General features: G+C 44.2%; 2 protein-coding genes across 2 annotated transcripts; one reads left to right on the top strand and one right to left on the bottom strand.

The window, feature by feature from the left end:
* Positions 1 to 8,203: 8,203 nt before the first annotated feature.
* On the bottom strand, positions 8,204 to 19,514 carry PGLYRP2 (peptidoglycan recognition protein 2; the record flags this gene model as incomplete). The annotated part of the gene is made up of 5 exons (XM_083353464.1): positions 8,204 to 8,543; positions 13,862 to 14,072; positions 14,834 to 15,730; positions 17,732 to 17,833; positions 19,484 to 19,514. 5 exons carry the CDS (start codon positions 19,512 to 19,514, stop codon positions 8,204 to 8,206), a joined length of 1,581 nt encoding a protein of 526 aa, XP_083209590.1.
* Positions 19,515 to 105,314: 85,800 nt separating this feature from the next.
* Positions 105,315 to 243,434, top strand: CYP4F22 (cytochrome P450 family 4 subfamily F member 22; the record flags this gene model as incomplete). Its single annotated transcript, XM_083354700.1, has 12 exons — positions 105,315 to 105,443; positions 164,908 to 165,130; positions 168,425 to 168,569; positions 190,548 to 190,675; positions 197,953 to 198,074; positions 199,241 to 199,508; positions 200,809 to 200,875; positions 227,657 to 227,786; positions 239,294 to 239,427; positions 241,025 to 241,089; positions 242,937 to 243,007; positions 243,257 to 243,434. Exons 2-12 carry the CDS (start codon positions 164,909 to 164,911, stop codon positions 243,432 to 243,434), a joined length of 1,530 nt encoding a protein of 509 aa, XP_083210826.1. The 5' UTR covers positions 105,315 to 105,443; position 164,908.
* Positions 243,435 to 243,793: the final 359 nt, after the last annotated feature.

Here is a 243,793-nt window from a genome sequence, read left to right on the forward strand (position 1 = left end):
GCACAAGTGAAGACGATGGCAGGTCACTTTCAAATCACTTATGAGTGCCTTGGGGGCAAAAGTGAGTTGAAGATGACATGATATCAATAGCAGGAGATTCATAAGCTGGCTTCAGTCAGTAACCCCATAAGTGGTGTTGCCAGGAAGGGCTTCTGGGGTAATGCCTAAGGTCCCACAATCCTGAAGCCCACAGAACCATGGGAGATGTCAGCAATGGAAAACAGGCCTTGCAAGAGGTGGATGGTTATTCACACCATAATATTCTTTCTTATTTCCAAAGAACATTTTATGTGTTCTGTGGCCAGGGAACAACCATTTGGGACTTTTATTATCTTGACTTTAAAACAACTACATCAACAAAAATATGCTTATTCCTAAAATAAAAGGTCCTGAGCTTCCTGGTAACAGAAGCAAATTCCATTTAATTGCTGACATGGTGTACTTGAAGTAAGCTTAAAATTAAAAAAAATATCTGAGCAAAAAGTTAATAAGATGTGTTGTGCTGGTTGCTCTACATGAGGGAAGGTGGAGGGGACCAACAGATTTTGTCTGGAGAGCAGGATGGGATGTAGCAAGTACTTTAATGAAGTGGAGTCACATACATTCATAGGAGCACATTCATTCATACATACAGTATACATATATACTGTATGTGACTACTCAGGAAATAGCAGCCTTAGATTGCTCTGGGAACAAAGGAGAGTTTATTATCATGTGCATTTGCCAGGGATCCTGACAGAGGGTCTATAATCCTGTGGCTCTGCTAAGCAGCACTAGCAGTTTTGTCTTGATTGATCTTGAAAAGTTTGTCAGATCTGTTTAGTGGTCGGATGGGAGACCACAAGGAGATTCCAGGGCTGCAAGCCAGATTGAGGGGGGTGGAAATCATAGAATCCTAGAAAAAAGCAGTGGCAAATCATTTCCATTTTGTACTCATTGAGACAATATGGACCTGTCCATAAGTCACAAGGAGTTTGATATAAGGGAGATTTAATCCCTTATGGTGGTGTCATAACCAGTATAGTTCAGACTGTTCTGTACCAGCCTGCTACCGGCCTTGCAGGAAGGCAACCCCTGTACAAACGGCAGAGGCTGGAAAGCGTCTGAGGCTGGAAAACGTCTGCCAAGTTTATTACACAAACAAACAACAAAACATGAAACAAGATACCGGAGCTTTGATCCTCAAACGGAGCGGTTGCTTTCAGCCACCAGCCCTTCCCCAAACACTCCCTTTATTAGAGTTCAGGGTGTGGCCTCCCTGTGCCTCCTTCCGAGGAGTCCCACAGCCTTTCTCTGCTTGCTCCTACTGGTCTGCCTCCTGCGTCGGGCGTCCTTGAACAGGGCCAGCTGTGGGTCCTCTTCATCTGCACTGTCGAGCTCGCGCAGCTGAGTCTCCACCAAGTAAGAGGGGCCTGGCTGGGGGCTCTGCGAAGCCTCCAAGCCATCATCAGCAAGTTCGTCTTCAACACCCTCCTCCTCCCCCTCGTCTGAGTCATCCGAGTCATCCGACCCGGCTGCCGAACCCACAGGCTGACCCTGAATCACAACACTATCCCGCACCGCAGGGCCCTTCCCCCGGGGCTGCCGATCCGGATGCGGTCGGGATGGGAATTGTTCATGAAAAGCAGTCACCAACGCAGGGGCATGAACGGCAGTCGCGTCTTCCCAGGTGAAGTCCTCTGGCCCGTAACCTTTCCACTCGATCAGGTACTGGAAACGACCTTTCAGCCAACGGGAATCCCTGATGCTGGCGACCTCGTACTCGGGGGTGCTGCCTCCATCACGAGGTCCTGATGGGGGAGGTTCCGCTTGGCGGAGTGGACAAGCCAGTTGCTCGGGGACCAACAGAGACCGATGAAAGACTGGGTGCACGCGCAGGGAACGTGGCAGAGTTAAGCGATAGGCGACCGGATTGATGACAGCCTCGACTGGGAACGGTCCTAAATATCGGTGATCTAACTTCCTCACCGGCCATGTGGACGGTAGGTTCCTAGTGGACAGCCAGACCCGATCCCCCACCAATAGTGGAGGCGTATCCCGTCTTGACCGATCAGCAAACCTTTTGTAATCGGCCTTGGCCTTCTCCAACTGACGTCGCACCAATCGATGGATCGCCTGTAACTCTGCCATGAAGTCGTTCGCTGCCGGCTCCGGTGAGTCCACGGGAGAAAGGGGGAAAAACCGGGGGTGATAACCCACATTGGCCAAGAACGGTGTCATCTGTGTGGAGGTGTGCTGCGAGTTGTTAAATGCAAACTCAGCTATGGCCAGATAGTCCACCCAATTGTTCTGCTGCAGATTGACGTAGCAGCGCAGATACTGTTCCAGGATACCGATGACCTTCTCGGTTCCCCCGTCAGTTTGAGGATGATGCGCGGACGAGAGGCAAACCTTGATATCCAACGCATGCATCAACTCCTGCCAGAAGCGGGCTGTAAACTGGGCCCCCCTATCGGAGATGACTCTATCAGGGAGGCCGTGCAGCCGAAACACCTGTTGAATAAACATACGACTAGTGGCGCGGGCTGACGGTAAGCCGCGACAGGGGATGAAGTGCGCCATCTTGGTCAGCATGTCCACCACCACATACACTGTCGTGAAACCAGAGGATGGGGGTAAATCTGTCAGAAAGTCCATGGACACAGCCCCCCAGGGTCTTTTGGGTGTTGGCAAAGGCTGCAGTAATCCAGGCGGGGCCCCTGTCGCTGACTTGGCCTGCCTGCATGGGATGCAGGAGGTGACATAGGACTGGACGTCGTGTCGGACTCGGGGCCACCAGAAGGTACGGAAGATCAGGTTCAGGGTCTTGAACAGGCCAAAATGCCCCTCTGCCGGGTTATCGTGACACTGGCTGAGGATGAGTCCCCTGAGTGGCCCTCCCGGAACATAGAGCCGGTCACAATAATACAAGAGTCCATCCGTGACCGTCCAAGGCGAATCTGGCCCCACCTCCTCCTTCCGCTGAGCCACCCACGCCTCCTGCTGCTGTGCCTCCCAGATCCGAGCCCGTATATCAATCGGCTCCCGTACCGCAGCAAAAGACTCGACGGGGATCACTGTCCTGGGCAGAAGCTTGTCTTCCACTCGGGTATATTCGGGCTTCCTGGACAGAGCATCCGCTCTTTGATTGTGCCCGCTTGGTATGTACCGAACCCGAAAGTCAAACCTCGCAAAGAAAAGAGAACACCGGATCTGGCGTTGGTTCAAATTCCGAGCGGTCTGCAGGCTTTCCAGATTCTTATGGTCCGTCCAGACCTGGATTTGATGCTGCGCCCCCTCCAGATGATGCCTCCAGGCCTCGAACGCCGCTTTGATGGCCAGCAGATCCTTCTCCCAGATGGTATAGTTGCGCTCCAAGGGGTTCAATTTTTGAGAGTGATACGCGCAAGGGAAAAGGGTACCGCTGGGCGTCGTTGCCTGGAGTAACACTGCCCCAATGGCAATGTCGGAGGCGTCCGCCTCCACGACAAACGGCCGTTGCGGGTCAGGATGCTTCAAGATGGGCTCCTTCATGAAGGCTTCCTTCAAAGCCTGGAACGCCTGTTGTTCTGGTGCGTTCCACTGGAACCGAGTCTTCTTCTGCAGGAGCCGGGTGAGGGGGGCTGTCAAGGCAGTAAACCCAGGGATGAAAGTTCGATAATAGTTGGAAAATCCAAGAAGTCGCTGAACATCCTTCACGCAACGTGGGGGTTGCCAACTCTGCAAAGACTCAACCTTACTCGGCTCCATGGCAATGCCCTCAGGAGAAATGCGGTGACCCAGGAAATCGATGGTCACCCGGTAGAACTGGCACTTCTCCAACTTGGCGAACAGCCGATGTTCTCGGAGTCGCTGCAGGACCTGACGGAGATGTTGATGATGCACTTCACGCGACGGGGAGTAGATCAGGATGTCGTCCAGGTAGATCACGACAAACTGGTCCAACAAATCCCGGAAGATGTCGTTCATGAAATGCTGAAACACAGCGGGGGCGTTGGTCAGGCCAAACGGCATCACCGTGTACTCAAAATGTCCATAGCGAGTACCAAACGCCGTCTTCCACTCATCACCCGGCCGAACCCTGACGAGGTTGTAAGCTCCACGCAGGTCCAGTTTCGTGAAGATCTTAGCCTCCCGGAGTCGGTCCAAGAGCTCGGGGATGAGGGGCAGCGGGTAACGGTTGCGCACCGTGATAGCGTTGAGTTTCCGGTAGTCGCAGCAAAGCCGTAATTCGCCCGACTTCTTTTTGACGAAGAGCACGGGTGCAGACACTGGCGAGGACGAGGGCCGGATGAAACCACGAGCCAAATTCTTCTCCAGAAAGTCCCGCAATGCAGCCAACTCGGGCTCCGACATGGAGTACAAACGCCCCACTGGGAGAGGCGCATCAGGGACTAAATCAATGGAGCAGTCATACGGCCTGTGCGGGGGTAATTGATCCGCCTCTGACTCGCTGAACACATCAGCAAAGTCGGACAGTTCGGGAGGCAAGGAAACCCCTGGGGAACCCTCCACCTGGCTGGCACAGATATGGCGGGAGTGGTCCACGCACTGCAAGCTTGGGAAGGTGACCAAGTTCTGTGACCAATAGATCTGTGGGTCATGCGCCTGGAGCCACGCCAGTCCCAAGACCACGGGGAAGTGCAGATCTGAGGTGATATAGAACTGGATGGCCTCCACATGGGAACTGATGGCCATACATACTGGTTGCGTGGCGGCCGTAATAGGCCCAGACAGGAGCACTCGACCATCGATAGTCTCCACTAACATGGGCGGATCCACCAGGCACTGGGGAACAGCCCATTTGGCCACAAAGGCTGAGTCCATAAAGTTTGTGGTGGCCCCAGAGTCAATTAGGGCATGGACTGGAATCCCCTCTGGCTTGCCAGGAAGGATCAGACGTGCCTCCAATATCAGATGCCGTGGAGGTTCACAGGCACCATCGGAAAGGCGTCGCTCGGTGTTGTTGTGGGACGCCCGATCTATCACACCGTCTAGATCGGGCTCGGGGCATTTCCCGACAGCAAAGTAAGGGACTTTCTCGGGGCAGGCTTGGTCACTGATGCCCGCTGACGCTTCTTTGGGCAAAAAGCAGCCAAATGTCCAGGGTCCCCACAGTAAAAACACAACCCCCCCGATCGTAGTCTGTTCATTTCAGTCACCGATAGACAAGACCTGGCGGCACCCAGCTCCATTGGCTCCTCCCTTTGAACTGGGGGCTCACGCACAACAGGGGCTGCAGGGGTCTGTGGGGTGGCACGGCGACTCTTTCGCTGCTGCAACCGAGCATCGATCTGCAGGCAAAGATGGTTCAGCCCATTCAGGTCTGAGGGAATATCCACACGGGCCAGCTCATCCAACATCTCCTCCGACAATCCATCCTGGAAGGCATCCACGAGCGCAGCCTCATTCCAGACGGAATCCTGGCTAAGCAGCCGGAATTCGCTGATATAGCCCTGTAGGGGGCGTTGACCCTGCCTCAGAGCTTTCAGGCGTCGAGTGGCAGTCTGCGTCTTAATAGGGTCCTCGTACATCTGACGCATATGGTCACAAAACCCCACAAAGTTGTCCAACAATGGGCTAGGTTGAGCCAGCAAAGGCGTGCCCCATCGAGCTGCATCACCCGAAAGAAGGCTTAACACAAACCCCACCTTATCCCGGTCAGTGGGGAAATCAGCTGCTCTCACGCTGATAAAGAGCTGGCATTGTCCCAGGAAAGCAGGAAACAGTTCTGGAGTACCTGTAAATTTATCCGGCATTGCAACTTGGCATTTTCTCCTGGGTGGGGGTGCAGCATGAACCTGAGCTTGCAGTTGAGCCACCTGAGCTGCCAGCAAAGTGAGTTGCTGGGTGAGCTGAGCATTCTTGGCACGTAGCTGCTCCATAATAGTAGTAAGGGGTGGGAGGCTGAAAGCAAACTGTTCTGTACCAGCCTGCTACCGGCCTTGCAGGAAGGCAACCCCTGTACAAACGGCAGAGGCTGGAAAGCGTCTGAGGCTGGAAAACGTCTGCCAAGTTTATTACACAAACAAACAACAAAACATGAAACAAGATACCGGAGCTTTGATCCTCAAACGGAGCGGTTGCTTTCAGCCACCAGCCCTTCCCCAAACACTCCTTTTATTAGAGTTCAGGGCGTGGCCTCCCTGTGCCTCCTTCCGAGGAGTCCCACAGCCTTTCTCTGCTTGCTCCTACTGGTCTGCCTCCTGCGTCGGGCGTCCTTGAACAGGGCCAGCTGTGGGTCCTCTTCATCTGCACTGTCGAGCTCGCGCAGCTGAGTCTCCACCAAGTAAGAGGGGCCTGGCTGGGGGCTCTGCGAAGCCTCCAAGCCATCATCAGCAAGTTCGTCTTTAACACCCTCCTCCTCCCCCTCGTCTGAGTCATCCGAGTCATCCGACCCGGCTGCCGAACCCACAGGCTGACCCTGAATCACAACACAGACAGAAATAATGGTGGATAGTGATAAATTAGTGGCAAGGGTACAATTTTTGGCAGGCTAAAAAATAGGCGGCTTCAAAAGTGAATGTATCCTGTAGCTTGGGAATTTATATCCATTATATGCAGTTCCAAGAAGGAATATGTACTTCTGGAATGACTTTTGTGCAATTCAAAATCTGAAGCCACATAAAAGTCATATTAAATGTGTAACATTACTTAACATGTATTTAACTAAATTAAATGTTGTCTTAAATAATTTAAATAATATTAAGATTGTTTATTTTATATAGGCATTGTATTTATTAAAATATTATAATTATTTCAAAATAATATAATTACAATATACTACAATATTATATACTGCTCAAAAAAATAAAGGGAACACAAGATAAGACATCCTACTATTACAGTACATTGTGTAGTTTAAGTGTTCCCTTTATTTTTTTGAGCAGTATATATTTGTTATATACATTTTAATTATATTAAAATATTTAAGAACGAGTTTTGTATAGTGGTTAAGCTGCTAGCATAGAAACCAGGAAACTAGGCCTGCCTTAGGCAAGGAAGTTACTTCAGCCCAGCCCACTTCACAGGGATGTTGCTGTGGGAAAAAAATAGGCAGTAGGATGCGTTGAAAGAAAAATCTTCATCAGGGTCCAGTCCAAGCTGAAAATAAACAGCATGGAGACTGCTTTAGAAAGAAGGTTGTAGTTTATTGAAGAGGAGAGCCAGACAGAAATATGGCTCTGGAAAAACAACTGACCACATGGAGCAGAATGGTGGGCTTTTAAACCTTCTGGGGCTTTTGAGGTTGTTTCCTGTTTGAGGCTTTGCATTTCCTGTGTCATGTACTTTGACCTGAGTCTGAGTGTCCCTTTTTGGTATTGGTGGGTTAATCCTATTATATCCTATCTTAGAGTTTGTGTGGGGTATGTAGATTTTAAGGGTCTTTGTCTTCCTATTTTTTTTCAGTTTCTAGCTGGAAGGCTCCAACCTTTCTTAAAGGATTATTTAATTTGCATTTCTAAAAACTGGCTTCTGCCTAGGGGCTGGGCTGATTTCTGGGGGCTGGTTTCTGTCTTTTTAAAGATCTCCATTATTCCTTTGGGGAAATATATTCTGCCTTTTTAATATTCCCCAAAATAGTTCTTTCTCTGGATTCTTCCCACAGAGGAGTATTAAATATCCTCATCGTCTTGAATTATATATATAAAGAGGGGAAATGAACATCTAATAATAAGAACATTATGTTAGCTAATATATTAGTAATCTCATTTATAAGGAACTCAAGTGTGTGTTCAAATCCTAGGTCCCAATCACGAAACAGGCAAAAATTTATTTTATTCGGAATTCTCTCAATGTAATTGTTGGCTTTTAACATTTTAACTTTTTCCAGAATTAACCATTTTATAGACTCTGGGTTGTTGCTTCCTGATAAGAGAATCCTTGTAAATTGGGGTTCAAAAGTATAGAAGCATCACGGTCCTCAGAGGACTGGCTGCTTAATTTAATTAAGCCAGATTTGGGATTTTCTGCTGTTTTTGCAATATTTCTTCATTTATTTCATGCCTTCTCCACCCCAAACCTGCTACTGTTGTCCCAGAATATTCACATTACAGCTCCCACCCCAAACATTTAAATAAAGAATGGAAATGGATGAATTTGTATTTTAATTGAGGAATTTGCATTGGGCCATTGAGTCATTGCTAGTGTGAAAGATTGTCCCCTAGTGTGTGAGAAGGGTACTGAGATAAAGGTCTCTTGTACTTTAGTTCCAGGCTGCATATTAGATACAAAGCTTATTGCCATCCTTGCCTATAAAGCATCTTGTTTTGAAGCCTTTCCATGTTTGTATCTCCTGGAAAAGTCTGTCTCCTGGGCATAAGGTGAGCACCATCTGTCGGTGTCCATGGATGGTGTAGTTGGCCTGCAGTCTGGCACCCTTCAATGAGCACTGAATGAAGTTGTTCTTCAACAGCTCCAGCTCATAGGAGTCTGGGAGGACCTTCATGTAGTCTCCAATGAAACTGATGCCGTACCCTTTGCTGTTGTAGCCCCGGGTGTGAGCTCCTACCCAGTGCCAGCCCCGGCCTTGGTAGAGGTAGCCATCACTGCCAAAAACAAAGCTGTGCAGGAACAGAAGAAAAGTATCACGAAAAACAATGGAAACAGCTTGTGGAATTTTTCCTATTTCATACATAAAGAGAAATGCACTTTAAAAACACTTCTAGGAAAAATAAAAATCATGTAAGGATGTATAGATTTACTGAATGAGTAGAAAGATACTTTCAAAACCAAAAGGATGTGGAAGTGAATACTATTTAAATAAGCCTGCCTAGAAATAAAAAGTAATATGATTTATATTCCAGAGTAGCTAAAATGGGAACTGCAATGTCGCGTGGTTGAACGGAGAGACAGACACTTGAGCTGGGTAGTATTTCTTTATTGAGTCAGAAATGAAGCTGGAGCAAAGGGGTTACCTGGCATCTCTTTATACCTGCCCAGGTGAATGGTGACCAATAGATTCAAACCTGGGCTTCCTGCCAGTGCAGGTGGCCAATGGATTTGAACCCTGGCTTCCCGCCAGAGCTGACCATGCCCTGGGGCTGAAAGCTCTATTCAGGCTTTCCCGCCAAAGCGGTTATAGCCTGGAGCTGTCCAGCCCCCTGCTGTGCTGACATTTCCGTGTATGCTTTAAATTACCCTCTGTCATTCTGTCTCTATAACTATATACACTTATTTACACTATACACAAAATTTACATACACACGAGTTTACATTTGTTGTTCCTTGGTTGCTTCTCCACCCCCCTAAGAACGCATATAGTCCGCGAGGTAGCTTGGAGCCTTGTGCTGCCTGCTTGATCTTCTTGGGACTGGTTCCCCTGGTGGTGTGGTGCTGTGACTAGACTCTCTTCCTTGTCGTGATTGTTGTTGTGGGTTGTGGTGTGTGTGTGTGTTGCGGTGCCTGGGTTTTGTGTTCTGCTGGGTTCTATTGTTTGCCTGGCTTTGCTGTCAGTCTCCTGTCTGGGGTGGGGTTGCCACTGTGCCCCTCTGGTGGCTCTCCTGGGTGTTTGTGTTGGCTCTTCCTCCTTTGTCCCCAGTGTGTCCTCAACAACCCTCTCAGGAGCCCTTTTCCTCAGCTGATCCAGGTGCCTTTTTCAAAGGAGTCCCCCCTCCACCCTTACTCTGTAAGAAAGGGGTCCTGTCTGCTCTAATATCTCCCCTGGAACCCATGGGTGACCTGTGCTGTAATTCCTAGCCCAGATGGGATCTCCTGTGTTGAAACTTGTTTTGATGTTGGGGGTCCCGGCGTCTGCTGCTACCCTGTCTGGGTGAAGCCTGTCCAGTGTTGTTATGAGGTGTCTGCCCCATCTGAGTTCCGCTGGGCTTTTGCCTGTGGTGGTGCAGGGAGTTGCATGTTGGTGTAGGAGGAATGTGGCCAGTCTTTGCTTCCAATTACCCTGTACTATGCGCTTGAGAGCATCCTTTGTTGTCCGCACGAATCGTTCTGCCAATCCATTACTGGCAGGGTGGAAGGGAGCTGAAGTGGCGTGTCTAATCCCCAAGGTCCTCAGGAACACCTGGAAATCTGAGGAGGTAAATTGTGTTCCATTATCTGACACGATTACATCAGGCAGACCATGTGTAGCAAATATTCCCCTCAATGCTTGAATGGTTCCTGCTGAGGTCATGTTGCCTACAGGTACCACCTCCAGCCATTTAGAATGGCTGTCTACTGCTACCAGAAATGTGTGTCCTTGGAATGGGCCTGCATAATCTATGTGCACCCTTGACCATGGTGAGTGTGTTTCCTCCCACTTGTGAACTGGTACATGTGGTTGTTCTGGCCATGTCCTCTGGCATGTGTAACATCCCGCTACTAGTTCTTCTATCTCCTTGTCCAACCCTGGCCACCACAGGTAGCTCCTTGCCAGGGCCTTCATCCTTACTATTCCTGGGTGGCCCTCGTGTAATGACTGGAGGACTCTTTCTCTGAGCCTTGTGGGGATGATTACTCTACTTCCCCACAAGAGACATCCCTTGTGTGTGGACAGTTCATGCCTTCTGGAGAAGCAAGCAGTGAACTCTTGCCCTGGTGATTTGTCCTGCCACCCACTGCTCACCCATGATTGTACCCTGCTCAGAACCTTGTCCTTGGGGGTCTCTGTGGCTATGTCCCTTGCGTTGAGGGGGCATTCTGGCAGTTCCTGTATTGCCAGTATTTGGCCAGCCAGTGCTGGGTCCGGCTCAGTGTCCCTTAGGGGAAGTCTGCTGAGGCCATCGGCATGCCCCATCTATTTGCCCGGCCTGTGTACCAGTTTGCATGAGTATGCAGACTGGAATATGGACCAGCGTAACATCTGGGGTGACAGGATCTGTGGTGTCTGCTTCTCTGTTGTAAATAACCCCAATAATGGCTTATGGTCTGTATAAATTAGAAATTCCCTACCATAAAGGTAGTCATGAAATTTCTTTACCCCTGCAACCACTGCCAGTGCCTCCTTGTCTATCTGGGCATAGTTCTGCTCTGCAGCTGACAGGGTCCTGGAGTAGTAGGCGATGGGGGCCTGAGTTCCATCCTCCCTTAAATGGCTGAGAACTGCCCCAATCCCATAAGGGGATGCATCGCATGCAAGGCAGATTGGCTTGTCCTCCCTGAAATGGGTGACTGTGGCATTGCCTGCTAACAGGTTCTTCAGTGTTTTGAATGCGTTAGCGTGTTTGTCAGTCCAGTCCCAGGATGCTTGCTTGTCAAGCAGCCTGTGTAGGGGTTCTGCAATTGTAGCCTTGTGTGGCAGGAATGCGTGATAAAAATTGAGGAGGCCCAGGAAAGCCTGCAACTCAGACTTGTTTTGGGGAGTGGGGGCTTCCTTGATTGCCCTGACTTTGGATGCAGATGGGTGGATGCCTTGAGCATCAATCCTGAACCCCAGGAACTCTGTCTCAGTTACCCCAATCTTGCATTTCTCCCTTTTGAGCTTTAACCCTGCACCCCTGCACCTCTCAAGTACTGCCCTCAATCGGGCTGCCAGTACGTCCTCGGAATTGGCTGCGAACAGAACGTCATCGAAATAAGAGCAAACCCCTGGTATTCCCTTGAGGGTCCTTTCCATCACCTCCTGGAATATTCCAGGAGCCACGCTGACCCCGAACTGCAACCGGTCTACCCGGAACGCCCCTTTGTGTGTGATGATTGTTTGTGCTCTAGCAGCCCCTGGGTCTACTGGCAGCTGCTGATAAGCTTGGGCAAGATCCAGTTTAGCGAACACCGACCCGCCTTGCAGGGATGCCAGAATGCTGTTTACCGCAGGAACCAGGTATGAATGAGCGCTCAGAGCCCGATTGATTGTCCCCTTATAGTCGGCACAAATTCTAATTTCGCCGTTTGCCTTGAGCGGCGTTACGATGGGAGTTTCCCATTCCGCTCCATCGACTGGCGTTAGCACCCCCTGATGTTAATGGGTGAATTTTGGAAGTCAGAGAGGGTCAGTCTGGATGGCCTCAAGGGAACCCGTTGGCCACTCCGCTTGCAAATCTCCTTAAACATTCTGGCGGAGATGATGGACACGGCTGACCCTGAGTCCAGCTCCATCGTGCAGGGGACCCCTTGCAGCTTCACCCTCAATTTTATTTTCGGGATTAGCGCCGCAGGGGCCCCTGTTAGATAAACGTTCGGCCGTCCCACCATGTGGCTAACCGTTTGTCCCGGCAACCGCTCCCCGGTACCTGTAGCGAACTGGAACTCTGCCTCCACCTCGTGCAGGCTATCCCGCTGTTTGCTCCTGCAGACCGCCGCGATGTGCCCGGTCTTCCCGCACGGCCAACACTTGGCCGACTTGAAACGGCAGGTAGACTGGGGATGCTGTCCTCTGCAGCTGGCACAACGGGTAGACCGGGAGCTGTTTGTGCCACACTGGGTAGACAGGGGTTGTCCGCAGCCGCTGTGCTGGGTAGACCGGGGGCAATTCGCGCTGTAGCCGTGGAGTTGGGTAGACCGGGGGCCATTTCCTCCGCACCTGCACTCCTGGTATCTTGTGTCCACCGCAGGTGGTCTCAGCTCCTTCACGTTGTCTCGGTTGGAGTTGACGGGTTGCTGTTGTCGGTGGATGGCGTCCACTTCCAGCTCTTCCCCGTCCGCGTCACCGCAACCGCTCAGCTGGTGGACGGATCCGCCTTCCCTCACGTCGGACTCCTCGGCTGCGTCCCAGGCTAGGAATTCCTCTTGGACATCCCTCAGGGTCAGTTTCTGCTTTGCAAAAATTTTCTGGCGCAGCTTCCTGTCCCTCAACCCGCAGACGATCCAATCCCGCAGCCAGATCTCTAAATTCTCAAAATTACAGAGGTGAGCTGCCTGCCTCAGGGCGGCCATGTATTGCTTGGCAGACTCACCCAGCCGCTGGTCCCGCTTCTCGAAACGATACCGCCAGGCGATCTTGGACGTCTCGGGCTTGAAGTGCTTGGTCAGCTTTGCCAGCAACTCGTTGTACCTGACGGAGTGGATGTCGTCGGGTGCGCAGAAACCGACCGCCAGCTGGTACGTTTCCGTGCCGCAGCTGCAGAGTAGCACCGCCGCTCTCTGCCGGTCATCTTTCACCCCGTTTGCCCATAGGTAGCACTCGAGCTGCCCCACGAAGGCTTCCCACTCCTCTGGGCGGTTGCTATTGAAAAGGGGATACTGACCCAGTTGTGCTATTCCGCCGTCTCGGTCGTCCTGCGTCTTGGTCCGGGGCTGCCGATTGGATTCCGTCCGCGGCTAGCGTTGTCCGGTGCAGGATCCCACCTTCGTTGCCAGTGCAATGTCGCGTGGTTGAACGGAGAGACTGGGTAGTATTTCTTTATTGAGTCAGAAATCAAGCTGGAGCAAAGGGGTTACCTGGCGTCTCTTATACCTGCCCAGGTGAATGGTGACCAATAGATTTAAACCTGGGCTTCCCACCAGTGCAGGTGGCCAATGGATTTAAACCCTGGCTTCCCGCCAGAGCTGACCATGCCCTGGGGCTGTCAACGACTCGCTCTATTCAGGCTTTCCTGCCAAAGCGGTTATAGCCTGGAGCTGTCCAGCCCCCTGCTGTGCTGACATTTCCGTGTATGCTTTAAAGGCATACACTACAGGAACCTAATATATAGGATTTCTGCTTCAAACCAAACATTGATAGAGGAATGCAAGAGAACATGCAGATGGCTGATCTATGCTCATGTTTGATCTAATAAAGTTTGTTCAAATGTACAGCTCCCCAATGTAATTTGAACAGGGAAGATTTTTTTCCATTGGTTAATTGGAATTTTGCTCTTCCCCACATTTTGCCCTACTGTAAATGCAGTAAACAACTTTTAATAGTTAAATATAAAATACATTTTATAATATGATTTGATAAAAATGCTATTAAAATGTCCAGCTGATTTGTTAATTAGAAATATAAATTGCATAAAGACACTCATACCTGTAGCCAATGTCATCCCAACCACGGTCATCTTGGTGGAATCGCTGCATGTTTCGCATGTCAGCTGCACATGAGGAGAAGGTTCGGCATGGCTTAGAAGGGGTGCTGGTGTGGTGGATGTAGACAAATCCCAAGGGCAGCTTAAGTTGAGTAGGTGTTCCTTTATAAGGACGGGCCCCCCATATGCACCGTGGAATTATGGCAGGACATTCTGTAGGGGAGTAGGGAGAAAAACATCAGAGCTGAAGGACAAAAGGCCCAACACATAGTCAAACTATGGATATCATTATCCCAACATCTGGCTTCTAAACTTGAGACAGCTTAAAGTGAAACCTGACAAATCCAGGGAAGTGAAGGTGTCAGTGGCACCTGTTCCTTCTTGCTAAGCAGTATATACAGTATCAGGAACAATGTGTCTCTAAATGCCATAAGTATGCATAGGAAGAGACATGCTTGCTCTCATGTTCTGTTTGCAAGTTCCCATTGGGATTCCACCTGCAACAGAATGAAGACATTCTTGAGCATCTTCTGTCAATTAGCCAACCTCAAACCCCCAAGTGATTGTTTGTATAACCCTCAGTGAGACACAATATGCTAGACTGAGTTACTGTGCCAGGAAATAATAGTAGGATAGCATGATTGGCCTAAAAAGCATATTGTGACAGGTGGTGGGCTGAATGCCAGGATCTTTTCATTAGTTCCACAATGTCTACATAGATGGTTTATGAAGCTGAGAAGAGGGTTCATTTAACTAGTGTCTGTTGACACTGCGGGTACTGTACTTCACATGTCATGAGATGTTTGCTTAGAATGGACTGTAAGGAGTATGTAAGTATTGCAAATAAGTAAAATAAATGTCCTCACTTGAACTAATTACCAGTAATGCAGTATCTCAGCAACTTAGAGGATTAAACATCAGCAATAAATGAAATGATCCTATCAGGATGTCTATTTTTCTAACAAATAACATACCTACATACATCATCATGAACTCATCAACAGCTTGTTTTGCCAGAAATGTCAATTCCTTGTCTGTGATTCCTTCAAAGAGGGAGCTGGCTTCATTCATCTTCCAGAGAAGGCACAGAGCATTTTCTACCTGCTCCAGTAGCTTTTCCTTACTCAGCAGTGCTGCAAAAAGTTTTCTGCGGAAGTTGCTCCGCATCTTTTCTCTCCCATCCAGGCCCTTAGAGCCATAATAGTCATTCAGCAAAACACTGATATTGGATGGTGGATCAATCTTCTCTACCAAGTAAGTGCCCAAAATAAAACCATCCATTGCACCATTGATAACAGCATCAGGCATATATGAGGGAGGACCCATTAAGGTAAAAGTACAGGGTTCAGAGATACTATCCCAACAGCCATTTGGTCCCAGGGCTACCTGGCTCTGCTTAGAGTAAAAGAAGAGAAAAGTCATTCCAAGGTCCGTTGAAATAGTGGTGGAAATAAGGGGATCCAAAGAAAGCTGTGATTCTTCTCCAGAACTGTTTGGAGGACCAGTGGTCAAAGGTTTCTCGTACAGAGTCAACTCATTTTTCATTTTGAATCCAGCAGCTATTCCAGCAAGTAAAGGACTAACTGAAACTGTGGTTCCATCAGGAGTTAAGACTACCCCGTGTTCCACTTGGGAGCCATCAAATGTATGATTCACTAGATTTTTTAAGAATGTTCTCTTTGCCTTACTCAGGTAAGGCAAGTCAAAGGTCTTGGAAGTCACTGGACCAAGAACAAACTGGCAAATTTTACTATTACAAAACTCGAATTCCTGGTACAGCTCTGCTATAGTTAGGTCTGGGGTCCCGTTCAAGTGGAATTCCACATCGTTCAGAATTTCAATCACAGTGTCCATATGGAGTATCAAGTTGCCTGAAACAGTAGGATTGAGATATCATCATTAGAGTAGCAAGCAGTGAGTGAGAAGGGGCAACCAAAGTACATGGGTTATGCACTCTTGGATTGAACATTCTGAATGAAATTGTAGTTGCACAAATAGATGGAATATCTGGCCAATAACACAGAGGGAAGCATTATCTGAAATGGATCCAGGTGTTTTGTTATGACAAAATGAAGCTAAGGCTGATTATATGGTGGACTGTGGAATAGAAAGAATTTTCTTGGGAAACAGCCATTTGTGTCTGCATGTGGATTAAATTACTGAAAATTACTTCTCTGAAAGAGAAAAATTAATGCCTAGGCAGCAACCAACTTTAATTTCCATTCCACCACACACTTTCATAAAATAAGAAAATATGTTCTTGGTAATGAACATTTCTGCAATTAACATTTCTCCACCCAAACTGGAATTACTTTGTTGTACATTTCTTTGATTAAATTAACCAATAAATTGAACTTCACCTGCTAAAACCAAAACATGTTCAGTACACAAGAGACCACATATTAAATTCTGCTATACGCTGGCCTTTTCCATTTTGCTCCTTATACACTGGTAAGACCTCTGAAAAAGTGAGCCTACAGCCTATTCTGCTGAGTTCCTGCCCCAAACTCTGGAAATCATTCTGCACATAGAATACATCCTTTTGGGACATATCATTAGTGCCAAGATGTACAATAGCATCCACATCACAGTCATTGCTGGCATTGTTGACTATTTTGAAAATACGCTTCTTGTCCCTACTGGCAGTAGCACCTGGAAGACACCTGACCTCTTTTGAAACCTCTGTATCCTTTCCTAAATTTACATCCCTTATATTTGAATCACCAACCAGAAGGTGGCTTCTCTTTTTGGGTACCTTTCTTTTCTTGCATGACTGATGTGTAATACCTAATTCGCATTTCTCCCTGTCAAAAACAAATTCATCTCAGACCATGGTCCCCTGCTTATTTGAGTTATCATCACAACTACCTTGACCTGTTTCCTTAATGCCCCTATTAAGGTCAGCAAGGGCACTGTATCTGTTATGCAGGGACACAGCGAAAGCTTTGGGTTTATGGTTCACAGCTCTCACCCTGCCAGATCCCACGGTTGTCCACACTGCCCTTCTCCTGCAGGATCTTTGTGGTAGAGGGGGCTGATAGTGCGGAGGCTCAGTAGAGTAGAAGGGCTGAGCTGAACACCTAATTTCTGCCTGAAGAGCACAGATTACAGACCCTAGATAAACAATCTGTCCTTGTAGACTAGTGATTTGTATACAGATAGGACATTTTCCCAGTTTGAAAAGAGTGCTGCGAAACACAGCTGCAAAACAAGTGTTGTACTGAACTAAGCCAGACATGCTGAGATGAAAGGAATCTCAGATGCACTTGCCCTGAATGTACCACCACTATTTTTGATTTTTAGTTATGTGATTCACGCGCCGTTAGGCACACAGGACACTACTTTGCTCCTCACCCACCTTAACTCACAGTATTGTAGCTTTTCCCAGCAGCCTCTGGCAGTTTAAAAGCAAAGAGGCTTAGCAAGGGCTTAGCTACTTTGCTCCTCACCCACCTTAACTCACAATATTGTAGCTTTTCCCAGCAGCCTCTGGCTGTTTAAAAGCAAAGAGGGTCCAATCAGCAAGGGCTTAGCTACTTTGTTCCTCACCCACCTTAACTCACAGTATTAACATTAAAACATTAAAACTAATACACATTAAAATGATAAAATAAATAACAATAATAAATACTGTTAAAAACAGGGAGGAGAGGAACACAAAACATGAGGGGAGAAATTGGGTCTTTCCTAATCCAACTGCCACCTCCAGAAGGGGGAACCCCAGTTGGGGCTTCAGGCCAACTGGCAGAGCCAGGTCTTTAAGCCCTTATAGAACTTAGAGTTGCCTTTTATCCAAACAGCTTAGTGAAAATACTGTATAGTCTAAATATGGTGGTTGCCTGCAAGAGAAAGTGACCTGCTTCATATCTTACCTGCATGGGCTGTGCTGACACAAAAACCCATCATTGGCACAAGTCCCAGCCATATCAAGAACATCCTGTTGGTGGTGTGAAGGAAACTTATGATTATGGCACCTGCAAGGCAAAGAAAAGGAAAATGAGGAAGGACAAATAAATAAAAGCTAGGGGGCTGGGCCACACAGATAGCTCAAAGGCCAATCAGGAAGGCCTGATCATTGGACTCTGCCCCACATCATGCTGGGAATCTGCTAAGAAACCTGGTAGGCCATGACTGTTCATCTCTTTGCTTGGGCTGCAGCTCCCGAGAGTTTGTTAAATGGTGGTGTTCCCATTCACTTTGTGCAGTCTGCCAATGTCTCTGGTTGAGCCAGGCTGCATATTGAAAACAGGGAAATCAGCCTTTCCCTCCCATCTTGACAGGGGTATAACTTGTGCTGCTGCAACATACACACAGTTATCCACGCAACTGCCTGAGTGCATATATGCACAGCCAGGGAGTTCATTCATTGATAAACTTTAGTCCTGTGTATTAAACAATTTGCTTCTCTATGTGAGATCTGTACTGAATTCAGCCTTGCCTCCTCAAATTAAAGTGCCAACTGTGACCAAAGTGCCAGTTATCAGTTTAAATTAGTATAGCAGCTGTGCCATTTCCTTTAAAATGTTGGCTTTTCTTATATACACTTTGATTTCAGATTAATCTCCTGTAATACTTTGGGTACAGGATTGCCCTTGATGAGTTACTTGCAGCTACAAGGGGACTACATCCAGCTATTTTTACTCCAGTTGTGGAACAATCCTCCTCTTGCACTTTTTGATCTACATTGTCCCTTGAGATCATCAAAGGAGTTTCATTTTGTTTTTGTTTTCTGTCAGGGATCAGAGGAAATATAATTCAACATCACTGACATGTGCTGCATTGGCCAAATGTGGATTAGATGAACTTCAGAAAAGTCATCATTTTGTTAGAATTAGATACCAACTGAAGCAGCTACCCCTCCCACTCCTTAGTTAATACAGAATACAGAATAACAGAGTTTGAAGGGATTTGGATATCTTCTAGTCCAACCCTGTCAGTCAGGAGACCCTATACCATTCCAAATAAGTATATGTCCAATCTCTTCTTAAAAACCTCCATTCATGGAGCATCCACAACTCCTGAAGGCAAGCTATTCCACTGATGAAATGTTATCACTGACAGAAAATTTCTCTTTAGTTCTAGGTTGGAACTCTCCTTGATTAGTTTCCATCCATTACTTCTTGTCCTATCCTCAGCTACTTTGGAGAATAGGTCAATCCCTTATTCTCTGTGACAGCCCTCATATTTGAAAACTGCTATCATGTCATCCCTAATACTTTTAGTTAGACTAGACACACATAGTTCCTGTAACTGTTTATCATATGTTTTAACCTGCAGTCCACTAATCCTCTTTTTTGCTCTTTTCTGCACTCTTTCTAGAGTCTCAACATCTTTTTTGTATCATGGTGGTCAAAACTAGATGCAGTATTCCAAATGTGGTCTTACCAAAGCAGTATAAAGCAATATTAACCCTTCATGTGACCCTGACATTATCCCCTCTGTTGATGCAGCCTAGGACTGCTCTGGCTCTTTTGACAGCTGCAGCACACTGCTGGTTCATATTTTTTATTTTTATGGGAATGGATTTCAATTCCTTTCTGATTCACTGTAAGTGCTCACAAAGGCTCAATCTGAGGTTTAGGTGGGGGAAGCTGCCGAAAAAACCAGGCTACAGCTGATCTCACAACAGAAGATGGAGTTGATGTCAGAACCCATTCCTATTTCATTTTTATCTATCCCCTTGAACCCAAAAGTAAATATCACCTTTCCCTGGGTTCTGCCATACTCCCAAGCGGGAGGGGGGGGACATGCCCTGGGTTTATTGCCTTTGCTTCCTCTATCTGCTACAATATAACATCTTGCTCCCCTGCACTATATCTCTCTCCAAACTTAAACTCCCTAAACTGTCAGCTAGAACAAGGGAAGGAATAAAGAATGCAACCTCCATGCCTGATTTGTTTCTACGATCCCAGAGGAAGGTGTGAAGAGCCGTCAACCATCACTGTGTGATATGGACACGGGCCAATGTTATCTACCCTTTTCCCATGATGGACCTAACACCTGGGGATTGGCCATCCCACACTGGCTGGATGAACTATCAGGTGGGGTCTTGCTTGGGGATACCTTAACCTATCATTCTGCATGGGAAATCTCAGATCCTGTCTAGTATGCCTGCTATCAACTACTCTTAATAAAAGTTCCTGTTAGAAGAATTTGTTTCCAAGAGTTCTATTTTCTTAAGATCTGGGATTGAAGTGGGTCCTGACATTAGACAGGATCTGCAGTAATAGACAACCTGAAAGGAAGACCCTTACCAGGGGACTTTGTAAAATCTACAATGTTGGACAATGGGGCAGGGAAGGAAGAACCCACCACGAAGGGGGAGCCCTCCCTCTGGCCAGGACCCTGCCAGCTGTCGGGATCCGAGATGTCCTACTCCTCGGAAGAAGTGGTGGAAATGTGCAGCCACAAACCTTGGTGGTTGATGGGCATTGGAAAGAAAGACGAGTGGGAGAAGAGATCGTGGAAGGTGACCTTGAGTCAAGGCAGCCACCAACCGGGATGGAAGCAAGAAATGGAGAGATCCCTTCGCCTTAGCAAAGATGAAGGAGATTGCACACAGCACTCGAACTGGATCCTAGAGAAAGCTATTGACCTGATGAAAAGAACCCTTGGCTCTCTCTGGGATGAGAAACCTGAACCCTGCGGCTTCACCAATACCTTGGGCTGCAGCCAGAGAGACACTGAGGGGGAATAGGAAGCTGAAGTCCCGGAGATATCTGCCAAGACCGCTGAGACAGCAGCTACCACTTCAGCAGCCCCCACTCCCCACTGACCTATCAGGATGGGAGACAACACCGTCAGCGGCAAAGGTACCGATCCATCCAAAGATTCCCACTGCTGGACACGAAATTCAGGGGAGAGTTGCAACACTTGGGGTTCTTCCTAACACAAGTCCTCAGCCACATGGAAGAATACGAATGAGACATCCCCAGCGACAAAGCCCGTATCCATATCATGCAATCTGCTCTCAATGGGGCAGCCGCAGACTGGATGGTGAACCTGCATGATTCCAATGCCTCAGAGCTCCACAACTTCAACCACTTCATTTCCTCACTGAGAAGGTGATTTGAGGACCCCCTGGCTGATTGGAAAGCCCATGAAAAGATCCAAACAGTGAAGCAAGGCAGACACCCAGTGGCAGAATATACACAAGAATTCTGGTCCATCACCAGCAAACTGAAATGGCTGGAAGACATCCTCTTTAGCCACTTCAAGGATGGCCTGATTTATGACTTGTACGATGCTTGCCTACCCCGAGGGGACCCACGCCAACTTGACAAATGGTATGTTCTTGTGGAGGAAGCAGAGATCAACCTACTGAAGAGGCACCACCATGGAAAACCATGGGGCCACTTGCCCCCTGAACCGTCATGCAAACCAGCAAAACCACTGGCCATAGCCAAGAAGTCAACAGGCTGTTTCAAATGCAGGAGAGAGGGGCATCACGCCGTAGAGTGCTGTTCAAAAGCCCCTCAACACAACCCAGATTGGTCACTGGCCAGAAAGTCAGGGACGTCCCCAGCCAAGCCATGAGAACCCACCATGAAGGCAACATAGGCTATAAAGTCCCAACCCTCTGCCAAGCATGGGCAGGGAACTCCGGCTTACACCGCAGGGGCAGCGGATTCCTCAGACAACAATTCAGAGGGTGAACCCCTGGTAAGTGGACCCATCATGCCTATCTTCAAGACAGTGACTATATTAGCCCCCTCCATGCCCGAAGCTGTCAAAGTGAAAGCCCTAATAGGCTCTGGCTGCACCCACTGCCTCATTAGCCCGAAGCTAGTGGGGAACTTGGGCATCCAGGTGAAGAGGTTGAAACAGCCAATCTCGTTCAGCCAGTTAGATGGTTCCATAGTAGGGGGGGTGCCAGCTACCCTAGCCACTTTACCAATCCACCTATCTCTGGGGAACCACAAAGAAGACATAACATTCGTAGTAACCCCAAGCATGGAATGCCCAGTGATCCTAGGGCTGGGGTGGCTAAAGAAATGGAACCCCTGGGTAGACTGGAGAACAGCAGAGCTTAGATTCCCGAAAGGGGATCGTGTGAGCCCTACCCAAACCAGGAGTGGAGGAAGCGTTGGTGAGGGAGGAAAAGAGGTTACCTGAAATACCGGAGGAATACGGAGACCTCACTGAACTCAGTGAAACCCAGCCAGCTACTGAAATGGACAATGGAGTGCCAAGTGGTGTTCGAGAGATTAAAAAGACTCTTTTCCGCTGAACCCATGCTGAGGCACCCGGACCCAGATAAACCTTTCGTAATACAGGTGGACACAAGTGATGTGGCGGTGGGGTCTGTACTATTACAAGAAAATGATGAAGGGGCACTGCAGCCGTGCATGTACACATTCAGAAAACTCTCTGAGATGGAGCAATGCTGGGTCATGTAGGAAAAAGAAGCATACACTGTGAGATGGTCGTTACTCACGTGGCACCATTTCCTTGAAAGGAATAAAATCCCTTTTCAGGTCTGGACAGATCACAAATTTTGGAAGCACTGAAAATGCCCAGAAAATTCACCCCTAAGCAAGCCCACTGGTCCCAACACTTTCACCAATTCCACTTTATGCTCAAACACTTGCTGGGGGAAAAGAACTTCCTGGCAGATGCCCTGTCTCACATGCCCCAATATAACAGCACAGGAGCCACCAGTTCTAAACCATTCACGCCCAAACCACAACTGGCAGCACCAGTGACCACCAGGGCCCAGGCTAAATTAAAGCCACATCTGGGCAGCCAAACCAGAATTGAATTCTGGAAAACTTTAGAAACAGATGAATGGTTCCAGAAGAATAAACATGTGTGCATGATCAAGAAGGGACTGCCATGGGTGGGGGAGAAGTTATATATACCAACCATCCAGAGAGTCACTTTCATGTGCTGTGCCCTGATACAAAATCAGCAGGGCATTTTGGAATTGTAAAAACACTACATTTAATCAAAAGACAGTTTTGGTGGCCATCCATGAAAAAGGGCATAGAAAGCTATGTGGCCAGCTGCCCAACTTGTGCAGCTGCTAAGAGGCTGCAAGGGAAATGGCCCAGACTGCTACAACCAGTGGTGAATCCCTCGGCCCCATGGAAAAAACTATCCATGGATTTTATAGTGGAGTTACCAGAAAGCAATGGAAACACTGTCATCTGGGTGGTTATGGACCTATTTTCAAAACAAGTGCATTTCATCCCTTGCCAAAAAATCCCTACTGCAAAAACCTTAGCAAAACTATTCATGCAGCACATCTACAATTGCATGGGGCACCCCAACACATCATATCAGATAGGGGAGTGCAATTCACATCAGAGTTTTGGAAAGAATTTTTATTCCTCTTAGAAAGCACCCAGGGACTGTCATCTAGTCATCATCCTCAGACTAATGGATCGACTGAATGTTCAAACTCAGTACTTGAGCAATATTTAAGATGCTTTATTAATTTCCAGCAAACAAATTGGACAGACCTACTTCCTTTTGCAGAAGTTGCCTACAACAATGCAGTCCACTCCAACACAGGCTACACTCCCTTTCAAATAGCCACTGGCCAAAGTTTCAACCCTATGCCAAACGAACCGGCAATCCCATCACTGAAAGAATGGATATCCCAATTACAAAACACCTGGCCAGTGGTTAGGAAAGCCTTAGACAAAGCTAGACAGGCACACAAAACACAAGCAGATAAAAAAAAGAGTTGAACCTAAACCATTCACTGTAGGAGAAATGGTATATCTGTCTACAAAATATCTAAAATCCCTATAGCCCTGTAAAAAAACTTGGTCCAAAATATATAGGACCTTTTCCTTAGCATCGGAGGCAATTTAAGATTTATCTCTTGTTCTATATGCACTTAGTGCTTTTTCTTTATTAATCTTAAAATTTGGGTAAACTATCTTGATTATATGTGACTATTATAAATACTTTTTTTTAAAAAAAGAGGAGGTGGGTGGAGATAAACTAAATAATCAAATGCCAACATGCCCTTTAATAAAGAAAAAATGAGCATGGCAACAATATTTGCTTTAATATTCCCTTGATAAGTAATTGCCCTCTTTCTCTTCTGCACCACTAGCAACACCTAATTTCTTATTTATTCTGATGTAAAAGAATTAAGCAGATTTTCCTGGGGCTCTCCACAACTTCATGGTTCTGCATGCTTTCTCCTGTGTCAAAGCAGAATCATGGAAGGAGATTGATTCTTTCTTTCCTTCCACCCCAAAGAGTTAAAGAAATTCAAAAAATGACCAGAACACAGACTTCTGGTTTGCCATCACGGCGCCATGGATGCTGGAAGGCAAGCTCCGTCTTTCATGTCTGAATTTTTCCTGCTGGGGGACCCTGGAAAGGGTCTAAAGTCACCTTGTAGGGGTGACAAGCAAGGAGGGGACCCCCGCTTGATTGTGAGAGGGCAGCAGCTCTTCCATTTGATCCAGGGCAGCCCTCCAAACTGGCGAGGAAAAGACTGGCCACACCAATATGGCCCGTCACTAAGCTGCTGACAGCCGAAGTCAAAACCACCACCAAGCACCTTTAAAGCAACGTGGATAAAACTCGGTGAGATCTGATCTTCTCTTTATTAAGATTTAAATATCTTTTCCTGTAAAAGCTACCCAAAGTATTTTTCCCTCTGTGAGGAGAGAGGTAAGGGAACTTTTACCCCACCCTCTAACAAAAGCAGTGACTAATTACCCAGGGGAATCAGAGCAACTATAAGAACAATTTTAATCTAATTGGATGTATATGCTTTTGAAACTTGGGGACTAAACATTTTCCTATTCTTACTGGAGACGTTTGTTTTTATCTTAAAAAAAATAAAACTTGAAAAATTATCATAAAAACTTTGGACTTAAAAAGCTTTAAATGGCATTGGTGACATCTTGTGGCAAAGTATGGTATTACAATTTGTTATTGCCTAAAAGAGACTTGGCTTGAAGCCCAGACTCCAGAAAAAACTCTTCTGACCTTGACAGCTACCACCTGTGAAAAACTCAGCTTTAAAGAAGTTGCTTCTGGGTGGCATATCTGGCCTGTTTGAACTATGAATGTAAACCTTTACGGATTTTCAGAGTTATATGTGGGGAATTGCTTTCCTATTTCTTTACATGAGAAGCATATGTTATTATATGAAATGATGGAATACCTTGGACTATAAATTCTTACTTGGCAAACTATTCCCCCTATAAAGACTACTTTCAACATGTGAAATAGATGTCCCATACCCAGTTATAAAAAACAAAAAACGTTTTTTAACGTTTGATTTTAAAGTCTTCAACTTAACACATTATCAAGAGAATATGGATGAAAATCAGGGAAAAAATCCTTTCTATGTTGAAATCAATACATGAAACCATTCTTTGTACCTGTGACAAAATAAGAGGCAACATAAAGGAACAAGATGCCAGCTTAGATATACAAACCCAGATCTTGACTACAACCAAAGAACTAACAATGCAGAAAATAACAGAAATGGAACAACTAAACACTAAGACAGAGGACTCAATTGGCCAACAGATGCAGCCAACGGAAAAATCAGAAAGGGGAGTGCCAACACTTAAAATGGAAAAGACTTTTTACATAAATCAGAAGAAATTTGAGGAAAAGGAAGAAGAACAGATTGAATGGAAGATAAACCTATCAGGACAACTGTGGGAAATTGGAGTAATAGGGAGCCAGTTTATTGAATACAAATGGGCTAGTTCTTCCAAAAAAAGTGTAACCAAATGGTCTTTCTTATTTCAAATAATATATATAATAATAGAGGGAGAAATGTTTGATGATTCAAAAGTATTGAAATGGAAGGTTAGTTGGCAAAGGAAGAAAGCCAGAGTAAGGCTGAAGGAAACTAGGGTTTTGATTTATTACAGGGCATTTCATATTACTGATTAGAGGGTTGAATGTGGTGGAAAATAGATAATTTTTAGAAAATAAAGTAACATAACTGAATAGGTAAGATGTGTAACAAGACTAATAAACTTTTGGTTTAATATTGTGGAAAATAGATAACTTTTAGAAAACAGAACAAGACTACATGCAAATAGATAAGGTTTATTTAGAATATTAGATTTTGTTATGAAAAGGGAAAAAGGAAGAAGTTGAGATAAGAGAAACTTTGGTTACCTAAAGCTTGGAAATTATAAATACCAAATGTTAATTTGAATATTGATGGAAAATTAAAGCTTGAGAGAAAAGCAATAACAGGACATTGATTGTATACAAGGATTGAATGTAAACACAATTAAGATAAGTATAAGCTAAAAATTATTGAGAAATGTAACAAAGATGGTTTTACTTAGTTGATAATAATAAGAACTGTGTTAGTCTAATATGAGATAGTATATATTATGGGAAAAAGAGAGGAAATATTTGATGTTGTAACTTGAGATTTGTACTAAAGATTTATGTATGTTATTGAATTATTGATTCACCCAGTCACCACATTGCTTTTTAAATACTTAATTGTAAAATTAGAAAACTAATAAAATATTATATATTTTTTTAAAATGACAAGAACACAGATATCTTTAAATAGGACTCTTGTAGTATCACTGATCAATGTGAAATGTAAATAGCTTTCTACCTCCCAAACTTTCAGCTGATAGAGCATTCCGTAATAATAGAGGCTCATTTTGCTGATTGGACCCTGATTGCCAGGATTCACACGTAGGATCATATTAGGAAATAGATTTTCTGAATATTAAATAAAACTCATGGAGCTCTTTGATTGAATTGGCAACCAAATGATTATTGTGAAGTGTAAAGAGCCTTGGTGGAGCAGTGGGCTAATGCCTCCTTAAGTAACACCAGCTGCCTGCAATCAGTGCAGGTTCGAATCCCACCAGGCTCAAGGTTGACTCAGCCTTCCATCCTTCCCAGGTAGGTAAAATGAGGACCCAGATTGTTGGGGGCAATAAGCTGACTTTGTAATAATGCCGCTTGGGATGTGTGTGAAAGCCCTAATAAGCAGGCATATACATAGAATGAAGGCTACTGCTAAGCTTGTAAGCCGCCCTGAGTCTTTGGAGAAGGGCGGGATATAAATGGAATTAAAATAAATAAAATAAAAATAAATAAATGACTTTTGTGTGGTCTCTTCTTGGTTTTTGTTTGCAAAAGTTCACGTAGGCTAAAACTAATGCCTGTAATAAGAACTTTATGACTCAAATTTAGTCATATTTAATCATATCCCAATAAATCCCTGGAACTGATATTAGTTATATATGACAAGTCCAATGTTAGATGTCCTTGCCACACCCCTTGCTCCAACAAGAAACAAGCCGTTGAGTTCACAGGTGGTTGGTTTATTCACGGAATGTTCTGGCATGCATTATCACAGAAACAGCAAACAAAGCTAGCACTGGGAACAATCGCCTCCCAGTGCTCTATATACATGCCTCTTGACCGGGCCCACCCACCACCCACCACCCATCTAACCAACCACCCATCTACTAGCATGCGCACTGGTAAGAGCAGTCAGGCAAGGACGTGATGCAGGCTTCTGGCTCCTTGCTGCTTCACCATGTCGATCAGCTGTTCGGCAGGACAATCTCGGAGCTGATGGCCATGTAGCTGCACTCCACCAAGGATGTGATGCAGGCTTCAGGCTCCTTGCTGTTTCCCTGCTTGCTGCTTCACTGCATCGATCAGCTGTTCGGCAAGACAACTTCGGAGCTGATGGCCATGTAGCTGCGCTCCACCAAGGATGTGATGCAGGCTTTGGGCTCCTTGCTGTTTCCCTGCACCGATCAGCTGTTCGGCAGGATGGCTGACAGGCCGACGGTCACATAGCTGTGCTCCACCGGGTTCCCCTTCCAACAGCCAGGTAACAGGGGAGAGAAGGGCTGTTGCCATCATTTCTGTCTCTGGCCTCCAGCTGCTGGTCTTGTCCCCCTCCCCCCTCCCATTGGTGTCGAGCCCACCAAGGCTTGATAGGAGGCCCCCTCTACCAGGGCTCCACCTGGAAGGCAAGGAGAAATGTATGATTAGTCATGAGCTGTGGCGGATGCCGCTGCTAACCCCCCTCCTGGCTTATGAGGATACTGTCAGTGGAATAAACTCAACAACTGGGAGGCTCTTATGTTCGCTTCCCCCACCCAGGAGGCCTCCGTGACAGGGTACCCCTTCCACTGTACAGATTCAGCAGTCCAGCACTTCTTGGATCTCATAATGGTCCCCTGTGACAGGACCTGGTGTCTGTCTGATGGACCTAAAGGAGGATCCTTCCACTAGCTTCAGTAAACTGCAGTGGAATACCGGGTGCACCTTCCCCAAAAGAGGGGGTAGCTGTAGCCATACTGCGACTGGGTTCATGACCTGTATAATCCAGAATGGACCTATGAACTTTGACCCTACCTTTTTGCAGGGTATTTTCAGGTGCAGGTACTTGTTTGACAGGTACACCATATCCCCCACCCGAAAGGGCTTTTGAGGTGCACATTTCTTATCGGCCTGAGCTTTAGAGGCCTTTGCTGCTTTTTGTAAGGCTCTTTTTACTGTCTCCCAGACCCCCCATATGCGATCTATCCAGTCCTTGGGTTGGCAGGGGGATGGGTCCCCCTGCAGACACTCAGGAATCAGGACAAACTCCACCCCATGAATCACCCGGAAAAGGGTGAATCCGGTGCTGCTGTGGACCACATTGTTATAAGCCACTTTGGCAAACAGTAACAGGTCAACCCAGTCCATCTGTCGGTAGGAGACATAGCACTACAGGTACTGCTCCACCATCACATTGGCCCATTTGGCCACCCCATTGGTACTGGGGTGGAAAGCTGAGCTGAGTCCTTGGGTCAATCCGATGGAGCAGATAAACTCCCTCCAGAAGCAGGCAGTGATCTGCACTCCCTGGTCCGATATGATCCATTGGGGCACCCCGTGCAGGCAGTACACCTGTGTGATGAACATTTTGGCCAACTTCCGAGCAGATGGTAATCCTTTGCCTGGAATGAAATAGGCCTGCTTGGAAAAAGGTCAATCACCATGCATATGACCATGCATCCACAGCTCTCTGGTAGTTCCACGATGAAGTCCATGGCTATATCCTCCCATGGCCAGGCCAGGTTTGCCATGTATTGCAACAACCCAGAGGGCTTCCCTGTTTGAGGCTTTGTGGTGGCACACATGGGGCAATCCCGTACGTATGCTTCTACGTCCACCTTCATCCACGGCCTTTAGAATTGGCACCTCACCAGGTGCAGGGTTTTGAGGAACCCAAAGTGACCATCCTGTTTCACATCATGGGACTTCTGTAGCACCTCAGGCTTTATTGCCTGTGGGACGTAGAGCCTGTTGCCCTTCCAAGCCAACCCCCCCCTCTGAGATAGGAGGCCCTGATGTCCCAGAAGCCAAGGGTCACCTTGGTTCACTCTGTGCAGCTCCTGGACCAGGTCATCTGCCGGTTTGCATGTGACCGCCTGAGCGGCCGCCTGCTTGAAGGGAAACATGATGGCCTGTACCACCTCCTCTTGCCTGTTATTGTACTGGGGCATATGTGACAAAGTGTCCACCAAGAAGTTCCTGCCCACCGGCACATATTTCAGTTGAAAGCAAAACCTTTGGAAGTATTGTGCCCATCAGACATGTTTTGGAGATAGGTGCCTGAAAGGCCTCAAGGTTTTTATGGTCTGTCCAGACCTCAAACAGTTCTTTGGCTCCCTCCAGGAAATGCTGCCAAGTTGACAGTGCCCACTGTACAGTGAATGCCTCCTATTCTGTGTCCATCAGTTTACGGGAGGTATATGCACAGGTCTGTAGTGTTCCTTGCCCATTCTTCTAGAGGACAACCATCCCAACCACGATGTCACTGACATCAGCCTGGACAACAAACAGAAGGTCAGGATTGGGATGTTGTAAGACAGGCTCTCTTGTGAAGAGGACCTTCAGATCCTCAAAGGCCTTCTGGCACGCCAACATCCATGTCAGTGGTTGACCAGGACATGGTTTACCCCCTGTATGTCTCATGCAGAGCAGATCTGTTAAGGGTAGGGCCACCTTAGCAAATGAGGGGATGAACTGCCGATAGAATTTTGAGAACCCTAGGAAGCTCTGCAGCTGATGGTGGGTCCATGGTGCCTGCCACTCTATCACAGCCCTGACTTTGGCAGGGTCCATCTCTACACCTTCACCTGATATCCGGTACCCCAGATAGTCTAACTGGGTTTGGTGGAACTCACATTTGGATAGCTTTACACACAGGTGCACCCTCAGTAGTTTCTCCAGCATCTGGCGTACTAAGCGGATGTGCTCCGTCATGTTGGTGGTGTAGATCAGGATGTTGTCCAAATACATGATAACCCCATGGTATAAATGCTCATGCAACACCTCATTGATTAGCTGCATGAACACTGCAGGGCCTTCCTCAATTCAAAAGGCATCACACGGAACTGGTAGCTCCCTAGTGGGCAATTAAACACCATCTTCCACTTGTCCCCTCATTTCACTCAGACCCTGTAATACGCCTCACGTAGATTGAGTTTAGTGAACACCCTGCCCTTTGCCAAATGGGCCAATAGGTCCTTCATCAGCGGAAGGGGGTACATGTTCTCTACACATACCCCATTGATGCCGCAGAAATCCATGCACAAGCACAGGATCCCATACTTTTCCTTGAAGAGAACTGGAGTCATGACCCATGACCATGCAGGTTGGATGAACCCCCATGCTAGGTTCTTATCGATGTACTGATACAGCTCTTCCATTTCCTTGGGCGTCATCACGTACATCCTGAGCTTCGGGAGTTTGGCATCTGGTAGGATGTCAATTGTACAGTCGGTCAGTCGATGAGGAAGTAACACATCACACTCCCGCTTGCTGAACACCTTGGCGAGATTGGCATACATCGACAAGAAGGGGGGGTTCCCACCATTCTCCCATACCCCGTTACTCCATCTCCCTTGCTCTCTATGCTCTTCTGTGCTTGTTCATGAGGGGACGGCCTAGGATGAATACCTATTCGTACCTTCTGGTAGCCCCCCTCCCACCAGATCATAGGACCCCACTTGTCCAGCCACGCCAACCCCAGGATAACAGGCTCGGTCATGGATGGGAACACTATGAACCAGAGAACCTCCCAATGAGCCCCCAGCTCCAGCCATATTGGTTCTGTTACGAGGGTGGCCGGAGGCCCCCCCCAAATAGGGATCCATCCACCTGCTTGAATATCACAGGACTGGCTAGCTGCCGCACTCTGATCCCCAAGTCAGTGACTACAGCCCTACTGAACAGGCAACGGGTGCATCCAGAATCCCCACAGTGGCCTGTCTGTGGACCCATCAAGGTGATAGGGATGACAAATGGCCGTATGGGTTTACTCACCATTGGGTCCTTCGCTGCATCTTCCTCCCCTCCCAGCACTCTATACAGTATAACATGGCTCCTGACCGGCCCCACCCCTCACCCATCTAAACCAGCATCTGGTGTGATTGCAATGGACTTATTGATTTCAATGGACTTATTCTATATTGAGACTGGATCAATACAAATATAATTTAAATTATTTTGAAACTGATAATGGAATATATCCCAAAAGCAATTATTCTATCCATGTTGATCAATAAATGATAAGCACCAAAGTATAGTTTTAAGTGAATTCACCTACTCTACCACAATGGGCAGATGTAATTCAAATATAGAACTAGTAGACTCCCTGCTTTCATTTTAATGCCAAACAGTACTTGCTCATTAAATTTACACTCCATCCAGTTTTTCTTTACTCATGAATGTCTCCTCATGAAATAAATAAAGTGTAATTAACTAAAATTACCATAACATATGGTTATATATGTCTGTCCAAATGACCCTTGGAAAAATGGGGCTATCATTGTTGGATGGTAAGTCCCTAACCCCCGATCTGTGGATCAGCACCAGTCTGTGGCATGCCAGAAACCAGGTCGCACAAACAAGCAAAGCCCCATCCATGGGATGCAGTCAGCACAAAAATGCATGCCTCCTCCAGTCCATGGAAAAACCTCTCTCCATGGAATTGGTTCCTGGTGCCCAAAAGGTTGGGAGAGCCACTGTATTAGATAATAACAATTAAATAGGCAGCTATGTACAGCATCTGTGCTTCAACAGCAGAATACGTCTTATTAGGAACAGCCAATCAGAGTTCTTAGTTACTTCTCTGTAACTCAGAAGTATCTAACTTCCTAGTGCTGGAAATTAGGGACATATAATATGATCCAATGAGATCATATTATATAAGGGAATTCTAGTCCAAGAGTGAATTCCACAAGTGATTTAAAAAGGCCTCTATTTCTGGACCACAATATTCTGAGTAGTGGAACCAGCAGTATCTAACACAATGCTCTCCACTTTTTTCCTTTTCATTTCTAAGGCAGCACCACAGTTAAAATCATGATGTTGTACCATATGTGGCTTGTACTTCATAGGTATATGTTAACTCCATAGTAAGTAGGAATTTATAAACAAACTGAAAGTATTTCTCATACTGTATATGGAGCATTTTTTTATTTTCAGCAAGTGTGAAAGTTTCTGTGTAGAGCAGTCATATTGAAGAAAGAATTGTAATTTCTTAAAAAATACACAGCAAACTTAGGTGGTAAATATGGAAGACTTTTTAACCACAGTTTTCATGTATCTATGAACATTCCAATATTTTTTAAAAAATAATACTAGGCAGAAATTAGTGAGGTGGGTTACTTATACAAATACGAGATATGTGCAAGGATATTTAATTCAGAAGTGATTGTCTCTACAGAAATAAAGCTCTATCAGAGACAGAGATTTCCAGAGTTCTGTTCTCTTCTGTGATCACTGTGTTGTCATACTTTTTCCCCATCAGGAAGCACACCCACCTTAAATATAATAGCAACTTTGAATTTCCCCTTTATTTTGGCAGCTGAAATAGTCATTAGTCACCCCTTCATTCTAGTATATTCATTTTGCAGCATCACAGGTTGTGGGCTATGTATTTCCAGGATTATGTCACAGGATTAGAAAATATAGCTTTTGCAATACTGTAATCTAAAAGCTGATCTGTGATTATAAATGCATAGAACATATAGACATGACCTGCTGAATGGGTAATTTTATGACTTATCTCTTTGCCTGGGTGTGTTTGCTTGCTTGAAAGATCTACGGCAGGGGTCACCAACCTGTGGGTTGTGGCCCGGTAGTGGGCAATGGCCTGCTGGCCACTGGGCCACAGGACAGGCTAGTGCAGCAACCGGGCACAGAAATGGGCCATCACCACACTTTGGGATGCAAAAATGAGTTGCTGATGCACCTTGGGGTGAGAAAAGAGGATGCCACTGTGCCTTGGGGCGTGAAAATGGGATGCTGCTGCCATGCCTCGGTGTGAAAATGATGTGCCACGAGGTGTGAAAATGAGATGCTGCCACTGTGCCTCAGGGCATGAAAATGAGCCACCACCACACCACGGGGTGCAGAAACAAGGCGCTGTGCCACGCAAGAATAGGGTGGGGCTAGTATCATGCAGGCACTAGCCCTGTCCCATTTATGGCATGCATATAAATTGCTTCCCCCTCCCTTTTCCTCCAGTCCACCAACTAACAAAGGTTGGTGACCTCTGATCAGCATAGGTGTCAAACTTGCCATGTCACATGACATGTGACCTATTGTGATGTTTTTTGCATTGCCGGAGCTGGGATGGGTGCGGTGTCCATATGATACAACCGGCCCATGGGCCAGCAGTTTGACACATCTGATTGATGCTATATTAAAGGCAAAATTGTTCTGTACCAGCCTGCTACCGGCCCTGCAGAAAAGGCAGGGACAACCCCTTTTACAAGAAGGCAAGAGGCTGCAATTACACCTGCCAAATTTATTGCTACAAAAACAAATAGAACAAGACACGAACCAAGAAACAGGAGCTTTTCAAGCGGTTGCCTTCAGCAAACCAGCCCTCCCATGCATTCCCCCTTAAATACAGTTCAGGGCGTGGCTTCTCTCTGCCTCCTTCTGAGGAGCCCCATTGCCTTCCTCTGTTTACTCCTGATTGACTGCCTCCTGCGTCGGGCGTCCTTGAACAGGGCCAGCTGTGGGTCATCTTCATCCATGCTGTCAGGCTCACACAGCTGTGTCTGCGTCGTGACCAGATGAGAGGGGCCTGGCTGAGGGCTCTCATCAAGCTGTCCAATCCCCTCAGAAAGCTCTTCAACACCCCCCTCCTCCTCCTCCTCTGAGTCGTCCGACCCAACTGCCGAACCCACAGGCTGACCCTGAATCACAACACTATCCCGCACCGCAGGGCCCTTCCCTCGGGTCTGCCAATCCGGATGCGGTCGGGATGGAAATTGTTCATGAATCAGGTACTGGAAACGACCTTTCAGCCAATGGGAATCCCTGATGCTGGCGACCTCGTACTCGGGGGTGCTGCCTCCATCACGAGGTCCTGATGGGGGAGGTTCCACTCAGCGGAGTGGACAGGCCGGTTGCTCGGGGACCAACAGAGACCGATGAAAGACTGGGTGCACGCGCAGGGAACATGGCAGAGTTAAGTGATAGGTGACCGGATTGATGACAGCCTCGACTGGGAACGGTCCTAAATATCGGTGATCTAACTTTCTCACTGGACGTGTTGACGGTAGGTTTCTGGTGGACAACCAGACCCGATCTCCCACCGATAGTGGAGGCGTATCCCGTCTTGACCGATCAGCAAACCTTTTGTAATCGGCCTTGGCCTTCTCTAACTATCGTCACACCAATCGATGGATCGCCTGTAACTCTGCCATGAAGTCGTTTGCTGCCGGCTCTGGTGAGTCCACGGGAGAAAGGGGAAAAAATCGGGGGTGATATCCCACATTGGCCAAGAACGGCGTCATCTGTGTGGAGGTGTGCTGCGAATTGTTAAATGCAAACTCAGCTATGGCCAGATAGTCCACCCAATTGTTTTGCTGCAGATTAACGTAGCAGCGCAGATATTGTTCCAGGATACCGATGACCTTCTCGGTTCCCCCATCAGTTTGAGGATGATGCGCGGACGAGAGGCAAATCTAAATATCCAACGCATGCATCAACTCCTGCCAGAAGCGGGCTGTAAACTGGGTCCCCCTATCAGAGACGACTCTATCAGGGAGACCGTGCAGCCGAAACACCTGCTGAATGAACATACGACTAGTGGCGCGGGCTGACGGTAAGCCGCGACAGGGGATGAAGTGCGCCATCTTGGTCAGCATGTCCACCGCCACATACACTGTCGTAAAACCAGAGGATGGGGGTAAATCCATCAGAAAGTCCATGGACACAGCCCCCCAGGGTCTTTTGGGTGTCGGCAAGGGCTGTAGTAATCCAGGCGGGGCCCCTGTCGCTGACTTGGCCTGCCTGCATGGGATGCAGGAAGTGACATAGGACTGGATGTCGTGTCAGACTCGGGGCCACCAGAAGGTATGGGAGACCAGGTTCAGGGTCTTGAACAGGCCAAAATGCCCCGCCGCCGGGTTATCGTGACACTGGCTGAGGATGAGTCCCCTGAGTGGCCCTCCCGGAACGTAGAGCCGGTCACAATAATACAAGAGTCCATCCGTGACCATCCAAGGAGAATCTGGCCCCACCTCCTCCTTCCGCTGAGCCACCCACACCTCCTGCTGCTGTGCCTCCCGGATCCGAGCCCGTATATCAACCGGCTCCCGCACCGCAGCAAAAGACTCGACGGGGATCACTGTCCTGGGCAGAAGCTTGTCTTCCACTTGGGAATATTCAGGCTTCCTGGACAGAGCATCCGCTCTTTGATTGTGCCCGCTAGGTATGTACCGAACTCGGAAGTCGAACCTCACAAAGAAAAGAGACCACCGGATCTGGTGTTGGTTCAAATTCCAAGCGGTCTGCAGGCTTTCCAAATTCTTATGGTCTGTCCAGACCTCGATTTGATGCCGCGCTCCCTCCAGATGATGCCTCCAGGCCTCGAACGCCACTTTGATGGCCAGCAGCTCCATCTGCCAGATTGTATAATTGCGCTCCAAAGGGTTCAGTTTTCGTGAATGGTACGCGCAAGGGAAGAGGGTACCACTGGGCGTCATTGCCTGGAGTAACACCGCCCCAATGGCAATGTCGGAGGCGTCCGCCTCCACGACAAACGACCGTTGCGGGTCAGGATGCTTCAAGATGGGCTCCTTCATGAAGGCTTCCTTCAAAGTCTGGAAAGCCCGTTGTTCTGGAGCATTCCACTGGAACCGAGTCTTCTGCAGGAGCCAGGTGAGGGGGGCTGTCAAGGCAGCAAACCCAGGGATGAAAGTTTGGTAATAGTTGGCGAACCCAAGAAGTCGCTGAACATCCTTCACGTGACGCGGGGGTTGCCAACTCTGCAAAGACTCAACCTTACTTGGCTCCATGGCGATGCCCTCAGGAGAAATGCGGTGACCCAGGAAATCGATGGTCACCCGGTAGAACTGGCACTTCTCCAACTTGGCAAACAGCCGATGTTCTCGGAGTCGCTGCAGGACCTGATGGACATGTTGATGGTGCACCTCACGCGATGGGGAGTAGATCAGGATGTCGTCCAAGTAGATCACGACAAACTGATCCAACAAATCCCGGAAAATGTCGTTCATGAAATGCTGAAACACAGCGGGGACGTTGTTCAGGCTGAACGGCATCACCGTGTACTCAAAATGTCCATAGCGAGTATCAAACGCCGTCTTCCACTCATTACCCAGCCGAACCCTGACGAGGTTGTAAGCTCCACGCAGGTCCAGTTTCGTGAAGATCTTAGCCTCCCGGAGTCGGTCCAAGAGTTTGGGGATGAGGGGCAGCGGGTAACAATTGCACACCGTGATGGTGTTGAGTTTCCTATAATTGCAGCAAAGCCGCAATTCGCCCGACTTCTTTTTGACAAAGAGCACGGGTGCAGACACTAGCGAGGACGAGGGCCGGCTGAAACCGCGAGCCAAATTCTTCTCCAGAAAGTCCCGCAATGCAGCCAACTCAGGGTCCGACATGAAGTACAAACGCCCCACTGGGAGAGGCGCATCAGGGACTAATGAGCCTTGGTGGAGCAGTGGGCTAATGCCTCCTTAAGTAACACCAGCTGCCTGCACTTAGTGCAGGTTTGCATCCCACCAGGCTCAAGGTTGACTCAGCCTTCCATCCTTCAGAGGTAGGTAAAATGAGGACCCAGATTGTTGGGGGCAATAAGCTGACTTTGTAATAATGCCGCTTGGGTGTGTGTGTGAAAGCCCTAACAAGCAGGCATATACATAGAATGAAAGCTACTGCTAAGCTTGTAAGCCGCCCTGAGTCTTCGGAGAAGGGCGGGATATAAATGTAATAAAAATTTAAAAAAAATTAAAAAATAAAAAAATAAAAAAATAAAAATAAATCAATGGGGCAGTCATAGGGCCTGTGCGGGGGTAATTGATCCGCCTCTGTCTCGCTGAACACATCAGCAAAGTCGGACAGTTCGGGAGGCAAGGAAACCCCTGGGGAACCCTCCACCTGACCGGCACAGATATGGTGAGAGTGGTCCACGCACTGCAAGCTTGGGAAGGTGACCAGGTTCTGTGACCAATAGATCTGTGGGTCATGCGCCCGGAGCCACGCCAGTCCCAAGACCACGGGGAAATGCAGATCTGAGGTGATATAGAACTGGATGGCCTCCAAATGGGAACTGATGGCCATACATAATGGTTGCGTGGTGGCCGTAATTGGTCCAGACAGGAGCACTCAACCATCGATAGTCTCCACTAACATGGGCGGATCCACTGGGCACTGGGGAACAGCCCATTTGGCCACAAAGGCTGAGTCCATGAAATTTGTGGTAGCCCCAGAGTCAATTAAGGCATGGACTGGAATCCCCTATGGCTTGCCAGGAAGGATCAGACGTGCCTCCAATATCAGATGCCGTGGAGGTCCACAGGCAGCATCGGAAAGACGTCGCTCAGTGTTGTTGTGGGACGCCTGATCTATCACACCGTCTAGATCGGGCTCGGGGCGTTTCCCGACAGAAAAGTAGGGGACTTTCTCGGGGCAGACTCGGTCACTGATGCCTGCTGTCACTTCTTTGGGCAAAAAGCAGCCAAATGTCCAGGGTCCCCGCAGTAAAAACACAACCCCTCCGATAGTCGTCTGTTCATTTCAGTCACCAATAGACGAGACCTGGCAGCACCCAGCTCCATTGGCTCCTCCCTTTGAACTAGGGGCTCACGCACAACAGGGGCTGCAGGGGTCTGTGGGGTGCCACGGCGACTCCTTCGCTGCTGCAACCGAGCATCGATCCGCAGGCAGAGATGGATCAGCCCATTCAGGTCTGAGGGAATATCCACACGGGCCAGCTCATCCAACATCTCCTCCGACAATCCATCCTGGAAGGCATCCACGAGCGCAGCCTCATTCCAGGCGGAATCCTGGCTAAGCAGCCAAAAATCACTGATATAGCCCTGTAGGGGGCGTTGACCCTGCCTCAGAGCTTTCAGGTGACGAGTAGCAGTCTGAGTCTTTATATGGTCCTCATACATCAGACGCATATGATCACAGAACCCCACAAAGTTGTCCAACAATGGACTAGGTTGAGCCAGCAGAGGCGTGCCCCAACGAGCTGCATCACCTGAAAGAAGGCTTAACACAAACCCCACCTTATCCCGGTCAGTGGGGAAATCAGCTGTTCTCACGCTGATAAAGAGCTGGCATTGTCCCAGGAAAGCAGGAAACAGTTCTGGATTGCCAGTAAATTTATCCGGCATTGCAACTTGGCATTTTCTCCTGGGTGGGGGTGATGGTGGGGGTGCAGCATGGACCTGAGCTTGCAGTTGAGCCACCTGAGCTGCCAACAAAGTGAGTTGCTGGGTGAGCTGGGCATTCTCAGCACGTAGCTGCTCCATAATATTAGTAAGGGGTGGGAGGCTGAAGGCAAACTGTTCTGTACCAGCCTGCTACCGGCCCTGCAGAAAAGGCAGGGACAACCCCTTTTACAAGAAGGCAAGAGGCTGGAATTACGCCTGCCAAATTTATTGCTACAAAAACAAATAGAACAAGACACGAACCAAGAAACAGGAGCTTTTCAAGCGGTTGCCTTCAGCAAACCAGCCCTCCCATGCATTCCCCCTTAAATACAGTTCAGGGCGTGGCTTCTCTCTGCCTCCTTCTGAGGAGCCCCATTGCCTTCCTCTGTTTACTCCTGATTGACTGCCTCCTGCATCGGGCGTCCTTGAACAGGGCCAGCTGTGGGTCATCTTCATCCACGCTGTCAGGCTCACACAGCTGGGTCTGCGTCGTGACCAGATGAGAGGGGCCCGGCTGAGGGCTCTCATCAAGCTGTCCAATCCCCTCAGCAAGCTCTTCAACACCCCCTCCTCCTCCTCCTCTGAGTCGTCCGACCCAACTGCCGAACCCACAGGCTGACCCTGAATCACAACAAAAATATCTTGTGGGTTACTTAAATTCTCCCCAGCTGTTTGAGGCAAGCAGTATCTGTTCCTTTAACTTCAAAGCTAGAACACCCATCAAAATTATGACTTCAAAGCTAGAACACCCATCAAAATTATTCTGCAGTCTTGGTGGTAGAAAGACTGTCTTGTTTCTTAGTTCCTGCTTCATCCTGAATAATGGACCTTTGCCCATTATTTGTGACATCAACTGTGTAATGGTTTGCATTTTCACAGATTTGGGGCTAGGAGAGGGAGCATTTTCCTTAGTTCCCAAAGTCCCTAAAGTTTGAGGGGCTGTTACTTAGAGGAGGGGGTTAACTTATTCTCCAAAGCACATGAGAGCAAGACAAGAAGTAACAGATGCAAGGTTATCAAAGAGACTATCAACCCAGAATTAAGGAAAAGTTTTCTGTCAGTTAGAACAATCAATCAGTGGAATGGCTTGCCTTCAGAAACTGTGGGTGCCCCATCACTGGAGGTTTTTAAGAAGAGACTGGACAGCCATTTTTCTGAAATGGTATAGGGCACAGGTGTCAAAATTGCCATGTCACGTGATGTTTCATGACGTATCACAACTTTTTTCACATTGCCAGAGCGGGGTGGACATTGCCTCCCCATGATGCAACCAGCCCATGGGCCGGCAGTTTGACACCCCTAGTATAGGGTCTTTTGCTTGAGGAGTGGGGTTGAACTAGAAGACCTCCAAGGTTCCTTCACTAACCTGGTTACTCTGTATTCTGTAATTCTGTCCCTAAAGATGGGGTATCAGTACCAAAAATATTGTTTAATATAGACACGTCCAACCTGTGGTCAGAGGCTACATGCAGTCTAGACAGCTAGTAATGTGTCCCTACAAGTTTGTCAGTTTTTAACATTATTATGTGCACTTACAGCTAGTCTACTACTTATAACTGTAATTGAGACCAAAATTTCTCATGTTAAGCAATACTGTGGTTAAGTGAGTTTTGCCCCATTTTATGACCTTTCTTGTCACAGTTGTTAAATGAATCAATGCAGCTATTAAATTAGTAACACTGTTTTTAAAAGAATCTGGCTCCCCTATTGACTTTCCTTGTCAGAAGGTCACAAAAGTCATTACATGACTCTGGGACATTGCAATCGTCATAAATATGAGCCAGTTACCAAGCATCCAAATTTTGATCATTGGGATGCTGCAAAAGTCGGAAGTGTGAAAAATGGTCATAGGTTGCTTTTTTCCAGTGCTGTTGTAACTTTGAATGGTCATTAAAAATGGTTGTAAGTTGTGGACTACCTGTGTATATTTTAACTATATTATATATTTAATGTATTGCTCAAGACAATTCCTCTTCACCCAGTGCAGCCAAGACAAGCCAAAAGTTTTAATACCATCAATACCAAACAGATTAGGAATTAGTGTGAAGATTTTTTTTTGTCCTAAATGTCTAGCGCAATTTTAGATTTCGCCTTTCAAACTTCTTATCCTATTTTTTGTAACATCTGGAAAACAGTTCTGGAGCAATTGAAAGCTTGCAAATCCTTTTGGGACACTGTGGTTGACTGAGGTCATCCACAGATTGGGACACAAATCAAGTATCATTTATATAGAGAGGACACCTACCCCCATTCTCTTTCCCACCAAAGCCTGACCAAAGACAGGTAGCAGTTGCTGCTTTAAAACAGGGCCTCTGTGGGCTAAAGAAAATGCAAGCTGACACACAGATGGAAACACATTTTATAAAGGTTTGTCTCACTTATTCTTGGATGGCAGAGGAGTTGCATACCTCCTAAAGATTCCAGAAATCTTTTTTATTTTTTCCAAGCCTGTGGAATATTAGCAAAAGATGAATAAAGGAACTTGGGGCTCCATTTATTTATCCAACTGGCCTGTATGGAAAGACTTGGATTGAGAACAGCAATCTGGTGGTCAGCACTCTCTCTGGATCCCCACCCCAGATGTTCCTATAGAAAAATGAGTACTCACCTCTCTCCTGAAAGTGGCAGATTTGCTGGTGTTTGCCTGGGCTTCCACAGATCTTATATAATCCCCTGAATTACACAAGCAACTTCTCCCTTCTCAGTACAGTACAGATGCTACCTGTTGTTTTTGCACTCTTGCCAGGCTGGTTGGCTCAGTGTCAATCAACAGGAGCCGCCCAGAGGAACTCAACCCTGCTCTCAGACTTGGTTGACCTTTGAAGGGAGATTCCTTGAGTGCTCAACACAGGGATCTGGCACAGTTCTGCTGGGAGTCACAATGAGGGCAACCAGGAACAGCTATGCAGGAACTTGCTTGCCCCTCTGGAATTGAGATGGGTGTGTTAGGCCTATTGAGTGTGGTGGAGGCTTGGTTTGCTAAACTTTCCCAAAGCCAAATGTATGAGAGCAGGGTAGAGGAGGGTTCTTTTTGATGCTGTGTTTGATCAAGGCATTATCTGTCTTCCTTCTTCACTAGCTCATAAATATTTCTGTGTTTTGTGCATAACACCTTTCTTTTACTCCTGATTCCTTGTTCCTGAAACCCAACTAAGTCACAAACTTTATTTTCAATGTTGGTTAAAGGGAGTAGGAATTCCCCCAGCACAAAGCCTTTAATAAAGGTCCAGTGATTATTAATTTAAGGAAGTTAAACGTTATCTGGTCCATGGATGTCCTTCACTGGACAAATGAACATTTTTAAATACAATTCCAGCTCTTGCATCTCCTCACCAAGCCTCCAAAATCTCCAATCCTCATGCAGAGTTTTTCCCCCCCCTATCCTTACAACAGTCTCTCAGTATAAATAGAGCAGCAAAATAAAGTGGTGGTGATGGCAGGTGGTAGGTGGGTGGAGACAGTCAGAACTGGAGTTAAAGAGTCTTTGGAAATGAATTAAATGGAAGGAGTTGGTGTGAGGGACTTTCAGCCTTTGCTAAATTAATGTATGGCCTTTATTAAGGATTAATGACCTGTTCTGCAATAGGACTTGAGAGGAACTGCTCTTTGCCAAATGAAAATCAGATTACAAGGTTCATTTTAGGCTACTAGAGATAGAATCTGGGTATAGGGTTTACAGCTTCCTTGTCAACTTTAGCAGGTCACAGCTAACCAAAAAGGTTTCCTTTAGGAGCAAATAATCGATTGAAGGCCCTGAGTATAGGACCTTTGCAATCATAATCAAGGGTGATGGTGATGATGATGATGATGATGATGATGATGATGATGATACTCTGAGTTCCAGGAAAATAATGACATACCTAGAAGGAGCACTTCTTCTCCCCCTTCTCTTTCCTGAGTAAAGGATCAGTACAACTCTTGTTCTGTCTACTGTCTGAACTGATATACAACTCACCCACATATAGTAATTAAAAAACTAGTATACATGTTCTAATGACTAGTTTGCACATATTAGTACACTTACTGACTGAAACCACAAACTGATAATTATATTTAAATTAGTACTCACAGACTCAGTAAGGACAAACATAACATTTATTCATTATTGTTTAAATATACAGCATTAATACCTGTCATGAAATAGGGATAAGCAGAAACCAAGGATTTTAAAGTGCACTAATCAGCAATTACCCACCCCAATTCTGAGCTTTGTCCCTTCCATCCCTGAGCCTCTGATTATCTCCAACTCACCCCAACTGTTTATTTCCTCCTTCTCTGTCTTTTGAATGCCCTGCAACCTGGGGATGCTGCAGCCATCCCAGCCCAGTCCCAACCAAAGATGTCCTGGCCCCTCTGTACTCTGAGACCCCTGCTACCCTGTGCTCTGCAGCTCCAGCTCACCTTCACCATTTTCTTGCTCCTGCTGCTGACAAGGCATACTTGGCTGGGCTGGGCTAGGCAGGGCTTGATCAGCAGCTGGAGCAAGAAAATAACAAAGGTGAACTGAGGCTGCGGAGCTCAGGGCAGCAAGGGTCTCAAGGGCAATTGTGGCTGAGACTGGGCTGGGCTAATTGTGGCCTTCCAGAGCATGGCAAGCCAACCAGAGCTGCACAATTCTGTGGCTGCTTGCTATCCCACAGGTAGGATGCAGGGTTGCCAAAGAGCAGAGATGGGGGTGAGATAGGTGTGTGTGTGTGGGGGGGGAGTTGGAGTGATCTTGCAGTAGTAAGTGCAGACTGGCTGCCAAGCATCTGAATTTTGATCATGTAACAAAGGCAAAGGCCATGACTTCAATTATGGTTCATGTCCAGGTTTTTTTCAGCAACTTTCAACTTTGAACTGTTGCAGAAGGAATGGTGGTTAAGTCAAAGGCTACCTTTAGTTGTATGGGTCTGCATCCCTCCTTCTGAAGTGTTTGTACCTTGATGACTCCCCTGAAGCTTCATTATTTCACATTATTTTAACTTCACTAGTACCAAAATGGGTTATGGGAAGAGAGTAGGAAAATCAGCCCAGAGAACCTCTGGCCAAAACCTGAAATCAAGCCCCTCTCATTCCTGGTCCAGTGCCCAAATTAGAAATTTCTTGGCTGGCAGCAAAGCTAAAACTCATTCAGTTTATCTATAATTACTGGCACACTTAGAAATCAGTTAATCCTATTTGATAATGAGGCAGAATAGGGATTAGCAAGGGGACAACAATTTCCATGGCCCATTGTTTGGGGCTGATTCAAAGAGGAGCGGGGAGCATTTTAATTCAGCAAACTAAATGAATCACCTCTCCAAGGTTTCAGGAAAAGTCTTTTTTTCAAGGTTCCAGAAGTTGTTCAGAGATCTGTTCTGCCACTGAATGTGTGGATATATTTACACAATAGTTATTCATTAATTTTCTTTTGAGATTCCCGTAAACTTCTTCCTTCTCATGTGTCCTCATGAGACTGCACTTGAGATTCACCCTTAACCACATTGGTATAAAATACAGTAATGTTTTTCCTCTTATTCCAACATACGTTTATCATGAATACAAATTGACATGGTGCCCTACTCACCTTTGTATTGGTAGCATAGCCAAGTGTCCCTAATAGATAGAATCATCCTGGTGTGGAGACAACGTCTCCCCTCTGATCCTTGGGTTACTCTACTTTGAGTTGGGGGACAGTCTGGTTCTTTCAAACTTGGCTCTCACCTTCCCCCACACATATCTTCCAGTCTCTTAGTTGGCTCAGAAATTTGAGACAACTTTAGTTGTGAAGTGCTTTCTTCTTCCCACACTAATCAGCTATTGTTTGGGCCCCTTCTGAAGAAACTATAATGCTGCTCCAGAAGAAACATGGGGTTAAGCACAATTCATCTCTTTCTGAATATATGTTTAGTGTTTGAATGACTTTTGTGTAAAATTGCTTCGTCCGCAGAAGAAATACGCAAGACAGCTGGCTAACGAAAACCTTTTATTGACAAGAACCGGGTGAGGAACAGTCTCGCAATGCCTCTATTTATATCCCCAGCCGGCCGACTAGCAACCAATCAGGGCTGTGCCGGTTTCCCGCTAGTCAGTGCGGAAATCGGTGATGGTGAGCTTTGACAGCTCGGAGCTGTCAAGCTGTCTTGTGCCTGCACAGTTACAGGCGGTTTTGACAGCAGAGAGCTGTCAAACGGTAGTGCTTGCGTAGTGGCTAATGGCAGCTTTTGACAGCTGTCAAAAGCTGCTGAAGGGTTTTACCTCATAACTGTTAACATGTGAACACAATCATTAAACATAACATATTAATACACAACACCCCTTACCGCTCCCCTGAATTGGTGGGGTAATCCTTCCGGTTGTTTTTTCGTTGAGTGCCCCAATCATAGTCACTTAAGTAGGCCAGGGGTTTCCTGGTTCTATTCGAACACCGGAGGGGCGTTGCTGTCATTGGCTCCGCTTCTGCAGGTTCTGGACTTGGATCTGGTGCGAGAGCTTCGAGAGTCCCTTCGTTAGAGGTGCTGGGTGTGGGGGGGTGTTTGTTCTTGGAGTGGTGCATGGCATTGAATTTTCCCTGCTTCCCCTTTCCTCCCAGTTTTGCGGGCTGCGTTGTCGCAATTGATCGATGTGTCGACGTAGGTGGCAGTTCTTACCGGCATCAATTATGTATGATAAGGGTCCGGTTTGTTCAATTACAACCCCCTGAATCCATTTGTTTCCTGCCCCATAGTTTCTAGCCCAGACGGTTTGGCCGTTGGCCAGGGTTCTATGCGGAATGGGTTGGACTGGTTCTGCCGTTGTCCTGTCCGGGTGTAATCTGTCAAGTCTGGTCATGAGTCGTTTCCCCCAACACAGTTCTGCCGGTGATTTTCCGGTGGACGTGCAGGGGGTGGTGTGTTGTGCCAGTAAGAATTGCACCAACCTGCGGTGCCAGTTTCCTGTGACGATTTTTTGAAGTGCATCCTTGGTGGACTTTACCATCACCTCAGCCAAGCCATTAGACGAGGGGTGGAACAGAGCCGTTGTGATTTGTCTAATAGAGTTCTCCGTGGTGAAAGTCTGGAATTCATGGGAAGTAAATTGGGTGCCGTTATCGGATACCAAGACATCGGGCAGGCCATGTGTGGCAAAAAGCCCCCTTAGTACCTGTACTGTGGCAGTCGTAGTCATGCTACTGACTGGCATGACCTCCAGCCACCTGGAGTAGCTGTCAACCACTATTAAAAATACCTGTCCTTGCAAGGGTCCCGCAAAGTCTAAGGGATTTTTGGTTGTCTCCCATCTGTGGATGGGGGCTTGTGGTTGTGCGGGTCTGCCAACCTGGCAAGGGTAGCAGCCGGCTACATGTGTCTCGATTTCTGTATCTATGCGAATTTCCCTACAACCTACCAGCATACACCTTGCCGACTTCCAAAGAACCCCGATCCTACTTAAGGGTAAAGCCAAAATTCCGGTGGAATTTAGGCAGTTAAGGGGATTCCTAACGATTTTAGTTACGCAGGGAAACCGAACCAGTCTGCTAGGTCTTGACTGGTTCGAAGCATTAGGAATCGCGTTAACAGGAATTAACACAACCCAGTCCACCAGCCTTGAAGCTGTCTGCCAGCAGTTCGCAGACGTCTTTGATGGCTCATTAGGTAAATATACAGGCCCCCAGTATCACTAAAATTAAACCCCGAGATATTACCGATAAGAATAAACGCTAGGAGAGTTCCGTTCGTGCTCAAAAGCAAAATTGAGAACGAACTGGACCGACTCGTTAATTTAGGAGTTTTAGAACCAGTCGAAGGGGGTGAATGGGAAACACCAATTGTGACCCCAATTAAATCTAACGACCAAATAAGAATTTGCGCCGACTATAAGGCCACCCTAAACCGAGCGTTGAATTCGCACGCTTACCCCGTCCCAGCAGTGAAAGACGTCCTCGCAGCCATTAGATCCGGCGCCATTTTTGCAAAATTGGACTTGGCGCAGGCGTATTTGCAACTACCTGTCACCCAGGGAACTGCCAACGCACAGACCATCGTCACGCATCGCGGAGCTTTCAAAGTGAATCGTTTACAATTCGGCATATCCGCAGCCCCAGGAATTTTCCAGGAAATTATGGAAAAAACCAGGGACCTAGGGGGCTTTTTCCTGTTGGTCGTGGTCGGACCTGTACCTGCAGATGTCACCTCCAATTCATGCAGGTTCTCCCAGTTCTGGCTACAACATACGGCTCTGAGGTGTCCTGTTTTTCCACAGCCGTGGCATTTGGCGCTGCGGAAACAGCAGGATGCTCTTGGGTGGTTGCCACCACAGCTGGCGCATTTGGCTCGGATGCCTTGCTGAGTGGTGCTTTTGCTATTTGGAGGGCCCCCTTGGTTGTCATGTTGTGTCTTGAGTTTTTTAAACCTCCGTTGGACGGCGTCTATGTTGGTGGAGACGTCGTTCTCTCCAAAGTCGCTGTGGGCGATGTCCTCCTGGTGCACAGACCCGTATGGTCCATTGTCCGGTGGTCCCAGTTTCTCGCAGTGGCTATGTTCATAAGCCACTACTTCCATGGAGACCTCGGCCAAGGTCCAGGTGGGCTTAGTGATCAGCTTCTTCTGTAGGCACTTGTCCTTCAGCCCGATGACTACCTGGTCGCGGATCCGGCATCGGCGTGCAGCATGCCTGACTCTTGCTATGAAGTCGGTGGCGGATTCATCGGGGAGTTGACAGCGCCGCGCGAATTTTACGTGCCAGAATAGTTCAGATTTGGTCGGCATGAAATGCTTACTCAGTCCTTCTGATAGCTCAGCATACGGTATGGAGGCGATGGGCTCTGGACTGAAAAGTCCTACGGCCACATCATACACGGCTGGTCCGCTGAGGCAAAGGAGCGCCGCTGCCTTGGCCCGGTCGTCCGTGATCTTGTTGACCAGCAGGAACCCTTCTACCTGGCCCCAATGTGACTCCCAGCACTCGGGATGGCGAATGTTGAATTTGCGGATGTGACCGAGGTTGGCCATGCTGTCCCGGTTGTGGGTACTGCTTCGCGGTGTGTGGAAGTTGAACTTCCCGCCGGTGACTTCAGCCGTGACTAGCTCTGAACCGTGGGAAAAAATCTCTTTTTTCCCTCGGCTAGTGACTTCAGCTATGCAAAGCAGTATATCCCATCCTCGTCGCCAGTGCTTCATCCACAGAAGAAGTACACGAGACAGCTGGCTAACAAAAACCTTTTATTGACAAGAACCGGGTGAGGAACAGTCTCGCAATGCCTCTATTTATATCCCCAGCTGGCCGACTAGCGACCAATCAGGGCTGTGCCAGTTTCCCGCTAGTCAGCGCGTACCAATCGGCGATGGTGAGCTTTGACAGCTCGGAGCTGTCAAGCTGTCTTGCACCTGCACAGTTACAGGCGGTTTTGACAGCAGAGAGCTGTCAAACAGTAGCGCTTACGCAGTGGCTACTGGCAGCTTTTGACAGCTGTCAAAACCTGCCGAAGGGTTTTACTTCATAACTGTTAACATGTGAACACAATAATTAAACATAACGTATTAATACACAACAAAAATGATCTTATATAAAGCACTAGTACAAAATCAGGGATGTTGTAAGGAATGACTCATGTCAAAAATATATGAAGAACAGCTGCAGGACTTGGGTTTGGCTAGTCTAAAGAAAAGCAGAAATAGGAGTGGCATGATAGTAGTATTCCAGTATTTGAGGGGCTGCCACAAAGAAGAGGGCGTCAAAGCACCAGGGGCCAGGACAAGAAACAATGGTTGTAAACTGACCAAAGAGAGAAACAAAGGATTAAGGAGAAACTTCCTAACAGTGAGGAAAATTAACCAGTGGAACAGCTTTCCTTCAGAAATCATGGGTGCTCCATCACTGGAGGTTTTTAAGAAGAGACTACACCAGGGGTGTTAAACTGCCGGCCCACGGGCCGGACGCGTCACGACGAAACCGCGCCCACCCCATTGCCGGCAATGGGGGAAAAGCTCCAATACGTCACATGACGTCACATGACATCGTGCGTTTGACATGCCTGGACTAGACAGTCACTTGTCTAAGATGGTATATATTATGTACTGGGCTCTTGTGATACACCACGTGGGTTGCTGGAGCAGCTAACGGCTCTCCAGCAACCCAGGCTACCAGTCTCCTGTGCTGCAATTGGCTATCCCCAGGCGGCAATGGTTGATTCAAACCTATTGGCTGCCGCCTAGGGGCTAGACTATATATTCCGGCTGGTTACAGCCTTTTCCTCAGTAAGTTCCAGCAAATAATAAATAATGAGTTATCCTGTACTCAGCTTCGCGTCGTCATTCCTGCACCAAAGAACCCGCTATTTAACAGTGGCGACGAAGGTGGGATCCTGCTTCGCTGATTAAAGAGCTGAAGTCCACGAGGGAAAGGCAGCACACGCCGGAGGGAAGAGGCATTTTCCCCCCCTCTCTCAAGGCCAGCTAGCAAGCTACACTAGCAGCCTCGCAGACTCATTCCCTGAGCCTAGAAGCAGGATCCGGATGATAGCAGGAACCTGAAAGAAGAATGCCAAAGGTCGGCAAACAAAGAGAATTCGACACAAAACACCCGGAGGAACGGCCATCTTATCTTTTGCAAGTAGAAAACTACCTCAGAGCCAATCAGATTGCGGAAGAAGGACTGAAGGCCGCAATGCTACTTTGCATGTGCGGCCCAGCAACCTTTGATTTGGCCAAGAATCTTTTCACGCTGACACCAATCGAGGCAGTCTCCTACGCAGATCTAAAAAAGAAGCTAACCCGGCACTTCCAGCCCAAGATGTCTGAGATAGCTTGGCGGTTCAAGTTCAACCAAAGAATGCAGCTACCCAGGGAGACAGCTTCGGAGTTCATAGTGGGCCTAAGACAGGCCACACGCCTATGCAAATTCTCAAATTTAGAAGAACGACTAAGAGACCGGGTCGTCTGTGGCCTACGGGACAGAACGCTTCAGCAGAGACTATTTGCTAGGCCCAATTTAATGTTTTCTGAAGCACAGGATAAGGTGATGGCCGACAAAGCCACCAGGGGCACAGTGCAGACAGTTCAGCCCACCAAATGTTCAAAAGTCAAAGGATCGATCCATCTTGAGGTCGCCAAATGCACCAGAGAATCGTCAGAGGAAAAAGAACCTGAAATCAACCGACTCCAAAAGCAACCCAACACGCAACACCAGAACAGCCACCAGCGAGAAGACAGTTACAAGGCAGTTCTCTTACCGAGATGTAAGGGGTGCGGTGGCAACCATCTTCACGCCAATTGCAGATTTCGTTCAGCCACATGTAGAGCTTGCGGATGGACAGGCCACATTGCGGTGGTTTGCAGAGCCCGCCAGAAAGACCAGCCACCCAAACACCAGTTGGAAGCACCGACTAGGAGAGGTACTGGGGCCCAGGGTCCAGTTAGTGTGGGATTCTTCAGGAGCCATAGAAGCGTATGCCGCTCCGGGGCTTGACGCCCCCTCAAACCCAAACTTAAGCTCTTCGTAGAGCTACAAGGAGTTCCATGTAAGATGGAATTAGACTCCGGCTCTGCATTCTCCATCATTTCTCAAGACAATTTTAACTTTGTGTGTAGACGCCGTAACAATTGGGCCAAACTAAGACCCTCAGATATCATTTTAATGGATTTTCAAAATGCTCACGTTATAGTTAAGGGAGACGCCACTTTGTTGGTAAAGTTTAAAGGGTTTTTGGGGTACCTGGATGTAATAGTAGTAGGGGGCCAGAGAACGAGTCTCATTGGACTTGATTGGTTTGATGCCTTAGGTATTCAGATTACTGGCATAAACCGGACACAAACTGCAGACCTCATGTCAGTGTGTGAGGAATATGCAGATGTTTTTGATTCAACCCTAGGGACATACACAGGCCCGCCTATCTCATTTAAGTTAGATCCCAACATAGTCCCAATCAGGGTTAAGCCTTGCAGGGTCCCCTTTGCTTTAAAACATAAAATTGATTCCAAAATTGATAAGCTTGTAGAACAGGGCATGTTACAGCCTGTTGATGGGGGGGAGTGGGAAACTCCTATTGTCACTCCACTTAAAGCCAACGGGGAAATTCACATTTGTGCTGACTATAAATGCACATTAAATAAGGCCCTCAAGCAACACTCTTACCCAGTCCCAGTGGTCAACCATATTTTAGCCTCCTTGCAAGAGGGGACTATTTTTGCTAAACTTGATTTAGCACAGGCCTATCAGCATTTGCTGGTTGACGAGGCCACAGCCACGGCTCAAATGATCGTGACTCACAAAGGGGCATTCAAGGTTAAACGCTTACAGTTTGGAGTCAGTGTTGCACCAGGTATTTTCCAAGGGATCATGGAACATACACTTAAGGGTATTCAGGACGTCTGCCCTTATTTTGATATTCTTATTGCAGGGGAATCCCCAGAAGTGTTGGCCAGAAGGCTCAGGGCTGTTTTGCAGAGGTTTCTCGAAGCAGGCCTCAAATTAAAAAAGAACAAGCGTAGTATTGGGGTTTCTTCAACAGAATTCTTGGGTTTCCACATTGATGCTAACGGCATTCACCCCGCTGATTCTAAAGTGAAGGCCATTAAAATGGCTCCTAGGCCCAAATCAAAAGGACAGCTACAAGCATTCTTGGGTCTCCTAATTTTCTATCACACATTTCTACCTCATAAGGAAGCAATAGCAGAGCCCCTCCACAGGCTTCTTGACAAAAAAGCTCCATGGAAATGGACTAACTTACACGAAAAAAGTTTCCAGGACTTAAAAGCACTACTGTCAGAAAAGTCCACTGTAACTCATTATATAGAGTCTAAACCTGTATGTCTTGCATGTGATGCATCTCCCTATGGGGTGGGGGCAGTTTTAAGCCACATAGAAAAAAAATGGGAAACAGGTCCCTATGGCATTTTACTCAAGGACTTTGTCCTCTGCTGAGCGCAACTATGCTCAGATTGACAAAGAGGCCCTGGCCATCGTTGCTGGAATAAAAAAATTCCATGATTATTTTTATGGCAGGGATTTCAGTCTACACTGACCACAAACCTCTGTTGGGACTGTTCACAACAGACAAACAAACCCCCCACATACTATCTCCAAGAATGTTGAGATGGTCTATTTTCCTATCTGCATACAATTTTAAATTAATTCACAAAATGGGCAAGGAAATGGGCCATGCTGATGGCCTCAGCAGACTACCACTGCCACTATTGGAACCAGATCTGTCTCCTGCTGCTAGAATATTGTCCATACAGGACATACCTGAGTTTCCTCTCCATGCAGGGGACATTGCTGCTGAAACTGCCAGAGATAAAATACTTAGTAGAGTGTTGTCATGGGTATACACGGGCTGGTTGGAAAAAAGTCCAGGCTCAGAGTTTCAAAGCTATTTTGTCAGAAGGCATGAGTTATCTGCACATAAAGAGTGCATTTTATGGGGAAACAGAGTCATAATCCCCACTTCCCTAAGACAGGGTTTTACAAGGTTAACAAATGCTCCATTAAAATAATTGAAAACTGTGATGTTAAAAAGAAAGAAAGAAAGAAATAACTTAGAAGCATACAAAGCATAGCATGAAAATTATCCAAAAGATAACAACTCACTGAAAAAAAAGTTTCATTACTGAAGTTTAGGAAACTTCTGTGACCCAATAATTAAATTAAAATCTTCAAAAATACTTTTGTATTATTATGCAAAAATACATATTAAAAGAATAAAAACTAAAGCTTAAGGAGCAGCATCCATTTTAAATGTGCTTAAGGTCCAGTCTGGAAATCTGCTACAGTTAAAATGTATGATTCACCATATGAACAGGATTAATGTTATTTATTAATCTTCCTCAGAATATCTCCAAGGTTCTATTGAAGTTAAAAAACCAGAGTCAATCAGAATAGTAAATTGTGAATAAAATTGGCAAGATTATTATAACCTCTGCTGTTTTTAAAGAAATCAATAGCCTATATTTGATAAATATATGTTCCAGAACCCTTCAACTCCAAGCAGGATATATTTCTCTGCTAGCAGAACAGATGTCACCCTCCCAGCAGAATGTATACCCCCAAAAAGAGGTTATTATAACCTCTGCTGTTTTTAAAGAAATCAATAGCCTATATTTGATAAATGTTAAAATTCAAAACATAAAATAAAAATATATTTTAAAATACTTTTAATTTTAAATCTTCATCAGATTGCCCTCTTCTTGGCATAAAAAAGTTATATGCCTTTGACCTACCCTATTGCACAAAAACATTGTTCATGGTACTATGAAAATATAATTAAAAAAATAAACAATTGTTTGGTGAACTTTGGCAGATCAGATGTTTTTCAAGGTATGACTCTGTAAGGTTTCAGTCCCTTACTTGAACTTGAGATACCATATCAATCTAATCAGATAACCCAAGCGGAGACCTCTTGATCAAACAGCACTTTATTTGATCAAATTAAGCAGCTGGGTGGTCAAAAATCTGGAACGCTGGCAGAGTTACGTCCAGAAATGCCACAGATTAGAAAATTGGTAGCATTGCCTTATAAACTTTGTTAGCCAATGAAAATCAGACAACAGAGCCATTACATCATAAGAAAGGCATCAATCATTGCTGTACACTCCCTTATTCCCTCCTTCAGTATATCCCATCCATGTACATGTTTCTCACACTTGCATGAAATTTCTCTGGTGCAAAAGCTGATTACAAAAGGCAAGAAAGCAACAGTGAGACTAAACAATTCCCCTTTGTTCCAGAACCCTTCAACTCCAAGCAGGATATATTTCTCTGCTAGCAGAACAGATGTCACCCTCCCAGCAGAATGTATACCCCAAAAAAGAATTTAGAAACTTATTATACATTCCCGTATTTTATAATATTGAAGGAAAAATCTTCATCATGGTTCAGTCCAAGCCAGGAATAACAACATGGCGACTGCTTTAGAAAGAAGGTTGCAGTTTATTGAAGAGGAGAGGCAGACAGAAAGATGGCTCTGGAAGAAAAGAGAGAGATAGCACATGTAGGGAATGGGTTTTTATACCCTCTGGGGCTTCTGAGGTTGTTTCCTGTTCCTGTTTGAGGCTTTGTATTTCCTGTGTCATGTATTTTGACCTGAGTCTGAGTGTGCCCTTTGGCATCTATGGTTAATCCTATTATGTCATGTCTTAGAGTTTGGGTGGGATATGTATATTTTAGGTGTCTTTGTTTTCCTACGCTTCTAGCTGGGGGCCTCCAACCTTCCTGGATTATTTACATCTGCATTTCTACAGAGCTGGTTTCTGCTTGGGGGAGGGAGACTTGGGGCTATTAAGTACATTTGTATTTACTCAGCCATTTCAAGTTACCCACCTTACTAAGGATAGCTATATCAATTTGTGCTTCTATATCCTTAATTCTTTGGGCAACTCTTTTTTTAGATTGTTCTCCTGTTACGCAAGAAACAGGAAGGCCACAGCTTCTTACAAAATTTGTTAGTTTGGTGATCCAGGAGATTTGTGATTGTAGTTTTATTTGCTCTAGTAGGCATAATTTGGGGAGTCTATCAGTCTCCATTTCATTAACTTTGCACTAGTAGTTATAAGCTCTAATTTTAGATAATGCCTGAATTGTATGGATTCCCAATTCAGCTCTAACTGCTGCAGCAGATGTTCTTGGATCTACACCCAAAATGCATCTCAGATGCTGGGACTGTGTTCGTTCTAAAGCTGTGGTTGAATAAAGACCCCAAATTTCTGCTCCATACAAGAGCATTGTCGTAACCTTAGCCTTATAAACTGGGTAACTATGATTCTTTAGTTTGAGCAATAAATTCAAACGGGCTTTTGCTCTAAATTTACTTCGTTGATGATGGCAGGCCAAAGATCCAGTCTTGGAAAAAGTTACTCCCAAATATACAAAGGTATTAACCTGTTCAATTGGTTCACCGTCTAATTGCCACTTATGTCTCTGATGGTTTCTTCCAAACACCATTATTTTCGATTTGGATTTGCTAATAATTAGGGAGTTATCCTGGCAATAAGAGCTGAATCTTCTTAATAGCCTACGTAATCCTACTTGTGAGTATGATAATAAAATCATATCATCAGCATAAAGCAAGCTGTTACAGTAAGTATTTAGGATCATCGGCATGTGTACCATGGTATCCTTCATTAACCCTGGCAAATCATTGATGTATAAATTAAATAATAATGGGGCCAGGATACACCCTTGCCTTATCCCTTTATTTGTGTGAATCCTATTAGTCAGGGCCCTATTAACCCCATACCGCACCCTCAAACAGGTACTTGTGTAAAGGGCTTTAATCAAAGCCAGAAGTCTGGGTTCTATTTTAAGAGATGTCAATTTACTCCATAGTACGTCTCTATTTACCATATCAAATGCTGCTGTAAGGTCTATAAAAGCAGCAAACAGGGGTCTCCTCTTATAGGCATATTTGACAATTAGATGGTTCAAAACAAAGCAGTTATCAATAGTAGATCTGTTCTGTCTAAAACCTGCTTGTTCTTCTGTGAGGATGTTGTTTTCCTCTACCCAGATTTCAATTCTGTTCAAAAGGTACCTAGCATATATTTTTGCTGATGGGCCTATAATTACTAGGATCCTCTTTGTTCCCTTTTTTATATATAGGGACAACTATTGCCATCTTCCACCCGTCTGGTATATGGCAGGTGTTATTTATGTGTGTAAAAAGACCTGCTAATACAGGGCCCCACCAGTTGGGAAATTTCTTAAATAATTCTGCTGGTAAAAAATCCTCGCCTGGGGCTTTATTGCTCTTTAAGCTTTTAATGATGGACTGTATCTCCTTTTCTGAAACTGGTGGCCAAGGGGGGAGGGTTCTAGGATTTACCAAATCACTGTTTAAAAATAATTTCTTTACCGGTTCGGTGGGGGCAAACAAGCACTGATAATAATTCTCCCAGTCCGCAGCAGGGATTGGTATGTCAAATGCAAATCTCCATTCCTTCAGAATACCTGCTACTGAGTGCCAAAATAATACTGAATTATGACTTCTGGCAGCCAACTCAAGTTCTGACCAGATTGAAATGGCAAAACGTTTTTTCTTTAATGTTATAGTTTTTTTATATTCCCTTCTTGTGTGCAGCATCTTAGCTTGTATATGTGCAGTAGGATTCCTCTGGGCAAGCCTCATGGCTGCCTTCAATTTCTTTTTCTGTCGCTGGCAATCAGGATCAAACCAGCGAGGTCTACCCACTTGGGCTCTTTTTGTAGTAGGTTTAGCTGTTAGGTGTTTCTTCAGTATGTTACACAGATTGGAGAATGCATTGAAGGCTGACATCCAGTCAGTAGTAGATGACTGTATTGTTCTAGCCCACTTAGTAGCATTCTCTGTTTTAAGGCATTCTAATATTGCCTTAGTATCAACTTTGGCCCAAATTAACCTTTTATTTTGGGTCACCTCTACCTTTTTGGTGAGCCATCTGTCAGCCATGTTATATGGTCTTAAATCTGAGCGGCCTCTCAATGTCACACTTACAGGCTGATGGTCGCTATTGTCGCTAAGGTGTACTGTGACCTCTGAGAAGAGGTCAGCCTTATCTCTAGACACACAAAAGAGATCCAGTACACTACTTGAATTGGCTGAGTGGTATGTATAAGGGTATGTATAATTCTTGTCCTTACCTCCCAAAATTTGGAGATTACCCTTAAAAATTAAGGAGACTAGGAGCAGGCCAGCGGCATTACTTTTATTGTCTCTTGAGAGCCACTGAGGATGGTTATCAAAGAACTCCCCTGGGATTCCCTTCTTCTGGGCAAGCTCATACAGAGAGGGACCCAGTCTAGCGTTCAGATCTCCTAATAATACCACTATGGACTGAGGGTACAATATAGATAAATCTTCTAAGATAACTTCCAAGCCCATCCAATATTCAAAATTATAGTGCTGGGATGTGCTTGGAGGAATGTACACATTTACCAATATTAACTCAAACTGGTCATATTCAAATTTGACAGCTAGAAAGTACGGATACTTATCTTCGTTATATAATTTCTCTCCCTGCCATTGCAACTCTTCCTTTATAAGAATGCATAGCCCACCAGAGGGTCTCCCTTTGTTCTTTGTTTTTAGGGCTGGGGAGGCCCATCCCTGAAAGCCTGGCAATTGTACTGGTTCATCCACTTCGGTTAGCCAGGTTTCTTGAAAGGCTATTACGTCAAATCTAGAAAGAAAGCTCATTAGTCCACTATCAACCATCCTTTTCCAGCCAGCTATGTTCCAGGTCATCAACTGTATGGGGTTCTCAGAAGCAACGTGGTCTGACTTGGTTGATTGGCTAGATGGTGGAAATGCCAGATGTCAACTTGACAATGGAGCTGGGTCAATATCATCTAAGCTTCCCATATAAACACAGTTGTTGTGAGGTTCGATATTTCTCCTCGTGGGTTGCAGAACTTGTTGTTGCTCCTCTATATCTTGGTTGCCAGTGTGCCTCTGCTCTTGCTCCAAGAATGATTTTTTTTCCAAAGAGCAGGTACTCTGGCTTAAGTCTATAAATGTAGATTTATGTCCATTTTTGGAGGGGCATGGCTGAGGGTTCATCTTGTGGAGAGATGTTGTGGGAACTTCTAAATCAAATGAGGATGGAAGCTGGATTATGTCCTTAGTGTTTGTCAGCTTAGGGGGCACTGTGTGATGAAGCCCTTTGTCTTTCAGTTGTTTCTCAGAGGCTGGGTCAGTCAGTGCAGTTACTCCACTCTCAGCCTGTGTGACAACACCTTTTTTTACTGTTGAGGTAAAGGCAGATTGTTGATTAAATATCTTGTCACAAGGTTGCGTATTTAGTGGATCCAAATTAAATAGAGGCTTTGCTGTAGATTGGGTTGTTGTCAGTGCCTCTTTTAGGTCGTCCAATCTTTGAATGATGTTAACTTGCTCAGGTTCTGGCAATGCACTGAATAGGTCAATCAACTTTTCCTCTGGCACATCCTCAGCAGTTCCTGCAGCTGTGGGTAACACAGTTCGTATATTGCTTCTTTGCTTTCTCAGGGTCAGTTCAGTTGCAGCAGCCTCAGGCTTAGTAGTGTGAGGGCTGTTGCAGCCTAGATTTAAAGCGACAGTTCCCTCTTGGTGATGCTGTTTCAGGAGTGGGCACACTTTTTCTGAGCAAAAGACCCTTATTGGAAATATAGAGAAAAAGCTCAGAAAGGGCTTCATTCTGAAGAGCATGGAGGGAATTGTGGGCTGCTTGAATGATAGGAGAATTCTCATACATTGTGTTCTTGCTGGCAGCCACTCTACATGTAGTAGATCTATCAGAGTGGATTCACAGCGGAGCAGCTGGCTCAGGGACAGCCTAATAGCTTTTCTATTGCTCCAACGCCTTCTATTTACTCTGTTGTCATAAATTTGCAAAGTAACCTGGTTAGTTTGCAGACTGTAGTTATATTGGTCATCTCTTAGACCTTTGCCTGATTGAGTGTTTTCTCTGTAGGTGTTCAAATTTTTGGGAGGAGAACAAGGTCCTTCTCTACTTTCACCTTCTGAGTTAGCCATCCCATGTCTGTCCATGGTTATCCTCCCAAGTCCTTCCACAGTATTTGGGTGGCTCCTAACAAACTCTGCAAAAGACTCTTTCAGACAATCAACCTTATCCATGACAATTGACAAGAGATTATATATTGAGTTTACAGTTTGGGCTGTAAGCAAACATTGTCTAGAGAGGAAGTCTGTCACATTTTCCCCCTTCAAATTTGCTACATCTCCCTCCTGTGTAAAAGAGGCTGTTGCCAGATTCCAAGGAGGGGAGCCATTCTCCAAGAGGGAGGAGGACAACTCCACACGCTGTCTGCTCTCCAGTTCAGTTTGTAAGTCCCATTCCGATGAGTCACATAAATTAAATTTATCTGATAAGGTGCCTGCGAATGAGTTACTTACTGGAGCAGACTGTCTGTTTGCAATATAATCCTCCATTTTCTGCTGCTTCAAAGGCTTGGATATACTTTCTGCTGCAGAGTGCTGTCTCTTCCTTCTTTTCCCCATTCAGGTTTGTTAAAACAGGTTTAAAAATAAGTTTAAAACTATGGTTTAAAAAGTTGAAATGGGTTAAAAATGGGTTTAAAAAGTTTAAAAGAGGTAGGTTAAAATACAATATTAAAAGAGGTTAAAAAGTTAAAATAAAAATAAAGTAAAATAAAATAAAACCTTTACTTTTGGAGGAGCTCTTTACAGCCTTTGCTGCCTCTCCACCATCTTGGCTCCGCCACTTGGGGCTATTAAGAAAACCTGGGCATGCTTTTCTACCTCTTTGAAGAAATATAATATTCTCCCTTTTAATATTTCCTTCTCTGGGGGGCTGACTTCCCACAATTATATATGTGAACTAAAATGATATATTTCTTGTCAGCATATGGATACTTTCGCATTCTAAGTCATTGCTTATTTGCCTTTTTTGCTTTGATGTGATGGCATTTTTGTGCAAGTATGCTTCTAAAAGCACAAGGCCACTGTTAGAAGAGAAAAGGCATTTTAAAGATGTAAATACTTTCTTTTACAACTATTATTTGAACATTACACTAATAAAAATAAATGTATATGTCATAGTGGTTAAAGTTTTTGAATCTGCAGAGACTACAGATTCTAGTCCAGCCACAACTTTATTGGATTATTTGGGACCAATCATTCTCTCTCACCAATCAACCTACCTCACGGGCTTGTTGTTGTGGGGAAAAATTACAGAGAGTGTTTTTTATATCATTCTGAGCACAACAATCAGCTTTAAAGTAAAAAAAAACCCATTTTTCTTATTGTCTTATTAGTCTCTCTTATTTTTCAGGAATCCCTTTGCCATGAATGTTAAAATAGTTTGATGGTTTTAATCCTCACTTGGTAAATAGAAGGTTGCTACTTTGAGATCAGACATATTTTTAATTATTATTTTTCTTTTTATAGTTCCCATGGTATGCATTGTGGGGGTGTTACTACCTCTGTGAAGTAGCTGGGGTTAATTTATTTAATTTAATTTATTAATATTTCTATACCGCCCTTCTCCCGAAGGACTCAGGGCGGTGTACAGGGCAAGAATAAAACACAAAATTACAAAAGTTAAAAAGTAATTAAATACATGCCCGTTAAAAAAACAATTAATACATAATAAAAACCCCAATAAAATAATTTTATTTATTTATTTTATTTTAATTCCATTTATATCCCGCCCTTCTCCGAAGACTCAGGGCGGCTTACAAGCTTAGCAGTAGCCGTAGATTGGGGGTTTTTTTAATAATAAAAAACCCCCCAATCCCCCCTCAGGCCAGGCCGGCTTGTTCGAACAAGTATGTTTTTAGATCGCGGCGAAAGGAGCGAAGATCGGGCGCTGTCCGGAGCTCAACTGGTAGCTGGTTCCACAGTTCTGGGGCGCCCACAGAGAAAGATCTCCCACTGGGGGCCACCAATCTACATTCTCTGACCGGTGGCACCCTGAGGAGGCCCTCTCTGTGGGAACGCACAGGGCGGAGGGAAGTTGATGCCGGCAGCAGGTGTTCCCTAAGGTACTCCGGACCCCTGCCATGTAGGGCTTTAAACACCATTACTAGTACCTTGAATCTCACCCAATGCAGCTCACGGAGCAGAGGTGTAACGTGGGAGTATCGGGAGACTCCCAACAGAACTCTCGCGGCTGCATTCTGTACCAGTTGGAGCCTCCGGGTGGTCCTCAAGGGAAGCCCCATGTAGAGAGCGTTGCAGTAGTCCAGACGAGAGGTCACGAGCGCAGGAGTGACCGTGCATAAATCATCCCGGCTTAGGGCCGCAACTGGCGCACCAGGCAAACCTGGGCAAAAGCCCCCCTAGTCACAGCCACCATGTGATCTTCCAAGGTGAGCCGCGAATCTAGGAGGACTCCCAAGTTGCGAGCCCTATCTACGGGGGGTAATAATTCACCCCCCATAGAAAGAGATGGAATATCCGAATAGACCTGGGATGAAGGTATGCAAAGCCACTCAGTCTTGTCGGGGTTGAGCTGAAGTCTGTTCCTCCCCATCCAGACCCGAACCGCCTCCAGGCAACGGGATATCACGTCGAAGGCATCACTGGGGTGGTTTGGGGTCGAAATAAAAAGTTGGGTATCATCAGCATACTGATGATACCCAACTCCAAAGCCACGAATGATCTCACCCAGCGGTTTCATATAGATGTTGAACAGGAGATGCGAGAGGACCGACCCCTGAGGAACTCCACAAACAAGAGACCTCGCGGTCGACCTCTGCCCTCCTGTCAACACCGACTGTGAACGTCCCTGGAGATAAGAGGAGAACCACTGTAACACCGTGCCTCCCACTCCCAATCCCCTGAGACGCCGCAGCAGGATACCATGATCGATGGTATCGAAAGCCGCTGAGAGGTCTAATAGGACTAGAACAGAAGAATGTCCCCTGTCCCAAGCCCTCCAGAGATCATTCACCAACGCGACCAATGCCGTCTCTGTGCTGTACCTGGGCCTGAAACCCGATTGGTACGGATCTAGATAATCCGCTTCATCCAGGACCAGAGGGAGCTGATGCGCCACCACACACTCAACAACCTTCACAAGGAAGCGAAGGTTGGAGACCGGATGAAAGTAGTTCAATACAGTTGGGTCCAAGGCAGGCTTCTTGAGGAGAGGCCTCACCACTGCCTCTTTCAAGACGGCAGGGAAGCTACCCTCACTCAAAGAAGCTGATATAACTGCCTGGAACCAGCTGCGTGTCCTCTCCCGGGCTGCATAAACCAGCCCGGAAGGGCACGGGTCCTAAGGCATCTGCCGAGCTGTGAGTGAGGGAGGCAGGTGGGGACCCCAGCGCTGCCTGGAACCTCTCGGGATTCATTAAGCATCTGGGGCGGTACCATCTAATTGGTTCCACACACCCACGGCGGGGGGTAGCAAAACGAAAGACCAGCCGCAGGAGATGATGGTCGGTCCATGACAGGGGAATAACAATTGGGGAGCCCCCACCAAGATCATCTAACCACTGTCCAGATAAAAAAACTAGGTCAAGGGTGTGGCCTCCCTCATGAGTCGGTCCTGAAATTACTTACGTCAGGTCCATGGCCGTCATGGAAGCCATGAACTCCCGAGCCAACTCAGATGATCCTCCCAGAGATGGTAGATTGAAGTCCCCCAAAACTATAAGTTTCGGGAACTCAATCACCAACCTAGAGAGGACATCGAGAAGCTCGGGCAGGGCTGCTGCTGCGTGACTAGGCGAAAGGTACACCAGCAGCAAGCCCAACTGCGCACCAGGGCCGCATCTCAAAAAGAGAGACTCACACTCGACTATCTGAGGAATGGTGGCCTCCCGCGGGCACAAGGTCTCCCTCATAACAACAGCCACTCCCCCACCCCTACCCTGAGCCCGAGGCCGGTGTAGCACCCGGAAACCTGGTGGGCAAAGATCAACCAGAGGAATACCGCCCTCTGGGCCCAACCAAGTCTCCGTGATGCAGGCCAGGTCCGCCTGCTCACACTCGACCAAGTCACGGACGAGAGGAGCTTTGTTAGCGACAGACCTGGCATTCAGGTACACCAGCCAGAGCTCAGGAGGCTGCACATCCTCACTCCCGGGACCTCGGGGTGGAACAAGAGGGTCGGAGTGCCTCACCGCTTGCAAGCAGCGGAGAGGCCTTCCCTGAGATTGATACGGCCCTCTGTTCCTACACCTGCTGCCATTCCCTAACATCATGGGAATAGGTAATCCCACGACTTGCCCTGGAGCCCCGGGGGCAACCGACCCCCGCTCCTCCCCCCTGCGATCAATCCCGTACCTGGCCTGAACAACGGTTGTTGGACTACCCCCCATATCCGAACAACCAAAAGAAGTTCCCACCCCCCTCCCTAACCTCCTAAAAAATTTAGCCAAGAAATTAACCAGGGGCCTCTTAATTGATTTATATCGGAGGCCCCTACCCATGCCTAGCCATCTCTCAGGGTCCCAACAATCGGGCCCTTCATCAAGAGGAGGTGTAAAGAGTAAGGTGGGTCGCTCCCAGGATGGGGGGGGCCCTGAGGGCGAATAAAACCGTGCTAGGATAAGTCAGACGCATGATGATTATTAAACAAGTCCGACAAAAAAGGCAGCAAGGCAGACCAGATCGATATGGGAGGATCTCAAAATAAGTTGAAGGCAAGTGACCAGAGTGCCAGCCCAGCTCCACTGCCACTAGAGCTGGGAAACCCCAGAACAGATCGAATCCCGCCCTCTCACGGCGGTCAGGGCCGGGGAGCAGCCTGGTACATACAACCGGGGGAAGCAATACCACCCAGAGCTCTCACCTCTGGGGGCAGCAGATGTAAAATCTCAACCACTCTCCCACAGTGGTTGTAACCCGGACCTTCGAAAATTATAAGGGGAGGAGAGAGGAGGGAATTAGAGCAAAAGAGTCAGCGAAATACATCAGGGCTGATAAGCCTGTAGAGACATAGAATGGTGGGAGAGCTCCAGTTACACAGTTCGATTTCATGTTGTAGGAAGACCAGATGATAGTCAGCCGGGAAGGGAAACCGAGACCATAGTAGTTCAACAGAACCACAAAACATGGTCTAGTCAGTTCTGGCGGCGCCGGGGTTAAATTGTGCCTCATTAACGTCCGAGGCATCAGCGTCCGCATTCCCCCACCAGGCCAGGTCACCATACCAGAAAGGCCGCAGTAATCCACTCTCTTCGCCACCAGCCATCTCAGACACCAACCAGGCAATATCTCGACCACTTCAACACTTCCACACCAACGCTGCTCCAAGCCGCGATTCATAGTTAGTCAGTCAACACGCAGCTCCCCCAAGCAGCTGAAGGGCGCTCCAGAACACCACCAAGCTCTAGAAAGTTGTCCCGGGCTCCACAGGCTTTGAGAACGCCACCAGGATCCGCAAACTCCATCAGGGGCCGACAGTCAGCTGGTCGGCGGAACGCAGGCCTCCAAAATCCTCCGCCCGGCTTACAGGTTAGCCTGTAATAAACTGAAACACACTAACCAAAACAGACAGGACCATTCAAGGAAGTGCAACAGAAGTGGAACAGAGAAATTGCACCCAGAGGACACTTTGTTTACTAAGTTAATATTTTCTGTTTCAGACCCATAAAATTGATTTCCAGCCTGTTATGGTGATGGGGCAACTGGGCAGTAAAGATAAGCCTTATATATAATGTTGCTTCTTTAAATTATCTGTGTTCATCGTCTAGTTCTCTAGTAGTTAAATACGGTATAATGGCAAACAACTGCAACAGAATTAAACAGATTTAAAAGTCAGTAGCATTACTCAAATCCCATTAAACTCCAAGAACAGCATTTTAAATAATCTAGAATGCATTACAAGCACTTGTAGGATCAGGAATTGTTGCACTTATGCACCTGTGATCTCATCTTTTTTTTTTATTGAAAAGTTTTAAAATACAGTTTTCCTTTAAAAAACCCCCCTTCCCCCTCCCTGCTCCCCCCCTACCTCCCCCCTCCCTCCCCCCCTCCCCCCCTCCCTCCTCCCCCCCCCTATCTCCCCCCCTCCCCCCCTCCCCCCCGACTTCCCAGAGCTAAATACAAGGTATATATATATAAAAAAGCAATCATAAACAACCATATACTAACAACTATAAATTCTAAAATCCATCACTCTCTAGCTTATATAGGATAAAACAAACCTTAGCAATATTAAATATATATAAAAAACTAGAATAGAAAAAGAAAAAAAACCGAAAGAAGACTTATTCGAATGCTACATAAAACTTCTTAACCCTATACTTGTTCTGGATAAACTCAATCCATTTTCTCCATTCCATAATATAATGTTCTTGCGAATGATCTTTCAAATAGGCCGAAATCTTCGCCATCTCTGCCAGGTCGGAAACCTTTAAAGTCCATTCTTCTATGGTCGGCAGTTCCTCTTTCTTCCAATATTGACCTATCAAAAGTCTTGCTGCCGTAACTAAGTTCAACATCAACTTGGAGTCCACAACTGTAGCGTCAACAATTATTCCCAACAAAAAAAATTGCGGACAAAACTTTATCCTCCGTTTAAAAATCTTCTGCATATTCCACCAGACTTTTATCCAAAAAACCTTAACCTTCTTACATGTCCACCATATGTGAAAATATGTTGCATCTTCATCACCACACCTCCAACATTTAGGCTGGTAATTCGGATACATACTTGCAAGCTTTTTAGGATCCAAATGCCATCTATAAAACATTTTGTAAAAGTTCTCTCTTAGATTTTGAGCTTGAGTAAATTTTACATTCCTCACCCAAATCTTTTCCCACGTGTCCATTGTAATAACTTCCTGAATGTTTTGGGCCCATTTTATCATACAATCCTTAACAAGCTCTGTTTCTGAATCAATCTCTATCAATGCAAGATATATCCGTTTGATATGTGCTGGTCCCTGATTTCTAATTTGCTTTATCAAATTTTCATCAGTCATTGCAAATCCATTTTTCTGGTCTTCTTTCCACCTGGCCCGTAACTGAATATATTGAAACCAAGTTTGAACAACCTTCTCTTCTCGCAAGAGGCTATATGATTTCAAACACCAAACATTCCTTTCCAAGCTTAAAATTTCCTTGTACGTAGTCACATCATGTTTGAAACCAGCATGTATATTTTCTATTGCGTGTTTTGGAATTGCCCACAATGGTATCTTGCTGCTTAACTTATGTCTATACTTCTTCCAAACTCTCAGCAATGCCTGTCTTAAAATATGCATCCTAAACACAGTATCTACCTTCTTATCATACAACAAATATGCATGCCAGCCAAACAACAAATCATGGCCCTCAAGTTTTAATAACCTCAGTTGTGTCAAATTAATCCAATCGCTTATTCCTACTAATGCAGCAGCTTCATAATATAATTTAAAATTAGGCAATTTAAGGCCACCTCTCTCACGAGTATCCTCGTGGCTTTTTCCCTGCCCACACAAATTTATTGATACCACGCTGCCATTCCTCCAAGTTAGAATCTTTCTTAAGAATCGGTATCATTTGAAATAAAAATAAAAATTTGGGCAGGACATTCATTTTCACTGCTGCAATCCATCCCAACAAAGACAATTGCAATTTTTGCCAACTCTCCAATTCTTTTTGAATTTTCCCCCATAGTTTTTCATAATTATTTTTATATAGCTTTGTATTAGAGGGCGACAAAATCACCCCCAGATATTTAACCCTTTTAACAATCTCAAATCCAGTTAATCCTTCTAAGAGAGCCTTCTGTGAAACTGTCATATTTCTAGCCAAAATTTTAGTTTTCTGTGTATTTACTTTAAATCCAGAAACCTTCCCATATTGTGTTATTATCTCCATCAGGTCCACAACAGAGTTCTCTGGCTGGGTCACTGTAACAACCAGATCATCGGCGAATGCTCTCAATCTATAGTCCTGATCTCCAACTTGTATCCCCTTAATTTTTTCCGAGTTCCGAATCTTAACCAATAGTATCTCTAATGTTAACACAAATAACAAGGGCGATAACGGACACCCTTGCCTTGTGCCCTTCTCAATATTACATGCTGCTGTCAGGCTATTGTTAACTATGATTCGGGCAGTTTGTTTTTGATATAATGCCCTAATCGGCTGTAAAAATTTTTCCCCAAAATCCATTTTATCTAAAACTTTCAACAAAAATTGCCAATTCAGTTGATCAAAAGCCTTTTCAGCATCTAAAAAGATTAGCGCTGCAGAGATCTGGTTGTGCCTTTCCAAAAACTCTAATACATCAACTATATGTCTCACATTATTTTTCATTTGCCTACCACTAATAAACCCCGTTTGATCCCCATGAATCACCTGTTGCAGAACCCTCATCAGTCTATTAGCCAAAACCTTAGCAAATATCTTATAATCTGTATTTAAAAGCGATATCGGTCTGTAATTTTTAACTTGAGTAGCATCCTGGTCTTCCTTCGGAATCAAAGAGATAAAAGCTGTTCTCCAAGACGGTGGCACCTTTCCCCCCCTCTGAATTGTCTGAAACAGTTCCTTTAACGGCTTTATCATCTCAAATTGTAAATTTTTATAATAGGCCGCAGTCAAGCCATCCGTGCCTGGCGCTTTATCCACCTTCAGATCCTTAATTGCTGTAAGAATTTCTTCGTCTGTAATCAGTTGATTAATCCCCTCTTTTTGTACTTGCGTAAGAACCGGGATGCTAGCATTCTCCAAGTATATATCAATATCTTTCACATTAATTTCCTCTTTAGTATATAATTTCGAATAAAAATCCACAAAAGCATCCTTAATAAGATTCTGTTGAAACACAACCCTTCCTTTATACTCAATCTTATCTATATTAGAGGCCCTTTGTTTTTTCCTCAGTCTATAAGCTAACCATCTGCCTGGTTTATTAGCGTTGCAAAAAGTATTATGCCTAGCAAACCGCAGATTGGTTGCCACTTGATCTGCCATTAATTTATCAAATTGTCCTCTTAGCAGTCTAATAGCCTCCTTGATCTTCACATCCTCTGGATTCAAAATCAAAGCCTTTTCTTTTTCCTTTATTTCATTCTCCAGTTCTTTCCTTCTAGTTTCCACTGCACGTCTATGTCTATTATTCATATATATCAGCACCCCTCTCATATAGGCCTTGCTAGCATCCCAAACCATGTCCATAGAGGTACCCTTATTCATATTAATCTCAAAAAAATCCTTCATCCGCTGTTTGCATTCTTCCACATTACTCTGATTTCTAAACAAATTCTCATTTACGCGCCACGAGCGCCTGTCTCTTTTCTCCTTATCAATCTCCAACCAAACTGGACTGTGGTCAGAGATAGTTCTTGCACAAATCTTCACCTTTTTAGTTCTCAAAAAAAAATCATTAGTCAACAAAATAAAATCAATCCTCGAAAAAGATTGGTGTCTGTCAGAATAAAAAGTATAATCCTTCTCCTGCAAGTGTCTCTCACGCCAAATATCTCGCAATTCCAGGTCATCCTTCATTTCAAAAAAAGATTTAGGCAGTCTAGCATGACTTGGAATGCGCTTAAAAGCTCCAGCCTTATCCAACTGTACATCCAAAACACCATTCCAGTCTCCCATAAAAATAAAAGATTTATAATCCAACTGGGTAAGCTTTGTGTGGAGTAAGCTAAAAAAATCAGCTTGTTGTTGGTTAGGTGCATATAATCCAACTAGAAGCGTATTTTTACCTTCTAACAACAGCTCAATCATAACATATCTTCCATGCTTATCTGCTTCAATTAAGTCTGCTGTTAAGGCACTTTTAACATAAACAACCACTCCATTTTTCTTATTCTCTGCAGAGGCAACAAATTGCGTACCCAGTCTCGAGTTCAGTAAATGCTTTTGATCCAAAACTCTAATATGCGTTTCTTGCAAACATATAACATCTATCTTAAATTGTTTTAAATATTGAAAAACTTTCTTCCTCTTCTGCGGTGAATTTAGTCCATTAACATTCCAGGTTAGAAATTTAGTTGCCATGCATATCCTCCAAAAGCTCTTGGACCACAGCTTTGATAGGACTAACTTCTTTAGGCCGTGCTCCTCCCACAGCTTGACTATATGTACGTTGTGAAGAATCTGAAGACTTTTGCTGATCTTGTTCCTTTATTTTCTTTGCTCGTTTTAAAGCAGCACGCGTTACTCTTTGCTCTCTAGGATCATCCAAAGAAGTTGTAGCTTGATCTCCTCCAGCACCACTTTCCTCTGTTTCATCCTCTTGATGTTCTCCTTCTCCAGATCCCTTTCCAGCTTCCAGAAGTGTTAATGGGGTTGCTTTTAAGACATTATTGTAGAAATCACGCGCTTGCTTCACAGTAATCAGCCGATACCTTTTACCTTCATGCATCACCATCAGCCCCTCTGGAATCTCCCATCTGAACCTTATATCTCTTTGCTTAAGCTCATGCACGAGAAATGTATAGTCCTTCCTTCCCCTTAAAATCCTTGGAGGAATTTCTTTTAAAACCAAGACTTCTTGTTCAGCAATCACCACTTTAGCATCATAGGCAGCTTGTATAACTTGATCTCTAATCTCTCTTTTTGCAAAATAAACCACCACATCTCTAGGCAACTTTCTCTGTCTGGCAATCCATGAATTCACCCGAAACACTTTATCCATAGCTGCTCTTATTTCAGATGCTGGCTGATTTAATACCACTTCGAGAGCCTCAGAGATCAGCTGCTTTAAATCTTCTTTAATATTCTCTTTTAAACCTCTGATTCTGACAGCAAACTGCATCTGGTAATATTGGGCTAGGCTTAACTCCCTTTCCACTTTGTCTCTTGCATTTTCATTCTCCCGTGCTTTTACTTCTAATATAGCATTCCTTTGAGCCAGATCATCCATTCTTTCATCTAATTCTTCCACACATTCCGCCACTTTATGCACTGAAGACAAAATGTCTACCTTCATCACGCTGAACTTCTGTTCCATCCTCTCTTCCATTCTCTCCTCCAATTTCTCCAATTTCTCCTCCATCTGTGCAAATTTATCACCCATTGATTGATTGATTGATTCCAAAAGTTTATCCAGAGCATCTCGTAAGTCCTTTGATGTCAGCGCTTCAGGAGGGTGCAACGCCTGTAGTGATGATTGTTGCACCGGCGAGGAACCGCCACTCCGAAGAGTTTTAGGGGGAGGTTTCGCCGCCATCTTTTAGTCCTCAATTATGACGCACTTTCACTTAAAGTTTAAAAAGTCCAACAAGCTCGAGAGTATAGTAAAATAATCCTCTTCACCTTTGCCTCTTGTACCGCTCTGCCTGCTCCTTTAAATCATAGTCCTTTCTTCAGGCAGGGATGGTTCGCAGATGCCTGGCTCTGCTCCAAGAAGTTCGGAGCAGAGACGCCGGCCAGCTGGAAGCAACCCAGGCTTCGGGGGAGTTCAATCCTTCAGCTGCCCAAGCTCCAAGCTCAGGCGGCCCCGGAGAACTCTACCCCTACCTGGGGCCTCACCCCCTCCTCTTCTCCCAAGGAGGGGGCTTCAATTTCGCCCGAACAGCTGATCGGCGCTGTTTCGGGCGAAAAAACAAACAGCTGAGCCGCGGGCAGCCCGGGAAGGCTGTCTTCGGCGCCGCGCCGCCACCGGAAGTCCTGTGATCTCATCTTTTTATTAGCAGAAAAGTAAAGGCATTTTCATTCTCCTCGCTGTTATCTCCCTGGAGGCAGGGAGTGAATACCATGAAAGCAACATTGCAGAGGGATGCCTGGCAGTGGAAGGCTTGGCAGTGCTCCAATGAGACTCCTTAAACAGTGGCAGTGGTATGGATGTTGGAACATCAGAAACATTCTTGATAAAAACATGTTTACCATTTTGAGATTAAAAAAACTGGAAAGTCAAGGGAAATTAGGCAAGTGAGCACCTCTTATGTTATTTCTTCCATTAGTTCTTGAGAATGATGCCTATAGAGGGAAGAGATAAATGTAGGGCATGTTGGCAAAGTGACCTAAACAGTCACCCCTACAAATGTGTGATCTGCATGGGAGAAGAAGAGAATCAGCCAATCAAGATGCCAGCTAGAAGCAGGATAAAAAAAAATTTTTTTTAGAAAATTGAAGTTGGAAAGGGAGAGAGAGAGGCTCTGAATAGAACAAGTCAGACAAGTTGTGCTGGTAGACTAGACTCCAATTACAGGTAGAGCACAGAGAGCTAAGCTACAAGCACGTTGCACAGCAGCTTCTATTGAAAGATTCAAGGCTGCTTATCTCAGAGTTAGAGAAGACAAAGAGTTCTATCAAATTTTGAAAAAGCCTGAATCAACAACCAAATTTTCTTTGAGTATCATATTTATTGTAGAGGAAGATAGAAAATTACAAGCTCCTTAATAACAGGGTGAAGTTCAGGCTGGTATTTCCTCCAGAAAATGTGCAGTTGAACTTCAGAAGTTTCAGGATTTCATACTCCTTTGTTCACCAGAGGTAGTGTACATATGAAGTATGACAGGAGCAAGCTGGAACTGAAAGCCTGACTGAGGAAAATACCTGGAACCAGATTCAAGCAAAGCAGTGCCTACAGCATTTACTTTGAGCTATTCAGGAGCAGTACTGTTTTGGGAGCAAATGAACCTTCTAGTCAACCTGTCACTTCTGTGCTTGCCTTGGTCTCTCTAGCGCTTTATGCACTATGGGCCAGCTAGCTTTTAGTGTGCTCATCAACTCAGCCAAGAGGTTGATGAATGAAACTCTTGAGGAAGCTCTGACATAAGCACAAATTCCACCCCAGTAGCCACTTGAGAGGGGATAAACCCGATGCTACTGTGCACAGAGTTATTGTATGCGACCTCAGCAAAGGGCAGAAACTCGGTCCAATTGGTCTGCTGGTAGTTCACATAGCATCGAAGTACTGCTTCAGGACTGCATTCATACATTCACAAACTCCATTTGTTTGAGGATGATGGACAGAACTAAGGCCCTGGAGGAGCCTAGCAGCCTCAGGAATTCTTGCCAAAATTTTGAGGTGAACTGCACCCCCTGATCAGAGTTTATGCATTTTGTCAACTGCTCCAATATGCTAGCTAGCAAAAAAACTTCTGAGACATTCTTTTTTTCCAAGAGTATACTTTACTGAAAAGCCATGTGTGTATAGAAGTGGAAAAGCCAGTTCTAACATTTTGCATGTGAAAAGCATAACAAAAATTCCCCTTACCCTCCCTGGACCTCCCATTGAACAGAAGGCACATGTGCTCCCATGTGAAGCTCCACTCATGTGAGCAGAGGGTGCTTGCATCAGTGGAGCTTTGCGTGCAAGTGGAAGTGCCCTCAGCTTGTGCAAGTGGAAGTAATTAGGCTGCGAATGGACTGATGGTTCTCCCTTTCCCACAAGGGGTTTGACACCTGAGACTTGACTGATCTGGGACTGACCAAATAAACTGAAAGATGGCATTTTCCTTGGGGACACTTTAAAAATATCAATCTGTGAGAAAACCTTTCAGATCCTGTCTATTATACCCTCTGTCACCTATGTCTTAGTAAAAGTTCCTGCTTGGACAATCTTGTCTCAAAGAGTCTTTCTTTCTTAAGATGTGGATTGGAGTGGGTTCTGACATTAGACAGGATCTGCATTAAGAGTCAACCTGCAAGGAAGAACCTTACCGGGGGACTTTGCAAAAAATACAATGTCTAACAATGAGGCAGGGAAGTAGGGAAACCCTATGGAAAGGGAACTTTCCCCCCAACCAAAATCCCACCAACTATCAGAAGCTGAAGCATCATATTCTTCTGGGGAAGAGGTGGTGGAGACGCATGACTGCAAACTGCAGTAGTCGATGGGCATTGGAAGGAAAAGCAAGTGGGAAAAGGCATAGAGGAAAGTGACCTTGAGGTGGGGTGGCCACCAACCTGAATGGAAGCAAGAAATGGAGAGCTCCCTGCACATCAGCAAAGAGGAAGGGAGTTATGCACCACATGCAGAGTGGATCCTAGAGAAAGCTATTGACATGATAAAAAAACCTTGGCTCACTAAGAGAGAAGAAACCTGAATCCTGCAGCCACAACAGCACCTGGGGCCGCAGCTGGAGAGACAGTGGGGGGGGGATCTGGAACCTGCAGCACCAGGGCTGTCTGCTAAACTGGGAGCTACCACCTCAGCAGTACCCACCCCCCGCTGACCCACAGATGGGGATCAGGATGGGGGGCAATACTGCCTGTGGCATAGGCACCAATCCATTCAAAGACTACCGCCCCTGGAAGTGAAATTCAGGGGGGAGTCACCACACTTGGGGTTTTTCCTAACTCAAGTCCTCAGTTATCAAGTCCTAACTTCCAGTCCTCAGGAAGAATACGGATGGGACATCCCCAGTCCACCCGCTGCCCGAGCAAACACACAAGCCAGCAAAACCACCGACTACGGCTAAGAAATCAACAGGCTGTTTCAAATGCAGGAAAGAGGGCCACCGCGCCACAGAATGCCGCTCAAAAGCCCCTCAGCGTAAATCAGAGCCATCACCGTCCAGGAGATCAGGGAAGTCCCAAGGCAATCCAAAACAACCTGCCATGAGGGGGATAGAGGCTATAGAGTCCCCAACCCCTGCCAAGGACAGGGAGGGGATTCCGGTCTACACCACAGGGGCGGTGGACACCTCGGAAGACAGCTCAGAGGGAGAAACCTTGGTAAGTGGATCCATTCCACCCATCCTTAAGACAGTGACTATATTAGTTTCCTCCATGCCCAAAGCCGTCCAAGTAAAAGCCCTAATAGACTCTGGCTGCACCTGCTGCCTCATCAGCCCAACACTGTTTGGAAATTTGGGCATTCCGGTGAGGAGACTTAAGCAACCATTCTCCTTTGGCCAGTTATATGGGTCCATAGCAGGGGGTGTACCAGCTACCCTCGCCACCTTACCAGTTCACCTGTCCCTGGGAACCCATGAGGAAGACATAACTTTTGTAGTGACCCCAGGCATGGAATGCCCAATGATTTTAGGGCTGGAATGGCTGAAGAAATGGAACCCCTGGATAAATTGAAGGACAGCAGAACTCAACTTCCTGGAGGGGGAGCATAGGAGCTTAAAACCCCAAAGCACCCTTCCAACCTGAGGAGAGGAGACAGCATTAGTGGGGGGAAAGAAGGGGTTACCAGAAATACCGGAAGAATACTGGGACCTTGCTGAAGTTTTCAGTGAGGAATGGGCAGATGAGTTTTCCCCTCACTGACCCACAGACTATGCTATACAATTCAAACCCGGGGCAAAACTCCCAAAGCATAGGTTGTACTCCATGAGCCTCAAAGAGATGGTGAAGATGGAAAGATTCATAAATAAAAACCTAGAAAGGGGATTTATTGAGCCTTCCAAACCCAAAGTGGCTGCCCCGGTCCTGTTCAGGGAGAAGAAGGATGGCACGATGTGTTTATGCATGGAATATAGGGCTCTTAACACAATTAGTGAAAGTAATCTGTATCCCCTAACCCTAATGAAGGATATGCTATCCCACCTATTGAAAGGAAGGATTTATTTACCAAACTAGACCTAAGAGAAGCATACTACCGCATTAGAATTAAGGAAGGGGATGAATGGAAGACTGCATTCAATTGCCTAATGGGTTGTTACCAGTTCAAAGTCCTGCCATTTGGACTGCAAGGGCCCTTCAGTTTTTATGCAATTAATTAATGAAGTGCGAAGAGAGCACCTACATAATGGGGTCCTGGTTTACCTAGATGACGTCCTTATCTTCACTGAGACCAAAGAGGAACATATTAATCTAGTCAGAGCAGTTCTGAAAAAATTGTGGGCCGACCAACTATATGTTAAGTTATTGAAATGTGAATTCCACCAGGAAAGAATAGACTACCTGGGATATCACATATACCCACAGGGCATTGAAATGGACCCTGAGAAAGTCAGGTCAGTATTAGAATAGGCACCACCCCGCACAAGGAAGGAATTGCAAAGTTTCCTGGGGTTTGCAAACTTCTACCGCCAATTTATCCATTTGTTTGCCCAAATAGCCCTGCCCCTCCCAAACTTGTTGAAAATGAGGGGGGGTCTCCAGTGAAACCCAGCCAGCCCCTGAAGTGGACAATGGAATGTCAAGCAGCATTTGAGAGGCTAAAGAGGCTTTTTTTCTGCCGAACCTGTACTGAGATGCCCAGATCCTGACAAACCCTTCGTAATACAGGCAGATGTGAGTGATGTAGTGGTGGGAGCTGTATTATTACAGGAAAATGACAAGGGGGCATTGCAACCATGTGCATACATGTCCAGGAAACTCACGGAGACAGAAAAACATTGGGCAGTGTGGGAGAAAGGAGGCTTATGCTGTGAGATGGTCATTACTTACATGGCGTCATTTTCTTGAAGGAAATAAAATCCCCTTCCAGGTCTGGACAGACCACAAAAATTTGGAAGCGCTAAAAACACCCAGGAAACTCACTCCTAAGCAAGCCTGCTGGTCTCAACATTTTCACCAATTCCCTTTCACTCTCAAACACTTACCGGGGGGGGGACTTCTTGGTGGATGCATTATCTCGCATGCCCCAAAATAACAGCACATGGGCCACTATGAATAAGCCCACCACCACCACCACCATCATGGTTGAAGGAGAACAACACTTCAAAGTAAAAGAAATCCTGGATTCTAGGAAACACCAAGGAGAAATTCAATACTTAGTAGCTTGGAAACACTTCCCCTCCTCAGAAAATGAGTGGGTCAATAAACATCACATTAGAGCACCCAAATTGCTAAAGTTGTTTCATACAGAATATCCTAGCAAACCAGGCTAACATCTATATTTTTGTTTCCTCTACAGGTGGACCTCTCTTTTTTAAAAAAAGGAGGGCAGGATGTCAGAATCCATTTATATTTCATTTCTAACTCTCTCTCTGTGCAAACCCAAATCTCACACACACCCCTTTTTGAATTCTGCCATTCCCAAAGAGGAAAGGGAATAAGACAGGTGTCAAGTTTCTGACGTATGGGCTTTTCAAGTGACTCTGAGGCGTTGTTTACCTTAAAAGTCCTTTATTAGCCTAATATGCCAGCAAATGCTTGCTTGAAGGAAGCTGGAATCTGAAATCTCCACCCCTTGCACAATATAATTAAACACAATTCTCCACCTTTCTAATTTTGTCATTAATCATATTCTCCAATTAATTTAAAGAATCAGCTTCCCTTCCGTTAGAAGAACCGCCAAAGTCTTATCTTCTTTAGAGACAAATGGCCTTCAAAGTGCATTCCTACTCTTCCCTCCCACCAATTTTAAACTAAAACAATACACAAGTCTTAATTTTTAATTCTTTTTTAATTTTAATTCCATTTATATCCCGCCCTTCTCCGAAGACTCAGGGCCAAGCAATACACAAGTTTAACATATGAAATAGCTACTCCTTCATCTCACGTCAAGCAATAATATTCGATGTTAGCAGCGTTGACATCTGGCCCCACTTAGAAAGAGGACAAATCCTGTAACATAAACAAAACACAAGTTAGGAATTGGCTTTTGGTTTGTTGGGGTGTTTCTCATAAAACCTTTTGATAGGTCTGTCAGGTTTCACATCAGTAGATTTCACCCAAGTGGCTTCAGACAATAATAATAATAATAATAATAATTTTATTTGTATACCGCCCTTCTCCCGAAAGACTCAGGGTGGTGAACAGGGCAATAAATACTAAAATACAAAGATACAAAAATTAAGAAAAGATTAAACATAATGCCCAATACAATACAACAATAAATACAATAAATTAAAAACAATAATAAAACCCAGACCCATCAGACCAGGCCGGCTTGTTCAAACAAGTAACTCTTTAGATCACGCCGGAAGGAGCGAAGGTCGGGCGCCATCCAGAGCTCAACCAGTAAGCGGTTCCACAAATCTGGCACACGCACAGAGAAGGCCCTCCCCCTGGGGGCCACCAGACGGCATTCTCTGACCGGTGGCACCCTGAGGAGGCCCTCTCTGTGGGAGCGCACTGGGCGGAGGGAAGTCGATGCCGGCCGCAGGTGCTCCCTAAGGTACTCCGGACCCATGCCATGTAGGGCTTTAAAGGTCATTACCAGCACCTTGAATCTCACCCGGAAGACAACTGGAAGCCAATGCAGCTCATGGAGCGAAGGTGTAACATGGGAGTATCGGGAGACTCCCAACACGACTCTCGCGGCTGCATTCTGCACCAGTTGGAGCCTCCGAGTGGTCCTCAAGGGCAGCCCCATGTAAAGAGCGTTGCAGTAGTCTAACTGAGAGGTCACGAGCGCATGAGTGACCGTACGCAAGGCATCCCGGTCTAGATAGGGCCACAACTGGTGCACCAGGCGAACCTGGGCGAAAGCCCCCCTAGTCACAGTTACTAAATGATCTTCAAAAGAAAGCTGTGAATCTAGGAGGACTCCCAAGTTGCAGGCCCTATCTACGGGGGATAATAACTCACCCCGCATAGAAAGAGATGGAATATTCTGAATTTCCCGAGATGCCGGTACGCACAGCCACTCAGTCTTGTCAGGGTTGAGCCGAAGCCTGTTCCTCCCCATCCAGACCCGAACCGCCTCCAGGCAACGGGATATCACGTCGAAGGCATCACTGGGTTGGTTTGGGGTCAAAATAAAAAGCTTGGTATCATCAGCATACTGATGATACCCAACTCCAAAACCACGAATGATCTCACCCAGCGGCTTCATATAGATGTTGAACAGGAGAGGCGAGAGGACCGACCCCTGAGGAACTCCACAAACGAGAGGCCTCGAGGCCGACCTCTGCCCCCCTGCCAACACCGACTGCAAACGTCCCAGGAGATAAGAGGAGAACCACTGAAGAACCGTGCCTCCCACTCCCAATCCCCTGAGACGCCGCAGCAGGATACCATGGTCGATGGTATCAAAAGCCGCTGAGAGGTCTAATAGGACTAGGACAGGAGTATCCCCTGTCCCGAGCCCTCCAGAGATCATTCACCAGAGCGACCAATGCCGTCTCCTTGCTGTACCCGGGCCTGAAGCCCGATTGGTACGGGTCTAGATAATCCGCTTCATCCAGGACCAGAGGGAGCTGATGCGCCACCACGCTCTCAACAACCTTCGCAAGAAAGCGAAGGTTAGAGACTGGACGAAAGTTGTTTAACACAGCTGGGTCCAAGGCAGGCTTCTTGAGGAGAGGTCTCACCACCGCCTCCTTCAAGACGGCAGGGAAACTACCCTCACTCAAAGATGGAGATATCACCGCCTGGAGCCAGCCTCGTGTCCCCTCCCGAGCTGCATAAACCAGCCAGGAAGGGCACGGGTCCAATAAACATGTGGTGGAGCTCAGCCTCCCCATAATCCTGTCCACTTCCTCCAGAGTCACAGGATCGAACTCCTCCCAGATAACATTGACAAGACCACCTATGTCCTGATTGTCAGACTCTGCCCAGTCGGAGTCCAAACCGGTCCGAATCCGAGCGATTTTGTCTGACAGATGTTGGATAAACTCCTCGGCATGACCCTGCAAGGGTTCCTCCCTCACCTCCTGATTAAGGAGGGAGCGGGTCACCCTAAACAGGGCGGCCAGGCAGTTATCTGCGGACGCGATGAGGGTGGCGAAGTAATTAGACCTCGCCACCCTCATCGCCGCGAGATAAGACCTGATACAGGATCTTAGTCGCAATCGGTCGGATTCAGACCGGCTGGACCTCCAACAGCTCTCTAGGCCCCGTCTCCGACGCTTCATCTCCCGGAGCTCCGCGGAAAACCATGGAGCCCACTGGGATCTGCACCGGGTCAGGGGCTGCAAGGGTACAACTCGATCGAGTGCCTCCATGGCTGCCTTTTCCCAGGCTTCCACTAAGGTATCTGCCGAGCTGTGAGCAAAGGAGGCAGGTGGGGACCCCAGCGCTGCCTGGAACCTCTCAGGGTCCATTAAGCGCCTGGGGCGGAACCATCTAGTTGGCTCAACAAGCCCACGGCGGGGAGTGGCAAAACAGAAGACCAGCCACAGGAGATAATGATCGGTCCATGACAGGGGCAAAACAATTGGGGAACCCCCACCAAGATCATATAACCACCGTCCAGATAGAAAAACCAAATCAAGGGTGTGGCCCCCCACATGAGTCGGTCCCTGAATTACTTGCATCAGGTCCATGGCCATCATGGAAGCCATGAACTCCCGAGCTAACTCAGATGATCCTCCCAGGGATGGTAGATTGAAGTCACCCAAAACCATAAGTTTGGGTAACTCAATCACCAGCCCCGAGAGGATATCGAGAAGCTCAGGCAGGGCTGCTGCTGCACGACTAGGCGAAAGGTACACCAGCAGCAAGCCCAACTGCGCCCTAGGACTACATCTCAAGAGGAGGGACTCACACCTGACTATTTGGACAACGGTGGCCTCCTGCGGACACAAGGTCTCCCTCATAACTACCGCCACTCCCCCGCCCCTACCCTGAGCCTGAGGCCGGTGCAGCACCCGGAAACCTGGTGGGCAAAGATCAACCAGAGGAATACCACCCTCTGGGCCCAACCAGGTCTCCGTGATGCAAGCCAGGTCCGCATGCTCACCCTCAACCAGATCCCGGATGAGAGGAGCCTTATTGACAACGGACCTGGCATTCAAGTACACCAGCTGGAGCTCAGGTGGCTGCACATCCTCGCTCCTGGAACCTCAGGGCAAAAACAGAGGGTCGGAGCGCCTCACCACTTGGAGATAGCAGAGACGCACTCCCGAATGTCTATACGGCCCTCTGTTCATACACCTGCTGCCATTCCCTAACGTCATGGGAATAGGTAGTCCAACAACCCGTTCCAGAGCTCCGGAGGCAACCAACCCCAGGTCCCCCCCACGTGATCAATCCCAGACCTGGCCTGAACAACAGTTGGTGGACTCCCCCCCATTTCCAACCAACCACAAAATCCCTCCCCCCTCCCTAACCCCACAAAAAATTTAACTAAAAAAGTAACCAGGGGCCTCTTATTAAATTTGTACCGGAGGCCCCTGTCCCTGCCCAGCCATCTCTCAGGGTCCCAACAATTGGGCCCTTCATCAAGAGGCAGAGTGGAGAATGAAGTGGGTCTCACCCAAGATGGGGGGGCACCCCTGAGGGCGAACAAAACCGTGCTAGAATAACTAAGGCGCATAATAATTGTCAAATAAGTCTGGCAAAGAGGCAGACCTAGATCGAACGGGAGGATCTTAAGACAGAAGGTGGGTGTCCAGACTGCAAACCCAGCTCCACTACCACTAGAGCTGGGTAAACAATGGGTATCCCTTCCACTGTACTAAGTATTGCAATTTTCCCTTAAAGATTCTAGAGTCAAGAATACGTTTCACTTCATAATGGATTTGACCTGCTACCATGAGGGGTCCAGGTGCTTTCTTAGGGGGAGGTTTTTTATAGCAGGTGAGCTGGACATCTAATTTCACCGCTGCCTGGTACCATTCATGCAGCTGGTCGGGTACAGCTCGATAGATACATGCCTGAGAGCGGTGGTCATCTAACCCTTTTCTAAAAAGATGAATCATTGATTGCTCAGGCCATCTCTGTATCCTTCCTGCCATCTTTCGAAACTCCCGCACATGCTCTAGGGCAGGCCAGCCAGCTTGCTTTACCTTATGGATTTGTTCTTCTGCTTTGAGGGCAATGGATGGGTCCTCAAATCTTTCCCTCAGCCACAGGAGAAAAGGGTGGGGGTCCTCCAATTCAGGGGCCTGCTTGTTACATAAATTGTTCAACCATTCAGATGCTTCTCCCTCTAGGTTGGATGCAATCACATCGACCATCGCACCCGGGTCCAGGTAAGAGTGACCCCAGTGATTCAAGTAAGAGTGTACTTGGTTGAGGAAAAAAAATCAGTTTATCTGGGTCCCCATCGAAGGTTGTTCTGAAGGGTGGGCTCATCATTGCTTGCTGGGGCCCCCATTGCTGCTGGCCCCACCCTAGTTGTTGGTTAAAACGGCTGCTGGGGCCCCCATTGGTACTGTCCCCCCCTTGGTTGTTGGATTAACTGTTGCTGGGGGTCCCACTGATGCTGGCCCCCTCCTGGTTGTTGATTCACCAGCTGCCAGGGCCCCCACTGCTGTTGTTGTGTCTTCAGTGGCTGCTGGCCCCACTCTGGTTACTGATGTAATAGCTGCCAGGGCCCCCCTGCTGCTGGCCCCTCTGGCCCTGCTGTACGTTCAGGGGTTGCACATCTGGGTCCTGCTGCTGCCACCTTTGCTGTTGTCTTCTCACCAGCTCCTGATCTCCAGGCTTCTGCACCATCCCCAGCTGTTGCAAGGCTTCTATTAGCTGGGGCAAGCTCAGAGGTTATTGGCGTTCCACTTGTGGGGGCTCCCCAAACTCCCATTGCTGCAGAGGCCCCAGGCTGGGGTCCTCTGTCTCTATGGATCTGGAGGGCTTAGCAGGGGACTACTGGATCTGGCAAGCAGTCTGATCTGCAGACAGGATTTTCCACTCACCCAGGTATTCAATCTCAGCTGGCCTGGCTGCTCTGAGGCTCCTGGAGTCTCTGCTGGGCTTAATCCACTCTCCTGGTTGTTTGGGTCCAGCTCCCAGCTGGGAGGATTGCTGAAACTCTTTCTTTGCTGGCTTCTTAGCTGGCCCTTCCCCCACTGGGGTGGCTGCTGGTGCCGGGGAGCTGGCTTCAGGCAATTTTACTCCTTCCATTATGGGATCTTCCCCAACTCTTTGCCAGACTGCCTCTGAAGCTTGGAGACAGCGACAGGAGGTTGGGACTTCCTAATTAGTTTAAAAAGTAGTGTGGATTCCAGCTTGATGACAAGTTTCCAACATATGGGCTTTTCAAGTGACTCTGAGGCATTGTTTACCTTAAAAGTCCTTTATTAGCCTAATACACTGGCAAATGCTTGCTCGAAGGAAGTTGGAATCTGAAATCTCCACCCCTTGCACAATATAATTAAACACAATTCTCCACCTTTCTAATTTTGTCATTAATCATATTCTCCAATTAATTTAAAGAATCATCTTCCCTTCCGTTAGAAGAACTGCCAAAGTCTTATCTTCTTTAGAGAGACAAATGGCCTTCAAAGTGCATTCCTACTCTTCCCTCCCACCAATTTTAAACTAAAACAATACACAAGTCTTAAAGCAATACACAAGTTTAACATATGACATAGCTACTCCTTCATCTCACGTCAAGCAATAACATTCGATGTTAGCAGCGTTGACAACAGGGGAGTTTATTGCCTCCATTTCCTCCCTTTAAATATAACTTTGTTTATCTAGCCTGCCTGTTGGCAATCGCAAAAAGATCGATGAAAGGAATCCACTCTCTCTCTCTGATCTACGAGCAACTAAGAAAGGGGGTGGGGGGAATTCTGGCTTGTATCCCCAGCTGGAATGTGAAGGGAAGGAAGTAATTAGGCTGCGAATGGACTGATGGTTCTCCCTTTCCCATGAGAGGTTTGACACCTGAGACTTGACTGATCCGGGACTGACCAAATGAACTGAGGGATGGGGTTTTGCTCGGGGACACTTTAAAAATATCGTTCTGTGAGAAAACTTTTCAGATCCTGTCTATTATACCCTCTGTCATCTATGTCTTAGTAAAAGTTCCTGCTTGGACAATCTTATCTCCAAGAGTCTTTCTTTCTTAAGATGCGGATTGGAGTGGGTTCTGACACCTGGGAAGACCCTGCAAAAGATAATCAAGCAATTGATTTGCAAATACCTAGAAATGAACAAAGTTATAACCAAAAGACAAGATAGGTATCAGAATCCGTTTATATTTCATTTCTAAGTATCTCCTCTGAGTTAACCCTAAATCTCATCTCCCCCTGGATTCTGCCATTCCCAAGGGGGAGAGGGAACAGGCATGGAACGTTATGGCTTTCACTTCCTCCCTTAAATGTAACCTTTGTTCATTCTGCCTGCCTGCTATCCATCACAATATAATCAATTGCTTTCTCACTAGGCATTCCCTCTCAAACTACGGGAAACTTGGAAAGGGGGGGAGGAGGGAGAAATACAACCCTCCGGAATCTGGTTTGTTTCTCCAAATGAAGTGTGAGGAGGGTGGAAATGATCCTGCTGCAAACAGACTGTTATCTCTCTTTTCCCACAATGGGCATACCACCTGGAGCTTGGCTGATCTGGAACTGACCAAATGAACTGTGAGATGGGGTTTTGCTTGGGGACACTTTAAAAATATTGATCTGTGAGGGAATTCCTCAGATCCTGTCTATTATGTCTGCTGTCTGCTATTTCTTAGTAAAAGTTCCTGCTTGGAAAATCTTGTCTCCAAGAGTCCCTCTTTCTTAAGATGTGGGCTGAAGTGGGTTCTGACAATAGGTTTGTAAAAAAAAGATCATATCAAATAAATCTTATTTCATTCTTTGACAAAGTGACTAAACTAGTGGACCTGTGAAATTCTGTGGACATAGTATACCTAGATTTCAGTAAGACTTTTGACAAAGTAGGCCACAACCCACTTCTTCATAAGTTAGAAAAATGTGAAATACAAAGCATCACCATCAGATGGATTCGCAACTGGTTGACAAATCACACTCAACGAATAGTCCTTGATGAAACTACATCTTCATGAAAGGAAGGAAGCAGTGGGGTCCCCCAAGATTCTCTTTTATGCACAGTAGTCTTTAATATCTTCATAAATGTTTTAGATGAGGGAATAGAAGGAAAACTCATTGCAGATGAGTTGCAGATGACACCAAATTGGCAAGAATAGCCAACACCCTAGAAGATAGGCTCGAGATCCAGATGGATCTTGATAGACTTGAACTCTGGGCTCTATCTAACAAAATGAAACTCAATGTAGAAAAAAGCTTTTATACTTTAGGCGAGAAAAACCAAATGTACAAGAACAGAATAGGTGAAACCTGACTCAATAACAGTAACTACAAAAGGGATCTTGGAGTCCTTGTGGACAATCATTGAAATATGAGCCAGCAATGTGTTGCATCTGCCAAAAAAGCTGCATTTGATAAAACCAAGATCACAAGAAGTGATACTATCATTTTATAATACTTTGATAAGACCACACTTGGAATACTACATCCAGTTTTGGTCACTACAAAATAAAAAAGATATTGAAACTCTGGAAAGAGTGCATAGAAGTGCAACAAAGATGATTAGAGAGCTGAAGGTTAAAACATGAAAAATGGTTGCAGGAATTGGATATGTCTAGTCTAGTGTAAAAAAGGACTTGGGGTGACATTATAGTAATGTTCTAAAATTTGAGGAGCTACCACAAAGGAGGGGGTCAACCAATTTTTCAAAGCATCAGAAGGCAAGACAAGAAGCAATGGATGGAAACTGAACAAAGAGAGAAGCAACCTTGAACTAAGGAGAAATTTCCTGACAGTAAAAATAATCAACCAGTGAAACAGCTTGCCTTCAGAAGTTGTGTGTGCTCCAATATTGGAGGCTTTTAAGAAGAGATTAGACAGCCATTCATCAAAAATGGTATAGGGTCTCCTGGTTGAGCTGGAGGTTGGGTTAGAAAATCTCCATGCTCCCTTGCAACTCTGCTTTTCTAAATTTTGTATTCTAATTTGTACAATCATCATGCTAACAGAAATCTTCCAAGTTTGTTTTCCCAAAGGTGCTTCTTCAAAAGGCAACTTGACTTTCTTGGGGGGTTTTGAAGATGTTTTGCTTCTCATCCAAGAAGCTTCTCATCCAAAATTGAACAGCCCTCTCTCAATAGAGGGGGAGAAATACAACATCATCTATCTCCAGTCTACAACGCAGTCCTTTCAGCAGTTCCAAGACCACACCCATTTGCACCACTCAGGTGACCTTGAGGACAAAGATAAACTTCCAAGTGGACTTAAGGACTCTACAAAAGAATGCAAATGACCAGTTGTCTGCAAGGAATATAAATCCTTCCTTTCCCCACCACCAGCTGAAGAAGCTTCTTGCATGAGAAATGAAACATCTTCAAAGAAAAACAAGGAAGTCCAGTTGCCTCTTGAAAAAGCACCTTTGGGACAACCATGACCTGGATGACTGAGAATCTCCATTGACATTCCAAGTTTCCTTTTCATTCTGAATACTAAATTTGAATACCATTGGAAACATGAAGTTGGAAGAAAATATAGATATGGGCTTGGATCCTTGTTTAGGATGGTAAAAATGAAGAACTAGCCTTTCTGTACAAGAAAGTGGAGCAGCTGGGCATGTAATGTTACTATCAAGAGGGCAGTAAATACAAGTGCTAAAAGTAACCATCTTTATTAGAAAAAGACACACTGTGTCTTCAGTGTGATCTTCATATATTATGGTTCATGTCTGAAAATAATGTTCATGGAATTAATCCAGAGAATAGAACAAGACTTCTCTGAAGATCTGTCAGTAGTTATAGTGTATACCTTTTTTAATGAAAATTATCAGCACTTTTGATCAGTGATGTCATCAAAGTAAACAAACCCACGTGGTGTTGATTACGTCAGCAGATCATGGCCCTATGCGGAAGTAACCACCCTATTTTCAGATAAGGCGTCTTGAACCTAACCCCATCAATGTCAAGGTAGTCAAACCTCTGGGTACGTGATAGCTTAACCCTAGACTAATTCTATGGACATTCAAAACAAACAGAATAAGCTAAATAAAGTAAATAATTAACAGAGGCCTGTGCATTTGGAATACAACCCCTACTTTGGGGAGCTGGAAAATAATAATAATAATAATAATAATAATAATAATAATAATAATAATAATAATAAGAAGAAGAAGAAGAAGAAGAAGAAGAAGAAGAAGAAGAAGAAGAAGAAGTGCTTTTTATTTCTAATCATTCTAGCCTAATGATGCTTTTAATTTTTGTGGAGTTTTAAAAATCAGCGCCTCAAAAGCAGGGAAAAAAGGAGGCCCTAAAAGGGGGCCAGGCATTGCATTAAACCCCCTTTTTCTAAAAGGCATTTATTTCTAGGAGGTTTTAAAATCATTTTCTCGAATGCAGGGTGGGGAAAAAACCATTTAAAACCCACAGCTGGTTTTTACCTTTGTAAAAATCTAAAGTCACATATTTTTACCTTTGTAAAAATCTAAAGTCACATATTTTGTCAATTGAGCCCTCAAATCCACATGTACACGTAACCGTATGAAGCGCGGCCTTAATAAAATTTATTCTGCACCCCCTACAGCAAAAAGACAAGGAATATTAACAGGAATTAAAATGCTCGCAAGAGGCAACTAGCCAGGTGGGTGGTAAACTTGTTTAGGCATGTCAGGCCTGCGGGGTCCGGGCATGCGTGTTTGTGCCTGATAGTAAAAAAAGGGGGTTAGGCCTTGTTCGGGACATGCCTGGGCATGTCATACCCCGTTATTCTGTACAGGTGCAAGGCTCAAGGACGTGTCATAGCATGCGCGGGGGGGGGGAAGATTGTACAGGCAAGTCTGAACAGCTAGCAGTTTAATTCCACTGTTCTGTACCAGCCTGCTACCGGCCTTGCAGAAAGGCAACCCCTGTACAATCGGCAGAGGCTGGAGAGCGTCTGAGGCTGGAAAACGTCTGCCAAGTTTAATTCACAAACAAACAACAGAACAAGAAACAAGATACCGGAACTTTGATCCTCAAATGGAGCGGTTGCTTTCAGCAACCAGCCCTTCCCCAAACACTCCCTTTATTAGAGTTCAGGGCGTGGCCTCCCTGTGCCTCCTTCCGAGGAGTCCCACAGCCTTTCTCTGCTTGCTTCTACTGGTCTGCCTCCTGCGTCGGGCGTCCTTGAACAGGGCCAGCTGTGGGTCCTCTTCATCTGCACTGTCGGGCTCGCGCAGCTGAGAAGAGGGGCCTGGCTGAGGGCTCTGCGAATCCTCCAAGCCATCATCAGCAAGTTCGTCTTCAACACCCTCCTCCTCCCCCTCGTCTGAGTCATCCGAGTCATCCGACCCGGCTGCCGGACCCACAGGCTGACCCTGAATCACAACACTATCCCGCACCGCAGGGCCCTTCCCCCAGGGCTGCCGATCCGGATGCGGTCGGGATGGGAATTGTTCGTGAAAAGCAGTCACCAACGCAGGGGCATGAACGGCGGTCGCGTCTTCCCAAGTGAAGTCCTCCGGTCCGTATCCCTTCCACTCGATCAGGTACTGAAATCGACCTTTCAGCCAACGGGAAACCCTGATGCTGGCGACCTCGTACTCGGGGGTGCTGCCTCCATCACGAGGTCCTGATGGGGGAGGTTCCGCTTGGCGGAGTGGACAAGCCGGTTGTTCGGGGACCAACAGAGACCGGTGGAAAACGGGGTGCACGCGCAGGGAACGTGGCAGAGTTAAGCGGTAGGCGACCGGATTGATGACAGCCTCGACTGGGAACGGTCCTAGGTAACGGTGATCCAACTTCCTCGCCGGCCGTGTGGATGGTAGGTTCCTGGTGGACAGCCAGACCCGATCCCCCACCGATAGTGGAGGCGTATCCCGTCTTGACCGATCAGCAAACCTCTTGTAATTGGCCTTGGCCTTCTCCAGCTGCCGTCGTACCAATCGATGGATCGCCTGTAACTCTGCCATGAAGTCGTTCGCTGCCGGCTCCGGTGAGTCCACGGGAGAAAGGGGGGAAAACCGGGGGTGATAACCCACATTGGCCAAGAACGGTGTCATCTGCGTGGAGGTGTGCTGCGAGTTGTTAAAGGCAAACTCGGCTATGGCCAGATAGTCCACCCAATTGTCCTGCTGCAGGTTGACGTAGCAGCACAGATACTGTTCCAGGATACCGATGACCTTCTCGGTACCCCCGTCAGTTTGAGGATGATGCGCGGACGAGAGGCAAACCTTGATGTCCAACGCACGCATCAACTCCTTCCAGAAGCGGGCTGTAAACTGGGCCCCCCTATCGGAGACGACTCTATCGGGGAGGCCGTGCAGCCGAAACACCTGTTGGATAAACATACGACTAGTGGCGCGAGCTGACGGTAAGCCGCGACAGGGGATGAAGTGCGCCATCTTGGTCAGCATGTCCACCACCACAAACACTGTCGTGAAGCCGGAGGATGGGGGTAAATCCGTCAGAAAGTCCATGGACACAGCCCCCCAGGGTCTCTTGGGTGTTGGCAAAGGCTGCAGTAATCCAGGCGGGGCCCCTGTCGCTGACTTGGCCTGCCTGCATGGGATGCAGGAGGTGACATAAGACTGGACGTCGTGTCGGACTCGGGGCCACCAGAAGGTACGGGAGACCAGGTTCAGAGTCTTGAACAAGCCAAAATGCCCCGCTGCCGGGTTATCATGACACTGGCTGAGGACGAGACCCCTGAGTGGCCCTCCCGGAACATAGAGCCGGTCACGATAATACAAGAGTCCATCCGTGACCGTCCAAGGCGAATCTGGCCCCACCTCCTCCTTCCGCTGAGCCACCCACGCCTCCTGCTGCTGCGCCTCCCGGATCCGAGCCCGTATATCAACCGGCTCCCGCACCGCAGCAAAAGACTCAACGGGGATCACTGTCCTGGGCAGAAGCTTGTCTTCCACTCGGGTATATTCGGGCTTCCTGGACAGAGCATCCGCTCTCTGATTGTGCCCGCTTGGTATGTACCGAACCCGGAAGTCAAACCTCGCAAAGAAAAGAGACCGCCGGATCTGGCGTTGGTTCAAATTCCGAGCGGTCTGCAGGCTTTCCAGATTCTTATGGTCCGTCCGGACCTCGATTTGATGCCGCGCCCCCTCCAGATGATGTCTCCAAGCCTCGAATGCCGCCTTGATGGCCAGCAGCTCCTTCTCCCAGATGGTATAGTTGCGCTCCGAGGGGTTCAATTTCCGAGAGTGATACGCGCAAGGGAAAAGGGTACCACTGGGCGTCGTTGCCTGGAGTAACACGGCCCCAATGGCAATGTCGGAGGCGTCCGCCTCCACGACAAACGGCCGTTGCGGGTCAGGATGCTTCAAGATGGGCTCCTTCATGAAGGCTTCCTTCAAAGCCTGGAACGCCTGTTGTTCGGGTGCGTTCCACTGGAACCGAGTCTTCTTCTGCAGGAGCCGGTTGAGGGGGGCTGTCAAGGCAGCAAAGCCAGGGATGAATGTTCGATAGTAGTTGGCAAATCCAAGAAGTCGCTGAACATCCTTCACGCGACTTGGGGGTTGCCAACTCTGCAACGACTCCACCTTACTCGGCTCCATGGCGATGCCCTCAGGAGAAATGCGGTGACCCAGGAAATCGATGGTCACCTGGTAGAACTGGCACTTCTCCAACTTGGCAAACAGCCGATGTTCTCGGAGGCGCTGCAGGACCTGACGGAGATGCTGATGATGCACTTCACGCGACGGGGAGTAGATCAAGATGTTGTCCAGGTAGATCACGACAAACTGGTCCAACAAATCCCGAAAGATGTCGTTCATAAAATGCTGAAACACAGCGGGGGCGTTGGTCAGGCCAAACGGCATCACCGTGTACTCGAAATGTCCATAGCGAGTACCAAACGCCGTCTTCCACTCATCACCCGGCCAAACTCTGACGAGGTTGTAAGCTCCACGCAGGTCCAGTTTCGTGAAGATCTTAGCCTCCCGGAGTCGGTCCAAGAGCTCGGGGATGAGGGGCAGCAGGTAACGGTTGCGCACCGTGATGGTGTTGAGTTTCCGGTAGTCGCAGCAAAGCCGTAATTCGCCCGACTTCTTTTTGACGAAGAGCACGGGTGCAGACACTGGCGAGGACGAGGGCCGGATGAAACCGCGAGCCAAATTCTTCTCCAGGAAGTCCCGCAATGCAGCCAACTCGGGCTCCGACATGGAGTACAAACGCCCCACTGGGAGAGGCGCATCAGGGACTAAGTCAATGGAGCAGTCATAGGGCCTGTGCGGGGGTAATTGATCCGCCTCTGACTCGCTGAACACATCAGCAAAGTCGGAGAGTTCGGGAGGCAAGGAAACCCCTGGGGAACCCTCCACCTGGCTGGCACAGATATGGCGGGAGTGGTCCACGCACTGCAAGCTTGGGAAGGTGACCAAGTTCTGTGACCAATAGATCTGTGGGTCATGCGCCCGGAGCCACGCCAGTCCCAAGACCACGGGGAAGTGCAGATCCGAAGTGATGTAGAACTGGATAGCCTCCACATGGGAACTGATGGCCATACATACTGGTTGCGTGGCGGCCGTAATAGGCCCGGACAGGAGCACTCGACCATCGATTGTCTCCACTAACATGGGCAGATCCACCGGACACTGGGGAACAGCCCATTTGGCCACAAAGGCTGAGTCCATAAAGTTTGTGGTAGCCCCAGAGTCAATTAAGGCATGGACTGGAATCCCCTCTGGCTTGCCAGGAAGGATCAGACGTGCCTCCAAAATCAAATGCCGTGGAGGTTCACAGGCACCATCGGAACGGCGTCGCTCGGTGTTGTTGTTGTGGGACGCCCGATCTATCACACCGTCTAGATCGGGCTCGGGGCATTTCCCGACAGCAAAGTAGGGGACTTTCTCGGGGCAGGCTTGGTCACTGATGCCCGCTGACGCTTCTTTGGGCAAGAAGCAGCCAAATGTCCAGGGTCCCCACAGTAAAAACACAACCCCCCCGATCGTCGTCTGTTCATTTCCGTCACCGAGAGACGAGACCTGGCGGCACCCAGCTCCATTGGCTCCTCCCTTTGGACTGGGGGCTCACGCACAACAGGGGCGGCAGGGGTCTGTGGGGTGGCACGGTGACTCTTTTGCTGCTGCAACCGGGCATCGATCCGCAGGCAAAGATGGATCAGCCCATTCAGGTCTGAGGGAATGTCCACACGGGCCAGCTCATCCAACATCTCCTCCAACAATCCATCCTGAAAGGCATCCACGAGCGCAGCCTCATTCCAGGCGGAATCCTGGCTAAGCAGCCGGAAGTCGCTGATATAGGCCTGTAGGGGGCGTTGACCCTGCCTCAGAGCTTTCAGGCGTCGGGTGGCAGTCTGCGTCTTAATTGGGTCCTCGTACATTAGACGCATATGGTCACAAAACCCCACAAAGTTGTCCAACAATGGGCTAGGTTGAGCCAGCAGAGGCGTGCCCCAACGAGCTGCATCCCCCGAAAGAAGGCTTAACACAAACCCCACCTTATCCCGGTCAGTGGGGAAATCAGCCGCTCTCACGCTGATAAAGAGCTGGCATTGTCCCAGGAAGGCAGGAAACAGTTCAGGAATACCTGTAAATTTGTCCGGCATTGCTACCTGGCATTTTCTCCTGGGTGGGGGTGCAGCATGAACCTGTGCTTGCAGTTGAGCCACCTGAGCTGCCAGCAAAGTGAGTTGCTGAGTGAGCTGAGCATTCTCGGCACGAAGCTGCTCCATAATAGTTGTAAGGGGTGGGAGGCTGAAAGCAAACTGTTCTGTACCAGCCTGCTACCGGCCTTGCAGAAAGGCAACCCCTGTACAATCGGCAGAGGCTGGAGAGCGTCTGAGGCTGGAAAACGTCTGCCAAGTTTAATTCACAAACAAACAACAGAACAAGAAACAAGATACCGGAACTTTGATCCTCAAACGGAGCGGTTGCTTTCAGCAACCAGCCCTTCCCCAAACACTCCCTTTATTAGAGTTCAGGGCGTGGCCTCCCTGTGCCTCCTTCCGAGGAGTCCCACAGCCTTTCTCTGCTTGCTTCTACTGGTCTGCCTCCTGCGTCGGGCGTCCTTGAACAGGGCCAGCTGTGGGTCCTCTTCATCTGCACTGTCGGGCTCGCGCAGCTGAGAAGAGGGGCCTGGCTGAGGGCTCTGCGAAGCCTCCAAGCCATCATCAGCAAGTTCGTCTTCAACACCCTCCTCCTCCCCCTCGTCTGAGTCATCCGAGTCATCCGACCCAGCTGCCGGACCCACAGGCTGACCCTGAATCACAACATCCACCAGTCTTTTGAAGATGGCAAATACTGATGGAGATTTGTTTGATGTAAATTTGAACCCCAAACCTCCCAAGCGTAGACGTAAAATAAGAAAAGGACCTGAGCTATAAGGCTTCATTGAAGACAACAAACTTATAAAGCAGACATGTCAAACTCAAGGCCCGGGGGCCAGATCCGGCCCGCGAAGTGGTTTCATGTGGCCCGCGAAGCCATCCTGGAAACAGTGAGGGAATGGCCCCCACTGCCTTGGCCCTGGCCCAGAGACCCTCTTCCTGCCAGAGACCCTCAGATCTGTCTCACTCCTGCCCAGGCCCCCATAGGCACCCTTGATGCGAACGATGTAGAGCTGGCCATGCCCACCCAGTAGGCCATATGCACTCTAGCCACGCAATAAAGGTTTATTATTATTATAAAGCCTTGTTGTTGCAGATTCTGCAGAACATCAAATGGTAAGTAAATATAAAAATTAAGAAAACAGTATTTTGATTAGTTGAAACAGCTAGACTAATTCTATCTTATTTCCTGTTTTAGAAATGGTGGAATCTCAAAATGTCAGCATGCCTCAGATTCTGAAAGCGTGTATCATTAAAATATTAAACCATTGTTTAATGGGGTGTCTACAATCAGATGAAGACCATGCGGATGGTACCAATGAAACAGAGCTTATTAGCAGCTTATGCTTTAGACTTTCTATGCCTCATGTTCTCTGGTCATCATCAGTATTTCTGACAAAGTGAATAACTTATATTTCACCAGGGATTCCCTTGGTGAGCTCAAGAAATTTATACTTCGTATAGCACTTATGCATAATCTGCTGTCATTAATGTCAAATATTGAAGCCAAATTGCCATTGTCTCTGAAGAGGCTTATATGTCAGAATGTAACAGAAATTGATTACAAGAAACTGTTATCGCTATGAAATTTATAATAAAATGTGCTTTACAAATCACATGAAAGATGTATTATGTTTTTCTTTTGGTCGCCATCTGTTTAACCTTGTTAGGTGTTAAACACAGACATACAATTTAATCAAAGCACATGTGATATTATCCAATCAGGTTTTCCTGATGAGGTAAGGGGGGGCAGTTTTGCAAAAGGTGAGAAGAACTCACTAATTCTGATGGGATTAATTTGTGACATCAACAGCCTGTACAAAAGCATGTCCCTTACTGGGACAGTCACGTCTGCTGGCTTCTGTCATACCCATACCTTCAGAGCCATTTGATCTGCTAAGAAGAACCTTTTCAGAATGAATCCTGCTAATGTAAGTAGTTTATGCCTGATTTTTGAAACACTTTGATGCAAAATGGAGTTTGTAACATTCTTGTCTGACTGCCTGTTTCTCTGATTCTTTTTTTCTTTCACTAGAATGAATTGACAGACTCAGAATGTTTGAGGGTATATGAAGGTATTTATCTTTCATACTTTCATACATTTAGATTCTTATAAACATTTCTGCAGCAATTCTGAATGTTGGGTTTTTTTCTTTTTCTTCAGAATGGGAGGATGACCAGCCATTTGTGGATTTCACAATTCCAAAAAAAGGCCCAAGGAATCCGGTGTGACAGCCAAAAGCCTTCCACAAGCTACGCAGCATTAATGCTGTTAGGAGGTATAATATCTAGCATTTTATCCAACTGCAAAACCATTAGTATTATTTTTTAGAAACTAAAGGGAGGAGAGGTGGTATTACATTATTAGGAATGTTGGTGATAGCCTTTTATATGTTTGTTTCACCAGAGCCGGCCTGCAAAAAAGCAAAAATGCATGGAGGTGGACTTCCCGCATCCCCAACAGGCAGCAATAGTTGTGAATCTACGCCTATATCTCAACCAGAAGAGGAGTTATGTCATTCTATGCCTCCGGTACAAGCCCCTAACTCTGCAAACTCTCAGAATATGACTGATGTTTATCTGGATATGGTGCAGGCATGGGAGAAGCCTATCCGAAATTTCAGGGCTGTGGAACACTATCAACGATATAGATTTGCTAATCTTGACCGGATCCACTCTTTTGTAGATGCTGTAGAGGCTATGTGGTACAGACTCTTTTGAATAATGTTGCCAGGGACATAGGTCCAAATGATTTCGTTCAACTTCAGTTGGATGCAGACGGACTAAATCATCCTCTCTTTTCTCTTAGGAGACGTGTGAATGATTTAAATGCTGATGATTTTCTGACCAGTGTTGAAAATCTGCTTCAAAGCAAAGCAGAGATATTGTGGGGAGGGGGGTAATTTACTATTAGTGATTACTATTGTGAAGAACAGGGAAGGGGGTGGACTTAGGAAGTTAAACACTGTACTGCTCAGTAGTGTGCTGAAGAAAAAAAGACAGCACCTAGTAGATTTCAATGTGGAAGGTGAATTTCTGTGTTTTGCCAGCTGTTTGCTCTATCTGATTGGTGTGGATGATAGAAATCAAGAAATTATTACCAGGGCCAGGGAACTTCACAGCAGGCTGGGTATTTTCACAGAAAACAGGATTGACTTTTCTCATACACCTCTTTGAAGAAGATTTAAGGGTCACTATAAAGATCTTGTTTTATATGCAGGGCGGGTGGAGGTTTTTTGTCACAGGTAGCCCACAGCAAGAAAAAAATGTGTTTATATTGTTACATGACAAGCATTACTATGGCATCAAAAATATCAAGGGCTTCCTGGGTGAACGCTATTTCTGTAAATTCTGCCAGACGCCCTACCACCACAAATTTAGTCACGGCTGTCAATATATCTGCAGAGCATGCCTAAAGCAAGAATGTCAGGAGGTGGAGGCAGAGAAGATGTACTGCCGTAGATGCAAAGTGCTTTGCCGGTCTAAGGTGTGTCTTGAAAGACACACACAACTCGGTAGGGAGGGGAAGGTTGACTGTAAGAATAAAGCATATTGTGAAGCATGTGGGATTTCCGTCTTTACCCCCCACAAAAAGTGCAAGGAAATCAAGTGCGGACAGTGTTCTGAGAAGGTTGAAAGCTTGGATGGGCATTTATGCTTTCTAAAATCGTTGGTCCAACCGCAAATTGGTGAAAGATACATCATTTATGATTTTGAATGCTGTCAAGAGACAGGAACCCATATACCTAATTATGTCTATGCCAGGGATATGTTGAAGGAGGGGTATGATAAAGACGTTGTGAGTTGGGATTGTTATGGTTTAGATGCCTGGAACAGTTTGTAAAGGAGTTCATAAATCTTAATTTTAAAGGATGTACTTTTATCGCTCACAACTCCAAAGGTTATGATGGGTACCTAGTACTGAGGCAGCTGATCCGTGAAAAGGTTAGGGTTGAACTTATAAGTCAGAGGGGGAAACTGCTATGTATTACCCTTCCAGATTATAAGATTCGGTTTATTGATAGTCTTTCATTTTTACCCCTTAAATTAAGCAAATTACCCAAAGCTATGGGGTTTCAAGGCAGCAAAGGGTATTTCCCCCACTTGTTCAATACAATGGCCAATCAAAACTATGTGGGACCACTCCCTGAAGCCAAGTATTATAGCCCTGAAACCATGATGCCCGGGGAGAGAGAAGAATTCATGAAATGGCACGCTGCTAATACAGGTACTGTGTTTAAACTAAAGAAGGCTCTGGCTTACTATTGCAGACAAGATGTAGATATATTGAGAGACACCTGTATTCGATTTAGGGAACAGGTGATGGAAATGACTGAGCTTGAGTTTGTCAAGAGGGTTGGGGGGGATATTGTTGAGGAGATAGACATTCAAAGCATTGACCCCTTCCAATATATCACATTGGCATCTGTCTGCATGGCACAGTACCGGTTCATGTATTTGAAGAGCGATACCATTGCGTTAGCACCTTTGGACAGCTATCACAAGACACAGAAAAGGTATTCATCTCCAGCAATTCAGTGGTTGACGCATATAGAGTGCACTGAGAATCTCAGTATTCAGCATGCTCTGAAGGGGGGTGAAAAGCAAGTAGGCAAATATTTTTTAGATGGTTTTGCTGTCATAAATGGAACTCCCACAGCTTTTGAATTTTACAGTTGTTTTTTTTCATGGGTGCCCTGTCTGCTACTCTGAAAAAGACTTCGACAAATTACTTGATTCAACATATGGTAGCCTGCACAACCGTACTAGGATTAAAGAAAAGGACCTCAGGAGCCAGGGTTATGCTGTGCGCTGCATTTGGGAACACGAATGGAGGGCCTTGGTGGAGGCTGACACCTCTTTGAAGCAGTTCCTAGTTGAGAATAAGCTCCCAACTCCTCGAGATGCTTTTTTTGGTGGCAGAACAAATGCCACATGTCTGTACTACAAACCAAAACCTGGTGAACAAATCTTATACTACGATTTCACCAGTCTGTACCCTTTTGTGAATAAGATCAAGGAGTACCCAATCGGCCATACACAAATCATCTACCAAAACTTTGGGGACATAAAGCAATATTTTGGGTTAGCCAAGGTCAAAGTGTATCCGCCAAGGAATCTCTATTTCCCTGTCCTACCCCACAAATCAGGGGGAAAATTAATGTTTAGTTTGTGCACAACCTGCACAGAAAAGCTGCAAACCACCCCCTGTAAACACAATGGTGAGGAAAGAGCTCTGACCGGGACATGGTGTACTGTTGAATTGAATGTAGCTTTAGAAAAAGGTTACAGAATGGTTGAAATCTATGAGATCTGGCATTTTGAAAGAACGTCAAATGGGCTATTTTCACCTGACCACATCTGTGGTAACAAATCCTGAGGAACTATTCAAGTATCTTTTTGTACCCTATTATGATGTTTCCTCATGCGAGTTTGTGGATACGGAGACAGCCGTTGTGACGTGGAAAACAGCCAAGAACCACCCCACCAAAAACACATGCACTAATGTATTCATTGCCAGCTTTACAACAGCTTATGCGCGGCTGGAATTATACCGGCTACTGGATGGGCTGGATGATAGGTGCCTGTACCATGACACTGAGTCAGTCATTTTTATAAGTAGACAGGGGGCATGCACACCTCCTTTGGGTGATTATTTAGGTCAGCTGACAAGTGACCTCCAAACACTACGATAACAGAGTTTGTTGCGGCCGGTCCCAAAACGTATGCTTATGCTTTGTCCAACGGTGAAGCGGTGCTAAAGGTGAAGGGAATCACACTAAACTGCGGTAATAGCAAAAAGGTTAATTTTGACAGCTTGAAAGATTTGGTAGATGATTATTGTCTGTCTGGTGCAGAGAGAAAAAAAGAGATCAGAGTAGAACAGTTGGGGATTGTTAGGGTTAAGAAACGCTTGCTTTTGCAGTTGTTTTAAAATCAGCTTTGGAACCAGAGGTTGCCATCTTCAAAAGACTGGTGGAATTAAACCGCTAGCTGTTCAGACTTGCCTGTACAATCTCCCCCCCCCACGCATGCTATGACACGTCCTTGAGCCTTGCACCTGTCCAGAATCATGGGGTATGACATGCCCAGGCATATCCTGAACAAGGCCTAACCCCCTTTTTTACTATCAGGCACAAACACGCATGCCCGGACCCCGCAGGCCTGACATGCCCAAAAATGTCTACCACCCACCTAGCTAGTTGCCTCTTGTGAGCATTTTAATTCCTGTTAATATTCCTTGTCTTTTTGCTGTAGGGTGCAGAATAAATTTTATTAAGGCCGCGCTTCGTATGGTTACGTGTACATGTGGATTTGAGGGCTCAATTGACAAAATATGTGACTTTAGATTTTTACAAAGGTAAAAACCAGCTGTGGGTTTTAAATGGTTTTTTTCCCACCCTGCATTCGAGAAAATGATTTTAAAACCTCCTAGAAATAAATGCCTTTTAGAAAAAGGGGGTTTAATGCAATGCCTGGCCCCCTTTTAGGGCCTCCTTTTTTCCCTGCTTTTGAGGCGCTGATTTTTAAAACTCCACAAAAATTAAAAGCATCATTAGGCTAGAATAATTAGAAATAAAAAGCATTTATTATTATTATTATTATTTTCCAGCTCCCCAAAGTAGGGGTTGTATTCCAAATGCACAGGCCTCTGTTAATTATTTACTTTATTTAGCTTATTCTGTTTGTTTTGAATGTCCATAGAATTAGTCTAGGGATAAGCTAATCACGTACCCAGAGGTTTGACTACCTTGACATTGATGGGGTTAGGTTCAAGACGCCTTATCTGAAAATAGGGCTGCTAAAAAGCATTTTATTATTATTTCCCAGCTCCTCAAAGTTTTTGTTTCACAAAAGCAGACCCCTCTGTTAATTATTTACTTTATTTAGCTTATTCTGTTTGTTTTGAATGTCCATAAAATTAGTCTAGGGTTAAGCTAATCATGTACCCAGAGGCTTGATGGGGTTAGGTTCAAGACGCCTTATCTGGAAATAGGGCAGTTACTTCCGCATAGGGCCATGATCTGCTGATGTAGTCAACACCATGTGGGTTTGTTTACTTTGATGACATCACTGATCAAAAGTGCTGATAATTTTCATTAAAAAAGGTATACACTATAACTACTTCTGTCATGGTGAGAAATACAAACATCATTCTTAGTTTGTTTTATTGTCAGTGCTGGTTGTCTGAGATACAGTCCTGAGGTTCTTAAATTTTGAAGTGTTTTTCCAAGCTTGTTTTATATATTAAGCAAAGCTTTTCTTGTTTAAAAAAATCAACCTCACTCTCTCCTTTCCCTCCCCCCACAGGTATAATAATAATAATAATAATAATAATAATAATAATAATAATAATAATAATAATAATAATAATAATAATAATAATAATAATAATAATAATATAAAGTTGGAAGGGACCTTGGAGGTCATCTAGTCCAACCCCCTGCTCAGGCAGGAAATGCTATACCATTTCAGGCAAATGGCTGTCCAGTCTCCTCTTAAAAACTTCCAGTGTTGGAGCATTCACCACTTCTGGAGGCAGGTTGTTCCACTGGTTAATTGTTCTAACTGTCAGAAAGTTTCTCCTTAGTTCTAGGTTGCTTCTCTCCTTGACTAGTTTCCATCCATTGCTTCTTGTCCTGCTTTCAGGTGCTTTGGAGAATAGCTTGACTCCCTCTTCTTTGTGGCAGCCCCTGAGATATTGGAACACTGCTACCATGTCACCCCTCACCCTTCTCTTCACCCTCCCAGGGGTGTTCTCCCAGGTTGATTGTTATGCTTCTTTGTACAATTGTTTCTTGTAACTCTCATACTCCTGCTTCTATTGGTCAGTTTCTTGATCATCCCTTGGCTTGACAGCTGTAAGGGTTCAATGGCTGGTGACCATGGGAGACATTGGTAAGAAAAAGGAAGGGATGTTTCTGTTCTGACTGAGCAAGAAGGTGCCAGAGTCATAGACAGGAAAGATGTCCAATATTACATGGCTTTGAAGTTCTTAGATTTCCAGAAGGCCGTTCTAGGCCTTGAAAGTGGATGATGGTGGATGGGTGGCATTTCTTTTTTTTTCTGATGGAAATCTCAGCCTCTATTCTAGGCTAAAACTGCAGTATTGCTTATATATGACCAAATTCAAATTATATTATCCTTCAGTGACAAACCTGGGATGAGATTCCAGGGGTTTTTTGGTAATCTTCCTTGACAGACAGTCTTAAGTGATTCAGACAGTTCCATGCCACCAAAGTTTCAAATTAGGCAAACTTGAGTCCTAATATTATTGTGTATTGCTGGGAAACTGGGCAAGGTATAATGTATCCTGTCATACCCAACTGAAAATGATAAAAACTGCTTAAGTACTTCCAAATGATTCTGCCACTCACCAAAGAAACTGTCTTACAGCCTGGGGGATGAGTGAGGGCAGTCCACCATTCTAATTTCTATGTGCCATTTTTGGGTGGGTGGGTGAACATCTCAGAAGCCTAAATAAACAATAGCTATTTATGGTTTGTTATTTCTATTCTTGGGTCTCTGATATTTATTTATTGGTATTTTTGTTATTCACATTTCTTACCTTGCCGCAATCCAGAGACATTCATCAGTTCACTGTATATAAAGAGCACACTATTTCATTGTTTTAAATCTTCAAATGCTGGAGTAGCATAGGGTAAATTTTTTGAATGCTAAACTAACCCTGCAGGTATAGCAATAGAGAAAATAGTTGTGCTAGAAGGTAGATTTCTGTTTAACTTTGAGTCAGATACATAGGTGGAGCCTGTGAAAAATGTGTTTAACAGATCAATTCCTAGGTTTCCTGTTTTCTTGCTCTTTAAGGGATTAACATATTTTTTGGACCATAAGATGCACTTTTTCCCCCCCAAAAGTGTGGGGGGAAACGAGGGTGCATCTTATGGTCCGAAGGTGATCCGTATGGCCAGCCCCAACCTCCACAAGTGGAAAGCAAGGGAGATTGCCAGGAGCACGAATCGGCACGTGCTGAGAAATGCCGATCTCGCGCTCCTGCAATCTCCCTCGCTTGGTTTCAGCTTCCCTTGCTACAAGAGAAAGCAGGCTGAAACGGAGAGAGGGAGATTGCCAGGAATGCAATCTCGCGCTGCTGCAATCTCCCTCGCTCTGTTTCAGCTTGCTTTCTGCAAGAGAAAGCCGGGCTGCAGGGCTGCCTCCGCGGGTACTGCTCTAATGCGGAGAGGGAAGGACAAAGAGGGAGGGAAGGAAGGAAGGAAAGAAGGAAGGGACAATGGGAGAGGGAGGGAGAGAGAGAAAGAGAGAGAGAGAAAGAGAGAGAGAGGAAGATAGGGAGAGAGAAGAAGAAGAAAGAAATAGGGAGGGAGAGAGAGAGGGAGGGAGAGAGAGAAGGAGAAAGAAGGAGAGAAATAGAGGGAGAGAGAGAAAGAGGGAGAGGGAAAGAGAGAGGGAGAGAAAGAAAGGGAGAGAGAGAGAAAGAGGGAGAGAGAGACAAGGAGAAAGAGGGAGGGAAATAGAGGGAGAGAGAGAAAGAGAGAAATAGAGGGAAAGAGAAAAATAGAGAGGGAGAGAAAGAGGGAGAGAGAAGGAGAAAGAAAGGGAGGGAAATAGATGGAGAGAGAGAAAGAGGGAGAAATAGAGGGAAAGAGAAAAATAGGGAGAGAAAGGGAGAGGGAGAGAAAGGGAGAGAGAGAAAGAGAAAGAGGGAGAGAGAGGAGAGAGAAAGAAAGAGAGAGGGGGAGAGAGGGAGAGAAAGACAAGGAGAGAGAGAAATTAAATTAGTAACATGATTGTTAAGTGAATCTGGTTTCCCCACTAACTTTGCTTGTCAGAAGGTTGCAAAAGGCAATCACATGACCCTGGAACAATGTGACCATCATAAATATGAATCGATTGCCAAGCATCTGAATGTAAATCACATGACCCTGGGGATGCTGCAATGGTCATAAGTGTGAAAAATGGTCATAAGTCACTTTTTTCAGTGCTGTCGTAACTTTGAACAGTCACTAAGTGAATTGTTGTAAGTTGAGGACTACCTGTACTTTATCATTTTTTTTCCTTTTTTGTGGGGGGTCAAATTTTTAACACCTTGCTGGGTAACTGGTGGTACTTGGACAGTGCCTTGTCCTAAAAGTGGTACAATGGATGAAAAGGTTGAAAAGCCCTGTTTTAGTATACCGGTACTATTTTTTTTCTTGTTTTCCTGCTCTAAAACCTGGGTGCGTCTTATGGTCCAAAAAATACGGTACATGATAAAGACTAAGATAACCAGACAAGTCACAATAAGTTTCATATACATTCAAATCTACCTCCTTGTGGACACATAGTCAAGAGTTGCATATACTAGCAGTAGAAAAAAAGTTTTTTAAGTATTCAGTCAAACTTGCAAGATGGCAACATTATCAAGTGATGTTTGGCGATGTTGAAGGTTCAGTCCATGAAGAACATCCATTATTTTTTTGCCATTGAAAGGCCTGTGCACCAAAATCTCCATGATGACAAGGATTTCGTATAAGTGCTGTCTGTTCTGGTTGATGAAACGGGAAGTTCCATTCCTAAAAAGTGCCAGGCTGGGGCAACTAATATAGGATGTTTCATATCCATTCTAAAATATATTTGAGGAGTATGTAGTGTTAGAGACCAGCATGAGATACCATTTGATGACTTTAACGGTTGGTGTTTCTTTTTATTTTATTTTATTTATTTTAATTCCATTTATATCCCGCCCTTCTCTGAAGACTCAGGGCGGCTTACAAGCTTAGCAGTAGCCTTGATTCTATGTATATGCCTGCTTATTAGGGCTTTCACACACCCCGCAAGCGGCACTATTACAAAGTCAGCTTAATTGCCCCCAACAATCTGGGTCCTCATTTTACCTACCTCGGAAGGATGGAAGGCTGAGTCAACCTTGAGCCTGGTGGGATGCGAACCTGAACTAATTGCAGGCAGCTGGTGTTACTTAAGGAGGCGTTAGCCCACTGCTCCACCAAGGCTCTTTTGATGTTACTGCTAGTTAATGATAGTTTCTAGCATTGTGCAAGATAAAGGCACTCTTTGCTTTTCTTTCGAAATACCACAGGAGCTGTTGTACCATAGAAGCCTTGAACTTTTGTACTTAAAGCAAAGCTTTGCATAAGCCTTGTCAGAGCCTACTCATAAAGGAAAAGAATAATTCTAGTATTAACAGACAGTATCAGGTAACTTGCTGTGTGACAAGAAAACCCCTCCTAATCTTAGTGAAGAATTATACAGATTAAGAAAAAAGGTAGTGGACAGAGAGCTTGACTAATCCTCAGATGGAGATACATTCCTGGAAGGCCATAGAAAATGATAAGCAAAATCGTAGCCCACCTTCTCAGGCAACTGCATCACTAAAGCATCATTCATCTCTTTCAACAATGTACTATTGTACTTACTCTTGTTTTTATGTTCAAACAAAGAAATTTTAGAATACTGTTTCTTGTAGGCAGCAGGCTGTCCTCTTTAAATGAAGAAAGCTCACTTCTCCTGTTGGGTCTCAGTAGCACATTCTTCAGACATGGGCTGGCTTCAGAAGCATATTGAGCCATCATGATAAGCCAGGCTATTTGTGTTGCATGTTTCAGCAAGTTTACTTGCCAATGCAACTAGTCCCCTCTTGCTTGGCAGAATTAAATTGCACATTAACATACATATGATTACACAAACTTTGTTCTAGTATTGATTCAGTAAATGTGGAGTGTGGTGAGTGTAAGCACTGAGCATGATTTCTTGCACATCTGCTGATTTGCAGTTCAAAGATTATCACAATTGCTCTTGCTTTTTAGGGGTAGTAGATGAAGATTATCCAAAATCATTGTGCCAGCTGAATGGTGATTTTGCATATTGAAGCAACCTTTGGTGTCTTGCCATTGTAGTTTCCTGGGAAGGTAAGAAAAAGTGCATCAAAGGAAATCTTGGAATGCAGACTACACTCAAATTGGGCCACCTTAGTAAGGGGGGAAATTGTAGCTCCACCCCCAGGCTGCATTCCAGCCAACAGTGCTCTAGCCTCTAGACCTCAATGCATGGCACTCCAATTTTCAACACAAACATCAGACACTAGCCTTGACAATACCACACCGATAATCCCCATGTCTTGCTCTGAAGAGCAGGGCTTTTCAATCGGTGGTACGCATACCACTGGTGGTACACGAGCACCTGGCTGGTGGTACATGGCGTCGCCTTCCTCTCCCCCCCCCCTGCCTCCCCCCCGCTCCACTCCTTCCCAGCTCACTTGCTGCCGGAAAACATGCTGCTTGGTGGCAGCCTACAGGAACCCTACCGAGGGCACGCGAAGAGCGCAGGCGCAGAGGGAGGCCTCACTCTCCCCAGGGACTCATTGTGCAGCAACCGGATTGACTTCTCATGCGGGATCCATGTCGCCCTGCCCCCCCTCTTCTTACTTCACAAGTAAGTATGACCCTGATGGGGACAGAGCCATCCACTCCCTCAGTAGGTAGGTGTTTGACACCATTTGCATAGCTGTCCAGAGCGCCAACCCCACAACTGCCCGCTCCTTCTTTTCCCCCTTCTCTCTCTCTCTCTCTCTCTCTCTGTTGCGGCCTTCATCTTCTTTTCCTCTCGCCCCCCCTGCGAGCTTGCGATACCCCTCATGGTGCCTCCTGGGGCTTGAGACTTTTCCCCCTCTCCTCTTCCTGAGGTGCCCAGCTTTACAGAGGGGAAAGCAAAGTGGCCAAATGGTGTGCGCCCTCCCTGAGGACTCATCCCATGGCAGCAGGTGGGAATCAAGGCCCACATTTGTTTTGCTGATGTGTGCCAGGTGAAGCCATCAGAACGCGGGTGTGGAGGGAAAAATGCGCCTGCTTGACTCCCTCCCCCCCACTGTTGATGACTCCATACAGCTGGCCCTGACCTCTGCCGACAGGCTCCAGTCCACGGTGGGTCAACGCAGCAAGGCCGGTGCATGGGCATGATGCTGTGTGCCTGGGAAGCTGCATCCAGGGCCACCGATCAGCTGGTGATGCCGTATGGCTGGCCCCGACCTCCGCCAATGAGATCCAGTCCACAGAGAGCTCCCGTACAGCTGGCCCCAATCTGCCTGGTACTTCCAAAGGTGGCTGCTTCAAGGTCACATGGGCAGCCCTCGGCTGTTCCCCTCCCCTCCGCACCTCCAAATCAATCCTTAGGCCAGCATGTCTGACTGAGGAATTCTGGGAGTTGAAGTTAGGAAGCAATGATGAGCTCATGATGATTTCTTAACCGGGGTACTTGGGCTGTACCAAGTATTAATTTTCCTCAATTTATGTCTGTAAAGTGATTTGAGGAGTGTGATTGCTTGGATTATAACAGAAGTGTTATAGTTAAGTGGGCATCAGCTTTCTTGGTAAAAATGGATTAGGAAGGAAGGAAGGAAGGAAGGAAGGAAGGAAGGAAGGAAGGAAGGAAGGAAGGAAGGAAGGAAGGGAGGGAGGGAGGGAGGGAGGGACAATGAGAGGGAGGGGGGGAAGGAGAAAGGGACAAAGAAGGAGGGAAAGAAGAAAGGAAGGAAAAGGAAGGGGCAATGGGAGAGAGGGAGGGAGAGAGAGAAAGAGAGAGAGAGGGAGAGAGAGAGAGAAATAGAGAGGGAGAGAGAGAGGAGAGAGAAAGAAAGGGAGGGAAAGAGAGAGAAAGAAAAATAGAGAGAGGGAGAGAAAGAGAGGGAGAGAGAGAGATTAAATTAGTAACATGGTTGTTAAGTGAATCTGGTTTCCCCACTAACTTTGCTTGTCAGAAGGTTGCAAACGGCGATCACATGACCCTGGAACAATGTGACCATCATAAATACGAATCAGTTGCCAAGCATCTGAATGTAAATCACATGACCCTGGGGATGCTGAAATGGTCATAAGTGTGAAAAATGGTCATGAGTCAGTTTTTTCAGTGCTGTTGTAACTTTGAACAGTCACTAAACAAACTGTTGTAAGTCAATGCAAAAAGAATTGCAATACATCATGACATGTCACATGACATGGTGAGTTTGACACCTGTGACATAGCGTGTTAAAGCAGCAGCTTATTCACAGAGATACACTTTTTTCAGCCTATACTAGCATACTCTTGCCCGGGCATGTCAAACTTGCTGTTATGTACTGGGCTTGTGGTGTTACACCACGTGTGTTGCTGGAGAGGCTAACGGCTCCCCAGTAACCTAGACTAGCCATCTCCGGTCCTGTAATTGGCTAGCCCCAGGCGGCAAGAGTGGGTTCAAAGCTATTGGCTGTCGCCTAGGGGCTAGATTATATATTGTGGCTGGTTGCAGCCCAAGCTTCAGTACAGTTCTAGCATGAGTTATCTTGTACTCAGCCTCGTGTCTTCCTTCCTGCACCAAAGAGCTCACAACTTAACACTTGCAATGTCATATGATGTCGCACGACATATTGCAACTTTTCCCCCATTGCCGGCAGTTTGACATGCCTGCTAGCCATATGTAAACCAAGCCAAAGAGACATTACCTTTTTCAATGAAACTCTCTAGTTTTCCATACAATAGAGGCACTGTGGGCTGCTTTCCCTGTTGCTTGTCTTTTTGGTAAAACTGTAAGGAAGACCCATGTAATTAGAGAGAAGAGGAAGAAGCAAGTTCTGAAGTTAATTTTTCTGTGTCAACTGGTGCTGCTAAAACTTTATACCTGCAGAGAGCTAGCCTGGAAATAAAAACTTAGTTATAGCTTTTTTATTATAATTATTTGTACACTGCTTACTCAAGTGACTTAAATAATAATTAGTAGAAATGAGTTAATGTACAAACAGAAGGCAGAGAAGTGTTACTCAGTGCTGTTGTTCCTGCATATCATGGCCATAAATCAATGGAGGAGATCAGAAGACACCCAATAAAAAGCAGTTGGTGAAATAACTTAAGACAGATATAACCAACAAGGATATATTGATATTGCACCATTATTGGACTGTAAAGGGATCGTTTTGTTACCAATCAAAAAGTACTGTGCAGTGTGCCTTTTAAGATTTTTTTTCTGGTATGAAAACATGGAGAAAGCATTGGACATTTCCAGAGAAGACTTTTAATGTGCAATGCTCTGTGCTATTGGGGGAATTTTCACCAGTAGGGTAGAAAAAAAAATACCATTTAAAACTTGCAGTGTGGATTTCCACTGCTGCTCTTTGGGACTTTTCCTTATCACAGACTGTATGAATGGAAAGTTGGAAGGAACTACACAACGCCTTTTGTGATGAGTACTACAGGGAACTCTATGAAAACAGCGAAGTTTAGATCGTGTTTCCCTACTCCTCCCGTTCAATTCCTTGACTGAAGCGCGCAGAGTGATTGTCCCATAAAAGCCTTCTCTGGACGCAGCCGGGGCGAGGCGTTCCATAATGAATTTGACGAGGAAGTAGGAAGGGTACAGTAATAGCTGGCCACAAGGGGGCAAAATCTTTCAAACCTGCTTTCCTCGCGTAGTGAAACGGCACAGCTGACGCTGTAGACTGTGATGATCCCCGGTTAGCTTTTTCAGCACGTTTCCGAGGCTGCTTACCATCTGGAGAACGTAAAGAAGGAAACAGCCAGGAGTAAATAAAGTGTTATACAATAAGGTAAGGAAGGAAGCGCTGGAACCACGCTACCTGCCCCCTCTTGAGGGGAGGGCTTCACCACCTGTAGCCGACGTTTCGTGTGCCTCGTTCGCTGGGCTTGGCGCTAACTCCTAAATTACTGCTGGGCAATCCAAAGGTCAATTTACAGCCATATTAGTTGGTGCTCTTATCTCTAGGGATAGACTGGCTTCACATAAACAGAGCTTCATGGCTACTGTAACCTTGGGGGGGGGGCAATCTTGGTGGATGGGTGTTGGTTGATTTTGTGCCATCAGCTCTAGCAACAGCATAGATTCTGGTTCCTTCCGTCTTTCCCAGCATTAGAGTCTTCTGTAGAGCTAGGTCTTTGCATAATATAGTCATATTTGGTCATATTTACCTTGAATGAGAACTTTAGGTTGATTTGTTTGATTATGTATTTGTTGTTTTCTTGGCTGTCCATTGTATTGTCAGGAGTGTTCTCCAACACCAGGGTTCAAAAGCATCAATGTTCTTCCCATATTGCTGCTTTAAAGTTCAAGTCTCCCTTTCATAGAGAGTCACAGAGAAGCCTTTTGCATGATAGTGATCTTTGCAAGTATAGACATATCATGGCATCTAAATACCTTTTCCATCAAATGTAAGTCTATGGCACATTTCTTTATTAACAGTTACTTTCTTGTTAATAACTGATCCTAACAGGAAAAAACTACCACTTTTATGTCTTCATGATCAGTTCTAAGGTTGGTTGTTCAACCTGTTATCTTTAGTTTGGTATTCCTTATATTTAATTTTAGTCCCATTTCTTCACTGTGCTCCTTGACCTTTTTCTATTAGAGGTCACAGATGTTTTAAAATTTTTGGCTACACAGTAGTGTTATACTCATCAGCATAGCACAGATTATGGATGTTTTTTCCCCTCTAGTTTTAAAATCATGTTCATTTACTTTCAATCCAGCTTATCTTAATATATACTCAGCATATAGATTAAAAATGATCTTTAATCTTCTTGTTTTCAACTTTCAATTATTTTTAATTTTATTTTTTTTTCCAATTTTTAAAACTTTTTCTACTCTAAAATTCTTTTTTCAATTTTTTATAAAATTCTTATTTTTTATTTTTTAAATGTTTTCCAATTTTAAAATGCTTTTTCAATTTTTTAATAAAATCTTTTTCAATTTTTTCAATTTTTCAAAACAATTTACTTATTTTAATTCTTTATAAATTTTAAATTCTTAATGATTTAAGAGGGAAAAAAACTACAGAAAAAGAGACTGTGTTGACCTGCCTCAGTTAGACCTCCCAAGAAAGCAGAGCTCTTGAAACTTGCATTGTTTCAACAGGAACTTTGAAAGTTAAACAGCAGAAAAATAAGGCAGGAGCTGAGGATTTCCTGCATGAAATGATAGATTAAAAGAACCCAGTCAAATCCCACCCCAAATGTCCATCTGGCCAATCTATAGGTGTCAAATTGTTGTGGGAAAGAACCGATAAGGTGCCACTCTCAAGGTCATCAAGTTTCTCCGCAGCTTCTTCCCTCTGCCTGGAGATAAGGCAGATAGCCGGAGGCATATTCCATTCTCACCCCAAAAAAGTTACTTCAAAGAGGAAGGAACAAAGCAAAGGAAATACACTGCAGAATACCCGTAGGTCCCCCCCCCATCAGAATGGCAGAACCCAAAAATGAGGAGAAAAATGAAAGATGATGATTATTATTATTATTATTATTATTATTATTATTATTATTATTATTATTATTATTATTATTATTATTATTTTATTTGTATACCGCCCTTCTCCCGAAGGACTCAGGGCGATGAACAGGGCAATAAATACTAATACAAGGATACAAAAATTAAGAAAAGATTAAACAAAGTGCCCAATACCTTAGAACAATAAGTTAAAATACGTTAAAAGCAATAATAAAACCCAAAACCCATCAGGCCAGGCTGGCTTGTTCAAACAAGTAGGTCTTAAGATCCCGTCGGAAGGAGCGAAGGTCGGGCACCATCCGGAGCTCAACCGGTAAAGGGTTCCACAAATCCGGCGCACCCACAGAGAAGGACCTCCCCCTGGGGGCCACCAGACAGCATTCTCTGACCGGTGGCACCCTGAGGAGGCCCTCTCTGTGGGAGCGCACTGGGTAGAGGGAAGTCGATGCCGGCCGCAGGTGCTCCCTAAGGTACTCCGGACCCATGCCATGTAGGGCTTTAAAGGTCATTACCAGCACCTTGAATCTCACCCGGAAGACAACTGGAAGCCAATGCAGCTCACGGAGTGAAGGTGTAACATGGGAGTATCGGGAGACTCCCAACACGACTCTTGCGGCTGCATTCTGCACCAGTTGGAGCCTCCGAGTGGTCCTCAAGGGCAGCCCCATGTAGAGAGCGTTGCAGTAGTCTAATCGAGAGGTCACGAGCGCATGAGTGACCGTACGCAAGGCATCCCGGTCTAGATAGGGCTGCAACTGGCGCACCAGGCGAACCTGGGTGAAGGCCCCCCTAGTCACAGTTAATATATGAACTTCTAAAGAAAGCTGTGAATCTAGGAGGACTCCCAAGTTGCGAGCCCTATCTACGGTGGGTAATAACTCACCCCCCATAGAAAGAGATGGAATATTCTGAATTTCCCGAGATGCTGGTACGCACAGCCACTCAGTCTTGTCAGGGTTGAGCCGAGGCCTGTTCCTCCCCATCCAGACCCGAACTGCCTCCAGGCAACGGGACATCGCATTGAGGGCATCACTGGGGTGGTTTGGGGTCAAAATAAAAAAGCTGGATATCATCAGCATACTGATGATACCCAACTCCAAAACCACGAATGATCTCACCCAGCGGCTTCATATAGATATTGAACAGGAGAGGCGAGAGGACCGACCCCTGAGGAACTCCACAAACGAGAGGCCTCGAGGTCGACCTCTGCCCCCCTGCCAACACCGACTGGGAGAATCCCAGGAGATAAGAGGAGAACCACTGAAGAACCGTGCCTCCCACTCCCAATCCCCTGAGGCGCCGCAGCAGGATACCATGGTCGATGGTATCGAAAGCCATTGAGAGGTCTAAAAGGACTAGGACAGAGGAATATCCCCTGTCCCGAGTCCTCCAGAGATCATTCACCAGAGCGACCAATGCCGTCTCCGTGCTGTACCTGGGCTTGAAGCCCGATTTGTACGGGTCTAGATCCACCTGGAAAAGACAAAATAATAACAGGCAAATAAAAGGAAACACAAGGGTTAGTCAGGTTTGTCAGGGTAGTGAGTGTGGAACCTGTTAAGTAACTTAGGGGCTCTCACATGTTTTTTATGTACCCACTCATTTGGGAGGCTGGGAGGCCTTTCCATACCACCAGATATTGGGTTGACCCATGGTGTTTCCTGGAGTCTAAAACCTCTTTAACTTCAAAGTGTTGCTCTTCTTCCACCATAATAGTTTGTGATGGAGGAGGCGCAGTTGGCCTTAAGGGCGAGCTCGGCTCCAGCTTTAGTAAACTACAGTGAAACACCAGCTGAACCTGTGTTAATGTTTTGCGGAGTTCCAGTTCTACTGTGACAGGGTTAATGATGCGTTTGATGGGGAAGGGTCCCACAAATTTGACCCTAGTTTCTTTGAAGGTTGTAAGGACTTCAAAAACTTGGTGGAGAGATATACCCTGTGTCCCACTCTAAAAGGCTTTGGTTCCACCTGTTTCTTGTCTGCCTGCACTTTATAAGCTTCTCTAGCCTCATCTAATGCTTTTCTGACTACTGGCCACATATTTTGTAATTGTGTAATCCATTCCTTCAGCGAAGGGATGGTGGGTTCGTTGGCTGGCAATTCAAGCATCAGGTTGAAGCTCTGACTTGTAGCGAACTGGATTGGGGTGTAGCCAGTACAGGCCCTGGTCAGTACCTAGTAGACCCCAAAAAAGCTTTCAGGTAAATTGGACCCCCCTGTCTGATATTATGTGCTGTGGGGCTCCGTGCAGCTGATAGATGTGCTGCACAGCTTAGCCAAGGCTTTTGCAATTTGGATTTTTTGGCACGGTATAAAGTGGGCCTGTGTGGAGAACAAGTCTGTCACTACCCAAATGACAGTATTTCCAGCGCTCTCCGGTAGCTTCATGATAAAATTTCTCTACAAAGTGCTGAAGAGCTTGGTACCGCCTGTAAAAGGCCAGGCATTTTCCCTAGCCCCCGCTTTCCTGCTGCACAAATGGGGTAACTAGCCACATAGCCTTCAACATCTTTCTTTCAGAATGGCCACCAAAATTGTCTCCTTACCAGGTGGAGGGTTTTCACGAATCCAAAGTGTCCACCTAGCTTCAAATCATGGCAGAGTTGCATGAATTTTAACCTCTGAGGTGCAGGTATATATAGTTTTCCCCACACCCACAGCAGTCCATTATTCACTGAACAGAGATTTTTGTGGCTAAGGAACCACTTTCCTTCTCCAGTGCTTGTTTGAATTCCACTCCTGCTGCACTGTCTGAGGGTGGGTGGGGGGCAGACTCTTTGCCTGTGCTCTCGTGTTGACAGGAGCAGCTAGTTGCTTCATGGGTAACAGTGGTGTGACTACTTTGGCTTTTGAACTATTGCATTGTGGCATCCTTGACACGGCATCTGCTAAGAAGTTCCCCCCCCCCAGGTAAATGCTGAATGGTGAAATTGAATCGATGGAAGTGTTGTGACCACCAAGCTTGCTTGGGGTACAGATTCCTAGGGGTTTTTAGTGCTTCAATATTTTTGTGAAGCAAAGGGAATTTTGTTCCCTTACAGGAAGTGTCTCCAAGTGAGGAGGGCCCAACACACGGTATATGCTTTCTTCTCCCACACTGCCCATCTTTGTTCGGTCTCCATGAGTTTCCTTGTGATGTAGGCACAAGGTTGCAACTGGCCTGATTTTCTTGGAGTAACACTGCTCCCACCGCTATGTCACTGGCATCAGTCTGAATGACAAATGGCTTCTTTGGATCCGGTGTTTAAGCACCGGCTCGGCAGAGAAAAGCCTTTTTAATTTTTCATTATGGCATTCCATGGTCAATTTCAATGGGTGGGTGGGTTTTGTCTTTCCTCCTCCTTCATTTTTAACAAATTGGTAATGGGGAGTGCAATTTACACAAAAGAGGGGATGAATTGCTGATAGAAGTTAGCGAAACCCAGGAAACTTTGCAGCTGCCTCCTGGTGTGCAGTGGCACCCACTTCAGCACAGCCCACACTTTCTCTGGATCCATCACCACCCCCTCATGGGAAATATGGTAGCCCAAATAGTCAATTTTTTCTTAGTGGAACTCACATTTTGAGAGTTTGGCATAGAGTCGGGCTGCACGGAGCTTATTCAGAACTGCCCTGACTAATTTGACATGTCCCTCTTTCATCTTGGTATAAATTAGGATGTCACCAAGTACACCAAAACTCCCTTGTACAGGTGCTCAGGAAGGACCTCATTTATCAGCTGCATAAAGATAGCTGGCACCCCTTGCAGCCCAAAGGGGAGCACTTTGAATTGGAAACATTCTAGGGGACAGTTAAATGCAGTCTTCCATTCATCCTCCTTTTTTATTCTAAAATGGTAGTATGCTTCTCGCAAGTCCAGTTTAGAGAAAATCTTTCCCTTTGAGAGGTGGGCTAGCATGTCCTTCATGAGTGGCAAGGGGTAGGTGTTGTTCACACATACTCCATTCAAAGATCTATAATCCACACAGAGGCAAAGAGACCCATCCTTCTTTTCACGAAACAGCACTGGGGTGGCCATCTTTGGTCTCGCCAGCTGAATGAAGCCTCACACCAAATTTTTATCTATGAATTTTCACAGTTCCTCTAACTCTGGGTGGTCATGAAGTAGAGTTTGGGCTTGAGCCGGTACAAAGGGAATGCAGGCACTAACAATGGGGTTGCTGCCCCCCCTGCATTTCTGCAAAAGCCCCTTCTGTCTGGGTGACTCTTTGGTCCTTTTAGGACCCCCCAGCGATGCGAATCTGGGCGTGGAAGACGGGAGCTGTCCTTTCCTCTTTCTCCTCCAGCCTTCTCTCGACTGAGCCCCAGCAGTGATCAGCTTCTTCCTCCTTGAGGTTTTTGAAAGCTGCCACCATCAGGCTTATGGGTTGTTTAAGGAAGCAGTCAGACTGGGTCAGTCTCTTATCTTCTTCCTCACTGTGGTTGAGTGACTGTTCCATTACCCGCTTCCACCCTGCCTTGGTGGAGGGTCACTTTCTTGGACTTTCCTTCCCACTCCTCTTTCTTCCCCACATTGATCAACCATCTTGGCTTTGCGAGGTTCTCACCCATCTCTGCTTCATTGGCTGAGCTACTATCACTCAGGCAAGTCTTCAGGGGGGCCTCCACCCAGTACTCACTCTGTCCCTTCTTGCTGCCATGATTATACATCGCTAGTATGCTCCCTGTGGTAGGGGTTTTCTTCCCTCCAGGTTGACCACTATGCAGATCCTGCCTAATGTAAGGACCTGCCTCATTTAAACCTCCCAAAAAAGCAGAACAACTTGCATTGTTTCAACAGGAACTTTTATTAGACAGTATTGACAGGAGAAAAATAAGGCAGGATCTGAGGATTTCCTGTGCAAGACTATAGATTAAAATAACCCAGTCAAACCCCACTCCATCTGTCCATCTGTCCGATTCAGAGCCAATCCATAGGTGTTGTCAGGACCCACCCCAAACCACGTCTTAGGAAGACAAAATTCTTGGAGTCAAATCTATTCCAAAAAGAATCTTTACTATGACATGCTTGGTTGTAGGAACGAGACAGGACTTAATATTATTCTACGAAGTAAACCCTTATAAAGAGTTCCCAATTTAACCCCCCTTAACCCCCATTTGGTCAGTCCCCCATCCTTTCTCTTGTATCATCCAACTCGTGGGGAAAAGGAACTTAGGACTCTTCCTGTTTATTGCTGTCTTCTGTGACAAAAACCAGATGCTAGCCCCCCCTTTTGTTTCCCCAGTTCAAAAGGCTTCTCCTTTCCTTTGAAATGCCTATTGGCGGTTCAATACACATCTATCCTCTTCTCTTCGGGAGATGTGTGTGTGTGTGTGTGTGTGAGAGAGAGAGAGAGAGAGGAGACGGCCTTTGAAAGCAATGGTGGGTGTGAGTGTGGAGAAGAAAAGTAGAACATAGCATCCATTTGCACTTTGCAGAAGGCTAATGGGGGAAGGAGGACACATGAATTTGGACTTTGGAGAAAGGGAGAGAGAGGGAGGAAGGAAAGAGGAAGGAAGGAAGGAAGGCAGGCCAGGCCTGCCAGTGCCGCTGGGCAGATGCACAGCCAGGCCTGCCCAGGTGACGCCACAGCCAGCCACCTGGCTGTGGGTGGAGGGGGGAGAGGGGGGAGAGTGGCTATCCCCAAGCACTACACCTGCCTCCCTTTGGGCTCCCTCAGCCTCTCCCCCCCCTCCAGGCTAGGGATGGTCAGATTTCCCCCATGGGCAGCACTGTGCCTGCCACCAGCCCATCCCCGGCCAGCCCTCCTCCTCCATCCTCCTCCTCCTTCTGTGGGCAGACTTGCTGATCCAGGCAGCGCCTCTCCCCACATGCATCCTCAGGCAGAGGAGCTGGGAAGCCACAGCTCTCACTCCTCTCTGGCGTCCATCACCCGAAGTCCGAGCTCGGCGTGCCCAGGTGGCCAGCGACAGGCTGGAGAGTGCTGAATGGTGGCAGCTGTCCCAGGATGAGTGGTAGGCAGGGTGGTCGCTCCCGATGTCTGCAGGGGAATAAGCAGTGAGGAGGCTTCATGCCCAGCCCAGCATGGTACGGCAAGTGAGGCAGCAGCCTCATGCACGTCCTGGTACATGAGTGTATCCCCGCCCTGCCAGGCAAATGGAGCTATGACATCTGCAGCAGAAGAGTGCAGGTGGGTAGCCTCCACCAGAAAGATCATTTTTAACTACATCAGAAATGGAGATGGATTTCCAGATTCAGGATATGTTTAAACCTATACTTGAAGCTATTCTTGCAAATATTGAGAAACATAAAGCTGATTTGAAAGATAAAGGTGCCAGCTTACCTCCACAAGGCAAAACCCTGATTGCAGCTAGAAAACTACTAACCCCCAAAACAACAGAAGTGAAACATGTGAGCGCCAATGCAGAGGGCTCTACAGAACAACAAGCAGTCTACTGAAAATAATGACACAATAATTTCAAAACTGGAAATAACTTTCGACAAAACCATAAGAAACCTGTCAGGACCCACCCCAATCCACATCTTGGGAAATAAGGACTCTTGGAGCTGAGTTGTCCAAAAGAGAAAAGTTTACTAGGATAGGATTGGTTGTGGAGATATGAGACAGGATCTGGTCTTGAGTCACATTCAATTCTATATAAGCATTCCCGGTTCAACCCTGCTCCCCTCAAAACTCCATTTTGTTAGGATCCCATCAATTACTGGTTGTCAGGTCATTCCGTGGGAAGAAAGGAACTTCGTGCATTCCTTTGTTGATTGCCTTCTTCCTACAGCCCCAAACAGACAGATCACTTTCCCCCCTTAATTCCCCCAGATCAAAGGTTCTTTGAAAGCAGCTACAGATAGACTGAATAAACAATTCCCCCCTCCTTCTACAAGTATGGCAGAATCCCGGTAGGCACAATATTTTAACCATACATTTATGCATTACGGAGACCTGGTTAGGACATGAGGGTGGTGTCCCTTTGGTGGATCTTTGCCCACCAGGTTTCTGGTTGCTACACAGGCCTCGGGCTCAGGGAAGAGGCGGGGGAGTGGTGGTAGCGGTGAGGGAGAACCTATATCAGCGGGAGGCCACTGTTGTCCAAATAGCCGGGTGTGAGTCTCTCCTACTAAGATGTGGCCCTAAGGCTCAGTTGGGCTTGCTGCTAGTGTACCTTTCACCTAGTCGTGTAGCGGCAGCCCTGCCCGAGCTTCTTGTCATCCTCTCGGGACTGGTGATTGAATTCCCCAAAATTATGATCTTGGGTGACTTCAACCTACCATCCCTGGGGGGATCATCTGAGTTGGCTCGGGAGTTCATGGCTTCCATGACGGCCATGGACCTGACGCAGGTAATCCAGGGCCCGACTCATGTAGGAGGTCACATGCTCGATTTGATTTTCCTATCTGGACAGTGGTTAGATGATCTGGGTGGGGTTTCCCCAATTGTTGCACCCCTGTCATGGACAGATCATCATCTCCTGCGGCTGACCTTCCGCTTTGCCACTCCCCATCGTGGGGTTACTGAACCAACGAAATGGTACTGCCCCAGGTGGCTAATGGACCCTGGGTGGTTCCAAACAGCGCTTGGGCCCCCACCTGCCTCCTTTGCTCATAGCTCGGCCAATGCCATGGTGGAAGCCTGGGAAAAGGCAGCCACAGTAGCACTCGACCGAGTTGTACCCATGCAGCCCCTGACCCGGTGCAGATCCCAGTGGGCTCCATGGTTTTCTAAGGAGCTCCGGGAGATGAAACGTCAGAGACGGGGCCTAGAGAGCTGTTGGAGATCCAGCCGATCTGAATCCGACCGATCGCGACTAAGGTCCTTTACGAGGTCTTATCTCGCGGCGCTGAGGAGGGCAAGGTCTAATTACTTTGCTACCCTTATCGTGTCCGCAGATAATCACCCAACCGCCCTGTTTAGGGTGACCCGCTCCCTCCTTAATCTAGAGGTGAAGGAGGATCCCTTACAGGGTCGTGCCGAGGAATTTAGCCAACATCTGCTGGACAAAATCGCTCGGATCCGGACCAGTCTGGATTCCGACTGGGCAGAATCTGACGATGAGAACATGGACAGTCTTGTTGATGTTATCTGGGAAGAGTTCGATCCTGTGACTCTGGACGAGGTAGACAAGATCATGAGGAAGCTGAGCTCCACTACATCCTTATTGGACCCGTGCCCCTCCTGGCTGGTTTATGCGGCTCGGGATGGGACACGAGGCTGGATCCATGCAGTGATAACTGCTTCATTGAAAGAGGGCAGTTTCCCCGCAGCCTTGAAAGAAGCGGTGGTGAGACCCCTCCTCAAAAAGCCTTCCCTGGACCCAGCTGTTTTAAACAACTTTCGCCCAGTCTCCAACCTTCGCTTTCTTGTGAAGGTTGTTGAGAGCGTAGTGGCACATCAGCTTCCTCTGTTCCTTGAAGATACTGATTATCTAGACCCGTACCAATCGGGTTTCAGCCCCGGACACAGCACGGAGACGGCATTGGTCGCTCTGATGAATGATCTCTGGTGAGCTCGGGACATGGGTTATTTCTCTGTCTTGGTCCTATTAGACCTCTCTGCGGCTTTTGATACCATCGACCATGGTATCTTACTGCGGCGTCTCAGGAGATTGGGAGTGGGAGGCACTGTTCTTCAGTGGTTCTCCTCCTACCTTCTGGAACGTTCACAGTGGGTGTTGGCGGGTGGGCAGAGATTGACACCAAGGCCTCTCATTTATGGAGTTCCTCAGGGGTCGGTCCTCTCACCTCTCCTGTTTAACATCTATATGAAGCCGCTAGGTGAGATCATCCGTGGTTTTGGAGTGGGATATCATCAGTATGCTGATGACACCCAGCTTTTCATCTCGACCCCAAACCACACCAGTGATGCCCTCGACGTGATGTCCCGTTGCCTGGAAGCGGTCCGGGAATGGATGGGGAGGAACAGGCTTCAACTCAACCCGGACAAGACTGAATGGCTGTACATACCGGCATGTCAGGAAATTCAGATTATTCCATCTCTTAATATTGGGGGCAAGTTATTACCCCCCGTAGATAAGGCTCGCAATCTGGGTGTCCTCTTAGATTCACAGCTCTCCTTAGAAGATCATATAGGAGCTGTGACAAGAGGGGCCTTCGCCCAGGTTCATCTGGTGCGCCAGTTGCGACCCTATCTGGACCTGGATGCCTTGCGTACAGTCACCCATGCACTTGTGACCTCTCGTCTAGACTACTGCAATGCTCTTTACATGGGGCTGCCCTTGAGAACCACTCGGAAGCTTCAGCTGGTACAGAGTGCAGCTGCACGAGTTCTTTTGGGGGTCTCCCGATACTCCCATATTACACCTCTGCTCCGTGAGGTGCACTGGCTTCCAGTTGCCTTCCGAGTGAAATTCAAGGTGCTGGTGATGACATACAAAGCCCTACATGGCGTGGGTCCGGATTACCAAGGGAGCACCTACTGCCGGCGTCAACGTCCCTCCGTCCTGTACATTCCCACAGAGAGGGCCTCCTCAGGGTACCACCGGTGAGAGAATGTCGGCTGGTGACCCCCAGGGGGAGAGCATTCTCGGTGGGTGCACCAATCCTTTGGAACCGCTTTCCAGCTGAACTCCGGATGGCCCCCGACCTTTGCTCCTTCCGGCGTGATCTAAAAACTTATCTATTAGAACAAGCCGGCCTGGCCTGATGGATTTGGGTTTTAAAATTATTTTTCTAATGTATTCTTATTTTATTGCCCTGTACACCGCCCTGAGTCCTCCAGGAGAAGGGCGGTATATAAATATAAACCTGAGAAAGAAAAAGACCAGATCGAATTGAAGACGCGGTGGCTCAGTGGGTTAGGATGCTGAGCTTGTCGATCAGAAGGTTGGCAGTTTGGCCGGTCGAATCCCAAGTGCCGCATAGCAGAGTGAGCGCCTGTTACTGCTCCCAGCTTCTGCCAACCTAGCAGTTCGAAAGCACGTAAAAAATGCAAGTAGAAAAATAGGGACCACTACGGTAAGAAGGTAACAGCGTTCTGTGCACCTTTGGCATCTAGTCACGCCGGCCACATGATCATGGAGACATCCTCGGACAAGTGCTGACTCTTCGGCTTTGAAACGGAGATGAGCACTGGCCCCTAGATTTGGAAATGACTAGCATGCATGTGAGGAGGAACCTTTACCTTCTTACTATACCAGAACAAACATGGGGATCTGGGAGATCAAGGCGACTTAATGAATATAAATGGGCCAGACCTCTTAGAAAATTAGCACCAGATGGTCTCCTTTAAATTAGCAACCAGATGGTCTCCTTTAATCCACATAATATACACAAGAATGAAGAGAGACCTATCTGATGATTTAGAAGCATTGATATGGAAACCTGGCTGGCAAAAGAAGAAAGCTAGAATTAGGTTAAAAAACTGGGGGGCCCTGATTTATTAGATAGGATCCTAAACTGGCAGTTAGTGAGTTAAAGGGAGAATTTTTTTATTGAAAAGTTTTAAAATACATTTTAAAAAACATAAACTCCCTCCCTCCCCCCCCACTTACCCTCCCTCACTCTCCCCCCCCCCGACTTCCCAGAGCTAATACAGGGTATTAACTTTTACAAACTTAAGCTAAATATGCTAACTAACTAAAAAAAACACATTAAATTCTATCACACTTTAACTCTCCTTAAACATAACTAAATAACTAACTAGTAATGAATACCTAATAATACATCATATAAAACTAATACTTATTCATATGCTAAATGAAACTTTTTAGTCCCATATTTATTCTGAATATACTCGATCCATCTTCTCCATTCCACAATATATCTCTGTTGCGATTGTTCTTTCAAATATGCTGAAATCTTTGCCATTTCCGCCAGGTTTGAAACTTTCAAAGTCCACTCTTCTATAGTAGGCAGTTCCTCCTTCTTCCAATATTGCGCTACTAAAAGTCTTGCTGCCGTAATTAAGTTCAACATCAATTTAGTATCTATCACAGTACAATCTGTAATAATACCCAACATAAATAACTGTGGAGAAAACCTTATCTTTTTCTTAAATATCTTCTGCATATTCCATCAAATTTTAATCCAAAAAGCTTTAACTTTTTTACAAGTCCACCATATACTGTATGATAATACGTTGCATCCTCACAACCACACCTCCAACATTTAGGCTGGCAATTCGGATACATACTTGCTAATTTTTTAGGATCTAAATGCCATCTATAAAACATTTTGTAAAAATTCTCTCTTAAATTTTGAGCCTGTGTAAATTTTATATTTCTGACCCATATCTTTTCCCAAGTATCCATTGTTATAACCTGAAAATTCTGGGCCCAATTTATCATACAATCTTTAACAAACTCTGTTTCTGAGTCTATTTCTATCAGTACATTATATATCCTTCTTATATGTGCTTGACCTTGATCTCTAATTTGTTTTACCAAATTTCCATCAGTTATCAAAATACTGACTTTCTGATCCTCTTTCCATCTTGCTTGTAACTGCCCATACTGAAACCAAGTTTGTACTATTTTCCCTTCTTTTAAAATATTATATGACTTTAATTGCCATACATTCCTTTCCATCCTAAGAATTTCTTTATATGTAATCACATGATGTTTAAATCCCACATTTATGTTTTCTATTGCATGTTTAGGTATTGCCCAAATTGGTATTTTAAAATTTAACTTATGTCGATATTTTTTCCAAACTCGCAACAGAGCATACCTTAAAATATGTGTCTTAAAAACATTATCCACCTTCTTATCATACAATAAATATGCATGCCAACCAAATAACAAATCATAACCCTCAATATTCAGTAATCTCCCTTGTGTTAGATTAAACCAATCACTAATAGATGATAAAGCAGCAGCCTCATAATATAATTTAAAATTGGGCATTTTAAGACCACCTCTTTCACGTACATCCTGCATTATCTTAAATTTAACTCTTGGTATTTTCCCTGCCCAAACAAATTTATTAATACCTTTCTGCCATTCCTCCAAATTTGAATCTTTTTATGTACAGGTATCATTTGAAACAAAAATAAAAAATTTGGCAAAACATTCATTTTTACTGCTGCAATTCTTCCCAATAAAGATAGTTGTAATTTTTTCCAACTATCTCTTTTTGTATTTTTAACATAACAATTCATAATTATTTTTATATAGTTTTACATTTGAAGCTGAAAGATATACCCCCAAATATTTAATCTTTTTTACTATTTCAAATCCCATTAACTCTTCTAAAACAACCTTTTGTTCTATAGTCATATTTTTAGACAATATTTTAGTTTTTTGCGTATTTATCTTAAATCCAGAAACTTTTCCATATGACAATATTATCTCCATCAAATCTACAACCGAATAAGTCGGTTGACTCAATGTAATAACCAAGTCATCCGCAAACACTCTCAATCTATAATCTTGATCTCTTATTTTACTTCCCTTAATTTTATTTGAGTCTCGTATCTTAATCAATAATATTTCCAATGTTAAAACAAACAACAAAGGTGACAACGGACACCCCTGTCTTATACCCTTTTCAATATTACATGTTTCTGTCAGACTACCATTAATTATTATTTGAGCTGTTTGCCTCCGATATATTGCCCTAATAGGTTGTAAAAAAATATCTCCAAACTCCATTTTCTCCAGTACCTTAAATAAAAATTGCCAGTCCAATTGATCAAAGGCTTTTTCAGCATCCAAAAAAACCAACTCTGCAGAGACCTGGTTATTTCTTTCCAAAAATTCCAATAAATCTACAATATGTCTCACATTATTCTTCATTTGTCTACCACTTATAAATCCTGTTTGGTCACTATGAATCATTTGCTGCATTACCTTAATTAATCTATTTGCTAAATTTTTTGCAAATATAATCAGTATTTGAAAGCAATATTGGCCTGTAATTTTTGGTTTGGGTAAGATCTTGATCTTCCTTCGGAATCAGTAATATGAAAGCTTTTTTCCATGACTTCTCCTCCAGATTGAATTGTTCTAAATAATAATAATAATAATAATAATAATAATAATAATAATAATAATAATAATAATAATAATAACAACAACAACAACAACAATAATAATAATAATAATAATAATAATAATAATAATAATAATAATAATAATAATAATAAAAATAACATTGGAAGGGACCTTGGAGGTCATCTAGTCCAACCCCCTGCTCAGGCAGGAAACCTTATACCATTTCAGGCAAATGGCTGTCCAGTCTCTTCTTAAAAATCTCCAGTGTTGGAGCATTCACCACCTCTGGAGGCAGGTTGTTCCACTGGTTAATTGTTCTGTCAGGACGTTTCTCCTTAGTTCTAGGTTGCTTATCTCCTTGACTAGTTTCCATCCATTGCTTCTTGTCCTGCTTTCAGGTGCTTTGGAGAATAGCTTGACTCCCTCTTCTTTGTGGTAGCCCCTGAGATATTGGAACACTGCTATCATGTCACCCCTCACCCTTCTCTTCATTAAACTACACATACCCAATTCCAGCAACCGTTCCTTATATGGTTTAGCCTCCAGCCCCCTAATCATCTTTGTTGCTCTTCTCTGTACCCTTTCTAGAGTCTCGACATCTTTTTTACATCGTGGTGACCAAAACTGGATGCAGTATTCCAGGTGTGGCCTTACCAAAGCATTGTAAAGTGGTATTAGTACTTCACTTGATCTTGATTCTATCCCTCTGTTAATGCAGCCTAGCACTGTGTTGGCTTTTTTGGCAGCTGCAGCACACTCCTGGCTCACATTGAAGTGATTGTCTACTAAGACTCCAAGATCCCTCTCACAGTTACTACTATTGAGCAAGGTACCACCTATACTATACCTATGCATTTGATTTTTCCTGCCTAAATGTAGAACCTTACTTTTTTCACCATTGAATTTCATTTTGTTAGATAGTCAAACCCATGTTGACTTTTAGTGATGACTTTGTTTGCATCAAGGTGTTCGCTGATTTGTTGTTTGATTATCTTTTCCAGAATCTTCCCAGGTATTGAGGTCAGGCTGATAGGTCTGTAGTTTCCTGGATCTACTTTTTCCCTTTTTTGAAGATGGGAACTACATCAGCTCTCTTCCAGTCCTCTGGTAGTTCCCCAGTGCTCCAGGATCTTTGAAAAATCTAGTTTAGTGGTTCTGAGATCATGTCTGCCAGTTCCTTGAGAACCTTGGGGTGTAATCCATCTGGTCCCGGTGATTTGAACTCGTCTAGGCTGGACAGGTGATCACTTACCATTTTCTTGCCTATCTTAACTTGTGTTTCTATTCTGTTTTTTATGGCACTGGTTTTGATAGGTTGGACTGTTTTTTCCCTTTGTGTAAAGACAGATGCAAAAAACGAATTAAATAGTTCTGCTTTCTCCCTATTGCTTGTCACCTTCTTGCCACTTTCCCCCACTAATGGACCAATCATTTCCTTAACTTTTTTCTTGTTTTTTATATGTTGAAAGAAGCATTTTTTGTTATTTTTGACTTTGGTCGCAAGCCTTAGTTCATTTTGAGCCTTAGCTTCCCTCACTTCATCTTTGCAGGCACGGGCTATTTGCCGATATTCTGACTTAGTTATGTGCCCCTCTTTCCAATTCTTATACTTGTCCTTTTTATCTTTCAATTTATCAGAGAGTTCTTTATGCAGCCATGCTGGTTTCTTTTGAGAGCTGTTATTTTTCTTCTTTGTTGGTATTGTACTAGACTGGGCCTTTATTATCTCACTTTTCAAAATTTCCCAAGCTTCTTGAGTTGTTTTCCCCTTTAGGATTCTCATCCATGGAATTCTTCCCATGGTCTCTCTAAGTTTATTGAAATTAGCTCTTTTAAAGTACAAGACTCTAGTTTGGCTGTATTCTATTGCTTGTGCCTCCAGAATGTTGAATTCCAATATTGCATGATCACTTCCCCCCAAGGTTCCTGTGGCTTCAACACCTTCTATCATTTCATCTCTGTTTGTGAGAATTTAATCCAATATGGCTAATCCCCTACTTCCTTTCTCTACTTTTTGGGAGAGAAAGTTGTCTGTTAGGTTTGACAGGAATCTGTTTGATCTTCCACTTGGTGCAGAGTTTGTCTCCCAGTTGATATCAGGGTAATTAAAGTCCCCCATTACTATTGTGATGTACTTCTTACATACCTTAGTTATCTGACTAGCAAAGAGTTCATCTATTTCCTCCGTTTGGTTGGGCGGCCTATAGTATACACCTATGGCAATGTCATTTTTTCCCCCTTTTATATTAACCCAAATGCTTTCAAGTTTACAGTTTTCGTCATTGTTGTGCTCTATTTCTAGAGATAAAGTTATTTCTTATATAGAGAGCAACTCCTCCTCCTCTTTTGTTTAGTCTGTTTCTTTTAAATAGTTTAAATCCCTCTAGCTGTGTGTTCCATTTGTAGGTTTCATCCCACCATGTTTCCGTAATGGCAACAATATCATATCTGCCCTCATTTACCTGAATTTCTAGTTCACCCTGTTTACTGTTCATACTCTGTGCATTAGTGTATAGACATTTGAGTCCTTTATAACTGACCCTGTATTTACTTGCTGCATAACGTGTGTGGTGCCTGGCTTCCCCTATTTTCTTAGATTGCCAGGGACAGTGATGTTCTGTATCAATTAACTCACTATCCCCATTATTTAGTTTAAATGTTCCTCCAAAAAAGCTGTGATTTTATTGCCAAGTAACTCAGTCCCTTTCTTGGATGGATGCAGACCATCTCTTTTATACATTTTTTCATTGGACCAGCTACAGACATCGTGACTAATATAACCAAAGCCTTCACCTTTACACCACTCCTTTAGCCACATATTAAATTCTGCTATACGCTGGCCTTTTCCATTTTGCTCCTTATACACTGGTAAAACCTCTGAAAAAGTAAGCCTACAGCCTATTCTGCTAAGTTCCTGCCCCAAGCTCTGGAAATCATTCTGCACAGAGAGTACATCTTTTTGGGACAGATCATTATTGCCAAGATGTACAATAGCCTCCACATCACAGTCCTTGCTGGCATTCTTGATTATTTTAGAAATACGCTTCTTGTCCCTACTGGCAGTAGCACCTGGAAGACACCTGACCTCTTTCAAAACCTCTGTGTCCTTTCCTAAATTTACATCCCTTATAATTGAATCACAAACCAGAAGGTGGCTTCTCTTTTTGGATGTCTTTCTGTTCTTGCATGACTGGTCTGTAATACCAGATTCACACTTCTCCCTGTCAAAAACAAGTTTTTCATCTTGAACCACGATCCCCTGCTTATTTGAGTTATTATCACAGATACCTTTACCTGTCTCCTTAATGTCCTTATTAAGGACTGAAAGGGCACTGTATCTGTTGTGCAGGGACACAGCGAAAGCTTTGGGTTTATGGTTCACAGATCTCACCCTGCCAGATCCCACGGTTGTCCACACTGCCCTTCACCTGTAGGATCTTTGTGGTAGAGGGGACTGATAGCACGGAGGCTCAATAGGGTAGAAGGGCTGAACTGGACACCTAATTTCTGCCTGAAGAGCACAGATTACAGACCCTAGATAAATAATCTGTCCTTGTAGACTAGTGATTTGTTTACAGATAGGACAGTTTCCAAGTTTGAAAAGGGTACTGCGAAAGACAGCTGCAAAACAGGTGTTGCACTGAACTAAGCCAGACATGCTGAGTTACAATGAATCTCAGATGCACTTGCCCTGAATGTACCGCTGCTGTTTTTGTTATTTAGTTATATAATGCAAACCAATCAGGGCTCTAGCTCCTTTTTTGGTGCAGCCCTTGCAAAACCTACAGCATGGAGCACTTCCCAGCAGCTCTGAAGGTTGAAATTCTGCTGAAAAGCGATGGAGATCCAATGAGGACCCCAAATACAGTTCAAATACAATGCAAACCAATCAGGGCTCTAGCTCCTTTTTTGGTGCAGCCCTTGCAAAACTTACAGCATGGAGCACTTCCCAGCAGCTCTGAAAGCTGAAATTTTAAAGGTTCCACCATTTCTAACTGTAAATCTTTATAATAAATGGCAGTCAACCCATCTGTTCCTGGTGCTTTCCCCACCTTTAATTGTTTAATAGTTAAAATAATTTTTCCCTCATTTATCAGTTGATTCATCACTTCCCTTTGCTCTTGTGTAAGAACAGGGATATTCACTTCTTGTAAATATCTATCTATATCTACATCTTGAATTTTATCCCTAACGTATAACTTAGAATAAAATTCAACAAAAGCCTTTTTAATAAGATTCTGCTGAAATACCTCTTTACCCTTGTATTCTATTCTATCTATATTACGTGACCTTTGTTTCTTCCTTAACAAATAAGCTAACCATCTACCTGGCTTATTAGCATTACAAAAAGTATTATGTTTAACATACAGTAGGTTAGTAGCCACTTGATCTGCCATCAACATATTAAACTGACCTCTTAACAAGGTAATTGCCTCTTTAATCCTCTTATCAGATGGATTCAAAATTAGAGCCTTCTCTTTCCTCTTAATTTCCTCCTCTAACTCTTTTCGCTTATATTCCAGTTCACACCTATGTTTATTATTGAAATATATTAACACTCCTCTCATATAAGCTTTTCTTGCATCCCAAACCATTTCAATAGAAGTACCCTCATGCATATTTATATTAAAAAATTCTTTCATCTGTTTTTTACATTCTTCCACATTTTCTTGATATCTAAACAAATTTTCATTCAATCTCCAAGACCACCTATCTCCACTCTCTTTTTCCAGTTCCAGCCATACTGGACTATGATCTGATAGAGTTCTTGGACATATCTTAATCTTCTTAATCCTAGAAAAAAAATCATTAGTAGTTAATACAAAATCAATCCTAGAAAAGGATTGATTTCTATCAGAAAAAAAGGTAAAATCTTTTTCTTCCAAATTTCTTTCTCTCCAAACATCTCTCAATTCCAAGTCATCTTTCAGCTCAAAAAATGATTTAGGCAATCTAGAATGATTTCGTATACTTCTAAAAAGACCTTTTTTGTCTTTCTGTGTATCCAGGACACCATTCCAGTCTCCCATCAAAATACACGATTTATAATCCCATTGAATTATCTTACTATGTAAAAGTTTATAAAATTCTCCTTGCTGTTGATTAGAAGCATATAATCCAACCAAAAGTATCTTCTTGCCTTTTACATCAATCTTTTCAATCACATTTCCAGTTTCCAACATTTTAGCATCCAATCTCAAATTATTTTGATTCAGCTCTTCCATGTGATCATCCAGACGCTCAATACAGACTGCAAGCCCTTGAAATGCAGCTAAAATGTCTGCTCTTATTTCAGTATTCTTCTCCTCAATAAGTTCAGCTATTTGCTGGGACTGTATTTTTAAAGCATCTTGTAAGTCTTTTAATGTGGGTGCGGGTGCTGGTGCCACAGGAGGAGCCATCAAAGCCTGTAACGAAGAATGCTGAACTGGTGAAGCACCAGTACTTCTAGGAACTTTGGTTGATTTAGAAGCCATCTTAACACCCAGTTAATTTCCATTGTGCACTTTCACTTTCCACAACACTTGCAACTCTTTCTTTCAAAGTAAACCAGACTTAAAGTTCAAATACTTGCTATTTCAATATTCTCCTGTACAGCTCGGCCTGCATCCAGGTAATCCAAAGTTAATTGTTGATTTCAGGGATGGTTGCAGCATCCTGCTCTGCTCCTGTTAAAGGGAGATTTTGAAATAAAAGGAAATTTGAGTACTAGATTTAAAATAGTCAGAAAATAGTAAAAAAAACATGGGATTAATTGGTTGAATATTGAAGGTTTAGATTAACAAGGGAAATTTAAATTAACTATAAGAAAATAGGCTTGAATTATTGATTAGCCCAGTGTATATAGATGATATATTTGAACTAATAAAAGATACTCTATTATTAAGGTGGTGATGTATTAGCGTGGGAAGTAGAAAATGTTTATGGAATAAAAACATATTTAAGTTTTAATAGGCATATGTTAGATATTATAATTTTTATAAAATGAGATAAATAAACTTGGGTTACCTGAAAGTTAAATACTATGGATATTAAAGGTTAAACTGGAATACTGTAATTAAAAATTAAAATTGGTAAAATTTTATAACAGGACATTGATTGTCTACCAAGAACTATTATGTATAAGCAAAAAGACCCCTTCATGGATTACTGCTTTGTCGTGGCAAAGGGGCTTGCGTAATTCAATGAAGCTATGAGCTATGACGTGCAGGGCCACCCAAGACGGAAAGGTCACAGCAGAGAGTTCTGACAAAATGTGATCCACTGGAGAAGGAAATGGCAACCCACTCCAGTATCTTTGCCATGAAAACCCTATGGACAGTACCAAAAGGCAATACGATATGACGCTGGAAGATGAGCCCCTCAGGTTGGAAGGTGTCCAATATGCTATTGGGGAAGAGCAGAGGGCTAGTACTAGTAGCGCCAGAAAGAATGAAGCGACTGGGCCAAAACTGAAAGGACGCTCAGCTGTGGATGTGTCTGGTGGTGAAAGGAAAGTCCGATGCTGTAAAGATTTTTTCTCCATAGGAACCTGGAATGTAAGATCCATGAATCAAGGAAAGCTGGATGTGGTCAAACAAGAGATGACAAGACTGAACATCGACATCTTAGGTATCAGCGAACTAAAATGGACAGGAATGGGTGAATTTAATTCAGATGACCATCAGGTATACTACTGCAGGCAAGAATCCCTCAGAAGAAATGGAGTAGCCTTCATAGTCAATAAAAGAGTAGGAAAAGCAATACTGGGATACAATCCTCAAAATGACAGAATGATCTCAGTTCGAATCCAAGGGAAACCATTCAATATCACAGTAGTCCAAGTCTATGCCCCAACCACTGGTGCTGAAGAGGATGAAATTGACCGGTTCTATGAAGCCCTACAGCACCTTATAAAACTAACACCCAAAAATGATGTCCTTATCATCATGGGGGATTGGAATGCTAAAGTAGGAAGCCAAAAGATAACCAGAATAACAGGCAAGTTTGGCCTTGGAGTACAAAATGAAGCAGGGCACAGGCTGATAGAATTTTGTCAAGAGAATACGATGGTCATAGCAAACACTCTTTTCCAACAACCCAAGAGACGGCTCTACACATGGACATCACCAGACGGTCAACACAGAAATCAGATTGGCTATATGCTCTGCAGCCAAAGATGGAGAAGCTCTATACAGTCAGTAAAAACAAGACCAGGAGCTGACTGTGGCTCAGACCATGAGCTTCTCATGTCAAAGTTTAGACTTAAACTGAAGAAAGTAGGGAAAAGCACTAGGCCACTCAGGTATGAATTAAATCATATCCCTATTGAATATACAGTAGAGGTGACAAATAGATTTAAGGAATTAGATCTGATAGACAGAGTGCCTGAAGAACTATGGACAGAGGTTCACAACATTGTACAACAGGTAGCAACCAAAACCATCCCAAAGAAAAAGAAATGCAAGAAAGCAAAATGGTTGTCTGAGGAAGCTTTGCAAATAGCTGAGGAAAGGAGGGAAGTGAAAGGCAAGGGAGAAAAAGAAAGATACTCCCAATTGAATGCAGAATTCCAGAGAATAGCTAGAAGAGATAAGAATGCCTTCTTAAATGAACAGTGCAAAGAAATAGAAGAAAAAAAATAGAATAGGGAGGACCAGAGATCTTTTCAAGAAAATTGGAGAGATGAAGGGAACATTTAATGCAAAAATGGGCATGATAAAGGACCAAAATGGCAGGGACCTAACAGAGGCAGAAGAGATTAAGAAGACGTGGCAAAATTACACAAGAATGAGCTTAACGTCCCTGATAATCACAATGAGGTGGTCACTGACCTTTAGCCAGACATCCTAGAATGTGAAGTGAAGTGGGCCTTAGAAAAGCTGAGCAACAACAAAGCTAGTGGAGGTGACAGTATTCCAGCTGAGCTATTCAAAATCTTAAAAGACGATGCAGTAAAAGTGCTACACTCAATTTGCCAGCAAATTTGGAAAACTCAACAGTGGCCATAGGATTGGAAAAGATCAGTTTACATTCCAATTCCAAAGAAAGGCAAACATTCCAAAGAATGTTCAAACTATCACACCATTGCACTCATTTCTCATGCTAGTAAAGTTATGCTTAAAATCCTACAAGCTAGACTCCAGCAGTATGTGGATCAAGAACTACCAGAAGTACAGGTAGGATTTCGAAGAGGCAGAGGAACTAGAAATCAAATTGCCAACATACACTGGATCATGGAGAAAGCTAGAGAGTTCCAGAAAAACATCTGCTTCATTGACTATGCTAAAGCCTTTGATTGTGTGGATCATAACAAACTGTGGCAAGTTCTTAAAGAGATGGGAGTACCAGACCATCTTATTTGTCTTTTGAGAAACCTATATGTGGGCCAAGAAGCAACAGTGAGAACTGGACACGGAACCACTGATTGGTTCAAAAATGGGAAAGGAGTCTGGCAAGGCTGTATACTGTCACTCTGCCTATTTAACTTATATGCAGAGCACATCATGAGAAAGGCAGGGCTAGATGAATCCAAAGTTGGAATTTAGATTGCCAGAAGAAATATCAACAACCTAAGATATGCAGATGATACCACTCTAATGGCAGAAAGTGAAGAGGAACTGAAGAGTCTCTTGTTGCGAGTGAAGAAGGAGAGTGCAAAAGTTGGGTTGAAACTAAAAATTAAGAAAACCAAGATCATGGCATCCAGCCCTCTCAATTCCTGGCAAATAGATGGGGAAGAAATGGAGGTAGTGACAGATTTTATTTTCCTGGGCTCCAAGATCACTGCAGATGGGGACTGTAGCCAAGAAATTAAAAGATGCTTGCTCCTCAGGAGGAAAGCCATGGCAAATCTAGACAGCACACTAAAAAGCAGAGACCATAAAAAAGGCTGAGTGCCAAAGAATTGAGGCCTTTGAACTATGGTGCTGGAAAAGACTCCTGCGAGTCCCTTGGACTGCAAGGCGATCAAACCGGTCAGTCCTACAGGAGATCAACCCTGACTGCTCTTTAGAGGGCCAGATCCTAAAGCTAAAACTCAAATACTTTGGCCACCTAATGAGAAGGAAGGACACACTGGAGAAGAGCCTAATGCTGGGAAAGATTGAGGGCAAGAGGAGAAGGAGACGACAGAGAATGAGGTGGCTGGATGGAGTCACTGAAGCAGTAGGCATGAGCTTTTTTTTAATTGAAAAGTTTTATAAAAGTTTACAATATAAACCCCAAAACCAACCCACCCTAAACCCCCCCTCTCCCTCCCCCACTTCCCAGAGCTGAGTACAGGGTTACAAATATAATAATCATAATCTAACTAACATTAACCAACTATATAAATAACCAAGTCCATAATGCGCTTTAACGCCCCTTTAACATAAATATAAACAAATTAAAAGTAAACATAATAATAATAAAAACATAAACAAATTAATATCCTAATTATTAAACAATACAATATCCAAGTTGTTAAACAATACTAATACTAAAAATAATAATAATATCATATAATTAAAACTAATAAAAATTCCACTATAATAAACTAATAATAATACTCTAAAATAGGCTAAATGGAACTTTTTAGTCCCATATTTATTCTGAATATAATCTATCTATCTTCTCCAGACCAAAATGTATCTTTCTTGTGAATGATCCTTCAAATAAGCAGAAATCTTAGCCATTTCTGGTAAATTTGACACTTTAAGCATCCATTCTTCTATAGTTGGCAAGCAATCCTTCTTCCAATATTGCCCTACCAATAACCTTGCAGCTGTTATCAAATTCAACATCAAATTAGTTTCTTTAGTATCACAATCTATAATAACACCCAATAAAAATAATTGTGGAGTAAACTTTATCTTTCTCTTGAAAATCTTTTCAATGTTCCACCAAATCTTAATCCAAAAAGCTTTTATATTTCTTCAAGTCCACCAGATATGAAAATAAGTAGCATCCAAACTGCTGCATCTCCAACATTTGGGCTGTAAATTAGGATACATACAAGACAACTTTTTAGGATCCAGATGCCATCTATCAAACATTTTGTAAAAATTTTCTCTTAAATTTTGGGCCTGGGTAAATTTTACATTTCTAACCCAAATTACCTCCCATATATCCAATGGAATCGGTTCTTGAATATTTTGGGCCCTCTTTACCATGCAATCTTTAACTAATTCCATTTCCAAATCCAATTCTATTAAAGCATTATAAATTCTCTTTATATGCGCTCGATTTTGATCTTTAATCTGTTTTACCAAATTCTCATCCATTAATGTAATACCAACCTTTTGATCTAACTTCCACCAAGCTAACAATTGAGTATACTGAAACCAAGACTGCACAATATTTTCTTGCTTTAACTCAGCTAACAATTTTAATTGCCAATCATTCCCTACCAATCTAAGTAATTCCTTATAAGAAATCCTATCCAAATTCAAACCCATAGATACACCCTCTATCGCGTGTCCAGGAATCCCCCAGATTGGTATTTTATAATTTAACTTATAATAATACTTATTCCAGACACGCAATAAAGCACTTCTCAAAATATGAGATTTAAAAGCCTTGTCATAAATTAAGTATGCATGCCACCCATATAAGTCCCATCCCTCAAGATGAAGTATACTTTTATTTGTTAAATTAAGCCAATCACTAACCAGTGTTAAAACCACCGCATCATAGTATAATTTCAAATTAGGCGCCTTAAGTCCTCCTCTTTCCCGTGCGTCTTTTTAAGTTTAATTCTTGGTTTTTTCCCTGCCCAAATAAATTTATTAATACCCTTCTGCCATTCATCCAAATTGGCATCTTTTTTCAAAATAGGTTTCATTTGAAACAAAAAGAGAAACTTTGGTAGAACATTCATTTTAACAGCTGCAATTTTCCCCAACAAAGATAATTGTAATTTTTTCCAATTGTTTAAGTCCTTTTGTACTTTTAACCATAATATCTCATAATTATTTTTATACAATTTTACATTAGAAGCTGTAATATATACTCCCAGATATTTAACCTTTTTCACTATTTCAAAACCTGTCAATTTAACTAACATTTCCTTTTCCTTCATAGTCATGTTTTTAGATAATATTTTAGTCTTATTATTATTTACTTTAAAACCAGAAACTTTCCCATACTGAGTTATAACTTCCATCAAGTCTATAACCGATTGAATCGGTTGAGATAATGTCACAACCAAGTCATCCTCAAAAGCTCTCAACCTATAATCATTCTGTTTTATTTTTATTCCCTTTATTATAGTTGATTCACGAATTTTGATCAGTAAAATCTCCAATGTTAAAACAAACAACAATGGCGATAGTGGACATCCCTGTCTTGTACCTTTTTCAATTTTAAATGCGTCTGTTAATCCCTCATTAATTATGATTTGTGCCAATTGTTGTTGATATATAGCCCTAAGAGAATATAAAAATTTATCCCCAAAATTCATTTTATCAACAACTTTCAATAAAAATTGCCAATTCAACTGATCAAAAGCTTTTTCTGCATCCAAAAATATCAATGCCGCAGGGACTTGGTTGTTCTTCTCCAAATACTCAATTAAATTATCAATTTGTCTTACATTATATTTCATATATCTTCCAGTTATGAATCCAGACTGATCACTATGAATCAGGCAGTAGGCATGAGCTTAAATGGACTCCAGAAGATGGTAGAGGACAGGAAGGCCTGGAGGAACATTGTCCATAGGGTTGCGATGGGTCGGACATGACTTCGCAGCTAACAACAACAAAGCAAAAAGAAAAAAAATGTATTTATAAATGTGATAATGAAATTTTTACTGAATTTTGATATAATTAGAAATTTATTATCATAAATATGAAATAGCAAATGTTAAGGGAAACTGAGAAGAAATATTTGATGGTGTAACCTGAGATACTCACTAATGATTGTATTACTGATCTATTGTTTAACCCAATTACCACATTGCCTTCTAAAATGTTATTCTTAACCCTATAAAATCTAATAAAATCTTTAAAAAAAAGAGTGCAGGCAGGCAGTGGAGGGCATGAGGAGCCCCTATCCCAGCACAGCCCCTCTGCACTCTCCTTCTCCCCCTCCAGAAGAGCTGCAGGGCTCAGAAGCCTCCACCCTCCCCCCCTCCCCTGGTCCCCAGGGCATGCTGGCCACATTTCTCCCCAAAGGAAGGAGATGAGACACCTTGGCAGCAGCTGCTGGGCATTGGATGGGCATATTTCTAGTCCAGCTCCCCCCCTCCACACACACACGGTGACATGAAGGTGAGATAGACCATGCCAATCCACCTTGGTGCTGCTGAGCTGGCATCCCTGACTGAAGAGTTCTGTGGTTAAGAGGCTCTGGCAAGTGTCTGGAAGGGGGGAGTCAGAGGGGCAATGAGCCCACCCAGTTGGCCTCCAAGGACTGTTTGTATCGTTGAAAGCTCTGTTATTGTGTTTTTGGTAGGTGGAATCAGTGGGTTTTTTTTAAAATTTTGCCTCATTTTGCTCTTTTAAAGAAAACATGCCCCCAATGCCCCTGTGCATAGTCAGAAGCCTTGCACCATCGCTGTTCACCAGTCGCCTGCTGTGCTTCCACAGCCCCACTCTTTCCCTTCCTTTGAAACAAACAACCCCACCCAATCCTGCCTTCTGAATTAAAATGAGAGAAAGCCAAGGGTTTTTTTGTGGTCTTTACATATTTAAACTGCAGCTAGAAGGAAGTGGGGAAGAAAACCATCGCGAGACACTCTTCTGTTTTAACTTTTTTCTTTGTCACTTTTTGGAGTTTTCATCCTGCTTTTGTGAGAGGGCAGTGTTTGGGAGGGGATGTAGCTGCCCCCTTCCCCCCAAGCCATCAGCTGAGCAAGATGCCCTCCTGCCCACTGCTCCACCTGCCAGACACCCCCTTGATCTCCCCCAACCCTGCCCGGCCCCCATCGGCATCCCTCCCCAGGAGCAACATCGAGCTGGCCATGCCCACCCTGGCCACGCCCACCCAGTCTGCCATGACCACCATAGCCATGCCCACCCAGTGGGCCACACCCACCCAGCACTCAGCAATACATAAGTGGATTTTTAAGTTGCAGTTTGGGCACTCAGTCTGTAAAAGGTTCGCTATCACTGCCATATATGAACGTAAAGAAGACAACCAATACACCCAAATTGAACAAAGTAGGGAAAAAGCAGTTTCCATAAAAAAGACAAGCCTACATATATACTTAAAAAGCAAGACCGATGGAAACATGTCACCCTTAGAAGAAAACAACAACCAAGAGCAAAGCCCCTACTATCTACCCTACCCCAATCCAATGAAGCCCCTCTGGAACTGAACAATCCCTTTCATAGCCTCCCCCTGGAAGAAAATATCCAGATACCCACAAAAGAGCATTCATCAATAATTTCTTTTAAAAAGAGGCAAACCCCTGCATTCCTGCGACAGGAAGAAAAGTATTCCAGACTTCACTAGCAAAAAAAAAAGGAGAATATTGGTGAGGGACACATAACTAAGGCAGAATATCAACAGATAGCCCAAATCTGCAAGTCAGGAAAGCAAAGGATTGGAAAAGAGCTGATGTGGCTCCCATCTTCATAAAAGGAAACAAAAAACAGACCCAGGAAACTACAGACCAATCAGCCTGACATCAATACCTGGGAAGATACTGGGAAAAATAATAAAAAAACAGATCTGTGAACATCTAGAAATAAATAAAGTTATAACTAGTAGCCAGCACAGGTTTGTTAAAAACAGATCATGCCAAACCAATCTTATTTCATTCTTTTACAAAGTGACTAAATAAGACCAGTGAAATGCTGTGGACATAGTATATTTAGACTTCAGCAAGGTATGTGACAAATTAGGTGCTCCATCACTGGAGACTAGAGGACTTCCGGTTTGCCATCGTGGCCGCCACGTCTGCTGTAAGGCAAGCTCTGTCTTCTGCGTTCGGTTTTGTTCTGCTGGGGGACCCTGGAAAGGGTTGAAAGTTACCCTGTAGGGATGATGAGCAAGGAATGGACCCCCGCATGATTGCGGGAGGGCAGCAGCCCTTCTGCTCAATCCAGGGCAGCTCTTCAACCCAGCGGAGGAAAGACTGGACATAGCAATATGGCCTGTCATTAAGCTGCAGACAGCCGAAGTCAACTTACCACCAAGCACTTCTAAAACAACACGGATGATATTGGGTGAGATCCAATCTTCTCTTTAAGATCCTAAGTATTTTCTTTTCCTGTAAAAGCTGCCCAAAGTATCTTTCCCCTTGTGAGGAGAGAGGGAAGGGAATTTCTACCGCACCCTCTAAGAATAGTGGCGACCCAGGGGAGTTAAAGCACTAAAAGAACAACTTTAATCTAATTGGATTTATATGTTTCTGAAACTTGGGGATCAAAAGTTTTCTTATTTTTACTGGAGAGTTTTTTTATCTACAAAATAGAAATAAAATTGGAAAAAGGATTATAAAAATTTTGGACTTAAAAAACTTTAAATGACATCAGTGACATCTTGTGGTGAAGTGTGGTATTACAACTCATTATTGCCTAAAAGAGACTTGGCTTGAAGCCAAGATACAGATAAAACTCTTTCGACCTTGCTAGATACCACCTGTGAGAAACTCAGCTGTAAAGAGAACTTCTGAGTGGCATAACTGGCCTCCTTGAACAATGAATGTAAACCTTTATTGACTTTCAGAGCTATATGTGGGGAATTGCTTTCCTATTTCTTTATCTGAGGAACATTGTTCATTATATGAGATGATGAAATACCTTGGACTATAAAATCTTACAAACACGTGAAATAGAGGTCCCATACCTAATCATAAAATTATTTTTATCACCTGATTTTAAAGTCCTCAACTTAACACACTATTAAGAGAATATGGATGAAGACCAGGAAAAGATTATTTCCATGTTGAAAGCAATACATGAAACCATTCTTTCAGCTTGTGACAAAATAAGATGCAACATAAAAGAACAAGATGCCAGCTTAGATATACGAACCCAAATTTTGACTACAACCAAAGAACTAACAACGGAGAAGATAACAGAAGAAGTGGAACAATCAAATACTAAAACGGAGGATTCAGTTGACCAACAAATACAGTTAATGGAAAATCCAGAAAAGGAATTGACAACACTGAAAATGGAAAAGCCTTTCTATATAATTCAGAAGAAATTTGAGGAGAAAGAAGAAGAACAGATTGAATGGAAGATAAACATATCAGGACAATCATGGGGAATTGGAATAATAGGAAAATGATCTAATGAATACAAATCAGCTAGCCGTTCCAAAAAATGGCAACTAAATGGTCTCTGTTATTTTGAATAATATATATAATAGAGGGAAATCTATTTGATTATTTAAAAGCATTAACAGGGAAGGCTAGTTGGCAAAGGAAGAAAACCAGAATAAGGCTGAAGAAAATTTGGGTTTTGATTTATTAGAGGGCTAAAAGGGAGAACTTGAGATAAGGGGAATTTTGGTCATTAAATTTAAATTATTTGGAAATTAGTTGAAAATAAGGATTCTATTTGTTTAATATTTAAAAATTAGACCCAAAAGAAAAAAAATATGAATATGTTTCATTTATTGATTAACCCAGACAATATATATAATAGTTTTGATTTATTAAAGGGGATACTGTATTATTAATTAGATGATTTAATATAGTTGGAAATAGATAACTTTTAGGAAATAGAACAAGACTATACTCAAATAGATAAGATGTGTATTTTGAATAGTAGATTCTGTTGTGAATTGAGATAAGTGAATCTTTGGTTACCTAAAACCTGGGAATTATAAATATCAAATGTTAAATTTGAATATTGATGGGAAACTAAAAATTGGGAAAAATCAATAACAGGACATTGATTGTCTATAAAGAATGAATGTAAAAGTAATTAAGAAATGTATAAGCTAAAAATTTATTGATAAATGATGTTTTTACTTAGTTGATATAATAACTGTATTAGCTTAAATATGAGATAATAGATATTAAGGGGAAAAGAGAGGGAATATTTGATGTTGTAAATTGAGATTTGTACTAAAGATTTTTTATTTTATTGAACTATTGATTAACCAGCCACCATGTTGCTTTTTAAATACTTAAATGTAAAATTAGAAAATTAATAAAATATTATTTTTAAAAAAGAGACTAGACAGTCATTTATCTGAGATGGTGTACGTTCTCCTGCTTGAACAGGTCCCTTCCAGATCTATTCTATTCTAGACCACAACCTACTTTTTGGTAAACTAGAAAAATGTGGGATAGACAGCATTACCACCAGATGGATTTGTAACTGGCTGACAAACTGTACTTAATGAGTAGTCCTTAATGGTACTACATCTACATGGAGGGAAGTAAACAGTGGGGTACCTCAAGTTCTGTTTTAAGCCCAATACTCTTCAATATCTTCAAAAATGACTTAAATGAGGGAATAGAAGGGGAACTCATCAAATTTACAAATGATACTAAGCTGGCAGGAATAGCCAACACCCCAGAAGACAAGCTCAGGATCCAAAAAGATCTTGACAAACTTGAACAATGGGCCCTATCCAACAAAATGAGTTTCAATGTGGAGAAAAGCAAAGTTTTACATTTAGGGAGGAAAAATCAAAGGTACAAGTACAGATTGGGCAAGACCTGGCTTAAAAACAGTAATTGTGAGAGGGACATTGGAGTCCTAGTGGCCAATCACTTGACTATGAGCCAGCAGTGTGCAGCAGCAGCCAAAAAAGCTAATACAATCATGGATTGTATAAACAGAGATATAGAATCAAGATCACGCAAAGTATTAGTACCACTTTATAAAACACTAGTAAGACCACACTTGGAATACTGCAGCCAATTTTGGTTACCCTATCACAAAAAAAGATGTTGAAAGAGTGGAAAAAATCAGAGAAGAGCAACTAAGATGATCAAAGGCCTGGAGACTAAAACATATGAAGAATGGCTGTGGGACTTGTGTTTGGCTAGTCTAAAGAAAAGAAGAAATAGGGGAGACATGATAACAGCAATCCAGTATTTGAGGGGCTGCCACAAAGAAGAGGGTGTTACGTTATTCACCAAAGCACCAGAGAGCAGGACAAGAAACAATGGCTGGAAACTGATCAAACAGAGAAGCAACCTAAAATTAAGGAGTAACTTCCTGACAATTAACCAGTGGAACAGCTTGCCTCCAGAAATCGTGGGCGCTCCATCACTGGAGGTTTTTAAGAAGAGACTAGACAATCACTTGTCTGAGATGGCATAGGTTCTCCTGCTTGAGCAGGGGGCTGGACTAGAAGACCTCCAAGTCCCTTCCAGTTCTATTCACAAGTCTGCAAGTTTACAGGATGTGGATAGGAAAAACAGGCTCAGATTTAACACAAGCAAGGCAGAATAGCCATTCCTTCAGAAATCTGCTAATGCTCTGTTAGTAGCAATCCTGGCTGTTGCTGGGATCATTCTTTGCTATGGAAAGCAAGCTTACAACCTGCAGGAGCTGACAGAAGCCAACTGAAGTCATGGTTTAGAGAGAGACTTTGGCAGCTCTTTAGTTTTACTAAAGATTACGCATGGGCTTGTCATTTCACAAAAGGATTACTGTACTATAATTCACTTTACATGGGACTTCCCTTGGTCAACAGTATAGAAAGATGTTGAGAGAAATAGCAATGCAATGATGGTCATACTCCTCAAGGCCTATTCCAGATCATCTATGAAGACAACAAATGCAGACTTGGTTTCAATCTGTGCATTGATAGCTATGGATCTAGAAAATCCACTTCTGTGCCTCTTTATTTACATCCTTCCTTAAAAAGGGGAAGTTGGAGAAAAGATAATAGTTGTCTAATCAGGGAAGGCCTCCTAAGGAAGTCAGAGCAATGCCAATTTCAAGGTCAGCAGTGCTTCGCCTTTTCACAATGAGGTGTTGATTGCGAGGTAGATGCTGTTTGGCTGATTTAAAGAGCCAGAGAGCAAGTCCTCAAGTGGTACTTCAGAGTTGATACCAGAATAGACTTCAGAAGACCCTTCCCATTTTTTTAACATTCACAGGCTCAAAATCTCATTGAAAATGATATATAATATCATATCTGTCATTTCATTGGATGCTATTATGAAGACACCAACATGATCAAATCGGTATGATGTAAGCTCCACACTTTTGTATTTGGGTCAAGACATTGCACACAGGTAGTTTAATCAGACTTTGTGCCATAATTTGTGCCATATTTTCTCAAGAGAATATTTTGAAAAGAAAGGGAGGGGCAGAGGAGAGGATATAAAGGATGTTTGGTGGGGGAGGTAAAAAAAGACAACAGAGAAAGAGAAGGGGACAGAGAAGAGGCTGTGGAAGGAGGGTGAAGGAGGCAGGGAGAAAAAAAGAGGGAAGAAAAAGCTGTGGAAGGGGAGCCAAGCAGTCAGGGAGGAAGAAGAGAGAGGGAGAAGAAGCTGTGGAAGGACAGCCCAGCAGGCAAGGAGGAAGAGACAGCGGAGAAAAAGCTGTGGAAGCAGAGTCCATCAGGCAGGGAGGAAGAAGAGAGAGGAGAGGGAGAGAGGAAGAAGGGCCAACCAGCCAGCTGTCCATCAAGGTAGTGGTGCATATTAATAAATATGGATAAATTTGTCATACATTTGTCATTGCAAAGGGAAAGTGAATCAGCAAAGGAACAGCCACCAAAGAAATTAAAACCGGTACCTTTTCCCTTTTTTTACGGTTTATAACATTTTGTTAGACTATAGAATAAAATACAAAAATACAAAACCAAATAGTACGACACAGTGGGGAAGAAAAAAAGGGGGGAAGTGAGAGGGAGAAGGGAAAAAGAAAAGAAAAGGCTTTGACTTCTGAGTTCCTCTGTTGTAGTAGAATGAAGCGTTAACATCGAACCTCAAGTTTTTACTTTTCCATAATAGTATAAACTAGCCATTTCTATAACAACAAATTGATCTAATCAGTAAAACCCAAAATCCCCCCCCTTTATTTTTTTTAGTCATCAAGTTTTTGACACCTTGCTAAGCACTGGTGGTACTCGAATATTGTCATGTCCTAAAAGTGGTACAATTTGTGAAAAGGTTGAAAAGCCCTGCTATAGGCCACCCAATCAAACAAAAGAAATAAATGAATGTTTTGCTAGTCAGTTAACTAAGGCATGTAGGAAGCACATAGCAATAGTAATGGTGGACTTTAATTACCCTGACATCAACTGGAAGACAATCTCTGCACCAAGTGGAAGATCAAAAAGGTTCCTGACAAACCTAGCAGACAACTTTGTCTCCTAAAAAGTAGAGAAGGGAACTAGGGGATCAGCCATATTGGAATTAATTCTCACTAATATAGATGAAATGATGGTGTTGAAGCTATAGGAACCTTGTGGGGGGGGGAGTGATCATGCAATATTGGAATTTAACATTATGCAAGCACAAGCAATAGAACAAAGTCAAACTAGAGACTTGGACTTTAAGAGAGCTAATTTTAATAAACTTAGAGAGAGCTTGGGAAAGATTCTATGACTGAGAATCCCCAAGGGGAAAACAACCCAAAATACTTGGGAAACTTTGAAAAGTGAGATTATAAAAGCCCAGTTAAGCACAATACCAACAAAGAAGAAAAATAACAGCTCTCAAAAGAAACCAGCATGTCACCCAAGCTAAAAATTATAGGCCAATATCACTTCTGAATACTGACTATAAGATATTTGCAAAACTTTTAGCTAACAGATTAATGAGGGTAATACAACAAGTAATTCATGGTGACCAAACTGGATTTATAAGTGGTAGACAAATGAAGAATAATGTGAGACATATTGTAGATTTATTGGAATTTTTGGAAAGAAACAACCAGATCCCTGCAGCGTTGATCTTTTTGGATGCTGAAAAAGCCTTTGATCAATTGGACTGGCAATTATTGATGAAAGTATTAGAGAAAATGGAATTTGGGGATAAATTTTTACAACCAATTAGGGCAATATATCAAAAGCAAACAGCCCGTATAATAGTTAACAATAGCTTGACTGAACCATGTAATATTGAAAAGGGCACAAGGCAGGGGTGCCCGTTGTCACCTCTATTATTTGTTCTAACATTGGAAATATTACTGATTAAAATACGTGATTCGGAAAAAATTAAGGGAGTTCAAGTAAGAGACCAGGACTATAGACTGAGGGCGTTTGCAGATGATCTGGTTGTTACAGTAACCCAGCCAGATTATTCAGTTGTAGAATTGATGGAGATAATAATGCAATATGGGAAAGTTTCTGGATTTAAGATCAATGTACAAAAAACTAAAATATTGTCTAAAAATATGACAGTATCACAAAAGGCTGTTTTAGAAGAACTAACGAGATTTGAAATAGTTAAAAGGATTAAATATTTGGGGATATATCTGTCAGCCTCAAATGTGAAGTTATATAAAAATAATTATGAAATGTTATGGGGAAAAGTACAAAAAGAATTAGATAGTTGGAAAAAAATTACAACTATCTCTATTGGGAAGAATTGCGGCTGTGAAAATGAATGTTTTGCCAAAATTTTTATTTTTATTTCAAATGATACCTATACTTAAAAAGGATTTAAATTTGGAGGAATGGCAAAAAGGAGTTAATAAACTTGTTTGGGCAGGGAAAAAACCATGAGTTAAATTTAAGATAATGCAAGATACACGTGAAAGACGGGGTCTTAAAATGCCGAATTTCAAATTATATTATGAGGCTGCTGCTTTGTCAGCGATAAGTGACTGGTTTAATTTAACACAAGGGAGATTATTAAATCTTGAGGGTCATGATTTGTTATTCGGATGGCATGCATATTTATTGTATGATAAGAAGGTGGATAGTGTGTTTAAGACAGATATTTTAAGGTGTGCTCTGTTGCGAGTTTGGAAAAAGTATAGACATAAGTTAAGCTACAAGATACCCATTTGTGCAATACCTAAACACGCAATAGAAAATATAAATATGGGATTTAAACATGATGAGACTACATATAAGGAAATTTTAAGTTTAGAAAGGAATGTATGGCAATTAAAGCCATATAATATTTTAAAAGAAGAAAAGATTGTACAAACTTGGTTTCAGTATGGGCAATTACAAACTAGATGGAAAGAGGACCAGAAAATTGGTTTTTTGATGACTGATGAAAACTTGGTAAAGCAAATTAGAGATCAAGGACAAGCACATATAAAGAGGATATATAATGCATTGATAGAAATTGATTCAGAAATGGAACTCGTTAAAGACTGCATGATAAAGTGGGCTCAAAATTTTCAAGAAGTTATAACAATGGATACTTGGGAAAAGATCTGGGTGAGAAATGTGAAATTCACACAGGCCCAAAATTTAAGAGAGAATTTTTATAAAATGTTTTATAGATGGCATTTAGATCCTAAAAAATTAGCAAGTATGTATCCGAATTGCCAGCCCAAATGTTGGAGGTGTGGTTGTGAGGATGAAACGTATTTTCATATATGGTGGACTTGTAAAAAGGTTAAAGCTTTTTGGATTAAAATTTGGTGGAATATGCAAAAGATATTTAAGAAAAGGATAAAGTTTTCTCCACAATTGTTTTTATTGGGTATTATTACAGAAACTACTGTTATAGATATTAAGTTGATGTTGAATTTAATTACGGCAGCGAGACTTTTAGTAGCGCAATATTGGAAGAAGGAAGAACTGCCGATTATAGAAGAGTGGACTTTAAAAGTTTCTAACTTGGCGGAGATGGCAACGATTTCAGTGTATTTGAAAGACCAATCGCAACAGAGATACATTGTGGAATGGAGGAGATGGATTGATTATATTCAGAATAAATATGGGACTAAAAAGTTTCATTTAGCATTTGAATAAGTAGTGGATCTATATGATGTATAACTAATTAGTAGTTTTTATTAATATTTTGATGATGGCGAGTTAAAGTGCGATAGAATTTAATGTTTTATTGTTGTTAGCATATTTTAGATTATGTTTGCTTGTATTTTTATACCCTGTATTCAGCTCTGGGAAGTCAGGGAGGGGGGAGGGGAGGGGAGGGAGGGGTTGGGGAGAGGGGAGGGGGAGGAGGGTTTTTTTGTATTCAAAAATGTATTGTAAAACTTTTCAATTAAAAAAAAAGAAACCAGCATGACTGCATAAAGAAATGTCTAATAAATTGAAAGACAAAAAGGACAAGTATAAAAAGTGGAAAGAGGGGCACATAATTAAGGCAGAATATCAGCAAATAGCCCGAGCCTGCAAAATGAAGTGAGCTAAGGCTCCAAATGAACTAAGGTTTGTGACAAAAGTCAAAAATAACAAAAAAGCTTTCAATATGTAAAAAACAAAGTTAAGGAAATGATTGGTCCATTAGTGGGAAAAATTGGCAAAAAGGTGACAAGCAACAGGAAGAAAGCATAACTACTTAACTCTTTTTTTGCATCAGTCTTTACTCAAAGGGAAAAAACAGTCCAACCTATCAAAAACAGTATCATAAAAAACATATTGGGAATACAAGTTAAAATAGGGAAGAAAATGGTGAGCACCTGTCCACCCTAGATGAGTTCAAATCACCTCAGATGGATTACACCCCAAGGTTCTGAAAGAACTGGAAGACATGATTTCAGAACCACTGAACTGTATCTTTCAAAGATCCTGGAGCACTGGGGAACTACCAGAGGACTGGAAAGAGCTGATGTAGTTCCCATCTTCAAAAAAGGAAAAATATTAGATACAGTAAGCCTCTGATTTATCAGCCTGACCTCAATACCTGGAAAGATTCTGGAAAAGACAAGCAATGAATCAACGAACACCTAGAGGCAAACAAAGTCATAACCAAAAGCCAATATGGGTTTGTCAAAAACAGATCATGCCAGACAAATCTTATTGCATTGTTTGGCAAAGTGGCAAAATTAGTTGCCCAGAGGAATACTGTGGATATAATTTACTGGGACTTCAGTAAGGCATTTGATAAAGTAGACCACAACCTACTACTTGATAAGATAGAAAAAATGTGGGTTAGACAGCATCACCACCAGATGGATTTGTAACTAGCTGACCAACTGCACTCAATATGTACTCCTCAATGGAACTGCATCTACACGGAGGGAAGTATGCAGAGGGGTTAGGGTTAAGGTTAGTAAGGTTCTACATGTAGGCAAGAAAAACCAAATGCAAAGGTACAGTAGGTGGTATTGTGTAGTGGGTCCGACGCAAGAGAGACGCCAGCCGGTGTGTGAGTTCAGCTCTTTATTAGAAGGGGAAGTGAACTGAGGAATGAGGGCTACCTGGCCTCCTTATATACCTGGCCAGGTAAGCTAACAGCCAATGGGTTTGGCCCTAGGTTTCCCGCCGAACCTGTCCAGGCCAACGCCCCCTGAGGGCTATTGCTATGCAGATGCCTGCATACATAACACCCCTCCCCCCTTAGAGAAGACCCACATAACAACAACAACATGCAACTACTATAACTATGAGTATATATATAAAAAAAACAGAGGTATCCTCGTGTGAGGATCACTTGCACACATAGTCCGACAGGTAGGCTGGTGTCCTGTGTGGACGGGTGGATCGTCTGGGTGTGCTTGGCCCCTGGGCTTGGACCGTGGGTTCCTGAGGCCTTTGTGCAGGGCTGCAAGGAGCCGGCATCAGGAAGTCCTCCTCTGGTCCCTGCCCTGTGACGTCCTCAGCTGGGTTGACCCCTCCTGGAGTGTGGTCCTCCTGTTGATTGTGTGCGTTGAGTTCAGGGACGTGTGTGACGCGCTCAGGGGCGTGTGTGACGTGCTCAGGGACTCTTCCTCTGAGCTGATCGATGTGTCGCCTTATGCGTCTGCCCCCCTCCACCCCTACAATGTACGAAAGGGGTCCTGTTTTCCCGACCACTGTCCCCGGAACCCAAGGATGTCCAGCCCCATAGTTCCTTGCCCAGACCAGGTCCCCCAGGTTGAGGACCCTGTGTGTGGATGATGATGGCAATGGTGATGGTAGTGATGCTGGTGGTGATGGTGATGATGGTGATGATGGTGATGTTGCCCTTCCGGTTTCGGCTGCTACCCGGTCTGGGTGTAGGCAGTCCAGCTTGGTGATGAGGCGCCGTCCCCATCGCAGTTCTGCTGGGCTCTTGCCGGTAGCCACGCATGGTGTTGTGTGTTGGGTTAGTAAAAATTTGGCCAGTCTGTGGTGCCAGTCTCCGCTGATGATGCGCCGGAGTGCGTCTTTGGTCGTCCTTACCATCCGTTCGGCCTGCCCGTTGGTAGATGGATGGAAAGGCGCAGAGGTGGCGTGCCTAATCCAGTTCGCCTTCAAGAACGCCTGGAAATCAGCAGCAGTAAACTGAGGCCCATTATCAGACACAATTACGTCGGGGAGGCCGTGTGTGGCAAAGAGAGCTCTGAGCACCTGGATTGTCCTCCCCGAGGTCATGTTGGGGACAGGGACTACCTCTAACCACTTGGAGTGACTGTCCACCACTACTAAAAATAGTTGACCCTGGAATGGCCCCGCATAGTCAATGTGAATGCGGGACCATGGCGTGTGTGTGGCCTCCCACCGGTGTACTGGTGCATGTGGCACTTCTGGCCTGGATCTCTGGCACGTATAACAGGCCTTGACCCGATCCTCAACCTCCTTGTCCAACCCGGGCCACCAGAGGTAGCTCCTAGCCAGTGCCTTCATCCTGACCACCCCCGGGTGCCCTTCGTGTAAGGAGTCCAATACCCTGGCGCATAGTGCAGGTGGAATGATGACCCTGCTACCCCAAAGGAGGCACCCTTTGTGTGTGGAGATTTCATCGTGTCTAATGAAATAGGCCTGAAACTCTGGTCCCGGGGATTTGTCCTGCCACCCTGTGCAAACCCATGAGTGCACCCTGCCCATGATGTTGTCTGTGGCTGTGTGGCTGGCAATGTCCTTGGCAAGAACTGGGCACTCGGGTAGTTCCTGCAGGGCTAGGATCTGTGTGGCTGGTGCTGGGTCTGGGTCGTGTGTGTCTAGGGGGAGCCTACTTAGACCGTCTGCGTGGCCCATCTCCTTCCCTGGCTTGTGTACCAGCTTGTAATTGTATGCTGCAAGGAAGATGGACCACCGGAACATCCTGGGTGACAGAATCTGGGGGGTTTGCCTGTCTGTGGTGAACAGGCCCAGGAGTGGTTTGTGGTCCGTGAAGACAGTGAACTCCCTGCCATATAAGTAATCGTGGAATTTCTTGATTCCTGCCACGATTGCCAGGGCTTCTTTGTCTATTTGGGCATAGTTTCTTTCTGCTCCAGACAGTGTCCTAGAATAGTATGCTATGGGGACTTGTGCCCCGTTGGGCTCAAGGTGGCTTAGGACAGCGCCCACACCATAAGGGGATGCATCGCAGGCGATACAAATGGGCTTGGACTCGATGAAATGGATTACTGTGGACTTGTCCGACAGCAATGCCTTCAGGGCCTTGAAGCTCTGATCATGGGTGGCCGTCCAGGCCCATGTTGCCTGTTTGTCTAGCAGCCTGTGGAGCAGTTCAGCGATGGCTGCCTTGTGTGGGAGGAATGTATGGTAGAAATTCAGCAGACCCAGGAATGCCTGAAGCTCTGCTTTGTTCTTGGGTGTGGGTGCTAGTTTGATGGCCCTCACCTTGGATTCTGTGGGGTGGATTCCCCTGGCGTCTACTCTGAACCCCAAAAATTCTGTGGAAGGAACGCCTATGCTGCATTTTTCCTTTTTGAGTTTGAGGCCAGCTGTGCGCAGCCTTGCCAGCACTTCCCTAAGCCTCCCTGCCAGTTCCTCTGCTGATGCTCCTGCGATCAGGATGTCATCAAAATAGGGGCAGACTCCTGGAATGCCCTTGAGTGTCTTTTCCATAACCTCCTGGAAAATGCCGGGAGCAACGCTGACTCCAAACTGCAGCCTGTTCACCCGGAACGCCCCCCTATGGGTTACTATGGTTTGGATGTCAGCTGTTTCCCTAGTGACCGTAAGTTGCTGGTACGACTGTGCAAGATCGAGCCTTGCAAAAATGGCGCCACCTTGGAGGGAAGCGAGAACGTGGCTGACCGCGGAAACCGGGTAAGCGTGCGGGTTTAGGGCGTGGTTCACCGAGCACTTATAGTCGGCGCAGATCCTTATTTCCCCGTTGGATTTGAGGGGGGTCACGATGGGGGTTTCCCACTCCCCTCCATCTACAGGCTCTAAGATTCCCTGGGCCACCAACTTGTCTAGTTCACGCTCGATTTTGTGTTTGAGCGCAAACGGGACTCGCCGCGGCCGGACCCTAACGGGGGAGACGTTCGAGTTAAGCTTGAACGATATGGGGGCCCCGGTGTACTTGCCTAATGACCCGTCGAAGATGTCGGCGAACTCCCGGCAAACGGCCTCAACAGAGTCCCCCTGGATCCGATGGATCCCAGATACTGAGATTCCCAGGGCCTCAAACCAGTCCAGCCCGACCAGGCTGGCTCTGCGGCCCTCTACCACTACAACATCCAGGTGCCCTTCGCGACCCTTAAACCCCACTGAAATGGTGGCCTCCCCCTTCACCTTGACCGGCGAATTCTGAAAATCGGTCAGGGTTAATTTAGTAGGCCGTAATTTAATCCGTTGCTTGCTCCGGCTAATTATGTGGTTAAGGGTCTCGTCCGAAATAATCGAGACCGCTGATCCGGAGTCAAGCTCCATGCTGCAAGGGACACCTTGCAAACGGATTGTTAATCTAATTTTGGGTTTGAGCAGCCGGCGGCTACCCGTATGGTTAATGGCCAGCCGGCTCTCGACATAGCCAATTTTTGTTTTGGTGGGGGCCCCAGTACCTTCGAACGGCGGTTCCTCCGGCTGCAGCTCGTGGATCTCCTCTCGGGGGCGGCGGCTACGGCAGACGGCGGCTATGTGGCCTGTTTTCTTGCAGGCCCAGCACGTGGCGGACCGGAACTTGCAGAGGCTGCGCATGTGGTTCCCACCACATCCTGCGCACCTCTGGGGAACGGCAGTGTTGCTGGGAGGCCTGGGCCTGTCTGGGCGTCTGGCTCGCTGGTCGGGGGTTGACTTCCGCTGGAGGAGGTCGTCCTCCTCTGTGGCCCCTTGCCGGTGGACGCTGGTTGTCTGGTTGCCAGGCTGGGTTCCCTGGCAGGCTTGGACGGCCCTGCAGGCTGCTTCGTGGGCTAGGATGGCGTCCTCGGCTTCCTGGAGAGAGACCTCCTCTCTTTCGAATAGGCGCTCCTGCAACCACCTGTCGCGGAGGCCGCAAATCAGCCGGTCCCGTAGTCGCTCCTCCAAATTTGTGAACCTGCAAGCGACGGCAGCTTCCCGTAGGGCGGTGAGGAAGTCGGCGCCGGTCTCGTCAGGGCGCCGGTCCCTTTTCTCGAATTGTGACCATGCGGCCACCTTGGAGCGCCGGGGCCTGAAATGTGCATTGAGCCTGGCCACGAGGTCTCGGTATGCGACGGTGTTGATGGCCTCCTGGGGGAACAGGTTCGCGGCGACTTCCAGCAGCGCTGGTCCCCCAAGGCAGAGTAGGGCGGCCGCCTTTGCACCGTCCTCCGATATCTGATTGAACCGCATGTACAGTTCAACGTGAGCCAGGTAACGGGTCCAGGTTTCGGGGCGGCGGGTCTCAAATTCGCGGGGTTGTCCGGCTCTAGCCATGGCGGCAGTTGGTCGTGGATGTGGCGCTTGGCGTTGCCGGTTCGGCTGGCGGTCGTGGGGGGAAGAAGGAAAAATGCCTTTCCCTTCAGCTCGCGGAGCATTTCCCCAGTGACTTCAGCTCTTGGTCTGCAGCAATCCCACCTTCGTCGCCACTATTGTGTAGTGGGTCCGACGCAAGAGAGACACCAGCCGGTGTGTGAGTTCAGCTCTTTATTGGAAGGGGAAGTGAACTGAGGAATGAGGGCTACCTGGCCTCCTTATATACCTGGCCAGGTAAGCTAACAGCCAATGGGGTTGGCCCTAGGTTTCCCGCCGAAACTGTCCAGGCCAACGCCCCCTGAGGGCTGTTGCTATGCCTATGCCTGCATACATAACAGGTGGTATCTTGCTCAATAGTAGTAGCTGTAAGAGGAATCTTGGATTATTAGTGGACAATCACTTAAATATGAGCCAGCAGTGTGCTGTAGCTACCATAAAAGCCAACACAGTTCTAAACTGCATTAACAGAGGGATAGAATCAAGATCATGTGAAGTGTTGATACCACTTTATAGAATAGAATATAGCTGGAAGAGACCTTGGAGGTCTTCTAGTTCAGTCCCCTGCTCAAGCAGGAGAACCTATACCATCTCAGACAGGTGATTATCTAGTCTCTTCTTAAAAAATGGAGTGCCCAAGATTTCTGGAGGCAAGCTGTTCCCCTGGTTAATTGTCAGGAAGTTTTCAGCCATTGTTTCTCATCCTTCCCTCTGGTGCTCTGGTGAACAAAGTGACCCCCTCTGTCTCCCCTATTTCTTCTTTTCTTTAGACTAGCAAAACCCAAGTCCCACAGCTGTTCTTTGTATGTTTTAGTCTCCAGGTCTTTGATCATCTTAGTTGCTCTTCTCTGATTTTTTTCCAAACTCTCAACATCTTTTTTGTGAAATACTGACCAAAATTGGCTGCAGTATGCCAGGTGTGGTCTTATTAGGGTTTTATAAATTGGTACTAATACTTTGCATGATCTTGATTCTATGCCTCTATTTATACAACCCAGGATTGTATTAGCTGTTTTGGTTGCTGCTGGCTCATAGTCAAGTGATCGTCCACTAGGACTCCAATGTGCCTCTCACAATTACTGTTTTTAAGCCAGGTCTTGTCCAATCTGTACTTGTACCTTTGATTTTTCTTGCCTAAATGTAAAATTTTGCTTTTCTCCACATTGAAGCTCATTTTGTTGGATAGGACCCATTGTTTTTTTGTTTTTGTTTTTTATTAAAGAGTTTTACAAAAAAGATTTTACAATACATATCCCCAAAACCCACCCACCCCAAACCACCCCCTTCCCCCCACTTCCCAGAGCTAAATACAGGGTTATAGATATAATAATCATATTCTAACTAAAAATTATCCATAATATAAAATTAACCAAATTCATAATGTGCTTTAACTCCCCTTTAACATAGATACATACAAAGTACTAACACTAAAATTAATAACAATATCCCTCTAAGATCTACTCATAAGCTAAATGGAACTTTTTAGCTTAAAATCAGCTGTCCCATGGCGCCGAAGTCTCTCCCTCAGGAGAAGAGGGAGAGGTGAGCCTGTTTGGGTAGAGGTAGAGCTCCTCTGTGATCCCCCAACGAGTTTGGGGGCTAACGGAGTGAGTTCCCTCGGAGCCCAGGCTTTCTCCGCTCCCAGGACTCTTTCACTCCATAAAGGAGTGGAACTAGACACGACAACTACATCTGCTGCTTAGATGGGACTGTGAGTATTTTTTTTTCTTTGAGAAGCAGGCAGAGCGAAGCAGGAGGATTTGAATTTTCAAGTTGGATTTTAACTTTAACTCAGACTCATTATCTTCTTCAAGTTTTAAGCTGATGGAAATGGAGTAAAAATGGTGCTGGAATGTTGCTTTCTTGTGTGAATTGACTGTTTTGGAAAATTGTTATATTTTGCAACATAGCAAGAGATACAATTTGCAACTGATTCTACCCAGTACTGGATTTTGTGTATTTGAAAGCTTGTCCTTTTTTTATTGAAGGATAAGGAACTTTGGGAGAAAAACTTTTATTTTTTCTCCCTTCTCCTTTCTTTTTTTTCTCTTTTGAACTTTGATTCTGCTGGGAGAAAAAGGAAATCGAAACCTAAGGGAGGCCCTACAATCTCTAAAAGTGTTATTTCTTTACCTTTACCACAAGCTGCAGGGAAAACTACAATGAAACCTACAGTACAATCACCTTCCCCACCACCACCTGCATTTACATTGGCAGACATACAGCAAGTTGTGATGCAGTCAACACAAGTATTGACACAAGTATTACAGCAAGAAATAAAGGAAACAAAGGAAGAATTTGTTAATCAAAACAAACAGATGAGGGAGGATATAGTGCTTGCACTTCAGGGCTTGGCTGCACATATTGAACGCCTGGATGTTCGTGTGGATTCAGTTATGGAGTATGTGGAGAATCTGGAAAATAAAATCATCAGTGCTGAACAGAAAATAGACAGAGCAGAAGTTAAAATTGATAGAACAGAAGATGAAGTCATCATCTCACAATATAGAGACATGAAGTTTGCATTGCACATCAGAGGCCTTAAAGAGAATCCTAAAGTAGACTTGGAATGGGAAGTGGTACAAGCAGTGGCTCCTGTCTTGAAATGTGAACCTGAAGAATTACTTAAAGAAATGGATAAGACATTTAGGGTTAATTCCTGGATTGCTAGACAGAAAAATTTACCTAGAAATGTAGTGATTTACTTTTCCAGGAGATCAACTAGAAATTCTATTATCCAGGCTTTTTATTGGGAAAGATTTCAAATTGCAGGCCAAGATATTATAATTTTAAAGGAGATACCTCCAAAAATTCTTAGAAAAAGGAAAGATTTCGCTTTTCTGTCCGATGAGCTTAAGAAGCGACAAATTCAGTTTAGATGGGAAATACCCAATGGAATTGTGGTGAATTATGCAGGGACGAGGTACAGGTTGAATACAATTCTAAAAGCAAAAGATTTTTATACTAAGGTCCTTAAAGCAGGCTCACCACCGTCTCCTCGAGTTAAAAGAACAGAAGTAAGACAAAAAGATAAACAATTGAGTGAAGGGACAATGTCATTGCCTCTTGAGGAGATGCGGCAGGCTGAGATTATGGAGCAGAGTTTGGCGTTAAAGGAGGACTCGAAAGAACAGAGGATGACTAGGGCTGCATACAAGCGTATGGAAAAAGAGCAAAAACAGAAGCTTGTATCTGGTCTAACTACGCAAGATGCGGCTGTTTCAAAGCCTGTGGGAGGAGCACGCCCGAAGAGAGCAACAGGTGATCTTCAGGCTATGTTCCAAAGGCTCATGGTCACCAGAGATAGTGAAGTTCCTGACATGGAATGTTAATGGCTTAAATTTACCACAGAAAAGAAACAAAGTATTTTATTATTTGAAACAACATAAAAATGACATTGTTTGTTTACAAGAGACACATATTGCATTAAAAGACCAAAAGTATCTGGCTAATTCCCGATTGGGAACACATTTTGCATCTTTTGCTCTGGACAAGAAGACTGGAGTGGTCATTTATTTAAGAAAAGATTTTTCGGCTAGATTAATTGAATCGGACAAACAAGGGAGATATGTTAGTATTGAATTAATGCTACAAGAAAAGAAAGTTCTTCTTATTGGATTGTATGCTCCAAATCAACAACAGCAAAAGTTTTTAAAATTTTTACATCAGAGACTAATTGAATTGGATTACAAATCTGTTATTATGATGGGGGACTGGAATGGAGGTTTGGACCCATCTGAAGACAAGAAGGGTTCCTTCAAAAACTTTTCTAATTCGAAATTGCCTAAAGCTTTTTTTGATTTGAAGGAGGATCTGGAATTAAGAGATGTATGGCGGGAAAGGAATATGAAAGACAGAGATTTTACTTTTTTTCGGATAGACATAAATCTTTCTCTAGGATTGACTTTATTTTAATTACTACTGATCTTTTCTTTAGGGTTAAGAGCGTTAAGATTTTCCCTAGGACATTGTCGGATTATAGTCCTGTTTGGTTGGAGTTTTTTTTGCTGAAGATGGTAGTAGAAGATCCTGGAGACTGAATGAAAATTTATTTACAAATGAGGTGTTCTTGCAGAAATGTAGAGAACATGTGAAAGAATTTTTTGTTATAAATATGCATAAAGGTACATCGATGGGAATGGTTTGGGACACCAGTAAAGCTTATATGAGAGGAGTCTTGATTTATATGAACAATGTTTATAGGCATAAGCAAATGCAAAAACGTATACCGTAGTTTCCGGCGTATAAGACTACTTTTTAACCCATGAAAATCTTCTCAAAAGTCAGGGGTGGTCTTATACGCCAGGTGCTGAAAATTTAGGGACAGGGCTGGCTGGAACACCTGGAGCGGATCTCCCATTTAGTCTGCGCAGGGAAAGTGGGACGAATTGGAGAAGAAGCTGCAGTCGGTGATTTTTTACAGACTGGGGTCTGGGCGTCTTTCCTTCTAAAGTTGAAGAGCAGCTGTAGTATATCCCAACTTGAAAGGCAGGTGGGGAAGGCAGCAGCCAGAGCAGCGGCTTAGCTCTAAGGACACATTTGACTCAGGAACTGGGCGGGCTGGCTGGAAAACCTGGAGCGGATCTCCCATTTGGTCTTTTTTTTAAAAAATCCCATTTATATCCTGCCCTTCTCCGAAGACTCAGGGTGGCTTACAATTTAAAGCACAAATCAATGTGCTTAGCAATAGCCTTCATTCTGTGTATATGCCTGTTTATTAGGGCTTTCACCCCCCCCCCAAGCAGCATTATTACAAACTCAGCTTATTGCCCCCAACAATCTGGGTCCTCATTTTACCTACCTTGGAAGGATGGAAGGCTGAGTCAACCTTGAGCCTGGTGGGATGCGAACCTGCACCAATTGCAGGCAGCTGGTTTTACGTAAGGCTCTGCGCAGGGAAAGCATTAGAGTGAATTAGGAAAAGTGAAAAAGTGAATTAGGAAAATAGGGAACGGTTGCTGGAATTGGGTATGTGTAGTTTGATGAAGAGAAGGGTGAGGGGTGACATGATAGCAGTGACCCAATATCTCAGGGGCTGCCACAAAGCAGAGGGAGCCAAGCTATTCTCCAAAGCACCTGAAAGCAGGACAAGAAGCAATGGATGGAAACTAGTCAAGGAGAGAAGCAACCTAGAACTAAGGAGAAACTTCCTGACAGTTAGAACAATTAACCAGTGGAACAACCTGCCTCCAGAAGTGGTGAATGCTCCAACACTGGAAGCTTTTAAGAAGAGACTGGACAGCCATTTGTCTGAAATGGTATAGGGTTTCCTGCCTTAGCAGGGGATTGGACTAGATGACCTCCAAGATCCCCTCCAACTTCTTCTTCTTCTTCTTCTTCTTCTTCTTCTTATTATTATTATTATTATTATTATTATTATTATTATTATTATTATTGTTATTATTATTTTGTTATTGTTATTATAGTTTAATCCACTTGCACTGTTTTATGTTTACATGTTTGATGACAAACAGCCTTATGTTTATAAGTGACAGTTTTCCTACTAAGCACCTGCATGTCATAAGCATTTGAATTAAAATTACCATATTAAAATCAAATCTGATGTTTATTAATTTTTATTTGGTGTGCGTTGGAAGAGGGGTAGTCTTATACGGCGAGTATAGCCCAAACCCTATAATTTAACAGGAAATGTAGGAGGTCATCTTATACGCCCAGTCGTCTTATACGCCGGAAAATACGGTAGATCTTGAGGAAGAGATTAAATCTAAGGAGAAAGAATTTATTTTGAATCCATTGGATAATAATTTAAGGATTTTGATATATTTATTGAAAGAACAATTTAGTATGCTATTGGCTGACCAAGTAGCAACTAATTTGCGTTATGCTAGACATAATACTTTTTGTAACGCTAATAAGCCTGGTAGGTGGTTGGCTTACCAATTAAGGAAGAAACAGAAATTATGTACTATAGATAAAATAGAATATAAAGGAAAAGAAGTCTATCAACAAAAGCTGATTAAGAGGAGTTTTTTAGATTTCTATTCGAAATTATATTCTAGAGAAAACATACAAGCTTTAGATATAGATACGTATTTACAGGAAGCTCATTTTCCAAGACTTTCAAAAGAACAACAACTTGAGATGAATCACTTAATAACATCAGAGGAAATCTTTTTCGCTATTGAACAGTTGAAAGTGGGCAAGGCCCCGGGAACAGATGGATTAACAGCAATTTATTATAAAATGTTGTTGGTTGAAATGATTGAACCTTTAAAGATCTTTTTTTATTGAAAAGTTTTACAATACATTTTTGAATACAACCCCCCTCCCCCTCCCCTCCCCCCTCCCCGGCTTCCCAGAGCAAAATACAGGGTATAAAAATACAAACAAACATAGTCTAAAATATACAAACAACAATAAAATATTAAATTCTATCACACATTAACTCTAATAAAATAACGACAAGCTAGTTATATATATATCCGCTACTTATTCAAATGCTAAGTGAAACTTTTTAGTCCCATATTTATTCTAGATGTAATCAATCCATCTCCTCCACTCTACAATGTATCTCTGTTGCGATTGGTCTTTCAAATACGCTGAGATCTTTGCCATTTCCGCCAAGTTAGAAACTTTTAAAGTCCATTCTTCTATAGTCAGCAGTTCTTCCTTCTTCCAATATTGCGCTACTAAAAGTCTCGCTGCCGTAATTAAATTCAACATCAACTTAATGTCCACAACATTAGTATCTATGATAATACCCAATAAAAACAGTTGCAGAGAAAACTTGCTAATTTTATACATACTTGCTAATTTTTTAGGATCTAAATGCCACCTATAAAACATTTTATAAAAGTTCTCTCTTAAATTTTGGGCCTGTGTAAATTTTACATTTCTAACCCAGATCTTTTCCCAAGTATCCATTGTAATAACTTCTTGAAAATTCTGAGCCCACTTTATCATACAATCTTTAACAAGTTCCGTCTCTGAATCAATTTCTATCAATGCAATATATATCCTTTTTATATGTGCTTGACCTTGATCTCTAATTTGCTTTACCAAATTTTCATCACTCATTGAAAAACCAAATTTCTTGTCCTCTTTCCATCTAGCCTGTAATTGCCCATACTGAAACCAAGTTTGTACAATCTTTCCTTCTTTTAAAATGTTATATGACTTTAATTGCCATACATTCCTCTCAAAACTTAAAATTTCCTTATATGTAGTCACATCGTGTTTAAATCCAACATTTATATTTTCTATCGTGTGCTTAGGTATTGCCCAAACAGGTATCTTACAATTTAACTTATGTCTATACTTTTTCCAAACTCGCAACAGAGCATACCTTAAAATATGTATCTTAAACACCTTCTTATCATACAATAAATATGCATGCCATCCAAATAACAAATCATGACCCTCAAGATTTAATAATCTCCCTTGTGTTAAATTAAACCAGTCACTTATCGCTGACAAAGCAGCAGCCTCATAATATAATTTGAAATTAGGCATTTTAAGACCACCTCTTTCACGTGTATGTTGCATTATCTTAAATTTAACTCATGGCTTTTTCCCTGCCCAGACAAATTTATTAACTCCTTTTTGCCATTCCTCCAAGTTTAAATCCTTTTTAAGTATAGGTATCATTTGAAATAAAAATAAAAATTTTGGCAAAACATTCATTTTCACTGCTGCAATTCTTCCCAGTAAAGATAATTGTAATTTTTTCCAACTATCTAATTCTTTTTGTACTTTTCCCCATAACTTTTCATAATTATTTTTATATAACTTCACATTTGAGGCTGACAAATATATCCCCAAGTATTTAACCCTTTTAACTATTTCAAATCCTGTTAGCTCTTCTAAAATAGCCTTTTATGATACTGTCATATTTTTAGACAATATTTTAGTTTTTTGTATATTGATCTTAAAACCAGAAACTTTCCCATATTGCGTTATTATCTCCATTAATTCTACAACTGAATAATCAGGCTGAGTTACTGTAACAACCAGATCATCTGCAAACACCCTCAATCTGTAATCCTGATCTCTTATTTGGATTCCCTTAATTTTATCCGAATCACGTATTTTAATCAGTAATATTTTCAATGTTAAAACAAATAATAGAGGTGACAACAGGCACCCCTGCCTTGTACCTTTTTCAATATTACATAATTCAGTCAAGCTATTGTTAACTATTATACGGGCTGTTTGCTTTTGATATATTGCCCTAATTGGTTGTAGAAATTTATCCCCAAATTCCATTTTCTCTAATACTTTCATCAAAAATTGCCAATCCAGTTGCTCAAAGGCTTTTTCAGCATCCAAAAAGATCAGACCTGCAGGGATCTGATTGTTTCTTTTCAAAAATTCCAATAAATCTACAATATGTCTCACATTGTTCTTCATTTGTCTACCACTTATAAATCCAGTTTGGTCACCATGAATTACTTGTTGTATTACCCTCATTAATCTGTTAGCTAAAACTTTTGCAAATATCTTGTAGTCAATATTCAAAAGTGATATTGGCCTATAATTTTTGGCTTGGGTGACATCCTGTTCTTCCTTCGGGATTAAAGAAATAAAAGCAGTCTTCCAAGATGGAGGTACCCCTCCCCCCATTTGAATTGTCTGAAACAATTCCCTTAAAGGCTTCACCATTTCCAACTGCAAATTTTTATAATACACAGCAGTCAATCCATCAGTACACGGTGCTTTACCCACTTTCAATTGTTTGATTGCTAAAAAAATTTCTTCATCAGTTATCAACTGATTCATCCCTTCCTTTTGTTCTTGCGTGAGCACAGGAACATTAGCTCTTATCAAATAATCATCTATATCTGCGTCTCTAATCTTATCTCTAGCATACAACTTAGAATAAAAATCAACAAAAGTCTTTTTAATAAGACTCTGCTGATACACTATTTTCCCTTTATGTTCCATTCTATCTATATTAGCAGCCCTTTGCTTCTTTCTTAACAAGTAAGCTAACCATCTACCTGGTTTATTAGCATTACAAAAAGTATTATGTCTAGCATACCGCAGATTAATTGCTACTTGATCTGCCATTAACTTGTCAAATTGACCCCTAAGTAAAGTAATTACTTCTTTGATCTTCCTGTCAGATGGATTCAAAATTAAAGCATTTTCTTTTTCCTTAATTTCATCCTCTAATTCTTTCCTCCTAAATTCCAATTTATGTCTATATTTATTGTTCAAATATATTAATACACCTCTCATATAAGCTTTACTTGCATCCCAAACCATCTCAATAGAAGTACCTTTATGCATATTAATTTAAAAAAATTCCTTCATCTGTTTTTTACACTCTTCCACATTTTCCTGCTATCTAAACAAATATTCATTTAAGCGCCAAGACCGTCTATCCCTATTATCTTTTTCTATCTCTAACCATACTGGACTATGATCAGATATAGTTCTTGGACAAATCTTGACCTTCTTGATCCTAGAAAAAAAATCATTAGTAATTAATACAAAATCAATCCTCGAAAAAGATTGATGCCTGTCAGAAAAAAAGTATAATCCTTTTCTTGCAGATTCCTTTCTCTCCAATGTCTCACAATTCCAAGTCATCCTTCATCTCAAAAAAAGACTTAGGCAGTTTAGCATGACTTGGGGTACTTTAAAAAAAAACACCTTATCCACTTGTACATCAAAAACGCCATTCCAGTCTCCCATAAAAATACAAGATTTATAATCCCACTGAATAATCTTGTTGTGTAATAAACTGTAAAAATCTCCTTGTTGTTGATTAGGAGCGTATAATCCAACCAAAAGCGTTTTCTTGCCTTCTATTAACAATTCAATCATAACATATCTTCCTTGTTTATCTGCTTCAATTAAAGATGCTGTCAAAGTATTCCTAATGTAAATAACCACTCCATTTTTCTTATCAGTCGCTGAAGCAATAAACCATGTACCCAACCTCAAGTTAGCCAAGTACTTTTGATCCGATGCTCTAATATGTGTTTCTTGTAAACAAATAACATCGTTTTTAAATTGCTTTAAATATTGAAATACTTTCTTCTTCTTATGTGGTGAATTCAAACCATTAACATTCCCGGTTAGAAGTTTTGTCGCCATCTTTCGCGACCTGAAGCTTTTGGAGTGCCTCTTACAAAATCACCTGCACTCTCTTGGGTCGCGCTCCTCCCACTGCTTCACTGTAAGTAAGTTTTGAAGGTGCCATCACAACTCTCTGATGATCTTGCTCTTGTCTCATTCGCCTAGCAGCAGCACGTGTCATTCTTTGGTCTCTAGCCTCCTCCGATACTGAAATTTGATCCACTCTTGTATCTTTCTGAAATTCTCCATCTTTCAGCTGCATAACTCCTTCCGCACCTTGTATACTCTCACTTTGTGGTTTATGCACTCCTTCACCATTCTTCTTATTAGATTCCAAAAGTGGTATAGGGACAGCTTTTAGAACATTAGCATAAAAATCACGTGCCTGTAAAACAGTGAGAAGACGATGTCTCGTGTCTGCATACATCACCATCATACCCACTGGAATCTCCCATCTGAACTGAATATCCCGTCTTCTTAATTCTGCCAGAAAAGCGAACTCCTTCCTTCTCCTTAGAATTCTTGGAGGAATCTCTTTTAAAATTAAAACTTCTTGTTCTGTAATTGCAAATTTAATATTGTAAAAAGCTTGAATAACCTCATTTCTAATTGCTCTCTTTGTGAAGTAAACCACCACATCTCTGGGTAGTTTCCTTTGTCTTGCAATCCACGAATTAACGCGAAATATTTTATCTATGTCCTCCATAATTTCTTCTGCTGAGCGCTCCAAAACACCTTCCAAAGCCTCTGAAACTATTTTTTTCAAATTTTCCTTAGAATCCTCTTTTAAACCTCTAATTCTCACAGCGAACTCCATCTCCCTATACTGTACCAAGGTCAAATCGTCATCAATCTTATCCACCACATTTTCAGTCTCCGTCATTTTTGCATCTAATCTGATATTATTTTGGCTGAGATCTTCCATTCTCTCGTCCAGACGCTCTATACAAAGAGCCATGCCTTGAAATGCAAGTAAAATGTCTGCCCTCATTTCTGTAAGCTTCTCCTCCATAAGTTCAGCTAATTGTTGAGATTGCTTTTTCAAAGCCTCTTGCAAAACATCCTGCAGATCTTTCACTGTTAAAGCTGGTGCAGGTGCAGGGGGGGCATTAAAGCTTGTAACAAAGATTGCTGCACCGGGGAAGCCCCCGCTCTTCTAGGAACTTTAGAAGATTTGGCAGCCATTTTCACCCACTTGAGCCTGTTGCGCACATTCACTTTTAACAAACTCCACAAAGTCCACCAAGTTAAAGATCATATACTTGCTTTCACATGATTCTCCTGTACCACTCTGCCTGCATCCAAGTAATCTGAAGTTCACTCTCGCTGGCAGGGATGGTTGCTACGCCCTGCTCTGTTCCAAAGCCCTGGAGCAGAGGCGTCCCGAGGTCTGGAGCAAACTCAGGCTTTGGGGGGGTTCAATCCTTCAGCCACCAGAGTTTCAACTCTGGCGGCCCGGGAGAGCTCTACCCCGAACCTTTAAAGATCTTGTTTAATGAAATTCAGACTGGAGGAGCAGTTACTCCATCTTGGAGGACAGCTTTTGTATCATTGATTCCAAAGGAGGATCAAGACCTTACTCAACCTAAAAATTATAGACCTATATCGCTTTTGAACACAGATTATAAGATTTTTGCTAAAGTATTGACTAATAGATTAATGCAAGTTTTAAAACAAATGATTCATAGTGATCAATCGGGATTTATATCTGGAAGGTATATTTATTTTATTTATTTTATTATATTTATATACCGCCCTTTCCCTGAGGACTCAGGGAAATATGAAATATAATGTAAGACAAATTGTAAATTTGCTTGAATATTTGGATAAGAACAACCAAGTCCCTGCAGCATTGATATTTTTGGATGCAGAGAAAGCTTTTGATCAATTGAATTGGCAATTCTTATTGAGAGTTGTTGAGGAAATGAATTTTGGAGAAGGATTCCTACATTCTATTAAAGCTATATATCAACAACAAACTGCACAAATTATAATTAATGGGGGGCTAACAGAAACATTTACAATTGAAAAAGGTACAAGACAGGGATGCCCCCTATCACCATTATTGTTTGTTTTAACGTTAGAGATTTTATTAATTAAAATTCGAGAGTCCTCTATGATAAAGGGAATTAAAATAAAACAGAATGATTATAGATTGAGAGCTTTTGCTGATGACTTGGTTGTGACAGTATCTCAACCGATACAATCGGTTATAGATTTGATGGAAATTATAACTCAGTATGGTAAGGTTTCTGGGTTTAAGGTGAATAGTAATAAGACTAAGATATTATCTAAGAATATCTAATATCTAAGAATATCTATTATCTAAGAGTGAAAGGGAAATGTTAATTAAATTAACAGGTTTTGAAATAGTAAAAAAGGTTAAGTATTTGGGAGTGTATATTGCAGCTTCAAATGTAAAATTATATAAGAATAACTATGAAACATTATGGTTGAAGATACAAAGGGATTTAAATAATTGGAAAAAATTACAATTATCTTTACTGGGAAGAATCGCAGTTGTTAAAATGAATGTTCTGGCGAAGTTTCTCTTTTTGTTTCAAATGATACCTATATTGAAAAAGGATGCCAACCTTGATGAATGGCAGAAGGGTATTAATAAATTTATCTGGGCGGGGAAAAATCCAAGAGTTAAATTCAAGATTTTACAAGATGCTAGGGAAAGAGGGGGACTCAAGGCACCAAGTCTGAAACTGTATTATGATGCGGTGGTCTTGACATGGGTTAGCGATTGGCTTAATTTAACTAATAAGAGAATACTTCACCTTGAGGGTTGGGATTTGGTATATGGATGGCATGCATATTTGCTTTATGATAAAAAGGTGGATAGGGCTTTTAAATCTCATATTCTTAGAAGTGCCTTGTTGCGTGTCTGGAAAAAGTATTATTATAAGTTAAATTATAAAATACCGATTTGGGGAATTCCTGGACACGCGATAGAAGGTGTATCTATGGGAGTGAGTCTGGATATGTTTTCCTATAAGGAATTACTTAGATTGGAAGGGAATGATTGGCAACTTAAATCATTAGATGAGTTAAGACAAGAAAATATTGTGCAGTCTTGGTTTCAATATACCCAATTGAAAGCTAGGTGGAAGTTGGATCAGAAGGTTGGCATCACAATTACAGATGAAAATTTAGTAAAACAAATTAGAGATTTAAATTGTACACATATAAAGAGGATATATAATGTTTTAATTGAATTGGATTCGGAAACGGAATTAGTTAAAGATTGTATGATAAAGTGGGCACAAAATATCCAGGAACCAATTCTGTTGGATACTTGGGAGGTAATTTGGGTTAGAAATGTTAAATTTACTCAGGCTCAAAATTTAAGAAAAAATTTTTATAAAATGTTTTATAGATGGCATCTGGATCCCAAAAAGTTGTCTAATATGTATCCTAACTTACAGTCTAAATGCTGGAGATGTGGTAGTTTAGAAGCCACCTATTTTCATATGTGGTGGACTTGCAGAAATATAAAAGACTGAACCTTGTGGAACCCCACTGCTTACGTCTCTCCATGCAGAGTAAGTGCTATTGAGGACTACTCATTGAGTATGGTTTGCCAGCCAGCTACAGATCCATCTGGTGATGATGTTATCTCTTCCACCTTTTCCTAGCTTACCAATGAATAGGCTGTGGTCTACTTTATCAAATGCCTTACTGAAATCTAAGTATACTATGTCCACATCATTTCGCTGATCTTCTAGTTTAGTCACTTTGTCAAAGAATGAAATAAGATTGGCTTGGCATGATCTGTTTTTAACAAACCCCTGCTGGCTACTGGTTATGACTTTGTTTGTTTCTAGTTATTCACAGATCTGGTTTTTTAATTATCTTTTATAGGATCTTCTCAGGTATTGATGTTAAACTGATTGGTCTGTGGTTTCCTGAGTCTGTTTTTTTCCCTTTTTTGAAGATGGGAACCACATCAGGTATTTCCCCGTGCTCCAGGATTTATGAAAGATGTGGTGCAATAGTTCTGAGATAACATCTGCCAGCTCTTTCAGAACTCTGGGATGTAATCTGTCGGGTCCCGGTGATTTATATTCATCAAAGTCGGATAAGTGTTTTTCTTACCATTTTCTTGCTTATTTTAATTTTTATTTCTGGTATGTCTTTTGCAGTGGTTTTTTTGTATGGGCTATAGTTTCTTTTTGTGTGAAGACTGATGCAAAGAATGAGTTAAGAAGCTCTGCTTTCTCCCTGTTGCCTGTTATTTCCTTGCCATTTTCTCTTTTTAGTGGACCTACAGTTTCTTGTTGTTAATATTTTGGAAGAAACTTTTTTTTATTATCCTTGATTTCTGTTGCAAGTCTTTGTTCATTCTGAGCCTTTGCTTTCCTGACTTCATGTTTGCATGTTCTGCTGTCTGCTGATAATCGGCCTTAGTTATGTGTCCCTCTTTCCATTTTTTGTATTTGTCCTTTTCATCTTTCAGTTTGTCTAAGAGATCTTTGTGTAGCCATGTTGGTTTCTTCTTGAAATTCTTGTTTTATTTTTTCAATGGTATTGTGCTGGTATGGGCTTTTATGTTCACATTTTTCAAGGTTTCCCACATTTCTTGTGTTGTTTTCCCCTTTAGGATTTTCATCCATGGGATATTTCCTAGGTTCTCTCTGAGTTTGTTGTTGTGTTTGTATATATTTCATTAATTTTTGTAGGGTTAGGGTTAGGGTTTTTTTTAAATAGCCTTCTTAATATTTAGCAAACAGCATATTGTCTGGGTTCATGTATTTAAAAACAATAAGTAAGAGTTAATTTCTATATTATCATAATATGTTAATCACTCAATAATCTTTTTCTTACGAATACATATTCAATGTTACATAGTACATATCATGTTCCTTTCTCTCTAACTCACTTTTCTAGCCTTTGGTTAAAATTGTCTCATGTTCTAAAGTACACTGTCTTCTTTCTCTTTTATTTTTAATGTCAATCTGTCCATTTCTGCATAGTCTAATATTTTCTTAATTAGTTCCTCTTCTGTTGGTAAGTTTTCATTTTTCCATTACTGGGCAAATACAATACTTGCTGCATTTAATATATGTAAATTTAAGTATATACAATCGTTCTCATAGTTTCCTCCTATTATGCCTAACAGAAACAGTTCTGGCTTGAAATCTATATGTTTTTAGTCATTTTTTCCAACCATATGTATATTTTTGACCAAAATCTTTTAATTTTAGGGCATGTGCACCAGATATGATAATAATTACCTGGTCTTTGTTTACATTTCCAACACGTATTTGATGTATTTTTTAACATTTTTGCTAACCTCACTGGTGTCATATGCCATCTGTAAAACATTTTGTATAAGTTTTCTTTGTAAGCCACCACTTTCGTTAATTTAGCATTTCTTTCCCATAATCTTTCCCAGTTTTCTAATTCTATATTATGTCCAAAGTTGTTTGCCCATGTTATCATTGCTTCTTTTACTTGTTCCTCTTCCATCTTTAAGTTTAACAAATATGTATAGAGTTTCTTAATCAATTTTTCACCTACTTTTAGTAGTAACTGGCCAAATTCTGTCTGTTCTTTATAAAATCCTGTTGTTTTAGCATCTTTTTCATATCTCATTTGAGTTTGCAAGTATGGCCACTGTGCTGGACCAGTATATAGTCATTTGGTCCATTATATAGCTAGCTTAGGAATTAAGAACTGTGTTAGAGCAAGTAACATTTTAAGGGTTAAAAAGCCATCTCATTAAGAGATGGACTTCTGGGAAATGTAGTTTAGTTGTTCCATGGTTATATCTGTGTTCTAATTGGCCACTGGGAGGGTCTTGTGTCTTTATTACTGAACATCCTGTTATGTGCCATGGTTTTATTATCTCTCTGCATGAATCCTAGCCCGAGGCTAGGCTAGCAGCTCTGTAGCAGCATGTAACATTTACATAGAATGGGGAAATCCATTATTCTTTTACATACGAGATGGGTCCAGATTACAATCTACATTTCAGAGGAACTTCTGCAATAACTGTGAGTTAATGTCTTGAGGATGCCTGAATAAAAGTAATTTGTACAGCTCATCTGTTGAGTTTATCTGCCTGTTTCATGTGGAGTCCAGCAACCTTCTCTGCATGGGACAGGACAGCCACCATGATAGTTCAATACCTTGTTCTTGTAAACCTTGTCTGTCTTTCAGTTTCCCTTCATTGTCTAAAATATCTTTATAGGTCACAACTTTCTCATAATTGATTAAGTTTGGGTAAGCAAATGCTTCCATTGTTGAAAGCCATCCAAGTATTTTAATATAGATTTTTGCTTTTATTTTTTCCCATTCTAAAAGAAGTAATTTCTTATAAAGTGGTTTTGAAAGTATCTATGTATTTTATTCTTCTTATACCACAGAATGGCATGCCATCCCAGTTGTAGGTCATGTCCCTCTAGGCATAATAGTCTTTTATCTCTAAGCATTATCCACTCTTTTAGCCATTTTAATATAGTTGCTTGGTAGTATAGCGTCTAATCCAGCAGTTCAACTCCTCCATTTTCTTTCGCTTCTTGTAACATTTTCAGTCTTATTCTAGCTTTTTTTCTTCTGCCATGCAAGTAGATAGAGGAAAGTGGAGAGGATACATTGTAGTGTCCATAGCAAGCTGATAGAGGAAAGTGGAGAGGATACATTGTAGCACCTATAGCTTCCCCTCTCCCCCCAGGAGTATGGCAGAACCCGCAGGAACAGAGAATGAAGAAATCACCCCCTCCCAACAAATGGGTTCTGACAGAAACACACAGTGTGTAAATTATAGAATCCTAGGGCTGGAAGGGACTTTGGAGATCTTCTAATCCCAAGACAGGAGTCCTTATACCATCTCAGACAAATGATTGTCCAGTCTTTTCTTGAAAACACAAGTGATGGAGCTCCTGCATCTAAGGGAGGTAAAGTATTCCATTGCTCTATTGTTCTCACTGTAAGAAAAATCCTCCTTAGTTCCATGCTGAATCTTTCTGTGATGAGCTTCCACCATTCCTTCTTGTCCTGCCCTTGGGTGTTGATAGAGAATAAAATGATCCCCTCTTCCTTGTGACAGCCCTTCAATTATTGGAAGACTGCTATCATATCTCCAATGAACCTTCTCTTCATTAGACTAAATTTGGGGTGCTTTAACTTGGGTTCCTGCAGGAAGTGGGATTTGAAGGTGGGGGCCCTCTAAGGTCAAAAGTCTTTTTCTTTCACCAAATGTACAAATTACTCCAAGAATTCTGTTCTATACTTCATCTACTTTCTTTTTATTCCAGAATGTTGCCCCTCACAGACTTGCTGCTAGAGAAACTGGCCATGGAGAAAACCTTGTTCCGAACCATGGTTATCTCCAGCCTGCTGCTATGCCTGCTGGTCTTCCTCATCCATCAATGTTTAAAGGCCTTTGACATCTGCCACTGTTATTATGTCAACTGCCAGAGACTACGCAGTTTCCCACAGCTGCCTCACTGCAGTTGGTTCCTAGGCCACATAGGAATGGTAAGTCCAGCTAGTATGTCAGGACCCACTTCAATCCCACATCTTAAGAAAGCAGAACTCTTGGAAACAATTTCTTCCAACAGGAATTTTATTAAGAGTAGTTGATAGCAGGCATAATAGACAGGATCTGTGATTTCCCTTGCAGAGTGATAGGTTAAGATATCCCCAAGCAAGACCCCACCCCATAGTTCATCCGGCCAGTGTGGGATGGCCAATCCCCAGGTGTTAGGTCCATCATGGGAAAAGGGGAGATAACACTGGCCCATCTCCGGTTAACACAGCGATGGTCAGGCGGCTCTTCACACCTTCCTCTGAGAGTATAGAAATAAACCAGGCACAGAGGTTACATTCCTTATTCCGTCCCTTGTTCTAGCTGACAGTTTAGGGAGAGAAAGTTCAGAGAGAGATATAATGCAGGAAAGCAAAATGTTACATTGTAGTGGATAGAGGAAGCAGAGGTAATAAACCCACAGGCACATCCCCTCTCCCACTTAGGAGTATGGCAGAACCCAAGGAAAGCTGAGATTTGATTCTGGGTCAGAGGGGATAGATAGAAATGAAATAGGAATGGGTTCTGACATAGTATAAGGAATGGAAAAATGCCAAAATCTAAGCATTTGCACAAGTTATTACTACAGGAGATCTGAAATGCTGCCCACAGATGCTTCTCCTATACCACACCACAGCCTTGAGGCCTATGACAGACAGAGCCACAAGGATGCTACATCTTCCAATTCCAGCAGAAGGGAAATAGCCAGAATAAGAATTGCTGGAAAGTTAATTGCTGGACAGAAGGGAAATGATGGATTTCTAAAAGAGCAGTCAATAACACAGAAAGTTGTGACCAGATGCACATTTTTTTTGAATTTTTAAAACTTCATATCTGTGCATACATGCATCTCTTCAGACATTGGTACCATTAAAAAAAATAAACACAAAGGCACAGGAGCATTTGGATCTTGTAATAGAAGTGTTCAAAGTTGGAAGTGAAGCAGATGGAGAGAGGGAGGAATCCACTAGAATGGATGGGGGTGTTTTTAAAAAGGCCTGTGCATACTACCTCTGTCATCTTCTTACACTGGCTGGGCACTTGCATGGCCAGGTTATTGGCCATGGTGGCACAGAAGAGCCCTGGTGATGCAGTGGTTAGAATACCTTATTGCAGTCTAATTCTGCCCATTGCCAGGAGTTCTATCCTGACCAGCTTCAAGGTTGACTCAGCCTTCCATCCTTCCAGGGTTGGTAAAATAAGGACCCAGATTGTTGGGGCAATATGCTTTCTTTGTAAATGCTTAGAGAGTGCTGTAAAGCACTATGGAGCAGGATATAAGTCTAAGTGTTAATGCTAGTACTATTGATGTTGTTATAGAAAAAGAGAGAGATGGAGGCAGTGACCCTGTTGCATGCATTTAATTTATTTATTTATTTATTAATTATTGGGACTTATATGCCGCCCTATCTCCCGAAGGACTCAGGGCAGCTAACAACAATAACATACAATAAATACAGAAGTTAAGATAAAATTAAAATTAAAGGCCCCTGTACAATAAATTAAAATTAAAATAAATTAAAAATTAGAGTTAAAAAAATTAAAAACATAAGTTAAAATCCCTGTCAGTCCAGGTCAGCCAGGTGGAAAAGGAGTGTTTTGAGGCTGCAGCGAAAGGACTGGAGATCTGGGGCCATCCAAAGCTCATGGGGGAGCTGGTTCCACAGGGCTGGCGCTCCCACAAAGAAGGCCCTCCCCCTGGGGGTCGCCAGCCGACATTGTCTAGCAGACGGTACCCTGAGGAGGCCTTCTCTGTGTGAGCGTACTGGGTGATGGGAATTCATTCCTGGCAACAGATGGTCCTGCAAGTATCCCGGGCCTAAGCCATGTATGGCTTTAAAGGTCAGTACCAGCACCTTAAATCTCACCCGGAGGGCAACCGGTAACCAATGCAGCTCACGCAGGAAGGGTGTAATATGGGAGTATCGGGGTGCTCCCATCACTACCCGTGCAGCCGCACTCTGCACCAGCTGAAGCCTCCGGGTGGTCTTCAAGGGCAGCCCCATGTAGAGAGCATTGCAGTAATCTATATGTGAGGTAACGAGTGCGTGGGTGACTGTACGTAGGGCATCTCGGTCCAGAAAGGGGCGCAACTGGCGTACCAGGCGAACCTGGGCAAATGCCCCCCTAGCCACGACTCCAATATGATCTTCAAAACTGAGTCGTGAATCCAGGAGGACGCCTAGATTGCATGCTCTATCAACGGGAGGTAACATCTCTCCTCCTATAACCAAAGATGGAACCTCTTGGACTAAACGAGATGCCGGTACGTAAAGCCACTCAGTCTTGGCTGGGTTGAGCCGGAGCCTGTTCTTTCCCATCCAAATCTGTACCGCTTCCAGGCAACGGGACATCACATCGAGGGCATCACTGGGTTGGTTCGGGGTGGAGATGAAAAGCTGGGTATCATCAGCATATTGATGATACCCCACCCCGAAGCCACAGATGATCTCTCCCAGCGGCTTTATATAGATGTTGAACAGGAGAGGCGAAAGTACCAACCCCTGAGGCACCCCACAACTAAGGGGCCTAGGGGTTGACCTCTGCCCTCTGCAGTTTTGATTATTTACATTTTTTTCCTGTTCAATAGTGTCTCAATATATTTTATTTTGCTATTAGTTAGTGACTCCAGAGCCACTCTGGACAGCTTTTATTAAAAAGAACCAATAACAAACAAAAAACTCTATATGTCCAGAAAAGACAAACTCCATATACTATCCCCTCAAAAAAAACTCTGAACAAAACATTTGGGATCTATGAGAATAACAAGATTTTAAATGATTTTTGGAGTTTCAGAATGGTGGGTGCCACATGGATATCTGGGGGGATGCTGTTCCAAAGAGCATGCACCACAACAGAGAAAGCACTCCTCCTGGCTCACAATAGATGACATTATTTAAATGAAAGAACACGGAAAACATCTACAAAATGAACCTGGTGAAATGGTAGCTTACACTTGGAGAAGCCTGCCTAAGACTTGATGAAAATGAAAGGTGACTGCATCCTTAGCCAGTGCCTCTAGGGCTCAAGGCCTGCATTTCTGCTGCTCAGTGGATTTTACTAGAACTATAGATGCCTGCTTTTGACATGTGACCATAACCTCAACACCAGGTTCAATAGGGTATTTTCAGAGCAAAGCTATTTTTTGGTAGTCTTTCTCCAGTCTCTTTTTTTGCTTTGGCCAACTAGCCCTATAACTTTCTCCTCCTTTTTGCACCAGCATTCAGTGCCTTTATCCATTGCAGATTCCACCCACTGAAGAGGGATTGGTCAAATTGGTACAGATTGTAAGCACCTTCTCCACGACATTTATGTTATGGATGGGGCCCTTCCTGCCAGTCTTGTCCTTGGTTCATCCTGATTATATCAAGCAAGTTCTGACAGCATCAGGTATTGTGGCGAATGATGGCAAAACTGGAAATGGATGGGGAGTCCATAATTCATTGGGACAGACTCTATTATAGAGTCCTGTGGGCATTGGCTGAGTATCCAAGTTGAATTCACATTGCAGAAGACCTGGTTTATTTAAATCTGGTAGGTAGATGAAGCCACAAGTAGATAAAACCATATCCTATATTAGGCTATAAGCAAGTGTTCATAAATCTCTGTGGCAGGGACCACTGAACCCCAAATAATAAACAGACAGCCTCACATTGATGTAGAGAGGAACAGATTAGGAGCTGCAGTCCAAGCCCAAATCTGGTTTTTGCAATTTCTCTAAGGATATAATGCTTAGGGAGCCAATTAAGCATCTTGTCAAGGAAATTCAGCCTTTTATCTGGTTGACCCATTTATTTTTATTGGATTCACCTATGTGTTAAGATTATTTATTTGAATATGCTAAAATATGGGTTTTTAATGAAAAAAGCATTGAGAACCAGAATTTTAAGGATCTTGGGATTTTTTTTAATAATTTGGATTTGTGTTAATCTGCCTATACAGTATAGTACTAAAACTCTCATTCTTGTAACCTTTAACTAAGTGAAACAGCACATCATAGAGCAACAATTTTTAAACCGAGGGTCCTCAAATCATGGACCAGCTTACAGAAATTGTCCAAAATCTGTGACCCATGTCTCCCATAAAACTGAAATTTGGCAAACATTTTATGACATAAAAATTATCATAAAACTGTTTATGACATAGTACAAATACCATAAAACATTTCCTGTGGTTAACTCCTGGTGTTTGACTATGCTATTCAGTTCAACATGGGCTACTTTTAATGGATAGTACAGGGCTCTTCAAACTTGGCCCTTTTATGACTTATGGACTTCAACTCCCAGAGTTCCTCAGTCGGGCACGCTGGCTGAGGAATTCTGGGAGCTGAAATCCACAAGTCATAAAAGGGCCAAGTTTGAAGACCCCTGGGATAACATGAGGATTCCTGCCCTGAGCCTGGGGCTGGATTGGAAGAGTTCCAAGAACAATAATTCTATGGATTGCATTTGTTCCTTTATGACTGTTGATCTTGATTTTAGCTGGCATCAGGATGGATTATATTTGGGATCTTTCCCCCCCATGAAATATTCAACGTTATAATGTTTAGCACATGTACAATGTCCAATATATTAGTGAATATAAAATGTTTCATATATATTGTAAGCCACAAAACCACTCTGCCCAACAGTGATCCTAAAACCTCTTGAGGTGCACTGAATAATTATCTCTGACATCTAAGGAAAGTATGAAATACATAATAAACAATGATGTGTAATCAATTAAATTTTCATTTTAGTTAAATTAACATTGGAACACATTAAGCTATTTTTACCCTGGCCCCACCTATTTTCTTGCTCTACTGTCACAGATCTTTGGAATATTGTCCCTAGCATCCCACTTAAAAGCCAAAGGTGGCCTTATCTCCAAACCATTTATTCACTCCTTTCCCACTGCAAGCCAGGAGACATAATGGTTTCTAAATTGAGATATCAGCATAAGCTAATAAAAGTTTTCTGGGAACCCAACCAAGGATGATGCAATCCACACTCATAGTTGTGTTACTATAATGGTTTTTTTGCATGCACACAAGTCACTGTTTCCTAATTGGCTGTTCACAAGATGTGATGACTTTAATTCCCAGGTAGGAGATGGACATCTCTAGATGTCTTGGATAGGAATTCTGGGGTTAATACCCAAAATATTTGATGAGGATTGTGGTGATAAAAATCAATATGTCAAATCTCAATGAGGTTTTGGAATGTCTAGTAGAAATCCAGGACTTTTTTGTCATAGAAAGCTCAGAACGGAGTTCCGGCACCTTTTTTGAATGGAACCTTGTAGGGTAGGCAAAGCGGGTTGTATGACGTGTGAGTTCCGGCACCTTTTTCTTTTACAAAAAAGCACTGTAGAAATCCATAGTATTCTTTTGGATATTTCTACTTTTTTTTCCTTCTGTCCTATTGCATGCAGTGTTTTGTAGTAATTGAATTTTCATTTGATCCCTGTATCCTGTTAGGTTGTTATTGCAATCAATCAAAGTGACTCAGCAGTTGGTCCAAATCAACAAAGTCTAAAAGCCTTTAAGTGGAACTGCTGGGTAAGAAATGGTGAATTTAAAATGGTTCCTGGGAAAAAAATGATGGATTTAAGATAGCCCGACAAAAAACAGAGCTAACAATAGAGGAGGAATAAAGAGCTGGTGAATTGTTGTTGTTAGTTGCGAAGTCGTGTCTGACCCATCGCGACCCTATGGACAATGTTCCTCCAGGCCTTCCTGTCCTCTACCATCTTCTGGAGTCCATTTAAGCTCACGCCTACTGCTTCAGTGACTCCATCCAGCCACCTCATTCTCTGTCGTCCCCTTCTTCTATTGCCGTCAATCTTTCCCAGCATGAGGCTCTTCTCCAGTGTGTCCTTCCTTCTCATTAGGTGGCCAAAGTATTTGAGTTTTAGCTTCAGGATCTGGCCTTCTAAAGAGCAGTCAGGGTTGATCTCCTCTAGGACTGACCGGTTTGATCGCCTTGCAGTCCAAGGGACTCGCAGGAGTCTTCTCCAGCACCATAGTTCAAAGGCTTCAATTCTTTGGCGCTCAGCCTTTCTTATGGTCCAGCATTCACTGCCATACATTGCAACTGGGAAGACCATAGCCTTGACTATACGCACTTTTGTTGACAGGGTGATGTCTCTGCTTTTTAGTGTGCTGTCTAGATTTGCCATGGCTTTCCTCCCAAGGAGCAAGCGTCTTTTAATTTCTTGGCTACAGTCCCCATCTGCAGTGATCTTGGAGCCCAGGAAAATAAAATCTGTCACTACCTCCATTTCTTCCCCATCTATTTGCCAGGAATTGAGAGGGCCAGATGCCATGATCTTGGTTTTCTTAATGTTTAGTTTCAAGCCAACTTTTGCACTCTCCTTCTTCACTCGCAACAAGAGGCTCTTTAGTTCCTCTTCACTTTCTGCCATTAGAGTGGTATCATCTGCATATCTTAGGTTGTTGATGTTTCTTCCGGCAATCTTAATTCCAACTTTTGATTCATCTAGCCCTGCCTTTCTCATGATGTGCTCTGCATATAAGTTAAATAGGCAAGGCGACAGTATACAGCCTTGCCGGACTCCTTTCCCAATTTTGAACCAATCAGTGGTTCCGTGTCCAGTTCTCACTGTTGCTTCTTGGCCCGCATATAGGTTTCTCAAAAGACAAATAAGATGGTCTGGTATGCCCATCTCTTTAATGACTTGCCACAGTTTGTTATGATCCACACAATCAAAGGCTTTAGCATAGTCAATGAAGCAGAAGTAGATGTTTTTCTGGAACTCTCTAGCTTTCTCCATGATCCAGCGTATGTTAGCAATTTGATCTCTAGTTCCTCTGCCTCTTCGAAATCCTGCCTGTACTTCTGGTAGTTCTCGATCCACATACTGCTGGAGTCTAGCTTGCAGAATTTTAAGCATAACTTTACTAGCATGAGAAATGAGTGCAATGGTGCGATAGTTTGAACATTCTTTGGCACTGCCTTTCTTTGGAATTGGAATGTAAACTGATCTTTTCCAATCCTGTGGCCACTGTTGAGTTTTCCAAATTTGCTGGCAAATTGAGTGTAGCACTTTTACTGCATCGTCTTTTAAGATTTTGAATAGCTCAGCTGGAATACTGTCACCTCCACTAGCTTTGTTGTTGCTCAGCTTTTCTAAGGCCCACTTCACTTCACATTCTAGGATGTCTGGCTCGAGGTCAGTGACCAACTCATTGTGATTATCAGGGACATTAAGCTCATTCTTCTATAGTTCTTCTGTGTAATTTTGCCACCTCTTCTTAATCTCTTCTGCCTCTGTTAGGTCCCTGCCATTTTGGTCCTTTATCATGCCCATTTTTGCATGAAACGTTCCCTTCATCTCACCAATTTTCTTGAAAAGATCTCTGGTCCTCCCTATTCTATTGTTTTCTTCTATTTCTTTGCATTGTTCATTTACGAAGGCATTCTTATCTCTTCTAGCTATTCTTTGGAATTCTGCATTTAATTGGGCATATCTTTCTTTTTCTCCCTTGCCTTTTACTTCCCTCCTTTCCTCAGCTATTTGCAAAGCTTCCTCAGACAGCCATTTTGCTTTCTTGCATTTCTTTTTCTTTGGGATGGTTTTAGTTGCTACCTGTTGTACAATGTTGCGAACCTCTGTCCATAGTTCTTCAGGCACTCTGTCTATCAGATCTAATTCCTTAAATCTATTTGTCACCTCTACTGTATATTGAACAGGGATATGATTTAATTCATACCTGACTGGCCTAGCGCTTTTCCCTACTTTCTTTAATTTAAGCCTAAACTTTGCAACAAGAAGCTCATGGTCTGAGCCACAGTCAGCTCCTGGTCTTGTTTTTACTGACTGTATAGAGCTTCTCCATCTTTGGCTGCAGAGCATATAGTCAATCTGATTTCTGTGTTGACCGTCTGGTGATGTCCATGTGTAAAGCCGTCTCTTGGGTTGTTGGTAAAGAGTGTTTGCTATCACCATCGTATTCTCTTGACAAAATTCTATCAGCCTGTGCCCTGCTTCATTTTGTATTCCAAGGCCAAACTTGCTTGTTATTCCAGTTATCTTTTGGCTTCCTACTTTAGCATTCCAATCTCCCATGATGATAAGGACATCATTTTTGGGTGTTAGTTTTATAAGGTGCTGTAGGGCTTCATAGAACCGGTCAATTTCATCCTCTTCAGCACCGGTGGTTGGGGCATAGACTTGGACTACTGTGATATTGAATGGTTTGCCTTGGATTCAAACTGAGATCATTCTGTCATTTTGAGGATTGTATCCCAGTATTGCTTTTCCTACTTTTTTGTTGACTATGAAGGCTACTCCATTTCTTCTGAGGGATTCTTGCCCGCAGTAGTATACCTGATGGTCATCTGAATTAAATTCACCCATTCCTGTCCATTTTAGTTCGCTGATACCTAAGATGTCGATGTTCAATCTTGTCATCTCTTGTTTGACCACGTCCAGCTTTCCTTGATTCATGGATCTTACATTCCAGGTTCCTATGGAGAAAAAATCTTTACAGCATCGGACTTTCCTTTCACCACCAGACATATCCACAGCTGAGCGTCCTTTCGGCTTTGGCCCAGTCGCTTCATTCTTTCTGGCGCTACTAGTACTAGCCCTCTGCTCTTCCCCAGTAGCATATTGGACGCCTTCTGACCTGAGGGGCTCATCTTCCAGCATCATATCGTTTTGCCTTTTGGTACTGTCCATAGGGTTTTCATGGCAAAGATACTGGAGTGGTTTGCCATTTCCTTCTCCAGTGGATCACGTTTTGTCAGAACTCTCTGCTATGACCTTTCTGTCTTGGGTGGCCCTGCACGGCATAGCTCATAGCTTCATTGAATTACGCAAGCCCCTTCGCCACGACAAGGCAGTAATCCATGAAGGGGAGCTGGTGAATAGACCGGCTCTTTAAACTGTGCCAGACAAGGAGATGACTTAAAAACACCCACAACTGCTCCAGACAGTTGCTCCTCATGAGAAGACTGCAAGGCACTCTCCAGCTGTGATATGCAGGTTCTGAGGTTTTGCTAGTAAAAAATACAGAAAACCAAAAGTTGCCTTCAAGCTTTACTTTTTTTTTGTAATAAGCTTTTTATTTTTTTCCCCTCTACATACATATGTTAATTTTTCAATCAGTGTGTGGTCTGGATTCATAAAACGCTAATACATAGTCAAGTCCTACTCTTTGGTTCTCTCCTCTAGCCATTTGTAGAATAAATTCCAGCTTTGGTAATATTCTGTTTCTTCTTTGTCTTTCAGCCTCATAGTTAATCTGTCCATCTCAGCGCATTCCAGTAGCTCTCAGTACAATCTCCATTCACAATCACTTTGGATGTTTGTTTAATATATATTGTTTTTACCATATTTATAAAATTCTGTCCAAAGTCCATTGTTTGTAGTTGATGAACCATAAATTCATAAGATTATCAAATGCCTTTTGAGCATCTAAGAATATTAATGTCATTTGTTTCCCTGGATGTAGCTCATAGTATTCCAATACATCTATTATCACTCTTAAGTTATTTTTAATTTGTCTCTTTGGTAAAAAGCCATTTTGATCTGGGTGTATAAATTCAACCAAATATTTTTTCAATCTCTCTGCCATTATTGAAGTAAAAATTTTATAATCCACATTGAGCAATGAAATCGGTCTATAGTTCTTAATCTGGGTCAAATCCAAATCTTCTTTTGGTATTAAAGTAATATTTGCTTCAATCCACGTCATTGGCATTTTAGCTTCTAATAAAAGTCCACTACAAACATCTTTCAATGGTTCGCTTAATATCTCTTGTAAGTTCTTATATAACTCCACCGGGAAACTCTTGGGAGTTTCCCGGTACTCCCATGTTACACCTTTGCTCCGCAAGCTACATTGGTTACCAGTTGTCTTCCGGGTGAGATTCAAGGTTTTGGTTATGATCTTCAAGTCCTTACATGGCATGGGTCCGGGGTACCTCGAGGACCACCTGCTGCCGGTGTCAACTCCCCTCCGCCCTGTGCGTTCCCACAGAGAGGGCCTCCTCAGAGTGCCTCCGGTCAGGGAATGTCGACTGGTGGCCCCCAGGGGGAGGGCCTTCTCTGTGGGCGCTCCGGCGCTATGGAACCAACTGCCGGTTGAGCTCCGGATGGCATCGGACCTTCGCTCCTTCCGGCGCGGTCTGAAGACCCACTTATTTGAACTAGCTGGTCTGGCCTGATGGGGAACATTAGGGTTTTTAATGGGTGTTCTATTGTTATTGTAATATTAATTGGGCACCTGTTTAATTCCTTTTTAATTTTTGTATTGTTATTTATATATGCCCTGTTAACCGCCCTGAGTCCTTCGGGAGAAGGGCGGTATACAAATTTAATAATAAAAGGAAGTCCATCTGGACCTGGTGTTTTCCCATTTTTTTGTCTCTTTATGGCCTCTGTTATTTCCATCATTGTAACCCCTTTGTCTAACATATTTTTAAATGTCTCTGAAATCTTTGGAAGATTACTTTCTTCCAAGTATTTTACAGTTTTCTCTCTTGAAGTCTCCTCCTTATCATACAGTTCCTTATAGAATTCTTTATCTTTTTTATTGAAAAGTTTTAAAATACATTTTAAAAACATAAACTCCCTCCCTCCCCCTCCCCCCCAACTTCCCAGAGCTGAATACAGGGTATTAACTTTTACAAACTTAAGCTAAAATAAGCGAACTGACTAAAAAAACACTTAAAATTCTATTGCACTTTAACTCCCCTTAAACATAACTAGATAACTAAATAATAATAACTAAATAATAATACATCTTATAATACTAATGCTTATTCATATGCTAAATGAAACTTTTTAGTCCCATATTTATTCTGAATATAATCAATCCATCTTCTCCATTCCAGAATATATCTCTGTTGCGATTGTTCTTTCAAATATGCTGAGATTTTTGCCATTTCTGCCAGGTTTCAAACTTTTAAAGTCCACTCTTCTATCGTAGGCAGATCCTCCTTCTTCCAATAATGAGATACCAAAAGTTTTGCTGCCGTTATTAAATTCAACATCAATTTGGTTTCTATAACAGTACAATCTGTAATAATACCCAACAGAAATAACTGTGGAGAAAACCTTATCTTTTTCTTAAATATTTTCTGCACATTCCACCAAATTTTAATCCAAAAAGCTTTAACTTTTTTGCAAATCCACCATATATGATAATACGTTGCATCATCACAACCACACCTCCAACATTTAGGCTGATAATTTGGATACATACAAGCTAATTTTTTCGGATCTAAATGCCATCTATAAAACATTTTATAACAATTCTCTCTTAAATTTTGTGTCTGTGTGAATTTTACATTTCTGACCCACTTTTTTTTCCCAAATATCCATTGTTATTGGCTCCTGAAAATTCTGGGCCCATTTTATTTATTTATTTATTTATTTATTTATTTATTTATTTATTTATTTATTTATTTATTTTATTTTATTTTTATACCGCCCTTCTCCCGAAGGACTCAGGGCGGTGTACAGGGCAATACAATAAAATACAATATATAAAAATTAAAAAATATTAAATACAATAGCCCAATTTAATAAATTACAAAACGTTAAAATACCCCTAAACCCATCAGACCAGGCCGGCTTGTTCAAATAAATATGTTTTTAGGTCACGTCGGAAGGAGCGAAGGTTGGGAGCCGTCCGGAGCTCCACCGGTAAACAGTTCCACAGGTCTGGCGTGCCCACAGAGAATGGCCTCCCCCTGGGGGCCGCCAGTCGACACTCTTTCACCGACGGCACCCTAAGGAGGCCCTCTCTGTGGGAGCGCACTGGACGAAGGGAAGTTGATGCCGGCAGCAGATGTTCCCGTAAGTAACCCGGACCCATGCCATTTAGGGCTTTATAGGTCATAACCAGCACCTTGAATCTTACCCGGAGGACAACTGGAAGCCAATGCAGCTCACGGAGTAGAGGTGTTACATGGGAGTATCGGGAAACTCCCACCACCACTCGCGCGGCTGCATTCATACAGTCTTTAACAAGTTCCGTTTCTGAATCTATTTCTATCAATGCATTATATATCCTTCTTATATGCGCTTGACTTTGATCTCTAATTTGTTTTACCAAATTTTCATCAGTTGTCGAAATGCCAATTTTCTGGTCTTCTTTCCATCTAGCTTGTAACTGCCCATACTGAAACCAGGTCTGAACTATTTTTTCTTCTTTTAAAATATTAAACAACTTTAATTGCCATACATTCCTTTCCAATCTAAGAATTTCTTTATATGTAGTCACATCATGTTTACATCCCACACTTATATTTTCTATTGCGTGTTTAGGTATTGCCCAAATTGGTATTTTATAATTTAACTTATATCGGTATTTTTTCCAAACTCGCAACAGAGCATATCTTAAAATATGAGTTTTAAAGATATTATCCACCTTCTTGTCATACAACAAATATGCATGCCAACCATATAATAAATCACATCCCTCAATATTCAGTAATCTTCCTTGTGTTAAATTAAACCAATCACTAATTGATGATAAAACCGCAGCCTCATAATATAATTTAAAATTGGGCATTTTAAGACCACCTCTTTCACGTATATCACGTATATCTTGCATTATCTTAAGTTTTACTCTCGGTCTTTTCCCTGCCCAAACAAATTTATTAATACCTTTCTGCCATTCTTCCAAATTTAAATCTTTTTTTAGTATAGGTATCATTTGAAACAAAAATAAAAATTTTGGTAAGACATTCATTTTCACTGCTGCAATTCTTCCCAATAAAGACAATTGTAATTTTCTCCAACTATCTAACTCTTTTTGTACTTTTAACCATAACAATTCATAATTATTTTTATATAATTTCACATTTGAAACTGAAATATATACCCCTAAATATTTAATCTTTTTAACAATTTCAAATCCTGTTAATTTTTCTAGGACTTCCTTTTGTTCCATAGTCATATTTTTAGACACTATATTAGTTTTTTGCCTATTTATCTTAAATCCAGAAACTTTTCCATATTGCAAAATTATCTCCATCAAGTCTACAACCGACAAAGTCGGTTGAGTTAATGTAATAACCAAGTCATCCGCAAAAGCCCTTAATCTATAATCTTGATCTTTTATTTTAATTCTCTTTATCTTTAATTCCCTTAATCATTAGTAGTCAATATAAAATCAATCCTGGATAAGGACTGATGTCTATCAGAAAAAAAAGTAAAATCCTTTTCATCCACGTTTTGTTCTCTCCAGACATCTCTCAATTCCAAATCACCTTTCGTATCAAAAAAAGATTTAGGCAATTTGGTGATTTGGTGTGGTTTTAAAACGTCCTTTTTTATCTTTTTGCATATCCAGCACTCCATTCCAGTCTCCTATCAAAATACACAATTTATAATCCCATTGAATTATTTTATTATGTAAAAATTTATAAAATTCTCCTTGCTGTTGATTAGGTGCATATAGTCCAATTAAAAGTATTTTCTGCCCTTCTATTAAAAGTTCAATTATGATATATCTTCCTTGGTTATCTGCTTCAATTAAATTAGCTGATAAATCCTTCTTCACATAGATAACTACTCCATTCTTCTTTTCTGAAGCAGATGCAATAAACTGAGTACCCAATCTAGAATTTATCAAATATTTTTGATCAGATACACGAATATGCGTCTCTTGCAAACATGTAACATCATTTTAAAATTGTTTCAAATACTGAAATATTTTCTTTCTCTTTTGCGGTGAATTTAAACCATTAACATTCCAAGTTAGAAACTTTGTCACCATCTTTTGTGACATGAAGCTTTTGGAGCGCATCTTGCAGATCCTCACGCACCTGCCTTTTTGGTTGCGCATCTCCCACTGCTTCACTATAAGTAAATTCTTGAGTTGTAGTTATAGATTTCTGTTGTTCTTGTTCTTGTTGCTTTCGTCTAGCTGCAGCCCGTGTCACTCTTTGAGTCTTAGATTCTTCTAACAAACCCTGGGGCTGCGCAGTTTCCAAAGTTTGCTGAGCTTCTTTTGCATTCAATGAAATAATTTCTGCATCTCCCTGTATATTTTCCATTTGTGCCTCTCTCACTCCTTCCTTCCTTCTTTTAAATTCCGGGGATGGTGGAGAACCTGCTTTCAGTACATTGCAATAAAAATCTCGTGCCTTCAAAACTGTATTAAGACGATATCTTGTACCTACATAGTTCACAATAACAGATTTAAAGTGGCTGGTCAAGAGGTTTTGATTCTGAAAGAAATTCCTCCAAGAATCTTAAGGAAAAGGAAAGAGTTTGCTTTTTTGGCAGATGAATTAAAGAAAAGGCAGCTCCAGTTTAGATGGGAGATACCAACTGGAGCTGCCTTTTCTTTAATTCATCTGCCAAAAAAGCAAACTCTTTCCTTTTCCTTAAGATTCTTGGAGGAATTTCTTTCAGAATCAAAACCTCTTGACCAGCCACTTTAAATCTGTTATTGTGAAAAGCTTGAACAATCACATTTCTAATTGATCTCTTTCTGAAATAAACTACCACATCTCTTGCTAATTTTCTTTGCCTGGCAATCCAGGAAATATTTTATCTATATCCACCATAATATCTTCAGCTTGACACCCTAAAATCGGTTCCAGAGCTTCTGCTAAAATCTCCTTTCAAATTTTCCTTTGAATCCTCTTTCAAACCTCTTATCCTCAGGGCAAACTCCATGTCTCTGTATTGTATCATTACCACATCATTGTCAATCTTATCCACTTTATTCTCTGTTTCAGACATTTTAGCCTCCAATCTCAAATTATTTTGATTTACTTATTCCACACATTCATCCAGACGCTCAATACAAGCTGCCAGCCCCTGAAACACCAATAAAATGTCCTCTCGTATTTTTCTCATCAATAAGCTCTGCCATTTGCTTAGATATTTGCTCAGATTGACTTTTTAAAGCATCTTGTAAAGCATCTTGTAAATCTTTTAATGTCAATGCAGGTGTAGGTGCTGCGGGGGGTGGCATCAAAGTCTGTAGTACAGACTGTTGCTGAATTGGTGATGCACCCGCACTTCTCAAAGTAGAAACTGGATGGTTTAGAAGCCATTTTAACACCCAATTAATTTTCGTCTCTCACCAGCCATGCACTTTCAATTTTTGTTACAAAGAATCACTCATGCGCCATCTTCCCCTTCCTTCTAAGACGATCATTGAAACAGAAAGAAAGTTGAGATTCCAGAGTTAAAGCCTTATACTTGCTATTTATACAGCTCCCGCATCCGCTGTGCCTGCTTTAGTTGCTCAAGATAACAATCAATTCCAGCAGGAGTGGATTCAGCGTCTTGCTCTGCTTAAAAGCAGAGAAGTCCTCCGATCCAGAGTATCTCCGGGCTTCAGGGGAGCTCTCACCCTTCAAGCCCCAGAATAAATATTCTAGGGCTCTAGGGGAGCTTTACCCCTACCCAGAATGCTCCCCTTCCCCTCTTCACCTGAGGGGAAGGGTTTTCAAGCCGCAGAACAGCTGATTGTCACTGCTCTGCGGCTTTAACGAGATCAGGGGGCTGGCGGTCGATCCCGACCATCCGCGCCGCTGAAGAGCCACCCGGAAGTCTTTATCTTTTTTATTTCTTCATTTTTATATTGTAAATAACCTTTCCCATTGAGTAAATTATGTATCATTTTTTTTCTTCTGTTTTTTAAGTTTATAAGCTAGACATCTTCCCGGCTTGTTGGCATTTTCAAAAAAAATTTGTTTCACTCTTTTTATCTGTTCTGCCACTTTTTCTGAGTCTAACAGATTTAATTTATGTTTCATTATATCCATTTTTCTTTCTAAAGTCTTTTTTGTGGATTTTTTTGCAGTTCTAATTCTAACTTTCCAAATTCTTTTTAATAATACATATTGCTATTTTCTTTGTTTATTTTTCCTTGCCATATACGTTATAGCTATACCTCTAAAATACGCTTTAGCTATGTCCCATAGATGTTGTGCTGTTGTATCTTCTTTTTTATTTTCTTTGAAGAAGAATTCCATTTCTTTTTTTGTTAACTCTATAAATTCTTTTTCTTTTAATATGGAACCATTTAAAGTCCATCTTGGCCCTTTTTGTATTCCTTTCCAGGTCATTTTCAATGAATTATGATCTGCCCATATGCCTGTTTCTATTTCAAAGTCCTGAACGTTCATACTCACATTGGCAGTGTTCTGTTCCAGCCTACTACCAGCCCTGCAGAAATGTCAGGGACAACCCCTTTTCAAAAGGAAAAAGGCTGGAAGTAAGCCCGCCAAATTTATTTACACAAAACAGATCCAAAACAGAGGAAACTGAGCAAAACATATAAGAAACACTAAAACAGAAGCTGTTCAAACGGTTGCCTTCAGCAACCAGCACCTCCCACACATTCCCCTTTTAAAAAGTTTCAAGGCATGGCTTCTCTTTGCCTCCTCCCGAGGTGCCCCATTGCCTTCCTCTGTTTACTTCTGCTTGACTGCCTCCTGCTTCAGGCATCCTTGAACAAGGCCAGCTGTGGGTCATCTTCATCCAAGCTGTCAGGCTCACACAGCTGGGTCTGAGTAGTAACCAGATGGGAGGGGCCTCGCTGAGAGCTCTGCGATGCCTCAGAACTGTCCTTTGCAGGCTCTCCAATCCCCTCCTCCTCCTCCTCCTCTGAATCGACCAACCCAACTGCCAAACCCACAGGCTGACACTGAATCACAACACTATCCCGCACTGCAGGGCCCTTCTGCTGATCCGGATGCGGTCAGGATGGAAATTGTTCATGAAAAGCAGACACCAAAGCAGGAGCATGAATGGTGGTCGCATCCTCCCAGGTGAACTCCTCTGGTCCGTAGCCTTTCCATTCAATCAGGTACTGGAAACGACCTTTCAGCCAACGGGAGTCCCTGATGCTGGCGACCTCATACTCGGGGGTGCTGTCTCCATCATGAGGTCCTGATGGGGGAGGTTCCACTCAGTGGAGTGGACAGGCCAGTTGCTCGGGGACCAACAAAGACCGATGAAAGACTGGATGCACGTGCAGGGAACGTGGCAGAGTTAAGCGATAGGCAACCAGATTGATGACAGCCTCGATTGGGAACGGTCCTAAATATCGGTGATCTAACTTTCTCACCGGCCGTGTTGATGGTAGGTTCCTGGTGGACAACCAGACCCGATCTCCCACCAATAGTGGAGGCTTATCCCACCTTGACCGATCAGCAAACCTTTTGTAATTGGCCTTGGCCTTCTCTAACTGATGTTGCACCAATCGATGGATCGCCTGTAACTCTGCCATGTAGTCATTCGCTGCCAGCTCTGGTGAGTCCACAGGAGAAAGGGGGAAAAAACTGGGGGTGATATCCCACATTGGCCAAGAACGGTGTCATCTGTGTGGAGGTGTGCTGCGAATTGTTGAATGCAAACTCAGCTATGGCCAGATAGTCCACCCAATTGTTTTGCTGCAGATTGACGTAGCAGCGCAGATATTGTTCCAGAATACCGATGACCTTCTCGGTTCTCCCGTCAGTTTGAGGATGATGCGTGGACGAGAGGCAAATTTTGATATCCAACGCATGCATCAACTTCTGCCAGAAACGGGCTGTAAACTGCCCCCCCTATCAGAGACGACTCTATCAGGGAGGCTGTGCAGCCAAAACACCTGCTGAATGAACATACAACTAGTGGCACGGGCTGATGGTAAGCCACGACAGGGGATAAAATCCGCCATCTTGATCAGCATGTCCACCATCACATACACTGTCATAAAACCAGAAGATGGGGGTAAATCTGTCAGAAAGTCCATGGACACAGCCCCCCAGGGTCTTTTGGATGTCGGCAAGGGCTGCAGTAATCCAGGCGGGGCCCCTGTCGCTGACTTGGCCTGCCTACATGGGATACAGGAAGTGACATAGGTCTGGACATCATGTCGGACTTGGGGCCACCAGAATGTACGGGAGACCAGGTTCAGGGTCTTGAACAGGCCAAAATGCCCTGCCGTCCGGTTATCGTGACACTGGCTGAGGATGAGTCCCCTGAGTGGCCCTCCCAGAATGTAGAGCCAGTCACGATAATACAAGAGCCCATCCGTGACCGTCCAAGGAGAATCTGGCCCCACCTCCTCCTTCCGCTGAGCCACCCACACCTCCTGCTGCTGTGCCTCCCGGATCCGAGCCCATATATCAACTGGCTCCCGCACTGCAGCAAAAGACTCAACGGGGATCACTGTCCTGGGCAGAAGCTTGTCTTCCACTCTGGAATATTTGGGCTTCCTGGACAGAGCATCCGCTCTTTGATTGTGCCCACTAGGTATGTACCGAACTCAGAAGTCGAACCTCGCAAAGAAAAGAGACCACTGGATCTGGCGTTGGTTCAAATTCTGAGTGGTCTGCAGGTTTTCCAAATTCTTATGGTCCGTCCGGACCTCGATTTGATGCCACGCTCCCTCCAGGCCTCGAACGCCACTTTGATGGCCAGCAGCTCCTTCTCCCAGATTATATAATTGCGTGCTGAAGGGTTCAGTTTTCGTGAATGGTACGCGCAAGGGAAGAGGGTACCGCTGGGCGTCGTTGCCTGGAGTGACACCGCCCCAATGGCAATGTCGGACGCGTCCGCCTCCACGACAAACGACCGTTGTGGGTCAGGATGCTTCAAGATGGGCTCCTTCATGAAGGCTTCCTTCAAAGTCTGGAAAGCCCGTTGTTCTGGAGCATTCCACTGAAACTGAGTCTTCTTCTGCAGGAGCTGGGTGAGGGGAGCTGTCAAACCAGAAAACCCAGGAATGAAAGCTCGGTAATAGTTGGCGAACCCAAGAAGTCGTTGAATATCCTTCACACAATGTGGGGGTTGCCAACTGTGCAAAGACTCAACCTTACTCGGCTCCATGGCGATGCCCTCAGGAGAAATGCGGTGACCCAGGAAATCGATGGTCACCCGGTAGAACTGGCACTTCTCCAACTTGGCAAATAGCTGATGTTCTTGGAGTCGCTGCAGGACCTGATGGAGATGCTGATGGTGCACCTCACGCGACGGGGAGTAGATCAGGATGTCGTCCAAGTAGATCACGACAAACTGATCCAACAAATCCCGGAAAATGTTGTTCATGAAATGCTGAAACACAGCGGGGGCATTGGTCAGGCCATACGGCATCACCGTGTACTCAAAATGTCCATAACAAGTACCAAACGCCGTCTTCCACTCATCACCCGGCCGAACCCTGACGAGGTTGTAAGCTCCACGCAGGTCCAGTTTCGTGAAGATCTTAGCCTCCCAGAGTCGGTCCAAGAGTTCAGGGATGAGAGGCAGCGGGTAATGATTGCGCACCGTGATGGCATTGAGTTTCCCATAATTGCAGCAAAGCCGCAATTCGCCCGACTTCTTTTTGACGAAGAGCACGGGTGCAGACACTGGCGAGGATGAGGGCCGGATGAAACCTCGAGCCAAATTCTTCTCCAGAAAGTCCTGCAATGCAGCCAACCCGGGGCCCGACATGGAGTACAAACGCCCCACTGGGAGAGGCGCATCAGGGACTAAATCAATGGGGCAGTCATAGGGCCTGTGCGGGGGTAATTGATCCGCCTCTGTCTCGCTGAACACATCAGCAAAGTCAGACAGTTCAGGAGGCAAGGAAACCCCTGGGGAACCCTCCACCTGGCTGGCACAGATATGGCGGGAGTGGTCCACACACTGCAAGCTTGGGAAGGTGACCAGGTTCTGTGACCAATAGATCTGTGGGTCATGTGTCCGGAGCCACGCCAGTCCCAAGACCATGGGGAAATGCAGATCTGAGGTGATATAGAACTGGATGGCCTCCACATGGGAACTGATGGCCATACATAATGGTTGCGTGGCGGCCGTAATTGGCCCAGACAGGAGCACTCGACCATCGCTAGTCTCCACTAACATGGGCGGATCCACCGGGCACTGGGGAACAGCCCATTTGGCCACAAATGCTGAGTCCATAAAATTTGTGGTGGCCCCAGAGTCAATTAAGGCATGGACTGGAATCCCCTCAGACGTGCCTCCAATATCAGATGCTGTGGAGGTCCACAGGCAGCATCGGAAAGACGTCGCTCAGTGTTGTTGTGGGACGCCCGATCTAACACACCATCTAGATCGGGCTTGGGGCATTTCCCGACAGAAAAGTAGGGGACTTTCTCAGGGCAGACTCGGTCACTGATGCCCGCTGTCGCTTCTTTGGGCAAAAAGCAGCCAAATGCCCAGGATCCCCGCAGTAAAAGCACAACCCCCCCCGATCGTTGTTTGTTCATTTCAGTCACCAATAGATGAGACCTGGCGGCACCCAGCTCCATTGGCTCCTCCCTTTGAACTGGGGTCTCACGCACAACAGGGGCTGCAGGGGTCTGTGGGGTGGCACGGCGACTCCTTCGCTGCTGCAACCGAGCATCGATCCGCAGGCAGAGATGGATCAGCCCATTCAGGTCTGAGGGAATATTCACACGGGCCAGCTCATCCAACATCTCCGACAATCCATCCTGGAAGGCATCCACAAGCACAGCCTCATTCCAGGCGGAATCCTGGCTAAGCAGCTGAAAATTGCTGATATAGCCCTGTAGGGGGCGTTGACCCTGCCTCAGAGCTTTCAGGCGTCGAGTAGCAGTTTGGGTCTTTATAGGGTCCTCATACATCAGACGCATATGATCACAAAACCCCACAAAGTTGTCCAACAATGGACTAGGTTGAGCCAGCAGAGGCGTGCCCCAACGAGCTGCATCACTGAAAGAAGACTTAACACAAACACCACCTTATCCCAGTCAGTGGGGAAATCAGCTGTTCTCACGCTGATAAAGAGCTGGCATTGTCCCAGGAAAGCAGGAAACAGTTCTGGATTGCCAGTAAATTTATCCGGCATCGCAACTTGGCATTTTCTCCTGGGTGGGGGTGATGGTGGGGGTGCAGCATGGACCTGAGCTTGCAATTGAGCCACCTGAGCTGCCAACAAAGTGAGTTGCTGGGCGAGCTGGGCATTCTCAGCACATAGCTGCTCCATAATAATAGTAAGGGGTGGGAGGCTGAAGGCAAACTGTTCTGTACTAGCCTACTACTGGCCCTGCAGATAAGGCAGGGACAACCCCTTTTACAAGAAGGCAAGAGGCTGGAACTAAGCCTGCCAAATTTATGGACACAAAAGCCAACAGACACAAACCATGAAACAGGAGCTATTCTAACGGTTGCCTTCAGCAAACCAGCCCTCCCACGCATTCCCCTTTTAAACAGTTCAGGGCGTGGCTTCTCTCTGCCTCCTTCCGAGGTGCCCCATTGCCTTCCTCTGTTTACTCCTGCTTGACTGCCTCCTTCGTCGGGTGTCCTTGAACAGGGCCAGCTGTGGGTCATCTTCATCCACGCTGTCAGGCTCAGACAGCCGGGTCTGCGTCATAACCAGGTGGGAGGGGCCTGGCTGAGGGCTCTCATCAGCAAGCTCTCCAACACCCTCAGCAACCTCTCCAACACCCCCTCCTCCTCCTCTGAATCGTCCGACCCAACTGCCGAACCCACAGGCTGACCCTGAATCACAACATCATCTAGTAACTCTGGCATACTGTAGATAAGGGAGCAGAAGTAACAAACATGTTCCCTTTTGGGTGTTTCCCTAAAGATATTGTATGTTTTTGGGTGGGTTAGGACATTGAGTATTTTTCTTGCTGGCCTTTCATGACCCTGCATCCAGGACTTTGTAAGAGCCTAAAGACAGTAGGACCATCTGCACATTCACAATTGATATTTCCTATACTGTCCCCTAATTTCAGCTCAACAGCTGGTTTAGAGCTCTGGGAGACAAGGGAATACCCATCTTGCTCAAACCTTAGTTGGGGCCTTTGAAAGAATGCTGACTTCCAACACTTCTTTTTTTAATGACTTTTGGAAATTGCTTGTTTACTGCTTTTCTGCTATTAAGAATCTTTGGAATGATGTGTTATATACTACTAAGGTGAGTTTCTTTTAGTCCTTAGCAAAATATGTTTTAAATAAAGTTTAAGGACTTTTTTTTTAATAAACAGCAAAAGCTGTTTTAAACTTTTATTTTAGAAAGTTGAAAGTGTACTGAGGGTCCAGATAAATCAGAAATAAGATTTTGAAATTAATTGTAAAGAATCCTTTCATGGGAAATTGCTTTTCTTTTGAATTCTTTTTTTTAATAAAACTTTAAAAATTGGACACCAGGGAACAACAAGAAGCTAACAATTAAAGGAGGAATCATACCAAGCTTAAAAATACAGAATGAAATAAAATATTTTAACATTGGCTATACTGAGGGAAATTTGACTGACTCTGTGTTTGCTTCCTACATCTCCTCTTTTGTATCACATTGGGAAAGTTGGTGGATTGACTATGAAAAAGAGAAATAATGTTGTGAACAGGCTTAAGAGAGAATAATAATTTGAAGGGGCAAAAAGAGGGAAAGGCTCACAAAGCAATTGAGACCTCAGCTTCTGAATTGATATTACATTTAATAATACAAGGTTTTCTTCCTGCCTAGTTTTCTTTAGAGAATTAGTTATTTTGTTGGAGCTATTTGTATGTTTTAATTATAATTCTTGTTAGTTTTCCCATTTCAACTGTTATATCTCTTTTGTCATGATGTTGATGTTGCTATAATGATAGTAACAATTGTTCTGACTTTTAAGGAAGTGAGTGTCAGAAAATAACTACCAATGAAATTTGCCCTTTTGCTTTTTGAAAAATGAAACTTAGAAAAGATAGATATTATAGAAGTGACTCTAGACTTGTTTGCATTTGAAAAATTTTGTGGAGAAAGACATCTTTTTTATGGGGAAAGACTTCTTAAGTCTCAGAAAGATATTTGCAGGCCTCACATAATAAAATACTAGTAAAGAGTTTTTGAAGTTTTTGAAGTTTTCTTCCGTCCTTGATTTCAAGCGTCACATGGCCGACCGATCAATAATATCAACTATTCTTGTTGCTTAATTCCTGAAGTAGCATTGCCCCAGGCTAATTAGCCAAGCAAAGAGCTCATCATTGATAAGATACAAAGGGCAAGATACTTTCAGTCAAGTAATAAGACAAACATTTAGGAAAGATCAGTTGCCTTCTAATTCTGCTGAGGAACACGATATTTTAGGGACACTAAGGTTGGAACTATTTTGCTGTTTTTAAAGAGACCAGCAGGAAAACTGTTTCTGTTTTTTTCTGCAGCTGATACTGCTCCCAAGGACAAATTCTTCTATGGCTTCCTGAAGCCCTGGCTTGGTAAAACATCTCTCACTTTATTAATATATTGTTATGCAAAATTGCTCTAACACCCAATAATAAGCAACTTAGTTTTTAGGATCATAAAATGCTTTAAACAAAAGTACTACTCATAGACATATAGGTTGTCCTCACTTACAGTAACAGTTCTAATTAGGACTGGCAACTCCATTGCTAAGTGATGCAATCTTTAAGTGAAAAGTCATGTGACTGTTCCACTTAGCAACAGCAGTTCTGGCAAATCCCAATTACTGTTGTTGATTGAATAGCCAAGGAGCCACCTGGATCCAAGCCATTCTTGGAAGAAGGTAAGGGATTGCCTCCACCTCAATTCCCCCCACATCTTCCCCCTTTTGCCCCATGCCTACCCACCAACACCAGTTGCCCCCACCATCTGGGCCCTGCCTTCCTCTGTCCCCAACAAATGCCACTACTGGATAGGGCCTTCTTTTGCTCCACCTTCTTTTGCATCAACACAACCAGGGCCTTCTTTTTAGAATGGTCATATGGATGAGCACAGCAGAGGGGAGGCAGGTGAAGACAATGACAAAAATCAGCTGAGGGTGAGGGACAATGGCAAGGGAGTGGTTGTAAATGTGGGTGGACCCAAATTTTATCCACATTACCACAGGGTACTGCAACAACTGGAACTTTGAGGGCTGGTCATAAATCCATTCAGCAACATCGTAACTTCAAATGGTTGCTGAATGAATGGTCATACAGTGAGGACTACATGTACATGCATCCCCATCATGTTATACTATTTCAGGGTAAGCAACATAATATAAAGAAAAAGTATTACATGAGCAAAACTGAAGTCATGGGAGAATAAAAGAAAAGGAAACAGGAAAAACCAGTTTATATTAATAACATACACCAGGGGTGTCAAATTGGCGGCCCACAACCCAGATATGTCACACAGAGGTGATGCCCACCCCAGCTCCACAAAGGCAAAAAATTTCATAATACCTCACAATATGTCACATGACACGATCGAGTTTGGCACCTATAAGATACACCATGCCTCTCAATCCATTTTTATTGTTACTGTGAAAGTTTGAATGGAGGTTAGGAAAAGCCTGTGATAATCAGTTAAAAGGCAGCAGTGGGTTAGCTGACAGGTGGAGAGAAATCTGGGAAAAAGTATTTCAAATCATTGGGAGAAACACAGCTTTAATTAAATAATATAAATGAGGTTTGGAAAGTCATCTTACAGTTTCCAAGATTTTATATTTACTCCAGGACAGCATTAAAGATATTTCTTTGAAATATGTGTTTGCATAATGAATGCTTTCAATCTCTATAGTTCTATAGAAAACCCTTCCACATTGTGGTCCTCTAGGCCCTGCTTATGTCAGGCTAGTGTCAGGACCTACTTCAAACCCACATCTTAAGAAAGCAGAACTCTTGGAAACAATTTCTTCCAAGCAGGAACTTTTATTAAGAATAGGAGATTGCAGGCATAATAGACAGGATCTGAGAATTCTCGCACAACACAGTAGGTTATAGTGTCCCCAAGCAGGACCCCACCCCTTAGATTGATCCCCCCCCATGTGGGATAGCCAATCCCCAAGTGTTAAGTCCATTGTAGGAACCAAGGAGATAATATCGGCCCATCTCCAGCTCACGTGAGTCGGTGGCTTGTTCACACCTTTCTTTGGGAGTGTAGACAAAATCCAGGCACTGAGGTTAGATCCCTATCTCTTCCTTTGTTCTCAATTGACAGTTTAAAAAGATAGAGTTCAGAGAGAGAGATAATGCAGGAAACAGGATACAGCCCCAATAAACAAAATAAGAGATTACATTGTAACGAGGGGGAGGAAGTGAAAGCAATGCCCTGCAAGCACATCCCCCCTCCCCTTTGGAAGCATGGCAAAAGCCAGGAGAGGTGGGATGAAATAGAAATGAAATAAAATAGGAATGGGTTTTGACAGCTACATTATGTGTACTGGCTGTATAGCTCAGGATATCTTACAGATGGAAATCATGCCAAGATATACTTTATAGTTAATTCAAATGATTTGTTTTGTGAACATTGAAATATTGTCTCTGATTTCTCTGGTTGTGAAATATGGAAGCTGTAATCCAACATATCTAGAAAATACCATATTGGGGAAGTCAGATTTAGTTTGTATGGAAAGATGCAGACAGTTCCCCTGGCAAAGAAGAATTTTGCCTAATTCAATCCTTTGCTTCAATCAGCTCCAATTTTTCTTACCACAGGAGATGGATTATTACTGAGCAGTGGGACAAAGTGGGCACGAAACCGGCGTTTGCTCACTCCTGCCTTTCATTTTGATATCCTGAAGCCTTATGTGAAAATCTTCAATCAGAGTACAAACATCATGCATGTGAGCTCTTCTAAAACTTGTGCACCCCCACTTCATTCTTCCCATACTCATTAAATGTCTCTGCATCTCTGTTGGTGCAGTCTATCTATTCTAGATGTACAACTGAAATGGGAAGGAAAAAGGATGTTAAGGGTTCTTCTTATGACATCTTATGACATCTTTGAATGCTCACTGCTCTTTTGTGAGCATTTTTTCTAATGTTGGTACAGAGATCATTCCATTCTTACTCAATATGTGTTGCAACTGGTACCTTATTTCAAATGAATGTGGGATTTGTTGGCAGCTTCCTGTGTTCAATTCCAGCTTTCCTATAAGATCACAATATTTTATACTAACACCCACTTTTAAAAGCAAAGTGAGTGTATGTGCCCACACATGTGGAAAAAGCCAGGAACAGCTACTGAAGAAGTTGTGCAAGTCTGGAAAAAGATTCACCTACTTAAACAGTTCAAAAGGAAGTACTTTTTGTGCTCTACCAGGTGTTCAAGATGTTTGCACACAAATGTAAGCTTGAGCATTTTGATACTGTCTTGAAAACCTTAGCACCCACTATCCTGGTGTTGCTTGCCCATTTCTTAAAGATATTGAAACACAAAGTTAAAAAGTCTCTTAACATGAAATGGATGGTGAATTGTCTCACGAAGGACGAGAGGGAGACCGTAGGCAAAGTTCATACGTTTATTTAGCTCAGCTCTGGACAGCTGACAGGCAACACAAACCGGCTTTTATAGAGAACTGTCAAACATTATAACCAATCAGTGAACCGTGCTTTCCCGCCGCTAGGGCGGCGGCCAATTGTCTTGCGGCAGTCTGACAGCTCTGGGGCTGTTGTCGGCTGCTAGGGAAATCCTCTCAGCTGAGCGACCGGCTCAGCTGAAGGACCTGATTGGGGACTGCCATGCTGACAGCTCCGGTGGCTGTCAGCTGGATCAGACCTGGTGCGTGCGTGTTTGCTTTCGGCAGTTCTTTTGACAGCTGTCACTGTCAATGGCTGCCATGCGGTTTTACGCACATGTGTTGTTTCTTCTGGCAGCCTTTTGACAGCTGTCAACTGTCAATGGCTGCCGGGTCGGGGTTTCCCCAGGATGTTTGAAGGCTCCTGGGGGTTTGGTATGTATCACCCCTTCTCCCCCCTGAAATGGGATTCTTAACAACATTAATCGAACTTTTGGAACAAACATTTTTAACGGGGCACTTTTGCGTCGGTGTTTTTCCAGTCCATTCAAAGTCCGCGAGGTAGGCGGGGGGCCTTCTGACTCTGCTGGAACGGCGAAGGAGGGGGCCTCCTTCTTCTAGTTGTGTCGCTGGTGGATTTGCTTCCAGGGGGATGTTGGTCGGAGTTTGTACTGTATGTCCTGGGGGGGGGGTAGTGGTTCGCTGGGGATGATGTCGCTGAACGGTGCGGGTTCCTCAGAAGGCGGCCCCAGGGGGATGTTTGGTGGTGACCTGGGTCGAAGCTGGTCTGCATGTCTGCGATGTACTAGTCCCATCCCAGTGTCCACCGTGTAGGATAAGGGCCCTGTTTGATCCAGGATGACTCCCTGGACCCATTTGTCCCTTCCCTCATAGTCCCTAGCCCAGACATTTTGTCCCAGGGAGAATGTTTTTGGGTGGGCATTGGAGGTCATTTCGGCCGCTGGTCTGTCGGGATGAAGTCTGTCTAACCTTGTCACCAGTCGGCGGCCCCATCACAGTTCAGCAGGACTTTTGCCGGTGGAGGAGCAGGGTGTAACGTGGTGGGCCAAGAGGAATTGTGCCAGGCGACGGTGCCAATCTCCCGTGATGATCCTTCGGAGGGCGTCTTTGGTGGCCCTCACCATAACCTTCGCAAGGCCGTTGGACGATGGATGGAAGGGAGCCGACATTGCATGCCTAATACAATTGCTCCTCGTGAAGATCTGAAATTCACGAGAGGTAAATTGAGGGCAGTTGTCTGAGATTAAAACGTCGGGGAGGCCGTGCGTTGCGAAGATTCCCCTGAGGGCTTGAATGGTGGCAGCAGTTGTTGTGCTGTGAACCGGGAGAACCTCCAGCCACTTGGAATAACTGTCCACTACTATAAGGAAAACCTGCCCTTGGAAGGGGCCGGCAAAATCGATGTGGATACGGGACCAGGGGTTTTTTGTGAGTTCCCATTTGTGGATGGGGGCCCTGGGTTGGACTGGATGGGACTGCTGGCATAAATAGCAGCCAGCTAGGTGTTTTTCGATGTCTTGGTCGATAGCTGGCCACCACACATAACTACGGGCTAAGGCTTTCATCTTTACGATGCCAGGGTGTCCTTTGTGTAATGTGTGCAGGACTCTGGGTCTGTGCGCGGGTGGCACGATTACCCTGCAACCCCAGAGTATGCATCCCAGGTGTGAGGTTAGCTCATTTTGTCTGGTGAAGTATGGCTGGAATTCTGTGCCTGGGCAGGAGGATTGCCATCCGGTGTGTACCCATGCTAACACCCCGCTAAGCGTTTTGTCTCGTGCGGTTGCGGCAGTTATATCGTTCGCTGTCAGTGGGCATTCCAGGAGCTCCTGGATGGCTAAGATGTTACCAGCTGGGGCTGGGGCTGGGGCTGGGTCTACGTGGGGTAGGGGCAGCCTGCTGAGGCCGTCAGTGTGACACATTTGGTGCCCCGGTTTGTATATTAACTGATAGGAATATGCTGCGAGGAACGTTGTCCATCGCAGCATCCTGGGAGACAGAATTTGGGGGGTTTGGCGGTCCCAGGTGAACAAGCCTAGCAAAGGCCTGTGGTCCATGTAAATTATGAAGGGGCGGCCATAGAGGTAGTCATGAAATTTTTTAATGGCCGCCACGATTGCCAAAGCCTCCTTATCGATCTGGGCATAGTTCCTTTCTGTTTTGGAAAGGGTCCTTGAATAATAGGCCACCGGGGCTTGGGTCCCATTGCCATGTAAGTGGCTCAAAACTGCTCTGATCCCGTATGGGGATGCGTCGCAGGCTATGCAGAGGGGTTTATTTTCTTGGTAGTGGGAAATGGTTGCGTTGCTGGACAGCATCTGTTTTAGTGACTTAAAACTGTTGTCGTGGGCTGCCGTCCACTGCCAGGCTGCCCCTTTATCGAGTAGCCTGTGGAGGGGTTCTGCGATGGTCGCTTTCCTGGGCAGGAAGGCATGGTAAAAATTCAAGAGCCCCAGGAAAGCCTGGAGCTCCGTTTTGTTTTTTGGCGTTGGGGCGGCTCTGATGGCTTGGATTTTGGTGTTAGTGGGGTGAATTCCTTGTGAGTCGATTTTGTAGCCTAAGAATTCTGCGGATGGGACACCTATGGAACATTTTTCCCGTTTGAGTTTTAACCCTGCTCTGCGGAATCTGGACAGTACTTCTTGCAGCCTGGCTGCCAAGGTGCTTTCGGATTCCCCTGCGATGAGCACGTCATCGAAATAGGGGCAGACCCCAGGGATCCCTTTTAGGGTTTTCTCCATGACTTACTGGAAAATACCAGGAGCCACTGAAATTCCGAATTGAAGGCGGTTTACCTTAAAGGCGCCGCGGTGTGTGACGATAGTTTGGGCGTCAGCTGTTTCTTGGGTGACGGGTAGTTGGAGGAACGCATGCGCCAGATCGAGTGGCGAATATTGAGCCAGAGCCTATTTCTGACAGCACGTCCCTGACTGCGGGGACTGGATATGCGTGGGGGTTCAATGCGCGGTTCAGGGTGGCTTTATAATCTGTGCAAATCCTCACGTCCCCATTTGGCTTGACTGGGGTTACGATGGGTGTTTCCCAGGTTCCCCCGTCTGTTAGTTCTAGGACCCCTAGGGCTACTAGGTGATCCAATTCGGCTTCTATTTTCTGTTTCAGGGTGAAGGGGACTCTCCTAGCTTTAATGTGGATGGGACCGACCTCTGGTTTAAGTTTGAGGTCGATAGGGGGGCCAGTATATTTGCCAAGTGTCCCATCGAAAACATCTGCGAACATTTGGCATACGTTTTCTAAGGTTTGTGACTGGATGCGGTTGGTGCCCTCAAGGCAGATGCCCAAAGCCTCGAACCAGTCTAGGCCGATGAGGCTGGTCCTGGGTCCTTCTGTAATCTGGACCGTAAGATGCCCTTGGAATTTTTTGAATTCTACCCTCAGTTTGGCCTGTCCCTTTAATTGTATGGCAGCTCCCTGGAAATCAGCGAGTAGTATTTTGGAGGGCTGAAAGGAAATGCGGCGTTTGCTTTTAGAACCGATTTTTCTGAGAGTGTCCCAGGACATTATTGAGATGGAGGACCCTGAGTCTACCTCCATCTCACAAGGGACCCCCTGGATCTTAACCCAGATTTTGATTTGAGGCTGTAAATGGTGGATGGCCAAATTTTTTTGTTTGGCGAGGATGGATAACACTGAGGGCTGGGAGGTTTTCTTGGCAGGGAGGGGAATTTCTGTCCTACCTGCCGGAATTTCCTCAAGCTCGTGGAGGGTTTCCCGGTTCTGGCTGCAACACGCGGAGCGAATATGCCCGGTCTTCCCGCATCCGTGGCATTTGGCATTTCTAAAACGGCAGGTAGCTCTGGCGTGGGCTCCGCCGCAGCTGGCACATTTTGGCTTGGGCCCGGTGGTGATGGTTCTTTGGCCAGGACCCCCTGGCTTGGTTGGTCTGCGGTTTCTTCCTTGGTCGGTGCTCATTTTGTTGAAGCGAGAAATGATGTCGTCGACACCGGTGCTGACCTCCGGGGACTTGCTGTCAGGCTCCCAGGCCTGGTGGACTGACCCGGAGGGGGTGCCTCTGAACACAGGGGAGCCCTCACGATGGCTGTCCTCATAGGCCATGATTTCTAGTGTGAGTTCAGCGAGGTCCATGGTGGGCTTGGCCACCAATTTCCGCTGGAGCCGTTCGTTGGAGAGACCGGCGATGATTTGGTCTCTAATGCGGTCCTCCAGGTCAGGGAATTGGCATCTGCGGGCGGCGTGATGCACCCCTGCGATGAAGGCTGTAGATGCTTCGCCTGGTTGCTGGTGGCGCGCGAAGTGGAGGCGCCAATACAGTTCGGACCATCGGGGCATAAAGTGCTTGCTGAGGCGGTCGGTCAGCTCAGCATATGGAATGGTAGCGACGGGGTCCAGGCTGCAGAGCCCTACAGCGATGTCGTAGATGGCAGGGCCACTGAGGCACAGTAAGGCTGCAGCTTTGTGGCGGTCCTCCGTTATCTTATTGACGACGAGGTAGCCCTCGACTTGCCCCCAGTGTGACTCCCATCCCTCGGGATGCCGGACGTCGAACTCCCTGATGTGTCCTAAGTTTGCCATGGTGTGGGTCCACGGTACTGTCCAAGCTGCAGAAGGGTTCCTTTGCCCTCAAAGCAACTTCAGCAGTGACTTATCAGCAGGAGGGATCAGAACTCCTTCAAGACGTGACTTAGCTCAAGAGGCAGCTCTGTAGTACCGGAATCCCACCTTCGTCGCCAGGTGAATTGTCTCACGAAGGACGAGAGGGAGACCGTAGGCAAAGTTCATACGTTTATTTAGCTCAGCTCCGGACAGCTGACAGGCAACACAAATCGGCTTTTATAGAGAACTGTCAAACGTTATAACCAATCAGTGAACCGTGCTTTCCCACCGCTAGGGCGGTGGCCAATCGTCTTGCGGCAGTCTGACAGCTCTGGGGCTGTTGTCGGCTGCTAGGGAAATCCTCTCAGCTGAGCGGCCGGCTCAGCTGAAGGACCTGATTGGGGACTGCCGTGCTGACAGCTCCGGCGGCTGTCAGCTGGATCAGACCTGGCGCGTGCGTGTTTGCTTTCGGCAGTTCTTTTGACAGCTGTCACTGTCAATGGCTGCCATGCGGTTTTACGCACATGCGTTGTTTCTTCCGGCAGCCTTTTGACAGCTGTCAACTGTCAACGGCTGCCGGGTCGGGGTTTCCCCAGGATGTTTGAAGGCTCCTGGGGGTTTGGTATGTATCAGATGGACTGACAGACAGACAAATATTTTGCAATTTATTCAAGAATATGTTGAAACCCATCTCCATTGTAACATTGTAACCAGTTCCGAAATGCTGGAATTTTGCCAATGCAGCAAAGTAAACATGAAACTCAGAGATGGAAGGGAAGAAACAAAGGCAGTATAAACAAAAAGAAGAGAACAGTAATAAGAGAAGCAGCCAGATTAAGGAAATAAACCATAATTATTTACTATGCCTATAACTGCACTACAAGGCAAGCATGTAAATAATATGCTGTTTCTTAATTTTTTTGCTACATTATTTTAATGTAGCATAAAGATTTAATTTTTAACATACAGAATAAAGCATTCACTCTGCTTGCAAAGTAGACTAAATATTTCAGTATGGCCAAATGCCTGTTGGGAATAAGTGGACACTAGGATTTACCCTTTCTTTTTTCAACAACATCTTTCTGCCTCCCTCCCCCTCTCTCCCCTTCCCTCTCCTTCCAACCCTTCTAGCTTCCACCCTTCCCAATAGATACACATATTTTTATCATTAATTCAGTTTGTGGAGAAGTAATGCCTGGTGAGAAGTTAAGGATTTATTTGGTTCTTGCTCTATCACATAACAGCCATTCTGAAATTTAAGTATTAGAACTTCTCATATAAACAAATCAAAATGGCAGTAATCTTACAAATCTTTACAAAAACTGAAATTAATATTGGGAGCACCATAATACTAAATAAATTTGATTTGAATTCTGAAAACGTGGCACATTTGAGATACAGAAGACTTCGATGGTTTTCCTTGCAGAGATATTGAATTTTTGCACTAGTTTTGTAACCACACCAAAAGCAGTTAGATGGATAGAGCTACCTTAGCTATTGAACTAAAGCAATCCCTATTGAGATTCCATTGTGCCATATTAGGGTAATTTTATCATGGTTTTATCCTAACTCAATATTTTATTTCATCTATTGTATTGTCCACACACTTTACATACATATATTTGCTAATGCTTTATTTAAACTTATGTTTGTGTTTATACATGATGTAGAGAGACTTGGCCATAGAATTGGCAAGAGTCAGACATGATTGAATGGATAACTTCATCATCATCAGTGATTGAATGGCCTCTGTAGATGCCATACACTAAGTAAAATAAATGTGCACAGTTCGCAACATCTCTGTTCTATCCTCCTTCTTTGCTTGTTCACTGTGCAGATGTGAAGTATCAGTATCCTCTCTCCTTGGTTTATTCCCCAGGCATTCGCATAGCCCTTTACTCATCCTAACTCACATCAGTCTTGGCCTTGTGCAAGATCTGGGTCCCTCCCTGTCCTCGGTATCATTTTGTTCCTTTTCTAGGTTTGATGTATTGCTTATTTTTTTACAGGACAAATGGCACAAACTGATCTCAGCAGGTCCTGTTTCTCTTGACATGTTTAAGCACATCAGCCTCATGACTCTAGATAGCTTGCAGAAATGTGTTTTCAGCTCTAATAGCAACTGTCAAGAGTAAGTAAACCAACAGCATGAAGAAGCGCAATGAAAGGAAGATAAGCGTGAATATGTGTTATATTCTTGGAGGCCAAAAGCTGAATTCCTTTTCCAAATATGAAGGCATACTGAAGCCAGGGCTGCACAGAGGTGCAAACCCCATTTTTGCGATCTCATTTCAATGATAAATAATTGGCATGTGATGAGGCAGAAACACATGGGATCTGTAATCGAAGTCCTAAACTAAACTTAGCATTGTTTTTAACAAAGAATTCTCCCAAACAATTTCTCCAAACTCAATGGGGAAAAAAGAGAATGTTATGGGACCAGGCATTTTGCATCAAAGGTGTCATCCTTTCAAAACATGTTAAATGTATCCCAAGCCTCCAAATAGTGGAAATCTCTGCCCCAGATTGGAAGCCTAAATTTAGAAATAATCATTGCCTTTATACATAAGTTTAATGTTATTAACATTGCATTCAGACATTGTGGCTTCTATTAAAAATAGTAAGAATGGGTGATGTTAGAATACTACAGGTGCAAGTTTCTTACTTACCCATTCAAAAGGATTTCCAATAGCTTAGTAACTTTGGATGTGTCTGAAATATTTTGCTTAGGGAAAGCCAACTCTTTTTTTACAGTGAGATATTAAAAACCTTTGAGACAGCATTTTCAGAACCTCGCATTTCTCAAAGTGATGACAATGATCTCTTTGATCCAGGATATCAAAAACAGAATAACTTTTGCCACATTTCAGTCGCACCATACTAGTTACCTTTGTGTAAATATGCATACAGTTGCATTAGGTCAATCCTTTGGTGGTTAGATTCATCAAATAAACTGAGGCTTTCTGCTGAATGCATACGTTTGAGTTATATCAGATGTATTGGGAAATAAAAAGAATTCCAAGTCAATACTTACTACAGATATTTTTCTAACATACTAGTGTTGTTTAATGTTACAAGTGTAAAAAAAAACACACTACAAACTACAGTTACTGTATTTGTGTTACATAGATATGTTAACAATTAGTTCTTCAGACCAGTGGTATATATTACTCAGAGCAATGTTAAGACTTACTTGTATTTCTTAAGAAAAATATATTCCTTAATTCTAAGTGCATGTTTCTATTGAATCTCTCTTTCATTTTTTTTCTTATAACAAAATCATTGGATACATTTCAGGAAATCAAGTGACTATATTGGGGCTATCTTGGAGCTCAGTTCCCTTGTTGTGCAGCGGCACAATAAACTGTATCTGCAATCTGACTGGGTGTACTACCTGACATCCCAGGGCCGCCGTTTCCGTCGTTCATGTGAAATTGTGCATCATTTCACAAAGAATGTAATTCAGGAACGGCGAATGGCACTTAACCGTTTGGGCCAGAATGCCTGGCTCACATCCAAGCACGGCAAAAACATTGACTTCATTGATGTTTTGTTGTTGGCCAAGGTATGTATATACTTAACTCTTTTTCAGATATTTTATGCAACAGCTGGTTTCAATTTCTCCTCCATCCCTGTTTGTAATATAATCACAATATTTAATTTAAGTTTGCACATAGGATTCATTAAACAAAGTAAATGTACTATCCTCTCCAGCACAGAAGGCTAGCTACAGTGCTTATTTCCTCCTACCAGGCCCCTGGACATTGAGCTTTTAATTCATCTGCTACCCTACAAGAGCGTGTTGGTGCTAGGTTACACAGTATACTGGCTTATGGCCTCCCATTTTAAGTTCTCTCCTTCAAGAAATAAAGAAACGTAGGGAGGAAATATGGCATTTCAGCTGCCTGGAGTCGGCACACAGTGACACTATAACTTCCCTCTGGAAGAAGCTAGGGAAGAGCAGAATAAATTTAATGTTCTCATGAAGCAGATCTCAACTTATGTGTAGGTTATGTGTTTTGAGGGAAAACAGTAAAAAAGCCATTATCAGAATTCAGCATTAGATGTTCCTTCCCTGGTTTTGAAATTGTTTTGGTTAAAGAAGGATTTTAACCAGACAGGTTTAAAAAATGATACCCTCCCATTCTTTTTCCAAATCCTGAGAATAGTGGAAAAAAAATATAAAACAGATGCTCTGAAGAAATGAGCTTCTCTAGTCCAGGGGTTTTCCAACTTTTCCCGAAAATGTTAGCTAAAAAATGTTATGGAATCCATGATCAAGAAGCAAAGATCTATTTTCTTTCTGATCAAGAGATTTTTTTTTCTTTTTTCCATAGTCTCATATGGAACCCTATCAAATTCTAGTATTTCCCCAGTATTTCACTGAACACAGTTTGAAAAATTGCAGTAGTTGTTAATTATTTTTTAAAGCTTTTCCTTGTATGCAAAGGGCAGTTTAATTGTCTGAATACATCTAAATACTCATTGTTCTTCATCACCATGGTGTTCATATGAATGGTGGTGCTGTGTGTTCACATGATTAATTGCAGAAATGCTGTGGAAGAAGTTTCTTCTCTTGAAAAGGCCTGTGTAAAATGCTGCTAGTTGCTAATAGAGACCTTAGGGTTTCTGTCTGCAGATTTCATTGGAACAGAAGTCCTGCTTTTGCAAAAAGCAAGAGTATATATGGAAAAAACTGAACAGCTCTGGAGATGGGTACCTCAACAAATGCAGTCAAGGCTGTTTATAGCAGAGATGGAGAATGGCAGATGCTGAGTGAGACCCTTGATTATGGAAAACAGCATTACCATAGTGAGATTCCCAGACTGTCCTGTCTCAATAAATACCTGATTGTGTCACTGTAGGATGAAGAGGATCAACATTTATCTGATGAAGACATAGCAGCTGAAGCTGACACATTTATGTTTGAAGGTGAGATGGGTGAATGAATCTCATGTGGCCTCCATTCCAAGATGCAAGAATGCTGCAAGTCTTAGAGCAGGGCTTTTCAACCTTTTCACAGATTGTACCACTTTTAGGACATGACAATATTCAAGTACCACCAGTGCTTAGCATGTTGTCTGTAGTGTATGCTGTTAAGCACACACGGAAATGCCAGCACAGCAGGGGGCTGGACAGCTCCAGGCTATAACCGCTTTGGCGGGAAAGCCTGAATAGAGCGAGTCGTTGACAGCCCCAGGGCATGGTCAGCTCTGGCGGGAAGCCCAGGTTCAAATCTATTGGTCACCATTCACCTGGGCAGGTATAAGAGACGCCAGGTAAACCCCTTTGCCCCAGCTTCATTCACAATCCGAATAAAGAAGTAATACCCAGCTCAAGTGTCCGTCTCTCTGTGCGACCACGTGACATTGCACTGGCAACGAAGGTGGGATCCTGCACCGGTCAACGCTAGCCGCGGACGGAATCCAATCGGCAGTCCCGGACCCAGACGCAGGACGACCGAGACGGCGGAATGGCACAACTGTGTCAGTATCCCCTTTTCCACAGCAACCGCCTGGAGGAGTGGGAAGCGTTCGTAGGGCAGCTCGAGTGCTACCTACGGGCGAACGGGGTGAAGGATGACCAGCAGAGAGCGACGGCGCTACTCTGCAGTTGCGGCATGGAAACGTACCAGCTGGCGGTCGGTCTCTGCGCACCCGACGACATCCACTCCATCGGTTACAACGAGTTACTGGCGAAGCTGACTGAGCACTTCAAGCCCGAGACGTCCGAGATCGCCTGGCGGTACCGGTTCGAGAAGCAGGACCAGCGGCCGGGTGAGTCTGCCAAGCAATACATGGCAGCCCTGAGGCAGGCAGCTCGCCTCTGTAATTTTGAAAACTTAGAAATCCGGCTGTGGGATCGGATCGTCTGTGGGTTGAGGGACAGGAAGCTGCGGCAGAAAATTTTTGCCAATCAGAAGCTGACCCTGAGGGATGTACAAGAGGAATTCCTAACCTGGGAGGCAGCCAAGGAGTCCGATGCGAGGGAAGGCGGATCCATTCACCAGCTGAGAGGGTGCAGCGACGCAGATGGGGCAGAACTGGAAGTGGACGCCATCCACCGACCACAGCGACCCTTCAACCCCAACCGAGACAACGTAAGGGAGCCGAGATCAGCCGCGGCAGACGAGAGAGGCCAGGAGTGCAGGTGCGGAGTGAACTGCCCCCGGTCTACCCAGCTCCACGGCCACAGGGCAAGTCGGCCCCAGTCTACCCAGCATTGCGGCTGCGGCCCCCGGTCTACCCAGCACAGCGGCTGCAGACAACCCTGGTCTACCCAGTGTTCTAGCTGCGGCACGAACAGCTCCCGGTCTACCCGTTGTGTGAGCTGCGGAGGACAACATCCCTGGTCTACCTGCCGTTTCAAGACGGCGAAGTGTCGGTCGTGCGGAAAAACAGGGCACATCGCGGCGGTCTTCAGGAGCAAGCAGCGGGACAGTCTACACGAGGTGGAAGCCAAGTTCCAGTGTGCTACAGGTACCGGGAAGCGGTTGCCAGGACTGACTGTTAGCCACACGGCGGGACGTCCGAGCGTTTTCTTAACGGGGGCTCCTGCGGCGCTAACCCCAAAAATAAAACTGAGGGTGAGGCTGCAAGGGGTCCCCTGCACGATGGAGTTGGACTCAGGGTCAGCTGTGTCCATCATCTCCGCCGGAACGTTTAAGGAAATTTGCAAGTGGAGCAGCCAACGGGTTCCCTTGAGGCCATCCAGACTGACCCTCTCCGATTTCCAAAATTCACCCATTAACGTCCGGGGGGAGGCGTTGGTGAGGGTTCAGTACAAGGGATTCGAGGGTAAATTAAGTGTGCTGGTTGTCGAGGGCCAGCAGACCAGCCTCATCGGGTTAGGATGGTTCAACGCACTGGGCACCGGAATCACGGGGATTCACCAGACGCAGAGCCACCTTTCCCTCGAAGCTGTCTGCAAAGAATTTGCGGACGTGTTCAACGGGCAGCTGGGAAGGTACACGGGTCCCCCAATCTCATTTAAGTTAGACCCCCTCAGGTGCAACCCATAAGGATGAAGGCTAGGAGGGTTCCATTTGCGCTAAAGCATAAGATAGAGCAGGAACTGGATAAGCTGGTAGACCAGGGGGTGCTAACGCCAGTCGATGGAGCGGAATGGGAAACTCCCATCGTAACGCCGCTCAAGGCAAACGGCAAAATTAGGATCCGCACTGACTATAAAGGGACAATAAACCGAGCGTTGAGTGCCCACTCCTACCCAGTCCCCGCGGTCAGCAGCGTCCTGGCGTCCCTTCAAGGCGGGTCGGTGTTTGCTAAATTGGATCTTGCTCAAGCTTATCAGCAACTGCCGGTAACCCAGAGGCTGCTAGAGCACAAACAATTATCACTCACAAGGGAGTGTTCCGGGTAGACTGGTTGCAGTTCGGGGTCAGTGTGGCTCCTGGAATTTTTCAGGAGGTGATGGAAAGGACTCTCAAGGGAATACCAGGGGTTTGTCCTTATTTTGATGACCTCCTAATCGCAGCTAGCTCCATGGACGTACTGGCAGCCCGTTTGAAGGCAGTTCTTGAAAGGTTCAGGGGGGCAGGGTTGAAGCTCAAAAGAGAGAAATGAAAGATTGGGGTAATGGAGACAGAGTTCCTGGGGTTCAGGATTGATGCTCAAGGCATCCACCCATCTGCATCCAAGGTCAGGGCAATCAAGAAAGCCCCTGCTCCCCAAAACAAGCCTGAATTGCAGGCATTCTTGGGGCTTCTCAATTTTTACCATGCATTCCTGCCACACAAGGCTACAATTGCAGAACCCCTACACAGGTTGCTTGACAAGCAAGCATCCTGGAACTGGACTGACAAACATGCCAACGCGTTCCAAACACTAAAGAACATGTTAGCAAGCAATGCCACAGTCACCCATTTCAGGGAGGACCAGCCAATCTGTCTTGCTTGTGATGCATCCCCTTACGGGATTGGGGCAGTGCTCAGCCATCTAAGGGAGGATGGAACGCAGGCCCCCATTGCATACTACTCCAGGACCCTGTCAGCTGCAGAGAGGAATTATGCCCAGATAGACAAAGAGGCACTGGCAGTGGTTGCTGGAGTAAAGAAATTTCATGACTACCTTTATGGTAGGGAATTCCTAATTTACACTGATCATAAACCACTATTAGGATTATTCACAACAGAGAAGCAAACACCACAGATCCTGTCGCCTAGGATGTTACGATGGTCCATATTTCTCTCTGCATATTCTTGCAAACTGGTACACAGGCCAGGGAAGGAGATGGGGCACGCTGATGGCCTCAGCAGACTTCCCCTGAAGGACACTGATCCAGACCCAGCTCCGGCTGTGCAAATACTGGCAATTCAGGAGCTGCCAGAATGCCCCCTCAACGCAAGATACCCCCAAGGACAAGGTTCTGAGCAGGGTACAATCATGGGTGAGCAATGGGTGGCAGGACAAATCACCAAAGCTAGAGTTCACTGCTTACTTTGCCAGAAGGCATGAACTGTCCACACACAAGGGATGCCTCTTGTGGGGAAATAGAGTCATCATTCCCACGAGGCACAGAGAAAGAGTTCTCCAGTCGTTACACAAAGGACACCCAGGGATAGTAAGAATGAAGGCTCTGGCAAGGAGCTACCTGTGGTGGCCAGGGTTGGACAAGGAGATAGAAGCACTGGTAGCGGGGTGTCATACATGCCAGAGGACATGGCCAGAACAACCACATGCACCAGTCCACAAGTGGGAGGAAACACACTCACCATGGTCCAGAGTGCATATAGACTATGCAGGCCCCTTCCAAGGTCACACATTTTTGGTAGCTGTAGACAGCCATTCCAAATGGCTGGAGGTGGTGCCCGTGAGCAACATGACTTCAGCAGGAACCATTCAAGCATTGAGGGGGATGTTTGCTACACATGGGTTGCCTGATGTAATCGTGTCAGATAATGGAACACAATTTACCTCCTCGGATTTTCAGGTGTTCCTGAGGACCTTGGGGATTAGGCACGCCACCTCGGCTCCCTTCCATCCTGCCAGTAACGAATTGGCAGAACGATTCGTGAGGACAACCAAAGATGCTCTCAAGCGCATGGTACAGGGAAATTGGAAGCAAAGACTAGCCACATTCCTTCTTCACCAACATGCAACACCCTGCACCGCCACAGGCAAAAGCCCAGCGGAACTCAGATGGGGGAGACACCTCATAACAACATTAGACAGGCTCCACCCAGACAGGGTAGCTGCAGACACCGGGACCTCCAACATCAAAACACGTTTCAACTCAGGAGACCACATCTGGGCTAGGAATTACAGCACAGGTCACCCATGGGTGCCAGGGGAGATATTAGAACACACAGGACCCCATTTCCTACAGAGTAAGGGGGTGGAAGGGGGACTCATTTGGAAAAGGCACCTGGACCAGCTGAGGAAAAGGGCTCCTGAAAGGTTGGTAGAGGACACACTGGGGGCTGAGGAGGAAGAGCCAACACAAGAGCCAACACAAACACAAGCACCTAGGAGGGTTACCAAAGGGGCTCAGTGGCAACCCCACCCCAGGCCGGAGAGTGACAGAGAAAACAGGCAGTCACCTGAACCCAGCAAATCACACACACAGACACACAACAATCCACCACAACAGGAGCAACATGAAGGAGAGCATAGACACAACACCACACCACCTGGAGAACCAGTACCAAGAAGATCAAGCAGGCCGCACAAGGCACCAAGCTACCTCGCAGACTATGTGCGTTCTTAGGGGGGTGGCAGAACAATCAAGGTTTGTCAATTGTAACCCTGTGTATATAAATATTGTAAATAAGTGTATATAGTTATGGAAACTGAATGACAGAGGAAAGTTCTCACTATGGGGGAAGGGGTGTAGTGTATGCTGTTAAGCACACATGGAAATGCCAGCACAGCAGGGGGCTGGACAGCTCCAGGCTATAACCGCCTGAATAGAGCGAGTCGTTGACAGCCCCAGGGCATGGTCAGCTCTGGCAGGAAGCCAGGGCTTAAATCCATTGGCCACCTGCACTGGCAGGAAGCCCAGGTTCAAATCTATTGGTCACCATTCACCTGGGCAGGTATAAGAGACGCCAGGTATACCCCTTTGCCCCAGCTTCATTCACAATCCGAATAAAGAAGTAATACCCAGCTCAAGTGTCCGTCTCTCTGTGCGACCAAGCAACATTGCATTGTCAAAAAATTGATGACTAAAAAAAGGGGGAGGACTTTGAGCTTTACTGGTTAGATTCATTTGTTGTTATAGAAATGGCTAGTTTATAATATTCTGGAAAACTAAAAAAGTTGAGGTTCAATGTTAATGTTTCCTTCCTATTTCAACAGTTGAACTCAGAACTCAATGCATTTTTTTCTTTTTCCCTTCTTCCCCTCACTTTTCCCTTTTTCTCTCACCCTTCACTCGCAACCCCCCCATCCTTTGCTAGCAAAAGACTCTCACTTGCTCTCTTTCACTCACACATTGCTTGCACAAGCTTTTCTCTCTCTCATTCACTCACAGGTTGCTTGCAAAAGCTTCTCTCTTGCTCTCATTCACTCACACGTTGCTCCCACAAGCTTCTCTTTTGCTCTCATTCACTTGCACGTTGCTTGCACAAGCTGCTCTCTTGCTCTCATTCACTCACATGTTGCTCACAAAAGCTTCTCTCTTTCACTTACATGTTGCTCGCACAATCTTCTCTCTTGCTCTTTCACTCACATGTTGCTCACACAAGCTTCTCTCTCACTCATTCACTCACACCTTGCTTGCACAAGCCCCTCTCTCACTCTTTCACTCACCCTTCATTCCCAAAGGCTGTTCTCTCTCTCTCCTTCACTAACAAAAACCTCTTCTCTCTCTTTCTGTCTGTGTTTTTTTATCTTCTGCCAAAACCTGCTCCTTTTATAGCTTCTCCTCTCTCCACCCTCTTTCTCCTCCTTTTCTCTTCTGGGTGCACCAGAAGGTCCAATCAGCATGCAGCCACACGTGCATAAATCCTGGGGCTTCTGCCAAGCCCTGCAGCTGGTCTCCTCCAGACCTGTGCAGTGCCGCTTTAGCTCGTTCCCTCCCCCACTACACTTGGATAGGGGTCATGTACCACCTGCCAGGTGCTAAAGTATGCATACCACTGGTTGAAAAGCCCTGTCTTAGAGGTCTTTGATTGATTAATGCCTTGTTCAATGTAGAGGCTATACTGTATGTTGTTCATTGCCTTATCTGGTGCTGGCCCAGTTTTGATGTATCCTATTGTTTGCATCTCTTCCCCATGCCAGGCCACTGGAAAAGGACTTATCCTAAGCACACTGTTTTGAATTAAGACCCAAATTATGGGGCAGTCTGTTTGCCCTGAATTATCAGTTCATTCTTTCCATGAACTGCAAGAGTTTGATATTTGTACCCAAAAGGAGTTGTGGTTTCCAGTGTCTGGGCCCTCTTTTCCAGACCACAGTGGTTACTGAGTCTTTGGACTGTGCCTATCCAACTAAGATCATTCAGCTTCTGGAACTATCATTGTCTTTCAAAACCAACTTCCCTTCCCCGTTCTGGATGCAGAAGGATCATATCAAACTGACTTTTGTCTCTATAATTGTTAGACTTATTCATGGGAGGGGATTGGCGTTTTAGAAGAATGTGCACAATTAGATCCTTCTGACTCATATAGACCATTACTGAATGACAATGGATGAAGGAACAGAACAGAACAGAACAGAACAGAATAGAATAAAATCTGGAAGGGGCCTTGTAGGTCTTCTAGTCCAGCCCCCTGCTCAAGCAGGAGATCCTATACCATTTCTGACAAGTGGCTGTCCAGTCTCTTCTTAAAAACCTCCAGTGATGAAACACCCACAACTTTTGAAGGCAAGCTGTACCACTGATTAATTGTTCTCACTGGTTAGGAAGTTTCTCCTTAATTCCAGGTTGCTTCTCTCCTTGATTAATTTCCGTCTATTGTTTCATGTCCTGCCCTCTGGTGCTTTGGAAAATAAGTTGACCCCCTCTTTCTTTGTAGCAGTTCCAAAAATACTGGAATACTGCTATCATGTTTTCCCTAGTCCTATTCCACCTCTCAGGGTGCGCCATGTCGAATTCCTCCAATTTTCCGACTTTTGCCATGGAGAGTCGCTTCTTGCTTGCGATGTCTTATGCTGCTGGTTTCTGTGCTGACCCTAGGATGGATCCTTAGGGTGTGGTGGTCTCCAGCATGGCTTGCTGGCAGACCGAGGGGGGGAACATAGTTCCTGCTAGACTCTGGTGCTGACCTCACCCCCTAGTGGCTTCAGGCTCTCTTGGTTAAGCAGCACATCCCATCCTCATCACCACTGTTATGTTCTTGGTTCAGTTAGGCATCGATGAGGCAGAGTGGTAAAACAGCAAACATGTTTATTGAGTAACAACAGAAGCAACCATAGTGGCTGCTGAACAGCTATATATACAGTTCACCTCTAGACAGCAACCAATAGATTTAAAGTAACCATTCCTGCCCAAAACATAGTTAACAACTTGGAGACAGGCAGTCTGGGTTGCAGCAACAAGAACCGTTAAGCAGTCATTCACTTAAATACAGCAATTAAGGTCACTACATTGTGCAACTGATTGCAGCAATTAAGGCCAATACATTACACAACATATAAATAACAAGAAAAAAAATCTAAGAAAACAGGTCCACTTAAGAAAGAACTTAGTTTTAAAGAGAGCATTTTCCAGGCCTCTGGAGCCCGGATCCAGCCACTTCTGCACCCCAAAATCACCACGAGGCCATGGATGCGAGCTCCAGAGGCTTGGAAAATGCTTCTGCTGCCAAGATCGGCCAGAGGGGGGAGCAAAATCACTCTGCAGCCCTACATCCAGGCAGCAGAAGCATTTTCCAGGCCTCTGGAGCTCACATCCATGGCCTCGTGGCAATTTTGGGGCACATAAGCAGCCCGATCCACACTCCGGAGGTCTCTTCAAACACTCTTTGAGAAAAGCATTGCCAACCTCTCTCCCTCCCCTCGTCTCTTCCTGGGCACAGAGAGAGGGAGGGAATGAAGGAAGAAAGGAGGGGAGGCAAACAGGAAGAAAGAAAGGGAAGGAAAGAAGGAAGGAGATGGGAATGAAAAGGAGGGAGTCAAGGAAGAAGGGGAGGAAGGAAGGAAGGAAGGAAGGAAGGAAGGAAGGAAGGAAGGAAGGAAGGAAGGAAGGAAGGAAGGAGATTGGAATAAGAGGGAGGGAGGGTCTGAGGGAAGTCCTGCCTTAGCACTTGGCCACCAGCAGCCCTGTTGCCCTTTTGCCATCCCCTGGTGGTCTCCCATTCTATTGCTGAGGATGCTTTGGTTACAAAGCCAGGTCTCCTTGCATGGAGAGGGAGTGGGCTTCTCTCTGACCCACACACTCCTGCACCCACCATGAGCAACCTGGCCAAGGAGAGTGAGCACAGAAGCAGTAGCCTTGAGGAGGAGGTAAATGCACTTGGGCACCCCCTCAGGGAAGTCCGGCTAGGGTAGACAGGACTGTCGGGTCCTGGTGCCATGGTAGCTCAAGGGTCGGGCTGGGCGCTTGACCTCCACTGCCCAGGGCTCCAAGCAGTCTGTGCCACTGTCCAGGGGCCCCCTGCATGGCCTGAGGCTCAGTGAGGCTCCTCTAGTGGATCATGCCCCAGCACTCACCTTGGTCCCACCCCACTCCACCAGAGATCCTCAGATCTGCCCCAGTCCTGCCCAGGCCCACACAAGTGCTCCTGACATGAGTGACATTGAGCTGGCCATGCTCACCCAGTAGGCCATGGCCATGCTGGCCACACTCACCAAGTAGGCCATGCCCACCCAGTGGGTCACGCCCATCTGACACCTGACGATAAATAAGTGGGGTTTGGGTTGCAGTTTGGGCACTTAATCTCTAAAAAGTTTAAAATCACTGGTATAGATTCTCCTGCTTGAGCTGGGGGCTGGTGTCAGGGCCCACTTCAAAACCTAATCCTAAGAAAGCAGAACTCATAGTTTCTTCCAAAAGGAACCTTTATTAGAAGCTGATAGCAGGCATAATAGACAGGATCTGAGGGTTTCCTGCTTAGATCAATAGGTTAAAAGCAGGGCTTTTTTTCTCATAGAACACTCAGAACGGAGTTCCGGCACCTTTTTTGGATGGAACCTTGTAGGGTAGGCAAGGCAGGTTGTATGACATGTGTGAGTTCTGGCACCTTTTTCTTTTACAAAAAAAGCACTGGTTAAAAATGTCCCAAGCAAACCCCACCCCAATAGTTCATCCAGTCAGTTTTAATGGGCCAATCCACAGGTGTTAAGTCCATTGCAGGAGAGAGATGATAACACCAACTGTCTCAGGGTTGCAGCGATGTTTTGTCAGGTCTTCGCACCTTCGCTTCCGAAAGTGAGATAAACCAGTTTCCGGAGGCACATTCCTTTCTCCTCCCTCCTTTCAAGTTGACATCCAGGGGGAAGATAATTCAAAGAGCGTTTATGTGGAAACAGCAAAAGTGTTACAGTGTAGTGATAGAGGAAAACAAAGAAATAGCCTGCAGCATTCCCCCCTCCCCTCCAGGAGCATGGCAGAACCCAGAAGTGTAGAAAGGTTAGAGTTAGAATTAACATTACAAAGAACCCCCTTAGTATTTGCATTCTGACATCCTGCCTCTCTTTAAAAAAAGAAAGATTCACCTGCAGAGAAATAGAGACAAATACATAATCTGGTTTGTTCAGGAATTCAGTGTGAAATTTCTTAAGCAGTTTAGGGGCTTTGATGTGGCGTTTGTGAACCCACTCATTTGAGTAGAGCCATAGTATTTCCTGGAGTCTAGGATATCTTTAATTTCAAAATATTGTTCTCCTTCTGCCATAATGGGAGAAGTGGGTGGAACAACAGCTAGCCTTAATGGTGACTATTGCTTGCATTTTAAAAGGCTGCAGTGAAAAATTGGGTGGATTTGCCTGAGGGATTCCACTGTGACTGGGTTTATAATTCTAACAATGGAAAATGGTCCTACAAATCTGGGTACCAGCTTCTTGGATGGTTGTAGGGGTTTTAGGCATTTGGTGGATAGGTAAACCTTTCCCCCTATAGTAAAAGGTTTTGGCTCGATCCTCTTTTCATCCACTTGAATTTTATATGCTTCCCTAACCTCATCTAAGGCTTTCCTGACAACTGGCCAGGTGTTCTTTAATTGTGCAATCCTCTCCTTTAACAAAGGGATGGCAGATTCTGCAGGGGAAAATTCTGGCATTGGGGTTAAAACTTTGTCCTGTGGCTACTTGGAACAGAGTGTAGCCCATGCTGGAGTGAATGGCATTATTGTAGGTGACTTTGGTGAATGGAAGTAGGTTGGTTCAGTTGTTCTGCTAGTAAGTTAATAAAGCATCTTAAATATTGTTCTAGTACTGAATTCGATCGTTCAGTCCCACCATTTGCTTGCGGATGTTGACTAGATGACAGCCCCTGTGTGGTCCCTAATAAAGCCAGGAATTCTTTCCCGAACTCTGATGTGAATTGCACTCCTCTATCAGATACTGTATAATGTGCTGTGTGGCTCCATGCAATCGATATTTATTTATTTATTTATTGATGGGATTTATATCCCGCCCTATCTACCGAAGGACTCAGGGCGGCTAACAACAAAAACATATAATAAGTACAGAAATCAAGATAAAAATAAAATTGAGAACATCTGTGCAATAAATTAAAATTAGAGAATTTTAAAAAAATAAATTAAAAATTCTAAATATAAATTAATTAAAATGCCTGTCAGTCCAGGTCAGCCTGGTGGAACAGGAGTGTTTTGAGGCCGTGGCGAAAGGTTTGGAGGTTTTGGGCCATCCAAAGCTCAGGGGGGGAGCTGATTCCATAGGGCTGGCGCTCCCACAGAGAAGGCCCTCCCCCTGGGGGTCGCCAACCGACATTGCCTAGCTGACGGTACCCTGAGGAGGCCTTCTCTGTGTGAGCGTACTGGACGATGGGAATTTGTTCCTGGCAGCAGATGGTCCTGCAAGTATCCCGGACCTAAGCCATGTAGGGCTTTAAAGGTAAGTACCAGCACCTTAAATCTCACCCGGAGGGCAACTGGTAGCCAATGCAGCTTACGCAGGAGGGGTGTAATATGGGAGTATCGGGGAGCTCCCATCACAACCCGTGCAGCTGCATTCTGCACCAGCTGAAGCCTCCGGGTGGTCTTCAAGGGCAGCCCCATGTAGAGAGCATTACAGTAATCAATACGGGATATATGTGTTGAACAAACAGTTTCACAAGTGTTTTTGCTATAGGGATCTTTTAGCAGGGGATAAAATGCACTTGTTTGGAAAATAGGTCTGTTATGACCCAAATGACTGTGTTTCCGTTGCTATCTGGTAGTTCCACTATAAAGTCCATAGAGGTCTCTTTCCAAGGTGCCAGGGGGGTTGCTATCAGCTGTAGTAACCTAGGTGACTTCCCTTGTAATCTTTTCGCTGAAGCATTAATTGGGCAGCTAGCTACATAGCTTTCAATGTCCTTCTTTATTGATGGCCATTAGAATTGCCTTTTAACCAGATGTAGTGTTTTCATAAACCCAAAATGGCCTGCAGATTTTGAATCATGGCAAAGTTGCATGACTTTTAGGTATGTATAACTTCTCTCCCACCCAGGGTAGACCATCTGTGATAGCGCACAGGTTTTTGTGGCTTAGGAACCATTCATTGGTTTCTAGTGCTTTTCTAAATTCAATTCCTGCCTGGCTCGCTAATGGATTTTGGAGTTTATTTATTTATTTGATTTATATACCGCCCTTCCCCTGAAGGACTCAGGGCGGTGTACAGGGCAATAAAAATAAGAATACAGGATACAAGATTTAAAGTTAAATGATTGTGCCCAATGTAGTAGGTTAGTTAAAATAATGTTAAAACCCAAACCCATCAGGCCAGGCCGGCTTGTTCGAATAGATAAGTTTTTAGATCACACCGGAAGGAGCGAAGATCGGGGGCCATCCGGAGTTCAGCCAGTAAGCGGTTCCAAAGGATTGGTGCACCCACCGAGAATGCTCTCCCCCTGGGGGTCACCAGCCGACATTCACTGACCGGTGGTACCCTGAGGAGGCCCTCTCTGTGGGAACGTACAGGACGGAGGGAAGTTGACGCCGGCAGTAGGTGCTCCCGTAGGTAATCCGGACCCATGCCATGTAGGGCTTTGTATGTCATCACCAGCACCTTGAATTTCACCCGGAAGGCAACTGGAAGCCAGTGCAGCTCACGGAGCAGAGGTGTAATATGGGAGTATCGGGAGACCCCCCAAAAGAACTCGTGCAGCTGTATTCTGTACCAGCTGAAGCTTCTGAGTGGTTCTCAAGGGCAGCCCCATGTAAAGAGCATTGCAGTAGTCTAGACGAGAGGTCACAAGTGCATGAGTGACTGTACGCAAGGCATCCAGGTCCAGATAGGGTCGCAACTGGCGCACCAGACGAACCTGGGCGAAGGCCCCTCTAGTCACAGCTCCTATATGATCTTCTAAGGAGAGCTGTGAATCTTAAGAGGACACCCAAATTGCGAGCCTTATCTACGGGGGGTAATAACTCACCCCCAAAATTAGTTTAGCTTGTGCTCAGGTAGTTACTCATGTTGCCTGTTGTGTTTCCAGCATGAGTGGCTTTGTTACACTAGCCTGAGTGCTATTATATAGTGGCATTCTGGATAATGCATCTACCAGGAAGTTTCCCCCCCCCTGGCAGGTGTTTCAGTATGAAATTGAAACAGTGGAAGTGTTGTGACCACCATGCTTGCTTAGAAGTAAGTTTCTTGGGTGTTTTTAGTGCTTTCAGGTTCTTGTGATTGTGAATTTTGTACCCCTCCAAAATGTGCCACCAGGTGAGGAGAGCCCATCGCACTGTGTACACCTCCTTTTCCGAGACTGCCCACCTCTGCTAAGTTTCTGTGAGTTTTTTCAATGAATATGCACAGGGCTGTAATGCCCCTTCTTGTTCTCTTGCAACAGTACAGCCCCCACTTCTACATCACTGGTGTCTTCCTGAATTGCAAAAGGCTTCTTGGTGTTGGGGTGCCTTAATTCTTTTTTCCTTACATACATACTGTATGTTAATTTTTCAACCAGCGTGCAGTCTGGGTTCAAAAACGTTAATACATAGGGGCTTCCGGATGACAAGGCGACGCCGGAGGCAGCCATTTCTTGGCTGTCAGCCTCACAGCTCCGTAGAGCTGCCGAAAACAGCGTCGATCAGCTGTTCAGCGGCTTGGAAGCCCCCACCTCGGGAGAAGAGGAGGGGGTGAGCGTCCAGGTAGGGGTAGAGCTCTCCGGGGCCGCCAGAACTTAGAGTTTTGGTGGCGGAAGGATTGAGCCCCCCCGAAGCCTGGGCATGCTCCGGACTGCAAGGCGTCTCTGCTCCGGGTTTTTTGGAGCAGAACAAGGTGTTCGCAACCATCCCTGCTAGCAAGGAAGAGCTTATGAGAAAGAGGACGCAGGCAGAGCGATGCAGGAGATTTTGGTGAAGATGATGTTTTGATCTTTAACTCAATGGACTTTGCTGAATCTGCATGTGAAAGTGAGTGAGGGTGAAAATGGCGACTATATCTTCTAAAGTTCCTGCCCTGAGGCAGCAGTCTTCGGCGAAAACTTTATTGTCCTCTGCATCTGAATCTGTATCAGCTTTTACAGTAAAAGATTTGCAGAGTTTGCTCCAAGAAACTATGGAAAAGCAAATGCAACAATTTGTTGAGATAATGGAGAAAAAGTTGGAGGAGAAGTTTACAGAGAAATTAGCAGAAATGAGAGCAGACATCACATCTGCAACGTTAAATCTGGCTAAAAGTATTGAGATTTTGGATGAAAATGTGGAAGATCTTGTTCAAAATGATACTAGAATGGAAGCCAAAATGACAGAAACTGAAAATATGATAGCGGAAATGGATTATGATTTGATTTCGACACAGTATTTTCAGATGGAGCTTGCTTTGAGAATCAGAGGCCTAAAAGAAAATCCTAAGGAAAATTTGACGAAAATGGTTTCTGAGGTTTTGGAAGGGGTGTTGGAGAGACCAGCAGATGAAATAATGGAAGATATAGATAAAATCTTCCGTGTTAATTTGTGGATTGCAAGACAAAGGAAATTACCCAGAGATGTGGTGGTTTATTTCACAAAGAGAAAGATTAGAAATGAAGTTATCCAGGCCTCCTATAATATTGATTTTGTAATGGATGAGCAAAAAGTTTTGATTTTAAAAGAGATTCCTGCAAGAATTTTAAGAAAAAGGAAGGAATTTGTCTTTTTGACACAAGAATTGAGACGACGTGATATTAAGTTTAGATGGCAAATACCAGAGGGTATGGTAGTGACTCATGAAGGTACGAGGCATTGTCTTACCACGGTGGTTCAGGCACGTGACTTTTTGTGAGGTTTTCTCACGATGAATCGTTAAAGGAGCTTCCAAGCAAAGGCATCACGCAGAGATGCAATCATGTTAGCTTTATTCATGATAGATCAAAGAGAAAGAAGTACTTGGCATGAAAGCATTCATGCCTGCATGTAAGAGAGAAATAAAATAAAACAAAACAAGCTAGTATTACATGACTAAAATAGAGGTTAGGAGTAGAGATAGAACTGGAACAAAGAAGAGAATCAGAGAACTGGAGAACAAAGAGCAGCCCCTCGTGCAGAGGTATTTATGGGGGGTCTTGGCCCCTCCTCGACCATAAAACACTCTCACCAATGGGGCTGTGGGTCCGAGACCCTTGGCTCATCAGTGGAAGCAAATAAACCTCTTTGCCTCCATCTGATGACCCTTTTGGGGAACTGCCAATGGCTGGCACTAAACATCTAACAATTCCCCTTCTTGCCAGCCAATGACAGGGACCAGTGAATGTATGTAAGGGGCGAGCAGGTGTCATAGACATGTATGAAAACATTCAGAAGGCCAAACACAAACGCTTACACAGAAGGTTGTGCCGGTCAATGGGAACAGGTTTGGTAAACAGATCAGCTATCTGGTCAGCTGTATTACAGTGCTCAACATGTATAAAACCCTTTTTGGTAAGCTGCCTGACATTTTTGTAGCGTATGTCTATATGGCGAGATCTAGATCCTACTGCATAAGCCTCCGAGATTGCAATGGCAGCTGTGTTGTCCTCTAGAATTTGGATGGGCAGAGGGGGAGATGCCCAGATGCTTGTTATCAGCTCATTGAACCAAGTCAAATCATTGGCCGTGTCTGACAGGCTGGCATATTCAGCCTCGGCCGTGGAGCAAGAAATAAATTTTTGCTGCCTAACATTCCAATGTACTGGGCAGCCATTTAGCAATATGAGGAAACCGGAAGTGCTCCGTCTAGTTTTGGTGTCGCCAGCCCAGTCTGCATCTGAGTAAGCGGAGAGCTGGGCCGTCTTCCCCTTCTCTGGTTCTAGCATAAGGAGGGCATCAGCTGTGCCCTTTAGGTATCTAAGCACCCTTTTAACAGCAGTCCAGTGGAATTGCTTTGGGTGTTCCACATGCCTGGACAATAGATTCACAGCTAAAGCTATGTCAGGTCTGCTCCAATTGCTGATGTATAGCAAGGAGCCAATCACAGATCTGTAAAGCGTGTTATCTGTGAACTCAGGACCGTCCTTATGGGTGTGGTTGTAAAAATCGGTTTGCATTGGGCTATGCGTAGGATTAGATTCTGTCATTTTGCATTTGGCCAGTAATTCCTCTATCTTTTCTTTTTGAGATAGAGCGAACCCCCCTTTAGTGGCCAAAATATGCACACCCAAGTACTTGTCAACCCGCCCCAAAGACTTCAGAGTAAATTTTTCTTCCAGGGCCTTGGCAAATTCATCACACCCTTTCTTGTTTGGCCCTACATATAATCCACATAAACTAACACCCGTTCTGTGGTACCCTTGGAATTGCGTGTGAAAACACATTGATCTGCATTAGATGTATGGAAACCAACTCTTTCTAAACTCTTTCTAAGACAGTCATACCATAATTTCCCTGACTGCTTAAGACCATATAACCCTTTGTGAAGCAACCATGTATCTCCCCCTTCTTGCTGGTAGCCAGGTGGGGCCCTCACGTAGATCTGCCGGTCCAAGTTGGCGTGGAGGTAAGCCGTCTGGATGTCGAATTGGAAGACTTCTTCTCCCAGAGCGGCTGCAGTCACGAGGGCGGCCTTGATGCTCTCTGCCCGGACGGTTGGAGAGTAAGTCTCCGAGTAGTCTTCCATATAACGCTGAGCGAAGCCCTGGGCTACCAAACGGGCCTTATACAGGTAGAGGCCATTGGCAAGTGGTTTTGCCTTGTAAACCCACCTTGTGCCAATGACTTTCCTCTCCTTTGGAGGTTGCTGGGGGGTGAAGACCTTAAGTTGTTTCAGGCTCTGCATTTCCTTCTCCATCGCGAGCTGCCATTTCTCTTGCTCTTCGATGGGCAGCTCCTGGATGTCAGAGAAGGATTTTGGGGTGACCACAACGCTGTTGACAGACGCTATGTGGCCAATGTCAATTCTCTTTGGCGGGACCCCCTTGTTGGACCGCTTTGACCTCCTTACCTTCTGCCACTCACCGCTCTTTTCTTCCGCGGGTCTCTGAGGTGTCACTGGGGGTGAAGACGGCGTGTCTTCCTCCGTGGGACTGGACGCATCTTCATCTTGTTCCTCATTTTCGTCGGTGGCAGGGTACGAGGTCGCCTCTGGTGATGTCGCGGTCGGTGTGTCCTTGCTGGGTCAGTTGGCATATGGGCTCAGATCATTTGAGTGGATCTGGGTCCAATTAGAGTCCTCTTCGAAAGAGGCAGATTGGGAAGTCACAGGCCTGCCCCCTTCTCCCAGGAAACGATAGGCCTTGGAGCCAGGAGCATAGCCCAAGAACCTTAGTCTCTGAGAAACAGGTTTCCCCTTCTTCCGCAGCTGCTTGGGGATATGCACCCATGCATAGGTACCAAACACACGCAAATGTGCCAGATTTGGTTTCCTACCGTGAACCAGGAAATATGGGGTCTGGTTCACAACACTGCTCCAGGTGCGGTTTAAAGTGTAATTGGCATAATGAATTGCCTCCCCCCAGTATGATTCTGCGACACCCGCGTCTGCAATCAGACTACGCATCATGGTTTGCAGGATTCCATTCCTTTTCTCAGCTACACCATTTTGCGACGGGGTGAACGGTGCAGTTAGGAAATGGCAGATGCCCTTATGCCTTACCCAGTCCTGGAACTTCTGAGACATGAACTCAGCCCCACGATCGCTCTGCAATTGTGCGATCTTGGTCTTGTACTGGGTCTCTATGAAGTTGTACAGCGACTTTATGGCGTCAAAGGCTTCAGATTTCTCTGTGAGAGTATACACGTGACCGTAACGTGAAAAATCATCAACGGCAGTGAGAAAATACCTTTTCTTTCCTAGGGATGGTGTAAAAGGCCCAACCAAATCAACATGTACTAGTTGGTAAGGGTATTGGGTCTTACGGGATGACACCTTTGAGGTAGGAGCAGCCTTCCTCTTTGTTTTCTTGCAAATGGCACAGTCCAGAAACACGTCACAGTCCTTGAGCTGGACTCCCTCAGCAAACTCTCCCATCTTTTTAACTACAGGGAAGCTTGCATGTCCTAGCCTTCTGTGCATGAGGTGGACGCACTTATTGTGCATTGGCTTTCCCATGGACACTCTCTTGGCTCTTGTTGCTTTGAGTGGTGGTGTAGGTGCCTGCTGAGATTCAGGCTCCTTGCCCACACTGCCCTTGGAAAGCCTTGGGGCAGGTTGTGCTGCCTTGGGAGAAAAATATGGCAAGCCATTTATTATTGTAATATTTCCAATGACCTTCTGGTCTCGGGTGACATGACCTCCCCCCTTGCGAAATAGGACTTCCACTTTGTCATCGTCACACAATTTGGTGATGCTCAAAAGGTTGTTGGCTATAGAAGGCGCGTGCAAGACACCCTCTACTTTTCCAAGTCCAGGTAGAGAAACAAACCCCTCCCCAACAACTGAGGCAGTATCACCGTTTGCAACCTTGACAGATGAGGTAATTTTCTTTAACCTTTTAAAACCTTGACTCATATTAGTAATGTGAGAAGAAGCTCCAGAGTCCAGTAACCATAAGTCAGTGGAGCTATCAGCCTTTGTTGTGGGGGTGAGGGAACAAGTATGCAGTGAATGTCCCTTGCCCCTGCCACGCCCCCTTCCTTGCCCCTTCCCTCTTACTTGATTGGGACCACGTTTAGGGGCTTGATGTTGATGGGGGCAGTCTTTCTTGAGGTGCTCCTCAGAGCCACAGATGAAACATTTAAGCAGAGCATTAATTTGCTCTGAGTTGTGGCGCCCCCTTCTGGCTTGCTGAGTGGTGACTCTAGCGTATTCTCCAGCATTTCTCCTTCTCCGATCTTCTTCAATTAGTCTCCCTGTGAGGTAGGACAGATTTATGTCTTCCCTCTTGACCGCTTCGAGTGAAACAATGAAATTGCTCCAACTCCTGTCTAGAGAAGTAAAAATTATAGAGAGCATGCTGACATCAGACACAGGAAAATTTCTGGAAATCAATTCTGCCCTGAGTGCCTTTAATTTTGCAAGATGTTCAGGCATGCTGGCACCAAATTTCAGTTTGATTGTATAAAGCTCAGTTGTATATCTGGTGATGGAACCAATGGTATCGCTGTTGAATAATTTGAATAACAGTTCCCAGACCTGAGCAGCTCTGAGACCAGCTGGGATGCTAGGGAACAAGTTATTATCCAGGGAACTGAGTAGAGCAGAATAAGCCTGCAAGTGTAGCAGCTCTTCTTGACGTCCCCATGGAGGAGGGGGTGGTTTTCGAACCATTTGTAGAATCCCATGCTTTAAGAGATATAGCTGTATATCTTTACTCCAACTGCTATAATTTTCTCCTGCTATTTGCAGTTTTTTAAAATCACTAGGAAGGTCTGTGACCAGGAACTCAGACCCATATTTAAAGAATTCTGAGATGGGCATTGATGTAAAAGGAAGCGGAAAAACACTTACTCCTGAAGCCGTTTCTGCAGTGAAATGGGACACTCTTTTTTCTTGTTGCTTATTTAGCAATTCCATATGGGCGTGCCCGGAGACCATGTGATCAGGGGGAGGGCGTTGTTCAGGGTTTCTCCCTTCTTCCCATGAGGCATTGGGGGGGCGGAGCCCAGATTTACCAGCCCGGGGTTGTTTGAATGGATCCTCCCGAGAATTAAAACCACATGGATTTTTATCAATGCCTGTTTTGCCCTGAGGAGCCCATTGCTGGTCCTGAAGACCTGAAGAGAAGGTGGGAGGCCGCAGGGGTTGATTGTTGGGAGGCTGCAGGCTGGATTCCCCCCGGCAGTTGGGCTCTGGGGAGAAGATGGGAGGCCTTGGAGGGGGGGTGGGCACCCCCGATGTCTGTTTGGCCGCTGTCTTGCTAGCCTCTAAGGCAGTGGCCAGAGCTTGCATGGCTGTCTGGAGAGCCGTTGTAACAGTTTTGGCTGGGCAGACATCATTGCTGTCATAGCATTTTACAGACCACATGGGCGGAGCCATCTTGTTTCCGCTTGCCCCCGGAAGCTGTAGCTCTCAGCTGGGAGGGGGGGTTCCCGCCAAAAGCCCTGGGGTCCCGGGGTCACTAAGGGTGGCAGGCGCCATATTTGGGAGCCTCGTGGTCCCTTCGGTTTCCTGGGCTGCCTTCCCCCTCCCTTTCCCCTGCATTGCAAGGATCTCTTTAAGCAGCTCTTCACGTTCCTGTGCAGTCAGTTTACTCACACGGCGTTTGGTCTCAGCCAGGTCCGTCTCTGCAGCATCTGAGCAGCCTTGGACAGTTTGCAAACCTTGTATGCTCTCCTCTGTGGCGTTCAGTTGTAGAGAGGCATGTGAATGGGTCCCAGATGCTCTGCTGGATCCTCTGACGGGATGAAGGTAATTTGCGCTTTCATCTGCAGCTGAGGTTGCCTCAGGAACTGAAGTCTTGGATGTAGGCAGGGAGGCTGTCTTCGATCGATGACTTCTGGTAACGATCTGGGATCTCCGGCCATCCATTTCAGTTTCAAATTTTCTGCAAGCTTGGAAGCTTTCCTTTAAACCATCCTCTCTGCTACCAACTTGTGAGGTTTTCTCACGATGAATCGTTAAAGGAGCTTCCAAGCAAAGGCATCACGCAGAGATGCAATCATGTTAGCTTTATTCATGATAGATCAAAGAGAAAGAAGTACTTGGCATGAAAGCATTCATGCCTGCATGTAAGAGAGAAATAAAATAAAATAAAACAAGCTAGTATTACATGACTAAAATAGAGGTTAGGAGTAGAGATAGAACTGAAACAAAGAAGAGAATCAGAGAACTGGAGAACAAAGAGCAGCTCCTCGTGCAGAGGTATTTATGGGGGGTCTTGGCCCCTCCTCGACCATAAAACACTCTCACCAATGGGGCTGTGGGTCCGAGACCCTTGGCTCATCAGTGGAAGCAAATAAACCTCTTTGCCTCCATCTGATGACCCTTTTGGGGAACTGCCAATGGCTGGCACTAAACATCTAACACTTTTACAGTAATGTTTTAAAAGCAGTCCCCATATCGTCTTTGGAGTCTACAAAGAAAAAAGGTGACAGAGAGCCTCAACGTTCCAGAGAGAATCCACAAGATGTTGAAGGGTTAACGCAGACAGATGTGAAAGTTACAGGTGTGGGTCAAATTTCATCACCACGGGAGAAGGCCAGAAATTGGAAGAGGTGTGCTGTTTCTGGAAGAATGAAGCAAACCTGAGGATTTAGTTGCATAATTGCAAGAGATAATAATGTAATAAGGATGCTAGAAGGATTAAGTATGTGGGGATTCATTTTTCACCCTTATAAAATAATTATATAATATTTTGTGTTGTTTTAGTTTGAAGATGATTATGAAAATTTGGTAATTGGGAAGATTTGTAGTAGTGTTTATTGATATTCTGTAGGTTATGTTTTGTTATTTGGATGGAAAGTTTTAAGCCTGGAAGGTAGTGTATGGTATTTTAAGTTGTATAATATATTAGGAGAAGGAAAGGTTGTATTAATTTGGTTTTAGTATGTTAAAGTCTAGTTGGATAGAAGAATAGTTTTATAAAGCTGATATAAATTGTTTTATGTGTGATTGAAATTAATTTGTAATACCTCTATGGGCAATATTGGAGTAGGTAATAGAATATAAGAGTATAAGAATGATGTGATTATATAAAAAAAATTAAGTTTGGAAGTAATCTATGGTATTTTAATTTGTATAATATATTAGGATAATATGAATTTAAGGTATTATTTTGTATTTGAATAATCATTGATATGATATATATATGTATGTATGGAATTTACCTATATGAGTTAAAGTTTGATAGTTTGAATAGCTTAGGATTGTTTGCGTAAGTTAGATCATGATTGTTTGTTTGTATTTTTATACCCTGTGTTTTGGTATTAGATTGGAAAGTATTATTTTGTATTTGTATAATTATTGATATGATATATACATATATGTTTGGAGTTTTCTTATATGAGTTAAAGTTCGGTAGTTTAAATAGTTTAGGATTGTTTGCGTAAGTTAGATTATGATTGTATTTTTATACCCTGTATTTTGCTCTGGGAAGCCGGGGGGGGGAGGGGAAAGGGAGGGAGGGGTTGGGGAGGGTGGGGGAGGGGGAAGAGGGTGGGGGGGAGGGGGTTGGGAGGGTTTTTTTTTCTTTTTTGGTTTGCTAAAGATAAAATGTATTGTAAAACTTTTGAATAAAAAAAACGCTAATACATAATCAAATCCTAATCTTTGGTTCTTTCCTCTAGCCATTTGTAGAATAACTCCCAGCTTTGGTAGTATTTTCAGTTTTTTCAGCCTCTCGAATGCAGCTTGGCATTCTACTGTCCATTTTAACGGCTGGCTTGGCTTGAGTTTTCCCTCCCCTCTGGTTTTCAGTAAATTCGTGATTGGTAAGGCTATTTTGGCAAAGGAGGGAATGAATTGCCAATAAAAGTTGGCGAATCCCAGGAAGCTGTGTAATTGCTCCGTAGTGCAGGGCGGCACCCATTCTAGCACTGCTTGGACTTTCTCGGGATCCATTTTTATGCCCTCTGGGGATATGCGGTAACCCAGATAATCTATTTTATCCTTATGAAACTCACACTTAGAAAGGTTTGCATAGAGGTGAGCTACCCATAGTTTGTTTAGGACTGCTGTGACCAATATGACATGTTTGTCCATGGTCTCCATGAATATAAGGATGTCATCCAGGTAAATGAGTACACCTTTGTACAGGTGTTCCCTTAGCACGTCATTTATCAGGTGCATGAATACAGTGGGAGCTCCCTGGAACCCAAAAGGTAGAACCCGGAATTGGTAACACCCCAAGGGGCAATTGAAGGCGGTTTTCCACTCATCCCCTTCCTTAATTCTGATTCGGTAGTAAGATTCCCTTAGGTCCAGTTTGGTGAAAATCTTCTCTTTTGAAACGTGGGATAACATGTCCTTCATGAGGGGGAGAGGGTATAGATTGCTTTTGCTTATTGCATTCAAAGCCCTATAATCCACGCAGAAGTTCCATCGTTCTTTTCTCAGAATAATACAGGGGCAGCCATTTTTGGCTTTGCCGGCTGAATAAAACACTTTTCAAAAATTTTGTCTATGAATTTTTGCATTTCTTTCAATTCTTGTGAGCTCATGGAGTACAATCTAGGCTTAGGAAGTTTTGTGCCTGGTCTGATTTCTAGCACAAAGTCTGTGGGCCAATGAGGCAGCAATTCATCGGACCTTTCCTCGCTGAATACTTCAGCCAGGTCTCTATACTCCTCTGGTATTTCAGGTAGTTCCTTTTCTCCCCCATTGCAGATTTCTCGTGCCGGGACTCCCCTTCTTGGGGGCTGGGCTGGTGCCTTGGCTGATTCCCCTTTTGGGAATCTAAGCTCTGCCATTCTCCAGTCCACCCATGGGTTCCACTTGGCTAGCCACACCATGCTCAGGATTATGGGACATTCCATGCCAGGGGTTACCAGGAATGTTATAGTCTCTATGTGGTCTCCCAGGGTGAGTTGAAGTGGTAGCATTGCTAGGGTGGTGGGCAACTGCCCCCCCTGCTATGGACCCATCTAATTGACCGAATGAGATCAGTTTCTTCAGCCTCCTCACCAGTATTCCTAGATTCCCCACTAACGTTGGGCTTATAAGGCAGCAGGTGCAACCAGAGTCAATTAATGCCGTGACTTCTACGGCTTTGGGAATGTTTGGGGCTAACAATGTTGCTGTCCTAGTAAGGGGTGCAATGGGTCCACTTACGAGGGGTTCATCCTTGGAGTTGTCATTGGATGAGTGGGATGCTCCTCCAGTGTGGGCCAGAGTTCCCTTTCCTTGTGGAGATGAGGTGAGGAAATTGATGGCCTCCGTGCCTTTCATGGCTGTCTCCTTTGGCTTTGCTGGTGGTTTTCTGGGTTTTGCAGCCAGGGTCTGGTCTGATTTTCCAGTCAGGGTGCAAAAGCGGCATTTGGCAGCGTGGTGCCCTTCTTTTCCACACTTGAAACACCTGGTGTTTCTTTTGGCAATTGATTGCTGCTTTGCTGGCTCGTGGGTTGGCTCCGATTACAACTTCATCCATGATCTCCCTCCTCTGCGTTGCCTCTTGGCCAGGTTGATCTTGGCTTCCTCAGCTAGGACGTATCATTCTTGAAGCCAATGAGGATCTCCCCAAGGGAGGCAGGCATCACAGAAGTCATAGTTTAGCTACTGCTAAGCTTGTAAGCCGCCCTGAGTCTTCGGAGAAGGGTGGGATATAAATGGAATTAAAATAAAATAAATAAATAAAATAGTTTAATCCATCTTTGAAGTGGCTGAGTAGGATGTCCTCTGGCAAGTTCAGTTTGCTGGCCAGTGTTCAGAATTCTTGGGTGCATTCCACCACTGGTCGCCTGCCTTATTTCACCATGTTTATCCTTTCCTGGGCTTTTCGGTCGGCCAAAGGGTCTTCAAAACAGCACCTGATTTTGATTTCAATTGATTGAAATTCATTAACTCTGGGACATCAGAATCATGGAGGTCTACAACCCAGTCCACTGTGATGCCATCCAGGACAGCTTACATGATGCAAATTCTGCCTCAGTCGGTTGGGATGTCCCGGCTGTACTCCTCCATATAGTTTAGCACCTGGGTTAAGAAGAATCCCACGGAACTTCACATCTAATGGAGGGAACTTCTGGATGGATCGGTAGTGCGTTTTCCATTTGTGTCATTTCCCTTCTCTGTCTGTTATTTCCATGTGACAGGGAGTGGCTACAGCAGTGGCAACCATGGCAGTTACAATGGCTCCGTTGGATGGGTCTGGAACCTTGTGTTCAGCTTCCCCTTTGTTGGCTCTCCTGCTGGATCCCAGGTGGATGGTACCTCAATACAGTTCAGCTTTCTCCTCCTCCATGGAGTCAAGGGCCATTTTCATTATGCCGATTGCCTGTTCCACCAATCGGCTGGAGTGCCCCTGGCGATCCTCCTTGTTGTCGCTGAGATGGAGAGACCTTTCCATCTCCACCTTCCAGCCTGGCTAATGGCTGCCTTGTCTGAGCATCATCTTTCTGGCATTCTTCTCCCAGTTGTCCTTCCTTCCAATGCCCATCAACCACCTAGGCTTATGGTGGCATTCTGTCACCACTTCCTCTTCCGAAGAGCTTGAGGATCCAGAGCTGGAGTGTTTCCAAAGGTCTGCTCTGCAGGAGGCTCTACCACCTCCACCCCCCATAGCAGGTTCCTCTCTCTCATTACATTGTCTGACATGATTTGCCAAGTCCCCCGGTAAGGGCTTTATATTACTTTATATTACTTTATATTACTGCAGATCCTGTCTAATGTCAGGGCCCACTTCGAAACCTCATCCTAAGAAAGCAGAACTCATGGAAGCAGTTTCTTCCAAAAAGAACTTTTATTAGGAGAAGCTGATAGCAGGCATAATAGACAGGATCTGAGGGTTTCCTGCTCAGATCAATAGTTTAAAAGTGTCCCAAGCAAACCCCACCCCAATAGTTCATCCAGTCAGTTCGAATGGGCCAATCCCCAGGTGTTAAGTCCGTTGTGAGAAACAGCTGATAATGCCAGGGTTGCAGCAATGTTTTGTCGAGTCTTCGCACCTTCCCTTCTGAAAGCGGAGATACACCAGTTACCAGAGGTGCATTCCTTTCTCCTCCCTCCTTTTAAGCTGACATCAAGGGGGAAGATATTTCAAAGAGCATTTATGCAGAAACATCAAAAGTGTTACAGTGTAGCGATAGAGGAAAACAAAGAAATAGCCCACAGCGTTTCCCCCCTCCCCTCCAGGAGCATGGCAGAACCCAGAAGTGTAGAAGAATTAGAATTAGAATTAAATAACTAGAAGACCTCCAAGGTTCCTTCCAGTTCTATTCTGATTGAATTCAGTATTCCAGGTGTGGTCTTACTAAGATTAAAGTAGTACTAATACTTCACGTGATTTTGATTCTGTGCCTCTGTTTATACAGTACAGCCAAGAATTATATTACCTTATTTGGCTATTGCTGAACACTATTGGTTCATATTTAAGTGATTGTCCACTAGGACTCCAAGGTCCATCTCACAGTTTCTGTTCTTGAGCCACATTTCACCTAATCTTTACTTGTACCTTTGTTTTTTCCTGCCTAAATGTAAAACTTTTAGGATCCTGAGCTTGTCTTCTGTGGTTTGGCTACTGCTTCCAGCTTAGTGTCATTTGCAGATTTGATGAGTTCCCTTTCTATTCCCTTATCTAAATCATTTATGAAGATATTGAAGATACTGGGTCTAAGATGGAACCTTGTGGTTCCCCACTTACTTCCCTCCATATAGATGTTGTACCATTAAAGACTACTTGTTGAGTATGGTTTGTCAATCAGTTACAAATCCATCTGGTGGTGATGTTCTCTATCCCAAATTTTTCTAGCTTACCAAGAGGTAGGCTGTGGTCTATTTCAGGGCTTTTCAACTAGTGGTACGGGTACCACCTGTGGTACATTGGCACCTGGCAGGTGGTATGCGACCATCCTAGAAAAGTGGTAGCGGGGGAGGGGAATGAGCTGAACCAGTGGCAGCACTGCACAAGCCTGAGTGATAGATGGCTGGAGCTGCAAGGCTGTCAGGGCTCAGTGAAAGCACCAGGATCAGCGCCAGGCTCCAGCTGGAGCTCAGTGCTGATCCTGGCGCTTCTGAGCCCAGAAGAACCACCAATCAGCTGGAATGTTGCAGCATTCCCAAGGTCTTGTGATTTACATTCAGATGCTTGGCAACTGATTCATATTTATGATGGTCACAGTGTCCTGGGTTGATGTGAAGTGACCAAAACCTGCTGCAACTACCCAGCAGACGGGGGGAATAAAAACCAAACACCCCCCCACACACACACCCCACCTCCAATGCCAATCCTCAACAGAAATGCTCATAACAATGAAAACCTCGAACAGGAGAAAGAGCGCCACTGGGTGGGCAGGCAGTTGTTTTGCTCGGCTGTGGCTCGGGGGGCACTTTTTTCAGTTCCATGGTAACTTTGAACAGTCACTAAGCGAACTGTTGTAAGTCGAGGACTACCTGTACTTCATCACTTTTTTCCTTTTTTTTTTTGACACCTTGCTAGGCGACTGGTGGTACTCGGATGTTGCCATATCCTAAAAGTAGTACAATGGGAGAAAAAGTTGAAAAGCCCTGGTCTATTTTGTCAAATGTATAACAAGAACAATTGTCTTTGGAATCCTTGGCATGGTTATCTTAAACAAAAACCTTCAAATGTGATCTCTTTTGATAACTATCAAGTAGTCTTGCTGTGGGCAGTTTCCATGTGAATTTTGTCTCATTTCAGGCCATGACACTACAGCAAGTGGCTTGTCCTGGATTCTATACAATCTTGCTCAAAACCCCAAGTATCAAGACCAATGCCGGGCAGAGATTCAGGATCTGCTGCAGGGGCGAGAAAGAAAAGAAATTGAATGGTAATGGGCTGTGGGCGGAAAGAAAGCAATCCAGAGGGTGGAACATCAAGGCAGATTCATATGTTACTTGAATGAGAAAGTGAACTAAGCCAGAGCTAGTGTCTTCCATAATGAAATCATAATGGTACATCATTAAGAGCATCTTCATATGCTGGCTGGGGTATTCTGGGAATAAGTCCACACAAGTTGCCAAGGTTGAGAAACCCTGGTCCAGAAGTTCATTAAATGATTGTATTTTGAGGATTATGCAAGTTGTTTGCTTAGAGAACCTATTGTTAAGGTGTCCTAGAAATTGTCTGCTTAGGGAATATTACATGTGTATGTTAAAATGCCAGTACCTTTTTGGCCAAACTGAACTAGAAATGGGGAAGATCAGAAAGATGCTCAGGAAGGGTTTCATTTTCAAGAGCAGACTGAGGACTTTAGACTGCCCAAATATAAACAGGACTCAACTGTAGCTGTCTCTAGATGGAAGCCATTTTGTAAGTCCATTAGTTGTCTGCACAGCAAAATTGCTGGCTGAGGTTCTGGAATATAAATTTTTAAAATTCCCATCTGCCTCTGTTTATTATGTTATTTAAGTTTTGCAGAGCTACCTGACTATTTTGTAGGAGACATTTGCCTTTTATAAACTTTATGAGTTTGCCTCTAGCTTTTCTTTGTGAGATTTTCTCTGTCCTTTCCCTTCATTAGGCCATGTTCTGAGGTAGAGTTCTCCTTTCGTCTGCTGGCTATTTATGGGACACAATTCAGGCAGATTTTTTGTCTTGGCAGGATTGTCAATTTTGTGTGATGGGCTCTCAGCAAATTTACTCTTTTAGAGAATCTACTTTGCTTTTAGCTACAGCCAACAAGTTGAAGATTGAAAGAATGGTCAGTGCTGCCAGAATACTTTATCTGGTTACAAAATCAAGTGCAGTCTGGCAGAAATCAAGCTGTACATATACAGTGGGTCTGGTTTGAACATCCAAAGCTAAATCACCATCAGAACATATTCCCTTTCTTTCCAAACAGTTCTGACAAGTTCCTGGCTTTCCACCTATAGTTTGATACTTTTGGCTGTAGCTCATCAAAACAGGCTCCTGATTTTTCTGGGTTTGACCAGGCAAAATGTGTAGGATAGTTCACAAGGAGTTTTGAGAGATAGCTAAAATGGTGGGTTTTGGCATCTACCAAAGCCAGCCTCTAGTCACAGCAATTTTATATAATTATTTCATATTTTCCATTATTCTTTATTCTTTACTAAGTAGCCACGATACAAATACTGTACTTTTTTCTTTCTGAAATCTGAAGAATGCCACTATTTGTAAGAAATCACTACACCGCTACAAAAATACGCAATACCAAGGATGAAAGCCCTTATGAATGGTTGGGGTGAATATTAGAGGAAAGAGAAATGACATTGCTATAGAATATACTACAAGCCACCCAACTGGGCAAAGAAAATAGATGAACATTTTGCTATTCAGTTAAATAAGGTATGCAGGAAACATACCACTGTAATAATGGGGTATATTAATTACCTAACATCACCTGGGAGATGCTTGGGAACTCTGAGAAATGAAATTATTAAAGCCCAGTGAGAAAGAAAAAAAGGAATGCAGGTAAAAATAAGTAAGAAAACCCTTTTCCACTTTAGATGAGTTGAAATTGCCAGGATCAGATGGTTTATATTCCAGAGTTCTGAAAAATCTTAAATTCTCCTGAATTTCACCTTAACCATATGTTCTCTAACTCTCTCCCAAAGATACTTTTTCAGGAGGCAACTGGACTTTCTTGTTTTTCTATGAAGACATTTCACTTCTCATCCAAGAAGTTTCTTCAGCTCTGACTGGATGGTGTGGAATGGAAGTGTTTATATTCCTTGCAGACAGCTGGCCATTTCTTTTAGAGAATCATTGAGGTCATTTGGAGGTTTATCCTCAGTGTAATGTATTGGGCCTTGTTTTACTAAGTGTACCATGTGGGTTTTGAATGCAGGAAGGTTGCTTAAGCAAGTAGCTGGCTAACAACTCCCAGCTCCTCAGACAACCCGTCTTCGGAGCTGCCATTGGCTGCTTCTAGGGAGGCAATAGGTTGCTTTAAACCTATTGGCCACCACCTCTAGGTGGTGGCCAATAAATAGCTGCATCACAGCCCTGTTTTCTCAGTTCAAGTTCCTGCCTGAACTCACTCGCCTCATCTCTTCATTCAAGCAAAGAACCCAATACACAACACTCAGGATCACCTGAGTAGGGCAAATGTGTTTGGAGCTTTCTTGGCTGCAGGATGTTTTCTGCCCTGTGTTCTTTCACTGTTGAAGACAGGTGCAGACTGTTGGGGCTTTTTCAGGAGGCAACTGGACTTTCTTCTTGTTTTTTTTTTTTTTTTTTGAAGAAGAAAAAGCACCTTTGGGACAACCATGACCTGGATGACTGAGAATTTCCATAGACATTTTTTTATTCACCTTTCCTGTTTTGTTTCCCTTGTTATGTTTGTTTCCCTTGTTATGCTTTTAAGATGTTCTTTTTAGGAATTCCTACTAAATGTGAATTCTTTTTCTCATTAGCTTCTCCTGCAATGGAATCTTTTTTATCATTGCTTATTTTTTTTTCCAAAAATACTTTGAAGTCTAAGATATGTATTCATTTATTCTCAGAGTTTCTTCAGCCCATTAATGGTGGGCAGGAAGAGATGCCTTGGTGGAGCAGTGGGCTAATGCCTCCTTAAGTAACAGCTGCCTGCAATTAGTGCAGGTTCGCATCCCACCAGGCTCAAGGTTGACTCAGCCTTCCATCCTTCCGAGGTAGGTAAAATGAGGACCCAGATTGTTGGGGGCAATTAAGCTGACTTTGTAATAATGCTGCTTGGGAGGGGTGTGAAAGCCCTAATAAGCAGGCATATACATAGAATGAAGGCTACTGCTAAGCTTGTAAGCCGCCCTGAGTCTTCAGAGAAGGGCGGGATATAAATGGAATTAAAATTAAAATTAAATTAAATTAAACCTTTCTAGAAAGACATGAATGGATTTCCCCTTTTTGCACATTTACCGTATTTTCCGGCGTATAAGACGACTTTTTAACCCATGAAAATCACCTCAAAAGTTGGGGGGTCGTCTTATACACCCAGTCGTCTTATACGCCGGAAAATCAGTGGGTGGCGTCTGGCAGGAGCCGGCAGGGCAGTCCTGCGCACGCGCGCACTCCCCGGCTGCTCCTTAGCAGCTGGGGAGTGCGCGCGTGTGCAGGACTGCCCTGCTGGCTCCCGCCCGACGCTCTTCCCTCTTGAGGCAGCATCGCTCCCTGGCTCCTAAGGAGTCCTCGGGGATGCTGCCTCAAGAGGGAATAGCATCGGACGGGAGCCGGCAGGGAAATCCTGCACGCTTTCATAAGGCGCGTTCCTTTCCAGCGGGCCCGTCGGACGGAGGTGGGATGCGGCTGCTTGGAGGAGGGTGCTTGGAGGAGGTTAGAGTAATCTGTTCGCTGCTTTCTCAGGCTTCCCTTTGGGGGACGCGTTGGAAGTCCCTGGCCTTGCCACCTGTGGGACTGCTCTGGAGGAGTGAAGGTCCAGGAAGCGGGTGGGAAGGGGGGCAGTTTCTTGCAGCTCCTGGCGAAATAGCCCCCTCTGATCTGGAGTGCATTTGTTTGCTTTCTTTAAGGACAGAGCCAATACCGAGGTTTTCTAAAAAAAATTTGCAGGGAGCGTCGCCTGGCTCTCGAGTTAGTGCCTCAGGCGCCGCGCTGGCCAATCCTTACCACTCCCCCGTTGGCGAGGGATGAGTTGTGCCTGGAGTTTGCACAGTTTCATCGTGCGCTGGCAAAAGGGCGGGATCTAAGTTTGGTTTGACCGGGGCTTCACCGCTGTTTCGCTTTTTTCTAGCACGATAGATGGACCGGCCACTTCTACTTTTTCCCCTCTCTCATCCTCCCCCTGCTGCCTCAAGAGGGAAGAGCCAGCTCCCGTCCGACGCTCTTCCCTCTTGAGGCAGCATCGCTCCCCGGCTCCTAAGGAGTCCTCGGGGATGCTGCCTCAAGAGGGAAGAGCGTCGGACGGGAGCCGGCAGGGAAGTCCTGCTCCCGTCCGATGCTGCGCTTCCGCCAGGTGGTGCTGGCTGAGACGAGCCAGCAGGCAGCCACCGTGAGCGCGGCACTGAGGGGCAACGGCAGGACGGCCAGCAGCCCCACATGCAGCAGCAGCCGCCGGCTCAGCAACAGGTCCGAGCGCAGGAGCCGCACCGCCAGGCTGCCCAGGAAAAGCAGCCACACCGAGAGGCTGCACGCCCAATCCAGCTCCATGAGGGGCAGGGCGGGAAGCCAGATGGGAAGAGGGACCGGGAGCCCGGGCCGAGCGTGCCTCGGCTGACGGTGAGAGGGAAGCGGCACATGAAAAAGAGGCTGTGGGCGGAGCTGTCCCGCCCTGCGCCGAATGGGAGAAGTTCAAGGCCTGGGGGGGAAACAGGAGGGGCGCCGGCCATGGCAGGGTGGCGGCTGCCCTCCAGTGCTGCCTGCCGCCTGGGAAACGCTGCACCTCGGGGGCCAGCAGAAGCACGGGAGCAGCGGGAGGGCCAGCGGGGCCAGTCGGGCCTTCGCCTCCTCTGCGACGGACAGGGAGGGCAGGGCATGTACGTATTTTTCGGCGTATAAGACAAAAAACCTTGAAAAACTTCTTAAAAGTAGGGGGTCGTCTTATACGCCGGGTCGTCTTATACGCCGGAAAATACGGTAAACTACATCAACTCTTTTACAGTACTCTAGCATTTCCCTGATGCTCCAGGAGCTCTGAAAGATTTCTTTACATGCTGGGGAACAAGTCCACACATCTTAAAGTAGCCAAGCTTGAGAAACCTTGGTTCAGAGGTTCATTAAATTATTGTATTGTTGAGGATTGTGCAAGTTGTTTGCTTAGAGTTAAAGAACATATGGTTAAGGTGAAATTTACGAGAATTTCAGATTTTTAGAACTCTGGGATATAAATCATCTGATCCTGGCAATTTCAACTCATCTAAAATGGAAACATGTTTTCTTACTAATTTTTTGCCTATTTTTACCTGCATTCCTTTTTTTCTTTCTCACTGGGCTTTAATAATTTCATCTGTCAGAGTTTCCCAAGCATCTCCCAGGTGATGTCAGGTAGTTAATGTACTCCATTATTACAGTGGTATATTTCCTGCACACCTTATTTAACTGAATAGCAAAATGTTCATCTATTTTCTTTGCCCAGTTGGGTGGCTTGTAATATAATGCCTATAGCAATGTCATTCCTCTTTCCTCTAATATTCACCCCAAACCATTCATAAGGGCTTTCATCTTCGGTATTGTGTATTTTTGTAAAGGTTTAGTGATTTCTTACATACATGCAACTGCCCATCCTCTTTGAGGGGGTCTGTTTCTTATGAACAGTTTATATTCTTTTAGCAGTCGGTTCCAATCAAGTCCACTTCCTTCTCATCTCTCTCTTCCTCATTGTCTGATTTGTTTTCTTGGGTTTGTGCTTGTGCTTTGGTCTTAAAGATTGGTAACTCTCCCCTTCCATTTTTAGTTTAAAGTCCTTCTGGTGAGCTGAGCCAGTTGTTTTCCAGTCCTTGAGAGGTGCAACCCATCTCTTGCCAGAAACTCTTCTGGTAGGCAATATAAAACATGGTGTCTAAATGGTACTATTCCTTAAGCCAGCAGTTTATTTCTAGAATCCTCAGTTGCCTCATTGGGTGTTGACCTATCGTTGGCAGTATGAAAGAAAAAACTGCTTGCACACCATATTGCTTTGCTTTCATGCCTTGTTGCTCTTAGTCCCTAGATATTATTTCCAGGGTCTTGATAGTACCATTCATCCAAACGTTTGTTCCCAGGGGGAGGGCCTTCTCTGTGGGAGTACCAGCCCTGTGGAACCAACTTCCCCTTGAGCTCCGGATGGCCCCGGATCTCCGGTGCTTTCACCACAGCCTTAAAACATTCCTTTTCCATCAGGCTGTCCCGGACTGACAACGGATTTTTAAAATGTTTTTAATTTTTTAATTTTTATTGGGGCTGTTAGTTTAATTCTTTTTTAACTTTTGTATTGTATTTTTTATTGTTGTTAGCCACCCTGAGTCCTTCGGGAGATAGGGCGGCATATAAGTCCCAAAAATAAATAAATAAATAAATAAATAAATAAATAAATAAATAAATAAATAAATAAATAAATAAATAAATAAATAAATAAATAATAAAAAAAAATCTTTGCTATTCATGTACTAAGAGTTCAAGCTTATTTTCCCTGTTCTGGACATCAATATAAAACCATGTGCTTTATGAGACTATATTCTTCCTTTTATTGAATTTTTATTGAATTTTTAGAAGGCACGTTGAAGCAACACTTACATCTATTTCTACACTTACATCTATTTCTCCCTAATCCCTAGACTAGATGTGTCCAACTCACAGGATACATGCATTCCTGGACAGCTAGCAATGCAGCCCCACGAAATCATAAAACATATTAAAAAATAAAGGAAGTTTGTTATTTATATACAGTGCATTTTTTCTAAAAAAAAAAAAAAAGGTGCCGGAACTCAGAGGTGCTGTCACTGGGAGCAATGCCAGTGTCTTGCTATGGCGTCGCTGCCTGTCCTTTGTACCCCTGCCCCTGCAGCTCGGAACCACATCCCATGGGGATTCCCCTCCCCACAGCCACTGTGGGGATTCCCCTCCCCGCAGTTGCCATGCTGCAGCCCATGCTGAGCCCCCACCCGGAGCTGCTCCGAACCCCGACCCAAAGCTGTGTTCCTTATGGCAGTGGTCTCCAGCACCAAACAGCCTCTTTCCAACCCCATCCAGAAAAATTTGTAACAAACATTGGAATTCTCAAGGCCATGTTTGGTATTTCCCAGCAATCTATTACTGGAAGGAAAAAGCAATCCCTGCTGCGTTACTGATCCCAGAGAAGCATTTGCATGTATGCAGGTATCCTTAGGGTGCCATAGTTATAGATGAGAAATATTGGTTGCAAAGTTGGCATTTCTGAATGTAATACAGACATTTTGACTTACTTTTGTTTCTTTGCATGTTTGATATTTTTAAAAAGGCATATGCTACTGACTACACTTATGCACATATGTAACATCTTTTGCTAGGATACATGACCGTTGCTTGTTCAGAATGTGAAAAGTGAAAGATTGTGACTAAACAAAATTTTAATGTACAGATAATACCACCAGAAATTATTTTAGCCTTTTTAATAAATGTTGTTATTGATGGAAAACATCATATATTGTTATGTATATACTAGGTTAATTATTTAAAGACTGAAGTGCAACATAACTAGATTCTAAATAATCTATTTTTCAAAACACACAACAGTCCAAACAGTAAAAGTAAAGTCCAAATTAAGAATATTTCATTCTTAAGAATTGTTTAATTTAAAGTGGTTTAGTTGTAATAGATGGTTATATAGATGATTCAAAATAGTTTTCAAGAATATTTACAAAAGATGCTATTTTTTCTAGCATCAACTAAATTAAACATATTACATTGAGAAAAATGCTTCTCATTTCTTTCCTGTTACCTTTATTGATTTCATTGCAGAGATGTTAACATAGGAAATAGATTATTTTGTTATCTAATTTTACCTTCCAAAAGACAGAAGCAGATGAAAAATGTTAGGTTCTTTCCTGTTGGCTTTTTTGAATTAGCTGTTTTAGATTCTAAAAGTTTAGTTCCTAAAGAAGTAACCTTGTAAATCATTTTAATGTCCTCCTCTAGTGCAGGGTAGTCAAACTTGGCTCTTTTATGACCCAAGGATTTCAACTCCCAGAATTCCTGAGCCAGCATGGCTCAGCTTGGAAACCTCTCCCTTTCCCCTCAGCGTGGCAGGCTCAGGATTTCTGGGAGTTGAAGTCCACGAGTCATAAAAAAGAGCCAATATTGCCTACTCCTAAAGCCAATAGAGGGAGATTGTTTTGGGGGAAAAAAGGTGCCGGAACACCGTTCTGAGCATTCTATGAGGAAAAAAGCCCTGTTTATATACATTAAATATATATTTTATATGTGTCCCAAGACAATTTCTCTTCACTCAGTGCAGCCCAGGCAAGTCAAAAGGATAGACATTCGTTCTCTAGAGCAGGGCTTTTCAACCAGTGGTACGGGCACCACCTGTGGTACATTGGCACCTGGCAGGTGGTATGCAACCATCCTAGAAAAGTGGTAGCGGGGGAGGGGAATGAGCTGAACCGGTGGCAGCACCGCACAAGCCTGAGCGAGAGACGGCTGGAGCTGCAGGGCTGTTGGGGCTCAGTGCAAGCACCAGGATCAGTGCCAGGATCCAGCTGGAGCTCGGCACTGATTCTGACACTTCTGAGCCCAGAAGAAGCGCCGATCAGCTGTACTGTTGCAGCATCTCCAGGGTCTTGTGATTTACATTCAGATGCTTGGCAACTGATTCATATTTATGATGGTCACAGTGCCCCAGGGTCACGTCAAGTGACCCAAACCTGCTGCAACCACCCAGCAGATGCAGGGGGGGAATAAAAACCAAACAGCCCCACCCCACTCCCGCTGCCAATCCTCAACAGAAATGCTCACAACAATGAAAACCTCAGACAGGAGGAAGAGCGCCGCTGGGCGGGCAGGCAGGGGTCTTGCTCGGCTGTGGCACAGGGGCACTTTTTTCAGTGCCATTGTAACTTCAGTCACTAAGTGAACTGTTGTAAGTCGAGGAGTACCTGTACTTCATCACATTTTTTCGTTGGTTTTTTTTTTTTTTGGTCATCAAGTTTTTCACCCCTTGCTAGGCAACTGGTGGTACTCGGATGTTGTACAATGGTTGAAAAGGTTGAAAAGGTTGAAAAGGTTGAAAAGCCCTGCTCTAGAGATTAAAGCCTTCCTGGTCAAGCTTCTCATTCTTTGTCCAAGAATATTTTTACCACTCTCCCAGGTGCAATTCATCCCATGACAGGAATTCATTATCCAAATAATTCAGACCATGGTCCCAAAGTCTAAATCTTTTCAGCCATTCACTTGCATTATTCTTTCTCTTTTCAGCCTTTTTTCCTGGACTGAAAGGATAGTTAAGAAAACCATTTGAACACAAAAGTTCTTGAATTTCTTTCTAAACTTTGAAAGTACAGGTAGTCTTCAACTTACAATAGTTCATTTGGTGATTGTTAGAAATTGCAATGTTATTGAAAAGAGTTATGACTGTTTTTCACACAACTGTTGCAGCATCCCTATGGTCACATGATCAAAATTCAGACCCTTGGCAACTGATTCATATTTATGATGGCTGCAGTGTCCTGAGGTCATGTGATCACTTTTTGCTACCTTCTGACAAGGAAAGTCAATGGGGATGCGAAATTCACTTAACAACCACGTTACTAACTTAACTGCAGTGAGCCACTTAACTATGGCAAAAAATCTTGTAAAGTGGGTCAAAATTAACAACTGTCTCGCTTAGCAACAGAAATTTTGGGCTCAATTATTGTTGTATGTTGAGGACTACCTGTACATACAGCTAGTTCTTGTTCTTGAATGCTTCATTTAATGATTTTCATAATTACAACAGTGATGGAAAAGTACATTTTCAACTAGTTCTCACATTTATGACCTTTGCAGGTCTGGAAAGCAAAGGAAAGCTGAAGTAGAATCATAAGTTATAGTGTTTTACTGCATTGAAATATTATAATAAAAATATAAAACTTTGGTATTTTACTTAAAGGACACTTTGCTTAATGACTGAGTTGCTGGTCCCACTTGTAGTAACTAAATGAGGACTACCTGTAATGTTATAGAAGTATTCTTTACATTATCTTTTGTTTTCTGGCTAGTTGTAAATAGACTTGTTCAACTCTGGAACCAGTTATGTCCCATTTCCAATTTTTGGATCTAATGAATGAATGAACCTTTATTATCAAAGTACAACATGTATACAGTGAGATTGGCTGAGCCTCCCTTCATGCCCCTACCAACACAACTCACAGTGACAACAAACCCACCATCTAGTTACACCATGTGAGCTAATTGCACAACACACTGGCCTCGCAAGTCAACCGTACATAGAGTTATTTTTTTATTTTTTTAAAATTCCATTTATATCCCGCCCTTCTCCGAAGACTCAGGGCGGCTTACAAGTTCAGGAGCCAGACAGCCCATGAATAGAAGCTGTTCTTCAGCCTGTTGGTGTGGCTGGCTAGGAGAGTAAAGAGGTACTGACCAGGATGTAAGTCATCCCTGAGAATTTTTCTCACTCTTCGAAGGCAACGAGCCCTGGCGATGTCATCCAGTGGTGTCAGGGGACAGCCCACAATATTTTGTGCTGTGCTCACCACCCTCTGTAATATCTTCCTATCTGCGGCTTATAAATCTAAACACTTCACAAGCAAGCACTTATTTCTTTGTCGATCACCACTTACAAAGAAGATCATCAGAATTCTTTGTTCAAGATATAGCTGCATTTCTATTGCCTTCTGGCAAGGATTCTGGATTCTTTTCAATTTCACAGTGTTTATACATACAGTCCTGCCCTTTGCTGTCTGAATGTAGGTGGAACATGTACAGATAGTCTCTGTACAGTGTGATTGTACAGAAAGGTAATCACAATTGAGACCAGAGTTTCTGTTGCTAAGCAAGGCAGTTGTGAAGTGAGTTCACTCAATTCTACAACCTGTTTTTGCCATGGTTGTTAAGCGGATCACTGCACTTGTTAAGTGAATCACAAAGTCATTAAATGAATTCAACTTTGCCCATAGATTTTGCTTGCCAGAAGCTCACTGAGTAGTAAATACATGCCAGTTGCCAAGCTCCCAAAGTTTGATTATGTGACTGTGGGGATGCTCTGACAGTCATATGTGTAAGGAGTGGTCATAAGTCACTTTTTTCAGTGCTGTTGTAACTTTGAACAATTGCTAAACAAATGCTTGCTTGTCTAAAAGGACAGCTACTAGTTTGACAGGAGCTCCTGCTCTAGTCTCTTTTGTGCCGGGCTTTTTGTTTATAGGGCAAACAAGGCAATTCATGATTTAAGAAGCAGTCTGTGAAATATTAATTGTTGACATTAGAGCACCAAATCTCAAAGAAAAGTCTTTGACATTACATAGGATGTGTGCACATGTAAATAAATTGTGTAATAGAGAACTATGTTCTTGTTCTCAAAGACTGTTATTTGTTCAGATTTTATGATGCTTTCCATTTTTCTTTTTCAAAGCAGAAAGGATGGGAGAGCAACCAAAAACAATTATTTAGAACAGAACAATAAAGTGCAGGTTCAACACTCTTGGGATCATCTTCCATTGTTCTCTTTTAGTTCCCAAACATTTCCATCCTCCTGTACTGCAGTCCCTCACAGCAATACATACTACAGCCAGGTGAAAAAAAAAGAGAGAGCCAACTGAGAGCATAACATGAGATGCTATTGTACCCCAAGTATTGTTAAATAATGAGGCTTTTACTGCATTAATGATGTAAGCTACTCAGAGTCATTTCATTACAAGATGGGCAGCAAATAAATTTAATAAGTAAGTAAACAGACAAACAAACAAACAAACAAACAACTCTTCTCAGGAAAGATCTCTCCCTCATGCCCTTCACTACCATGTGCATCAAGGAGAGCCTGCGCCTGCACCCTCCAGTCACAGCCATATCTCGACGCTGCACTGAAGATGTGAACCTTCCTGATGGACGAGTTATCCCTAAAGGTATCTGCTATGGAAGGACCTCCATGCCATCCTTTGTTAATTATCTATATCTGGCATCTGGATTCTCTTCTTTACTCTATGACTTTATTCCCTGCCTGCATTAGCAGATGTTCTAGACTGCTATGCTATCATTCTTTTTGGGCTCTATTATAATTAAGCCTGTTATGAACTAAACAAAGTGCAAAGTATATTAAATAAGATCCCAGTTTGGAAAGTTGGTCATATACTGTATTGAATGTGTTCTCCTTTGTATTAGAGATCCTTTTACAGTATTTATCTGATGTAAACAGAATGAGACTGTTCTGCTTTCCCAAATTCTACACTGGCCATTTCTAATCTAATAAATCTATGCTTAACAAGCAATTATATCACCCTAAAATAATAAAAAAGAATTCTATTATTATAGGTTTTACAGCAATAGGTGTTATGTTCTACATTTTGCTCAGGCTCGTATGTCTCATTCTTCTTGAAAATGTTGTCCTTCCTTCCTGCTATTTTCTTTGTTGCTACTTGTAGGAGAAAATGTTTGCTTGGTATATCATGTCACTTCTGTGGGAGAAAAACATGGGTCTTCCTATGTCGACCCAGACTGTTGGGGGCAATTAAGCTGACTTTGTAATAATGCCGCTTGGGGTGTGTGTGAAAGCCCTAATAAGCAGGCATATACATAGAATGAAGGCTACTGCTAAGCTTATAAGCCGCCCTGAGTCTTCAGAGAAGGGCGGGATATAAATGGAATTTTTTAAAAAAATCTAGTAATTTGAGCTAGACACATTTATTGTTACTTTTGAACATGACTTTTCACTCTCAGGAAACTTTATAGCTTTTTCCATAAGTCTATCACTAAGGATTCTAGGAGTCACTTTCAGAACTACAATTTTCTTATGCATCTAGCTATCCAAAAAGGCTGCCAATTACAAAGCTGACTCTAAAAACACTTTGATGTTTTTGCCACGAACTGTTAACAGTTTCACCTTAAATTGGGTTTGCATTGCGGCAAAATGACTAGGGACTGTTTTTAAAGGCTTGTATGCTGCGATTGCTGGAACAGAAGACAGTGGGGGGGGGCTGTTCCTGTGGTTCTCTGAGGCCATCTTGCTTGATTTGCCTGGCTCGATGAAAGAAGCATTCTGTCCATCCCAAGAGCAACTAGTGGGTGTGGGGGGTAATGAGATGACTGCACTATCAGGGCTGGGAAGTGGAGGAACAATGAATGGCCATCATGGAAGATGCAGCAGTGGGCAGGGGTGGAAAAGCTGGGGGAAAGAGAGTAACAGTCAAGCAGCACATGTTGGTCCACTTTATGGGGAACTCTAGGCTAGTAGCAGAACCATAAACTGATTGATTGATTGGTAGATTGATTATGTCCCATCAAGTCATTAAAGGAAGATCTCAGCTCTTCTGAAAATCTGTTGCACTAACAAAGATATGAAACATGCTTAAACACAAGCCAACAGAATGTTGTCCTATTCTTTGCTCTATTAACAACAGCAATTCATTTGCCAAGTTCTGGCATGTTCCTTTTCCCATTTCCTGCTTTTGTGAATCTTTCTACCTTTGGTGGCATCCAGAGTTCATTAGATTCTTCTCTCTGCAGGGAATGTCTGCCTGGTCAGTATCTTTGGGACCCATCACAATCCTGCTGTATGGCCAGAGCCTGAGGTAGCATTTTCCCCATTTCTTTGTAATTTGTTTCCATCCATTTTGGGCCTGTGTAGAGTTCAGCCGGGGAGACTCCCTTCCCTTTGCTGGATGCTTATATTGTGCAATTTTTCTGAAGAAAACTCATATTAGTATGAGTATAGTAGAGTTGATGATTTCCCATCCATTACAGTATTCAATGGATCAGTCAAGAAATAAAAGCATGTACTTACAACATACATCTTTTACACTAACCATATAACAAAATACTGAGCATTACATTATATTAATGCATAGTAATAATAGAAATTTAGCTTCTTTCTTAAACTCAGCTGATCCTGATTTGAAAATGGATATGTACATTCATATTTCTCACCCAGCATTTTCACTAAGAAATGGAGTCTCAGGAAAAGAAGCAGTGCAAAATATAAATCTGCTGTCTCTGTTTTATCTGTTATATGACAAAATGTGAAACACAGTTTATGCTTTTTTCTCCAACAAAACAAAAAGTAAATTATTGAACTGCATCATGACAATGAACTCTTTGTTCATTGTCATGTGCTTTGTGATTGTTTTATTGATGTTAATGTTTTTACATTTAATGCAATTTTTTTAATGAGGGAAGATGGGAAGATTGCAATGTTACCTACCTGCTGATTCTTCTCCCTTTGAGCTCTGTAACTGAGGCCACCTCATTGATAAAATTTTATTTCTTAGTTTCAGGCATCTTGCTTCTCAGGATCCAACTCATAAAATTCCCTTGGAGCTTGAGGAGGGGGTGATCTTCAGGACTTTGGGTCAATTTTGCATAGAAAGTTCTCTTTTGTCAGATGTAAGATGATTACTGGCATATAAGGTTTCATTTGAGTGAGCCTTGCTCCCTCAAACCTATGAACTGTGCAGCAGGCACTGTTTTGCCCGTAATACCAAGCAGGGATCAATAAATGCATTTTTGCTACCTGCCTGAAATTGCAGAGAGAAGGTGATGTCAAGCATCAGTTAGTTTTTAAATTGTGGCAGAGAGGTTCTATTTGCTTGGTGTGTAATACAGTACAGACTTATTCTTATTTCACAAGAAGTGAAAGTACCACTTTATATTGCATTAGTGAGGCCACACATGGAACACTGCATCAAATTCTGGTCACCATGATACAAAAAGATGCTGAGTCCCTAGAAAGTATGCAGAACAGAGCAACAAAAATGATAAGAGGTCCGGAGACTAAACTGTAGAATGAATGGTTAAGGGAGGGAGATATGTCTAGCCTATCAAAGATTGGGGCTGAATGATAGTAGTCTTTCAGTACTTGAGGGGCTGTCACAGAGAAGAGGGATTTGACTTATTCTCAAAAGCCCATGAAGGCAGGACAAGAAGCAATGGGTTGAAGCTGTTTAAAGAGAGATCCAACCTAGAACTAAAGAGAAATTTCCTCATAGTGAAAATAATTAATAATTAAACAAAAATTAATCAACTTGCTTCCCAGAGTTGTGGGTGCTCCATTGCTAGAGGTTTTCAAGACTGGACAACCATTTGTCCAGGATGGTATAACACGCTCCCTTCCAAACCTATGATTCCGTGATTTAAGTTTAAGAAAGTCCTGTGCTGGACTTCCTATTTGTGTCAGAATCTTTTACCAGCCCCCATTCCCAGATCATCAGTTGGCAGAACTGAACTTCCAGGTCCTCATTGTCTGGTGAATACTCTTAGGAATGTCAACTCCTGTTCCTATGTGAACAATTGTGTCCAGACATCTTATACTTGGATAAAATGGCATTTGACAAATGAAACACTTGGTATTAATTAACCAGTTCCTTCTTATGTTCACATTTTCTAGTTCAATCCATTTATCCAATCTGTTTATCTTTCAAAGGTCTATAACCCATATCGCTTTGATTCAGCACATCATCCACTAGCTTTTGTGCCCTTTTCTGCAGGACCAAGGTAAGCAAATATCCAGCTAAAGACAAAACATTTGTTAAGAAAAAAAGAGAAGAATTTTGGAGAATATCCATGTGACATTCTTAATGGGGGCTTTGGGGACAAGGAACATGAAATAATACATGCTGAAAGTTTCAGCACAGTGGCCAGTTTCGTCTCTAAAGGGGGAAAAACAACCTTAATGATGCTAGATTTGTCCAATGAGCTTTAGAAAAAGAGAAGCCACTGATCTGGAGTCTTTCTTCCCTGCAGGAACTGCATTGGGCAGAACTTTGCCATGGCAGAGATGAAGGTGGCCCTGGCACTGACATTATTGAGGTTTGTGGTACGGTTGGATGAGAGCCAACCTGTACGGCGCAAGCCAGAGCTAATCTTGCGGGCAGAGAATGGACTGTGGCTGCAAGTGGAATCAATCTGTGCTGAATCTTGATCAGAAATTCTATATAGAATTTACTGGTCTACAACTTGGAATCTATATTGTAATGCACCAAGAGGACTTGTGATCAGAGATGCTTTTTGCTTCTAGCTTTGTAGAAGGAAGGATAGATATATTTTGCACACATTTTCCCACCACTGTGTCTATATCTCCTAGTCTACTAATTGTGCTAAGCTCTATTGCTTTGCTACCATGAAGATCTCCAAGAGGTATTCTAAATGAAAGCCATACAAAATGAACTTTTGGCTTGATTTTAAATATTTAGGTGATGGGATGCCTATAGTATAGGATCAGACTTCCAGGTTTTCAAAAAAAAAAGATTGGACAGTCATTTAGAATTGTCTGGGATGCAA

Source organism: Vipera ursinii, assembly GCF_947247035.1.
Source record: "Vipera ursinii genome assembly, chromosome: 2".
NCBI lineage: Eukaryota > Metazoa > Chordata > Lepidosauria > Squamata > Viperidae > Vipera > Vipera ursinii.